Consider the following 288,358-nt stretch of genomic DNA (forward strand, 5'->3'; position numbering starts at 1 on the left):
GACCGACAAGTACCTACGACGTTCATCGACTTCGCGTGGGGAAAATAGAGCATAATCAATCTTGTTATATTATTTTATTTATTTCCTACAACAACATCCCCGTTCAGCGCGATGGAAAACTCATGAAACCAACCTCTGGCGACTGTATTCCAAAACACACACTGGTCACAATTTATTATTTTATCATCAAAAATTGTAACAACTGTTATTGAAGTGAAACTTATGTACTGGGTAGGGTACGTCAGAACTATTACATACATAATCAGAGAGTAACGATAAGTAGAACAATGAAAGCAAAATAATGAAAAAAGGTAACGCCAAGAACGTTATGGAAAGTACAACGATCTGGAAGACAGTGGAATAACCCAGGGAGTGGCCACGTTTGCACGATTCATACATGGTAACTGGAGGTGCGTGGTTTTTCTTCTTATTGTTGAGCCATATATGGTTAGACGCCCAAATCATAGGCTGAAGTTTTGCGTTTGCATTGTGTCTCCAGTGCGGGGTCCTCGTAGGAGTCGAGACCGCCACACGCACGGGAGACGTCTTGCCCGACGAAAACTCTACACAACTCCTTCCTGTTATTGAGAGAAAAATTATATTTCAATCTAGCTGGCATGCCAAGGAGTAACAGTGCTAGTAGAAAGAATGGATAACACTATTGCTACCTAGCCGGCTTTGTAAAGATGTAATTAGTAGAAGAAAATTGTGTTCGATGCAGGTATAGCTCAACAAGGAACACTAAACCATCCAAATATGTACATTAAAATCAAGATGAAACATCTAGATGAAATTATATGTCGTAAGGATTAGGTTAAGCACCATGAAAATTGTTCATTTAAAATATAAAGTTTTCATGATTTAAACGTTAATAACCTATACATCTTTGCAAAATAATAATCAAAATATCTTGTAAACATTGAGCGTGTTTACATCACTTACTTATCAAATCATTTTTAAGGCCTTCTGGCGCAGTCTCGAAATGAGACACGGTTTAGAATGACAATATTTCGTAACCTGCAAAACTTTTCTGAAACTTCTTACCTGGCATGCCATCGAACACCCTACTCTTGAACTCCCCCCCCCCCTCCCACCTGCTCCCACCAATGATGATTACGCTCTGATTACATCGCGTCTTCTTACCTTTCCGGCTGCGAATGTTTCACTACAATAAAAATGTCACTCTCCTCGCATAAGCTGAACATGTATAACATGGCGTGTTCAATGAAACCAAACCACGTCTCACGCACATCGTGTGACGTCGAACCAGAGGTGCGCCCGGCCTGTGATGGGGCTGACTAGAGGTTGGGAAGCCTTCTTTTCACAGACGAGAGAGCCAAAACCCGAAGTTTATGTTTTTTTCCGTATCTTTAATGTAGCTATCCTAACCAAATCAACCGTCCACGATGTTTTAAAGTATTTATAATGTAGCTAACCTAACCTAATTGACCATTATTATCCTTTTATCAACACCGCCATATTTATTTACAATGAACAAAAAAAAAACCGAAGATGCACGATCGGGAGTTTGGCTCTCTCGTCTGCGAAAAGGATTCCCCTAGAGGTTGGGCTCGCCGCACGTTGCGCTTCCCCCCCCCCCCCCCACCCCCTACTCCCCGCCACTCACTTCATTCTGAACCATCTGGTGGGGCTCTCCTGCACCTGGCTGGAAGCGTCTGCCCAGGTCCATTGTAAGTACGTCTCCGCCAAACCCCTGGTTCCACCCCAGGTAAGTGCGGGAGGGCATGTGGATCCGCCGGACTTGCTCGGAGAACTGTGCTTCCCTCCACCCACATGTCGGTGAGCGGCCATGACACAGCACACCGCGGCGAGGGCTTGGAAGGGGGCGGGGCGGAGCACCCTCGCGCCACTGTGTGCAGTCGACTTGGTGAGAGGAAGAAATGAAATTCAACAATATGGGGTTTTTCACGTTTGGTACTTTCACATGTGTACGAGGAGAGAGTTGGGGGCGGGGAACACCAATACTTAAAGCATATGTGGCTTGTGCATATTATTTGGATCAAACGAATTTTTAATTTTAAAATTACAAAATAACGAACGGATAACTCACACTTTTGGAAATGTGTACAAAGGTTTTTGTATTTACACGTTCATTTGTGATTTTTATAAGAAAACGATTTGTCATTTCCAACGTAACAAAAAATTAATCACTGTATCATCTCTTCACTTACACTTGCCCGAGAGTGAGAAATCTTTACCTATCCTTCACAAAGCGTCTACACCTGAGCTATCGCCTGAAATACCCTATCGACTGTAAAGAAACAATCGAAAATTCCTTAGCCTTTGGTATCCGCAAATAAAATTTACGAGTGTCAAGTAATTCTAGCAAAAGCATACCTTTTCACAAGTACTGACATTTTTTTAGTGTGACGGTCTCCAAAAATTTAGGAATGGTAAACAGTAGGGTACTTGCTAACTAAAAGAAACAAGATGTCAAAAGCAACGAAGACATAGCAAATTGTTTAGCGATTTTTACATAAAAATTACTGTTCAACAAGTTTGGGAATATTTCTGGAAGTGTTTTATTTTATTCAGAGTAAGGACAAAAATAATACTTGATTACGTGACATAATGTAGTCATTAACAAAACTAATTTACTATGTTTCACCATGCTCATTCCCACTGACTGCATTTGGAGAGGTTTGTTTTTCAAGATGTGCATCAAATTATTAGTTACCATAACAACAAGTTTACATATTTTAGTATTCAAATATTGGTTAAACAATCCTATACAAACACCACCCACCCCCCAACACAAATCGGAGCCAAGAAACCAACTACCTCAAAGATTTGGACCACATGTCTATTCGGGATGGCTTCTATGCCAAAGAGATTCAGTCTAAGATGTATCCCGATACGTACTTGGTAGAGAAGATTCTCAAACGAAGAAACGGACGCTCTTACGTTAAGTGGTGGGGCTTCTCCCCCCCCCCCCTCCCCGGCCGGAAGACTGCCATAATGGAAAACTACCATAATGCTAGAATTCCACCTGGGGGCAACGGAAAAATACCATAATGGAAAACTACCATAACTTAAACGTAACCACACAGTCATAATACTCGAACGACATGAGTAAATTATGTCTGTTATTTAAGAGAGAATTTGTAGAAATAAGCAGCATACAAAATCTTGTGATTCTAATTTATGTGTTAGCTCCAGGACACTAGTTGAAATGAAATGCAATCCAGTGACCGAAAATCACAATTCCCTGACAACCGACGGTTAATTAAGTAAAATATTGCATGATGTATATCATATGTTTAAAATGCCACGATAGAATGTCACCATCAGGTGTATAGCCATCTATAGTACTGAGGTGGCAATTCAATTGATTTTATTTTACGTCATGTCTATCAAAAGAACGATAAAATAAACTTAAGCATGAATGATTTAACAAAAAAAAATATGTTTACGATACTACATCATTACTAATACCCACATTATGTTTCTGATGGGTTGTTGGGGGTTCCATTTTCCGTGGGGTGACTTCACTACGACCTTACTTCTTAATGGCTGTGGTGTTGTATTTTGTCGTGTCAGGGCTGTCACAGCATATTGTGATTCCGGCATCTACAGAAAAAACAATTGCCATTAAGAATAGATAAAAACAATAAATACATTTACAACCTGAGAACTGATTCACGTTTGCAGTTTACGTTTTTTTGATTAAGTAGTTTTAAAATTAGGCCTATATTTTAACTGCGTCAATGACTTCGAAATCATTATAAATGCTCATTTGAGTATTTATAATGATTTCGAAGACATTGACATAGTTGGTTAAGTGAAAACATTTCAGAATATTAATTTATGAAAGCCTTGAAATCATTTTTATGTATGTTTACTAGAGGAATAGCCTATTTCAGATATTATATTTCTTCTTATTCTGAAATACTTGCTTGTCCGTGAACAGATTAATAGCGAGGTCAATGCACACGGTCAAACACAACGCCACAGTAGAGCGACAATGTGAAAGGAATTAGCCATGAACTACAGTAAGGAAGCATCCTACCAATATTCTAGAATTATTTCAGGAATCAGCAGAAAAATCGATGGGGCTGAATCGGGACTCGTGACCGTTGGTTTCGCGTGAAACGTCATGTCAGCAAGTAGCTTTTAGTGTAATGATTAAAAAAAAAAAAAAGGAGAGAGACAGAGCATTCGCACTCTAGCAGCCAGCCTGGTCGGTCGAGCTCTCTCCTCACTAGCAGCAAGATGCCAAACCCGCACCGAAAGAGGAGGGGAAACCACCGCGGCCACAAGCAAACCGAGCAGTGCGAACCTAGCCTAGAGGCAGACTGCGACAATGACTTGTCGCCGATGCGCTCTGAGAGTGGTCGATATATCGGCTTCTTCGAGACGATCTACGAGGAACACATGCCTGCTGGCATCGGCTGCCCGGCTTTCTGCTGCACGATCACGTGGGATCCAGCCATTGAGCCGGGGGAGCTGAGCGAGCTGGTCACTAGATATGTGGCGGACTTCGACGATGAAGAGTACCAGCCAGAAGTAGATGTAGTGCCGATCCGCAGCGCAGCAGGCACCACAGAGGCGTTGGTGTACCTGCGAGATTCGGCCTGCCTTGACCGTCTCAAGAGAGTGCGGGACTCAAGGTACCGCATTCGTACAACACATGCGGTCGTCCGCATTGCATCAGAACCGCCGGAGTACCTCGCATGGGGCATCTACTGGGATGTGGTGCAATGCGAGGAGCAAGCAAGGCAAAACAAGAAAAACCACAGCAACGACAGCTCATTCCAGACGCCTGAGCTCACTCCAGAGCTGCAGGACTGCAGCACACAGACGGACAAACCAGCAGGGCTCCGACACACCTCGTGTCAGACGTCCGCCGCAGCCAAGTGGAAACACTCTGGCACCCAAACCGCCGTTTTTACGGCAGAGAAAGGTACCAGCACTGCTGCCACAGCACCAGCACCAAGTCTACAACAGCTGCGCACGCCTCGAGACCGCCCAGTGACGCCGGCCCCTCCAGCCAAGAAGAGGGAGGCGGCCGCCACTGTTGCGCGGGAACCAAGACTGCAGCCTGCTGCAGAACATCGCCAGCAGCCTCCGCAACTGAAGAGAGTGCCCTGGCACTTTGTCGTCCTTCGGGGCGGCGGAGGGGCTGGGGTACCGACCGAAGAAGTGGAGTCTGCACTGCACGAGGCCGGCCACAAACCGACCAAGTGTTGGCGCATACGCAGCAAGGCAACAGGGCGCCCCACCGGCCTTCACCGAGTGGCTTTTGCAACACCTGAAGAAGCCACTCGACTCCTGGAGGCCGGCCTAGCCACCAAGGGCGCACAGCTCGCAGCTGAACCAGCTCACACCAGACCGCAGCTCCCCAGGGCCTGGGGCCGCACCGAGCTGCAGTCTGCTCCGCGCGGCGCAGTGCTGCAGTTGGCAGAAATGTTAACTGCGGTGCTGAGCCGCGCTAGGTACACACCGAGCCAGCCGTGGGCAGAGGGGACTCGTCCCCTCCGCCGGCCTAGCCCCTCTTCCCGTTAAAGGGAGGGGGTCAGCAGCCCACGGTCTAGGAACCTCGCCACACACACAACACACTAGCTAACACAGTAAATCAGTCCAGCCTTTGCCCACACGCAAATAAATAGATCAACACGCTCTTCAAGCAAGTAAATAAAAATCAAAACAAACTGAGCAGCTAAGGCCAACTGCTCAGCTTAAATTAATATTCACCCCCTTCCCCCCCCTTTGAATTTAAATTTTAAACTTAAAGGGAGGGCTGGACAACACACGAGTTTAAAGTAGAGTCACCACACGAAATTAAAGTAGATTATACCAGGTCACTTGCAACAAAACACAGCGTCGCAGCTTATTTAAAAGTCAGTCACACAAAAAGTCAAAACCGAAAACACATTAGGCAAAACAGGAGGTTATGGGTCGGCAGTAAGCCACCTGGTACTCCTAAAGGGTCGCGGAGTTCGATGCCAAGATGCGGCATTCGGGCCCCGCGGCCCTCATCGGCGATGATGTTATCCCTCTATCAGTCAGACGAGAGTCTGCTGAGGGGGTGCTTCATTAAGCACATATACTGAGCCAGTGACTACGTACTAAAAATTTTAATTCAAAACAGACACTAAATGGTAGCTTACTATTAATATTCGACGAAAATTGTATTTAACCTTGGCCTGTGATATGAGATACCGAAAACATAATATCAACATTAATTTATTTATTTTGGTGAAAGCACAATGTGTACTGCGCATTATTGTCGGTCCTCTATACAAAAACACACGAATAACCGCACTATCACGTTTGTACCGTGAGCTACACTGAACAGAATCTTTTTCCTAACCTAAATTAAAACTAAGTGTACCTATTTGGGAGGTCTAGGTAGGAAAGACTCTTAAATGCGTCTCAGGCCGAAGCCTACATAGTTAGGAAAATATAAAATCTTTTCGTCTATTCTGGTACCTTAAGACGATATGACAATGGCCAGCCGGGATTTGAACCTGTGTTCTCTAGAATATGAATCTAGTGTCTTACGACTCGGTCCATAAACTTCGATAGTGTATCTTTTCTCATCTTCAGATTGCCTTGTATTTATGCCCCATGCTACAGGCGTGAGTGTACGATCATTACATAACAGTACAAATACATAGTTTCAGACTAGAGTACTCCATGTAAGCTATCATTACATGTCTTGAAAAAATTTACATCTAATATTATAAATACAACTACTATTTTTTCAAAAGTTACAGTCACCAAAATTTTAATTAACGTGTTTTGAGTATATCGTGTACTAATGCGTGTAACTACATGTGATTTTGTTTACACATTTACCATGGGTGCACCAGTATTTGTGGAAGGGGAGGGCAGAAGCCAGTCCCTCCTCCGGAAACTCTTTTACAAAGATAATGCTTGAAAATACATGTTTAGGTTAGTTGACGATACCTTAAGTACTTTTTTGAAATTCCTGCTATTGTAAATTTTGTAAAATAAAATTCTTTGTCTAAATAAATCTGGCAACCCTAGTTCCCCCCCTTCCTTTTTTAACTATGCTCTTGACACTTATTGTTACGGAAACAGGTTCCTCTTTTGAGCAAGCTTCTCTGCACTAATACACGTGCCTTGTTACAGAAGTGTAAACAAATATAGGCACACATAAAACAAACAAAACACAAATATGTTTAAAGAAAGTCAGTATCTATGTGAATATCAACAAATTCAGTGTAGTTCATTAAATAACATTTCAATTGACAAACAAAATTTTAAATGATAGGTTAATTATTTCAAGATGAAGTATCGTACATACGACATTACTCATTAAACTGTATTTCATGACAAACCTCAGTCTGTTTGTGCCTTAAGAAGGGAATAGATCTCTTTTCCGAAATGCCGCAACTGATCTCTAGGAATCATATACTCTGTTAGTCTGCGCTATCATCACTGTTTATTCACATCGCTGGATTCATCTGTGCGTCTCTGTATAGCCGTCGTTATTTTTTTTTTTTTCAAGTTTTATCTGTTAAGTTTCATCGTTGCCGTTTTGCACCGTAAATTTTCTTTTTAAATGGAACTGATATTTCTTGTAAACTTACATATTTGTTAATTTGTACATTTACATGAAAATAACTGTATCACTACAAAATAATGTTACTTTTTATGCTACGTGTTTCTCCAGTACCTCCAATATTTAGTTATTTGCAAACAGTTGTTTGAATAGCTTTCCAGTATTAGCTGCGCATGTAAAGCACGGTAAAACAAAATAAAGCCAGAAGTAATATAAAAAAGTTAACTTGTCAGTGGCTTTAAAACAAAATAAATCAAATGTTTATACAATAACTTCATGCTTGTAAGCACGCACATATTTTAACTAAACACACACTTTTAATATCTAACATTTATTTCAAAATATCTTTACCATCGACAGTGCAAGTTCTTACATATTTTTTTACTGGTCTATATTTCTATATAATTGTTGTACAGCGGGACTGTAAGTTTGTTTGCAGGAAATCAACTAAAAAATTGCCAGACTAGTTATTTAAATTATATTTCACTGTAATGAAATTACATAATTAATTCTGAACGAACAACATAAGAACACATAAATTTGTTCCTTATCGAGGTTAGATGTTACTGCACGTGTTGATGACACACGAAACTACAGTAAACTCGTGGAATAACAACATGTCAGTGTTAAGAAGACTGCAAGTATCCGCTCTACCACTCTGGTTCTGGGGTAGAGCGCCTGCCTTGTGACTTGTAGGACCCGGGTTCGCGCCCCGGCTCCTCCAAGGCGGATTGCCCAGACGAAATGGTGGCATTTTCTCTGGTAGGAATACAATCCCTTGTAACAAGTCAGGCTACCAAAGAAACGGTGGGTGGAACAGAAAAAAACCTTCCAGGTGGCTTCCAAATGGGGAGCCCGTTTCTTTTCTTGGGCTCCCCATGCGGTGGCCATTCCGGGGGTTTCTCCGGGGGAACGGAGTTTTGCAAAAATATATATATTTTTTTTTTTTTAGTTTTGTAGCGTTTTAGTTTTTAGTAACATGTTATAAATAAAGCTCAAACAAACATTTTAAACATTAAAATAAAATTGCTTTTGAACATAAAACATTTGAATTAAGTGTGTATCAGTCAGTGAGTGGTTGTATACCGATGTTGTGTGTTCAACCATTTATCGGTCTGTATTTTTGACGGTTAAATTTTAGTCAAAAACCTTTTTTATGTAGTTTTTTTAGAAGTTTTAATATTTATAGGTACATTAATTTTATTCCTAAAAATATTATTTCTGTAAAAACACACAGTTTTCAATCAGGAAGATCGTCTTTAACATACTCTTTTTTTTATATGTGTGTGTGTACCAGTATAAATCCAGATGTAAATAAAATATTCTATTTATTTCAACATGAGCTAAGCCTTTGATACTGTCCAACATAATCTTATGATTAAAAAATTATCAATTTTAGGCCTCGTCAAGCAATGCATTTTAATTGTTTTAATTATCTTACAAATAGACGCTTTTCAGTAAAATTTGCAAATGCTATTTCATGGTATTGGGTGTTCCGCAAAGTAGTAGTTTATCTCAACTACTCTATATTTAATAAATTATATTCCAACTGATGAAAAAATAATTGGGAAATATGTGTGTGGAACTATTCAACAAGATATTTCAGCTGTCCGGATCTGATTATCAAGTTACAAACGTCTCTGAATTACGATAGCATTTACTGTATAACCTTTAGTCAAAAAACTAATTTAGTTAATCAGAATTATCACATAGTATGTAATGACATTAAACATCATTTAAGACCTTCGATTATATTAATGCCAAGCTTTTTTTCACCAACATTTAGGAACACATGAAGATCTTTAGCTCTTAATAAATTTAAATTCTTTCTCTGAATCAACTAATTTTAATTAGAATAGAATTGAAAGCATGCAGAAAAAAGTTCTTAAATTAATACTTAAAAATTTCAGGAATTTAAATTATTTTGAATATGCTACATTCCTATATAAAATATTTGCATACTTATTAGACGTTCAATCAGTGATTTACTTTTTATTATATAAATTTTATTACCATTTTTGTTGGTTCAGTCATAATATCTCGGTTTGGATTAAGAATTCCAACTTGCAATTACAGAATTAGTGACAGTTTTACAACCATTAGTAGCTATAAAATGTGTAAAATTTTATAACTCTTTTTGAATAATCTAGAAACATTCATTGTTAAAAACTTAAGCAAAAAGATAGTTTCTGTTTTCAGATTTTTGTGAATACCAAAGTAACCAATTAGTTAACATTGATAAACAATTTGTGTGTCGCAAAGTTATTGATGTGTAGGTCTTGTGTTAATGTGTTTTTGTTGTTATTTTATGTGTCATAATTCGTTCATTTTGATCTGACAGTTTTAATGAAGCAGAATAATATGCTACGCAGAGCAGAGTTTATTTTGGAAAGACTGCAAGCCTGTGCAAAGCCCACCAACATTCGATGTACGAGCCTATGTCTCCCCTAGAGCGCCTGTGCTGCTTGACAAAAATATTTTCCTCGCATTTCAGCATCTTAAAAATACATTTTGAAGACTTTAAATAATTTAATATGGATTTTTAAAACCTTAATATCACCCTTATAATGAAAACATTACATAAGAAAGCCCTTGAATATTTGCGATGGATTTGCATTCATTAAATAATGATATATAGCCTAATTATTTTAATGATTCCAGTGTTGAAAAATGTAAATTCTATGAAGCTAGTTACATTACGATTTTACGAGTAAGGCCGTTTTCCTCATTCCGTAGAATGTATAAGAAATTTCGGGAGAATTCCCCTTTGTTCTTTTTAAGTTATGACAGTTTTCCATTATGGTACTTTTCCGTCGCATCCGTCAAAACAGGAGGACATTTGTTTCTACTATGAGGTGATTTGTGATTGTAACTATGACTGTCAGAGGCGTTATCTGTAGGCTTTAAAGTTAACATGAGAAAAGCGCTATCTACCGAGTATTATATACACTACTTCGAGAGCAATGCTGCTGTACTCATTCTATGGAATGGATAATAAAATATGGTATAATTCCGTCTCGTCATGGCAGTTTTCCGTTATGGTACGTTTCGCCTTTTTCGAAGAGGCCAGGAGGAATTGTGACATTATGATAGTCTTCCGTGTCCCCTTCGTGGGTAGCAGATGCAGGAATCGAGCAATGCCAGGGATGTGTTTGTTTTTGCTCTTGTAGTATAAATTATGTAAAAAAAAAAATATTTGTAATTTTGATTATTCGCTTTTATTGTAAGGTATTTAAATACGTCTGCAAAGCTCTTCCTGGCCTCCATAGCTCATTACATAATTTATGTTAATTATAAAATAAAAATAACTGTTTGTAAACAAATAAAATACCATGATTTTTTTCCGAGTTTGCGCTCTTATTTACTCATGTGCTATCAACACCTGCCTTTTCATCACAAAATTATATAATTAATTTTGCTTTTATTCATGGTAATCATAAGTAAACCTGATACAAAAATAAATAAGTGAAACGAATCTTGAACTTAATTTACATTTTCGAGTTCACTTAAAGATAAGCATAGCCTGTTCTTACAGCAACTTTGCATAACAAACTACGAATGCATTTAGTATCATCATTTGATAATTTTGCATTGGTTTAGGTTATGCATACAGCCATTGGTATCGGTTGTATAATTATGTGAACTCAAGAAGAATTAAGCAACTTTTCCTAAAATGTGTGTACAAATGTAATCTTGGATTGAGGAAGTCCCGCAATGTAAAATCACAAAATATTTTGTGATGATTAAAAAACAATTTTAAATGGTTTATTTTTGAAACCTACAGTCTAGACAGGCTTATCTGAACACTTTTGAAAGACATGCTCTCTATATTCTCTATCTTGTTTTGTATCCTTAAACTTACAACTCGTGCCCATGCGTCTATCACGGGAAAAGTGAAAATAGATCAAACTTTCAAAGGCTGAGGACACACCAATTCTTACTCAAGTTTAATTAAAGAAACCATAAAAAATATTACAGGAGTCACCAATGTAAAAATTATGCGTTCGTTGCCAATTTGACCAGGAGTTTACTATATAGGCGATGTTTGAAGTTACATAGAGAATATTTTGAAGTGTTCATATAAAGTGTAAATTTACTCTACGCAGTCACATATAGTGTACATTTGCCCGTAACTATTTTAATGTAATTTAAACAGAATATACGTATTTGCATATTATTTATGTTTATAATATATATAGCAATAAAACATAGAAAATGACGAAAACTGTACAATGTTACTGTAAAATCGTTCAGTGTATATGCTCCAAAGATCATGTTATATCAATATAGTATTTTATAATTTTTTTAAAAATAAATATAACTGAATAATTATGTGACTTAAGACCAAAATTATTAAACAGCATCCATTCATTTTCCTTAAAAGTTCTATTTGAAATGTAGGGCAATAAAATGTCTTGCCTTCATCTTTTATTTCTGAGACATTTGCTCCTAATTTACGTTCGTCTGAGTGTTGCTTAATTCTCAAATAACTACAATGTATTAGGTGCCACAGCCACTTTCTTGTTGCTTACATAACAACTATGCCACGAGATGTTGCGCTTTGCCCCGGAATCCACCGTCTGGCTTGTTCAACAGCGAAGAGGAGATGCCGACAGCGGTGAAGTCGAACAACGGCAAGGCTGGAATGAATGAATCCCCCCCCCCCCTTCCTAGAATATCTGTAACTGCCATCGTTCACGTTTGGCAACATGGCAGTCCCCTAGTAGAAAGAGAGGTCCCAGCGGGACAGAGACGGAGATACGCACGAACCCCTGCTACTAACGCAGACATTCGGATTCCTCCAGCAGTGGAGCCAACCTCGCGCCGTTGAGCGGCCTCCAAGATTCGATAATTACGTCAAATTTGCATCGGGGAAAAAAAAATCGGAACGGAACAAAATGGCACATAAGCGCTCCAAGGCTTTCTCGAAGCTAACACACTGTGCGAGCGAAGCGACTTATTGCTGACGACAAAGAACAAGCCTGCTGGCCGGAGCGGCGTGGAGGTGGGATGGTAAAGGGGGAGGGGGCACGAGTCCTGAGCGCTGATTGGCCGGCCAGCCACCTGTCGGACCCGGATGATGTCTTTATTTCCACCGAGGCGGCCTCCTCCTCCCCGCGGCCTACCTTTCCCCGGTAATAACATGGCTCCAATCCAGCCCCTCCCCCCTCAGCCCACCCTCTGGAGAACACGTGGTCGAGAACCCGGTGGCCTTGAGCGGTGATCGCTTCATCTTCCCTCGGTCGGCTGTGACCCGAGACCGCACGACCGGCAACCTACCGGATCCCCTGCGCTCGGCAACTGTGCGTTCATGGGAGCGTTTCTAAGCAACAACAATCAGCCACACGGCCAGCGCGTCCATATAGGCGAACTAGGCAACCGCCTAGGGCGCCAAGTAGCTGGGGGCGGCGCAGCACGACACATAACAGCTCATATAATATGTTTAACGATTATTGGAACTAGATGAAAATGGATTTTTGTAACAGTTTGGACTGCTTATATTGATATAAGTAATTATTTAAAGTCCATGGTGACCTGTTTATGATTTGTAATAAGTAAAAAAAAAAAAACACAAGCCTGCTTACATTTGATTGTTGACAAAATCTTAGGCTTACGTGATGTATTTTGAGGCAAGGAAAAATGTTTTGGGGGGGTCCGGCCGGTGGGAAGGAGGGGGGGGGGGCGGCATTAAGGTTTTTCGCCACAAATGATGACGACACAGAAATACTGAACCCAAAACATTCAGCACAACGGTTGAAACGAAACAAAAACACGACAAAACGAAAAGACGAAACAAACACAATAGTTTTCCAAAACAGAATAGAACGATAAATGATGACAGCACAAACACATTGAACCCAAAATAATTCAGCACAACAGTTGAAACGAGACAAAAACACGACGAAACGAACACAATAGTTTTACCAAAACAGAAACAAGCGACGTTTCGGGAACTGATATCGGCTCCCGTCCTCAGGCAGAGACGCACATGGTACGGAAACACAGGTGCGACTCAATTTGTGTTTTTTTTTCGTTCTCTTAGTACATTTTTTTCTTTGTTTTGTTGACCATATTCCTGTTACGGAATATTTTGTGGTGTTTATATCCTTGTTGACAACAGCAATTTTTTTGCTTAATTTTGTGTTTTTTTTGTCTTTTTTGGGTTTTATTTATTTATTTCTTTATTTTTTATTTTTATTCTTTAGTTTTTCTTCAACATAAAAAGTTCTTAGCAATGGCGTATGTCCAAAAACTTACATCAAGACATAAATAATTTTATTTGGTCTGATCAAAGGTAATTGTTACTACTCTGATGTTGACTGAACACCACCATTTCCTTTGGATTTACCTCAAGCAAAAATATTGAAAATAATCTTTTTATCCCATCTACTTTCAGTACACGTGCAGGGGGGGGGGGGGGGGCTGTTGTTACAGATAGGCCTACCACATGAAACGACTTTTATTTCACTTGGAAGAAATTTAAATAAAATTTCAAGAATATTTTAGTACTTAATAGTAACCCTGTTCTAATAATTCGTATCATTTCCTCACTTCTCACTTACTCTCATTTAACGAGCTAACAAAGCTCAGTTATTACTGATAGTCCTACAATAAAAAGTTTTTATTTGTAAATAATTAATTCAATTCACATTTGAGGGGTGTTTTATCACATGTGTATAACATTGTAGTCAAATATGAATCAATGCGAATAATAATTTTTATTCCATATTTAACTCAATTATTAGCATTTCCTATTATTTTTTTTGAACATAACATTCCAAAATACTTATCTTTCACTTCCTGTCATGTGATTCCTACTTCAAGTAATTTACTGTTTTAAGGGTAGTTATCTATCCAAATTCTAGAATATTCAAAATGTTGAAATATGCAGCAGAACTCTTCCCATACATACAGTATGATTACGTATCATTATTTATAAGCAGCACAGGTCCCATTTCTATCTAAATTGACGTAGAATTTCTTCTAACCAACTTGAGTTCTCAAAAACTAATTCACCATCTTGATTTAGAAAGCCTTAATGCTAAAATTTAACGTATCATTTAATGAAAAATACTCTGACATATATTTTCAATTTATAGGTATTTACTGAAAAATATATTCAATTTATATTAATGTCTGGCCCAGTGTCCTGCGAATATTTCTATCGTCTTTAAACAAACTCTTAATTTATTTTTAGACTTGTTAAGAATCTAAAAAGTGCTGTGAAATCGTAAACTTATTCATAAATAATAATTGTTGCCTCCAACAAGCTTAATTAAAAGTAAAAACTCGAAAAACTGTAACTGGGTCCGAATACATTGGGATGCGTCCACAGCACATGCAGCGCTGTATCTCTTAGCAAAAGCAGCAGGTATACATGTATGAGATGAATTTCTAACGGATGAATAGTATCTGAATACTTTTACTGCTAGCACTACCTGTCATATGTGCAAGTAGCCATTTTGAGTCGTGATATCTACGAATATTCAGTAAAACATAAATCACAACAACCAATTTAAATATACAAAGTTAATTATGAATTTCAAAACATTAACAAATCTTAAATCGATTTGGGCTCGTAAAACGGTAAATAATTATTCTAGGAAAGCAATACTTTGGTATTCAGCTTGAAATGTTACGTACAATTGTATAAAAAACACCATACAATCCAGTGTCTCACTAATATCATTGAATATATATAACGCTAATATTAGCCCTGAACTCGGGGCCGGCCATGAGTTCCGTATTTGTATAGAAAAATAAAATGTACAAATCGCCACAAACATTTACGAGAAAATATAAATTCATGTTTGAAATAATACGAAACTACGGCTTCGGCCACGAAATTTACCGTAGAATTTATTAAAAATAATGCCGAGCGTCAGAAAATAGGGGGAAAAATATATTTTTCAGCGTAAAACACACTTAGTTCTGAGATTGTTGCTAGAGTTCGCTGACGGCTTCAAACGTTACTTGTCAACATAGTTGACAGAGAGCAGCACGTATCTATGGTGACTATCGATTAGCAGACGGAAATTGTAAACTATTATGAAACGGCTCCGGCTTGTAACCGATTAGTTTTGACGGCCGGGGCTCCAGTTACTTTGATCTGTGTAATTTTGTGATTCTTGAAACTTTCAAAAGAAAATAATATAAAACCATAATTAACAATAAAAAGCTTTAAACAAACATCTTTGTTTTATTTATTTCTTCAAATACGATCCATTTTCTACTTCCCCTTGTGAGAAGTAGGTTAAAATTTTTTTTTTTAATGTTTCTCCCTTGTGTACCTCTGAGTATATTGTAGTGTCATTAGCCCACTCAAAGCAGCTTCCAGGACTTTTATAACAAAATTAATATAAAGCTCTCTTTAACTACACAAGGGAGTAACAATAGCTTTTGCAGGATGCCCTGGATTTGAGGAGATAAAACGTTTATCGCAGGATAGGAAGACATAGATAATCACGTCCGCCACGACGCTAGATAACATGAACATATTCTAGTTATCTCCGAATCAAACAAAAACAAATTTACCATTATTTTAGTTTTATACATTTGAGTGTTAAAATATACCTATTGCATGAAGATGTATTTTGAAAAATAATGTTACTAATGTAAATTTTATAGAATAAGACGTTATTAAAATGATACAGTATAACAGTTAGTACGCACTTAAAACACTAAATTCTGAACTGCCCAAGAACTATTATTTTATTGCCTCATAGGTAGGGACCGGAAAAATTCGCGGGTTCAATGACCTGTAGGATTAACTCCATAGTTCTACCGCAGGGGCGCAACAACTAAATTTTCAAAGGGGGGGCAATATACCTTTTTATAAAGAATCATCGATCCCCCCTATTGAGGCGGAGGGTCCGGGGGGTCCTCCCCCGGGAAAATTTGTATTTGAAGGTGGAAAATGGTGCTATTTAAGCAGTTTTATTATCTAAAAATTGATTACACAGCACTTTCTTTGCCCCCGTTTGCCCCCACTTCAAGGTTTCAGAGGGGGGGCAAAATACCCTTGCCCCCCCCCCCCCTGTTGTTGCACCCCTGGTTCTACGTACACTCGGTCAAATGTCACCCACTCATTGGTTGCTGTCTTGTGAGACGTACCAACGTAGCAGCCTGTGATTCGATACAGCTTTGGTTGGGTGTTTCTCATTGGCTCAGAGTCATCCAGGTGAGTTGTGAGCCAATAGCAGAGGCAGCACTGAGGTATAACTATTTGTATTTTAGCCTATCGCGAAATGAACTCGCGAATTTTTCTGGTCTCTACTCATAGGTGATTTTGGTGTTATCGAATGAGTTAAATGGCTAGTCTAATTTTGCTATCTGTATCTCAGTTCGATAACTAGCCAGGGTTGCAAATGCTTGAACATTGGCCACTGCTCCGGTGCTGATTAGAGAGCGACACGTACAAACACGAGAGTGTAGGCCGGCAGTGAGCGCCCGAGTCGCGCTGAACAGCCATGAGGACCTCCCAGCCGGCACCCCTTCTGCTGCTACTGCTGCTGCTGCTGGCTACCCAGCATGCACCGGCGCTCCCAGAAGCCAGTGCGGCCGGGCAGCCGACCTGCGGTTTCCACGTGAGCCGACTAGCAGTATCCGTCGCGTCCATCCGTTTCCTATCCGTCTGTCAATCACGTGACCTCAAGTCAAAAATTACACCCGTCCGTTTAACAAAACCTTCCAAACTTTAATTTTCGATGACGGACGGATGAAGTTATGACCTCCAAAATGTTAGGAAGGTATTGCCGATAACCTTCACTATCTTAAATAGTTTTGAAGGTTTTTTTTTAAAGCCGCTGCCATTTAATTAACGTCGAAAACATTTAAAAGTTTTTTAATGTTTCATACGAAAATTGACTAAGGTATTGAAGTGAAATTAATTACGTATGACAAATCTGAAAAATATGTTAAGATATTTCACAGCGAAAATAAAATTGAGTTTAATGATTTATAACAGCTTTATTTATCGTCAATATAACCTACATATACAAGAGACATTAAATTTTTGTTGGCAGTTTCCAAATGGAAACGTTTCTGACGCACGCGGATCATTGTTGAGTCGCTCGGCTGTTGACGGACGGATCACTGAGAACATTTCATCAGGTGGCGCGTACCCCATTTCCAGATAAAAGCTGCAAGCTTACACTAATCCGACGTGAATTTAAATTAATTTTCTAACCAATCATGTCCGACACACCTGTGACGTCAGCGTGACCAATTTCGTGTAAGCAACAGACTTTTTCGATTGAATAGGTATTCCATTTCCATCGCGTCTTAGGTGCGACTTACTGAACTTAGCGTCATAATTTTGTTTTCTAAAGATGGTTATACTGGTGAATTGTAAAACTATTATTGATTATTAAATTTATCTCTGAGAGCGTTTAAATGTGATGAAGCGAAGTGATGACAGCTTTAGCGAACCACAAGAAACAGCTAAGAATTATCTGAAACACAACAGCGACCAAGTAACCGTCAAGTTGGGCGTGTGTTGTCCATGGATCTGCGAGATGTTGATATTATTTCTTGGGAAAGGTCCACTGTAAAATGCATCCCTTTTCAGATCATTTAAACTTCATGACTTCCATATCCGAGATCCTCTTTCAATCGCATTCGCTTTCTTGACTGTCATAGAGTCCCACCAACCTTCCTTCGATGTTGTCTCTTGGCAATGCTTTCCTTGTCACGTTTCACTGCACACAATTTCCCTGAACACGGGGGTAATTATAAAGTATGTGTTGCGGAACATGGCGTAGATAAGTGTTGCAGGAACACGGCGCAAATGTGGCGGGAGACCTCCAATGCTTGTTGCAGTCGTGCCACGAGTTGAAGGAGGGAATGCTGAACGTCCACATGGTGCCTCACTCGCACGACGACCTGGGATGGCACAAAACCGTCGACGAATACTTCTTCGGCTGTGAGTATGCAGTACTTTTCTCAGTTGCTTAGTAAACTCTCATGCTATTTAGATACCCAGGAGTTACTGGGAAGGAGGTGATGGATTGCCTTAATTTTTCTAGAAATGGTACAAGTCCAATTAAAAAAATTAAAAAATACGTGAGCGAGAATTTCGGTACTCGCCAGAGATGCGTAACATCTGACCTCGGTAACGAGCAAATTAATTTGTTTTCATGGCTGCAAATAAACTTACGGTACGAAACTCGAGCCTCGGACACGAAATTTAACTTAGAATCCTTTAAAATAATACCAAGCGTGATTAATGTAAGCAAATAGTGTTTTCAACTAAACTTCTCGACGCTAATCACACGTAGTTTCCGCTCCCGCCGCTAGAATTCGCTGCTGGGAAGCAACGTCGACTAACGAATCATTCCATGTTAAAACTATATAATGAACATGGCTCCGATAAAAATATACTAAATCCCGGCTTTGGATCTGATTTTCGACAAATCTTTTTATTAAAATACTACCAATACTAAACAGTTAATACTACAAAGTTTTCCTTTGGCTTTGTGAACTTAGATTCGCACCATCCACCACAGATGACAGCACTGTGGTTACATATTTACGTTCCACATGCGACTTCCGTTCCATTCACGAAATTGCTCCGACCAAATGACGAAGGTATACCGATAGCCAAGTTGTTACCCATCAGAAAATTGAGGTTATCTGCACTTTAATGCTTATGCAAGTCATTTGTCTTCAGCTTTCTTTTGCCAAAAGCTGGCACCACAATAAACTTACAGATAATCAAAGATAATAACTAATTAATTAATCTCTAAGTGAACAAAAGTGGAGGTGTGCCACTATAGAAACAAGTTTTTCGGGTTCCAGGGTTGTAGCAGTCGGCTATGAGCCGCGCGCACGCCGAGAGCCTAGCCATCGTCCCACACACTATCTCGGCTTTCCTGTCCGAGCAGCGTCCAAGTGGTACACTGTACCGACGCTTCGCTCTGCACTGCAGCAGGTGTCTTCCATGGGTCGAGAATTAAAATGATCAATTTTGTATTCTCAGCCCTGAAGACGCTTGCTGGAATGCAGAGTGGAACGTTGGTGCAGTGCACCTACCATTTGGAGGCGGCTCAACCTGGAAATCCAAGATAGTTTACGAGCGAACAGGAACTCACACTTCAACGAGGCTCGACCGCCCTGCTGGGCATGCACGCGCGATTGAAGGATTGAAGCTTAACAGTGGCAGCCTGGTATTTTATAAACGCACGGCTTTGTATTCCTGTGTCCAGTGACAAAAAATAGACATTGGTATACAATGTATTCAAGTTGTAAACTGCACCATCGTTACAAGCGTTTTAAACTTACTCTTAAATAATTGTGATATTTAAACAAAACATATTTTCATTCCAGATAAAAAAAAAATAATACCTAAATCATCAAAAAGTATTAAATTTCTTGTTGCAGGGCAAAATCTGATCCAGTACGCCAGCGTGTCTCAGATCATTACGTCGGTGTTTGAAGAACTTTTAAAGGATCCAGTCAAGAGGTAAAAATAAAGTAGTTAAATTATATTTATAATATAGCATTTTTATTGTCACTGTGCAAGGCAGTCAAGTGTTTTATGTGCAGTTTATTTGTCGAGAAGCATTTTAGAGAACCTTTGATGCTACAAGGTATCACATTATCTTTTAGGTCAAAACAAAACTTTGTATAATAGACCATTTTTTTATATGAGTGTATCTGTTAGTACTCCACAGTGATGTTTAAAAATGTAATCTCGGTTACGAGCAAATTCACATGTTCTCATGTTGCAAATTAACTTAAAACATGAAATTTAAGTAGAAGTCTTTCAAATAATGCTGAGCGAGATAAATAGATTTAAAGTGTTCATTCCATGCGGCATCGCTCCCCATGTGTCAACAGGTTCATCCAGGTGGAGACGGCTTTCCTGTGGCGGTGGTGGCAGCTGCAGAACGAGACCACGCGCGGGCAGTACCGCCATCTTGTGCGGACCGGGCGAGTCCAGATCACGGGCGGGGGGTGGAGCATGCCGGACGAGGCCACCACCAGCTACCAGTCCCTCATCGACAACTACAGCTGGGGGCTCAAGTACGCTGTCTGCTTTAGGCGGACTCTTTCAGGGCCATAACGGAAGACTGCGTTAATGGAAGTATTCCGCCTGGCCTCTTCGAAAAAGGCGGAAAAGTACCATAACGGAAATGTGCCATACGTCAAAAGGATGAAACTGAATTCTGCCGTATTTTCTTACACCCTCCATGGAATGAGTACATCAGCATTGTAGCATTGTAGTAGTGTATAGAATACTCGGTAGGTAGCGATGTCAACCTTCTAGTTGTTTTTCAGGTTAACTTTAAAGATTACAGTTAGCGCTTCCGACGGTGATAGTTGTAATAACAAATCACTTCCAGATCGCAGACGAGAAGAAAGAAATTTTTCCAAAAATGTATTGTAGGTAGCACTCTATTCTTTATACGACGATTAAAAAAAATACATTAAATAATTCACGTGGTATTCCATTCTGCCAAAATTTCTTATACATTCTACGGAATGAGGATAACGGCCTTACTCGTAAAATTGTAACGTAACTATCTTCATATAATTAACATTTTTGCACACTGGAATAATTTAAGTAATTGGTAGATCATTATTTAATGAGTGCAAATCCAACACAAATATTCAAAGATTTTCTTATGTAATGTTTTCATTATTAGGGTGACTGAACACAAAAGACTCAGATATTAAGGTTTTTAATGTCTATAATAAATTATTTAAAGTCTACAAAATGTGTTTTTAAAATGCTGAAATGCGAGGGAAATATTTTAGTGTAGTGTAGTTTGTAGGCACAGGCGCTCTCTAGGGGAGACATAGGCTCGTACATCGAATGTTGAAGGGCTTTGTACAGGCTTGCAGTCTTTCGAAAATAAACTGCCTGAAATTTAAGTATTTTTATATATAAAATGAAAAAAAATATTACTATGCATAGCATATTATTCCGCTTCATTAAAAATGTCAGATCAAATTGAAATTTTTTTTGTGCCTTGCAACACCTATAAACGAATTATGACATAAAATAACAACAAAACCACATTAACACAAGACATACACTCAGGGGCGACTCACAAATAAATTTCCGAGAAGGGGGGGGGGGACAATATACCTTTTTATAAAGAATCATCGATCCCCCCTTTTGAAGCGGGGGATCCGGGGGTCCTCCCCCGGGAAAATTTGTATTTCAAGGTGGAAAATGGTGCTATTTAAGCAGTTTTATTATCTAAAAATTGATTGCACAGCACTTTCTTTGCCCCGTTTGCCCCCACTTCAAGGTTTCAGAAGGGGGGGGGGGGAGAAAAATACCTTTGCTTCCCCCCCCCCCCCCCCCCCCACTGTTGTTGCGCCCCTGCGGATACACTGATACACATCAATGCGAAAAAACGCGAAACAACACAACACAAAGATAAAGTTCTGGCGTGTACCTGCAGGTTCCTGAACGACACCTTCGGGCCGTGCGGCATACCTGATGTCGGCTGGCAGATCGACCCGTTCGGCCACTCGCGGGAGACGGCGGCCATCATGGCGGCCATGGGCTTCCGGGGCACGTTCCTCAACCGCATCGACTACCAGGACTTCCGGCACAGGAAGCACAAGCTGGAGCTGGAGTTCCTGTGGCACGCCAGCGAGAACTTGGGTGTGGAACCGCGAGGTCACTAGGGGTTCACAAATGGGGAATCCCGGTCCCGAAAGTTTCCCGGGGAATTACCGTTACTTTTAACACAGTAAAAAAAACCTGGTTATTTAAACCGTTCTTTCTGTACTTTCGGGAATTGCCCGATAAGGTTACTTTCATTTGGTACATTGTTCCGGGGATGCTTTGCGGGCGGGGTGAAGGGAGGGAGTGTCGCGCTTTCTGTCGCCAGACGGTGTGCGGACTGCTGTGTTTGAGCTACTGCGCCGATGTTCTTTAAATAACGATTGTTCTTTTTCTTTTTTTTAAGTTTGTTATGAAAAAAAAATTATTTTAAGGTAATAATTCAGTGGCTAAACACGCGTTTAACCATTATTTGTTTGAATAATTCCCCCCCTCCCCCCCCAAGTTAAAGATTGAGAGTAAGACTGTGAATAAATTGATTTGTTCACGTTAGTTGATATTTCCTGCAACAAAAAAATTGTAACACAAATGTTTTTTTTTTTTTTTTTTTTTTTTTTTAACTTTTGGTCACAAAAACTAGTCGTTAAAAACTAACTATTACTTCTTGAGTCACCGAATGCTGCACCATTAATAGGGGGGAAAAAAACCTATGTAGTACCGAAAGTACCGGGAATTCTCGGTTGTGTTGATGACTAGTACCGATTATCCCGGTTCTGAAAATCGGTTACGCTTCCGAATACCCTAAAGGTTACACAGATGGTTGGCCAGCGGTCAAGGGGCCAGGTTGAGGCGCATGTGTCACCCCTACTGTGGTCCGAAATTACAAGTTTATATAGATACTAATATACAGATAACGCAATGCACTGAGTTCACATGTACAGTTATGTCCATTGTAACGTTTTCAGTATTCGTGGCGTCTGAAAATCTGCACATGAAGTAGTGGGGAGGGCCCGACAGAACTGCTTGTCCGGAGACCTCAGTGCTCTCGATGGCTCTGAGGGCGGCCGCGCATCACCACAAGGACAACGACTTGTCAGCACAAACCCCGAGCGCCAGGTTTTTCCCGAGGTGTGGAGGCCTCGATCGCCGCGAGATTTATCTTGTCCCCGGCTATAATATTTATTGGCGAGACATCCAGGACAATGGCTTTCATATAGTGTTCGCAATCTGGAAACAGCCAACGTCTGCAATTTTGGTCACCATTTTGAATATCTGTAATTATTAAGCTAGAAATTCGGAAAAATATATTTAAAAATCATAAAAAAAACATAATCACCTATTACCTATTTGCTGATGTATTAGTTCAATTACCGTCCTCGGTTTGATCCCTGGACGGTGCAAAACATAATTTTAGGTAAAAAAAACTTTATTACATTGGTTTAAAACATCTCGTCATTTTACCATAAAAATGACAGTTCGCACAGACCTGGATGTTCCATGAGTTGTGTACTTCTCTACACATTTGATATTTCCTGGACATACCTTTGGTGGGAGAGCGTGGTTGTGATTATGTACGTATTTAAGAATTATTTAATATTATTTAAGAAAGTTTTTTTTAAACAATACGTTACTCCTAGCAGAGTGTTCGAATTGTGTTTACTGACTCAGAGAGCGTGACCACGGGTAGTTCTGGGAATGCACAGGACCATCCACCAGGTCTTACAGATGACACTAATCTCCACCCTTGCGGTTTGCCGATCGTAGAGGGAATGTAGAAGTACAACGCGGGTGAGGCCTAATCTTCGTGGCCAGTGAATATCGTGCCTGCAAATACACGACATAACCTTGACCAATCAGCATCACAGATTTGTGCCGAAAAAAAAAAAAACACGCTGGGAAAAGAATTCTGTTTTTTCCATTAAATAAATTAATTGTGTTGGAATCTGGGTCCTGGGAATAAGACCTCCCGTTACCGTAACTCCACTTCCACCTATGTCACTCTACAGAACACAAAGTCACAAGAATAAGAGGAAAACAAACTGTGATCCTAGGTCCGTCGGCAGACATCTTCACCAACATCCTGTACGGCGGGTACACCCCACCCCAGCACTGCTGCTGGGACATGCTGTGTGGCGAGGATGACATCACAGACGACGAATTTCCAGATTACCAAGAATACATTGTACGTCTACTGCAGTTTATCAGGTTACAAGTTAAGCGCAAACAGGAAAAATCAGTGAGTCCAGGCGGACGTACCTGGCAAATATATACCCTGTGCAAATATATATATTTTTTTAAAGTTAAATGTGAAGCGATTACCAATTTATTTAATAATGTTTTGCATTCAGCAATAATTTAATTGTTAGTAGTATATTTAACTCAAATAACAATTAAAACGCAGTAAAATGTGTTTATGTAATTTTTCGACTTAATATTAATATTAAAAAAATATATATAATTTTTGTCCACAAGTAAACTTAATGAAAAAAATGAATATGTTGGTTACAGGGATGGTAAAGGCTTGTGCTATACAAAGGCCACATAAATGCTAGGGCAGTTTCTCTCCAATAATACAATAATGAACAGGCATGCACTCCAGATGCTGCAGTCATAATCATTCTGGGTTCGGCCAATACCACTCGGACTTTATGTGTAGCTGTGAGTAGATGATACGCCCCTCCAGATATGTAGTGTCCACCGGCCTCCCCCCCCCCTCCCCAAACCACAGCGAGAAGACAGTCCAGTGCGGGCAGGGAGTAGTCTTGGAGCTGTCATCGCGTGGTGAGTAGCAGGAGGCAAGGATGGTAGAAGTTAACAGAGGTTTCATTCCCAGGTTAAACATAATTCCTTAATTTTGTCTCTGAATACGATCACTAATGATTCTCACATTACCAACCACTCAGCATAAAACCAACGAAATTAATTTTTATACCGAAATATATCAGGATCTAAGTTCTCCTTAGGATTCTTTGGGTCCAGGATATAAGTCTATTTAATACATTTATACTTTCAATAAAATATTGTCTGATTTGTGTTTAAGTGTCTTGATATTCAATGACATAAAAATTAAGGATTTTTATAACATTTTATTGCAGGTGTGAGGTGGTGATCTTGATTGTATAAAACAATGTTAGATTAACCTAGTTGTTTCACAATACATAAACATCTTTGGCTCGTAAAATCGTGATATTAATTTACATAAATGCCTATCTAATGCAATACACACAATGTTGTCTTTATGCGAAGTGGAAGCTACAATCAACGCAAATAGGAATGTACCATTAACTAGTGCCTTCAATAATCAACTAATACATTCATTTACATTTAGGTGCTACACATTACGCAATAGTTATGCATCCTATTTGTTATTTTTAATATATGTGTTAGATAAGCAATTGCAAAACAAGATCTTTTAACGAGCACGATTGAAAAAAAAAAATACAATCCCTTTCGGCACAGCTGACAGGAGTAGGCAGATTTCCAAGTACCTATTTATTCTGGAAATATTGGGGAAACTACTATTACTTCTGGAACATTTGAAAAACTTAAACCATTTTAAATGTGCTGTTTCAGGTGAAACTCTTCACTACATACGTGAAAAATCAAGCAAAACGCTACAAGACAAATAATGTTCTAATCACGATGGGAAGTGACTTCACCTACATGGATGCACACCAGTATTATAAAAACATCGATAAAATTATTAGGTGAGCACAGTGAGTGACTGCATAGTATAATTTTTAACAATTTAACCATGTCAACTTGAATTGTAATTCAAATCAAAAGACGCACTTAATAGGTAATAATTCAGGTTATTGATATTGGGATGCATTTAATAAATTTTATTCATAAAAAAATTTAAAAAGGGATAATAATTAGTTAAAAAATCTAATATAAAATATTTTTAAGTATTTTGGTAAACAAATCATGGTTTCAACTGCTGTAATTTATTTCAAGGCTTATTCCGTTAAATAAATAAATAAGTATATATACATGTATGTATATATATATTTCATAAACCCACATATCGAAATAATGAATAGCAACCCGAGATGATATGAATCAGCTTCACTACAATTAGAATACAAATTGCTTTTCATTATTTCGATATGTGGGTTTATGAAATCGAAATGAATAAGAATAATGAAACTCAGTTTGATATTTGATTTTCAAAAATTAATAATATCACAGGTATAATAAAACACCTGCATTGTTATCTCATATACACAGTTAAAAAACCAAACAATAAATTGTAGGTATTTAGATGCTGTGTTCTATTTTCTACTCGGCAGTTTGATCAACAACAAGCAAAAGCACGGCAGCAAGATCAATTTGCTCTACTCCACGCCAACTTGCTACCTGAAGGCCGTGCACGACGCCCAGCCAATCATCTCGACCAAAGCCGACGACTTCCTGCCCTACGCGAGCGAAGCGAACACCTACTGGACTGGCTTCTACACCTCCAGGCCCACGATCAAGTTCTTGGAGCGCTTCGGACACAACTTCTTGCAAGTGAGTTCTTGGCTGGATTCGACTGAATGCAGCGTTACCTGGGATGGTGCCTTGGGCATATCCACGAAAAGGGTCTACCGCTGCATCCGACGGTTGTCTGAAAAGTTTCCGACCTCGACATGAAGATGGCAGCACTCATCAACAAAAATTTGGGAATGTGTTTGTTTATGCTTTGGAATGTACTATCTGAAATTCTAGCCATTTTGGACGTGCATTTGTTTTTTCAACAATTAATTACATGAGTCGATGCGCATGTTTTGTTTTGTGAAAATGGAAAATTGAGTATCGAGCTGTCATTGAATATTTGTCTTTGAAAGTCAATACGCCTACGCTAAAAAATAGTACTAGGAATATGTACCCTCATGTACCACAATAATATTTTGGGCAGCTGAATCCAAACACGAGGGTTGTCTGAAAAGTTTCCTACCTCAACATGAAGATGGCAGCATTCGTCAACAAAAAATTGGTGAATGCGTTTGCTTATGCTTTGGAACATATCCTATGAAATTTCAGCCATTTTGGAAGCGCAGTTGTTTTTTAACAATCGTTTGCGAGAGTCTCGGCATATTAGTTGTTTGTGAAGGTGATGGTCTCCCTATTCTACAAAAACCTCTGTCCTCCGAGCACAACTTCTTAGGAAACAAAAATTAAATCATTTATTTTAGATCTAGTGAGTAAGGAGGGTGGTAAAACCGTTCAAACCGTAAATAATTTGGCAGGCTTTCACGGCCATTGTCTGAAGTAGCTTGGCTTCTGGGTTGTAGCCGTGTCCTTGGCGATAAATTCACCGACGTTCCAGTCGACATTGCAGTCGCCATCATCAGGGAGCAGTTACCTACCTCAGTAATTTTTTAACGCTCAGCTTTAAGATTTGATCATATATTTTAACTTTAACTTTTCCTACATATTAGAAATGTAATGTTCAAACAATAATTAAAACCCAAAATTGCTTACCTGCTATCGGTTTGATAGTCATCATTTAAAGTCACCATTGTTATTCAGAATTAAATGTCGGCTGAAATAATTTGTGATACCATTAGTTAAAAGCTGTATAACATACGATTACAAGATCTACATTCTAGGTTTAAAATAAAAATCGACCTAATTACCTACTTCGAAAAAAAAATCAAATCAACACTTACTTAACTATCATTATTATTTTAAAAATAATTAAACATTGCTATATTATAAATTCATTGAAGAAAAAATTAACAAAAAAAATAATACGAACATAATAATTTAAGGGGAAAAAAACTTAAACCAAGAGCCCGAGGAAAAAAAAAAATCATGTCGGTCTCTCTTCCAATTAATATGTAAAACTTTCCAAACACACAATCAAAGAAAATGTGAGCTGGTGTTTGAGTACTCGCCAGAGACATGTGACATCACTGACATCCAACCCCGGGGTTGATGTAGTTCGAACTTTGGCCGCAGGTGTGCAAGCAGCTGAGCGCGCTGGCGGGGCTGGCGGGTGACGACCTGTCGCCGCTGGACAGGCTGCGGGACATCATGGGGGTGATGCAGCACCACGACGCGGTCACCGGCACCGAGCGAGAGCGCGTGGCCCAGGACTACGTGAGGACGCTGCACTCCGCCATGAGCAGCAGCCAGCTGCTGGCGCAGACCGCGCTCATGTGTGCGGCCCTCGCTGTCCCGTGCTTTCCTTGTCACAGCTAGAGACCCGAAAAATTAGCGGGTTCAATGACCTCCAGGATAGACTCCAATATCCTCTACACATTTGGGCAAATGCCAACTGTTCATTGGCTGCTGACTTGTGAGTCGTCTCGACTGGGTGGCCTGTGATTCGACACTTCTATGAGTGAGGGTCTCTAATTGGCCCTCAGTCCTTCATATTAACAGTGAACCAATGACAGAAGCAGCACTACGGTATAATTATTTGAATTTTAGCATAACACGTAATGAACCCGCGAATTTTTTAGGTCTCTAGTCACAGCGCTAGACAAGTAGCAGCTGCTGCATTGGGAAACAGTACACGCTCAGGAACTAGTAGCAGCAGCTGCATCGGGAAACAGCACGCGCTCAGGAACTATTAGCAGCTGCTGCATCGGGAAACAACACGCGCTCAGGAACTAGTAGCAGCTGCTGCATCGGGAAACAGCACGTGCTCAGGAACTAGTAGCAGCTGCTGCATCGGGAAACAGCACGCGCTCAGGAACTATTAGCAGCTGCTGCTTCGGGAAACAGCACGCACTCAGGAACTAGCAGCAGCTGCTGCATCGGGAAACAGCACGTTCTCAGAAACACGTAGCAGCTGCTGCATCGGGAAACAGCACGTGCTCAGGAACTAGTAGCAGCTGCAGCATCGGGAAACAGCACACACTCAGGAACTAGTTGCAGCTGCTGCATCGGGAAACAGCACGTTCTCAGAAACTAGTAGCAGCTGCTGCATCGGGAAACAGCACGTTCTCAGAAACTAGTAGCAGCTGCTGCATCGGGAAACAACACGTGCTCAAGAACTATTAGCAGCTGCTGCATCGGGAAACAGCACGCTCTCAGGAACTAGTAGCAGCTGCTGCATCAGGAAACAGCACACGCTCTCAGGAACTAGTAGCAGCTGCTGCATCGGGAAACAGCACACGCGCTCAGGAACTAGTAGCAGCTGCTGCATCGGGAAACAGCACACGCTCAGGAACTAGTAGCAGCTGCTGCATCGGGAAACAGCACACGCTCAGGGAACTAGTAGCAGCTGCTGCATCGGGAAACAGCACACGCTCAGGAACTAGTAGCAGCTGCTGCATCGGGAAACAGCACGTGCTCAGGAACTAGCAGCAGCTGCTGCTTCGGGAAACAGCACGTGCTCAGGAACTAGCAGCAGCTGCTGCTTCGGGAAACAGCACGTGCTCAGGAACTAGCAGCAGCTGCTGCATCGGGAAACAGCACGCGCTCAGGAACTAGCAGCAGCTGCTGCATCGGGAAACAGCACGCGCTCAGGAACTAGTAGCAGCTGCTGCATCGGGAAACAGCACGCGCTCAGGAACTAGTAGCAGCTGCTGCATCGGGAAACAGGACGTGCTCAGGAACTAGTAGCAGCTGCTGCTTTGGGAAACAGCACGCGCTCAGGAACTAGTAGCAGCTGCTCGCTGCTGCTTCGGGAAACAGCACGTGCTCAGGAACTAGTAGCAGCTGCTGCATCGGGAAACAGCACGCGCTCAGGAACTAGTAGCAGCTGCTGCATCGGGAAACAGCACGCGCTCAGGAACTAGTAGCAGCTGCTGCATCGGGAAACAGCACGTGCTCAGGAACTAGTAGCAGCTGCTGCATCGGGAAACAGCACGCGCTCAGGAACTAGTAGCAGCTGCTGCATCGGGAAACAGCACGCGCTCAGGAACTAGTAGCAGCTGCTGCTTCGGGAAACAGCACGCACTCAGGAACTAGCAGCAGCTGCTGCATCGGGAAACAGCACGCACTCAGGAACTAGCAGCAGCTTCTGCATCGGGAAGGAGCACGCGCTCAGGAACTAGCAGCAGCTGCTGCATCGGGAAACAGCACGCGCTCAGGAACTAGTAGCAGCTGCTGCATCGGGAAAGAGCACGTGCTCAGGAACTAGTAGCAGCTGCTGCATCGGGAAACAGCACGCGCTCAGGAACTAGTAGCAGCTGCTGCATCGGGAAACAGCACGCGCTCAGGAACTAGTAGCAGCTGCTGCATCGGGAAACAGCACGCGCTCAGGAACTAGCAGCAGCTGCTGCTTCGGGAAACAGCACGCGCTCAGGAACTAGCAGCAGCTGCTGCATCGGGAAACAGCACGCGCTCAGGAACTAGTAGCAGCTGCTGCATCGGGAAACAGCACGCGCTCAGGAACTAGTAGCAGCTGCTGCTTCGGGAAACAGCACGCACTCAGGAACTAGCAGCAGCTGCTGCATCGGGAAACAGCACGCACTCAGGAACTAGCAGCAGCTTCTGCATCGGGAAGGAGCACGCGCTCAGGAACTAGCAGCAGCTGCTGCATCGGGAAACAGCACGCGCTCAGGAACTAGTAGCAGCTGCTGCATCGGGAAACAGCACGTGCTCAGGAACTAGTAGCAGCTGCTGCATCGGGAAACAGCACGTGCTCAGGAACTAGTAGCAGCTGCTGCATCGGGAAACAGCACGCGCTCAGGAACTAGTAGCAGCTGCTGCATCGGGAAACAGCACGCGCTCAGGAACTAGTAGCAGCTGCTGCATCGGGAAACAGCACGTGCTCAGGAACTAGCAGCAGCTGCTGCTTCGGGAAACAGCACGCTCTCAGGAACTAGGAGCAGCTGCTGCATCGGGAAACAGCACACGCTCTCAGGAACTAGTAGCAGCTGCTGCATCGGGAAACAGCACACGCTCAGGAACTAGTAGCAGCTGCTGCATCGGGAAACAGCACACGCTCAGGAAACTAGTAGCAGCTGCTGCATCGGGAAACAGCACACGCTCAGGAACTAGTAGCAGCTGCTGCATCGGGAAACAGCACGTGCTCAGGAACTAGCAGCAGCTGCTGCTTCGGGAAACAGCACGTGCTCAGGAACTAGCAGCAGCTGCTGCATCGGGAAACAGCACGTGCTCAGGAACTAGTAGCAGCTGCTGCATCGGGAAACAGCACACGCTCAGGAACTAGTAGCAGCTGCTGCATCGGGAAACAGCACACGCTCAGGAAACTAGTAGCAGCTGCTGCATCGGGAAACAGCACGCGCTCAGGAACTAGTAGCAGCTGCTGCATCGGGAAACAGCACGCGCTCAGGAACTAGTAGCAGCTGCTGCATCGGGAAACAGCACGTGCTCAGGAACTAGTAGCAGCTGCTGCATCGGGAAACAGCACGTGCTCAGGAACTAGTAGCAGCTGCTGCATCGGGAAACAGCACACGCTCAGGAAACTAGTAGCAGCTGCTGCATCGGGAAACAGCACACGCTCAGGAACTAGCAGCAGCTGCTGCATCGGGAAACAGCACGCGCTCAGGAACTAGTAGCAGCTGCTGCATCGGGAAACAGCACGTGCTCAGGAACTAGTAGCAGCTGCTGCATCGGGAAACAGCACGTGCTCAGGAACTAGTAGCAGCTGCTGCATCGGGAAACAGCACGCGCTCAGGAACTAGTAGCAGCTGCTGCATCGGGAAACAGCACGCGCTCAGGAACTAGTAGCAGCTGCTGCATCGGGAAACAGCACGTGCTCAGGAACTAGCAGCAGCTGCTGCTTCGGGAAACAGCACGCTCTCAGGAACTAGCAGCAGCTGCTGCATCGGGAAACAGCACACGCTCTCAGGAACTAGTAGCAGCTGCTGCATCGGGAAACAGCACACGCTCAGGAACTAGTAGCAGCTGCTGCATCGGGAAACAGCACACGCTCAGGAAACTAGTAGCAGCTGCTGCATCGGGAAACTGCACACGCTCAGGAACTAGTAGCAGCTGCTGCATCGGGAAACAGCACACGCTCAGGAACTAGTAGCAGCTGCTGCATCGGGAAACAGCACGTGCTCAGGAACTAGCAGCAGCTGCTGCTTCGGGAAACAGCACGTGCTCAGGAACTAGCAGCAGCTGCTGCATCGGGAAACAGCACGCGCTCAGGAACTAGTAGCAGCTGCTGCATCGGGAAACAGCACGCGCTCAGGAACTAGTAGCAGCTGCTGCATCGGGAAACAGCACGCGCTCAGGAACTAGTAGCAGCTGCTGCATCGGGAAACAGGACGTGCTCAGGAACTAGTAGCAGCTGCTGCATCGGGAAACAGCACGCGCTCAGGAACTAGTAGCAGCTGCTGCTTTGGGAAACAGCACGCGCTCAGGAACTAGTAGCAGCTGCTCGCTGCTGCTTCGGGAAACAGCACGTGCTCAGGAACTAGTAGCAGCTGCTGCATCGGGAAACAGCACGCGCTCAGGAACTAGTAGCAGCTGCTGCATCGGGAAACAGCACGCGCTCAGGAACTAGTAGCAGCTGCTGCATCGGGAAACAGCACGTGCTCAGGAACTAGTAGCAGCTGCTGCATCGGGAAACAGCACGCGCTCAGGAACTAGTAGCAGCTGCTGCATCGGGAAACAGCACGCGCTCAGGAACTAGTAGCAGCTGCTGCTTCGGGAAACAGCACGCACTCAGGAACTAGCAGCAGCTGCTGCATCGGGAAACAGCACGCACTCAGGAACTAGCAGCAGCTTCTGCATCGCGAAGGAGCACGCGCTCAGGAACTAGCAGCAGCTGCTGCATCGGGAAACAGCACGCGCTCAGGAACTAGTAGCAGCTGCTGCATCGGGAAACAGCACGTGCTCAGGAACTAGTAGCAGCTGCTGCATCGGGAAACAGCACGTGCTCAGGAACTAGTAGCAGCTGCTGCATCGGGAAACAGCACGCGCTCAGGAACTAGTAGCAGCTGCTGCATCGGGAAACAGCACGCGCTCAGGAACTAGTAGCAGCTGCTGCATCGGGAAACAGCACGTGCTCAGGAACTAGCAGCAGCTGCTGCTTCGGGAAACAGCACGCGCTCAGGAACTAGTAGCAGCTGCTGCATCGGGAAACAGCACGCGCTCAGGAACTAGTAGCAGCTGCTGCATCGGGAAACAGCACGCGCTCAGGAACTAGTAGCAGCTGCTGCTTCGGGAAACAGCACGCACTCAGGAACTAGCAGCAGCTGCTGCATCGGGAAACAGCACGCCCTCAGGAACTAGCAGCAGCTTCTGCATCGGGAAGGAGCACGCGCTCAGGAACTAGCAGCAGCTGCTGCATCGGGAAACAGCACGCGCTCAGGAACTAGTAGCAGCTGCTGCATCGGGAAACAGCACGTGCTCAGGAACTAGTAGCAGCTGCTGCATCGGGAAACAGCACGTGCTCAGGAACTAGTAGCAGCTGCTGCATCGGGAAACAGCACGCGCTCAGGAACTAGTAGCAGCTGCTGCATCGGGAAACAGCACGCGCTCAGGAACTAGTAGCAGCTGCTGCATCGGGAAACAGCACGTGCTCAGGAACTAGCAGCAGCTGCTGCTTCGGGAAACAGCACGCGCTCAGGAACTAGTAGCAGCTGCTGCATCGGGAAACAGTACGCGCTCAGGAACTAGTAGCAGCTGCTGCTTCGGGAAACAGCACGTGCTCAGGAACTAGTAGCAGCTGCTGCATCGGGAAACTGCACGTGCCTAGGAACTAGTAGCAGCTGCTGCATCGGGAAACAGCACGCGCTCAGGAACTAGTAGCAGCTGCTGCATCGGGAAACAGCACGCGCTCAGGAACTAGTAGCAGCTGCTGCATCGGGAAACAGCACGTGCTCAGGAACTAGCAGCAGCTGCTGCTTTGGGAAACAGCACGCTCACTGCGCACAGAATGTTGATTTACTTCTAAGAATCAAATTCGAATATATATACATACTTACTTTTGAGAAAAAAACTTTTGTAGTTAATTGTTTCTAAACGTTAAATATAATTTTCCTAAATTTTAAACCTATTATTTTTAAAAGTTAAAAATAAAACTGGTCTTTAAAAACAATATCTTCTGTAAATAATTTCTGACAAAATTCAGAAATTTAAAATGGCAAATATTATTAGTCAGCCAAACAATTTTTTAAACATAATTTTACAAGAAAATTTATACACTGCAAAAAATATTTAGTTGATAAAATTACATTTTTTCACTTAATGACAAATGCATGTATTTATTTAATTTATTAAATCTGCTTAAATCAATTTAAAATATATCTGTTGACCATTTTCATAAATTTTTTAAAAAAATTCAGTTTATCAAAAATGTTAATCTTGAACTTTTAAATGCAAGTTATTATAAAAAATTTTTACTACGAAGGTGTTCAAACAAATGTAACCAAATATAATAGTAGCTTTTTCAAATGGCAACATTTGTATACATGGAAGTACGCAAGAAGTACACATACATTGCATACCTAACTTCCAGTTTGGAAGCCCTCGTAATGCCATCCAAGTTTACTCTATGTGTATAGCTACTTTGGTTTTTTTTTTATCTTCAAGCTATATTTTCCCTTGAAAGTCCTATGTAATTATACAATATAATTATTTAATTTTTTGTTTTGTAACAAATGTTTGTCAGTTTTTTTTTCTATATTGAGGCAAAAACCATTATAAAAATTTTGCTTGAATAATTGCATTTTGTTGAGGTCATTTTATGATTACAAATTTGTTTTTATAATCACATTTAAATTTTTTCATAAAAATACGAATTTGGCAAATGCGTCAGCTAAGCTAATTCTCGGTATGGAGAGAACTCAACCTAACCTCCTGGGTATAGATGAGATTCTCTTAAATCACAAACTAGCACTATTAACACAATGGATTTTTATTAAACCATCCATAAAGCCACGTGTAAGGTGGGCCCGTGTTCCAGTCCTGGCCCATTCATCCTGATTGGCCAGTGGCACACGCAGGAGGGCGATGGGGGTATATACCCTCCCTCCTCCTGAAGTTATGGAATAATATGCGAGGTATAAGTGGAAGCTGTATGTTATTTTCGATGGTGCAAGGTGAGAGCTGTTACACAACACCTGCCCTGTGTAAGAGGCCACGTCACCTACTGCTATGTATGTTAGCCCACTTGTCAGTGTCGCAGTGTCGATATATATGTAAGAATTTTAATTTATAAAAAAAAACCGCAAAACTCCAAACTTGAGGCAAGTGCTGGGCTGAAACCTTACTGCAGGCCTTGCTGATTCCTTGCCAAGTGTGTATTCTTGAGTAGTTTCCGTCGTGTGTTCCCATCTCTAATGACCCCGTGGCAGACGAAAAACAAGGCCCAGAATAAAACTGAGCTTTATGTATCAGCATGAAGCAAAAATCCCTTTATGCGAATTTCCCTTAAATCAAAGCGTGATGATAAAGAGAAATACAAATAAGTACGATGACCCTTCTGGACCGTGCCAACAGCATCCTCCTGGGCGGGAACTCCAGCCGCTCGACGGAGATGAAGTCCTGCCTGCTGCTGAACATCAGTCAGTGCGACGTGTCTGAGCAGAACGATGACTTCGTGGTGACTGTGTACAACCCACTCAGCAGACCCGTGTCCCACTACGTGCGGCTGCCCGTCAAGAATGGCTCTTACTCTGTCACCGATCTCACTGGTGAGCTTCTAGCATAATGACTGTTCACAAGCCACTCAGGGACACGTGCTCTTCAGTTTACCACCAAACACAAAAATTACTCAATTACTAACCTCACTGGTTAGTATTCTTCATACTAGTTGTGAACAATCTTTTGAGCGACTCTTATCGCATTGTGTACCTATCAAGGACAGTACTTGCTCTTACCCAGAGCGAGGCCCGGCAGTAGCTTGTGTCTCAAGAGGTCATCCTGTCTCCCAGTAGCGGATCCAGAGGGGGGGCTAAGGGGCTCAAGCCCCCACCAAAACATATGGGTCCACTATTGTTTTAGTGTTTGCCTTGATAAAGCCTAGCCTCAGCTGGGTCAAGCCCCTCACTAACCAAAATCCTGGATCCGCCACTGCTGTCTCCCCTGGGGCTGGGAGCTTCAGGTGATGACTGTGTATCTCAGGGGTGTCCCAAAGGTGAAGAAATGGCTCATCTTCTCTCCTGGGCTGCAAATGGCTGGCTACCAGAGCGACGCCCAGCAGTAGCTTGTGTCACAAGTGGTCATCCTGTCTCGCCTGGGGCTGAGGAGCTACAGGTGGTTACTGTGTTCCTCAGGGGTGTCCCGGTGGGTGCAGACACTACCCATCCCCTCCCCTGTGCTGCGACTGGCTGACCGGCGCAGCGAGGCTCTTCAGGACCTGGTGTTCCGAGCAGCTGACCTTCCTCCTCTTGGGCTGAGGAGCTACAGGTGGTGACTGTGTTCCTCAGGGGTGTCCCAGAAGGTGCAGACACTACCGATCCCTTCTCCTGTGCTGCGACTGGCTGACCGGCGCAGCGAGGCTCGTCAGGACCTGGTGTTCCGAGCCGCTGACCTTCCTCCTCTTGGGCTGAGGAGCTACAGGTGGTGACTGTGTTCCTCAGGGGTGTCCCAGAAGGTGCAGACCCTACCCATCCCTTCCCCTGTGCTGCGACTGGCTGACCGGCGCAGCGAGGCTCGTCAGGACCTGGTGTTCCGAGCCGCTGACCTTCCTCCTCTTGGGCTGAGGAGCTACAGGTGGTGACTGTGTTCCTCAGGGGTGTCCCAGAAGGTGCAGACACTACCGATCCCCTCTCCTGTGCTGCGACTGGCTGACCGGCGCAGCGAGGCTCGTCAGGACCTGGTGTTCCGAGCCGCTGACCTTCCTCCTCTTGGGCTGAGGAGCTACAGGTGGTGACTGTGTTCCTCAGGGGTGTCCCAGAAGGTGCAGACCCTACCCATCCCTTCCCCTGTGCTGCGACTGGCTGACCGGCGCAGCGAGGCTCATCAGGACCTGGTGTTCCGAGCGGCTGACCTTCCCCCTCTTGGGCTGAGAAGCTACAGGTGGTGACTGTGTTCCTCAGGGGTGTCCCAGAAGGTGCAGACACTACCCATCCCCTCTCCTGTGCTGCGACTGGCTGACCGGCGCAGCGAGGCTCGTCAGGACCTGGTGTTCCGAGCTGCTGACCTTCCTCCTCTTGGGCTGAGGAGCTACAGGTGGTGACTTTGTTCCTCAGGGGTGTCCCAGAAGGTGCAGACCCTACCCATCCCTTCCCCTGTGCTGCGACTGGCTGACCGGCGCAGCGAGGCTCATCAGGACCTGGTGTTCCGAGCCGCTGACCTTCCCCCTCTTGGGCTGAGGAGCTACAGGGTTTCCAGGACCTCCTCCGCTGGCCGCGACCACCTGCCAGTGACCTCCAGCTACATCGGCAATTCAGTGAGTGTCGGGTCATCATTTTCTCATGTTTAGAGCCACAGTTACTTTGTGCTTGCTTTGCAACCCAGACTCTTAACTGTTCTTTGCGTAACAAAACCACTTAGGAATATGAAGTGAATTATAACCATTTCATGGTATCAGGAAATGTAAAGTGAAAAATAAGTTTGGTGTTGCGTTATCTACTGCTTTTGGTCCTGTACAAAGTTTAGAGAGTTTTTAATTTTAAAGTGAATTCAACATCGACAGTTCTGAACTTGCCGGGCATCGGGACTTTACCCCTCCACTCCTTTCCCCGCCTCTATGCCTTAGTATCTGGTGTTTTTATTACCTCCCCTCCTCGGCAGGCGCGCCTGCGCACAAGGAGAGGCAGATAGTATATAAGGCTTGAGCCCCTGCAACAATTTTAAGTTAGGTTAAGTAAAAACAAGCCTTATTCGTTTGTACTATGATTTTAATCTTAAACTAGGCAGAAATCGGGTCTCTCATAAGTATTGCGACTTTGACGGACGAGATAGCATGGCCATGTAAGAGGTTAAAATTTGACATCTGGCAAGAGATGATCTTGTTCTCTCTTTTTGATATTAATTTTGTCTTTAAGATACTTTTGATGGATTTTCTAAATTATATTTTTGGAGAACCCCCACGTTAAAATTGTTTTTGTTCATATGTAAAACTAATTAATAAATTTTTGTGTGAATGAAGAATAATTGTATTATTATATGTTTTACTTACACAATTGGTAGGTATTATAGTATTTATTTGTTGTTTTTTTTTCTTCTAAAAAACGAATAGTAAAAGAGGGTACAATAAAATTTCTGAGTGGAAAAAGTTTAATGGTAAACAAAGATTGAAATAACTTTAAATATTTTATAATTTAGATTTCATTAGGACAAACTAAGTTTAAGAAATATTTTTATCAGAGAATGGACGTTATTTACATTATAGTTTTTAGATAATATATTTTAAGGCTCAGAATGGGAAGTAACAGGCTTATACAGAAAACAACTTTCGATAAGATTTTCAAAATAAAATGTAAAATTCTAATTATCTTTGAAGTATATTGTCACTGGTGAAGTACCATACAGAAAGATTTAATTTAAATTAAAATGGTCAACTTTTATTGGTAAATATGAGTCAGACGTTTGGCAGCCATCTATACACTTGTTACGGCAAAAAATTCCTGGAGATATCAGCACCGTCGCACGAATTAAATGGCGTTATTATAATTTTCGCTGGTTCTTTTTATGTTGCTATTATTCCTTGTTATGACCATTGAAGTGTACAAAATGTATTCTAGAATAGTTTTGCTGCCGTGAAGTTGAATTTGGCTCACCAATACATTTGGTACATCCCCCGATACTTACGATATATATATATACATACACATACATACACACATACATATGAGTTAATGGCACCAGATGTGGGTCCGTCATTGGTACGAAACCAACGAAAAAGTGAGCTCTGCACATGCGCGGAATTCGGGCATCAGATGGAGGAATGGATAGGACACAAAAAAAACTCGCCTTAAAAAAAGTAAGGGACTGGCCGTGTCCTATCGTGAACTTAGAATACTGTTAGGGGCACAGTTGTCCCATGTTCAACATCTGGAGCATTATGCATTATGTACACTGGCTTAGTGCCTGAGAGTGGAGCTGGACGCGGACTCGGGCCTGCTGGCCAGGATCACGGCCAACGGCACGGAGATCCCCGTGAGCCAGAACATGTTCCACTACGAGTCCTACAACAGCAGCGGCGTCTCAACCGGCTCCGACCGCTCGGACGGGCCCTACATGTTCCGGCCGGACGACGACACCGCCGCCCCCGCCGCAGATGCCGTCTCCTTCTCCATCTACAAAGGTAGCGCAACGCCTCCGTCGACAGCAAAGCACTTTCATTCCAAGCTTTCACTTCCAAACACCCTTTGTGGTTTCATATTCCACAGATTTCTCTGGGAAAGGGATCTCTGAAGTGGATTAATTTTCCTAACCTAACTTGAGCTAATATGCCATCCACGCAATGTTGAACAATACATAAAATAAAATTATGACAGTTAAAATGCCGACAACGACATGTAATCAGCGTAGTTGGGACCAAGGCATCACGTGACTTGGTCAAGAAAGTTACAAGTCGCCATTATGTGTCAAAAGTCCATTACTGGACTTATATAATTATGTTACGTAGTCTGCCACATGGAGAAGGCCCAGAAGAAAAAGGTTTAAATGTATTAAGATGATTGGGAGATGCTATCAGATCAGTTTTACCAACGTTATGTCCTCCAGGTGCGATTGTTGCTTCCTACTGCGGGCGGTGGTTAAGAGGGACTGGGGGCAGTGGTCAAGGTGCCATGGGCGTAGGGAGTTCGGGCATGATAGATAACATATCGATGGTGAAAACATAGCAAGCCCTTCAAACCCTTTCAATTAAATTAAAATTATACAAACTTATTATTATTACTTATATTTTCGTGGGTTTAGTATTTGAGTTCAAAAACTAAACCGCTCGAGCAGGGTGCATTCAAAAATGTTGACGCATAGCACTGTTCTGGAATTATTATAAACACGCAAAAACATAACACTTGGGGCGTGAAAATAGCAAGCTGCTGGTAGGTTCGAAACAGGTGGCCGGCGATGGAGTGCGATGGATTTGGGTGGGGGAGAGGCAGGGGTGAGAAACATCTGGCTTATGGGAGGGCATAGCCTTGGTACACGTCAGTATTCAAACAGAAGTCTGCTTTACTATTAAAATTCATTTGTTGCGGGGATTATTTGATAGATAATATGTCTGTGGTATAATTCTTAAGTATTTGCTTATCAATGTATAATTTTGGACAGAAGAAAAAAAATTATTCAAATTATAGTACATAAAAATAATGTGAGCCGAAGTGTGAGTCATAAATTTACAGAGGAAAAACATAATTAAGTTAATAATTCTTGTGATTTGTAATAGGTTTAGATTGCATTTGATAAACTTTACTTAATTACAGGAGAACTTGTTGAAGAAATTCATCAGATATTCAACAACTGGACGAGTCAAGTTATAAGGCTGTACAAAGATGAAGACCATGTGGAGTTTGAGTGGCTAGTTGGGCCAGTTGAAATGTAAGTATGCTAACCTGGTGTGTGAGTCTAGAGTCTAGTCACAGCTAGCTAGGTGTCGTGGTGGGCATGCACTGTGGTATGTCCCTCAAGGATGCCTCTCATGCTCACCTTCAGTCATAATTTACATGCGAAGGAACACTATTGCAACTGTTGAACCATAGATCCCTTCACAGGCCTCCATTTATAGAATTTTTCCCCTTATCGTGGAAATACATATACCAATTGAGTCATTACTTATTTACTCTTATAGTTCACCAGCATCCAGAAAGACCAACTGCGGACCTCACAGCGAATACTTCATTTCATATAATTACCCAAATGCTGTGTTTCAGGATATTGGTTAAAATCTTGCAAAATCAGGACCAATTTATGCACTAACTCAAGGGCAGTGCACTTAAAAATATGGGTCAATTACATAACTTTAATAAAGTCATATCAGTATGGGGCAGGGTGGTTCTGAGCCACAAATGGATCCAGGCAGAGCACCCTCCCTCTCCTCCTCTGTAGTGTTCTGCCATTTCGTAATTTGCAGTGTGCTACCATCTTGTTTTGTTCTGCCAGTGGCAACCATCTTAGTTCCAAAGCTTGGAGGTAGGTGTTGCCAGTGCCGCCGACGAATTATATTTTGTATAAAATCATTAATATAAGTGGTGCTCGGACTGGACCTATATGTGTGGGATGCCAAGGAGGAGTGCAGAAGGTGACTGGGTTGAATGGTTCAATTTGTGTCATTTTAAAAATGATACAGAACCATACTGTTTACCCTACTCATACTGTAACTTAATTATTTTAATATGAAAAAATTACATTTTCCATTCCTTCCACTCCTATGAAGAACTTGGTTAGTGTTAAAACATAAGTGAAACCTTGCCTTCCATTTAACATCTTGAAAAAAAATATTGACAAATTTAATTTTTGAACCGAATTTGCTATCTTGTTTGATAAAAAAAAAATATTATTCGAAAAGTATTGGATTCCTAATGGCTGCAGATGTTTTATTCACACAGTAAGAATAGAACAAATATGGATGCAGTCATACCCTCAAAATATTCATAAAGATGGGACTCCTGGTTGCAGAAAAACGACGGGGGTGGAGCCAATCTCGAGGTTCTCGTCAGCGCTCCGGTCGGCCGGGGAGTTCCACACAGACTCTAACGGCCGAGAGCTGCTAAAGAGGAAGAGGGACTACCGGGCTTCGTGGGATGTCAACATTACGCAGCCCGTGGCCGGCAATTACTACCCCGTGTCCTCCAGGATAGTGATCCGTGACAAGAAGGCAGGGCTCGAGATGGCCGTGCTTACAGACCGCGCCCAAGGAGGCAGCAGCCTGCAGGACGGGCAGATTGAGCTCATGGTGAGTGGAGATTCAATCAACACGGAGGAATCAGCCTGCAGGACACGGGATAGAGTGCATGGTGAGTGTAGATACTATCAGCTATTATACAGGCAGCAGCCTGCAGCAATGGCAAATAAAGCTTGTGTACAGTGTAGACACTATCAGCTCAGGGAGTCAGCTGCCTGCAGGTTGGACAGAGAGTGCTCATGGTGAGTGAAGATACTATCAGTTTAAGGAGACAGTAGCCAGCAAGGTAGGCAGATTAAGCGCATGTTGAGTGGTTACACAATTAGCTTAGGGGTGCATCAGACTGCACGACTGGTAGAGAGATCATGGTGAGTGAAGACACTATCAGCTCAGGGAGGCAGCCGCCTGGAGGATGGGCAGATAGAGCTCATGTTGAGTGGTGACACAATTAGCTTAGGGGTGCATCAGACTGCACGACAGGTAGAGAGATTATGGTGAGTGAAGACACTATCAGCTCAGGGAGACAGCTGCCTGGAGGATGGGCAGATCGAGCTCATGGTGAGTTAGGTCACTGTCAGCTCAGAGATGCTACAGTTGATTGCGAGTAAAGATAATATCATCTGAGAGAGCCAGCAGCCTGTTAGATGGTCAGTTAGAGCTAATGGCGAGTAAAGATAGTATAATCTCATAGAGGCAGCGGCCTGTAAGATGGTTTGTTAGAGCTCATGGCGAGTAAACATTCTATCATCTCAAAGATGTTGCAGCCTGCAGGTTGGGCAGATAGAGAGTGCATGGTGATATGTGTCCAAATTTTGTTGGAACTTTGAAATCAAGAGTAAATTTGTTTGTATTTCTTGTTGTGTCTGAGTTTTGATGGTCTTGCTGGGCACTGGCTAGTCTCATGCATCTCGCGAAGTATCTCCTTGGGTTGGTATTGTTCTTGTAGTTCCTCGGTCCCCACCACCAAAGTGTGGCACAGGCAGTAGTTCACACACTTTTGAATGTGCTTTTATACTATAAATCTTTGTTTGAGACACGCACTACAACTCCCAGACACATCACAGTAAACAGATGCCTCGGACAGGCGGGAAGTAAAGACTGGGCACAATATGTCACCCAGCTGGCTCAACAAGGCATCCAGGACCGATACTGGTCGAGGTTCAGAGTTTGGGCTAGGCTCTGAAAGGACAATACAGCAACATGCCTTCTCCTGGTAAGTCCTATTTTGACCTGTCAATCTCTTGCTCAGGCATCATGGCAGCAGTTCTACTGTGGCACCTATCGTTTTGGACGTAGCTGGTAGAGCAGCCTAATGCACTTATATCAACCACCGGTGGGGGCGCATATATATCATGTCCTCCTTCGCAATCTCAGGGTTGTAAAGATCCTAGTGCTATGCTCTGCAGTAGACTTAATGCGGTAGCCTGCACGGCTCGCCGTCCGTCTTTTCAATATTAAATGTAACATGTACCAATGGTGCAGCCTAAGTTAATGTGGCTTGGGGTCACAAGTGTTGGTTTGTCTGGCCTTGCTCAGGCTCCCATTGTATCTTGTCTACATGTTAGTACTGTCTGATTTCCTTTCCCAGTATTTCCTCCAGCCCCACTCCTCATAAGCACAAGCATAAACTCCTCCATATTGACGTCACACATACAGGGTCCACTTTCATATCGTAGTTGTTATTTTGTACATCATGACTTATCCAATGTGGTCTTTACAGAGAAGTAAGATTTAATGATTACAATAAACTTAATTATGTTTACTAAGTGGGCATAATGATCTGTTAAGGTATTGTATACAAATAAAATTTCAAAATGGTAGTTAACAATTATAATTATTTGTTAGGCAAGGAAAATATAAAATACTGTAAGAACATATTGATGGTTGATTATATTATGTCAGGGGTCTCCAAACTATGGCCAGCGGGCCAACACCAGCCCCCAAGCAACAACTGTCCCGCCCTCCATAGTCTTAGAGTATGTAAGGCCTTGACCCTTGGGACTTTATGGAGAGTCAGCGTGGCCCTTAATCTACCATTTTGGAGACTGCTGGATTAGGTCAGCTACATTAATTTTCTATGCCTATGTTGTAGACATTACTTTTTTTTAAAATATTTTTATTAGTGTATCTCACCTAATTTAACACATCTTTCTTTTTTGCAAGAATCAGCTACATATTTGGAATCTACAACTTGGAAACAATTTATTAATGAAATCAAACAATCACCAATGATTCAATATTCAAAGAAACTTTAAACAACTCATCTTCGCAACGAATAAAAACTTGTTCTCAACTTTCAATTGACATGCAAATATATCATTTCTAGAAGGTATTCAATAACATGCAGCTAGGAAATTCTGTCTCGGGTAGTAAAATAATAAATTATATAATTATAGCTTTTCTGTTTAGGTACTTAATAATTGGAAATACAAATATGTTTTGGGAATTTATTATATATTTTTTTTGGTTGCAGGTGTAATCACTGTAAAATTAACTGAATAATCAAATTGAAGCGTGTTGTTCGATTCACGCAGCTGCACCGGCGATTGAACACGGACGACGGCCTGGGGGTGGACGAGTTTCTGGACGACCGCGAGCCCGCGCGGGGCAAGCACTACGTGGTGCTGGGCGAGTCCTCGGCGGACAGCAGCCCCAGCCTGGCCGCAAGGCAGCGCCTGCTGGCTCAGAGGAAGCTGGTGCAGCCGTGGGTGTTCCTTAGCCCCGCAGACTGGCCGACCAGCTTCAAGCACCAGGTGGGCTCCGAGCCGCACTACACTCTCACGGTCTTTAAACTCTGCCCGGTTCGACAGACCTCTTTCAGAGATGTTGAACTGGTCATCTTGGCTAGTTAGGCTGCATGGGTACATAGGGAGGGTTGGAGGAGGAGGAGGAGGAGGAGAAGGAGATTGCCCGTGGTCTCTACATAGTAACTACCAGGAAGTGAAAGGGAAAGGTCAGTTGAAGTAACTAATCCCAATATTTTAATTCAATGGTTTTATCTTCCACAAATTTCTCTGGAAAAGGGATCTCTGAAGTGGATTTTTGAAGTGAAAACTTCTTTAGCCGTGTTGAGCGATTTTTGGTAGGGTTAAAACTTATGGGTTCACGTCACCGACATGCTCGTGACGTGATGCGCCAGACTGGCGACGCGCAGCGGCCTGTGTAAATGGGTAAAATCTTGTGCGTTCGCGTCACCAACATACTGTAGTAGCAGTACGTGAAGTTAAATTGACCGCGTTCAGAGATTTTCTTTTGTTTATTTATTCACGCAGTGAATGTTGATTATTTGTGGATTTAAGTTCATAGTTTTTTTTTTTTACTTTTCAAGGATAAAACTTAATAAAATCTATTTTTAAGGTTATAAGTTTTTCATTTTATTTTATTTTCCAAGGAAATTTTAACGTTATTGTGTGGTATATATTGCGAGTATTGGCTATTTTTTAGTAGGAAGTTAAGATGAGGTTAAGTTTTTATTTTGTTAATTTATTTAAGGGTGGTATTCCAAGACGTTTGAGTAAGGTAGCGAATATGCACTGCCTTGTTGGGCAACTGCCATACCCTAACTCTCAGGTCATATTCCCAAACGTGTCCTAATTGAACCCCTGAAGGTATCAGATCGGCAGCCGTTTTAATAAACGAGGACTTGTGCGAGGCTATAAACAGTTGTACTTCGTGGAATACATCGTAATTTTAGCTTATTTTTTAAAACTATGGAATTAGAATGTGAAATAAAATATTTAATTTTGGTTGTACAAGAATAAACAATGAATTTTTGGCCATATTTATGTTTGAGGTTTTTTAAGATATTAGGGGGGGAAATTGTAATCGTAAAAGTTCCATTAAAGTTCATTAAAAAGGTGTGTGTGTGTGTGTGTGTGTGTGTGTGTATATATATATATATATATACACATACACACACACACACACATACATACATACACAGTTATGGATAAAATCGGCAACATATAGGACACCAAAAATCAGTGCCCTAAAAATAAGGGACTGGCCATGTCCTATCGTGCACTTGGAATATGGTTAGGGTACAGGTATCGCATATTCAACACCTAAACCACATATTTTTGTGTCTTGGAATACGTCCCTAAGTATTCTCCTTTCACTCTTTCTTGAGTTTTGAAATAAACAAAAGGTTTGTTTGACTCGAGGTCTCTCGTGCTCCTTGGGAGTTGAAAGAGTTGGGAGCAAGTTGACCTGAGGGCAAAAAGAGTCGGTAACTTTTAATACACGAAGAAAACACTATTTGTTGTTAAACAATGATGGCGGAAAATATAGCAGACATCGTGAGAAATTTGTTTGGAAATGAAGATTCATATGAAGATGAAGTTGTTATTGATGTACCATATATTGGACTACAAATTATGAGAGTGCTTGATGAAGGTAAAAATATATAAATATTGCTTTTTGACTTTAAACCGCTTGTGGTATGCATAAGCTAACCTGTACTAGGAAACGATTACAAATCTTGTGATTTTTAAATAAAGGACGCCAAATAAGTTATATTAAAATGTTTTTCCGCTTCAATGTTGTCATCTAATTAAAATATTACTGTCATCACCAAATGTAGCTTGATAACATATTGACTCCATCGTCAAAGTCGCGCCAAAACAACCAGCAGACGACTTGCCCTCGCAACTCTTCCTCGAGAGGAGGAGCATCGAGAGCATGACCTGAGTGACCTGAGAGCAACTTGCCCCCGCGAGTAAAACGACCATCCGCCAAACTGCTTCCGGAAAAGGGCGCCCCGAGAGTTGACAGGTCAAAAAGAGACCTCGAGTCAAACAAACCTAAAGCCACTCGTAAACAACCATTTTCATTGGCTGCCAGCCACCGCGCACATTATTCGTGCGCAAGAAACAGTCCCTTGGTTACGTACCATTTGTAAGTATTTTTACACTGCCTTTTTTATAAAAATTGTTGTTATATAGCATTATAGCATTTCATTATTAATATCCAATACAGTTTAATGTGTCAGCAAGTATTTACTTACAATTATGTTAGCAGACGCCGTGTGTATAGTGTACAGTCGTTGCCTACGTAGGCAACGGTACAGTTGATGCCCGGCGCAACAGTTGTATTTCGGATTCGCGCGCTCACGTTTTGTTATGGCTGACGCCGGACTGAGTTTTGTAAAGCACAGAACGGGAAAGCCTTTGAAAAGTGCACAGAAATCTATTGTGTTGAATGTTTTTAAAACATTTTCAGACAAATATCCGGAATGTCGTGTGAACGATATCGCGAGTTTAACTGCGGAATTTACTGGTGTTTCGAAGAGCACTGTGCTTCGATATAAACTGTTAAAACTTATCGGTTTTCAGTACTTAAAGAGAAGCAAAACAAATGTCATAATTGATAGGGACGACATTTCACGGTAAATATGTAGAGTAGCGGTATATGAGGAAAAAAAATGCTAAAAATCCGAAAATACTTTTATTCTATGCTCGTTCACTTCCTCTTTTCAAATCAACCGGCGGAGGTAAGAAATTCCAAATACTTTAGGAGATATCGAATTTTTTAGTTTTGAAATACAACACCTGTTCAACCATTCCCCCGGTGCCATTTTTGTTATTTTGCCGTGTGTTCGTGAATGCGTAATAAATAAAATGGTCGATTAGGTCAGGTCAGTTACATTATTAATACTTTCAAACTAAGCGGACATAAAAAATAATGTGAATTAATTTTAATGGCTGTTTAGTTTTAAAATATTTATAATGTTACTGACCTGACCAAACAAACCGGGACAAAGGTTGAACAGTATGAACTAAAATGGTCGAGTATGAACTAAAATGGTCGATTAGGTCAGGTCAGTTACATTATTGACCGGTTTCACCAATGTTCGTTGACAGTGTTATAGTTCCTCTACCTCTAGGTGACAATGACGACAGTAGTGACGAATATAGTGGTGGTAGGTCTGATTCAAGTCTGGAAGGGATAGCACCACTGCCAGATAGTGATTAGATGAGTACCAAATCGTAACACTATCATATTGTTGTCTTACGTTACGGTGCTATTTTATCGATTATTCAAAAAATAAACAATGTTTGCTTTTGTGTCCTGAATGGTAACGGCACCATTTTCCTGTTATATTACTTCTCCTTTATTTTATTAGCACCGACTGTACTGAAGTGTGCGTGTTGCAACTAGTGCTTGGCGCGCAAGATGAATTCAGCCTATCACTTGCTGACGCGGCGCAGTGATACGGCGGTGTTTGTTTATTTCAAAACTCAGTTAAGAGTGAACGGAGAGAACTTCTTGAAATGTCAATATTGATTTATGAGAGGTAATGTTGATTATTTGTGGATTTAAGTTCTTCTGAACTGAAAACTTCTTAAGCCGCGTTGAGCGATTTTTGGTAGGGGCAAAACTTATGGATTCGCGTCACCGACATGCTAGTGACGTGTTGCGCCAGACTGGTGACGATACCGGCCTGTGTACATGTATACGCATATATACACTCATACATTGTATAATATACTCAACTGTATAATGTGCGTGTTGGACTCTTTTTTGGATGGGTAAAATCTGGTGAGTTCGCATCACCGACATGCTGTAATAGCAGTAAGTGAAGTTAATTTGACCACTTGAATACATGACCTAGGTCTAACACCACTGGTAAGTCATAGCTAGGTAATGAATTTTTATGTAATTTTGACATACCACTGACATCTCTTGTGACTAAAAAACGATGTAAGGATAAATGATATCATGCTGGCATCATACTAATATAATACCAAAATCATTTTCTTACGTACGTACATTTGACGTAGAAATGATTTCAAATTACACATTTAAAAACAAAGTTTTAAGTTTTCACTTCTGTTGACAGTCCCCATGACAGGATATTTTTTTTTCCTAACCTAACTTGAGCTAAGTGTATTTGGGAGGGGTTTAGGAAGGGGAGGCTCTAAGTGCATCTCAGGCCGAAGCATATACGCCTAATCGTGCAAGTTTATGGACAACATCCTAAACTAAAAAAAAAAAAAAAACTTATATCTTATGATTGGCGGGAACGATACATTTCACCGTATTGGACAGTAAATTGTTGTAATGGTAATTACTGTACTTTCTAGGTGAGATTCTGATAAAATAAATCCTTGAAGGAGAATTTATTTATTCTTGATAAAATTTGGTCATTGCATTGATAACTTATCGTTCATCCGATCTCTATGAAATTTGGTAAATATTTACAATCGCGGTAGATGCCAAAAAAAATGCTAAAAATCTGAAAATACTTTTATTCTGTGCCCTTTCACTTCCTCTTTTCAAAACAACCGGCGGAGGTAAGAAATTCTAAATACTTTAGGAGATATCTAATATTTTAATTTCATCATATGTAGAGTTGCGGTAGATGCCAAAAAAAAAAAGCTAAAAATCTGAAAATACTTTTATTCTGTGCTCTTTCACTTCATCTTTTCAAATCAACCGGCGGAGGTAAGAAATTCCAAATACTTTAGGAGATATCGAATTTTAAATTTTCATCACAATACCTGTGAATTCAGGTGGCCACCATTGTTTCTTGTTTACGAGACGAGTATGATTTTTTTTTCCGCGACGTAGGTGAACGACTACATTGTTGCTTGTTTAGGAGTATCTATTAAAATCTGAAAATACTTTTATTATAGTTATGTTATGTTAGGTTAGCTACATTAAAACACTTTAAAACACTATGGACGGTTAGTTAGGTTAGTATAGCTACATTAAGTTAAACAGAGAAATATAAATATTAATAAATAAAACCGAGGTTGGCCGAAGGTAAATGGTTCGGGTGTAATCGGGAATGGCAGAACTTTATGTGCGTCTTGATTTACCGTTCGTGAATGCCTAATTAATTAATATGGTCGATTAGGTCAGGTCAGTTACATTATTAATACTTTCAAACTAAGCAGACATTAAAAATAATATAAATTAATTTTAATGGTTGTTTAGTTTTAAAGTATTTATAATGTAGCTGACCTGACCTAACAAACTGGGACAAAGGATGAACGGTAGGAACTCACGTAATTTTTTTACTTATTACTTGCGCAACAAATAAAACATTAAAACAACAAACAAATAAAACTCAGATACGTTAGAGGCGGGTACATTCCTTTGCCATTAGTAGAAAATGATGTAGTCGTTCTACCTACGTCGCGAAAATAAAAAATCATAAACGTAAACAAGCAACAATGGTCGGTTCACCTACGCGGAAAAAAATCATACTCGTCTCATAAACAAGAAACAATGGTGGCCGCCTGAATTCACAGGTATTGTGATGAAAATCTAAAAATTTGATATCTCCTAAAGTATTTGGAATTTCTTATCTCCGCCGGTTTTAATGTAAAGAGGAAGTGAAAGAGCATATGATAAAAGTAATTTCAGATTTTTAGAATTATTTTTCGCAAATACCGCTACTCTACATGTTCAAAATTTAAAAATTCCATATCTCCTAAAGTATTTGGAATTTCTTATCTCCGCCGGTTGATTTGAAAAGAGGAAGTGAAAGAGCATAGAATAAAAGTATTTTCGGATTTTTAGCATTTTTTTTGGCATCTACCGCGATTGTAAATATTTACCTGAAATTTTGCACGCTTGACCTTTGAAACCATGGAATGGTTATCTGTTCTGAAGTACCTGATATAGTAGCTGTATAAAGGCTAATATGCTATAAATTTGTTTAATAGCTTGAAAAGAACTCATTAGGAAGAATCGTAAATATGCCATCATGTAGTGAATATTGCTTTAAAAAAATATACCAAAACATCTGCAAGAAATTATGGATGAAATTTATTTTAAACAATAATTGTTTTGCTATGCAGAAGCAAAAAAAAAAAAATAAAATAAAAGGTTAGAGGTCATTCTCATTTTGACTTAAAGTATTAAAATGAAAAAGATTTTATAAACCAACTCCCTTACTTCTTACCTCTATATACATAGAGGAAACAGATATATAGAGACAGAAATAAGGGGTTAGAGATATAGAGAATTATACAGCTATATTTTTACAGACAGATATATATATATAGGGAGATTAGGAGACATGGAGTGATATGGAGAGATGAATATAAGAGATGTATAGTTACAGAGAGATAGAGAGAGAGAGAGATGCTTTGTATGTGTGTACAAACTTAAAAAAAAAAAGATAATTACAAATAGGCATTGCAAGGCATGCGGGGCATTAGCTAGTTATTGTTATAAATTAAACTCAAATATTCACCAATATCCATCAAAATATCCTCTCAGTTATTGCTAATGATTTTCAAAAGGAACTAATGCCAAACCTTTGTTGCTATTGTATTTCCATCAAACTGTATAGCTAAGTGGCATGACTAGTGATATTTGATGGAACAATCGTAAATATTTTACTTTTGGATTTCAACTCTTAATTTTTTTTTTCTTGTATGGCATAAAATAAATAATCATTTCTCAAGGATTTTATTTACATTGTTACTCACTGTATGTAATTGATTTACAGCTTCCAGACTGTGACCACCATTAGGAAAAGGATAAAGAAATTAAGTTTCTTGGCTTCTGGGATCCGTCATCCTACCCTGTAGATGGTAACTGCAATGTTGACTGAAACGTTGGTAAAACCTATGTCCTCGATGCGGCTGAATCCCACAAGCCAAGAAACTTCAGATAATCATCGCGAAAGCCTGCGATCCAGTTAAAGTGATCGTAAAACTGTTATTCATGTCTAACGAAGTAAACAACTTCATATATTATGAGTTAAATTCATAAGAATGAAAAAAATATTATTTTCAATTTAGGGAATACAAAATGTCCAAATAGTTAAACAAGTCCATAAACGTCGACTTCGACTGTCGTTCAGAGTAGTGGTTTCTGTTTTCATTCGAAAATTGAATTTTGAATCGAATATAACATTATTAAAAAAATATCAAAAAAAATTTTAATTGTAGTTTAACAAAGAGTGAATTTTTTTTTTTTTTCACACTTCGCAGAAGTACAATAAACACTGAACCAAAATACAGTAAATTAAAAAAAAGAGGATTGTACATTGATCCAGAATAAAGAGATTCTAAATTAAGGAAAACAAAAAAAAGATCTTGACAGTGCATTTTCTTAAATCAATAAAAATTTTAAGTTTCATATTATTTTGTTGACCTTACTTATTATATATTGTTAGTAATTTTATTGAATATTAATCACTAAATAATTTCTAGATACAAAAACGAGTGAATAGTACCGGTATTGCAGAAAATAATTCTAATTTTCTCAAATAAACAATATTATATTCATACGTATAACATTTTTTTCAATGATTATTTTTTGTAAATGGTGAAATGTCGAATTGAATAGCAATTTGTTCGTTAGTGCTGAATATCAGGTATTCTCCTATTCCTCGCGAACCCCTGGTTGGAAGCTGCGTGTCGTGCCTTGCACAGTTGTTGCTACGCAGTGGCGAGCGACCGGTGCGGGAGACAGCAGGTAGTTTGGAGACGGGCCGGGTTGCCGCAGGTGTCGGGCCTGCGCCGGCCGCTGCCGGACCGCGTGCAGCTGCTGACGCTGGAGCCGTGGGGGCGGGGCCGGCTGCTGCTACGCCTTGAGCACCTGCTGGGGCGAGGCGACGACCCGCGGCTCTCCCGGGATGTCACCGTCGACCTGCAGGTAGCGTGGCAGCCGTGCTGCTGCACATGGGCACGCCGCGGAATACGAAGACTAGTTGAAGAGTACGGGAAAACAAGCACAATAGCTGGGCGATTATAACTGCAATAAGCTGCAGATGTATTCCGACCTTGCGGCCAGCGTTCTCACGTTCCCCTCCCGACATGCGCCCTTGAAGGGCAGCGTGGGAGTACCTCCCGGTTCTCTTTTTTAAAACATTCCAGAGCTTTTTAACATACAGAACTGTTGTAGATCGGGAGGGTGTTATAGCTTTGGCACCGACCAGCTGCTGGGGCCACCAACCCAGCATGGTCGCCGCCTCAGCCCCTCTACCGCACTGCAGTAGGAAGTTGTTAGTTTCATGCGAGAATCAAGGGGATGGACGAACGAGCGGTGATTCAGGGGTCCCACTGACCGGTGGCCACAGCTGTTCCTGCCAGATACAATGATCATCTGTCATGAAAACATGGAAAAAAATAATTTTTATTTATTTGTTAATCACACCTAACATGTATTTTCCCAATTAATACAGACGCCATGCAAAGCCCCAAAGAGCGAAAGCGAGTATCCTTATACACAATATATCACCTCTGTATGGCCACAATAACTTTGCACAAATTATTTCCAGGCTGATACATATAATATAGAGATGTAAAATCTTGGTCTAGTTTGTAATGGACAAAATAGGAGCAAGTGGGTAAAAATGGGTACATAAGACTTATTTTGAAAAAATTCAAAAACACAATAACTTTCTTAATACATACGAATAACATTACATCCATTTTAAATATTTGTTTTTATATTGTTTGCAATTAACAACCAGGGGCGCTGTGGTGGGATGCTTGCACCAGAATCAAACTGTGACAAAATTCATTTTATTTTAGTTGGTTTCTTAAAATTATTTATTGTATATTTCATCAAGGTTTAACTTTATTATATTTTAAAATATTTATGTATTTTTTAAATAAAAACCTTGACTTTTAAAGTTGATATCAACCCTGAAGATGCCTGCTGAAGTGTGAGGAGCATAATGTCTGTATAATCTTATCACTTGGACACATCTCAACCTCGAAAACCAAGATAGTTTGTTAGTCAACAGCTGAAAACCTGAAATCTGCTTCATTAATTTTTATTTATTTGCTTACTGTTCCAAAGCTTGGTGTTATGACACCAGACTGTACTGTTGCCTAGGACATGTTCGAGTCGCTGCGAGTGAGCTCGGTGCGAGAGACGACCTTGGACGGGAGCCAGTGGCTGTCGGAAGTGAAGAAGCTGTCATGGCGGACGACAGAGGGGAACAGCAGTACCCCCGTCCCCCCCAGAGAACAAGGCACCACCGTCTCGCTCGGCCCCATGCAGATAAGGACGTTCGTCATCTCCACGGCCTGACCAATCCTCTTCTTAAACTATGTATTCATGTGTGATGTATGCATTAAAGTAGTAACTCTGTAGAAGTGAAACATAATAAATATTTTTTTTTAGATTACCTATTGCAGAAGAATAATTTTGTAACGTTCTAAAAAATAGGAAAAAAAATTATACGCAATAACTAAATTTTCAGAACTATTTTAAGGTTTATATGCATATGTGTGTGTGTGTGTGTGTGCGCGCGCGCATCCTTACATGTGTGTGTATATATACATACACACACACACACACAAATATATATATGAATGTTTGTTTGTCCTGTATGCATTCCTAAACCATTCGATCTACTGCGATGACATTTTGCACACTAGACCTTCGAAACATGAGGAAGGTTATTATTTACATGAAATTTTGTTTTCTTTGCATTCAAAATAAGGGTAAAATTACTCTCTACAATTGATTTAACAAAAGGTGGATCTGTCTACATTAAATAAAATAAAACACCCCCACCCTTTTTTCTCACCCTCTGAAACCGAATTTTGGTACTTTTTGGTGAAATTTAGCACACTTTGCATTTAAATTAAGGGGGAAATGAGGGGATTGTCGAAAAATGACCACTATCATCCTTTCCCACACTTTAAAGCAGAAATATGGTACTGCTCAATGAAAATTGGCTCACATAACGTTGAAAATAAGTAGTAAATTACTGTTCAACATATAATTTAGTAAAAAGTGTAAGGTCACTCACTTCATATATGAGATTTTTAAAAATCACCCCAACCCCCTTTTAAATCCCTTTAAACATAATGTTGCTACATATAAAAGAATGAAGCACAATTAATGTTAAAAAAAAGAGGAAATTATCTGCTTTTTCTTATTTCAAACTAGCCTTTCCTATCTTTCCACATAAGGTTTCAGATACCACCCTGTCCCCCTTTCCAATCCTTGAAAACAAGATTTTGATATTTATGAAATTTTGCACACTTGGTGTTAACATTAAGAGGAAGATAACTGTCTCTATCTGATTAAAAAAAAGTCTCCCATCCCCATGTCTACATGAGTTTTCAAAAAACCACTACTAATTCACCTTACAACACCTAAAGCAATATTATGATGAATCTTGATGAAATTTTGGGACTCGACGTTCCAGTTAAGATAAAACTGTCTACATTTAATAAAAATTCACTCTTATCTAATTATCTATGTGAGATTTCAAAAAACCACGTCCTTCTACCTTTATACATAATTTCAGTGTAAAAAAATTGTATACAGACAGTCAAAATGCTTTTGCGTGATCGACGGATCATGATAATTGTTTCAGCTATCAAGACTTGTTACGTAAACAAACAGTGATGCTTTCATGCGAGACTATGTAATCAAGCATTTGTGGTCATTTATCTACCAAAACCACTTAACGAGGTTAAGATAGGTGTGACCACTCAAGGGGCATCCAGATAGTATGAGGACTACACTGGACGTGCGGCCAGTACTAACGAAAGTTTGGCTACGTGGACGCGATGCACCGTGTCATAGTGCTCGTAGCTGCTGCTACCACATTGTGTGCTCCTGTGCCAAGTGAAGACTTTGACGGTCCTAGACGAACTTCCTGTGGTTACGCAGTAAGTGGGAGCACAAAGTATATTGCATGCTCTTGTATCCTGAAAGCTTAGATACACATAACAAATTGAAAGTTTTATTACCTTACCCAAAATTTAAGCTTTGGCTCACAAAACAGCATGCAATATTATTGCTCAAGACTTAAAAGTTTTTAACTATTTTCTCGGTTTTAGCACTACAATCAACTTGTCTCGGATGTATTTCAGGCATGCAACCAAAGTATTCCTGGAATGGTGAACGTCCATTTGATACCCCATTCACACGATGATGTCGGCTACAGAAAGACTGTTGACCAGTACTACTACGGAAGTAAGTACACCATATCAAGTCACAATATTCTGTTGCCTTCAAATACAAACCAGCACTCTTGAACAATACAAAGTTCAAATACTTTCTTTGAGTCGGTGCTGCAAGTCTTTTCTGTATGTGCGTCAAGGAAAAAGAGTCTTAAGTGGGGAAACCAATTTTGAAACATTGAAAATATATCCCATTGCTTTAAAGTATGGGGCTCCTGCTACTGGAGTTGGAGTGTGGTGTCAGTGCCGGGATGTCCACTATCTTGGATGACCTTGACCTTTGACCCCGGTAGCCATTTTAGATCTGCCATTTTGAATTCTAGAACTTTCCGCCATACTAAATTAATGTGTCACCTTTGCAATTTTCGTTATGGCTGCTATCTTGAAAATCTGCAATTGTTATCACAATACATTGGGAAAAATTTATAAAATAATGATTTAAGTATAATTTTAATAAAAAACTTGCCATTATTTTTTTTCTGCATTTTAAATTAATACATCACAATTACAATTTTCGTTACGGCCAATATCTTAAAAATTTGTAGTTATTAGAAAGGTTGGGGAACAATTTTAAAATTGATAAAACATGATTTAAATAAATTTTTAATAAATTTTTAATAAAAAAAGTTTAGCCATTTTGGTTTTCACCATTGGCAGATCCAGAATGGCCGCCGAGATCAAGGTCAAAGGTCATTGATATTTTTAGAAACATTGGTATACCACTAGACACTAAGCCTACTTTATCTCTCAGTTTTAGATATTAATGTATAAGCTATGGTTATTTTTGATATTTAGGAATATATAAAATGTCTATTGCAAAATGGAAGTTTTATTTACCACACACAACTCTGAAAACAAACAATTATAGACATTTATTAAAATTAAACAACATAAAAAAAAATAAAACAATTTTAGACAATTATTCATAAAAAATACTATTTTTAGTGGGAAATTTGTTGCTGTTTGTCCATTATAAAAGTTTCAATAATAGGGTCAATGGAACTTAACTTGACAGCATTTGATCACGTACCACCTGCAACGTTGCCACGTACCACTAGTGGTACATGCACCACCGGCTGGGAAACTCTGGCGTAAGGGAAGCAAAGAAATAGATTCGACACATATGTATCAACATTGCTTTGGGTGTAATCAAGAAATGTAAGTATAACCAATTTTTGGAACTTTGGGTAGTAAGGTAACAAGAAATAATCAGCTCTGATAGCTTACAATGAGGTGAAACTAATCCTATTATTCAAAAAACATATTTTGTTTCACATGCAGGATGTTTGTTTGTCCATTAGATACATTAGTGAAAAAAAAAAAAAAAAGCTTACGAACATCAGATTTACAATTTTAAGTAAGATAACCTAGGTACAATTGGCTTTGTTCCTTGAAACACTTACCCATTGTGTGTACGTATCTATTACAAACTGTTTACCTAAACTATTACCTATTTCCTCCCTACACAGCTCCTAGCCTGCTAGTATTACATCCCCCCCCCCTCTCCACTGTTCGCCAACATCCTGTCCTACAACCCCCAAACCCGATCACAACACACACGACTGAACATCACAAGCAGCTATCTTCACTCAGCTTCAACTTAAGGCCTACCACTCCTTTTACACCTCACGTTCCTATACGACATAAACCTAACACTCTTCGCTACAAAAAAAACCCTTTATCTTCAAATACTTATTTAAAATGTATTTGCTTACAGTTGTAACCAACAACACTGCTAAGGGCGGAGTTCAATACATCATTGATACAGTCGCAAGTGAAGTAGCCAAGGACCCTAAGAAAAGGTGAGCAATTAATACCTACTTTAAAAAAATTATTACAATTTTTATGAATTTCTTTAATACATAGGTATCTATCACTTTATGCAAAATATTAACTTTGCAAGTAGAAGTATGCAAACAAAATTCATTTAAAAGTAGGTACTATAGTAAGGTAATGACTGCTGAAACAGAATGTAAAGGAATCACCAACAAATAAAATAATATTAATTTCAATACCTAGATAAAGACAATAAAACTCTTAAAACTCAAGCCCTTCTGGAATAAGAGTTATTCCAAAAAAATGTTGATAGTAATATTTTTTCGTGTTTGCTTCAGCTTTCGTAAGCAGTGATAAAACATAAATTAAAATCATTACAATTAAGTTTGAATTTGCTTGACATTATTGTAGGGCCTACAATAAAATAAGTAAATAAATACTTCAAAATCACGTTGTTTAGTTATAGTACATATTTTTGATGAGAAACTTTCATGCTCGTGTTTTGTTTATTGTGTGCTGCTCCCACTTAATGTTAATTAAGAATCCATTAATCTGAAGTATCTATGACACATAATATATTTAAGAGTGGCGTAGCAGTGGCGTAGCCAGGATTTGTGTATGGGGGGTGTTAAGAAGCATGGCCCCCCCGTATTAAAAGGTGGGTCCGGGGGTCCTCCCCCGGGAAAATTTGGATTTTAAGGTGTAAAATAGTGCTATTTTAGCAGTTGTCGGTTCTTAAATTTAAATATTGTAATGGTAAAAATTTTATTAATTTTAATATGAAATTTGTTTGAGTGATGAATAAGAAATTAATTAAAGATTTGGTGCTAAGGGAGGGGGGGAGGGGTTTAACCCCTAAAAACCCCCCCCTGGCTACGCTCCTGGCTCCTACTCAGGCAGATATTGATTTTTTTGTGATAATTGATTGGAGGGCGTCCATGTAGGTTCTGGTTGTCGGCAGCCAAGCGGTGCTGATGACATCTCAGTTAGTTACAGTAGCTGCTATTGGAGAGCACCACCATTGCAGCACTGTATGTTTTTATTTACTAAAGTGTTTAAGGCAGGTGGGATATTAACCACAAGGGCAGGAATGAGCTCTTGGTCAGGAGGCAAGCACTTTGACCACATGACCGAGAGAATCATTTGAGAATTTGAAGGTTAAATAACGTGTACATGATGCATTGTGGCTATGGACCTGATTTTAGACAAGAAGGAATTTTATTAACATTTCCATTAAACAATTAATACTATAAAGTTTCCCTTGGGCTTCGACACAGATGACAGCGCCGTGGTTACAAATTTCCGTTCCACGCGACTTCCATTCCATTCACTTACCGTACACCGACAGCTAAGGTGTTACACATCAAAAGAGAGAGATGAAAATGTTTAGCATCCGTGAAAGTGTGTTCAAAGTGCCCATAAGTAGAATCATGTTGCAGCAGAATGTATTTCTAAATGTTTCAGAGGTTAGGTTAGCAAACAATGACGTGGACAAGTCCTTTGGGGACGTGGTAGAAATCGTTAAATTAACACCAGTGCAAAATTTTAAAACCAAATCACTGAGAGTGAGTGTGAAGAATGTTCTTCAGGAGTTGAGTATGGAAACCCGACTGTTGGGGTTTTGAATTGGACGCTGGGTCTGAGGCGAAGCAAGGTGCAAGCAGTGGGTGGAACGTCCAGCAAGCTGCTGACGTCGGCCGGCCCGCAGGTTCGTGCAGGTGGAGACGGAGTTCCTGCGGAGGTGGTGGAAGGAGCAGGGCGACGACGCCAGGCGCCTGTACCGCCGGCTGGTCGACGAGGGACAGATAGAGATCATCGGCGGCGGGGCCGTGATGAACGACGAGGCAGACACGCACTACCAGTCGACCATCGACCAGTTCAGCCTGGGCCTCAGGTACGCACGCCTGCGATCCTGACTGCTTCTCGGTGCAGGATGTCTGCAGGACACGAGAGTTACAGAAAAGAACAGATATACAGTAAGCCACGTAAAACAATTTTTTCTCAAAATACTTGTACATTTAAACTTAAATATTTTCAGAGAAAACATATTAAATGAATGAATTGTATGTATTAATAGTTGAAGTGCTAAATTTTTAAACTTACTAATAAGAAAAAAATTTTCTTTAGCAGGATTTTCATAAGAGGTTTTCACTGTAACAATAACTGTGCTGGGAGTCTGGAAATTTTAACTTGCTTTTTGATTTTTTGATGCCTCTAATTTTAAAGTCTCACATTAAATATAAATGGTTGAAAACAGGGCACTTTAAATTGTGTGAAAATCAGCTCAGAAAAGGTATAAGCAGATTACAGAGATATTTAGAATTAAGTTAAATTTTTATAATAGTATATTTAAAAATGACACTGACTCTGGTGTAGAAACAAGTCTAACCAGTTGGGCAGAGAAAGTGTTCAGTGCATCACATCTAAAAGATTAAAGCAGGTTCCGAACCAGCTGGACACTAGCTCACTTTTCACAAGGAAGCTAATCTGCAGCCAGACACTAGCTCAATGCTCACAAGATAGCTGTCCTGGAGCCAGACACCAGCTCACTGCTTACAATTGTGGATGTTCTGCAGACGGACACTAGCATATTTATCGCTGTTCTGGAAAAGGGCCGCTGTGGTTGAGTGGTTGATCACTCACCCCTCCCCAAGTCGATACAGGGTAGTTTCTGGGCTTTTTACAAGTGGGAAAGCTTTTTTATTCAAAGCAGGTAAATGATGAAAATAAATAGATAAGTAAACTTAGATTTAACTCATAAACTAGTAAGCTTAATGAAGAGTGTGTAGAGTAACTGCACATCTGGATAGCAGAGAGAAGACAGTGGCTGATGACTGTGCAGGCTGCTGGATGAGATGCTGGGCGAGTGCGGTCGCCCGCGGATTGGCTGGCAGATCGATCCTTTCGGCCACTCCAAGGAGACTGCATCCATCATGGCGCAGATGGGGTTTGATGCGCTCTTCTTTGCGCGCCTCGACTACCAGGACAAGCAGAGGCGCAAAGACATGCAGACCATGGAGATGGTGTGGCGAGCAAACAAAAACTTGGGTGTGTAATTGCTGCATGAACATTTCCTCCTGCAGAGTATGCACCCGAGCTTGCAGTAAGCTTGTCGTTGACGTGAATTAGGCTTTTAGTATAAGCTTGACACTTCAAGCTTGATTTATCTTTCTCTCTGCACCAAGATGATGTCTTGCAATCTCAATATTTGGAGGCTAATTGGCTTGAATCAATCTTGCTGCAAGCTCGATTGCTTGCCAAAGCTTGAAACAAGCATTTTTTTGTTGTTTGGGCTTCGGCAACTGGTAATAAAATTACATAACCAAGCTGTAAACTGCTCTCGTGGTGAGGATGCCACAGTCAGTAATGGAGCTAAGTCTCACGATTCACAGAATTTGAGTCAGTAAAACATCTTGTTCTTGAGAATTATGAGCTATTATAAATATGCTTCAAAATCATCAGCTTTAGTAAGCAAATAAATAGTATTATATACACATTTCCAAAACCTTGCTATAACTATATTGACGACACCCATTGGTGCTCCTTCGATCCTCAAGGACCGCCATGGAACATTGGTGCCTCGTTAGCAGCATGTGCGACCGGAACCCACCATGAGTGCAGTGTAGTACGATGAAGTGCAGCAGGGTGAACTGCCGTTGCCCGCGCAGAATCAGTTGTCGCCCGCACGGCAATTGGCCCAGCTTTGAAACTGTACTTAGTAATTGCAACTTATGTAACATATGAAATAGTAGACAATATATCTATTGCATTAATTTGGAATTATTAATAACAACTTTCTGGATTAGTAAACATTTTCATGGTAATTTTTAAACTTTGCAGCTTTTGTTGAAATAAATTAATAAAATTCAGAACGTTGTTTTCTGGAACATAACAGATGTTCCTCTAAACATCTTGAATAGAGCGTATCAAATTTTGTACTGGTTTATGAGAAAATACAGTTTATAGATTACATTACGCCTCTGTCAGTTCCTCTCTGCCGGCCATCGAGACTAGTCGCGTCCACGCACCGCGAAGCCCAATACTACTCCATCATTACAGTGTAAGTTTACAATCAACAGTCATCAGCTCCACGGTTAGTCCCCCCACATCAGTCACTCTTACAGTCTCAGCATCATTTTTAGTAAAGGTCCACAGACTTTTGGGGCCTGCTTTTTGTTCTGTCCACGTGACCTCATAAATTAGTGTACTGTGTAATACATAATGAATTCCCCACATGTTAAAGTGTTTTCTTTGTAATTTCGCTGCACCACAAATTAGGGACATTGTCTTTGTTTCCTGTACGTGACCACTGAGGGATGGCCACGATGTGTGTAACAGTGTAACCGTTAGCTTTTGTTTGTAGATCATGTAATATTTGTCCATGCTACAATTCAATGTAGTATCGTAATAGCGCCTGCTCATCACTAGCCCAGTCTAAGGCCAAAGGCTCTCGATTAATCCACAACATAACTCCGTAAGCGTAGTCGCAGCCGAACAACTAGTAAGACATGCCGTGTCAAGCTCAGGCTTTATCCATAACGAAATCCAAGTCGTCAGCAGCGCCGTGTACGTGTGATACATGCCAATAAAACAGTCTCTCTATTTTAAGTAAGCCATAATAATGTAGCATAGTGTTCCTGGCGGCTATAACAATCAGGGTTACCTTTATTTGTTCATCATCTGCCGTCTACCGGCCACGTGGCGATGTCACGCACTGAGGTCATGTCTCTGCTGGACCTGCTGGCTAGCTCGCAGGAACATAATTTAAGCTAGTTGGTGCTCTCATCCTCATCACCCACACCATCAAACAACGGCAGAAGGTAGCAGGTCGTCAATATAGAGAACACCTCTATTTAAACTGATGAGGGTCTGTAGCCCAGAGGCTGAGTAGGGTCCACAGCTGAGACAGTGGTCAGTCATCTTTACCAGTGGATGAAATAGATCAAGAGATACATTTAAATCACTTTATTTTACCAATAAATTAAATTTCATTCAGCATATTTAGATTTTGATATAATAAAAGTGTTATATGAGAGGCTCGAAATGTGTTTCTTGCCTAGGTTCTTCTGCCGACTTGTTCACGAGCATCTTGTACAATCACTATAATTTCGCTCCTGGATTCTGCAACGACATAACCTGCTCTGAGGATCCCTTCATTGACAACAAGCGCAGTCCCGACTACAATGTTGATGAAAAGGTATAAATCAATGTGTAGTCTTAAAACCAACTATGTTGACATCTACTGTATTCTTCCATTCTGGCATAGTGTTTCAGCAGCCTTGTATGAAATAAACAGTGACAACCCACACACCTGATTGCACTGACAGGTGTCGAAGTTCCTCGAGTTCATCAACGAAGTGGCGGAGGCGTACACCACGGACCACATCATGCTCACGATGGGGCAAGATTTCACCTACCAGTCGGCGCACATGAACTACAAAAATATGGACAAGCTCATCAAGTAATGATATTGTGCAGCGATTATACCACATTAATGTTAAAACAGGGATAGAAAAGAGCAAGGCATCATCTATGTAGTGTTTATTGCAGCCTGACAAGGAACGGAGCAATGACAGAGTGAAATGACTGGGGCAAAACGGAAGACACCTGAGAAAACACACAGTCTTGCTTCAAAGTCTAAAGTCTGCTGGAGTTCCAATTTATGAAAAATTTCGATCTGGATCCACCGTAATCGCAAATCCTATGGCACACTGAAACATCATTGTCTGTATTTCAAACAAACGTCATGCTCACACACGTCGACGCACGGTGGGCAGGTACGTGAACGCGCTCCAGCAGAACCACAGCAACATCAACGTGTTCTACTCCACGCCGTCGTGCTACGTCAAGGCCCTGCACGACGCCAACCGGACGTGGACGACCAAGAGCGACGACTTCTTCCCGTACGGCAGCGACCCGCACTCGTACTGGACCGGCTACCACACGTCGCGGCCCACCGACAAGCGCTACGAGCGCGTCGGGAACAACTTCCTGCAGGTGAGCCACACTTTTGAAACAATGTCATCTCCTTGACATCTTCTGGTGCCCTATTGAAGCGAACCATGGATTATTTGAAATGCCTTGTGAGACTCCCATCCAATCACAATCCCACAAAACCAGAAGGATATCATGTGCAAACGCAGGAAAGACTAAAACTGACGACTCATAAGGCTTGGTCTACACGCCATGTTGGCTGTTTCCTTTTATATTGTCTTTATTATAATTTACGGGTTTTTTCCTGTAGATTTATCATGAAAGCATTCTTGCATTTTACGTTTCATCACAATTTTTTTTTTTTCCGCCAAACATTTTCAAATTGTCATCTAACGGCAATAAAAAAACCGCGGAAAGATTTGTAATTATTATCGCTTGCAAAACTTTTCACAGCTCATAAATTAAGTTCAGTAAATATCCAATGACATTTGTGACCAAATGAAAAATACTAATAACCATTGTGATAAATTTACAGGAACAGCCCCTGAATTATAGTAATGATGACAAAATGCAAATTCTAACATGGTGAGTGAGCCAAAAAAATAAACGGCCAATAAGGCATGTAGTCCTACGTCTTAATATTTTACTAAAAGTGAAATTAATGCATTCAACACTTTATTCCTTCAAGTGGCCCTGCTGCATCTTAAGTATTTCACGAATGTTTAACATAATATAATACTCAAAATATGTATCCCATACCATAATTTCTTTGTAAAATAAATCTGCATTGCTGGTAAAATAAATTCATTAATTTTGAATTTTGAAATGGAAATGACTTATCAGAGCAACGTAATTACGGTTTAAATAAAAAATTTGTTTAAAAATTAGGTGATTTGAATGAAAATTAAGATATTATTTTTATTTCTACCCTTGTTCTTTTCCACCCCTTGCATGAATTGATTTTCTTATGTCTTGTTTTAGGCAAAAGTTTTTGCTAAAAATGATATGATTTACATACAATTTGAAAGGATATGATGGTGTGTGCTTACTAAGGGAGTTATAAATTTCTCCATCTCTTCAACGCTTCTTCTTTTTTTTTTTTTTTTTTCCCCCCCACCACACATTGAAGTAATATCTGGTTGTGTAAAAATTATTTCACAAAAAAATTGTAGATAATATTTTAAGGTTTTACAGTAAATAAGAGCGGATTTAATAGCGCTACTTCAATGTCTTCAGGGGCGTGCCTGGGGGGGGGGGGGGTGACGAGCGGGACCGGACCCCCCCCCCCCCCCCCCCCCACGGCTAAAAATATTTTAATATTAAATTCATAAAATGAAAAAAAAAAAATATTTAGTATGATATTAAAATAAATTCAATGACAAGCATAAATGTTTAATTAAACAGTATTTTTAGATAGCCTAAATCAGCAATATTGAACACGTATTTTTCAAAATTTTCCCGGGGGAGGACCCCCGGACCCCCCACCTAGCTGGGGGGGGGGGGGGTATTCCATACCCCCCAGGCCCCCCGGAAAGGCCCTAGCCTTCTGCCTGACCCCCCCCTCCTCCCCCCCAGAGCAAAATCCTGGGCACGCCACTGAATGTGTTGGTTGTAATGTGTCAGTGGTGCCGGTCCATGTGAGATAAGTGCGAGCGCGTGTGGCCAGGCGTGCAAGCAGCTGTCCGTGCTCAGCGGGACGAGTGAAGAGGAGTCGAAGCGCGGGCTGGACTACCTGCGCGACGCCATGGCCATCCTGCAGCACCACGACGCCATCACCGGCACGGACACGCAGAACGTGGCAGACGACTACATGAGGATGCTGTCCCAGGGGATGGACCAGTGCGGCAGCGTCATCAGCTCGGCCATCAAGTACTCCCCTCCACTGTCCACTGACATTCAGTATCAGGTTGATTCCGATCTCGGGATTAGCCGACTCCTCAGATTCCAGTGAAAGTACTCCCCGCTGTCTACCAACATTCAGTATCGGGTCGACTCCGATCCCGGGATCGGCCTTCTCCTCAGATTCCGATGACGTCAAACAGTTCACAAATCCCAACGGTTTGGAATCCGAGCTGGTCAATTCTTCCCCTTAAAGCACAAATTTACAATTGGAGTACATAACTTGTTATTTTTACCAGGCATTCAAACTAGAAATTTAAAAATTTTAAATAAGAATTTTCCAACAAATCTTTTCAAATCATCTGTAAATTTCATAATTTTTATCAAAACCTTTTGTCTGAAACCATTCCTGCAAGGGGTTTGAAAAGAACAGAAGAAATAGCAATTTAAAAAAATCATATTTCCGTACCATATAACGCTATTAAATCCGTTCTTGTTTACTGTAAAACCTTAAAATATTATCTACAATTTTTTTTGTGAAATAATTTTTACACGACCAGACATTACTTCAATGGGTGGGAAAAAAAAAAGAAGCGTTGAAGAGAGGGGGAAATTTATAACTCCCTTAGCAAGCACACCATCAATTCCTTTCAAATTGTATGTAAATCATATAATTTTTATCATAAACGTTTGCCTAAAACAAGACATAAGACAATCGATTCATGCAAGGGGTGGAAAAGAACAAGGGTAGAAATAAAAAAAAATTTTAAGTTTTGTACCATGTATGCTATAAGATCTGTTCTTAATATTTGTCTTAAGAAAATTTTTATGTAACCAACCATTACTATAAAAGGGTTGGGGAAAAAAAAAACTTTTTAGAAGGTATATTCTCAAATTCATTACTTGTAAAAGTTTTAAAAATCATCTAAAACCTCGGTCTGAAACCATTTTTTTATGAATTATGTTGCCTATAATAAAACAGGGGTTGAAATAAAAATTAAAAACTTCCTTATTATCAATTGTTTTTTATATTTCAAACCATCTTAAAATTATCTTAAACTTTGGAATAAAGTACAATTTTTTTATGACCATGTATTAGTGCAAGGAATGAAACATATTTTTTGAAGGCCTAACAATTCAAACTACCCTAGTAAGCATAATATGAAATATGTTCTAAGTTATTTAATGCTGGAGTCATTAAGTTAAAAACAATTGATGCATTCTTGCTGCATGGAATATGAGAAAATGTTTTATCAATTATTTTAAAATTTTGGAGAACCTATGTACATTTAGTTCTTAAAATGTTCCTGAAGTTTATGGAAATTTCCTAAAAAATTCCAAAAAAATAGGCATTTTTCAATCTACCTACAACTGAAGGCTGTCCCAAAATAGAATTTTTTTTATGGTGGTCGTTCATTGCTGGGAATATTAACCATATTAATTGATTGGATTATTAAAATTATTTTTCAATATGGAACAATCAAAACACTATTATAAAATGCTTAATCTTTTTTGCAAAAATTAAAAACTGCATAGCTACAAAGTTTGAATGTTGAAAATCATAACCTCAGTATCTATTGAAAAAAAAATATACACTAGCACAAGTCTGCTAACTCTACCTTTTAAACAAAATTAATATTTATCAATTGGAAACAACATTAAAATAAGTGTGCAAATACATTTCATTTAATGCAATGCACTCTGCTACAAATTGTAAAATGAAAAGGTACAAAAATACAAAAAAATTCTGGACTAAAAAAAAAATAGGCATTACAAACTATAACCCTATAAACATAAAACATATTTTTATATTGCAACTTCTTAGTGAAAATAAAGTCATCTTCATAAAATGTTCTTCACAAGGATGCTACTTTAGTGTAGATCTTTATTAAAAATTTGTCTAAGATCTTAACCACCAAAACAGCAAGCCTAAGTCCACCAGTAAAAATTTTTTGATGTGTAACATCTTAGCTCTCTATATATGGCCATTTGTGAAAGTAATTTTGTGGATGCGATGAAAATCAAAGAACGAAAATAGTAACAACCATTGTGCTGCCATCTGTGGTGGTTAGGCATGAACTAAAGTTCACAAAGACAAAGGTAAACCTTATAGCATTAACTGTGTAATGAAATTTAACAAGATGGGCAATACTATTCCTTTTCAAAAATCAGGTCAAAGCTGGGTTTTTTCGTCTTCCCCCCCCCCCCCCCCCCCCTTTTTATCAGAGCCGTTTCATAATATAGTTTAAAATTTTGCTCTGCAAATCAAATGATTTAATAGCTGATGCGGCTGCTCTAGCAGCAAATTCTAGCTGCAAGTGCGGAAACTACATTTGACTCACGTTCATAAATTAGTTGAAAACAAAATTTACATATATTTATCACACTCTGCATTACTTTAAAGTATTCTAAGTTAAATTTTGTGTCCGCGTTTTGTATTACATATAAGTGTATTTGCAACATGAGAAAAGATGAATTACCAATGTTTGATGTTACACACCTCTGGTGAGTACTGAAAGACACTACCAGATATACCAGCAGAAGTGTCGCCCCTGCGTTGGGCCGCACCTTTAATTTTGGGCATAAAAATTTAACATTACACAGTTAGGGTCACACTCGAATAAGCGAAGCACCATGAATCTGTCTTCACTAGAGTTCCATGGATACAAGTAAAGTCTTTGTGTTCCGTGTCTCAGCTTATTGGCAAGTAAGAAATACAGCACTGGTGTTGACCCTAGGTCCTTCTTTGATTGTTAACTTTGAGAGGGTGTGAGGCAGCCAACTTATTGTTCTCCCCTCCTTCCATTTTCGTATTTATGTCAAACACACACAACCCCCCCTTCCCTCCCAACCAACAAATTTTTTGCCTTTCTCTTTGCTGCAGAATCTATTACTTTAAATAATTGCAGAGGAAGCCTGTTTGTCTAAGATTTTCATAAGACATATGATATTAAAAGATTGTACAATGATTTATACATATATTAAAGTATTCCCTATTAAATATAAAAATTAGGATGCTAGTACACTACTGGTAATCTTGTTAAACTTATATTTCAGTATGTAGGACAATATTTGTTTTAAATGATGTAAATTTAAAACAAGAGTATTCATGGTCACATCTAATAGATTTTTTGTTTGGAAACATTGAACTTTGGGAAATTATATAAATTTAGTTAATCTGGGATTCTACGATACTATTTTAGTTATAGTTGACCTTTATTTTTAATGAACAGTTGGTAAAACATATTTCAACATCGTACTGGTGTCTTGGGATAACTCATTTACATGTCTTTTGAGAAATTCAGTAAAGTTAACCTATTATACGAAACACTCTCTCGTACACGGTCTAAATGAAAAATGTGCGCATTGTGCGAGTGAGTAGTGAGAGTCTTTGTGTTAAAAAACATTTCTTCACATGAACTATTAAAAAAAAATTGTTTTACAGAAGAGAAGAAGCCTTGCATAAGAAACAGTTTTGATGGGGACTTGGTTAACAGTGTTTATTATAAAGAGGTTCACTATAAAAGTATTTTACTGCACTTGGACAGAGGGGCTGATGGCTTGGAAACATGCACAGGTCAGTGTTTGGTATCACTCGCAGTGTGTGAGCCCAGGGGTCGAATGAATAGCGTGGAAACCCTCCTGCGTGTGCCGACAGCAAGCTCCTGAGCGAGCAGTCGGGCACGGGGGCCAGCCTGGCGCTGGAGTCCTGCCCGCTGCTGAACATCAGCCAGTGCCGCACCAGCGAGCGTTCTCCGCAGTTCCTGGTCAGCGTGTACAACCCGCTGGCTCGCCCCGCATCGCTCTACGTGAGGCTGCCCGTGGCCGGCCGCAGCTATGTCGTCATGGACCACGCCGGTAACCCCACCATAACTCACGGTTTTCTGTTGAGTCGCAACATGTTTCGTCGTAGATACGTACAGCAAGGAAGCTGCTACTGTGTCACGTGGTGTTAGATTGATTGTAACTGTCAATCTATATGCTGTTGGAACTAGTTTTTTTTTTATGGCCACTGCAATGGAGTGTCTGTTTTGTGGAGTTGTACTCGTTTATTTATTTATTTATTTATTTATTCATTTCTGGTGCGTGTGACCACATATTTGCTGTGACGAAATGAATACAAATATTATTTTGTTTTCAAGTTTTAATTGACATAAATACATACCTATAATGTTTTTGAACCGTTCAAGTGATCTTTCCATTACTGTTCAGCAAGACAGTAGTTACTTGAATTACTTGTTGCTGGTTTACAATGTTGCTTATTGTTCATATTGATTATAAAGTCCTACTAAAACATCAAAAGGGTATTTACATAGCACAAATGACTCAACCTCAACAGTGAACGTTGGTACACGATGAAAGCATTAGGTATGTTATGTCAAATATTCGTAAAGAATCGACTATATTTATTTAAAAGTGTCAGTAATCAAGGTCGAATCAAATATTAATAGTTCATTATTTGTATTCGAAAATTTGAATATTCGCATAGGCCTAGTTTAGATAAATCACCATGGAAATATGAGATAATGTACTGCATATTAGTTTGGCTACTAGAAGTTTTTAGAGAGATGGAGAACTAAACAAGGCTATAATACTTTATTTTCCACCAATGCTGTATATAACATGAAAGATTCAAAATCTAGAAGCTGTAGAAAGTGGAATGCATTTTTGAATTTTTTCTTATCTGTGATTTATACTAAAGTGAGCTATCTACTATATTTCCATTATAATTAATACAAATGTACCAAGCTCAACTGCATGTGCAAAGACTATTGTCATCTAAGGTGGTGAGAAAAATCTTTGAAACTAATGTTTGGAATATTAAACATGGAAAAAAAAATGTTTAAGAGTATCTCAGTGTCTTTCAGTTTTAAAGGAATTTTTTGATGTGAAAAACACATTGTTAAAGATAGAAAATTAAAACATCTTGAACTGAATACAGTTTTGATTAAGACTTGGAAAACAGTAAAATTAACATTTTTTTTTCTTACAGCAAAATTGACTGTAAATACTTCCCAAGAACCCAGAAAAATGTGTAAAAAAAAATTAGTAAAAAAAAATAGGGAAATATGTGTCAGTAAAGCATGAAGTGGGATTACGGGAAAACAGTGTGAAGTTTAAGATTGCACAAATAGAGCAGTGTTGTAATAGGTTCTGTTCCTAGAGCAAACATAATATGTACTCTACTACAGATAGTCATGTTTGCTAGTCAACTGATTCATACCAATTTCCACTGCATTAAATAACAGTACACATAACATATCTTTTAGCGTGAGTAAATTCAGGTTCACGAATCACTAACACATGCTGCCATGTAATATCAATGTCCTGGCAGTGGCGGATCCAGGATTTTGGTTTCGGAGGGGCTTGACCCAGCTGAGGCTAGGCTTTATCAAGGCAAACACTAAAACAATAGTGGACCCAGATGCTTTTGGAGGGGGCTTGAGCCCCTTAGCCCCCCCTCTGGATCCGCTACTGTGTCCTGGGGTATCAGTGGGTGTGTGTACGGTGTGTGTGGCAGGCACAACAGTTCCCTCCCAGCTGGTGCCCGTGCCGCAGTCCGTGCTGGACCTGCCGTACAGGAACAGCTCAGCCAATCAGGAGCTGGTGTTCAGGGCCGCCCACATCCCGCCGCTCAGCCTGCGATCCTACAAGGTCTCCTCCGCGCAGAGCACTTCGCAAGGGCACAGCGTCGCGAGCAGCGATCACACAATCACCAACGGGGTCAGTACGCCGGTGGTCACGACCGACGATACAGCATTTATTTATCTTTTTAGCTGACTCAGTTTTGCGGACAATGATCGCCAGAGACGGACAAGCATAACAACTTGCCAGTCAGAGAATCTCACCATTCAATGAATGGTTTGAAATTTATAGCTATACAACTTTTCTAGTAATATTCTTACTTACTATATAGTTCATGGTCAGTAGGTAAGAAATGTTTTAAAAAAGATCCTTTGTTTTAAGTGAAGGCAATGTTATTGTTAAACATGGTACAAGTCACAAACAAATTTATTGTAAAACAACAACTAAGAGTAAATATGAATTTAAATTAATAATTTTTTTGTTGACAGAATGTAACCGTCGAACTAAACATGGACTCAGGAATTGTGGAGAAGATTTACATGAACAACATCGACTTGCATTTATCTCAGTCTATGCTGCACTACAATGCCTTTCTCGGGAATGATGCCGAGTCAGCCAACACATCGTCAGGGGCATACATATTTCGACCAACGGAGGCTGGTGTCCAGAAAATTACAGACAAAGTCAATGTGACCATCTATAAAGGTATTTATTGAGCAGTTTTATATTTAGCATTGAGTTTGATATATCTAAACAGCCAAATTTGTGACACAAAATAATGTGCCTAACAAGCGGTCCCTTATAAAAACTTGATTCACCGTAGGCTAAGTTACATCACACAAGCCTAAAGCTTAGTCTTGAGATTGTAGTACCAACTAGTGTAGATAAATACTGCATATTCACATAATATATTTAAAGTGTTCTTCATGGCATTTATGATACAGTTATTGACCTCTGTCTCTGTAATACGTACCTATTGCATTGCAAGATTTGCAGCATGCACCAAACATGCAGTTAGATTCAGTAGTGGTGATACAAAAATGTAAGTCTTAAACATACACACTGAAGGAAGTATAAAAGTCTCAATAAACATGTACCCGTGATTGATCCAATCAGGAGATACATCAGTGCAGTCTCCCAAGCATTGTGGTCAGCTTTACTAGGCGTGAAATGCTGATGTAGGGCAGTTTAATTTGACAACAGCACTGTCGAAACTCCTTTTATACGCAAAGTGCCAGGTATTCATCAGTTCTCGCTATTATGATTGCTTGCTCTGCACAGATTCCTGACTTGCACTCCAACCTTTGTTGCCAACCCCTCTCAGCCATGTTGGGTTGGTAAAGGAAGAGCCACCTTGGATAGACTCTTGTATGCAAATTTGAGAGGTAAAAGGAGCCAAATTATGTACCGTGTTTTCTCGCATAATCGTCGCACATTTTATTCTAAAATCAAGTTTGAAAAGTAGGGGTGCGACGATTATGCAGAAATTTTTTTTTTGTTAGATAAAGTATTCATAAAAACAAAACCCATTCATGGAAAGTACGTTTATTTACAAAGAGAAGTTTAAAAGAGCACGCCAAACAATTTATATTAATAATTCATTAAACAAAAACCTTTCTTCAACTTCAAATAGAAAAACAAAATCTGTGACGCGAACGCAAGCCACTTGAATCTGTGACACCGTGAACTAACGCGTAACTGTCGAAGTACACGCTTGCCATGAAAGAGTGCGGGCCGTCAAATGTAGTTAACTCAGCACTCGACAGATAGCACGCGTTGCATGCAATCGGCAGATAATCTATATTCGACTACGTGCGTGCGCTCTATACAGGAAGCAACATAACCAAACAGTAATGATTGCAACGAGCGCTGGCTACATTTTTGTAAGTGGTACACTGTGGCGACGGCGACGATCAATAAATGTTATAACGTTTAAAAAGTCTTTAAAAGAAAATTTACACATCACACAGTTTCGTATTTCCGTTATTTAAATAAGTACGCTGTAATTTCTGAATAAATATTATATTTATACTTTCAAATATATCATTTTATACGGAAGAGATACCTACAATCGGCGAGATATAGATATTCGACTACGTGTGCGCGCTCTATACGGGAAGCAACATAACCAAACAGTAATGATTGCAACAAGCACTGGCTACATTTTTGTAAGCGGTACACTGTGGCGACGCAGACGAACAATGAAGATTATAACGTTTAAAAAGTCTTTAAAAGAAAATTTACACATCACACAACTTCGTATTTCCGTTATTTAAATAAGAACGTGTTAATTTCTGAATAAATATTATATTTATACTTTAAAATACATTGTTTTATATGGAAAAGATACCTACACAAAGCGCTTGGCATCTAATAGTGGGGCTTGGCATCTAATAGTGGGACCAAAAACATCATGCGACGTTTACGCGAGAGGTTTTTTTTTATCCAAATTTTGACACCCTAAAATATGGGTGCGACGATTACGCGCATGCGACGATTATGCGATAAAAGAGGGTATATGTGCAAGCCCAATTTAATTCCTGGGATGTCCCCTTATTACCATGTTGTTCTGAAATGTTGTATATGAGCATCTGTTTACAGAATATCTGTGAGCATGCATATTCCCATTCACTCTAGTCAACAAAATAGTTTATATTCGACTGTAGCATTTATGTGACATAGCTTCCTTTCAGTAATAACTTTGATTAAATATTCTGCACCTCTCTAGTGTATGTACTACGTATATGTATTAAAGGCCCGCCTATCTACGGTGAGCAGAGCTTCAAAAGAAACCAAGCAATTCAAAAACTGCTGAAGATATCAAAGTGGTGTCTGTTTACGAAAAGCTTTAATGGATACGCTGAGTTCAGATGTGTAGTTCTGTATCAGTATTTTATTTTTAACTATGTTTGTAGGACAGTGAAAATTGCTAAAACGTGTTTTCAGAATTATTTTTTACCATGAAATGCTTGTTAATGATTTTGGAAACCACTCAAAGAATTTGCATTATATCTTGTACTTCATTCAGCATGCCCCATGCATGCCAACTGAGAGCCTTGCGCTCAAGAGCCAACACAAATACACACCTGACTAGGGGTCTCCTTTAAGTTGTAGTTTTAATAATATTTAATAACATTTATTTTAAAAAAAAAAGGCATTTTATAGGTTCTACAAGAATCAGAAAAAAATACTTTGATGGTGATTTTTAATGCCTGAGTTTTGTAAACCAGTAGTATACAAGTGTATCTGTGAAAGTGGGCAAAGACTCCAACTATAGCCGTAGAAGCTATATATAGAAAGAAACTAACGTGGCTAACTGTCCTTCCTATTTATAGTAATTTTACGGTATTTTCTATGTCACAGTCCACATCTTTTTAAAGTATTTTAAAAGTTGATAACATAACCTACTGAACATTCTTACCATTTTAATGTAGCTAATCTAAACTAACCCCTCACTAAAAAAATGAAATACTGGTAAACTATTTTATGCATATACACAGACATTGTAGGGTCAAAATCATTTAAAACTATGAAAAACATATATCAAGTTGTTATTAGTATTTTCTCATTTTCAATTCACTAAACCAGAGAATTTTTCTTGACTTGAAAGGTTTTCACATCTATTTTGTATTCCAGTATCCAGTGGGAATAAAATACTTAATTTTAAAAGAAATGAATAAAATAGGTATTATTGGTTGTTATAGTTTACTTATTTACTTGACAAAAATGATTTTCATTGAAGACATATATGAGCTAATGGAAAAATAACATAAACATCAGGAATATAAAATTATTCTCCAAAATTTCTGCAATTACTCGAGTTCAGCCCTATTTTTTAGAACTCCATAAAACTAAAAAATGATCAAGATTGGATTCGACTCGACTCGACTCAAAGGTATCTACACTGAGCTCTGCTCGGCTTGACCCAAAAATTTTCCGACTTGTCCATCTGTGGTACTAACTACCACAAAAGTTTTTGTTAATTTTGTATATTTTATGACAGGGGACTTAATTCAAGAAATACATCAAGTTTTCAACAGTTGGGTGAGCCAGGTCATTCGAATTTACAAGGAAGAAAATTTTATTGAATTTGAATGGATGGTTGGACCAATACCTGTTGAGTAAGTAACAAAATATAAACAAAAATATAAATAATGTTACAAAAACCAACATAACGTACTTTTATAGAATTAGAGCATCAATAATTATGCAAAGACAAATTCCATCTATAATATTAAAATTTATACTAATTCTGATAAGTTTAATGTTAACATTTTTACGATCATCATGTGTGATATGAACGCAGTGTTTTAGTCTTGTCAGTTGGCTTTCGGATCCTACATGGACGGGTACCTAGCAACTTTCCTTCATTTTAAATAGGTTTTATAATCTGAGATGTATTTTGTAATATGATTCAAAAGAATGAATTTCAAACCTACTAACCATTATATCTAAGAATGAGAATGCATTTATTAAAACATTTTAAAAATGAAATTTAAAAAAAAAAAGGAAAGCTTGTAGGGCACATAAAACAACAGTACATAATCTGCTGGTCTGGAAAGTGTTATGACTGTCAAACACTGTTGTGTCTCGCCGCAGCGACGGCGTCGGGAAGGAGGTGATCTCCCGGTTCACCACGGATCTGGACTCGAAGGGCGTGTTCTACACGGATGCCAACGGGAGGGAAATGCAGAAGAGGCAGAGGAACAGCAGACCGACGTGGGCGTGGAACATCTCCGAGCCGGTCGCGGGCAACTACTACCCCGTCACCTCGAGGATAGCGATCAGGGACGAGGCGAGAGGGCTGGAGCTCATCGTCCTCAACGACCGGTCGCAAGGCGGCAGCAGCCTGCGGGACGGCCAAGTTGAGCTCATGGTAACACCCCCCAGCCGCCGGCTTCACACCACTCACACCGTGCCCCGATGACCATGCCTCCTACCATGTTGACCGGGTTCGATCCTCACATGTAGGACACGAGGTTTCATTAGGGTGTTTTGGTTCTCGTCAATGTGTTCAGGGATGCAGTCTCTTACATCCCTCACTTCAACAGTCTGTAAATATTGCGAGCACTACCCCCAGATCTCTCTTAACAAATATTTGAATACTGTGTTTTATTACATAATGGTCGCGCGCGTAATCGTCGCAACCATATTTTAGGCTGTCAAAATTGGGATAAAAAAACTTCTCGCGTAAACTTCGCATGATGTTTTTGGTCCCGCCAAGCGCTTTGTGTAGGTATCTTTTCCGTATAAAACGATATATTTTAAAGTAGAAATCTAATATTTATTCGGTCATTACCACTTACTTAATAAATTAACGGAAAAATACGAAGTTGTTTGACCTGTAAATTTTCTTATAGCGACGTTTTTAAACGTTATTTCCTCTAGCTGATCGTCTGTGTTGCCGCGGTGTAGGTATAACCTAAAATTTAATTTCGGTCATTACCACTTATTTATTTAATTAACGGAAGCACAAAGTTGTCTGACGTGTAAATTTTCTTTTAAAGACTTTTTAAACGGTATTTCCTTTATCTGATTGTCTGCGTTACCGCGGCGTACCGCTTATAAAAATGTAGCCAGCGCATCATTCATGTTTGGTTATGTGGCTTCCCGTATAGAGCGCGCGCACGTAGTCGAATATCGATATCTCGCCGATTGGATGCAATGCGCACTCTCTGTCAGGTGCCGAGGTAACTACATTTGATAACCCGCATTCTCTCGTGGCAAGTGTGTACTATGACACGTTAGGCCTTAGTTCACGTCAGATTCAAGTGGCTTGCGTTCGCGTTAGAGTTGTGGTTTTTCTATTTAAAGTTGAAGAAAGGTTTTTGTTCAAGGAATTATTAATATAGATTGTTTGGCGTGCTATTGTATACTCCACCTTTTTTTAAATAAACGTACTTTCCATGAACGGGTTTTGTTTTTATGACTAACGTTACCTAACAAAAAATTTTTTTTTCGCACAATCGTCGCACCCCTACTTTTCACTCTTGATTTTAGAATAAAATGTGCAACGATTATACAAGAAAACACGGAATTCAATTTGATTTTAAATTAAATTATTTTTACAACTCCACAAATTTAATGGTTCATTTAGAAATTCTTTGGTTGGTTCAGAATAGTGCAAAAGTAAAAACTGCGTGAAGTACAAAAATTGAGATGGATAAAATGTATGTAACAAAATACATATTTCACGAACTCAAATGTTCAATATAAAAATAAAATTACTGGAATATTGATGATTTCTGTTTTCATTTCGTGACTTTGGAGGGGCTCGGGTGCCGCTTGCAACCCACACAAGCTGTGTCCTGCGCAGGTGCACAGACGCGTGCTCAAGCTGCAGCACTACGCGGAGGCGCTCAACGAGACCGCGTTCGGGGCGGGGGTGGTGGCCCGGGGCCGCCACGTGGTGGTGGTGGGCAACACAGCAACGCGAGGGAGGCTCCTGTCCAACCAGCTGCTGCTGGCCCCGTTGGTGTTCCTCTCGCCCGGGGACGGCAACCCCGTCCAGGTCAGGGCAACTTCACGCTTCCCTGTCCATATCTTCCTCACTTCATTTTTTAACTGGACACTCATATCTTTTATTGCAATAAAACCCAATTATTTGTAAAAACATGGACGTTGAGGGGTGTCATCCTCCACAAGAAAACCAGACTTCATAACGTAATAACTGGAGTGTTTTGCTCATCCGATGAGGGAAGGGCTCAAGATTAAATTCAAACCCACTTATTAATACACGCCAAGAAAAAGTCCATGTAGTCCAAAACAAACTAATATTATGGCAGTCCCCTTAAGCTGTTAACAGATTAAAAAGATCTTCATACATGCTGTCAAAGGAACAGTTACATGAGCAAAACAAAAAATTTTCTTTGTTAAAGTTGAAGGAAAAATATTTATGAACAATATTATATCTGACTTAGTAAAATAATTTGTTACAATTTGAAACACAAACAAAATATGTAAAATTATTTTAACTAAATAAAGAAACCGTACATGTTTTGCTTAAATGGAATATGTTTGTACATTAAAAGCATTATGTTTATTGCAACAGGTCAAAGGGCTAAAAAATTCTCTTCCTGAGAATGTTCACCTGTTGACGCTGGAGCCTTGGAGAAACGGGACTATCCTCTTACGAGTCGAGCACGTCATGGAGAAGGACGAAGACTCTGAAATGTCACAGAATGTCACCGTCGACTTGAAGGTATAAATTACAATGTGCATCATTGTTGATAATCAAGTGTAATACAGTAACATGATAACCTCAACTTGTCTAAACCTCCAATTGAATGCCAAATACAATGCTTATTGTACATTATATTTTGTCCTTGCAGCTAGCAGTAATGGAACTTCAAGCAATGACAGTAAAATGTTTAAAGTGGGTATGTTTGACAGTAAAATGTTTAAAGTGGGTATGTTCTATGCAATTCTTTCTATTTTTGAAAGTACGTATGGTATTTACCTGCAGAAGGGTCACCCCAACATATGGGTTGTACCAATGATTTTGGGCATGAAAACCTAACATTTTCACCGTAAGGGTTACGCCATATATCTGTCTTCTCTAGAGATCCATGGTTCCACTGAAGTTTTGTGTACAGTGTCTCGGCTTATTGGCGCGTAAGAAATATGCACTGGTGTTGACCCTCAGTCCTTCTTTGTCTATTCACTACGGGAAGGTGTTAGGTGGCAGTCCTGCACTCACAAGTCCCCCTCTTTTTACTATTCCTCCAATTCCCACACTACCTATCAAAAAGAAAGAAAAAAGGCTGATAATTTTATACCCGTGTTTCCTTTTTCATCTATAGTACATATTTTATTTTTTACTACCCATCCCCTTGGCGTGGAGAGAGAAAAGTGGCAAGCTACTCTTTATTTTACCTATGAAAACCAGCAAGCTACTCTTTTTCTTACCTATGAAAACCAGCACGCACATTACCATAAAAACCCCGCACTTCAAAACACCAACGATGTCTGCAGTTTATTTTTCAGAATGTTCAGTTTAAAACGTGTGAAATCTCACCCAAAACCAATAACGATCGAGCACACTTGCATCATAAACACCTGTCAAGATCGACACGTTAATTGTGTACGACTATGGGAGGGATGGGAGAACAGTCAACACCGCCACGTGGCCTCATGCAGACGCACACGCTCACATGCTCACACTCTCTGGCTGGTTTATTTTTATTTTCTCCTCCTCACCGCGCCTGAGCTGCGCAAGAGACATCAATTGCCGTCGCCAACCCGGCGAGCGGCAAAAACGTGTAATAACTGCACTGTTCACGGAGCTTCACACCACTACTGAGATATTTCAACTAAACAAATTATATTTATTCGTGGAGTTGAGTTATATTTATTAAAAAACCAACATATGACAGTTATTTACGGACATATTCAACCACCCTGTGCAACCAAAATACGTAACAGATAAACAGAAATTTGACAGTGGCAACAGACAAACTATAGATGAATTCTAAGCAATGGTCGGTCTGTGTCCTCTGGTTTTCTCTGATCTTCAGTTGTCGCTCGCTGTAGTGACATCACAGCCGAGCTCATCTGGTCGTCCACTCTAGTCCCTTGTACGGAACTACTCGCGGCCGACACTGCTGATGGTTTGTTCAGGAAATGTTGGCACCCATGGCAGTGCGATCCCTGTACGAGACTACGCTGGACGGCAATCAGAAGCTATCGAGCATGGAGCGGCTCGAGTGGCGCACCGCCGACAGCGCCAGGCCGCACCTCGGCCACGGAGCAAACAACTTCTCAGTCTCTCTCAGCCCGATGCAAATACGCACGTTCGTGGTCACGGCCGACCACGGGACCTTCCCGCCGACTGCCCCCGCGAGCGGTGGGCACAGCACTTTCCTCGGGAACTGTTCCTTGCTTCTGTTTTGTTTGTGTGCTGCACTGATACTGAACGTTGCAAAGCTGGTGTAGTAAAGAAATTACTATCAGTACGAGACCAAAATGTTTTGTTATTCATAACTATTATCATAACCCATCATGAGATGAAGTACTTAAATAACTGTGTAATCAATAAACAAACAGCTTAGTATTTCAGCTGTACAAAGCATTCAATATTGAGGGGATGCTTCATGTCATTTAAAATATTTTTTTGTTTGCATTTTCAATTTGTCAAGATATGATCATACAACCTAATAGGTACAAAAAAATTATTTTACGTTTGTTTACATTTGAAACTACGTACAGAAAAGCATAAAATAAATAAATGTTTTTAAAAGCCTAATAAATTTTTACATTACCATTACCCTGTGTAATAATTTTTTGAGCTTTTTTTCCCTTCAATTAAATTTATTTGAATGTTTATCGTTTAGATAAATCAGAGATATGAATTTTTTAAATATTAGTATGTATTAAAAGGTTCTCTTTTAACATTGGACTGTAACTGCCCAAACCATGTCATTTATCACCATTTCTAGGGACCTGGAAAAATCATGATCGCAATATTTTACTTAGTCAGTATAACTTAGTAATCACAGACAGAAAGCAGAACTTGAAAGAAAGCAATGCTGAAGTGTTCACTATGCCGTCTTTAGATGACTAACTTCAACATTTACAGTTTAAATTTTTATGCATCTTTAGTTTTAAATGTAATAACATAAAACAATTACAAAATATAATTAATACGGAATTATTTATAAGCATTAGTTTATGGTTTAATTTTTTTAAATTAAATGCAGTCAAATAAAAGTGCACTTAAAAAAGAAATAACCTCGCTTTTTATTGTGAATTTTGTGAAAAATAACACCACCCTCTTTCCTTTTTTTTCAGGTCTCTAGTATCTCTGTTGCTCCTACTTTGTGATTCCCTTTAATTTCATATTGATGGAAGCAGTCTAAATGGTTGCATGCATGTGAATGTTAATTTCTGAGAGTAAGAGATCAGCACACCCACTCACCCAAAACTTTCAGTTACATAAAGGAATGGGATGGTAAGATAGGATGAAGCTGAATCCAAATACGTACTGCATTTATCCACATATGGGTCACGTATTTTACACAAATTTTTTGTGTGAAAAAATTTAGAGCAACCCTTAAACAAGTTTTTCACTAAGCATTAGAGAGATAAGATATAGCTAAGGATATAGAGAGAGTAATAGCCATAAGAGATAGTTTTATTCATGCGTCCGGCAAGTAACAAACAACTCGGCCATTTCACAGACCAACAACTGTAAATGTGTAAACAGTAACACAGGATGTGTGGAAGAAAGCAAACTCACTCATCATGAAGCAGCAGTGTTGGTCAGGAATCTAAAAATTCTTCAAACAAACTGTTGAACTCTGTAGAAAACTTCAAATGCAAGTTGTGCTTCCCATGCTCAAAAATGTGTAGCCTGGAAAAAAAAAAATTACAAAGAAAGTTGTTTCTGAGGAAGCAATAACACCATTACTAGAGACACGGAAATTTCGCGAATCGCGATATCGCGAAATAACACCGCAATTTACCTTAATTCGCGACAAAACACCGAAATCACACAGCATCGAGAAATAAAACTGATATTAATATTTTGAGTATTTTGTGCTAAGATAATAATTAGAATCTGGCTAATGAATTAGACCACCCATGCAAGACATCGCGAAAAACAAGTAAACACGACGTTGACGGCACATCGCCATTTTTCTAAGTTCCAACATGGCCGCTTTGTAGTAGTGAAAGTAAATAATGATTTACAGTATTCCCGTCACGTAATCATGACAATTTGAAACGAAAGCAGTGCAGTAACTACATTCATAAACAAATTAAAAAAGAGAAAAACGTACCTGAGCATCAACACAAAGTTAATAAAAAATACCGGCGATGTTTTCAAAACAATTTAGCTGCCATGATTTTCAACCCACTTCTTTGCTGCAAACTGTCGCCTTACAGCTGTATTTACACATTAATCTTGTAGAGAAATATATATTTTTTATTCTTCCTTTCATGTTGAACGGTTAACAACCTCGTGCTTTCAACTACGTTTGACTGGCTTGGCAACCTACTCGTAAACATGAACACATGGCACTACGCCGATTGATAAGCAAAATCAGTGACCTTTAACTGCCGTAGCTACACTTCACAGCAAATGCAATACGACCGCAGAGCAAGTGAATACGGCATCAACGGGACAAAGAAAAGCATCAAGAAATATTACAAGAATACTAAGTTGAGACATGCCAAGGCACCGGGTGAAGCGGCACCGGGCCGTGCCGAGGCAGCGCGCTAGGCGACACCGGGCCGTGCCGAGCTGTTTCAAGCCTACAATTTTTATTTGCCAACAGTATTGACTTTAGAGTGCAGTATAAGCCGTGCCACTATTATTTAGCCAAGCAAAACTTGCCTATCTGCCATCCTTTTGTTTGTAATGTGTACAGTGTCAGAAGAATGCCTGAAATAATCAGTTTATTTTAATAAGAACTACGTGAGATAATAGCTAGGGCATCATGCCAAAGCCTAAGGTAACGCCTCAGGTCAGGGCTGCCCAGTTTAAATGTGATGGATTTTATGTCACAGACAACATTCTTATGTGCAAGTTTTGCAACTGCAGGCTAGAGCATGAAAGGATGGATACTTTAAAGAAACACCTTGAAAGTGATCGCCACAAGAAGCTGAAACTTGGAAGTTTATGCAAACGGCAACTATCACTTCAAGAAACACAAGAAATCGCAAAAAAAGCCAAAACTGACAAGGAATTGTTTGTGAGAAGCATGACAGAAGCATTTGTTTCTGCAAGCATTCCACTGGAGAAACTTGACCATCCCAGTTTACGAACTTGGATTGCTAGTAATGTGTCTGGAGGTGGAGATTTGCCTAGTGCTAACACCTTGCGAAGAAAGTATGTCCCATTAATTGGTGAGAAAATGAAAAAGGAAATTAAGGAAAATGTTAAAGATGAAGACTTAATCATATTGTGCGATGAAACTACAGACAAAGGAGGGAATTGTGTTTTTAATATTCTCTTCAAGCCACTCAAATCCTCTTCAGTTAATAATGTGCACTTGGCAGCTTCAGTGATTTTGGACACTGCCAATTCAACAACATGTACTCAGGCCATACTTGAAACCTTAAATACATATGCAGTGAAGTTTGAGAATTGCATTGCGATTGTTACAGACTCGGCTGCGTACATGAACAAATGTGCAAATACCCTTGTTGGAGTTATTGGTGAACATTTGATACATATTCAGTGCTGGGCGCACAAAATTAATCTGGTAGGCAGTACTTGGCAACGTACTCTTAGTGAGTTAAACAGTTTTGTAGTGAATGTCAAAAGTGCTTTTTTGAACACAAGAAAAAGGAAACATGCTTATCTGTCGTTCCTTAGGCAGAAGCATGAAGATCGTAAGGAAGTCAAGCAATTTCCAATGCCAGTACCGACACGTTGGAACTCGTGGTTCAAGGCAGTTGTTTACATTGATCAATATCTAGATGACATAGTTGAATTTATGAATGAAGTTTCTGACTGTATCAATGCAGGGGTGAATTTCATGAATGACATGTCTAAAGATCAACTTCAGGAAGTCAGAATACAAGCTTGTTTCGTCAGTGAAAATTGCCCAAAATTGGTTGCCTTAGTAGAATTATTGGAAGGTAACTCTTTCCCAACATCCCATCTTCTCCATCTCAAATTGGAGGATATCTGCACCAAGCTGGAGATGCTCAAGGAAGGAATATTCTCACCTGCTTTAAAGCAAAAACTTTCAGTTCTTCGAACTGTAAAACAGGCTGAAGTAACAGCTAAATTGAAAACGGCTGCTCAAAAAAGCGAAACTAAGCTCAAAACATTGATGTCCACAGATCCTGCCAGAAATATTTTCAAAGCATGCAGTGAACTATTAAATCCAAGGCACCTCACAGTTCGATCCATGAACGAAAAGGACATAGAAAATTTAATGTTTAAATTGCCAGCTTTCAAAGAACCACGTTTGCAAACACCAAGTATTATTGAAGGTTTGACAGTCCTGAAAAGGGTAGTTTCAGAACAGTTACGAGACGCACACACACAGACTGTTGATCTGTGTCAAATTCTTTGTTCACTTAAAGCAGAATATCCTGAATTTGCAACATTTGCTTTAAAATTACTATGGTTGTCTCCAACCAATGTTGATTCAGAGAGGTCTTTTTCTACATATGCTTGCATAGTTAGCGACAGAAGAAGAAATCTCAAACCAGAAAATGCTGAAGTCTATACAATGGTGTCTTTCAACTAAACATTGTTATTTTACATTGAAATTATTGCTTTCCAATTGGGACATTTGAAACTGTATTTATTAATTAACAATTAATATTAAGCAATGCCCTGCAGCGGTAAACCAGCCTATTAAAGTTTGTTTTTTTTAATCTAGGTGTCATGTAAAGTGAAATGCTCAAATATGTGTAGTTTATTTGTACAGGAATCTTACTTTTTTATGTTTGTTAGTAAAATTCCATATGTATAGTTAATACATTCTTTTAAAATTTGTGGTGTCGTTTGAATATGTAGTTCATAAAACCATTCTCAAAAGTTAAACATGAAAAACCAAAACAGCGAAATAAAACCGAAATTTGATTTTTTCAAAACGAAATTTAAGGAAAAATAAAACCACTTTTACGGGACTCTAACCATTACCAAGTAGACTACCTATTTCACCAATAGAAGCAATACAAATTAATGATTAGATAGTAAACTAAATTTACTCATAATAAAATATTTGACATGACAACAAATACGTATTGTTTAAAGCAGTGGTGGGTCGAATGTAGAGCTGGGCGGAATAGGGAATGTCGGTTCGGAAACATTTTGGTCGGGAAATGGGACTGGATCAGAAATTATTTGAGGTCACAAATGCAATTATTTTTTCTCCATATTTTTACAAAAAAAAAATTGTCTTTTATTTTGTAGGCCAAACTATAGTGATTATACATTGATAGTTAGGTACTTTTCAAGGACCACAAAATACCACAATATAAGGTTAGCCTCATTTAATTTTAAAACAGCAAAAATAAAACAATAACCTAATTTTCAAAATAGTAATGAAATTAACTCATAATTATAATTTCAACAAAAGTTATTAGCTCATTTTAATTATTTACGATGGCCACGCGCCCGATGCTGCCGGCAAGCCTGAAGAGACACCCTGAGGCCGACATCCACTCCGGCCTTAATGGATGCTTTTCATCTTAGTACTACTGTATTAGTGTTGTGGTTATCATCAGTCTCCTACTCGAGTAAGTAATAAACTTCTGTGCGTAGATGCCGAGTTTCTTTTAATATATAATAAAATTGCCACTCATAAAACTTATATTTTGTAAACAGCCATACTAGTGATGGCCCGATATCCAAAAACCTGATACCGATTCCGATATTTCCAAATTTACCGATCCGATACCCGATACTTCGATACTAGGACTATCTCATTTCTAACACTGATTCAATAAAATTGTGGTTCTGGAGTATTGTTAGAGACAATAATGAAAAATGTTAAATATTAATAAAACATACTTATGTGAATGTATATTGTTTTTATTAATTGTAAAATATTGTAAATTCACATTAAATGAAAGCTAATAATGAATTTATCATAATGGCCTACAAATAAGCTCTCTAAATTCAAGGTCTTAAAAAATTAAATTTTTTTCAAGGTAAAGCAATATTCTGGTGTAGGTATTACCTACAGTATGCAAAAAAACATATTGTAACTACAAGGAAACAAATTTTAGATTTTTGTAGAGAAATGTTGAGAAATCTAGTAGCTGTCCGGTATTAGTCTCTAGTGTATTTGCTTATAATGTATGAATTACAAGTCACTGCATGTACTGAGTCTAGTGTCTCAACTGTAATCTACGAAAAATACCGTCAGAAAAACGGGAAGCCTACAACTCACGTAGTTTCGGTTCCCTGCAAGAATTTCCGAAGATTTCCGAAGTTTTGCGTTTTGGTATTAACGCCACTTCAGCTGCTAAATCAGAAGTTCAAGCATGTTGTGACTAACCTAACCTAACCTAACCTAACCCAACCATTCAATTTTTTTTAATTTCAATTTTTGAGAGAAATCCGAAGTTGCACGAACGTGGTAGGGAACCGAAACTACGTGAGTTGTAGGCTACCGCCGAAAAACATCAAAATTTTGTACCCTTTGTAAAATTTCATCACGGTAAACGACACGCTAGAAAGGAAGGTCTTCAAGTAGCAAATTTTGTGACCATTGTTCAAGTGTATCACTCCATTTATTGGTGCGAAAACACGTTAAAAATACGTGAAAAGTAATTTCAATACAACTTTGAAACGTACTGCAAAGTTTATATTATAAAACCACACATCTTATTTATGTTGTTGGCAATGCACTCAATATAGCCAACATAATACCTTTGCTGCAACTTGCCCTACTTAAACATGTTTCATATTTTAGTTTTTGTAAAACTTAAGTAACGTTTGTGTATAGAACAGCAGTTGGCGACCATGAAATGACACGGAAAGAAAATGTCTGTTATATCAAGCAGCAACTTTATTCTTCTTCATGTTGACTTACGGCTACACCACTTATTAAATTAAATATCGTAATTATTTTTGTTTATGTTTTCAATTTATGTACACATAGTGAACTTAGAAAATTCATCAAGCAAAAACATTTTGCGAATATCTGAAACGAATAAATATGCACTAATGACTGGGATTTGTGTACACATGGAAGAATTGTACCGTCGGGATGCATTGCAGTATCAGAAAGAAGAAATAGGCTTGAAATCTTGAAATTGTTTCAGTGGAAAATATGCTTGGAATTACTAGGTAATATGCTGACGTGAAGAAAGATAAATTACGCCCGCGGAAAATAAGCTTGGAATTACGGTTAAGGTTATGTGAGAAGTATTCTTGGCGAGAGAAAACATCGGTTATCAAAATATCGCAAGTATTTACCGATGTCCAATATTGAAAAATGTGCCGATGTTACCGATCTCTGATATCGAATATTGAATATCGGGCCATCACTAAGCCATACTGTTTGGTGGCGTCATAACAAAACAAAAAAAAAAAAAACACCTCTCCAATGTGTGTTCTTGCCTGATGCGTTTACTATACTCAGAAGCATGAATCTAATGTTACGAGATGGAACGTATCCCGTGATAGGTAGCTACTGGTGAAGTACCTGGCTCCTCTGATGTTGGCAGCCAGGTAGTGGGGGTGCTCTGCAGCCACCATCGCGTCCTCCTTGCCGTGCACCACGAGCGTGGGGCACCTGATCAGGGGCAGGACGTCCTTGCAGATGTCCCCGGCGTTTTGCTCGTACAAGGACACGAAGGCGTCCACCCACTGGCTCCACGTGCTTCTGAAGTACTTCTCCCCGTACAGGGCGATCATCGGCGCCCTCATCCGCTCTGACCACTTGCTTATGTCTCGGATACCTGACAGACATTCACTGGGCTGCTGCTAGGTTGTAAATAACCTTGAACCAATGCATTTCAAATGTAATGTACTTAAGTATTTTTCTAAGCAGCAGTGAAGTCATTGGCATCAGGGGTGGTAACACGCAACAACGCAAGTCATAAATACAGTAAGGAACTACGTACCCTAGCTTTTCCCAATAGTGATTTTGAGGAACAGTGGAAAACAAAAAAAAAAAAAAATCAGGTTGGTTATACTGAGATTAAACCCATAACCTCCGGAACAGGAGTACACTGCCTTACCGCAGTGCCACCTTGCTGTGCAGTGTATTGATCAGAACATAAAGTAATCCAGATCCTAATTCCATGAGCCCTGGGCTAATTAGATAATTCTCAAGTGAGTCATCAGCAAGTAGGCTTTCTCACGGTACTCTAGTTCCCCCACAATTTGCACTCTATAACTGCTTAATCACAGCACATCTCATATCACTTCCAAGGTGATACCTGCGTGATACACCTTAAAAGTTTGACTCTTCAGTTTGGCAACACCTGTAATTTTTCTTCCTGAATAAGTTAGGTATTTTATTTGCATAACCCTCATGAAAACCCAGAAGACAACTGGATCACAAAAATTAAGTTACTATTATATAAATATATAAAATTGATTTTGTAGTCTGAGCATAGTAAAAGCCATACTTTAGCCAAATATTTAATGCATATACATATGCCACGAAATATTCTGAGATAGTCAAACAATTTAAATAATTTTTAATTCATAATATTGATTTAAAGAAAGAATAAAAGAGGGATCCCCCCCCACCCACCCACACACACTTTTGAGACAGAGAACAGACACCTCGAAACATATTTTAACACTTGCCACACTTACTTTCGTACATTTTAAGCTCCTCTTCGACTATGTAGGCATTGGCACCGACCACCACCATCTTGTCCACGAGTTGCGGCTCCGTGCCGGCCAGGACCAAGGCGGTGATGCCTCCGTCGCTCCAGCCCAGCAGGGAGAATCTGTCCAGCCCTAACTCCTTGCAACAGAGGAGTCACATGCCAAGCTATCAATACACGCTATCCCTAGCTGCTCAATCCTTTATCCACAGTTCATAGGAACAGCACTTTTCCTAGTTTAAAAATTACAGTTATAACAACATTTTGGGTTGGTTACAGTACTTGAATATGCCTTTGGTATGGTCATATGTAATTAAATTCATCTTTCATTCAGAACAAACTCTAATTTTGGGTATTCCTCCTATCAAAGTTGTTTTATTCTCAAGATTATCATGAAGTTTTTCTTCAATATTCAACATGTTACATTCAAGGCCAAATTAAATTTCAGGTCAATGTAATTATTTAGCTCCGATTCTGACAGTGGTTCCACTGTCAGAAGACAGAAGAATAACCAGTCAGAAGTCACTAGTCACACACTGTTTAGGCAGAATACTACAAACAAAAATTTCACCCATCAAATACAAGTACAAAACATTTTTGTACTGGTACTACAGAAGTGAAACTTCTTTACTCCTTGTAGGGTAACTTGGGGCAATGACATGATCAGAGTGTAAAGAATAGTGTAAAAGAGAGTACTGTACCAAAACGTGCAATGCACATTTATCTATAAAATTTAAGCTATCAAATACCTTGCTGAAAACACCGATGGCAACAGCATCACCCAATGGAATGTTAGCTTTATAGCATGCTATCATACTTGCACAATTGAATACATACACACACACTTGCACACACACTTGCATACAAACACACGAACATACATACACTTGCACATACATACTTCCATACACACACTTGCATCTATACACACTCGCATACATGCACACCGGTATACATACAAATGTACATGTGTTAAAATACTTGCGTCCTCTACAAATTTTTGATCCCTCTGTCTATGAAGTTTCACTTCACACACACACGTAGCGACCATTCACCAAAACTTTTGTTCGATTTTTCATAATTTTTTCATAAAAATTGTGAGTCTGTATAGCACTTAAAATATTAATTCTTCTTTCAAACCACAAAGAATAAAATGATTTGTAATAATGAAAATGAGTGTAAGTTATTTTCGATTCAGTTCATTTGTGATTCTGTTCTTTTGTCACTATTTTTTCCTTCGTGTGTATTTTAGAGAAATTTGACCCAATTGACAGTAACATTCATCCACACGAGCTGGAAGTTTAAGCACGACGTTCAAAAAACATGCTATACAGAAACTGCTATTCCACCAGCGTGATTGTGAACCTTCATGAGTGCCGCAGCTAAGCCGGCGTCCCGACGGAAGAAGTCTGGCGAGAAGTCGCGATTAGGGGGCCGGCTCTTGCCGTAGCCCGGCGGGTCCCAGGCCACGAGGGTGAACTTGGACTTGCTCAGGTTCTCAATCTGAGGCTTGAAGTCCGTCCATATTGATCCTGCAGTTAGCACCACACATCATCACTCATATATGCCAAGCTCAAAACTTCTCCAATCAACCTCTGAAACTCGTCCCTGCTTGAAACTCATTCAGGAAATTTTAACTTGAGTCTTTCTTTGCATTAAACATTAAGTAGTACATTTTAAGGTTCCAACGCATCTTCTTTGGTATATGAATGAATTAAGGCTCTTGGTCATCAGAATCATTATAAACTATGATGGGTGAAGAGATTAGAATGGGGAAATTACAAAATATTTGAAACAACACTTGTCCACTGAGTAACAGTGATTTTATGCACAGGAATTATTTAGACTTCACTCACCTAATGCTCCTGGAAGACACAAAACAGCCTTAGGACCACTACCAACTTTCAAATAGTTTATGTTGATTCCGTTAACTAACACTTTCTTTTCCTGTAAAAAAAATATAAATTAGCTATACACTACAATTTTTAAAATTGTGAACGTAACAAAGGGTCTAGGGCATTAATGCTCAAGAAGTTACAATTATAGGTGATATTATACTATAAACCAGTGTTTTTCAATCTTTTTGATTTCGCGACCCCTTTACAAGTTGGAAAATTCCGGCGACCCCCTTGTGTCACAGAAAGACAAAGAAATTATTTAATTAAAAGACTACGTTAATGGTATTTTCTATTTTGGTACAATTATCTATTATTCGGATCTACACACTGCAGCAAGCCGCGAGAGTTTTGAAAGTAAGTACGAGGTAAGTTGGTAAGGCTACGTGCGACTTAACTTGGACGCCAACTCGCGCGGGTCAAACTGCGTCGGCAACAGCCACGTTTCCACGCCGCATTGTCATTGCAGCGACAGGAAGCGACCCGCGCGCGCCACCCGCCGCCGCCCGCAATGTTCTTTTGTTTCAATTCTCATCTCACCCAGTTAAGCGTAGTCACCGATGAGTACGGACGTCATTCTTTTGTTTTTCACTTGCTCGGCGCGTTTGTAAAATGGATAAGTTTCTCAAAAGATTGCAGCCTTCAACATCTGGTACGAGTGTCAATAGCGGTGGTGGTGAAACAAACACAAAAAAAAAATAGACATTACGATGACAGTTATTTGAAATACGGGTTCACAGTCATAAATAATAAACTTCAATGTGTAATTTGCGGCGATGTTTTATCACGTGAGAGTATGAAACCGTCAAAGCTTATGCGAAATTTCACAACCAAGCATAAAAAAGAAGCTGATAAGCCGTTGGATTTCTTTTAACGAAAGTTGAAAGCTCTTAGTCAGCAGCAAAATACTATGATTCAGGTAATAAAATAGTGTTTCCCTAGTCTCCACAAAGTGTTGTTAAGACCCTCAAAATGCTAGCGATAAGTTCAAGTCGAGTCTATTCTGTTGCTGTTTTTACTGTTGATGATTTATGATGTTTATTTCTTTGTTGTTTGCATACAACTTTTTATTGTACTTCATTTTGGTGTGCAAAGGTTCCGATACTTATTTTTTATTGACTATTCACTTTTATATTGTCTGGTTTATTTTCAGGCATCCAGTGTTAGCGAGTCAGCATTATTAGCTTCAGCCGGCGACCCCCCGAGTAAGGCTTCGCGACCCCCCTCGGGGTCGCGACCCACAGTTTGAAAAACACTGCTATAAACAATCAGTGCTAGTAAAATGCAAAATATAACTGCCAGAATGACTGAGTTGCTATCCTCCAACAGCTGCGAACTTGCACTACTTCCTAGGGAGGAGGATAAAAAGTTGGAGAAACACACAGCAACACACACACACACAAAATCACATTTTTAAGGACACAATAGGCCTAACTGCAGTAAATTTGTACAAATCACTTCTCACTTCCAAAATGATACTTAAAATCTAGTCATGGAAAAAATCTTGGCAAAATTTGACCAAAGGGAAAGTTTTTCTTTCTTTCAAAAACTAAAATTTCACAATAACTCCCATATGAATATTGCTTTTGTTCAAAAGTATTATAACTGGTATGATTAATACAAAAAACTTTTGTATAAATACATTTTTTATACAACAAACCATAACTGAGAGGGGTGGGAAAAACAGGGATTGGAGGACAAAAAAATTCATTAACTCCCTTAGAAGGGACACAGTCGCATCCATTCAAATTGTTTGTAAATCTCATAATTTTTATCTAAAACTTTTTTCAGAAACAATTTTTGATAAGACGAACCATATCTGCAAGGGGTTAAAAAAAAAAAACAGGGGTAGAACTAGAAGAAATTCATAAAATCCATACCACATACAGTTCTTATTTATTAGTAAACTTTAAAATTTGATTTAAAACTTACATTTGAAATAATTTTTTCATATGACTAACCATTTCTGCAAGGAATGGAAAATAATAGGGGCTGAAAGACAAAAAGAATCATGACTACCTTAATATGCACACTATTAAATCCATTTGAATTGTTTAGGAGTCGTATAAATATTATCTAAAACTTTTGCCTGAAACAGTTTTTAATACAACCAACCAATGCTCTTAAGGGTAAAATAAACTGGGGTTAGTTAAAAAAAAATTCCTGACTCCCTTACTACTTATACAGTAAAATATATAATAATTAATTGTAAATATTCTAATAATTTTCTAATACTTGGGTCTGAAACAATTTTTGATAAGAGGACATTACTACTCGGGTTTGAAAAAATAACAGTAGTTGGAATAAAAAAGAAATAACAGTTTGTGCCATATATGCAAATTTTGATGTAATCCACCATTACTGCACGAGGAAGAAATAACAACGGTTGATTGACAAAAAAAAATCATAGTCATTTTAGTATGTATACTAATCACATCTGTTATAATTTATTGTAAAGATTCTAAGCATTATCTAAAACCTGTAACAAACAATCTTCCATTAAACAATCTATTACTCTAAAAACTCAGGTTCTGGCATTAAATATGAACTTAAAACAATGTATTTTTATAAAATATTACAGAAAATGTGTACTAAAAATTAATAATGTTTTTACATAAAATAACCAGAAAAACGGTTAAAGAATATACATTTCCAGTAAGTTAAAAAAAAAATTAAACGGAGTGATTATACAAACTTTCATTGTTGATAAGTAAACCCTATGCACACAGGAACTTTGGAAGGCATTTTTTAATGCAAAACGACCAATGTTATGCATCTTTTGAACATTTAATAACTTCAATCATAACCTATAAACGTTTTCTTTTATTTACAAATAAAATAACGACCAAAGACAGTTGGTAAGAAAAATAAATCACAACCAGAAGTAGAGAAATAACATTTGAGTAGCTACAAACACGTGACACAATCAGATGACTGAAAAGCATTTAAAATGAAAACTGAAGAAAGATATGAACACGCGCAGTTACCTGCATTTTCATTGCTGAAAACTGGCTGAGCCTTGTGGGACGTTTGGTTCCGGATGGTTGAAATCCATCCGAAAGGGCGCTAAGCTAGTTTGTAATGTAACCAATTGTGGTTGCGTGAGTCGTCGGCCCCAGCATAGTCCACAAGGTTCACGGCTGTTGGATGTTGCTGAACGTGTTAACTATTAAAATAAGTACACACTCCCTAAAAAGGAAAAAAAAGACCGATTTCTACATATATTAGGTTGAAGAAGAAATTTTTTTGAAGAAGACATGATTTTAATTACACATTACAGTTATATAATTTGCACAGGCAAATTACAGTGACACTTGAAAATGCAAAACACGTTACACACTGGTTAATCACGCAACATACTAGAATTAGTCCTGTGGCAGACTCGTTATAAAATGATATTCCAAAACACAAAAATAAGGGGTTTAGTCGTTAAATAAGCTGTAACTGTACCATAACTGTATTCCTAGTACACAATATGACATTGCCAGTTCCTTAATTTTTGGGAATGGATTTTGGTGTCCTATCCAATGCCGATTTGTTGGCCAAATTTCGCTCATGTACAGAGTTCACTTTTTCATTTATTTCATCCAGATGGTGAAACTGAGTCTGGTGCCATTAACATGTATATAGTCACTTCTGTGATCATCGAGGGAAATACGTGTGTTGGTATGCCACATAAAACTTTATGATGACAAAACTGTCCTGAAACACATTTTCTACAATTAAATGGTAATTATAATACTCGCCCCCCCCCCTTTTTTTTAGTATATAATGATTTACCATCACACTGCCCGGGCGCTACAGGCGTCGCGGTACGGCTTGTCCAGGGGGGGGGGGGGGGCAGGCTAGTGGGACACTAGGCCATTGGTGATGGGTCGCGGGAACTCTGCCGCCGCGTGCCCCGCCAGGTACGTGAATGGAAATCTACCCTGAAACTCCCTACTTGGCTGTGAGGCCGCTTGGCCGGGTGGAGGACGGAATGGTACGGAATAATCGTAGACGACACAGTTTATATTGACGTCGTACCGCCTGTGACAGTGAAGCCCGGTCTCCACCCCGCCAGTACCTTACCCCGCTGCGAGACCGCACCCCTAGCCTATCCTATGCAGGCTGACGCTGCCGCCCCCACTCCTAGGCCGGCCGCGGTCAACGGCAGTCGACAACGGGTCATCAACTAGGACGGACGTGCCATTCCCCGCGTTTCCCATCCGTTCAAAAACGTGCGTGTTCATTGTGTTCAGCCACCATATAGCCTAGGAGCTTAGTAGTGCACGCTGGGGCCGACGACCCACCACAACAACGGCTAGACGCTTAAGACTAGCCTGGCGCCCTCCCGGAGAACAAACACCTCAACAGAAACACCAGCAACTACTAGGCTCACCCCGGGTATCGAGTTCAAGACCCTGGGTGATGGCAATATTAAATTGGCTTTTAATCCACGGACTTCTCTGGTGGTACTCATGGGTACGCTGTACTCCCTACACATACACTACATGTTGGCAGAACCGCTACAAAAGCTATGATAATGCGCTATGCTGCATCTGAGCCGTTGTAAAATTACACTTACACACGCTGATTACAAAACAAAACACGACACTACCATACCACTGTCAATATGCCGCGGCAGTCTCGCGGGAACGTGATTACTAGTTCGCTGGAGATGGCCAGCGCCGAAAGTTAACTGTCTTAGGAGGGCTCTATGAGCGTGATCCTAAATTCTATTCTACACTTACGTGAGGTTGTAGCCAGCAGGCGTATGGGCGGCGATCTTAACGAAAACTAGTTGTCTGGAGTCGGCCAGTGCCGTAAATTGCGTGATCCGCGAAATACATTCCGAGTCTACGTGAGCAGCAATGAATTAAAAATATTTCGTTATTAAATCAAGTGCGGAGTGAATGATCGGTGGAACAAAATTGAAGGCTGCTCGCGGACACACATCGTGACTCGGCGTAGAGTGGTTGGTGACTGCCGAACATGACCGCCTCGCAAGGGAGGAAAACTTTCACCTCCTCTGTGATTCGGCGCCAAGCTGGGGGCGAGTCTGGCGCAGTAGTAGCACGGCGCTGCCGACAGGGGGTACGCCCGGGCGCACACCTGGTTGTTGGCCTGCAGTTGTGTCGGTGGTCGTACAGTCTGTGGCGTTATCTCCTGGCTGTAGTGTGCTTGTCGCACTCGGGCCGTGTCGTGTTCGTGGGTGCGTCGTTGGTTGCGCTCCTCCTGGTTTTCTCCTGGGTGTGCAACACCGTGGGTTGCCAACTCGCCGAGTAGCGGCAGGTTACACCCCTATGTCATTTCCGCAGGAGTCATCCCAGTGGCCGCATTCATGCACCGTCGGACGCAGAACAGTGCATCAGCAACGTGGTGGTCCCACTGCTTGTGGTCCTCCCATAGGTGCAGCCGAAGTTGGACCTTTAGGTTTTGGTTCCTGCGCTCGGTCGGGTTGGCCCTGGGGTGGTAGAAGTGTGTGGTGTGGTATATGATGTGTGCCTCTTGGCACTACCCTCTCCACCGGGCCCCCAGGAACTGGCTGCCATTGTCCGTCAGGACGGACTCCGGGTAGCCGAACCAAGCGAGTAACTCGCGTGTCAGGACGTCGATGATGGATGGCCACCTTTGCGTTGCCGCAGGGGTAGGCTTCAGTCCAGTGGGTGAACATGTGTGTCACTACCACCAGGAAGCGCTTACCCCGCGGCGAGCGGGGGTACGGCCCCATCACGTCCAGCGCGAGCATCTGGAATGCACTGACGTCAGGTGAGGCTGCTGCTGTTGGGTGCCGTCACCTCGACAGGGCTTGCGGTGCTGGCAGGTCTCACACTCCCGGACTTAGACACGGACATCCCGGTTCACCCCCGGCCAGTGGTAGTACTGGCAGACAGCTCTCCATATTTGGTCCGAGCTCTGATGTCCAGCGAGGTCATGGTCGTGGTAAAATCGCAGCGCTGCCTCACGCGCCTCGGACGGGACTTACGTCTTCCACCCGTCCGTCTCCACCAGTATCTTATTCTGGACCTGGTCGTCCTGGAGCTGCCAGGAGGGGTAGCCTCATCCATGCACTAGCTCGCGGCATCGGTCGGCGTCTGGCGATCGTTGCTGTGCCGTGAGAACACGCCGCTCTAGGTCGGCCTCGGTGCTGGGCTGGGTTTCGGCCCTCTCCACGTCGATCGTGAGGCGGGTACAGGTAGGGAGCCCGTCGGCAGTTGTGCTGGCATGGGTGGGGGGCAGGATCACATCCCACTCCTCTTCGTTAAGCACCTTCCGACTGCTGTCTGGCTCGAGCGAGAGCAGGTCAGGGAGCTGGTTTTCTGCTCCTGTCACGTGCTCTACCGTGAAATATTATGACTGCAGGAGCAGCGCCCAATGGATCAGCTTCCCCTTCCTCCCCTGCATGGTGTGGAGCCAGGTGAGGCAGCAGTTGTTGGTGTGGAGGTGAAAATGCCTGCCCTCCAGGTGTGGGCGGTTTTTTTTCATGGCTCACACTACCACTAAGCACTCCTGCTCGTTGCTGTGGTACCGCTTCTCCGCTGAACCGTACTTTGTGCTGGCATAGTCCATCACCTGCCACTCCCCGAGGTCGTCTACCTGGTACTGCACGGCTCCAGTGCCCAGGGTGCTTATGTCTGTCTGGAGGACGAGTGGGCGCTCCGGGTCAATGCAGGCCAGAGTGTGGAACCGCATGAATGCGCCTTTGACGGCCTCAAACGCCGCCTGAGCGGGCGTGCCCCAGTGGTAGCGGATTTGGGGTGACAACAGGTCTGTCAGGGGTTCGATGACTTGGGAAAAGTTTGGAATGTAATTTATGAGCCAGTTTAGCAACCCAATGAAGCGCTGCAGCTGCGTGGGACTTCTGCCATTGCGATCTGTTGGAGGTGACCTAGTTGGGGTCGGTTCCCCTCCGCATTGACCACGTAGCCCAGGAAGTCGACTTCGGTGGCTCCAAGATGGCACTTGGCTGGGTTGGCTGTCAGGTAGTTTGTGGCAAACCGCTACATAACCAAGGCCAGATGGCGGCAGTGGTCCTCCCAGTTCTCCGAATACACGATGACGACGTCTAGGTACGCTAGGGTGAACTGCCCGATTTAGCCCTCTAGCACTTGGGTCATCATGCACTGGAAGGTGGAAGGGGCGCACTTCAGGCCGAATGGCATGGCTCGGAACTCGAACCTCCGCCCGTCTGGCACCGTGAACACCGTCTTCTCCCTGTCCCCGCATCGTATGGGCACCTGCCAGTAGCCGGATTTCAGGTCTAGGGTGCTGAAGACCTGGGCCGTTCCTAATCCGGCCACGGCTACCTCGATGCTAATCTGGGGGAGCGGGTCGCAAAAGGTCACGGCGTTTAACAGATGGAAGTCCACACAGAACCGGTTGGTCCCATCTTTCTTGGTGGCCAACACAATGCACGCATTGTACCAGCTGTGTGACGGCTCGATGACCCTGCTGTGCAACATTTCGTTCACCTTCTTCCAGATGGTCCGCTGCTCGCGGAACCCGTAGTTGCGAGGTGGGACAAACACAGGGTCATTGGTCAGAGTGGGGATGCGGTGTTCGGCGACGGTGGTCCGCCTTAAGGGTCCGTTTACAGCAAACACCTCGGGTCGGGCAGCGAGGACCTTGTTTACCTCAGCCTGGTTTGAGAGGGGGGGGGGGGGGGGGGGGGGGGGAAGGGGATGTCGTGGCGCATGTCCCCTGGGGTCAATACCGTGTCCTGGTGGAGGGGCGTCTGTCCTAGGGCTTACACTACATATCTCTCCGCCCATCCCAGGTTGAGGCGGGGAGGTCCCAGCTTCAAGACCGCGTCTTGCTGGGCTAGCCAGGGGAGTCCCAGAACCACCTCCTCGCACAAATCCTGTACTACCACTTCGGATACAAAACAGTTTAACTTTTGAGTACTCACCACGATCTCGGCATTTTCAATCATTCGCCCGGGCACAACACGTCGGCGGGCACGAACGAGGGGCGCACGAATACGTTACCCGCTCCGGTGTGGACGAGCACTGCGGCTGGCCATCCGTTGACCTCCACGGGAATGTGGATCAAGTTGTCTAGCGGGCGGCGCTGGTGTCCTAAGGTCGGGAGGGCGTGTCCCTCTCCGAGTGCGGGACTGTGGGCCTGTGCTGGAGGACGGCGCCCTAATCCCGGCCCCCCGGGAGCTGTTTCCCGGCGCCGGCGGGCTGGCGCTTTGTGGCGGAGGTGGTCCCGCGTGCGCCTCCTAGCGTGGCGGTGTGGTTGGTTGCGCTGCCCGGAATCCCCGCGGGCACTCGCCGTGCCAGTGGCGTTCGCCACACGGGCACCCCAAGCGACACAGGGGGACTTTTTGCCGTGCTCCGGCGTCCGGCGGGAGTTGCTCCACTCACCGAGATGGGGGCGCCTCAATGGCTTGTGGTCCTCTGGGTTGGTATGAGGGTGTGTCCCGTGGTGCCGTGTTCCGTCGGGCTTCCGGTGGGCTGTCATTCCCTTGGGCGTTGGCGGCCTGGCCGCGCTTGCAGGCCTGCTGAAAGTTATGCTCTGTTTCGCGTGCTTCCTACACGTACTCTGCTACGCAACCGGCGTGGCAGCGGTGCAGGAAGGGCTGCAGCTCGTCTCTCACCAAGCCAGTGATGACGTGCAGCGCCCCGGCCAGGTCAGTGCCAGGTGAGATGCGGCGGAACAGTTGAAGTTTCATGGCTATGAATGCCTCGACTGCATCGCCATCCTTCTGCCGGGTGCCATAGAAGTGGGCAGAACACTCGACAAGGGGCGATCCCCAAATCGGTGGTTGAACGTGTTGGCAAATTCGCTCCACTGCATTGCGAACCTGCCCCACATGCTCCACCAGCTCCCGGCGGTCCCTTGCTGCTGTTCGCTTACCCGCTGTCCATTTGGACTGGTGCGTCCGGCACCCTAGGCGCGCTTCACACAGCCCCAGGAATTCCCTCGGGTCCTCATGCAGGGCTCCTGCGAACTCCGGCAGAGTCACTCTGCTGGGTGGCAGGTCTCATGCCAGGTCCTCCAGGGCGGGCCACACGCATTTGACCTCGGTCGTCTTCGGCACGTGCGCCGTGTGGTCGGTGTGCGAGCTCCAGTCGCTGGCGTGGGTGGTCGGAGGTGCGGGGGTCGCCGGTGTGGTGTGGACCAGCAAGGGCGTGTTGTTCACCGGTGGTGTTCTCGCCTGTGTATGCATTTCCGTGTTGTTGTGCCACAGTTCCAGGAGCGCTTCGGTCTTGAACATCAGTGAGTTGCTGTCCGGCGCATATTTGCATGTCTGCAGCTGATTAGCCTTTCCCGTCAGCAGGTCTCTGCCCTGTGGCCAGTAGCAGACTCTACAGGTGTTTAAAATATCGTATTTATGTAAATGAAAAAAAAAAAAAAAGAAATATTAGTTTTTGTTTTTGATTTTTTATATATTTTTTATTTCACATTTAAAAATATTCACAGCTTTTATAGACTTATAAAATGACCAGATTTAACCAGGATTAAATTGTATGCATTTTATAAAACTAACCCAATTACGATTTACGACGAGAGAAAATTTCTTTACCATCGTCGAAATTTAGGTTCCATGTAGGCTCAAAAGTTTAATTTTCTAATTTTCCGGGAGAGTGACCACAAATCCCCCTTTCCCCAGTGGTATTCCATAATCCAGTCTGATAAGTTACCCCCCCCCCCCCCCCTCTCCCGCTGAGATACAAGGGCCCCGCTGAAATAAATTGTTCAGGGCCCCGCAGAGTCTAGGTCCGCCACTGTTAGTGTAGGTTTGGGGGGTAAAGATATGAGCAGTTTTAGATGGGTGGCTTGAGGCCCAGGATGATCTAGGTCCGATTTATGGAATGAATAATTTACTATTTATATTTATAACATCTTGCCTTTAGAGATGGTTGAACAGTACCACAGCGAGTTGAATGATGAAATGCATTCATTAGTGCAGTAAAGAGGAATACCAAATATACCAAGAAAACCCACCGGCAGATGGCACCTTTTACAATTAAGAAAAAAATTGGGTTTAATTACCCCGGGAGTATCCTAGTTGGGTCGGACCCTTCTCAGGAGCCTGCTCGTGGAACTCAAGCTCAGAATTCCTAACCATCCGAAAGCAAAACTATCCTGTTTATCACGAGCTCCAGCCATACACACCAACAAGACAGCTAAGCTAGACAACAGTGTGACAGATTGCAATTCGCCAATCATTACTCAAAAATAAAATACCAATGAACGATCAGCCACACCTTCATTAGAAGATAGGCCTAGACATGCTGTTTACACGCACACACGCACGCACGCGCGTGCGCGCGCGCACACACACACACATAAATACATACATTTTGCTCTATTCAGCCTCCAGAATAATCATATTTCTAATTTATTTAATTTTCTGGAATACAAATTACATATCATAAATAAACTTTAATATAACACTAAAATGTTAAGGACACTGCAATTATTTTCACAAAGACAAGCTTCTGTCAGGACCTCCTGACAGGAAGCAACACTGGGTCAAGCTGTCTGAAACTTTCGTTTTCCCACGATTCTTGGCGCCAGGCACTTCATTAGAGACGCCGGCAAGTGTCAGCCAATCATAAGGCACTGTCCAGGGAATCAAATGAAAATGGCATTTAATGAATAGAAATGGCAATAAAATAAGAATTTAAACAAACAGCACTGCGGCAAAGTCTTTGAAATACCTTTAAATTACTTTAGAAACATAAAACAGTTTGTAAATAAGCTTTCTGCAGTTGTCAACCAAGTACTTAATTACGTTTTCTAGCTAGGCAACGGCAATTTAAAATACCAACAAACCAAAAATCCACAGTTTTGGTAGGTACCTTGTAATACTGTGATTTTACAATAGAGACTGATATAGATATATAGAGAAGAGAGCTAGAGATACTCAGTGATATATAAACACACACACACACTCACATAAAAATAGAATGAGGCATTGCAACGCATGCCAGGCATTAGCTAATATTGAATAAAATATTTATTCATAAATAAACTGAATTAAAAAAAAAAAATTAACAAATAACATCAAAATGTTCTATTTTGAAAATGAAATTGGCATTAATAATATATAAACATACAACGTGTTGAAAAAAAAAACCAAGAATACTTGCACCAAACATTTAATTCATATAAACCATTCTCTTAATTAAGTCTCCATAAAACATTAAGAAATTCTTTTAAATTAAAAAACTTTCTTTTTTACAAACCATAAATTAACATTCTCCTCAATTTTTTCATTTTTATTTGAGAAGAATAAAAAAGGGGGATTTTTGATAGGCAAAGTGTGCTTATTTTGGCATTATTATTAATGGTAATTCCACAGTGATTACAAAAACATTCAACTAAATAAATGATGCAAAACGTTCTATCAAAAGATTGTCTTTAGTTATGTTATAAGTCATCAAGAAGTAAAATGGCAAAAGCTTACCAATTGAGTCATAAAATATAATTTGAAGACAAATTTAATGGTTTTGGATTTTTCATATGTTGAGGTAAAATTAGTATCTTATAAGTTTTGAATTAATTAAATGCTGGGCGAAAGTCTAGCTCCACAGCTACGAAACTGCTCAAATCGGCTGACGTACTGCGATCAGAAACTGTTCTAATCACGAGCAAGTTTAAAGGTCACGAGGCCATGACCTCGGCACCAGAGTGGAGCAGACGTCAATTGTCGCCACTTGATCGACACAACCTCGCTGAACCACTCCTGCCGAGCCGCTCAGTAACGTCACCTTGTCTGCCTGCAGCAAATTTCCACTCGCAGGTAAACTGCACTCACTTCATGCAACCCTGGAACACAGCAGTAAATACTGAACTTTCAAGTACCGATATTGTTTCATTGTGTACACTACTGTGTAGTATGGATTTTAGTGATTCACTTTTTTAAAGAGCTATATAAATAGTAAAACAACACATCTACAAACAGACAAGAAATCAAAACACGTTCTGCTGCAAGCAGGAGCATAAAGCAGAATTTTTTGTTTTAAGGAATGACAATCTCCCTATATTGTGTACACCCCAGCTATAAAGACAAGATTTTTTATTACCTCACTGTCGAATGAGGTAGAAAAACCCAATGAAACATGTCTGTACAAAGAGGTTTTTTCTTTCTTTTTAGAACCATGTCTTTTTTTTTGTTTAATTTATTGATGTGTAAACATCTAATTTATCTATTGGACTGCAATTTTTGGTTCGAAAAATGTGTACTTTACAAGATAGTGCTGCGTTCGTAATGCTTTAGAGAACCAACAAAATGTTAAATATCTTTGACATGTTTGTTCCAACATAATTTTCCTGGCTAATGAATTACAGGTATTTTTAATGTTGCGATTATATCTTGTTATGACTATTCAAGTTTACAAACTGTATTCCAGGATAGTTTCACAACCATAAAGTTTACTTTGGCATGACAATACGCTTAGTACATGCTCTATGTTCACGAAAGTTAATATATACCAGGTGCATTTTGCCACATTTGGGTCCACATCTCGACGACTTCGGCTCGTGGCTACAGCAGTTTATGCATGCACACTGGACTATCAACCTGTTCACTTTCCCTTGTGTAATGTGCGCTTATTTCATTGCATTTCTGGTGCATTCTAAAATTTCACCCTCAACAGCTAACAAAGTATAACATCATAAACACAGGCAATGATAATTCCAGTTTAAGGGGAAATGTTACAGGTTCAGCATTGAGGCATTTACATGGGTGCACGTTTGGTACTCCTGTTGTTCAGCTAGCTCTCAGAAATCAATAATACCATCTTGCTAAACATAATTATAGTTAATTTTTAAAAAGAGACAAAGTTTTTTACAGTTATATTTCTCATACCAAGCATTATTTCAAAGAATTCTATGTTTAATTTTGTGACCAAATTTCGTATTATAAGTAGGGACTGGAAAAATTCACATTTTCGATGACCTTCAGGATAGACTACACAGTTCTCCGTATACTCGGGAAAATAACGGCTGTTCATTGGTTGCTGACTTGTGAGTCGTCTCAAATGGTTTGCCTGTGATACGATACTTCTTTAGTTAAGTATTTCCCATTGGCCCAGAGTCGTCCGAATGAATAGTGAGCCAATAACAAAAGCAGCTTAGAGGTATGTGTATTTGAATTTTAGCCTATCGCGAAATGAATCCGCTAATTTTTCCAGTCTCTAATTATAAGTTTATCTGCAACATGAGAATATGTGGATTTGCTCGTTACCGAGAATAGATGTTTGCACATCACTGGCGAGTACTGAAACTCTCTCACATTATTATTATTATTGTTAATATTATTTAGGTTTATTGGTCTAAAGCCTGTTACCTCTCAAAGGGGAATCTGAGTGATGTAGGTACTCAAACAAAATATCCAGCATAGCTAAAAATATTTTATTAAAATTATTATTAGTTACCAGCAGATACAGCAAGTGAAACTCATTAATGAAAAAAAAAAAGTAACATGTATGATGCTAAGAAGAATATAATGAGAAGTTAGAATTAGTTTTTGATAATATTACCTTTTTTTTGTAACAATATTTTTTTTTGGTAACATCCTTTTTATACGTAACAAACAATCTATGATTATGATTAAAACTTATTGAAATACTCCATTTTATTTTTAATCAGTTAGATTAACTCAAAAGTTCTCAAACATAAATTCTGACTGGGGGAAAAAAAGAATTTTATTTTTTTTTACATTTTTTTGCATTTCAAACAACTGCTCCATATATTTATTTCTCTCATTTTATTTTACTGCATTTTGCAACAAATGTTTCTTAGAACCCTGTGAAGCATTAAAAAAAAAAAAAGTTTCAAGGTATGTTTAAATTTAATTAGAGAAATATTTGATATTTGTACATAAATTTATTGTCAATTTGAAATTTGATTCAAATTAAAAAAAAAAAAAAGTGGATTTGCAGAAGCATAATAGCCAACTCTATCCCAAACGTAAAAAACTGTATTTCTCAGGGAGTGTGCCAGCAATGGGACGCTGCTGGGTCTTTGTTTCGGCGTTGGCAGTCCTGCTGACAGCCCACACTGCAGTCTGCCAAGCAGTGCAGTTTAATTCTGTGGAGCCGAAGCACACTTACACTGAAGCAAGCTTCTCGGTGGTGAGCGGACGCAACGCAAGCGGACACTGGAATGCCAAAGTACGACCACATCCACGAAATGCAACAACGAGTCACTATAATTTCTATATAATATAGCTTCAGTAGTGTATGTGTGCTTATATAATATTACTCCACTTATGTACTTTATTTAGGCGAACAAAAACATTTCAACACCTATCTTCCTTTAACCCAACAGTTTTGGATTAAAATAAACAATATATTTATAAAAGAAATAAAAGAGTATTTAATAGATGTTCAAAAATTCTTTCAACATAACAGATAGCAATGCAAGAACCCTGTCATGTCCTTCCTTATCTTCTTTCCCAAGATCTTCTCATACAACTTTGCACATTAGTACTACATCAAAGTGATCCCCCTATAGTATTAACATCTTTCCCTGTCTCTTTTCTTAAAAACTGGCACCATTATTACCCTTTTGCTCCAGTCCTCTGGTATGCATTTTTCTCTCCCAACACACCTCATCACTCTATACAGCTATTGAATCCCTACTTATCCTGCTACTCTTATCATTTATGCTGTTAGCTCATATGTCCCTGGAGCGATTTACATTCTTCATTCTTCAGTGCTTCCTCTACTTCTTTCCATGTGATATCCTCATAATGCAAATCTGAAAATACTCTTTGCTGATCTGTTTCTTCTGCATTCTCATTTCCACCTGGGTTCAGCAGCTTTTCAAAATAATTACCTCAAAGTTCTTTTTTCTCTTCTTCTGTCTCCACCATTATTTCTTCCATTACTTAGGGGCTCAACACCCTTTTACAAGTTCTCCTCCGCCAGAAGCCTTTGCACCCTGTGGGGGAGTGTTTTTTGAAGTGACGTTTAATAAATCTATGAATGCTGGCTGCATGCACGAAAAAGTGTCCCATTACGCACATTGTCCCATTACGCTCATTGTACGCTTGCGCCGCATCTATCTCTCTTCTACTCGATTGGAACAACCATCGATTTGACTTTTTCGAGGCACATTAAACTTGAAACACTCCCATTCGTTTCCTACTTTTCCTATCATCGTCCTATCCTTAACAGAATAACACAGATTGGAAGAAGTTAAATAGCAAACATGTATAAAAGTTATAGTTAAAATAATCTCTTCGTTAAAGTAATAAACATATTTGAATTAATGAGTACAAATAAAAGTAAATTTATCAATTAAATTGTAGATTTCATTTCACTCCTTCTTTGTATCCATACAAAATAGTGATAATTCAATAAAAATGATTCAATTTTATTCATAAAAGTATGCAATCATTTCATCAATGTTTGTTATTACGTTGTCACGTTAAACTATCGTCCGTGAACTGACTTTACAGACAACCATTTTTTTTTGAAAACCACGTTAAAGAAAAATAAAAAACACTCAATTTGCGAAAGTAAATAATATAAGGTCAGTTAGTCTCATGTTCAGGTGACAGTGTAAGAAAATATAAAACAATAATTCTGTATAGAATTTAGGTCCAAAACTTTTAAATGAAATTGAAAACCTGTTAAATAATGTAGTTCAGTTGTGCACATCCTCTAAGTGACTACAAAACAAAAATAAACATGCCCTTTGAATGTTAAGAGTCATGGACATTAGGTTATCTACATCAGCGACTTTGGCCTTGGCTGTCAGTAACTTGCGCAAGTCTGCGTGCATCTGCCCGCTAGTACATGATTCCCACAGCCCTAAGCACTTGGTCTCTTGGTAACAAGACAGATGACTGCCATCTTATACCATACATTTCAAACGGTTATGCACAAAAATTAAGCTGCAAACACAACACAGGCACCACTACTCATTTTGTGCCAACCTCTGTGGAAGCTAATTTGTTGTGAGCTGGTTTTAGATCACGAAGCTCTAGTCTAATCAGTTTACGGAAATACTGATGCATAAGATTCGTAAGATTAAGCAAAGGTTAGTTTAGTAAGCGAGTCCACCCCAGCATTTCCTTACACTATTTTTTCTTTAGGTAAATTAAAACAAAAAAATACTACCTATTGTAGTGATTACCATGGTATAACTTCTGGAAATTTTTTTTATATATGTATTGTATATACATACATCAAGATTTTATGGACACAATAACTGCCGTAATTTTGCACAAATCACTTCCAAACTGAAACCTAAAATATTGTAATGGAAAATCACAGACGAGTTTGTTAATGGAAAAAATTTGGCCAAAAAGGTAGAAATGGGGAAGGTTTTTTGAAATATAGAAAAAAAAAAAAATTATGATAATTCCCACAATATAATGAATATTGCTTCTGTTTGAACATATTATAACTCATAGACATTGAGGACAAAAAAATTGGCTGCTCTTAACAGTATATGATTATTAATCTATCATGTGAGAACCTGAAAACATATTAAAGATGCATAGTTAGAAACCAGAAAAAAAAATATTTTTTTACCAAAAATAATTGATGTTTTATTATAAATATTTATTATTTTTATATTAAAATGTTTTTTCTTCTGCTTTGTGAATTCATTTTTGTTAAGAAACTATTCCTGATAAACAAAATAAATATTTTCTAAATTACAAAATTCTATCCAGAAAAACAAAATTTTAATTTAAAAATTCTTTAAATATACACACCCTTCTAGGATTTATTTTCTTAAAGAAATCATAATGTGGTTGAATCTTGGCAAACTATGAAACTGCAATTTCAACTGTTTGTTTAATATTCATAATGATTAGAAATATTTAAAAAGAAACAAAAAAAAAAAAACCCTGTGTGGAATGTGGTGGATAGACGCTCGTGATACTTCTGACATGATAGCATGGGTGGCAATAAGTCTCCCCATCCCTTGTCAGGGTAGTTTACGAACTTGAACATCCTGTCCCAACACTGTCCCACAACAAGGGAAGAACACATCATAATCAGAACACATTTTCATTCACTAAATTAATAAACTGCGAACAATCACGAAAATAATGAAAAATTTGTCTAATTTTTTTTCTTCTCATCCTTACAGCTTCATTTTTCACACACTGCAAATGAGGGAGAATCGGAAGAAGCAAATGGGACAAGTCCGTGGAAAATGGATTTCAACCAGAGGATTGAGGCAAGCGAAGATGGAGAAAAGGTTCACCTCTATGCAACTGTAATAAGTAAGTTATAACTTTTGATTTACACTGTACCATAAATATGCAATTGTACTTGCAATGGGCAATAATGTACGTGTACACCTTCCAAGCATTAAATTTTTTTTTAATATCTGGTTCTTTCTAACTTCCTGTGTTTAGTGGCTACAGTGGGTCATCTTGACCAGTCACATTTTTAATCTGAAAACACAGCTGAGAAAATATTCATATACAGATCAGCATTTCAAATACGCTTGTCATAATTTTGTATTATTATAACATAGGCAATGTAATCTACAAGTCACAATCACTTGTGTCTATGACTCTTGTAAAGGCATTGAATCAGTCCCTATGTTTTACAGTGCTTCACAAGCAAAGTTAGATTTATTTTATATTTTTTATGTGGTAGGATGGTCATGACAGCAATATTTATGCTCTACACATGTAGTATCCATAGTGTTCACTAAGCTTCCCTTGACTAGTAATTTTGGCAAATGTTTGTTCTTAGTTTTTGTGAATTTGTGTACAAATAAAAATACATAGTAATATCATGAGAGTAAAATGTTAATATTAACCTTCCTTTCAGCAGTGGAAGTAGAGAGATCTTCAGCCAAGACCTGAAATAATAGCAAATGTTATTATGCTAATAATAATAATAATTTCAGCATTTATTGCAGATAATCCTACTTATTACTTTTTTCCTTAGAGAAGCTTTTTTTTAAAAATAATTAAATATTTATTCAAAACAAATTTAAGTTTAAATTGCTTTAATAAGTCAATAACAATCTTACTGGAATATGTATCACTGATCACTTTGTAAAGTAATGAAATTCAAAAACTTGTTTTACAGTTGGCGAGATTTGTAACTCGTAAGCTGACCTTTATCACTGGTTTTGTTGCATGTTTGTAACACTTTCAGATGCACCATCCACATTGCAAATCAGCCTACAGTGAAGCTCCCAGTTTGACGGGTGGGAAAGTGGTTGTACTTTGGTATTTACACATTTTCTTTGCATAAGTATGAACGGCCTTTTACGAGAAATGCTTTTAAGATTCCGTTAACAGACTAAATCCAAGAAAAGCATGGAAGTACTATGTTTAAAGAATTTGCAAATTTAAGTTTTTGTTCAAGTTTTACCGAATTTGTTTGTTCTGGATAGATTTTTGTACTTTGGAAAATGTTAATTTGTTTATCAGATGATGTACTCAAATAATAATAAAAAAATTTTCACGAAAAAACTCTTTAAAAGAAAAACAACACTGCTTGAGATATTCGACAGCCTGACCCCGAGGCACTGGGAAGCCGGCATGACGGGAGCGACGCGGTGTTGCAGTTCCCCCCGCCGGGCCCGGGTCCTCGGGGGTGTCCACGGTGAGCGGCGAGACGAGGGCCTCCGCGGGCGGCGACGAGGGGGCAGCCCTCCAGGTGCAGGGCTACCGCCCGGTGGCCGGCCTCGGCTACTACAAGTTCCACGCCCTGCCCCTCACCTGGTACGGCGCGCTCAAGACGTGCTACACGGAGGCCGCGCAGCTGGCGGTCATCGGCTCCGAGGCGGAGGCGGCCGCCCTGCGCCGGTTGTTCCAGGAGCACCCCTCCGTGCCCGGCGCCCACTACGACTACGCCGCCTTCATGGGCGCCAGCGACCTGGAGCACGAGGGCGTCTACGTCACTGTGGACGGTGCGTGTCACGTGTCCACCGCTACTGCACGTTCTAGCTGACAGCTGGACACACCACTTATCTTAACACACACTTGCAGGGCAATAGAAAAATTATAAGTGTGTGTGTGTGTGTCTCTCTCTATTATATATATATATATATACACACAGAGAGAGAGAGAGAGAAAGAGAGAGAGATAGAGAGAGATAGAGAGAGAGGGAGGGGGAGAGAGAGGGAGGGAGGGAGAGAGAGAGGGGGGAGAGGGGGAGGGAGGGAGAGAGGGAGGGAGGGAGGGAGGGAGGGAGGGAGAGAAAAAATTTGGGCAAACAAATATCAACATCCACAGGAAGCTGCAAAGCTTAAATTTAACAGTAAATTGTGGAAGTTTCATGTTCTCACCAGGCTATAATACAATGTGGCTAAAAATTAGGTCATAAAAATATGGGAGTTGGAGTTTTTATTTTTACTATTAGCTCTCAGTATTCAGCATTTGGTATAAATAATTCCGTGAATGGAACATAAGTCGCACGTGATGGTACTGTGTAACACCGGTGCTGCCACCTCTGGCAAATGGCAAGAATAAAGTTCACAAATACTACAGGAAACTTTATTGTATTAACTGTGTAACGATTTTTAACAAGCTGGACATTAAATTTAATAACATCCCTCGTCGAGAACCTGGTCCAAAGCCGAGGTGTGGTGTTTTTTCAAGTCTTTTTTTTGCTTTTATCGGAGCTATTTCAGTACATAAATAGTTTAACCTTTCGCTCTGCAATTCAAATGATTTGATAGTCAACGTAGTGCTGCAGCAGCAAATTCTAACGGCAGGTGCGGACACTACACGTGATTTTATCAAGAAATGTTGTTGAAAACACATTTTTTGAAAATGCTTCTCACGTTGCAGTATTTTAAGGAATTCTACATTACATTTTGTACAATTTTATCATTATAAGTGTAGTTCCAACATGAGAACACATTAATTTACCCGTTACTGAGGTTAGTTGTTACACATCTCTGGCAAGTACTGAAAGACTCACTCACAGATTTTGTGTTAGCTATCTTCATTTGTATTTAACGATCCCGTACAAAAAGTAGTGCTTTTGGTACGGTACAAAATTGTGTGTAAGTTTTAAATTAAATTTGCTTTTAAAATTATAAAACAATTGTGGTTGAATTTTGTTACAAACATCTTTATTGTACTGTGGCAAAATTATTTCCCTTTCAGGTTTTATTATTAAGGTTTAACTACATACAGAAGCGAGATGGTGTAACAGTAAAATGTTGGACTAGCATTGGGGGAACTCGTGACTGACTCCTGTCCATGCATCCTTATTTTGGTTTCCCTAGGTTTATTGAAATCACTCCAGGGAAATACCGGGATGGTTATTTAAAGAAAGCGGGGCCCTATCTTGTAGGTACATATAGTGTTTGCATTCCTCCAATGAGTTTGTTGTCGACAAAGACATAAAATTAAAAATCTTAAAGAAAGTGAGTTCAGAATGTTCAGCCTGAGATGCGTCTTGCCACAGACGTGCCACTCCAGGATGCGGGCTACCTGCGCTGGCAGGACGGCCAACCCAACAACTACGGCCGCGGCGACTCCCCCGGCCAGGACTGCATCGCCATGACCCGGCAGGCGGAGTACTTCGATGTCGAGTGCTACATCAAGCTGCCCTTCATCTGCGAGAGACGTCTGGACGGCTGACGCTCGCCTCGAGTTCACAGCTGGCTCGGCCCAGCCTCCACTTGATTCAACGCATCACTGAAGCAACAATCATTGAGCATTAAACCACACACTTTGAAAATTACTGTTTTCATTTGTTTTGATTGATTTCCCAATAAACCTTCAATTACACGTTTGGTGATTGTTCTGCATTGTGTATCCAATTTTATCCCATTATCCTGATGGAATGAGTGTGTGTATATTGATCTTTTATGACATGATGCTTACTTATTTAATTAAGTATGCTGAAAGATCCTGGACAAAAAAACTTAATATCACACTACAAATAAACATGTCAGGTCATCAATAAATACGTGTCTGGTAAACCATTTCACTTCTTTATGACATGTCAACCATCTACAGTAAAAAGCTTGTGGGACATCTTAAGAGCCCACGCAGTGTTCTAATATAACATATAAACAGCGTGCTTGACACTCAGTGCGGACCAAGTCTGCAAAGTTTGGGTAGGAGTAAGTAGGGCATCTCGAGTCTCGACCACAAATGGGCGACGTCACGATCCTGTAGAGTCTCCATCGGGTCCGTGTGCCCTTTAAACATGTGGTGGTGCCCATATCTCGAACTAACAAGTGCAGAATGGACGAGACCCTATGACCGCAGGCTGATGCATAGGTTGACTGATTTGATTTTACACTAACAACTGGGCTTTCACCCAGTGGCACGGAGTCCTCCTTGATGTCCCTTGCATTTCTCCCCGCCAGCATTCCTTCCTCCAGCCCATTCCACTCTTTCCCAGTCCTAACTAGGAAGGCATGCCTCTCACTTTCCGTCTAACTCCATTCCCTCCGGAGCTTCCACCCGTGATCTCTCCGCTCTTTATACCCACCTCTGTGCACCGTGGTTCCCAGCTGCCTTCAGTCCCCCTATCCCTTCTCCTCCACCTCACCACTATATGCTGCACCTTCTCCAGCTCCCTTTCCACAGTCACTAGTTAAGGATCCCAGTAACAGCCGCATACTCCGTCATTTCTAACCAACGAGGAGACTGGCTTTTCCATTACCCTCCTCCCCTGAACCAGTTTTGCTCATCCCAGGTTATTCCGCAGGGTCAACCACAGGTACTTAAGAGCATTTAGGAATTGATTTTTTTTTTTATAAAAGTAGTTCTCCTTCAAGATTATGCAATTGGTTATGTTAAGTTTGCTACGTTACAATTTGGTGGTTCATAAACAAACACTGAAATTATTTTACGGTATTTTAAATGTATCTAACCATAATACTTTTATGTATTTTTAATGGAGCTAACCAAACTAACCAGCGACCATTCTCACGATATCGTTAATTACTTTGAGTTTCACAAAACCCTCTTAAAGAATAATAAAAAAAATTCCTTACCATCCATATAATATAATTTTCGTAATTATCACGCCTTCTGTCTGCAAATTCAAGACTTCCACAAAACGTTAAAAAGTATTTACCTCTGTATTGTAATTAAAATCATTATCGTTTCTTTCTGCTTGCGTATATGTTGTTGTTTGCAAATTATATCGTTTATAATTTGTTCTGAAATTTGTTGACAGTTGAAGCTTGTGTAGTTTACCGCGGTTTGTAGTTTGTATTTTATTCGAAACAAAAATATGGAATAATAAATTAATAAAACATACTGTTGTTAATTAGCAAGCCAACAGAAAATTTAAATTGAATAATATGGGTTTTTCTGTGGTGATAATGGTGGCAACAACTTCAGAATAGGTAAACAGATTATCGTACGAGTACGAATAGGTTGAACTCGCAGCTTCTAGAAGGTAGGCCGTGATTGTACGAGAGAGTACAAATGAGTTGAACTTGCAGCTTCTAGAAGGTAGGCTTTGGCCGAAGTTGCAAGACTAGCAGAGAATATTCCAGTAAAGAACGTTGGGTTCTGGCTAGCTATATATAAGAAGCCAGCGCCCAAATGAATTCAGTTTGAAGCCGAAGCCTGCGTGAGGTTGTTGATAGAGAAGCTTACGTTCGTTGCAGATCCTTGTACGAAGAAGTCTGAAGGTAACGTTAGTAGTATGATTTTATTTGTTTGCATGCCAAAAAAATCTGACTTGTCAGAATTATAGTTTTGAATTTTTTGTTTTTGTTTGCAGATGTCTATGCTGCCGTACGTTTTCCGTGATGCTATTGATGACTTCTATCGCCCCATGTCACTGTTCGATCAGAACTTCGGGATGGGGCTCCTGAACTCCGAACTTGCGAGGCCCAGGTACTGGGAGAGACCCCTTCGTCAATTGGCCCGAATGGAGCAGGAGCTGAACAAGATGATCCCAGCTGCCGGAATTGTAGACGATCCTAATCAGTTCAAGGTAAGTTTTTAAAATTGTACGTGTAACCTGTGGTAGTGTTTTCGTTTGTATTAACTTTTAACTTGTTGGTGATTGGTCTATATAGGTTTTCATAAATTTCCACGAAACGCTAATATTTTTTAAATCTGACTTGTTGGGTAGTCTTTTCTTCAGGTGTAACTCGCGGTTTACAATTAGTTCATTATTGTGTTGGATAGATACCCTGTCAAACTAACATATTGCAAAATACTGAAAAATGAAATTTGAATTCCAAATATAAAATGTGGTTGACTTGACCAATCAATAGTGTTGTCTGTTTCTTAGTGGTTTTTAATGTGGTTGACATAACAAAACTGCTCTTTACCATATTAAATTTGTAATACTTATTTGAAGCAAGTCTCCTGGATAATGATTGTGTAAGTTTGAGATCAAGAGCAGTCTGAATTTTTATATCAATTGGGGACTGCTGATAAAAAAAAAAAGATTTTATTTAGTACTGAGGTTGAAGATGGGGTAGGGTGTTCGGGTGTGTGGTTATATTTCAATTGAATAAGTTTTACACTGGATTGTTCTGAAAAGTTCTAGAATTTTTTGGTTGTCATTTATGGACTTGGCCCAGTGTCAGACTAGTAATACAAAATGCTAATTTGTTGTATACCCCCCATGGTTCTAGCCAGAGATATTTCGTTGGGTGTCTGTGCCCTTTCAGTGTAGGATTCTTGTGAGTAAACATTATTTTCGATACATCACAGTGAAGGATAAGAGCGAATGGCAGGCAGGGTTCCGTGTTGCTTCATGCGAGTGAGCTGTGGCGGGACCCTCGTGCTGGCAGGTGAACGTGGACGTGCAGCAGTTCCGGCCGGAGGAGATCAAGGTGAAGACGGTGGACAACTGTGTGGTGGTGGAGGGCAAGCATGAGGAGCGCAAGGACGAGCACGGCTACATCACCCGAGAGTTCCAGCGCCGCTACACTCTGCCAGATGGCGTGGACCCGGCGGCTGTCACCTCCACCCTGTCCTCGGATGGAGTCCTCAGCATCGCGGCCCCCAAGCAGGAGGTGGGTTGCCCTGCTGCCTTGTAGGGGCCGAGTTGAAGGCTCGAGTGTTGCAGGCAATATTGACTTTGGTTTCAGAACTTTGAAGGGCTAGTTCTGTAATTCTGGCTAGAACTTCAACTTGGTAAAATCTTGTACAGGAGATGGGTTTAGTATGAAAGCTTCGTAATGGTGTTGGGTCCCTTTTCGTGTTTTTGTACCTCCTAAATGATTTTTCAGTTCGTGATAGTTTTGCTAAAACATTTTTTCCATTTTATAAATTTTATTTTCTAGCAAGCTTATTATAAGCTAGTTAAGTTACACATTTTACCAACTCCTAACATAGTGCAATTTTATTGTTTTTGAAGTTCGTACATTTTTTCATAAAATTGTATTACTAATGGACACAACAGTCCCTTAAAGTTTGTTACTGAGGTTCTACTAGATTAAAGTTTCTATTGATCATACTTCGTTAATTTTGACAATTTTAGCCTGTGTATATTGGGTACTAGATTTAATGTGAAATGTCGCTCAAAATGTGGGTTAGGTATGAAATTTATGCTAGGTAGTTAATTATATTTCTGGCTAACTTTGCTGTGATTGTCTGGAATTTTTCCAAATGACACTACTTTATACTTTGTCAAAGTATTAATTTTGCAGTGGCTGGTGCAAATGCTTTTAGATCGGTTATTGAATTCAGTGGCTTCTCATTTCCTTAATTACATGATGGTATTAGCTTTATAGCAGGTTCACAATTGCAACTGTGTAGCACTAAGTTCCATGAATTTTTTTTGCACCCAAAGAAATTAGGATAATTCTTTTGCTGTGGTTTACGAGGTTTAACTTTCAGGTGTTTGTAGGACAGTTATTTATGCAGTACTGCCTCTGTGCCTAACAGTTGCTTGGTTCAGAAATTAAGATGGTGTTGTTTATATGTATCTGCCCCCCCCCCCCCCTTTTTTTTTTTTTTTTGTCCAAGTGTTTAACTGGACTGCAATAGTACTAGCTTCATGTTGGGTTACTTTTTCATTTGGCTTTTCTTTTGCTCTCCAGGCCTTGAAAGGAGGCGAGCGTGTCGTACCGATTGCCCACACCAACGCTCCGGCTGTGAAGCATACGGCAGAGAAGTGAAGACTTTTCTTTGCCTTGTTTATTCTGTTTCTCAAACTGCAATGTTGATGACTACTTTTGTTCATGTGTTGTAATACTTTCGTTCATATTTGTAAGACTGTTCATTTAAGACTGATGTATACTTAGTATTAATAAAATTTTGTGTGAAATAAGATTCTCTTGAGTCCGCATTTATCCACATTCCCTTATTGCTGTGCATTACTGGGGAAGAATTTTACTGGTGACAAAGTAAATTTTCTTTCAATCCCCAATTGTTAAATTGCTGTAAATCTAGTTTTTCTGGGAGAAATGGAAAGTGAATGGGTGACTAATACCCATCAATGCAATAAAATTTGTCTTGTGTTCTAAAAGAGCTATTGTGAGTGCAGAGGCAGTTTGTCAGTCTCGGTTCTAAGCTTGTTTTTTTTTTTTTTTTTTTTTGCAAAATTCATTAGGTAAAGTTTCTATTTGTATTCTTGTGAATACTTTCTAATGTTCACGATAGTTATAGATCTGCCCTGCTAACATGCAATAACTACGCACACAAATTCTCTTGACGTAAGCTTTTGGACATACGCCATTGCTTAGCACTTGTATGTCTGTAGAAGAAAACAAACTACAAAAAAACACGTGACAAACACAAAGTTAGCAAAAAAATTGCTGTCAGGATTTAACACCACACAATACTCCAACACAGGAATATGGTCGACCAAAAAAAAAAAAAAATGGACTAACAGAATGGAAAAAAAAAAACCCACAAATGACGGCACAAAAATACCGAACCCAAAAATTTAGCACAACAGTTGAAATGAGACAAACTCAGCAAAATGAAACGACCAAACACAAACGGTTTCGTTTTGCTGTGTTTTTGTCTCGTTGCAACTGTTGTGCAGAATTTTTGGGTTCAGTATTTTTGTGAAATAATTTGTGGTTTTTTTTTTTTCGTTCTGTTAGTCCATTATTTTCATTTTTTTTTATTACCATATTCCTGTATTGTGGCGTATTGTGTGGCGTTAAATCCTAACAGCAATGTTTTGCTTAATTTGTGTTTTTTTTTTGTAGTTTTCTTCTAGACATACAGTGCTAAGTAATGGTGTATGTCCAAAACCTTACATCAAGTCATGCACTCCCATTGCACAAATCTTTCAAAGATAATACTAGAAATGAAATATAAATCAATAAAAAAATTAGATTTAGAATATAAACATTTAGTTAATTGATAACAATTGTTAATTTGCAAAATAGATTCATCATGAAGATATTACCAGCAGTAGGCCTATTAACCAAATTCATCAGAAAAATGTATTTTTGCAGTTTGTGAGTTCCCCCTCCCCACCTCCCCAAATAACCTTTACCAATGGTTATATTGTCTTAAAACATTTGGAACAGGTACTTTAAACAAGTTTACCAAAAATGGTCGTGTGTAGTGTTCAACCTTACCATGCTGAAATGCTAGTTGATACATTGTAAAGCACCCAAAATGTTGACTATGAATAAAAATATTTGTTCACAATTTCTCTTTAACCTGCAATTTCAATAACTGTAACTTGCAAATGTTCATTGCAAAATTATTTTGTAAAAATGCATTTCATCATTGAAAATGAAACACTATGGTGAAACAAGTATCGCAAAACTTGTCATGTTTGATAATAGGCTCTCTTTACAAATGGCATTGGTACAAAAATAGGTAGAAACATCTTTTTTTTAAAAAGCAAAAATAGCTTACCATGCTGGCCATATCCATATAGGCTGTACTTTCATATGTGTGGGTTCTGCCATGAGAACGTGTGTGTAAGGCCTGTGAGAACATTGTTTTGATGCAAATTGAATATCAAATTGACAATTGTAATCACAAAGTCAAATCAAATTGCAAGTGTTCTGATTCATTAGTAAATATTAAAGCTTTCAATGTTTTAAACCTTTGCAACAGATGTGAAGCTTCAGTCAAGATAAACTTTGCACCACAACTGAAGCTTAACATGACTTAACACGACTTAACACAAGTTTCCTGACAAAGTCAAATTGAATATTAAAGAGCCTTGATTCGCTTGGTCGAAGCTCCGCATAGGCCTAGTGTCCATTTCAACCTGAGCACTTCTTTGTTCCTGTAGTAATAACTATAGTTACTCTGGAAAGGCAGGCCTTTCAAAGCAGGAAACAAGATTGGATTGGAAACTACACTACAAAGTGAAATAAAACTTCCACCTTAAAATTATGATATGAATTATTTTAATACTTCTCATTTGGTTGTACAAAAGCTACACTTCACACTAAGCTCACAATCACAATACAAATTTTTTTTTTTAAAAAAACATAGTTTTTCACGACAACTTCCAAGTGCATTCTTAATGACGTGGCTGTGCGTTTAGAGTTGCATATTATCGTTGCCTACGCCAGCTTCTTTGTGGCGTTCTCCTCACTGATAATGCTCGAGGAATGGTAACTGCTTTATTGCTTGCGGTGATTAGCCTAATTTATTTACAGCTTTCAGAAGTACCTGCAGAAACATGGCAAATTATTTTAACAATAACAATTTTACACAAATTGTTACATCTTATGGCTGCGAACTGCTCTGGCAGTAACTACGATATGTTTTTTTGTCTGCTGACATTGTTTTTATTACATAATGACTAATACTTTATACTCTGTACATATTCTTCCTGAGAATGTCTATTTTGCAAACTGCCAAGTATGTAACAAAAAATTAATAAGAATTATACATTATAACTACAAAGTAAAGAAATGAAAAGTATTAAATAATTTAAGTGTACATTTCAAAGCAATACTCAATTTTTAATGTAATTCCATTATCAGAGACTTTCAAAGAGAATGGTTTCAATTTAACATAATTATTTATATGGAATGTAAACATGCATTTACTTAAACCTTAAAAGTATATATTTTTAACCAAATTCCCACCCTGTGATTGAAATAATGTAGTTAGTGGTGCTAGGTCGATTCTAAATATACGTGGATTCAGCAGTCAGTTTCAATTCTCATTCTCACACATTGGAATTAGATTCTACAGCTACTCTTTAAAATAATTATTACCAAACTCCTTTTGTCATATACACTCAAATACAAAATCTATTTTTTAATTTACAAATCCAGTTACCTGCAAATGATGGTTATTCATTTACCAAATGAAATAATAAATATATTCTCAGAATCTCTGAATATGTTGTGTTTTGCCACTTCCATTTATGTTGGAACATTATAACTTATTCCAATGTTTTATTTTAAAAGAACATAATTTGATGAAATTAAAATGAGACATAACTATGCTATAGTAACATATACAATTGGATTTTTACGATTCCTGTAGCAATAGCACTTATTATGTTATATATGTACGTAATTACATAATTAAGCTGAACATAAAGTATGAGTTTTATTTTTTTGAAGCTATATTTATCACTCATTAAAAAAGCAGTTCAATAATAAAACAGTTTTAATAGACACGACAATAGAGAAAACATGTTCGACTGGAGAAATATTTCAAATAAATACATACTATGTACCTACTCTAAATTTTTAGGTTTTGCTATATGCTTTTAGATGATTCCTGAACTGGAATTGACCTAACACTAAAAAATTAAGATTACTAACAAAGTAAAAACATCATGGTTTGTAAGAAATTTGATAAAATTTTATATCAAAACTTACTAGAAGTACAGGTGGACACAAATGTAAATAATTTATACCACATGAAGAGAATAACTTACAACCCTCCCTACTACCCCTGAATAACATTTATACACTTAAAAATTTGTATAGGTAGTTTTACCAGAAGAGCTAGGTAAATAACAAGGGTTAAAAAGAGATTCTATTCCAGTTCACTCTAGTGAATACAAAAGTAAGAAATTAAGCTGTCGAAACTATCTACTGATATGCGAGCTTGAGTGTGTTTACTTTGGTAGTTCTAAGTGTATACACATGATAGCATTTAGCTGTGCAGCATATCACTGCACCATAACACACAAGAAATAAAAATTCATCCAGATGCATTAAGTGTTCGTTACGTTTGCCACATACTTTCCGAGTCGGAAGGGAAATTATTAGACAAGTGTGAACAGTTTGATCACTGAAAAAAAAAAAAACACATGTGTCGTTACATATGTTTATATTTATAGTGTGTGGAGGAGCTAAACCAGTTTTTACACTAACATTGAAAATAATACTTTGTGATGTTTTATGTCTTTGCTTTCTATTGAACAGTAGCTTATATGTGATGTTACATCACTTCACTAATGATTTCTGCGGTAAACAAGTTAAGCTGGATGACAGAAGGTTGAAATGGATGTATGGAGTATTGTGGCGAGTTCGGAAGGCAACAAACAGTAAATACTTTCAGAAAATCAGACGCTAAAGCTCGGTAATAAAAGATGGGCCAATGAAACCTTAATATTTGAAGGTTTCGATATTCAAGGACTAATATTTGAAGAAAAATATTAGAAGAAATAAAGTAAACCAAAACAATTCAACACTGATGACCTCTGAATTTTCTAGGTCAAATTTTTTTTTTTCATACCTATCTTCTTCCAGTTCTCAAGATCTTGTACTTTTAACACGTATTTATAAATAAAATTACAATATGTATAGATTCTGTAAACTTAGTTTGTGAAACAAACATTTAAAGGGTTGAATGATTTAACACCATATTTTATTTTTGATCCTTCTTGAGATCTAGATTTGGATTCGAGGAGTATATTCGAGGTACTCTTTGGTATTCAAATTCGAGATTTGGATTTGAGAAAATTGGGATCTGACCCATCGCTACTCAGTATGTTGGAAAGATGTTTCTTGTGTGCTACAATCCACCACTAACCTCACTAAAATTGATCAGAGCATATTCTTGTGTACTAGTATGTGTATTATAGTTTCAATTCTGTTGCATCAATGTAGACTGAACCCATAATAATATAATTCTTTTAGATAGTTCACATTTCTTTCCATACTTTTAAACAGTAAATCTGAAAAGGCCTATTTTTATTGTAATTGGGTAATTGCTTCTATTTGAACAATCACACCATTTTAGTTTTCTTGTCATCCAACAACTATGCATTTGTGAAAACACTGTGAACTGGTCTATGTGATTATGTGATGTTTCAGATATATTCCTTTGTTATACTTATACAAAGCTATAACTACGAATCAATGTCAATTGAAAGTAGCAACTTAAAAACAGTATACAAAAAAGGTAGCGAGTAAAAAACTAATTATAAACACAATCAAACCAAAAACAGATTTCTTATGAAAATACATAACAAAATATAAAAAAAAGATTTTGAGGAACTGCACACAATAAGTAAAGTATTTCCACCAAGGCAAGACATCATATGAGGTGAATACAATAACATAATTAAATAAATTTTTTGGACTACCTATAAAGAAATAAATAGGTATAATAAATTTACATCTACTGCACAATTTAAATTTTTAATATTTCTTTAAATATTATATTAATGTATAAAAATACAAAATGTTTTACTTTGCACAAAAGCACAACCTACGACAGAAAATTTTTATATTTACATTGAATCAAATTAATTGTGTGGCTACAATTCAGTACTACACAATTCCACAATATACTTCTCAGGCTTTCTTTTAGGGTGAATCCCACTGTCGTATAAAGAAAAAAATACTGTTTCACTTAAAATTAATGTACATAAAATTATTTTTACACACAATGATATAAGTTATTTACATTTTCCAAGACAACCCCTATTATTTGCAGATATCAGCAGTGTATCAAACAAGGATGTAGGCAGGGAGGAGCTATGACCTCCGTCTCAATGTTTTCAATAATAATGCTACTCATTAAACCAGCCTAAATGACCAGAGTATGAATAAATTTTTGGCCACTGAATATGCAAACTTGGTGAAGCTGTGTCTTTAAACACATATTAGGACATAACATTTTAAGCAGTGGTACATATTTTAAGGATCTACCTTGAAATGGGAAATTTGGAAGTACATTTTCCTATTGTATTTCATCAAGAACATTAGCTGATAATATTGGTCTAAAATGATTATAAGATAAAATGTAACACAATAACTGGTCACCACCCATTCATCAGTTTCTTAACCTGTAAAAACCTTGATTACTACAGAAGTGATGATCACAAAGTGCTACCAATACAGTAAAAACAAAATAATAATCTTTTTGCAGAGAAAATTACATTGTATTGTAACATCAGATTTTAAGTAAACATATTCTATGATAAGTTTTTGCCTCGTATACACAACATATCAAACTTTTCTAATCAACAGTGAAATTCACCCTTAATCATTATTTTACATCATGACCATGACATTCATTCTGAGCAAAATGTTTTCAAAAAACTTTGGCAAGCGACAATACAATGCTCAAAATGAAACACCCAAATGAAACTACTATGCCTGGTCATTTCATTTAATATTATTTACAAATCTTAAAAGCAAAATTATGTTAAAATTTTCCACACAAACAAATGTTTCAAATATAGAATTAATTTTTTTATGCACCCATTTTTTTTTTGAAATTTTTCTCTTTAGGGTAATTTTTGAATCAGTCTAGGTTATTTTGCAACTACAGTAGAACCCTGTTATATGTTCCTGAGAATTAAGTTTTTTCCTCATATAACATATGAGGGCCAACATTTTCCCCAAATGTTCAGTGCATAACATTTCAAATTTCCTTCTTATATTTGGTTTTCTAAAATTCATGACATGTAAAAGGAGTTTGAAAAACCTCTATGTAAACTATTTATCAAAGGTACAAATGTTAACAGTTACGTGACTGTTAGCACCTTCATCTTGGAAGAAAAGAAAGAAAGAAATTAGTGCTGAGCCGATACAGATTCTGAGCCTTTTCCGATACTACCGATACTAGCTTACCGATACTGCCGATTCCATTACTGATTCTGCCTAAATGTTATTACTAGTGTGTTGGATGAAGCCAACATATTTTACTTTAGAAATATAATGCAACAAACCAAATCAATGACCATAACTTTAAATATAACTTATAAATTGTTTAATAAATGCAGATTACTTACTACAACAAAGAGGTAAAAACAGAACCTAGCCGCTACATTGGCTACACTACGAATGCTTGTACCTTGCTAGAGCTATGGCAACGGTGGAAATGCCGTTGCATCTGGCAACGTTGTGATGACTTGCTCTTCCTTGGCCCTCGATTGTTGTGGACGCTATATTGGTACAGCACATTACTTGTTCTGTGAAGTACACATAATCGTATCCGAACAGCTTTTTTTATTGTGATAACGGCACCAAAGAATCAGTTTAAAATTCGCTACTATCATTTTTAATAGTGTATGCTATATATATACTGCAAGAAGTTACATTATGGTTTCTAATGAAAATGAAGTTAGCTATACAGACGTGTTGCATCGCTGCAGGCATATTAAACAAAAGGCTGTTACTATATTTAAGTAATTTTTCAATGACGTAGCTTAAACACGGGCCTGTGTTTGGAAAGTCACTGCAACACAAGCAAAGCTTCATTTGCATCACTTTTTGAACACGTCGAGTTGAAATTTTACAATACCCGGCATAACCCGTGTGAGTTCATAAACTACCTGTGCCTTTTTAAGTTTTTATACTTTCGTATTTTGATTTTTTTTAAAAAAAATCAACTTAAACTGTAGACTGTAACCATATTTTTTCTTTCTGTTTAGCGAAAATTTTGTAGAAATGGATAAATAAACTCGGTTGGGATCATGTAATAAAAAACAAGTTTAAGTATTAAAACGTACAAATTTATTGGTTTTAATATCGGCATTTTTTATGTTAATCGTGCACGACTCCGACATTGATTATATCGGCCGGTTTCGATAATCGGAACCGGGTTTGGCTCAGCACTAAAATAAATCCTTTCATACCTTGGCTTGCCATTTGGATGTGTTTTCAGATGTATGTACATAGTTCTCAAGTATTTTAGTTTGCCAACATTTTGCGATGGCAAAAAAATAAAAATTAATAAAAACTGTTAAATTTCTTACAGTGTTGAAATAATTCCATTTGTAGATAGGAATCCATAAAAAAACAAATGTTCAAGTGGAAAAAGAATTGGACATATATATTTCCACTCTAAACTATTGCGAATTGTGAGACAATTTTACAGAAAAGTGGCAGTGTGTCTGTAAAGACAAATGAAATAGAAGCTGTAAGCACCATAAAGTTTTGTAAAATTGTTGGTTTGGTTTAAACAAATTCGAGTATCATGTGTACCTATCAAGGTTTTAACATGACATTTTAATTAGCTTAATGTTTGATGAGTCCGTAGTAAAAAAAATTAAAACACAATTACTAAATTGTAATTTCCTGCTTGTAACATTTTATTGCTTACTATGTTTTTTTTTCCTTTTGCTAACTTGAATAATGTTAAAACAGGGTTGTACTGTAATTAGTTCATAACAAGTTTATTGTAAATGCCAAACTAAGACCACGACAAAACCAATTTCAGCACAAAATAATTATTAAAACAGCAACTCTGAATAGCAGCTGTAAAAAATAATATATATATAAAAATGTGAACGATGCTATTATGTACTATATAACAATCATAACCATCTATAGGCCATATAGTAGTTTTTCACTCTAAAACTACTATTCTCCTCATAGCATTGGCAAATTTTTTGTGCGATAAATTACATGTGGAAAAAATTAGGAAGCTAGGCAGGCAAGCCATCAGTTATAATTTATACAATACAGTAATGATGTGTCAAGTATGCTATTTTTCATAGGTTAAGATGGGGGTAGAGTAAATAAAGATAAAAATTAAAACAACATTTTTGATTAGCCTTAATACTATGTACTTGGATAAATTAAAAATATGCATAAATGTTGAATAACCTTTAGCAAAAAAAAGAAAAAAAAATTCTAATCTAATACCTTCTAAAGAATTAACAAAAGGGTTTTATGATTTCCAATATAAATTTAATTTTTTTCCCTCCAGGGCTGTTCCGATAACTGATACTACCAATATTAAGCTATTATCGGATTAAATTAACCCTCGTGGAAGTAATTTTAACTTGTTAACTTATATAATTTGGAGTTAAAACTCTTTTTAATTAAAAAAAAAGTTATTCTAATTTTCAGTAAACTCGCTTACAATAAAAAATTTTATATAAGGAAATAATAAAAAATTCTATCAGTATGAGCATAATTAAAAAACTAATCCCATCTTACCCTGCTAGACATACATGCTGTTTAATTCTTGTGCTTGCTATAAGATAAAGTTTGTAATCATTCTGATGTAGAAACAAACCTGAACTTTCTCAAGCAGCAACTGTGTCCCTTACTACTTATTCAAAAATAAGAGGCTTAGTATTTTAGATAGAGTAATTACTGAAGTACCAGTATAAAGTAAACCAATCTGTTATAAGTCTTCTTACCCTCTTCACAAATGATTGGTTTCCTACATATTGGCCTTAACAATGATGTCCCGTTATTTGCCTACCTAGACAGCAACATTTGGCTTCTGAAACTTATTTTGCGTTGAACAAAGCTTGTTTTGTAAAAAAATAAATATTTTGCAACTGATCACACTCACAAAATTCAATTTTTTTAAATAAATATAAAGTTTAACTTATCAATAATCCTATATTTCAATACATTACAATTATTACTAAATTCTGAAATTTCTCAAGAGGGTTTCCACTTTTATACATCATTCCGTATCTTGAATTGATTGGAATCAAAACTTATGCTGCACTTCATATACACTACAACAGGCAATGGTATTCTACCTCACAAGAAGTAACCATTAATTGGTCCTGCAGTAGAACTCAACACTGCTTCCCTACACAATATAATATAAGTAGGGACACCTGCATTTCGCGAATACATTTCGTGTCAAGGTATGTCACAAAACACTGTAGCTTTTTCTTAGAGTAATGGCGAATCGTGTGCGTGCAGCAGTACGGTATCCACATTCCCATTGGCCCCGTCAAGTGCGGGAAAACACCTTTCGCCGATCACAGCCAATAACTACAAGAAAAAAAACTACGGTGTTTTGCCATGTACCTAGACACGAAATGTATTCGCGAAATACAGGTGTCCCTAAATGTAAGTATTTGGGAATATCGGACTCTTGGCTTCACTCATCACGCCGCGTCACACTGAAGTCTCAGAGTTGAGGCGCAGGACGAACTTGTTCGACTTGGGATCAACCACCTCCTCCGTGATGTTGAAGTGCGGCAGGTCGCGGACGTGGCAGATCAGCGACACGTCGTTCTGACGCAGCTGGAAGGTCACCCCGTGGCCAATGGGGCGCGAGAGAAGTTCCTCGCAGATCAGGGCCCACGTCTGGACCGACTTCTGCTCCTTTTCATTCTGGAACATTGACATTAAAAAAAAAAATTAACTGAGTCCACGCATGACATAAGAGAAACTTGTTGCTTGTTATATTATTAGGTATAGGAAATATAATTATTTTTTTTTGGTTGAGGTCGAAGATTTTATGGTATTATTATTTATGCTAAATTATGCTATTGCGGAAGTGTGAAAATATGCAAGTGTGCAAGCATGCTGTGTCATGTCTACCTCTCCCCTGCCGTTTCCTCATCTACCGGTTCCCCCACCACGTACCTAACTATTCCCCTCGTGCGATCTGAATTTTCGTTAATTCTTGGAAATTTGTAGCCTCCTCAGCAAAATTATTTAAGGGCTATTTCTAAAATTTCAATGTACTTTGCACCTTGCATTGCAAGTATCATATTTATTTTATTTACTTCAAAAAGTTAGACTTGCTTATTACAAATCATTATACTGAAAAATTGCATCATGTGCAAATAAACTGTTTCAGTGAAATTGGTATCATGGAACATTTAGGTATCATATTTGTTATTACAAAATCATTAACAATAAAAATAATAATACCGAAACTGCTTGTTTTAAAACAAAATTGGCTTGAAAATAAAACCAAACATTATTGTCTCTAATAATTACAAATGCTGGTAGTATGTAGTACATACACTGTAAAGTATAGGTTGTTAGAATACATTATAAACTATTGTATACAGAATTTAACTGAATCAGGAAATTATTAGACTTAAATGATATACTGATGCAATCCTTGTGGTATTGAAGCAAAAATTTTTTCCAGTTATCTGAGCTTTAGTTGTTTTCAACTGATACACACCATTCAGTAAACTATCATCCATCATATAACAACTGATGCACACATCACAACGCTGCAACCGTCACTGGATGAAGCAAATATTGCCTAACCCCGCCACATTATTGAAACTAGTTGAAGCTATGCTTTTGCTGCATTTAAATGAAATTAAGCAAAAGAACAAGAGTGTGAAAGAGAAGGTAAAACTCCATTTGCACCCTCTCCTTCATGTTGCATCTCTCATCTGTCACGCCTGTGCAGAGGTCCACGAAGCCCCAGACTAAACTGGCAATAAGTGATGCAGTTTACAGCCAGAGAGTGTGGTTTTTCAACCAAGTTAAGATTCAGGAGGAGGTCTAAAGTGGCATAAGTGACAAATTTAAGACACAAGAGCCTGCAGTGTTTCCACTAAGCTGTTCCCAAAGGCAACATACAAAATTGTGATTAAAATGAGACAAACCCCCACCCCCACATTTTGCTGCTACAATTTTAGTAATCAACAGAGCACTACATTCAGGTGAATACTGTACTGTGAAATTTCTCAAGAGAAGAGGGTTTCCACTTTTATACATCATTCCGTATCTTGAGTTGATTGGAATAAAAACTTATGCTGCACTTCATATACACTAAAACAGACAATGGTATTGAGATGAACCAACTCTTCTACCTCACAAGAAGTAACCATAGATTGGTCCTGCAGTAGAACTCAACACTGCTTCCCTACACAATATAAGTAGAGACCTGCAAAATTCGCGGGTTCAGTGACCTCCAGGATAGACTCTACTACACTCTACACACTCGGGCAAATGCCACCTGTTCATTGGCTGCTGACTTGTGAGTCGTCTCGACTGGGTGGCCTGTGATTCGACACTTCATTGAGCGAGGGTCTCTAATTGGCCCTCATTACTCCAGATTAACAGTGAACCAGTGGTAGGAGCAGCGCTAAGGTATAATTATTTGAACTGTAGCATATCATGAAATGAATTTGCGAATTTTGCAGATCTCTAAATGTAAGCAAAGGTGGACAGATATACCTGCAGCACGGGCGCCGTGACGAGGTAGGGCTCGAGGAAGGCACGCGGCGTGAGGTCGTGGCTGAGGCAGTCGGCCAGGTGGGCCAGGATGGACTCCACCGAGTGGTGGGGCTGCTGCCGCGTCACCCGCAGGTACTTCTGCAGGGCGCGGGCCATCGAGGGGAACACCGCCTGGGCCGCCTCGCGCGGGTCCATCGGGATGGAAGACACTGCGCATAGCCACCCGCCGTTAACTCTCGCCTGCGCTCGCAACTCACCACCACCGAGTAGCGACACAACACAAGGGGGCCCGAACACTGTTTCCCCAGTCGCATTGGTCCAGCTGTCAAAATAACAGATATATACATACGTATCCTGATAATCTGACCATAAACTTTTTTCCTGCACAATAAGTAAATGGTTTTTTACTGTTATCAATCTGACCAATTGACGTAGCCAAAATTTGTTCTACCAAATTTTGAAATGATAACAGTTTTGACTGTGATTAAAGTAATGACTAGACCTATAGATATTAGATTCTGCTTCAAATTTACTCACAGTAAAATGTTTGCCTCCCTCAAACTTGATTAATGTTAGCCAAATTTCACCAATTTTACTTTGCGTGCGGAAAGCATTGTTTTCTGCCAAGTCGGAAATAAAATAACATCCATTACTTGCATGCTACCATTCATTAAGGATTCTTAGTGAAAATTAAGGAGGTAGAGCAAATATATTTGAATTCGTGCAATGACAGTACTTTTGGTACGTGATGTTTAAAACAGTCCCGACACCAGAAGGTGCGGCTGTACACTCCACCACGCCCGGACTACGGACCTTGTTCGTTGTGCACTCTCTTGATGTGGGTGAAGGCCTCCTCGGCAGCAGTGATCAGGCGGGCCCTCCTCTTCTTCACGCGCCGCTCGTAGTCGTGCTCCTCGTAGAAGCGCTCGTTGTGGCTGGAGTCCCTGCGCCGGGCCTGGGCCGCCAGCATCGCCCTCGACTGGCTCTGCCACGGCAAACACGCTCCTCAAGAGGTGCTTCGCTCCAGAGCCACACAGCTTTGTGACCAGGGGCGTAGCCAGGATGGGTGGGGTTTAGGGGTTCCAACACCCCCCCCCCCCCAAATCTTTAATTAATTTCTTATTCATCACTCAAACAAATTTCATATTAAAATTAATAACATTTTTACCATTACAATATTTAAATTTAAGTACCGAAAACTGCTAAAATAGCACTATTTTACACCTTAAAATCAAAATTTTCTCGGGGCCCGGACCCCCGCTTTAATACAAGGGGGAGGGGGGCATGCTTCTTAACACCCCCCATACACAAATCCTGGCTACGCCACTGTTTCTGACCAACATGCGATACGTGAAACTGGGGAATATTATTCTGGTACATCATTTTTATTGATATCCAGGTACAAGATTACATTGTGAATTGCGATATAATAGAAATAACATCGAAAGGCATGTCAAAACACAGCTTAGCACAGAAATTCAAGTTATATCATTTAGCCAAAACTTAGTTCAAACCTAAGGAAAAAGTAATCCTTTGTCTGAATTTTAAGGAATGTCATTTCTGGACGAAAAATTTTTACCCAGTGCATGTATCAGAAAAATTAATTTGATATTTTTATCGTGCATCTCTCATTGAAACAAAACTGTACCATATCTGTGTGTAAGTTGTGTGAGCATTCGTGTGACACGCACGCGCGCTACTTTAAGAAAAAAAAATTCCAGAACCCTTGTACTGGTCGGAAATTAAAATTTTGTTGCAATTCAGTCCAATTTGTTGAGCATTCCCAGATATTGCAAACATAAATGATCGAAATTCAATCATTACATGATGATATATGTGTTTCATGGTCTAATTATCATCTTTTTTGAAGCATTGTGTATTTCTTTTGAGATGCATTTCGCTATAAGACTCCACTTTAGCATTAATCAGGAAGTTACATTAAAAATATTTTTTTAATATAACTATTGCACTTTTAATAATGAAAATTTATTTTGGTACAAAATAAGGTTGTATACATGCATGGTTAAAATCTCGGACATGTGTCTCACCCGGATTCTTCATTAAAGGCCTTACAGCAATTCTTAATTAAAAATAAAATAAAATTTTACTAACATCTGCCAAAATTGTTTTAAACAGTGCTCAATCTTAAAACCAAATCTTAGAACTACTACTACTACTACTACCACCACCACTACTACCACTACTACTACCACCACTACCACCACTACCATTACTACTACTACTACTACTACTACTACTACTAATAATAAAACTACTGCACGGTGGCCTTCATCAGGAGTAAAGACTGTGTGTGTTGTGCCAAAAGCTCTCAGCGAAGGCGTACCTGCATGGCCGAGTTGTTGATGCCGTCGACCTCGTAGAACTTGAAGCTGGAGCCGGCCTTGCGGGACTTGGAGACGGGCAGCCGCTCCAGGTACGGGTTGTAGACGGGGAACTCTGTGTAGTAGTGCTCCAGGATCCACACGGCCGCCCTCTGGATGCTGAGCTGGCCCACGGCGTACGACCGGCTCTCCCCGTCCGGGCTCCTCACCACCTGCCCAGCACGTCGCCCAGTACAGCACCCAACACAGCTCTTGCATCACAATTGCGAATCTCCCGCTCCAGCAACTAAACAAGTCCAACAAAACTCGTCTACAGTCAACGTCTCCCTGAAAATCATTACAATTAAATTGTAGGCTTCTGTGTCCGGGTCAATAAGGTTCAAACTCAAGCCACCAATACCACGCTGGTTCACTCCAGTAAATACTCTATTAAAATGTTTCACGTAATAAATATAAATCTTAAAGTCCCTTCAGAAAATTTCTGAACCCGGTTCAATGGTATCTGACCAGCTAGAAAATTAGCCCTCCCGTTTCGTCCCGTGGAGATGTGGATTTCCAGTAAATATCAATGTCAAGTGACCGGCGAGGCTGACCTTGACGTAGAAGGTGGGCTGCAGCTGGCGGACCTCGATGAGCACGACTGCGATGTAGTGGACGAACAGCAGGGTGTCTGCCAGGCCCGAGGCGTAGGCCACCAGCCCCTTGTACTCGACGGGCTCCTTGCCGACCTCCGTCACCTGCACCACGTAGAAGAGCCAGTGCGCGAAGGTGCAGACCAGCAGCAGCAGCAGCGTGGCGGCCCGGAGCAGGAAGATGCGCGGCATGGTGGCGCGCGGGCGGCGCAGGAACACGCCCCAGGCCCCGGCCGCCAGCAGCACCAGCTTGAAGGCCAGCGACACCAGCATGCCCTTGCACTCGGCCGCGCAGCCCAGCAGTCGGGCTCGCTGGGCGGCGGTGGCCGCTCCGCCGGGGGCAAGCGCCGGGAGGAGCCCCAGCTTGGGCAGCACCACCATCGCCAGCGGGCTGAGGAACGCCAGCACCGACAGCAGCAGCGTGAGCGCCGAGCCCAGGTGGCGGTGGCACAGGAAGCCCAGCCCTGCGTCGGGGTCCCCGTGCCACGAGCCCACGCTCGCCTCCTCCGCGTCAGACTGCTCCGATGTGTTGCCGGTCACCGCCGTCGTGTTCTCCCCCCAGTTGTCGTCCTGGGGACACCACCAGCCCCGCCCTGTGGCCTCACATAAGGGATATGTCACACTTATCGTTAACGTTAACACATCATTATATGTTATTTGAATGGTTTTGCTAAGGGAGTTCCTCCCATTTCAGGTGGTGATTTTATATTTATATTAATCACTGATCAACTTTTAGACTTTTTTGAATTGTTTAACTTTCACGAAATGAAAAAATATACGCAGGTCATACTTTTTGTATAATTAGCTGCCAAAGTGTGTGTGTGTGTGTGTGTATATATATAAACTTTCTTAATTTTATTGTTACTTTGAAAACTTATACCACCTAAACTGCTTAGAATAACCAGATTAACTACGCTTTGTTCTAAAGTGTATTAAAGGTATTTTTATCTTACAATATTACTGTCCCGCATAGTCTTTTTAAGAACTTTTCAGAGGACTGTTGGTGGGCATGTAAAAAAATATAAATATAAATAAATAAAATGATTGAAGTATCAAAGAAATACATCAGTAAAGACAGTTAATTTGAGATCTTATTTTAAGCTCAGTTTTATGAAATGCGAGCTTCAAGTGTACCTGAGGCAAGATCTGAACTTCGATGACCTCTTGTCCATCTCTGTTTTCATCACTCAACGTCACAGATGTTTGGAAAGGTGCCATAGGATCCTCGTTTTTCCGGTGACTTCGATTACTCCTAGGGAAAAAAAAAATTTGAATGAAAATTTGAATGAAATTTTTTTTATAACCTGAATGCAGTGATCACAAAAGAACAATCTACCTTAAAATGTGCATAAAAATGAAACTTGGAAATACCAACAGACAGATTTTTATGACTTCTTCATTGTGCACATAAAAAGTTGTACACTTCAAAAACTTACAACCAATGGATAACTGGTTGTTTTTACATTACAGCAAGCCATATTTGAAGGAAAGTCCTCTCTTCCCAAACAAAGTAATGTAATGACTTTTAATAATTTAGTGCCAAGGTGCCAAAGACACTTATCACACTGTCAAATTTTGTGTCGTCAACATTTGGAAACAAAGTATGAGGAGTATTATTGGAAGAAATACGGCTTCCAATTTCCTCCATCAACTAAAGTTGGACAGATAACCTGAAAATGTTTACAATCCTGTCACACCATCAAAGTTTATTTATGGACTGAGCTAGCCCAAACTTTTCAGTAATATAATATGTAAAAGCAAGAGGAAATCAACCTGGAGCTGCGGTTCGAGTACAGGCGGTTGCTTCGGTGGGTGTGGTTGCGCGAACGCCGCCCCCTGGAGCTCTGCTCGCTGAAGCCCGACTTCACGGATTCCGTCTCCATGCCGCCCTGCGCTCTGCTGGCGTGCCGCGCGTCTGCCGCATGGGGAACACACTCCTCGCTCCGCAGTCTGCACTACCGCGGTGGTTCTCGGTAGCCGCTCCGCGACCGTCCCGCTGATCCGCTCAACAGGCAGGCGAAGCACAGCATCTACAAAAAAAAAAAAAAAAAAATAATCAAGACCGCATGTTCTCAAGCCACTGACAGGGGCCACGGTGGATGTGTGGTCGGATCACCTGCATCTCACCCGAGCGATCCGGCTTCCATCGAGGTCAGATTCAAATTTTTTGCAAGAGGGTAAACTTGGTGGACGCTGCTGTGAGCGCGTGTACATACTCGCATTTCCCAACCCACGCATTCTGTCAATTCTCCACTCTCATCCAAGGTGATAGCCAGGATTCTGTGGAGGAGGGGATCCAACTTAACGATTACATATTTTTTTAAAATACACTTTTAAAAGAAAATTGATTAACCAACTAAAATCCCAAAGAATAGTGGACTTTTAGAAATCCAACATTTACACACAGAAATATAAGCAATGATTTTGCTTGAGGAAAAATAAACTGAACATTTAATTTTTTTTTAATTATTTGTTCTTAAGTCAATTATATGAAGAATACGTTAAAACAAGTCTATATAAATGCTATTAAATACATGAAACACACATGTCAGGTTTGTATGATAGATATGGTTACAAAATCATGTCTGAAAACCAGAAATAAATAACTTGAACTTTTTTTCCTCTATGGTAGCAAAGAAAAACACTCGTGATATGTGCTGTTTCCAGTTCCAGTTTCAAAAAAGTAAACAGAAAATAACAAATGATGTAGTAGGAAAAGAGAGTCAAGAAGACCAAGACAAAATACTGATTAGTGGTGTCTGTTTGCAAAGGCCAAACTCACTAATTTATTTTTGACAATGTGATTAGAATTAATTTATTAGTATATACTTTTTCCTTACAGAATAACTAAATATTAATGAACTTATCTTTCCCCAGTTAAAATTAATATTCAAAACTAAGCTGCATACTCATTTACAATGAATGAAAACAACAAACCAAAACAAAATAAACACCTTTTTTACCACACTATATTTACTGCGCTCTGGCGATTACTTTAGAAATCAGTGGGTTCGGACATCGGACATCGTAACTGCAGACTGGGCAATTTTCCGTGCAACAATATGATGTCATTCACATTCGGATAAGAACATGGACTGCCCACATGTTCTGACTTTTGTAGAAGAACCTTTAATGTCAGAATATTAATAGTGCTATGTTTACTATTTGTGTGTATCCGTTTTGCTACTACTAGCATCAAGTGTTATATTTTATTAATAATAAAAATAGTTTTGAACGTAATCTAATGGGTGTTTTCGTGACTGCATCTAGAACTCTACAACTGAATTTTATGGTAAGGACTAGGCAATAAAATGCAGTGTAAATATATTTTAAAGACAGAGGTGGTCAGCTATTATAATATTTGGGAAAAAATATGATACATTCTACATAAAGATTGCACATTCATGGGCGAATGTCCCTGTTCATTCCAGTGTAGGCTAAAGAGAATGAAGAGTTCGACAACGTAGCCTTCTGAACTGGGTAATTGAAGTACCGTACTTGTCAAATGAAACTCATTTAAACAAAACAAAAGAGCAATCTGCAAAGAACAGCACTTAAACATACTTTTAGTACTGTCTTGACTAGTTAACGTTAAATATCCTTTGAGTGGGTAAAATAAATTTTGAGTCCAATTTATGAGGCATTATTTAGAAAAACACTAAACTTACGAGTAGCTACTAATGTCACCGCAGATCTCCATTATGAAAACAAAACATTCCCACAATTACGCTTTTAATTACTGGCTACAATATCAAAATAATTAATTACCTTTGAATGGTCTGACTATTTCACTACATATTCACTTTGTTAGTACTCTAAAAATAACTACAAGTTTACAGAAATCCACCACATATTGACTTTACAATAAACGCATAGATTATATCACAATAATGTTTATAAAGAGACCAATCCTCTGGAACCTAACAACATAGGCGCACTCAAGCGTGAAATATTACCACTACAATGATTCAGTAAAGAAATTTAGGAAAGTGTTTCAAGAGCGTTTAACATGGAGTCATAATCAAATTTCACATTATCGAAAATTATATTTGCTAAAAAAATTATTTTCAAATTGAAAATTACTTTATAAATAACTCAGAATAAGTAAATTAATTTTAAATCTATGAATGTTTTGCACACAAAAATAAATTAAGGTATACGCACAAGCAGATCAAACCGAATTACTAAAAAACCCAATAATGAACTCACCAGGGTTGCTTGTGTGCTCATTGTAATTCCACACAATGTCTCAAAATTCTAAACAGAGAAAATTTTCATATATTTTTCATGTAAAACCTTGAATTGAGAAGTAACAAAAATGTGCGAATTTTTTTTATAATGTTTAAAGAAATAAAATAAACAAATGTAATATCCATAAACTAAAAATTGTAGTTAATTTAGGTTGGATGACACTCGTATTGCAATTTTTTAATGTAGTTAATTGCACAATTTACATATCAGTTTACATAAACTACTTTTTATTAACATCGGAGAGTAATTTAAATTTGAAACAACTATAGCCTACGATTCAGCGTTAGACCCTTCTACTGACGCCGTACCTCCTGCGGTAGCAAACTCCGTCTCCACCCCGTCAGTACCAGTTCCTACTGGCAGAACGCACCCCTCGCACATTCCGCACATGTCAATAGTGTGACTTCGCCAATCAAAAACTCAAGTGTGAAAAATGTTAACCTCTTAAAATTGAATTTAAAAAGGCAAAATTAAAGTTAAGACTGTCATTAAAACATATTGAGTAGTACCTGCAGTAATATACAGTCTCCTGCTTGAATCATAACTTTCCTAAATTTTAATTGTAACTTAAGAGCAACTACAGCATACTTACACTCTCAGCAAAATGTTTTCACACCCTAGTTTTTATTCAAGGGCTTTGTGTTATGTTAAGCTTGTAAGTTTTATGTAAATCATTACTCTCCTGTTTGGCACGGGGAGATACTGTCCCCTTCCTCCGTGCTGCCGTATCTTCCAGCAGTCTTCTTCAGGCCACAGTTTAGGGCAGGCGCACTGTGCCGCGAGTAGCCACATACTTCGTCTAACCTAAACCTTCTCTTTTAGCTCCCCGCATGTCTCTGGATAATTTATGCTTAGCCAGGTCTATCCCGACCCTTTTAAATTAACCCCGCAACATGACCATGCTGTGGGGTCAAACAATTTATGGGACTGGCCGATTCAAGCATAACGATTTAGGATAATTCAGTAGCGCATACTTCTACCGGCCACAACGAAACATTTATTTGAACTGACTTAGATGCACGGCTCGTGAAGCTGGGTCGAATCACGGGTTACTAAACAATCGGGGTTGGCCATCTCTAACTAGAACTTTCCTTAACGAGGCTGCTGTTAAGATGGTGTACTACATAAAGTAAAGTGCAACATGTTTGATAAGTGTTTCAAGTGTAAAGTGAAACATTGTCAGTGCTAGTCACAATGTAGAGCAACAATGTGTAAATTAAAACATCAACCACAAATGTTCTTAATTATTTCCAGTCTCTGAATACTACCCTCAATAGCAATCAGCCCCATATCTTGCTTCGGGAGTGTGGAGCACTCTACTAGTTGATTTCCCCCAAACATCTAGCATAGCCTAAGGGCATAGTGGACCACGCAGTGGCCGACGACCCAAGTCACAACCTAGTTTGCAGGCTATCCTGGTCTTGCCCAGATAGAGTTCAGCAGTTTCACCCCTAAAAACCACTAGACTCACCCCGGGTCTCAGCAACGAGACCATGGGGGGGGGGGGGGGGGGGGTGGCACTACATTATCACATCGTGTATTTTTTTGGTAAATTTTTTAAAATATCGTTTACAGATTGTCATTTTTCATTTCTTTAGGATCTTCATAAGTGTTTAATGCATAAAAACTTCTTGTAATGCTGCCACATTTGGTCGTTAAAGATGAAGAGGTGAGAACGTAGAACCCAAACAAACACATTTATCCCATAAAAAAGCATTTATTAGGTGGTACGTGCTTATTTTAATCCAGAACATTCGTGTATTATACATTTTAAACTCCAATCAAGATTGACTATTTTAAATTGTGACATTTGTGATTCAGTAATTATATTTCAATATATATAAATTAAGCAATAGTATATAAAAATTAAATTGGTATTTATGTTATGACAGTAAAAAAAACGAACATATTCCTGGAGCACATAAATTAACATTTTAAAGAACTACCCTATCTAGAAAATAAAATTGTTTAACACATGAATGTTAGTTTTTTTTAAGTACGGCCTTTAACTTTTATTCTTTGAATATATTCTTATTTTATATTATTTCCATTAAAAAAAGGGTGAAATTTCTTCGCCTTATGACTACTGTCATGGAATAAATAATTTTGTTCATCATAGAGAAATATAGGCATACCAGCCTGTTATAACTTAAAGATTTTAAAATATCTTTCGAAAAAAGAAAATATTAAATAATAAAACCAAACAGAAATGCAGGATAATGATGATGACGATGAAGTAAGTACACAAAATTTAAATTTTGTATAGTCTCACTCAAGATTATTTTTATGATTTCGTTGTTTATTGTAGTCAATTGTAAAAAATGTATTTTATGTTTATAGTGTAGAATATAATTAAGAAAAAAAATGGTATAGAGCGATCTGACGGATTCATGTTACATGCACTTGACTCATTTTGAAACTCAGATCACTCCTAACATTTCCACATTTTTAAGACAAATAATTTTCCTGTAGTGAATGTTTTATTCAATACACCTCTCACCTTGTTTTGTGGTATATATTATTTTCACCTTTGGCAGTAATTTCCTAGAGAAGTAAGTTTTCTACAATAACCTGACCTAAACAAAATTTAAACTGTTTTACGGTATAAGTAAAATTAACCTAACCTAAAAATTGTTAATTTGGCGAGCAATAATATCTTTCTCGGATAATAAAATAACTTGGAATTTTAAACATTGGGTAAATATGTATTGTACGGATTAGCGCCAAAAAAAATCGCACAAATATGAAATAACTTTCATTATATGCTATCTTGCGTCCTCTTTTCAGAACCGCCTGCGGAGATAAAAAATTCCAATTAATTTAGGAGATATCCAATTTTTTTAACATTCATTTTTTGGCGATTTTTTTAAAAAAAATTTTAAAAATTTGAAAATACCTTTATTCTGTGCTCTTAAACTTCCTCTTTTCATTAAACACGGCTGAGATAAGAAATTCCAAATACTTTTGGAGATATCGAATATTTTAATAACTGGATAACTGGAACATATTAATTTATTTATATTACTATCTCAACATTGCCAATATCATTTACAAAGAAAGTAGTGCTTGCATATAAGTAAGATAGCAACCAGTCCAGAGGAATGAAAATTAGTCATGTATGAAGCGACTCAGTCACAAAACCAGAAGCGCACGAAGGTCGAAGAAAATTTTTTTGGGGGAGGGGGGAGGGATAACTAATTTTTTTATATATTTTTTTCAGTTTTCCTTAGAAAACTTTACTTTACCGAGAGTAAGCTACTATAAAAAAATTACGCTATAGGAATAAAATTAACTTAAATGTAGATAGTGCAATGTAAAAGTATTTTATACTTTTACAAGGATAGTTCGTGGAAACTCATTTGCCAACGATATCACTTGCAAATTTGCAAAGCAGAACTTTGTACCGTTTGCAAATTTACAATGCTCTGCCTTGAAGTTATACAAGTGATTTCGTTGGCAACAGAATTTCCAAGATTTTCCTTGTAAAAAGTACAAAAATCTTTTACAGTGTATAAAATACAGTGAAAATAATTCAGCATAACCTATTCTTCCAGAAGGCTCGTAATTGATCACAATTTTGTCTTGCTAACCATTCAGTTTTATTCCTTATATATATATATACGGTATATATAAATATATTTTTTCTTAAAGAACTTGTCTTTCTGGGATAAACAGGACGAGGAACTCTAGAAACACCTAAACTCTCGTTTAAAGCAGTAATTTTCACCCGCTTTAAATGCCCAATAAAATTAAAATAGAACAAAACGTTATAGCGACTCAAATTTACGTACCGTTGAACTGCAGAAATGAAAGATTAACATTGAGCATAAAAAAATATATTAAATTATGCATATGAGCAAATTCCACGACTTCTTAGGAGTGAGATAGTAAGGAAAAGGTACTCATGTTCGAAACTAATCTTTTCCCTTGTTTTCCCAGAAAGTGTACTTTTATCCGGAATATGTTGCGATCATCGTCTAGTAAAGAACAGATGGAATAGTTTAAAGAGAAGGCACTCAACATTAAATTGTAAACGCGATGTAAGTTTCAAGTTATGTATTGAATGTAGGATAACTAACTAAATGCATTACATATTACATATTACAAATAAAAATCATATTAGGCTAATACTTATATTTATTCGCAGGAGCCCCTTAAAGAATATAGCTACTGTTGACAGATATTTTTTATCTACTGTAATTTCCCCCAAAACTCCGTAGAGCCATAGTGTAAACTGAATTCAGCCAATAAGGACGTACAGCCTCAGTGACGTTGCACAAAATGTTTTTCCAGAAGTCAATGTTCGACAAAGAAGACGTGACGGGGCTGGTTAACGAGGCCATTGAGATGACTCTAACCGATGAAGATGTCTACGACGACAGCAAGGTCAAAAAATGGGCGCTTTCGATAGAAGAGAAATGTCTTAAATCCTTGGGAGATCTGAAAAAAGATTTCAAGTATGCGGGTATGTAATCAGCACAATGTAATTTTTTTTTTGTAAACGGAACAGAAATATTCACGTAAACTTACAGATATTTGTAAATTTGTACATTTACCTACATGAAAACAACTGCATGAACACAAAATAGTGTGCGCAGTAATACTGGACATTTATGCTTTGTGTTATTCCATTACCTTCAATACTTAAAGTTATTTGTAAACAGTACCCTGGATAGCTTTCCAGTGTTAACTGCGTCCACAATAAGCATGATACAATAAAATAAAATAAAATAAAATGGTTAAATATTCGATTCTTTTCCATAGTTAAAAAAAAAAATTATAATGAAACATCAATTAAAAAATATAATTATACGCCAATTTTCGCAAGAAATACTCAATATTCGAAAAAGTATTACATGTATGCAAAAATAACCATAGCCATTTGTTGTACCTACAAAGTTACAATATCTTTGATGTAGTAGGTACAAACTATTTCTAGGCAACTGGTTTTCCAAAGGAATAGTTTGTAAAAGGTTTTTGACGTGACTACGTCAAATAAATCGATGAACGCCGGCTGCACACACGAAAAAATTGTCCCGTTACGCACATTGTCCCGTTGCGCTGTGTCCCATTACGCTCATTGTACGCTTGCGCCGCTTCTATTTCTCTTCCACTCGATTTTTTTAGAGGCACATTAAACTTGAAACACTTCCATTCGTTTCCTACTTTTCCTATCATTGTCCTATCCTTAACAGAATAACACAGATTGGAAGAAGTTAAATAGCAAACATGTATAAAAGTTATAGTTAAAATAATCTCTACGTTAAAGTAATAAACATATTTGAATTAATGAGTACAAATAAAAGTAAATTTATCAATTAAATTGTAGATTTCATTTCACTCCTTCTTTGTATCCATGCAAAATAGTGATAATTCTATAAAAATGATTCAATTTTATTAATAAAAGTATGCAATCATTTCATCAATGTTATTTTATGACGTTGTCACGTCAAACTATCGTCCGTAAACCGACTTTACAGACAACCAATTTTTTTTTCTATGCGGGGAACTTCATTTGGAGATCCAAGATGGCGAGCGGTGATGACGTCTCTTGCAGTGTCGTGCAGCATCATGCAGCGCAACGGCGCGGCCTTCCACGCGGCCACGGTGTGCAGCTGGGACCGCGCGCACGACAAGTCGGTGACGTCACACTGGCACAACGACACCACGCACGTGGTGGTGAGCGTGTTCGCCCTGCTCATCTGAGTGTGCGTCCCGCCGACGTCAGCGTGCGTCCCGCCGACATCAGTGTGCGACCCGCCGACATCAGCGTGCGACCCACCGACTTCAGCGTGCGACCCGCCGACGTCAGCGTGCGACCCGCCGACGTCAGCGTGCGACCCGCCGTCATCAGCGTGCGTCCCGCCTGTGTCAGTGTGCGACCCGCCGACATCAGCGTGCGTCCCGCCTGTGTCAGTGTGTGACCAGCCGACATCAGCGTGCGTCCCGCCGACGTCAGCGTGCGACCCGCCGTCATCAGCGTGCGTCCCGCCTGTGTCAGTGTGTGACCAGCCGACATCAGCGTGCGTCCCGCCTACGTCAGTGTGCGACCCGCCGACATCAGCGTGCGTACCGCCGATTAGATTGTGCGACGAATACACCAGCTCAAACCTTGTGGTGCCAATTAACCAAAATCATTTAAGAAAATAATTATGTTCTCACATTTTGTCTTTAAAATTTAAATATTACCCCCTCTCTACCCCCCCCCCCCCAGTGTGGAAGTGATATAAACTGGTAAATTCCAGAAGGTATAAAAATTTATGTATCGGAACTTCGAAGCACCATTAAAATTGCATGACACCTTTATCTTTATTTGTAAACAATGAAATGTTAGGTGTAAGTGGTGTAGTGGCACTCTGATCGACAGGAAAACTGGACGGTAGTTCAGAATTATGCATTCGAAGGCGATATCATTAAGTGCCTCTTAATTTAAGTATAGAACAACTAACATCGTACACTGTATAATTCTTTAATTATAAATTAACCTTAATCTGACCTCTTCTAAACATATTGCACTTTAGCTTTGGGTTGTGATAGGAAAAAAAAAATTCTGTGAGAGTTTGGCAGTTGTACAATTTTTCGAAGTAAAACTTATTTGGGTGCGATGGGAGTAAAATTTCATGGCTGAATTTTAATGCAACGTTTTCGTGAAAACATTGTCATGAAACGTTTCTGGCGCGAAAATGACAGAGGATAGGTACTTGGCAAAAGATATATGAAGAGAGCACTATGCTATATACGTTGCTGGGCTCGTTTACGTTCTCCTCTTTGTGCGAGGCTTCGTCCCCTACAAAAAAAAAGATCCGAGAGAGATAGATGAACGGGATAATAAGCCAGACAGTGTGCGCGTGCGCTTGTTTTAGAAAATAGATATAGGTAGGCCTATCCTGTACAGTCGATGTTAATGCCTTAAAATTTATATTTTCTACCATCGCACTCGCGTTCCTCCATGTTCAACCAGCAGCGTAGAGAGCGCTGTTGAGACAGTCCCTGCATTTGATGCATAGATAGCGCTACCTGTTACGAATTTCATATTTCGTTCAGAGATTTTTCGTGTTACAAATGGCAGAATTGTTTGAAGAAACAGTAACGCGCACAGTTTTTCTTTATGGAATGAGTATTTCAACAGTGAGTAATATTTACTAAGAAAAGTGTCCTCTCTCTCTCTCTCTCTCACTCTCCCTCTCGGCCGTTTTACCCTTTACGATACATTTACTAGTCTAGGTTTTAATTGCCAAAGAATTTTCACTTCTATCAGGTGTACTGATTTACAAACGATTTTTTTTTTTTTTTTACATTCCTGCATGTTTGCCGACTTAAGAAAATATTTTCTACTTTTGCATTAGTACACTGAAACTACTCTTTAAGAGATATTGTTACAGGGACATGACTAAATAAAAAAAAACTTAGACTAAGTTTTAGTATAACTAAAACAAACAGGAAAATCTAACGCCTTTAGCATACAACCGGAGTACGAATTTTTTTTTTGCAATGTAGGAATACAGCTCAGTTGTACAGCCAGATTAAATACTTCGTAGCAGACACTGATAATTCCAGCCGGTAATCCTCGTTTATAAATCGCGATCTCCTTTTGGAACATAATTCAATATCTTCTTCCGCTTTCGCTCCATTATTTCATCTCCCTTTTTCTTTCCCATCCCCCCCCCCCCCTTCCTTCGCGGACCACTTCCTGACTCTTCGGCCGGCTCCTGTGGAACAGTAATCCGAGCTCGATTAATTTAAGGTTATAATTTACTCCACTGGACGACTAGCTACCGCCTTCCCTTCTGGTCTGCTCCCTCCCTCCCCTCTACCCCCCTCTCCCTGGCAGAAGTGCGGGGATGCCTCTTTCCCTCCCCCCTCCACAAGGATCGCAACTGTGACTGCGCGCCTCACAAGGGGAGGGTCAGAGTCGGGACTCACCGATTTGGCTTAATCTATGTGAGTAGAAGCAGATAGTGTCCCGTTCAACGTCCTGAAATATCTCGCCTGAGTGGGCCCTGGGAAGCGAGAAAAAGCTCTTTAAAGGTATTAAAAGTAGAGTTTCAATAATATTGTTCGTCAACTTTCATGTCAGCGGCGTAGCGCAGGTTCAACCCACACGGGTGCATATTTGTTTCTCAATTTCATTTTTTTTTAAATTTCTTGCAATTTTAAAGTACCGACTACAGAATTTAAATATATTTCATCATGCAAATGCATATGTTTAAATTATATTCAATTTAGTAAACTTTACTGTAATATCAATAAATTGGATTTGTAATTAAATGATACATTTTTAATTGTAATGATTGTATAGCTTTATTTGTGATTTCAACTTTTTTCCTTCAATCGCAATATTTAGCAAACGTTTAGCAACGTTTATTCCATATTCTCGTGTGTTCAGAGCACACGGATCTGGCAGCTGTATCAAATCCCGTGTAGTTGGCCATTACTATATCTTTTTTTTCTAGTGTTGTAACAGACAGTGAACAGCGTCTTGCCACGTGCCCACTCAGGCGAGATATATTAGGGACTTTGAAATGGGCACCCACTTGCTTCTACTCACACAGTTTGAGCGAATGTATTTAGGGTATGATTGGGTGTCTGTTTTTAAGTTACTCTGATTAGCAATTGGTTAGTAAAACAAACCGTAGCTGAATAAAGGTTAAAAAAAAAAAAAAAATGGTTGTCTGTAAAGTCGGTTTACGAACGATAGTTTAACGTGACAACGTCATAACAAAACATTGATGAAATGATTGCATACTTTTATGAATAAAATTGAATCATTTTAATTGAATTATCACGATTTTTTATGGATACAAAGATGGAGTGAAATGAAATCTAAAATTTAATTGATAAATTTACTTTTATTTGCACTCATTAATTCAAATATGTTTATTACTTTAACGAATAGATTATTTTAACTATAACGTTTATACATGTTTGCTATTTAAATTCTACCAATCTGTGTTATTCTGTTAAGGATAGGACGATGATAGGAAAAGAAGGAAACGAATGGGAGTGTTTCAAATTTAATGTGCCTCGAAAAAGTCAAATCGAGTGTTGTTCCAATCGAGTGGAAGAGAGATAGATGCGGCGCAAGCGTTCAATGAGTGTAACGGGACATATCGTAACGGGACAATGTGCGTTACGGGACACTTTTTCGTGCGTGCAGCCGGCGTTCATCGATTTATTAGACGTAAATGTCATACCGGAAGTACCAACGGAGCTGGAGCTTATGGGCTCGTCTGTTTTCCTCGTATCTGAACATCGCAGTGGCTGGCCTCTTTGACGCGCGCCCGCCACAAAGCCGCCGCGACTCTAGCGGCGCCTGGGGGGAGGGTAATTAGCTTCGTCAGCGCTCAAGGGAGGGGAGGACACGCAACAGGTAATCTTTTGACCCCCGCGTCACGTTGGCCCGCAGATCCGACACCGATATGGTCGACGGCGCGGTTTCGGGGTGGGGAGAGTCCGTCACGTGGTGCTCCGAGCGGCGAGGGCAGCTCAGACCTCGCCCGCTGGTCGGCGGTGGAGGGGGAACACTGTCCTTCACGCCACTGTGACGTATGGGACGCCTACGATTCACTCGTCCTTCTGGACATACCCGAATACTCACGTTGGCAAGCCTTCTTTCAACAGACGAGAGAGCCAAACGAACGATCGTGCATCTTCGTTTTTTTTTTGTTCATTGTAAATAAATGTACAACTCATGATAACTAATGGTTAGAGACATGCAAAATTCGCGGATTCATTTCGCGATAGGCTAGCATCAGAACAACTATACCTTCGTACCGCTTCTGCGATTGGCCCACATTTTATCCGGGGAACTGTGAGCCAATGGGAAACACTAAACCAAGAAAGTGCCGAATTACGGACAGCCTAGTTGAGACGTCTCACGCGTCAGTAGCCAATGAACAGGTGTCATTTCCGCGAGTATTTACAGGACTGTGGAGTCTATCCTAGAGGTCAATGAATCCGCGAATTTTGCAGGTCTCTACTAATGGTCAATTAGGTTAGATTAGCTACATCATAAATACTTCAAAACATTGTGGACGGTTGATTTGGTTAGTATAGCTACATTAAAGATAATGTGAAATCATGTAAACGGTTCCCCCCCAAATAAATGCACATGTTGTGGCACGAAAAAAAAAAAGCGAGCATGAACTTCGGGGAACTTCGGGTTTGGCTCTCCCGTCTGGGAAAAGAAGGCATGCCAACGTGAGTATTCGGGTATGTCCAGAAGGACGAGTGAATCGTAGGGTTCCCGTGACGTATCGTTCGCTGCTCGTGCGTTCTGCGCAGCTCCGGCGAGCGGAGTGAAGACTCTCCTGCTCAGCAGTGACCGTTGCCCCTGTGAGGGCGTGTGCGCCCTAGTGGAGACGGGCTCCGATGCGCCAAGAGAGCGCGCCGCCAGGGAGGCTCTGCCTCAACCACGACGGATGACGTCACCTCGAGGGCAGGCCCCCGCCACCGGGAACCACAGCTCAAGTGTCGGCACGGCGTCACCAAGCCCCGGGGGTCCTGGGTTCGAGCCGAGCATCGACGAGTGAGTCGCTCGGAGCGAACAGAGTATAATACCGCGGCTGGTCCGAGTCCCCGGACGAGCGAGCGGCACTCGCTCGGCGAGTGAGCAGGCCGAGTGGGAGACGTCGGCGACTAGGAGGTGACGAGTCGTCGCGGCGACACGCGACAGGCTGGTGTCCGGATCCCTCCTTTCCAGGATTAAAAAGAAAAAGAAACCTTGAAGACAGAATAAGAAAATTATAGCAAACTAGATACACAATGTAACAGAGATATTATTTTGGAAATATTAATTATTGTAATCCTAAGAGGGCTGCAGTAATATTTTATTCTCCCCTCTATAGCCCGACTTGCCACATACACAAAAAGCATCAGGCGTTTATACTTGCACACCATCTAAGGAACAGAGACGGCGCTCAATAATGTAAAAAAAAAAAAAGAGCAATCTCGAGAATGTTCCTGAACAGTGTCTAAAGAGCAGTCGTGAAAAGTCACTTTAAATTGAGAGTTATTTCATGGTTCTCACCATTTTTTTTAACCGTCCTTGCTAACAGAAAGACGAGAGTTTAACTTATAGTAATGTATGCATTTGAGTAAATTTCCGACTTAAGCCCTGTAGTCATGTTATAAGAATTGTTATTGAGTGTCTGCAGGTAGTACTTTCAAGGCATATCATATTTTTAATGTCAATTGTTTGTGTTCACAATTGGTTGACAAAGAACGACGACATTGTGAGGTCCAGAATGCAAGAGTTTTCAGCTATTATTATCAATGAAATCTCATAAATTGTATTAAGTAGCTCATGCAGTATGGGAATAAAAGAATTATACTTTCTAACTTCTGTGTTGTTGCATGTAAAAACAGCCTCGTATATCATGTCCCGTCCTGTAGAGAACATGATATCAAAAAAAAGTTTGAGCGTAACTAAGTTTGCTTAAGCGATGCGATGTTCGCACAGAAGCTAGGATTCGGAACCTACACGTAACTTGCGTACGTACGCGTTAAGGTAGAAACACTGATGTTACATGCTGCAATTCACAACTTCTTGTACGAAATACGCACGCGCGTACATTTCGCATGCACTTTCTCTCTTCCACTGGTTGAGCCATTGACTGGAGGAACCATTTTTACACGAAACTTCAAAATTGTGAAGGTAGTCATAAAAAAAACCTGAAGTAAATATACTTCAATTAATTTCAGCTTATAAACATGCACTATTTGAGTTACTTTTTTGGTCAAATATACATAGAATATTTGCAGTTTATTCATTGTTTTAGTTTTGACATGTATTATTCAAATACTATTCGCAATTCAAAACATTTTTTTGAATACATCAGTTTTTGTGATTCAATGCCTTAATATTTACAGTCTTACAAAATGTTTCCTAGTATTTGAGTTATACAAGACAAAAATTAATTTGATTTATTAAACTTATTTCTCAAGGCTACTGCACCAAAGAAAGCTGCGTACTTACATACGCTAAGTGGCGAATGTGGATCCCCCTCTAAGGATGCTTAGCGTGAAACATGACACTGCGACGCAGTGTCGAGCGAGCCCTGGGTGAACATAGGTAGCTCCGCCGATCGCCCGCCACGTGATAAACGACTAAAGCCCGCCAATCCTCGGGGACTTCATGTCGGGTCCTCTCCCTCCGCGGCCCCCATTGGTCGCCTTCAGGACTGTTATACGCCAGACAGGAGGCTAGAGTGGACGGGGGAAGAAAAATGGTTTGGCGATTGGGAAGTAAGTGAAGTCGGTAAGTATAGGATGTCCATAAAAGAATGTTCCGGTTCCAATGGTATGTTGTAACAACAAATCATGCATCAAATTGGAGGTAAACTAATATAGTTTTTCTTACAAATGTTCAGTATGTCCACCCTTAATTGTATTGCGCGCAGGCGTAAAAATATCGGTACAGATTATTGTAAGCACTTAAGAGCCTGGCATTACAACTTTATCTTCAATTCTCCGTCATATACGGTCATTGCTCAAATTTCACAGTTATCCTGTGACGACGAGGAGACAGCGCGCCAGTTCACAGCCTTGAGCTTAGAGGCGACACAGTGCTAGAAATACCATCGAGCGTCGCGCTTATCATCCCGCCTCACTAACACACATACACCCCGACCAAACGGCACCCTTAAGAGAAAGATAATTGTTACCCTGATCATCGTCGAATGCCTCCGCCACTACAACGCAGCTTCAATCCAAAGACAAGACAACTAGGAAAACAGCCGCCGAAAGATTATCTTCGTCAAAGGGCCTAGATTGGTTGGTAAACCAAGGTCTGTCTAGGAGGCTTGTTTACACGACTCCCAAACCTCTAGGTCCATTTATTAAGTTCCCAGGTTTCAGTTACTTGGAAAGTACATGGCTTCAACTATGCGATGTAAACTGTCATTGTCTTAAAAAAAAAAAAAAAAAAAAATATGGGTGCGTGTACTTTGGTACGCGCGTGAGAAGTTATACTTATTTGGCATCATTAAAAAATAGTTTTTAATTGCATGCAAATAATTCTCCATGGTAGCGTTAAACGTTTAACGCAACCTTGTTGGAAGTCACATTAGAAGTAGAACTTCAAAACTGTTGAAACCAAGATGGCGTCTTTAGGTTCGTGACTACCCCTCCTTTGCAGTTCTCTACGCTCGCACGTGGCCTGAAGAAGAGACGCAACTTCAGGCCATCAGCTTCACGTGTCGCACGGGGGAAGTGATGCACATTCTTCTGACGACGTACTCTCAAGGGTAAAGTGAAGCGGTCGAGTATTAGAGGGGGGAGGGGAGGCCCCCGGTTTCCTGGAAGATGTTACCGTACCGATCTGAGAGGCGAGCCTACTGGAGTGAATGATGAAAAAACATGACGACGAACGCGTGGCTGTCACAAATCACACTCGGCGAACATGTCCCTTCAATAAGTTCAAGTAACCGGTTATTTTATATTTTTTCCTTGAACAATAATTATCACGCATCTAAGATAATGTCAATCGTTACTAAATGACCCCCGGTGGCTTCAGTTTCAAATGTTATTTTTATTAAACGTTGAAAGATGTTGCATTGTATTCTTGGTGTAAACAATCAAAACACTTGTAATTACCCTCTCGTTATGTACAACGTTCCCGATGGTTTATTTTTTTTAAAAAGTGGCCACTCTGACAAGTTAAGTCAATTCTTAATATCTTATACCTTAGATAATGTTTTGTAGCTTATATAATTAATTTTTTATAATCATTTTTATACTCGCTAGTACTTTGTTTATTTACTTTATTTTGTACTGTATTTGTAAGTTGTTTTCATTTTCTTGGTTTTAACGTTTCTAAAGGTTAAGTAAGTTATGTAAGTTTTGTTTTACTATCAATTTACTTGAACTTACTATATAAATATAATATGTGGTTAAGTGTTAACTTCTTCACATAAAATAAGTCCATAAATATAATAAATAAACACAATACTAAGGTATCAAGGACAGTTCCCTTAAAATAATATAGGACTCAATATTCACTTTCATTTCCCCCTCGCTAAGAAAAAGGCATATGATCCCGTACTCCAACCCTTCAAATTACGTCGAATCGGTTAGTAAATATACAATTGCTACCCCAGCAAAATTTCTCAAACTCCACTAGCCAAGTGATCAAAGTAACAGGAATGTTTCTCTTGAACGAGAAACTTTTCGTAAAATAAACTAATTATCAATGATTGTGTGTCATTGCAAATTCTCATAGTGGAATAATACCGGTAATTATTGCAACACCTGACGCCTTCGTCTGATGGCACAGTCGATACTTCTTCTGACCCCCCCCCCCCTCCGCTCCCACAACCAAGGTTCACCCGTGAATACGCGTCTATTACCTTCGGAAACAGACGCCCATTCAGGACTCAGCTTGCTTCACCAGGACTAACTTTCTACCCAAGTACCGTCGATCTGTTTCTTGCGAGTTGAACATTTTAATTGCTCAACACCGATTATATCAACGTGTTTCGGTGATCTTTAGCTGTCCAGTTAAGCAATTTTAAAAAGACCCAATTGACATCATTTAAATATCTCACAAATATTCATCACACTAAAAAATTATTAACACGACCAAAATGATAAAACTTAACGTACTCTATAGTAAAAACTAAAATAATTTATCTAGATTTAAAATCGTAATATTTTAATACAATATTTTTCATTTACATTGTGCCCCTTTATAGTTTAAGAAATGTTTGTTGCTCAAACATTAATAAAAATATGTTTTAAATAAATATCAATGTTTAGTGAAACTGGGATGACAAACACTAGTACTCTAATTAACCATATGTTACAGCCATAAAGACAGTGCCTCGTTCAAAACGCGAAGTTAAGAAATAATAAATAAATACAGAAATAAGAAACATAAAAAATAATTTAGAAAAAAAACATACTAAATCCCAAAATGAATAAATTGATTTTTTAAAAGGATTAACATTCACCATGATTTGATAAGTTTGGGTTGCGAACTAACAAACTTTTCTTATCTTAATTCAATTTGGTTCTAAAAATTTTGACGTGATAACGTCTTATAAATCGATGAACGCCGGGTGCACGCACGAAATGGCATGACTCATTGTCACGTTCCGCCTGAGCCGAGCGTGCAATAACCTGCCAACCACCGTGTGAGAAAATCTTCTATAATATCAAACAGGTTAAGGCGGGCTTTTTAACTAATTGTTCGTGATTATATTCAAAAAAATTATTTAAATTAAATTTGCAAAAACTGTAAATAATATTAGAAAATTAAAAAGTATGCAATTTTTCATCAAAGTTTTCTTATGACGTTATCACGTAAAATTATCGTCCGTAAAGCGACTTTACAGACAACCCCCTTTTGTTTGAAAATGCTAAACTGTAGAATTTGTAATTATAGTGAATCCTTGCTAAAAATGATGAATTTAGTGTAAAGTCATGTTTTAACAACATCATTGTACCCGCGGACAGCAAAACCGAGCTCAAAGTAACACTAACATTTTCAAAATCACAATTTTTTTAAACAGAGAAATTAAAGCTATAAAACGAAATTACTTGGAAAAAGAACTAACTAGCTTCACGGGAAATAAGATCATCTGTTAGTCAAGACAATAACTACTTGTAAGAATAAATATAAGCTATATTTGTATACATAATTTTTTTATTGGCAAGGCACCATCAATGAAAAATGTAGTTTGTAATTTTACAAAGCTCTGCCTTGGAGTTTTACGAGTGATATCGTTGGCAACTGAGTTTCCAAGCACTTTCCTTGTAAAAGTACAAACTATTTTTACAGTTTTGTAATACTGGCGGTAGACCACACGGAAGAGTTTCATAGAAAATACATTAAAAGCATCGGAACATACACACATACATTTTTTGAAATTCCCCTTTACGAACTTACACCGGTTTTCGCAGCTTTGCCACGTTCGAAGCGCGAACCACGGGACGAGAGATAAGGAAGACACCCTTCACGTGGTACTCTCGTTTAAAAGAGCGCGCAGCACTTTCGTCCGTGTGTTATGATATTTGTCCTAGAACCGGAAAAAAAAAAAACCCCCGGAAGTTCTTGAAAGACCTCAATTACCACTCGTTGAAATGGAAACCTTTTGATATCTATAAGCAAAAGGAGCTTTTAGAAACATCTCGCAAAGTAGCGTCTCTCCATTCACGCAGACACAGAAGCTCCAAACGAGAGAAGAGACCACCCCGGCCATCAAAATATGCTATTGAAAAGGTATTTGAATTTTCCCGGCTATTTTTTTCCACATAATTACCACAAAAAAAAACTATAGGCCCTACAGGGATATACATTTCTCAATTTCAGGACGAAAAATTGTACTAATCTAATACAACAGATCTTTTCAGGGACATCAAACGATTTAGGAGCTAATTTAATGCCGAGTCTAGTGGAATGACTCTCTGCACAAACAGTTCGTTATTAATTCTGTGTAAAAAAAGGGACGTCTTTTATATGGCTTAAAGACCTTAAAGAAGGCAACTCGTGAAATTTACTTACAAAATTTTTTCTGTCACCGGTGTCCTTCCAAATAAACTTTTGTAAGGATGAAATATATTCGCAGATTTTATGAAACTAACCATTAAAAATATTATAACGATGACGTTAAAACCAGGCTTACGGAAGAAAGAAAAAAAAATCATAATTTTTTAGGGTAAGCTTTATTTTGGCACGTAATACGTGCGTAAATGATTCATACTTTAATCACCTACAGATCGCATATTTTTGTTAGAGAAAAAGGAAACGTTATTATTTTCATTTTCAATTTTATTGCGAACTAGTATCCCTTAAATCTAGTTCGCTATGACGACCACTCATATTGTAAGCAAATTGATAACTTTTCGCATGCCTTTAGCATGAAACTCGTATCAGGGTTCAGTGCAGTAATTCGTAATGCATTAATAAAGTGACAGACCTTTAAAATAATTCTTTATTTACTTTACTGTGTGTCTTAAACGCTATTATTCCCCATATCAACACTCCGATATCTGGCGTTAAACGCAGACAGTCTAGTCAGTTATGTTTTAGTTATGTTTCTTTTTAAATATGCAATGTAGTGATAAGTAATCTATAAATGGGGTTAAGTGTAAAAAATTCCCAGCGTCTTAACTTAGCCACTAATAAAGACATAAAACAGCAACAGCAACACCAAGTACTTCAGTTCAGTCCAAAGTGTCAGTTGGACTTGCGAGATTTCGTCTTGGATTTATGTTAAACTAGCTTTTACCCGCGGCTTCGCTCGCATTGAAGCCATTAAATAAGTACCAGAGATCATTGCAATAGAGATGAATCAATAAAATATATTTCTCTGTAACAAAAATACACAATTTTGAATTTTGACCGTCCATAATACAGTGCAACGGTGTTACAGTACTCAGGGTTGGAACTTCATAACTGGAATGCTAGATGGCGTTAAAGAAGCTAGATTTTGAACTTTTTTGACAAACATTATTTTATCTTTCGTAAAAAATAATAATTTTTTTTTCAATAAAAAGTATCCTATGTTACTTATAATACCTCCAAGAAAATGTGTACAAAGTTTCATGATGATCAGTTAAGAAGTTTTCGCATGAAAGCGTAACAAACAATCTTACATTCACATTTATATTATTATTATATATTATAGTAGGGATAATAGGGATACTCTGTAGACTATCTTTGTCCCCAGGCAGAGAGGATGGGAGTTGTTCCAGGGCGAAAGTTTCTAGGTGAACTTTGTTTGGTGCCAGGCATCACCCGGCCTTACGACATCGCTCACCCACAAACCCCCCTCCTCCCAACCCCCTCCTCCAACAAGGTGAGCCCGGGGGCCGAAATATGACGGACAGGTCTCCAGCCCTCCACAAAGAAGACCCAGAACTTGCGCTCTACTTTCGCCCCCCCCCCCCCCCCCCGCAGTCGTTATTTATTAAAGTTGCGCTACGTCGTTTAGCTCGCGGAGAGCGAAGAGTAAGCTCCACGTAATTTGTTCGGAGCTGCCTCTTCTGTGATGCATACAAGAACAAAGCTCTATCAAGGCATAGTAGTAAAAAAAAAACCTTCCAGCGACAGAAACACATTTGTTCAAAAATATCAAAGACTTATTTTCATACTCATTCCCTGCAATAAAAATAAGAATTTTTGTTGTCTTTGTAAAATAAAAAAAGGGTGCGCGTGTTTATATAATTGCGTCAAAAGTATACTTACGTGGCGTAGTAAAAAAAAAACAACTTTAATTTTGCATGTAAATAATTATTAGAAATTAAAAAAAAATTATTAAAATGCCTGGAGTGATATTATAAATACAGTTAGTCAAGTATACATACAATCATTATTAAAAAAATAAATAATACTCAGTATTCGATATTAATATAAACACGTGTGCAAAATGTATTATATACTTTAGTAAAATCGAAATTATTTTTAAATTAGTATACAAAATCGATAAATATGCTGAATGTTTGATATAATTTATAAATTTTTGTTATTTATTTAATTATAATGTAATTATTTGATTTATAATGCAAATAAATTATAAATACGGAAACATAACCTCACTTATATCTATAAATACACTCGAAAATAACCTTGCAAAAGTTATAAAAACTATTTCTGTCACTAATATTAACACTAAATAAATGTTATTAATTACATGGCCCAATTTTAAATATAAATCAAGACGCGCCGTTGGAAAGAGTGTAAGAGTTTGATGTTTTTTATTAATACAATTAATTAAAATTTACTGGGTCACTGCTAAGTTGCTAAAAATAGACCATTTATTTAAGCTTTGGTCAAAACAGATTTTTTTCATTTTTAAGACTTAAAAAAAAAGCGCAGACGATGGAAAAACGCGAAACATGATTTAAAGCATTGCAGGAACATTGCAGAACTAATGCAATTCGTGTAGCTACGGTGTTAATTCTCTTCACGTCTTTCTTGCGCTCGTAACGCAGCCACGTGACGCCGCTGACAATAGCGCCAGGTGGTCTGGTGACGGCGCACTTTCCAAAGAAAAGGTAAGGGGGGAAAAAAAAAGGTAGAGGAGGGGTGGGGGTGGGGTTGGAAGCGAATATAATGAAGTGGCAAGCGCTCCAGAATGAATAATGGCCGGAGATATCCTCGGAGGATTCCTACCCCGTCTCTGCTACGCCCGGTATAAATTTCAATTTGCAGTTCAGAATTATGGCATTCGACGCCCGTGGTCGAAACCAGCCCTCTGATAAACCGAGCGCTGCATTTGAAGCTTCTGAATTTTCGGCACCCAATTAACCCCGATGAACCCCCAGCAGGTGCCTCGAGTGATTGTCAGGAGCCACGAAGCACGCATACGTGTGTGAAATTAGTACGATTTATGGTCGGAAAAGGAGGAAATGGAAACCAGACGAATTTTCCATACTTAAACAAAATTACATCTCAGATAGCGGATTTGCTGAATATATTGTCAACTAAACACAAAATGAGCTACATAAATAATTTGTTTTGTATTAAAATTTATATTTAGAGGAAAAAAAGTTCTTTAATTAAAATAATAAATGCTGCATGCACCTTAGTAATTTGTGTGAAATAACCTTTATCGTTTAATGTTTAAAATAAGCATTCATATCAATGATATTTCCAATGATAGAACTGGCGTTTTAGGAAAGCTCGACTTTTGAACCTTCAATTTTTTTCTTCTCTCGGTAAGCAAGCCATCTTGTAACTTAACTGAAACTACACGTAATTTTGTACTGGCATAACGTGAAAATAAATTTGATATTATTTTGGAATGTGAATTTTTATTTTTAAAATACTGCAAATAAAATAAAATTTCAGACAAATTATAATTTTGCAAGTATCATTGAATTTTATCCTGAAATCTTTTGGCTTTGTTCACCTTGACGGTAGATACCGAAGAAGTCTCAGATGTCAACTTTGACACCTAGTGATGCAAGCTACGGGCAACAGATGTGAACATTTTCCAATGCGTAGGGACCGGAAAAATTCGCGGATTCAATGACCTCTAGGATAGCCTCCATTATCCTCTGCATTTCTCAAGTAAACACGCGTGTTCATTGGGTACTAAATTGTGAGGCGTCTCCACTGGGTAGCTTGTGATTCGAAGCTTCTTTGGTCGATAGTCTCTCATTGGCCCAGAGAGCTCCAGTTGAACTGCGAGCCAATAGCAGAACTAGCAGAATTGTATACATGTTTGAATTTCAGCCTATCACGAAATGAATACGCGCATTTTTCCGGTCTCTACCAATGCGTCGAAAGTACGCCACTTGGGAAGTCTCCAAGTTGGACGATGCACCACGTGCAACATGCAAGTATCAAAACAACGAGGTGCTAGCCAAGTAGGAGATGACCTCGCATCGTGGCCGATTGCGAGCCTCATTGTGCGAATGATTGACTTGGGCAACGAACCGCGGGTCCGTGGAGATTTCCAGGCATCGGATTCCTGCGGCAAATGCCAGGTTTGACCGTGATGTAAATAAAGGACGTCTGGGTCGAACGATTATGTGGGGTTGTGGTCGCGGTCGATTTCGGGCGCTCTTTTGAGGACAACTGTGAAGGGGAAAAAATAATAAAAGAATGAGTTTTGGGATCGTGGATTTGAGTCCACAGTGGAAGCAGTCACAGCCATGCTGTCTGATCTGTGCCAGGGACAGGATGGTGATATGTGACCCCTCTATTCTTTTTTTTTCCAATAATAACGATACTCGTTATACTCACCTACGGCTCAATTTTTGGCCAGTTGATATGCAGACTCGGAGAAGCCCGTGTCCTTGAACACGCATTAAGACAGAAAATCTTAAGCATCGAATCTACATTTCATAATTTAAAAACTTTTATCTAACAATTTCAGTTTCCGAAGAAGCTTTGAAGGGTCCATCAGATGGCCCAAAAAATTGTGTTTTTCAAGCACCACAATTTTTTTTTTACCATTCCCTGGCGGGTATTCCGTAACACCCAGAACCCCCAGAAACAGGGTCCGTCCGAGACGTGTATTCTTATAACTCGCTCCTGGCCACGCCCATGCCTGAGTTCTCGAGACTCGGTGGGGGGTGTGGGGGGGGGGGGGGGGGAGAGAGGAGGAGTCCCCGTCAAGAGGCCGACCACCGAAGCGGGGTCTCTGCGAACAATCCCTCCTCGTTCGACGTCGGCAGTCGCGGAGTTCTCGCGAAAGACACCGGGAGAAGGAAAGGGCGGGGGTTGTGCGGGTTGTGGTGGTGGTGGCGGGGGGATGTCTCCGGCGAGGTAATTGGACGGCAAGTTTCCCCGCAGCCCGTCGCGAGTTGGCGGCATCATTATCTCTCCGTCGCCGGCGCAGCGCCGCCCAGCTCCGAGGAGGAACCGGAGGAAGAGTCGAGGGGACGGGCTCTGCGTGCTACTGGACCCCGGGCCGGGATGATGATGATGATGATGACGATGACGATGATGATGACGATGAATACGATGAGCGGAAGCAGGGCGACGAAGGATATGTTGCTCGAGTGCTGCCTAGGCTCTTCGGCGCACACGTTTCCGCTCGCACTAATTGAAGTACCTACGTTCTTTGAATGATTCCTGCAACGGGGAAGATCGGTTTATATATATAAAAAATATTTTTTGACGTGACAACGTCTAATAAATCGATGAACGCCGGCTGCACGCACGAAAAAGTGTCCCGTTACGCACATTGTTCCGTTACGCTGTGCTTGCGCCGCATCTAGGGGAAGGCGGGGTAACTGGACGCAGTGGGTAATGGTACGCAGGTCATTAACTGGCTAAAGAAGAGGAGACGCACGCAGGAGTACTGGCACTACTATGCGGCGAAAGGATTAACTTCGTTCTAGTCAAATGGCGATGGCGTGCGGTTGAAGTTGTGTCGGATATTCGTGTTTTTTTAAATCTGAGATTTTTCCAATAAGATCCTGCATTCATTGCATTCGAGGTAAGGAAAAAAACTGTGTACTTTAGTATAATTTTAGATGTTTATAAATAATTAGTGGGGATTTTGCTATAACTTGACGCGGCGAGGGCTTGAACTTTGTGATCGTTTCAACTGTGACTGTAAGTAAACTGACGTGACGTCGTTTGGGGTATTCGTACGCAGGCATGCGTACCAATTCCCCATCTGCGTTTTATTCACCCGTGCGAAATTTGGTAACTGTTATTTTTAAATAGATCATATCAGTGGTTTTGTACATTGCAAAAATAACATAATCAAATATGTATATTAATTTCTCCAGTTCCAAAACCGTCGACATCAAGGATTACAGGGACCAGGATGTCGCCGAGACGAAAAAGGCATTCGGAAATCCTAACAGCCACTCCAAGAAAAACGATGCTGGAAGAAGTGGAAACAAAGAGGAAAAATGAAACGGAAACACAAGCTGAACATGATATAGAGAAGCCAAAAAAAAAAAATGAAAATGAAGAAAACGAAGAAAAATATTTTCTGCGATTCATCCGTTTCTTCTAGCGAAGACAAAGGAAATACAAAAGATCTTTGTCAAGATGATGACATTGAAGATTTGGATATGGTGGCTCCATCTTTCCAACAAAAAAATGGCACTAATGAGATCTGTATGTTTTGTGGAGAGCTTGGTAAGTACAGAGAACTATGGCACCGCTGTGACAGGTGTTCGGGCTGGGTCCATTCAGACTGTAGTGCTGCAGAAAATCACTATAATTTTGTATGCGATTTTTGTCAAGCGAAAGTTTAATTATTTCAATAGCTTTGATGCTGAAATAGTCTACTTCTTTGTCATATATAACCAATGCGATTAGTTATTTTGACAAAAATTTAATTTTTCCATATATTTGCAACTATGGTTTGTCAGTGTGTAAGTGTGTTGTTTTGTGTTAGCTTTTCCTAATTGTATATTAACAATGCAAATAATAAGTAAGCTACTTTCTAAACTATATATAATTTCATCCAATTGCTACATAAAAATTTTAAAAATACTTTAAGTACTGCAAGCTTGATTTAGAGACTATGAAAAATTAAAAAAAAAATACTGGATAAAAATTGTCATGTATGTATTTAATTTTGAAAAGAAATTAATATGTATGTCCCCAGTATAGTACAAAAAGTGTAATTTGTTATTTAGGTACATTGTCATATTGAAAAAATTATATTTCCTTTCAGGGAATATTCGAGAAAACGTTTATGTACCAGAATTGGCATAGGGGGTAATAGTACGCAACACAAAAATAGTGCGTACGATTACCCGTCTTGAATGGGTAATCGTACGTAATACATATTTTAATAATTTAAGTAAAAAAACACACTTCCCTTTTAAACAAAGTACTAATACTCGGCTATATTTAAACTGACTTAATGTGGCATTGCTACAAATTAATTACATTGTTTTTTAAACTTTATTAACAGATATATAATGTGTCAAAGTTAAGTGCGTGCAGTTACCCCGCCTTCCCCTATATATCACTCTTTCCACTCGACTGTTTATAAAGTAAAGTGAAAAGTTAATGTGGTTTACATTGCTTATTACAACAACAATTTCGGCAATAAAGGTTAATTTTTCTTGAATTTTAAAAATATGATTACTAGTATAATTTTAAATATTTATTCTTTTATTATTAAAATAAATATTATGCAATTTTATTCATTAAGTATGCAATCATTTCATCAATATTTTGTTATGACGTTGTCACGTTAAACTATCGTCCGTAAACCGACTTTACAGACAACCAATTTTTTTTCCTTGACACACCCCACACGTTATGTCACAGAGAAACAATAAAAACGGCGCTGTTCTTGTGTTGTTGCAACTGTCTCCTCGTTGTCGGCCCACTCATTTGTCCACGTAGTTCTCAGTGCGGCGTATGCTTTTAACATTTGACCTCGGCTGATTTTAGCTTGTTTTCTTTGTGTGTGTGTATGAGGTGTCTGTATGACCTACAGTGTAACCAGAAATTCGAATGTAAAAAAAACAACTATTTAAATCATCTTATTGAACTGATAAAACCATAATATATTACATATTAGATATAGTTGCATCATTGACTCAATTTCAATCACCAGTTAAAATACAAAATCATTAATGGCTAAGTTAGGGTGATGTGAAGTGGCAACGTGATGAAACATTTTGGGGGAGACGGAAGTAATTGACTCGCGGCAACGTCAGCTAAGTTTCCCAATTGTGAAATCAATTCGGGATATAAGCCGCATCGGGCCGGAGCGACTGAGCTGACCACTCACCAACGGATGGGGGCAATGAAATACCACCGAAGGACAGTATTTTGAGTTGGGGTCACAAGAAAAATTCTTCTAGAAATCGACATGAAATGAGGCCTTCTTAGGATGAGAAAGCGTCAGAACAAGCTGACAAACGTAATTGGGATACTCTGAGAAAACCAGTAGGTTTTAAAATAAAGAACGCCATCCTTCACAGAGAATTAATCGAACAATCTTACTTAACTAGCTGTATTCATTTGTTTTGGATATAAATACTTATCATTAACGAAGCTTGGCACATGATCGATGTATTTCCAGGAATCGTGAACTGAGAACCAGATAGTTATGGCTAGAGACCAGAAAAATTCGCGGATTCATTTCGTGATAGGCTGAAATTCAAACATGTGTACAATTCTGCTGGTTCTGCTATTGGCTTGCAGTTTAACTGGAGCTCTCTGGGCCAATGAGAGACTATCGACCAAAGAAGCGTCGAATCACAAGCTACCCAGTGGAGACGCCTCACAATTTAGTACCCAATGAACACGCGTATTTACTTGAGAAATGCAGAGGATAATGGAGGCTATCCTAGAGGTCATTGAATACGCGAATTTTTCCGGTCCATAGTTATGGCTTACAAGGAACATTTCGTAGGTACAAGTTAATGTCTTACCATTTTATGTTAAGTAACATACAATTGGACATTTGAAAATTAAATTGACTCTAATCACTGTCTTGTGAATATCAGAAATTTAAATACAGAAAAAAAAATCTCCGTTTCTTGTTATTTTACTTTTAAAACATTATGCCTTGATATTTATCCACTAGGATTTAAAAAAAAATAAAACGTGTGCATGGAGTATGCGCGTGACATAATTGAAACTTATTGCTCATTAGACATAGCTAGATATTAATTATTAGTATTTTTATTGAACAGGGATATAATAATTGAGACGTGGGTAGGATATAAAATAAAAAAAAAGGTCTTTTCTGCACTCTGTACTCTCGCATCAGTTCACTGGCTCTTTTTGACACCTCTTTTGTCTGTTTATTCCCACGTTGTCTTTGATAATACCTCTTATCTGCTTCTGCTTTTTTTTATTATTTTTAGACATGATGTTAAATAACGCTATCCAGTTGAATAAAATGAAAGAACAAAAAAAAAACCCACTCCAAATGAACTTCAATTACAATTAAAGTCTATCTCACAAGCCTATAAGTCTTTTTGGCATTTCAAATCACAGTGTTCACATACCAAAAATAAATTACACTTATAATGCAAACCCTTAAGTCTAAACGTCATTTTTACATTTTCAATTACACTTTTTACATATAAAAATAAATTATAGTCATAAAGTTAATTGCACAAATCAATAACTTTTGTTATTGTGTAGTTTGTGATCAAATTTTCTGTTTTAATTTAAGGAATCGAAATAAAATATCCTAGTGCTCACCACTTCATGTTTTCCATCAGACAGGGATAGTACTGGCTAGAAGTCAAACATAAGTGACACATTGCTTTAAGAAATAGCTCAAAAATGATGTACACATATATACCGACTAATTTTACTTCTACCAACATTTCACGTGTTGACGTTATCATGCTTGACTCGTATTCTTTCGTGAGACCGCAAATAAAAACCTGGCTAAATATACTATAGGGTTGTTTATCTTATGTGTTTTTTTGTACAATCATGCAAAATTGGTGGAAATTCTCAATATATAGGTACATTCCGAAGAATCTATCAATAAAGTTTACATACAAGAAGTGATAGACGTGAATAAGTTGTCTTGGCAAGAACAACTTTACAAAACGCTATCTTGTGGAACCCATCGTTGATATATTCGATTACTGTTTTGTCACATATTTCCCTAAAGCAATAACTTATGTTAAAAAAATAAAAAGTACAATATTTAAAACATTTATTGAAAATGTGAAAATTTCGACACATTCGCGTGCAGTATAACGATATAAAGACATAATTTTTAACATATTTGTAACTCTTTACTCAACGTAAACCGAAAATATCAGTAATTTTTTTTGTTAACTTTTTCGGGTATTAGTTACAAAAATCGATCTATCGTACTGGAAAAAAATACTTAAAATATGCAAACTATGTTATTTTGGAATAAAGTAGGTTTAAATAAGTAAAATATATTATTTTAATATTGCAAACATACTGCTACAAACAAACAAACTCACACTACCGACAGAGCAGCCATGCGATGCAATACTGTGTTGTCACTTCGCTTCTCGGCCGCAAGGGCGAAAACGTGTTCGGAACGCGCGCGAACGCGGCCTTAACCGCTGCGCCGCCTGGCGCACGCCCCTTAACGAAGGCACGGCGGGTTGCGTCACGCGCGACGCACAGGCGCACCGGAAGCCCAGGTGGTCGCGGGGTTTCCGGGAGAGACAACCTGTTGTGTTTGCGGCGGCGCGGCAAACATTCCCCCGCGAGGGAAACAAGAGAGGGGAGAGAGGGATAAGCGGGAGGAATGAGAGGCCGAGAGAGAGAGAGAGAGAGAGAGAGGTCGCAATTCTGGTGAGTGCGGCCTGCCCCTTCTCGGAGGAAGAGGGAAGGCGCGGCGCTAACAGGCCATGTGCCGCTGACAGACGCTGGAGGGGGAATTGGATGGTTGGGGGGGGTGGTAAAGGGGGGGGGGAAATTGTGGCTTTGCTTCCACCGGCGGCTCGGTCAAGCTGGCCCTCCAGGTTAATTCGGTTAGCTGAGCGTGGAGTACTGTACCTGCTCGCTCAGCCGGATTGCTCTTGGCTGGCGGGCGAGGGGAAATGCCGGACGGAGGGGATGCATGGAGTAGAGAGGGGGAACTGTAGTTTGAGGAGGGGATGGAGAGGGGATACCCCAAAGGAGGGGTGGGGAGGCAACAACACTGCAGGGACGTTGCGCGCGAGAGCAGCCCGCGACAACCATCCAATTACCAGCGGTTGTTTCGGAGGTCCGGCCTGCGGAGAGCTGCAAAGGCCACGCCACTCCATCATTAGAAGGACGCCTCTCTCTCTCTCTCTCACTCTCTCTCTTTATCAGTGCTGATTACAAGTTAGCCCGGGACGCGTCGATGCTCTCTTTTATCGCTCGAGCCGCACCGAGAATACCGTGAAAACGAGCCTCGGCGGCGAAAGAGAAGAATTAGGCAACAGGCTCATTGTCTGGAGATTTATTTCACTCTGGTTGTATGACCTTTGAATATATATACTGTATAAAAGTCGCGAGTGGATAGGATTTACTCTACGTTTTTCAGGAGCATATGATGAGCAGCTTGGGAACTTCACCGCTGTAGGGCGCTGCCGTAACGCCCTGTATCGTCTTAGGTTGTTATTTACACGTTAGAGCGCAGCACTGTTGCCCGCTGTCATTACCTGCACCCCCCACCCATCATTCACTGCAGCTCAAGGTCATTCAACGGGAGGTGGAAGGGGTGTTTGAAGAGTTCGACACTTGTCCGCTAGGTACCACCACAAGTCGATGCCCTAGAGATGGTGGCGATTGCGGCGGTGAATTAACCAACTACCTCAAACCGTATTAGAAATTTTAACCTGGGCTGGCGACTTCTATACAGTATATATATTCAAAGGTATGACCAAGACAGCCTTTCAAATGTTATTACATATTCAAAATGAACTTTTACAGTATAATTTCCGATCATCCGACATACTGTTGACGAAAAATTGGATTCATAAATGACGCGTATAGCAACAGAATGATTGAAAATGGTAAAAAACAATTCAGTTTAGAGTTAATATTCTTTCGAATATTCGATGCGATTGTGAGCTAAAAAAGCGCATCCACGCAATAACAAAGTAACTATACTTTTTTTCTCTGACGGTATGTAATCGTGAGCAACGCATAGAAACTAATATGATATTTCGATAATGTTGTATTTAACGCGAATTGCAAGTATTCGGTAAATATTTTTTAGGTAAAAATGAACTTGTGTGTGTGTGTATGTGGAATGGTGGAGGGGACAGTATACTCATCTATAAAATGTCTCGTCAAACATTAAAGAGCGCGCTACGGTCGACGGAACAGGCGCAGACGACTCTCGCGATGTCGGCACCAGGGCAGCACTCCCCCCCCCCCCCCCCCACCACCTCCGGGAGATGTCTCATCACACGAAGTGCTGGCGCTCGCCTTTTCTGCTCGGCGAGTGGCGCGTCCTTCGCTCTGCCACTTCCTGTCCCCGGTTTTTATCCCCTCTCGTCCCATACCCTCTGCCGACCCACAAACCCCGGTCACAATTTTAAATCCCGTCGCCGCGTCCCCCCCCCCCCCCCCTCGTGTGAGAACGTAGTCGGGACATTCCTCGCAGGAGTGGCCCAAAGAGATGGTCTGTGCTGCCTTGACGAAGGGGGGGGGGGAGGGGAAGAGAGAGAGAGAGAACTGTCGGACCCGGAGACTGCCAAGACAAACGGGGCCGGAATCCAATTTTAGTCGCGGGAGAAAGTCGGGAAATACTACTGGGCCTCACGTCATCTCTGCCTCCTCCCTTCAGTCCATCTACCTTCTTCGCGTGTGGCGCGGGAACTGTTATGTGCAGTCGCCCGCACTGACTACTTTGCGGGCGAGGGAATTTTTGAAACCCGCATTTTTAATTTTTACCCGCACGCACAACGATGACGAGCCTGAGACGTCGAGTGTCAAATTCCACGGCGGTGTTCGCGCCAACTGGCACGCTGACAAGGAAGCACACGTGGACATCACGTGGCATAGGCAAGGCCGCTGGCGTACTAGAGTCTGATCGCTTTTGTTTTTCTCACATCAGCCTGTCTGTCTTTCCTTCCACGTGAGTGAATTACAGACAGTGGTCTGTCTACCTTTTGCTGGCAGAGCACACGTACATACATATATTAGTCTGATCGATACATCTTGGAAACACAGCCCGTCCCAACAGCTTTCGAACCCAATAGAGGATTCCATCAGTAACTTCACTGCGACGAAGATATCTTGACGGAATTTGAATTAGACTTTCGAGACACTCGGAGGAATAGAGAATAGAGCAAGTGTGCAAGTATGTAAGCATGCAAGTGTAGCTCCCTCAGCAACGAAGTTTCACTTAAAAAAAAGATCTTCCGAGCTCCTAACAACATAAAAAAAAAATCATTGGTTGTCTGTAAAGTCAGTTTACGGACGATAGTTTAACGTTACGACGTCATAACAAAACATTGATGAAATTATTGCATACTTTTATGAAAAAATTTAATCATTTTTATTGAATTTTCACTATTTTGTATGGATACAAAGAAGGAGTGAAATGAAATCCACAATTTAATGGATAAATTTACTTTTATTTGCACTCATTAATTCAAATATGTTTATTACTTTAACGAAGAGATTATTTTAACTATAACTTTTATACATGTTTGCTATTTAACTTCTTCCAATCTGTGTTATTCTGTTAAGGATAGGACGACGATAGGAAAAGTAGGAAACGAATGTGAGTGTTTCAAGTTTAATGTGCCTCGAAAAAGTCAAATCGATGGTTGTTCCAATCGAGTGGAAAGAGAGATAGATGCGGCGCAAGCGTACAATGAGCGTAACGGGACAATGAGCTTAACGGGACAATGAGTCATCCTTTTTCATGCGTGCAGCCCGGCGTTCATCGATTTATTAGACGTTGTCACGTCAAAAAAAAGCTCATTAATTTTGTTTTCTACGATCTCGTTCATGGGTACGGAAGTTCATCGTGCTTGGACGAGACTGCAAGTGGCCGGGCGCTGGCAGGATGATCAGACCTGCGCGGCGGGCCCGGGATATTGGCGGTCAGGGCTAGGAGGTCGAGGGACTGGAGGGAGCTCCTTCCTCGGTGGAGGGGCGGGCCCGCCGCGACCGGCAATATCCCGGCCTTCCGGAGCCGGCGCCCTCCGCCCTCCACTTCCTCCGGCGAGGCGACTCTTCCTCGCCCACGCCCCGTTGCAGTCACCACCTCAGAGGTCATTACGAAACAAAAAAAAAATAAAATAAAAAATTCAAAGTACTCATGATGACTGCCGCCAGAAGTGAAAAACGTTTTCGCAATAATTTGACGTGATATCGTCTTATAAATCGATGAACGCCGGCTGCACGCACGAAAAATGGTGTCACGTTCCGCCTGAGCCGAGCTTGCAAGAACCGGCCAACCACCGTGCGAGAAAATCTTCTATAATATCAAACAGGTTAAGGCGGGCTTTTAAACTAATTTTTCGTGATTATATTTAAACAAATTATTTAAATTAAATTTGCAAACACTGCAAGTAATATTTGAAAATTAAAAAGTATGCAATTTTTCATCAATATTTTCTTATGACGTTATCACGTAAAATTATTGTTCGTAAACCGACTTTACAGACAACCCCCCGGTTTTTTTTACGAAAACTATTATCACACAACAAATTTGTTTTATCACGTTAGTAAAATAACTCCTAAATTACTATAAAATACGCATTGCATAGTAATTGTAGGCATTAAAAAAATTAATAATGATGTTTTTAATTTTTAGGTTATATTGATACAAAGACTCCGTTTTCTTCGTTATTCAAACTATATATCTATATGAGAATATTAATATATTTTGCACTCACTTTTTACTGCACAGTAATCGTATACTTACGATTTAAAAGCGCAATAAGGAACAGATATAGTGTTATCGTTAACACATCACGTGACCATGTCGATGACGACTTACATGAATTTACTCCCTATCCAAACCTTCTTATAGAAGTTTTCACTTAAAACAAATAATGTGGCACGCGTTTCGTTGTAATCCGCTGGGCTTTTGAGCCACGGTAAAATTCAGTGACGTCTAAGGCAAGCAACCACTGAATATCTAACGTGTGCGTTAAAAAAAAAAAACTTTCTTTCGTGTCGTCAATGTGTTTTTCCATAGAAAACATAACACCAAAGACATATGTACTGCTGTAAAAGTTCCTAACCTCAAAAATTATGTACGTTAATTCTTCATCATAGAAAAGAGAGGGAGGGTCTTCATTAACAGTCCCAGCTGTGTTACAAACGGAAATCGTGCCACTAAATTTTTTTCGCATTATTTAAATTACATCGCTAACCTCTTATTCGTTTCACACCACCAACAGATGCCCACGTGGTGTATAACGTTAGCACCGGTGCGATAAACACCGCCAGAAATGTGTGTTCGTATTAAAAGATTGCGGTGGATGTCGTCACAACGTCACATCGTCAGTGGTCGGAGTTCAAGGAAAAAATGTTGTGCTCGTAATCACGCACCTTCTTCCCGCGGTAATCTCCTCGACCTGCGATGCTTACTGTGTCTTGAGTCGCAAGAATGTACATTCAATAATTAAGAATTAACATATTCAGTAATTGGGAAATAAAGTTAATATTTAAGACCCTACTCTCTAGTGTTGTGTATCATTTCCGATCATAGCCTGCTAAAATAACATGTGCTTGTATAGGGCCTACATATATATGTGACAGGTATAATTTTTTGAGAATCGATAAAATCCAAAACTACTGTAATTAATTTTCTTTTTACTTTCTGTTAAGAGTAGGACATCAGCTATTGTTTAGCCTTTGCTTATGTGATGATTTTTTAAAGCTGAAATGGCGTTCTGTACAAAATCGAAAAAAAAAAAACACAAATACTTTATGGTGGGATGCAGTTTAAATGACATTCAAAATACACCCGTAATGTTCTTAAAAAAAGTAATCACTGGGAAAAATCCGTGTAGTGGCGGAGGTAGGGCCTAATCAAACATTAATCCGTCTGACGCGGCGCGCAGGTTTGGTTTTGTAATTGTCGGGCCGGCGCGGCGCACAAATCAACAACGCAGTCGGCGCAGATCGCTTGTTAACGCGATTACCATCCCAATTCGCCGATACTCGGGCCCCTGATTTCCGCCGCGCCTCTGCGGCCGCGGAATGGAAATTCCAGCCGCACCGGAGGCAAACACCGCACGCGACGTGCTGTTGAGAAGGGGGGAGGGGGGGGGGGGTGACGGCCACCGGCGGGGACACCCCCAGAGCACGTGCACGTGCACGTGAGCTGCCCACTTCGTCTGGTCGATGCCGATTTGTTCGCGCGGCAGTGGCCACAACTCCTGACTAAATACGTCATCACCAAAACGGGCTAAATTGTATGAAACTACAAAAAAAAAAAAAAAAAAAAAAAAAATGGTTGTCTGTAAAGTCGGTTTACGGATGATAGTTCAACGTGAAAACGTCATAAGAAAACATTTATGAAATGATTGCATACTTTTATGAATAAATTTGAATCATTTTTATTGAATTATCACTATTTTGTATGGATACAAAGGAGTGAAATGAAATCTACAATTTAATTGATAAATTTACTTTTATTTGCACTCGTTAATTCAAATATGTTTATTACTTTAACGAACAGATTATTTTAACTATAACTTTATACATGTTTGCTATTCAATTTCTTCCAATCTGTGTTATTCGATAATAAGAAAAGTAGGAAACGTATGGGAGTGTTTCAAGTTTAATGTGCCTCGAAAAAGTCAAATCGATGGTTGTTCCAATCGAGAGGAAGAGAGATAGATGCGGCGCAAGCGTACAATGAGTGTAACGGGACACAGCGTAACGGAACATGTGCGTAACGGGACACTTTTTGTGCGTGCAGCCGGCGTTCATCTATTTATTAGACGTTGTCACGTCAAAATAAAAGTTTATACTATTTTTGAACTTAGTACTTTGTACTATTTATAGCTCAAACAAATGTTTACAAATTTATATTCATCGCTAATAATGTTCGCAGGCTTTCACGGCCATTGTCTGAAGTAGCTTGGCTTCTGGGTTGTAGCCGTGTCCTAGGGCAAATAATTCACCAACGTTTTTGTCGACATTTGCAGTCGCCATCATCAGGGAGCAGTTACCTATTGAAACGTCGGTGAATTATTTGCCAAGGACACGGCTACAACCCAGAAGCCAAGCTACTTATATTCATCGCTGCCGGCAGCAAATTTGAAATGTTTTCTTGCAATGGCCAACACAAAAGCAACGGTTTAAAAACATTTGTCTTAGTCGTGTCCCGCAGTTTATCTGCGGCCATGAACTTGCTTAGAAACTTGCCACGGCAAATTTTCACACAAAAAAAAGGGAGTTGTCTGTAAAGTCGGTTTACGGACGATAAATTTACGTGATAACGTCATAAGAAAACATTATTGAAAAATTATATCCCTTTTAATTTTCAAATATTATTTACAGTTTTTGCAAATTTAATTTAAAAAATTTGTTTAAATATAATCACGAACAATTAGTTTTAGAAATAAACTGAAATCAAATCAGTGTCAACAAATTGTTAAATTGAAATGATGAAATTAGACAAATAAATCAATTTTTTTTAAATTGCTGCTTTTAAAAAGCCCGCCTTTACCTGTTTGATATTATAGAATATTTTCTCGCACGGTGGTTGGCTGGTTCTTGTACGCTCGGCTCAGGCGGAACGTGACAATGAGTCATGCTTTTTCGTGCGTGCAACCGGCGTTTATCGATTTATAAGACGTTATCACGTCAAAAATTTTTTTGTGTGCACGTGAATACACTCTCTGTTAACGTCTTGCTGAAGGTTCTATAGGAACTGGGCGGTCACTGACTCGAAGGTCCGAAGGGCAGTGTTGCAGGGCTGTAAAATACCTTCCCGCAGATTTACTCGCAGACATAAGCACGACGGACAATAAGTACGTATCTCGAAGATGGGTTCAATAGAAGATAATTCACGACGAAAAAAAGAAAAGGGGGTTGTCTGTAAAGTCGGTTTACGGACGATAATTTGTTTAACATTGGCCTGTGATATGATAAATGAGATACCGAAGGCATAATAAAAAAAATAATGTTTTTTTTTTGTGAACGTACAATCTGTATTCCCCAGTGTTGTCAGTTCTCTATACACAATCACACGAATCACCGCGCTACCACATCTGAGTCGTGAGCTACTACACTAAACATAAATTTTTTCCCGAACTTAAATTAAAATAAGTGTATTTGGGAGGTCTAGGTAGGGATGACTTAAGTGCGTCTCAGGCCGAAGCCTATTTGGTTAGGAAAATGTTAAAGCAAGATGATACAGACCTTTCCGTCAGACTTTTTCTGGTACCCATATGATTCGTTGTGATTTTCAAGAAGTTTCACGTCAAAATGATATGACAATTACCAGTCGGGATTTGAACCTATGTTCTCTGGAATACGAATATAGTGTCTTACGACTCAGTCCATAAACTTCGATAGTGTATCTTTTCAAATCTTCAGATTATTTGCAAACAGTTGTTTGAAATGCTTTCCAGTATTAGCTGCGCATGTTAAGCATGGTAAAACAAAAGAAAGCCAAAAGTAATATAAAAAAGTTAACTTTTCTGTAGCTTTAAAACCAAATAAATAAAATGTTTACACAATAACTTCATAATTGTAAGCACACACATATTTTAAATTAACACACTCTTATAATATCTAACATATATTTCAAAATAACTTTACCATCGACAGTGCAAACTCTTACATATGTTTTTACTAGTCTATATTTCTATATAATTATTTTACAGCGTAACTGTAAGTTTGTTTGCAGGAAATCAACTAACAAATTGCCAGACTAGTTATACAAATTATATTTCACTGTTATGAAATTACATAATTAATGCTGAACGAACAACATAAAAATGTGTACGTTACCGAGGTTAGATGGTACTACACGTGTTAGTGACACACGAAACTACAGTAAACTCGTGGAATAACATCTAGTGAGTGTTAAGAAGACTGCAAGTATCCGCTCTACCACTCTGGTTCTGGGGTAGAGCGCCTGCCTTGTAACTTGTAGGACCCGGGTTCGCGCCCCGGCTCCTCCAAGGCGGATTGCCCAGACAAAATGGTGGCATTTTCTCTGGTAGGAATACAATCCCTTGTAACAAGTCAGGCTACCAAAGAAACGGTGGGTGGAACAGAAAAAAACCTTCCAGGTGGCTTCCAAATGGGGAGCCCGTTTCTTTTCTTGGGCTCCCCATGCGGTGGCCATTCCGGGGGTTTCTCCGGGGGAACGGAGTTTTGCAAAAAATTAATAATAATGTAGCAATTTCTTTAAAATTTTGACTATTTCAAATGTTTCTTCTTGTGTCCGCGTTAAAAATTGTCAAAAAAGTTTTTTTTTTTTCCCCACTTTCATAACTATAAATAGCTGTTAAACTCGATGATGCAAATTGTTAACTGAAAATACATAATACGAGACTCAGATTCGAAATTTAACTTGGATTTCTCTCAAATATTGTCGAGTATGATAAATATATACCCGTCGCTAGAATTCATTGTTGGAGCAACTACGTCGACTATAGAATCATTCGATATTAAAAATATATAATTGTAAAAAAAAACTGAACCCCAACTTTGGACCTGATTTTATACAAGGAATTTTATTAAAATACTGTCGTCGCATTCGCCAAATGCCGTATTCCGAGAGCTCAGATGTTACACATCAAAAAAGAAAACGTAAAAACATACCGTGTTGTGAAATGTGCTTAAAAACGTTTCGTAAAATAAATTCCTATAACTAAAAAATAAATTATTTTGATACAGGATCGAATCGGCCCTATGGAACTCAATGGCCATAATTGCGAACTTATCACGCTCATGCGATATCCCAGTTTCGGTTTTAAAAATTTACTTTTATCATCTGGATTTGTTTATAGTTTGTTGCATAGTTGAACACACGATGCGATGACCATAAACGATTTGCACGTATGCATGAAAAACATTTGCCAGGTTGTTTACGGATTGCGTCTCAAAATGCATGAATGGACTTTCCCAGAGCCCGTTATTCCCTCGTCGGCAAACAGTCATCCGCGGGCAAGTCTCGACTCGTCAGAGTCCGTCCGGGCGGAAAAGCAGGCTGACCAACCCCACGGACCCATTCACCGGTTTACTGCAGATTGAACTTTCCCTTCGGATCGTGCGGGGAGGTTATATGTGCCGTGCACCCGCGAAGATTCAGAGATAGCAGTGCTAATAGGCAAGTATCAGAGAGATATATGAGTTCCATTGCATACAACTCTATACGAAGGAATTAAATGCTTGTTAATAACTTAAAATATTCGGTGTTTCTATGCCATGCTGAAATTAGGTGAAGTTATCTACTTGTTTTTTTTTTTGTTTTGGAAAAATTAACATTGCCTTTTCTATTTCAGCGTATGATTTTTTTTTCTGGAAAGTACAAAGCAAAATTGTTGCTGTGTATTATTAAACGTTCCTATGTTAAAAATTAATCAGTCTATTTAATACTGCAGTTATTACTTGATTTTTACTTATATTTCTCTACGTGTATGTTAAATCATTAAGAACGTATATATATTTAATTATTTGTGCCGACGAGGTACGTGAAGAACACAACTGGAACATCTTCAGCGGCACAACATACGAAGTTCCCACACAGGTCTCTGTGATACACCCAAATCCTTCTACCTAAGATCTTTTATGTGAGTTTCTTTTTAAATGTTAAATTTACTACAGAAAAAAATTCTTTGATACTTTTTCACAATCTCCCAAATTTAATTTCACTCCCATCAACAGTCCCATGACCCATATCCACTCATTATGCCACCTACGGAGTACCCTTTTGAGACATATATTTTCCTTCCCATTCCCTTATTTAATCGGTTAATCTTTCTTATGAAAAATACTTTGCTTTCCGTGAGCTTACATTCCATTTTTTTTATTTCCAGTAGTCACGCATTTAACAATTTCTGTCTTTTTTCGTCAATATTGACGGACATTATTAGACTCGCAGAGAAAAACTTTATTCTTTAGCCTAAATGTTTACTTGACATGTTTCGTTGACGTATCATTAGGCAGTTTCTTTACTACTCTGATCTGCTGCAGTAAAACTTCTGCAATTTAACAGTTTGGTTTTCTCGTAGTTACTTTTTTTGATTCTTTACTTAGCTGTTACATTTTAAAAATAGTTTCTATGCCGAATCAAATGTAGTGATGATGATAATACAAAAATATCAAAAGTAAAATACTTGAGTTTTTCTGATTAAAACGTGAATTAATTAATATAACCCATTATATAACATATGATAACTTTGTAAAAAGAGATGAAAAATCAATTTTAGTTGTTTATGTAGATACTATTTTTTTTTACTAAAAACGAACTTCAAGCCATTTAGGTTAACTTTCATAAGTGAGGGTAGTGTATAATAGTTGAAGAATTCACCTCACAAACAGATGCGCACCACTTACATACCACGCTATACGTCTGACGATTTTCTCAGTGAGATACGAGTTACGAATTTGTTTTAGCAGTGAAGTGCGTGTCTAAGACGTTAATATGCACATTCTTAGTTGTTTCTCACTTTGTTTCGCTACGACTGCGAACGAGAGCGACAAGCGGGAGGGAACAATCGCGAGACGTCGCAGGAGCAGAGAAGACACCGCACGCACTCGAACCCACCGAAAGGGTTTCCGCCCTTGGGCACTCACAAGGAAGCTTTTCCAGTCATTTGGGCGCCGCAGCCAGTCAAAAGGGGAATTCCTGTGGAAACGTGCCGGTTATTGGCTTATAATATTAAACGAGGAAAAGGGAAAGGAAGATAAAGAAAAGAACGAGAGAGAGAGAGAGAGAATTTTTCTTTTTAAATCGGCCTTGTAAGAGGAGTGATAGGAGAATTTTTCCCTGCGTGGAACGCGACTTCAAGAATTCTTCCTTTCAATTTTTCCATTTATTCTCGAGAACCGTGTTTTCAGGCATATCGTCGCGTCTGTCGGTTTCGTTCGGGTATTAAAGATCTCCTTTCTTTCCCCCAGAACAACGCTGCTTGACTGGATCTGGCACTTCCGAGATCTTGCTGACTGAACAGCTTTGTGATTGGATTGCGATGTTGTTCCATGGATTCGTCCCGAATCAGGCTGCCGACACTCAAATCCACGATCGACAATGACACTTAGTCCAACTTGGCATGATTGGCTTTAGATTTGGGGCCTGTTTCACAAACATTCGAGTCTTTAAACCAATAATTTTGAGCAATAAGTCTTGTTGTTACAAACAGGCTTTTCAAGTTGATTTTGAAAGGTTTTTACTACCAAGAAAATAAAATTATGTTGTGTGTGACAGTTGTGTAGGCTTGTTACCATCAAGAATGTTCAACATAACATCATTTTAATTAATGTGTTGGTAATAGTTGTTATTTTTAAGAGGGAGAATCAGCAATCAAGTTTTGTTTTCCATTTGTTATTTTAACTCAGAGTAACTGGGTATTTTTTTCAAACATGTAATATTTTCTTGTAAGTTTCAAAAATTTACTTTTGTGAAATGGCCCGTGGAGACTCCTGTAATCAAACGATCACGATATATTCAAGTAAGATAATATATTTGGTTGCTAGCGGCATTTTCCTGGAGTCATTTCGGAGAACCACGGCAAAATAAAACGAGATCACGATTCAACATTAAACCATAGTGCCAAGTCATTCGGTTTTAACCACTGCAAAAATACCTCGTTTTAATGTCTAAAGTGACAAATTACATCCGAGGGAGAATGTCGTCCATTCTTTGGTCATCAGCAGCGGGCAACTGGGGAGTTTATTTCTGACAATTCTCCTGGAAGCTTGGAGAAAATAACAGCGGAAGACACTGTTAAACCACTTGCTTCAGGGGAAAAAAAATTGTATCCATAAATGTTTTTGTTCAAATTGAACTCACAAAACTTAGTTTAATTCAATTTTATTTTATGTATTTACTTAAAAATTTATTTGAGTTTGCTATAATTTGGACTGTAACGCAAATATGGCAATTGCAGCTTAAAACACCGTCAGTACAGTTGTTGAACAATTATAAATGACAAGTGTATGTCGAAAAAAAAATCATGCTTGCAGCAACACATGTATGAAATGTTTGCCGCAACAAAACATTTTTTATTTCGGTTTTATGGCGTTTTTCCGGACGAGGATTCCCCCCTCCTGATCTCCCTGATGCACGGGCGATCGCGCGGGGGTCAACGACATCAGGTCGATATCTCCGCGGAAGCGACACAAGACATCTCTCGGACCTGACTCCCGCGTTAGCAGCGCGCTAACGGGACGCACATCCTCCTTACATCTTCTCTCCCACCCTTCTACCGCGTCCTCATTCTCTCTCTCTCACTCTCTCCCCTTCTTCCGTGGCCACTGTAACGTCTTTCCGCGCCATGGCCCTTTATTACGCCTTCCGAGAGCAAAGATAACGCGCTTCCGACCAGAGGACTTCTACCGGCGTCTCACCTTCTGCAACCACGCTGGTTCTCCGAGTACTCGTGGGGAAGGGGGGGGGGGCGAGGGGGTGAACGACCTACTTCACTGTAAATTTTTTTTTGTACTTTTAACAAGGATAAGTAGTCCTTGTAAACTCAGTTGCCCAACGATATCACTTGTGAGACTGCAAGACAGAGCTCTTTGTACCACTGGCATTCCGACGAAGCTCTCTGCCTTGCAGTTTTTACAAGCGATATCTCAGGCAACTGGGTTTCCAATTACTTTCCTATTGAAATGAACAAACTTTTTTTTACAGTTTTGTATGCAAAGTATGATTTTTAATTCGACCAGGTTCATCACGACAAAATAAGCTGCAAAATACATAAACGATTTATGGTCAATGGTGCTTCCCATTGCTGGCATACGTCTTTGAAGCTGGGGCTGGACAATATAATCTAACAATACAATATGACAAATAAAATTAAACTCTTTCGGATTATTTATAATAATCTAAATGCTATTATTTCATAAGCAATCGATTTCTCTTTAATTGTGATTTTAAAATTATATAACCAAGGTTATTTCTTGCGGCGTATTACTAAAATTACTTTACTTACTAGTTTTCTACCCAAGGGTTACTTTATTAAAAAAAAATTTCATATAAATTATGTCTAAAGTCCACAGGCTCCAATGAGTAGCAAGATGAAACAAAAAAAAAACGCAACCTTTCCTCGTGTTGAAGTTGTGTGGGAGGCGACCTCCGGGAAGGTAGCAAAAAGGCGGTGAAAACAAGGGTTGACCGAGATAAATTCTCCTGAAAGGCTCTCAGGGTCTGGTGGCCTGTAAATGTCCGCGGACAGCTGTTTGTCTTCACAAAGCAGCCGTTAAGAGCCCCGGGAAAGGCCAGACAACGACTTTCTGTGGCCGCAAATGTTCCCGTGTCCTTGCACGCGCGCTCCGTGTGCCCTTGACGTCACACAGAAGAACAGCTCTGCGCGAGCAGGACACGGAACAGCGGCAATTCATGGTCATTAATTATGTGTAATAAGTATTTACGAGATATGTATCATTTTCAAAACCTCTTACACTTGAACATTCATACGCCACTTATCGAAAGTGATCATGAAATTCCTTTACTTTAAACTGATACATGCTCCCGTCAATGATCAACAAAAGGTATCTATTAAAATATTAAACCATTACATTTTTGGTGCCGTAAATTGGATTTAATTTTGTGAAAATTAAAAAAAATCTAATCCACCTAGGCTTCAATTTTACAATCATTTGGAAATTATAGGTATGTTTAATTTTTTATTTTATCTATACTTTTCTTTAGAACAATATTTTTTCCAGATTTATTTTGTATTTTATTTGAAAATCTTCTTAGTATTCACATTTTCTTCTAAAAGAAAGTGTTGCTATAGTTTAGCTTAAATTAAAACTCATAAATAAATTTTTGTTCGCTGAATATCTTTCAAAATTTTGGCAAGTATCATGAATATGCTTACAGAAGTACAACGTCACGTCGCCACCTGGAAAAAAAATTTAAAATAAGGTAAAACAGGGTGAGATTGCGCAGTTGCTATTATATAGTTCTTTCGCTATTCGCGAGATATCACTGTGTGTTGAGAATGTTCGACAGGTGTAAGGCTTGAACGTAGCTGTGTTTACTCCACCGTGAATAGCTCTTATCAGCGGGGGAAACTAAATATTTCTGGAAAGTGACCTGTTCTAGCCCGTGTTTTATCATTTCATTAGTCTTCAAACGTATAATTCAAAAACGCACTGCTATTTATGATGATAAATACAGAACAATAGGTTAATCTTTATCAGAAGTTTTTTCTGGATGCATTACTAGCTAAGTTTGTTTTCGTGCCACTACGCGCAACTTGATACGCCATCTCAGCCTGAATACTGGTACAGACAGCGCAACTAGTTTCAGGGAGAGATGGCGCAACATTTTCTTTCTTAAACTTATGTTTATCTCGGAAAGATTTGAAAAATGCTTATATTGTTCGAATTATTAATGCTGCAAAACCTAAGTTTTTTTAAGAGCGGAAAGTGGTTGCAAGAGACATGTATTATTGTCTACGTAAGTAGCTGGAAAGATTGTTGTAGGGACAAAGTGAGAACAAAACTCTAGAGTTCTAAAGTAAAAAAAAATAATTCTACAAAAATACATTTTTTGATGTGTTTTTTTCCCCACATTGTTTTGTAATTACTGAGAAATATCTTTTCAAGAGAAATACTTTTTACTCCTTTTTTCGTGTTGCCATCAAAGAAAAATTGTTTATTTTTTATTAATTTTTTTACTGTGTTCAATTACAAATGTTAAACGATGTTATGATTAATGTTATTGTTTGCGCCATCTGTCCCGTACAACCTAAACGTTCAGAGAGAGAGAGAGAGAGAGAGAGAGAGAGAGAGAGAGAGAGAGAGAGAGAGAGATGACGTTAAACACTACATTGGAAAACATGCCTACATTTTTTATATATTTGATTCTATATATTTTACTTGTAGGGAATTTTTCATAAAGATTAAGAATTTAAGTAACAAGTCACGCATAAAGTTGCAACTTTTTGTAAACATTCAATCCACGGTGGAAATTGAAACAAAATTTGCGCCAAACCATTCTGTTCTACCTTATCACGTACCACGTGATCATCCGCAGTGACTTAGTTACTCATTTGAGCGGAACAAAACTCGACAAGCGAGTAAATAGTTCCCCTAGGTTTCCGGAACTACCCAGATTGGAACTTCACGGGTGAATGGACTAGGGGAGGAGTTTCTTGTGTGACACCGACCGACGCATAACCAGCGCATATTTCTTGCTCACTAGCTGGCAATAGACCCGCCAAACAGGCGACACCACTTCCCCGCAACGCCCCGCTGAGACCGTATCCACGCTCGCTCGGGACAAACCACACCTTCAACCACAAGAGGATCTGCAACTTCTCAGGAGCCGCAGCTGCCTTTCAGCTGTTACAAGCGAATAAGCAACCCAATAAAGTTTTAATCATCTTGTGCTGTGAGAAAGACCATCTTCCTAACAACGTTAATGCATATTAAATAAGTTTCCTTTGCTTGAAACTCTTACCCGAGGAGCTGGTGGCAACGATATGAAGCACATACTTTATAGCGACAGCATCCAGTATCATGTAACTCGAAGGCGGTAGACACTTTTGCGGGAATTAACTTAGTTTACAATGAGTAAAGGTTAAAAAAAATATTTTTCCTTGAACTATATCATATCGGTTAATAATACCATTTATCTACAGATAGTGGGAATATGCTTATGAATATTCTTATATTAAAACTAATATATAGGCCTATATAGATGACTATTGTCCCGAGATACAGCAGATGTTAACATTTTTTTATTATTTTGGACATGACCACAGTAATACTTCTAAATACCTCAGCCTTTACATTAACGGTAGTGTAAATATATTATAAATTAAAAAAGTAAATTAACAATAAGGAGATAATTTAAGGGAAAATTCTAAGAAATTAAAATATTATTTTAATTAAATAGCGGTTTTCAGGAAAAATTTTCATCGCCACATTAACGACAGTTTTAGGGAACGTTTTCTAACAGTGCAGGCACTTCCATTAAGGGGCTGACTTCCTGTAGTTAATGTTATTTGGCAAGGCAGCCAGCGGACCTACTGAGTCTTCAACTGGCGGCCTGATATCACATCGTTTGACAATGTGCAGCAAAGAATAGTGCATACTCCTACAGTTCAGTTCCCGTAGAAAGTTTCAGACCATTATAAAATATAATATAATAATATTTTAATCTAAAGTTCTGGTATAAATTATATCTAAACCACAGTAAATCTAAAAGTAAAACTATTTGCTAACTTTTGATTCGTACTTAATTTTTTTAATATATTGCTAAATACAAGTTTGTCGAAATATACAGAAAGGCACACAAACTCCATTATTACAAAAAATATAACTTCTATTATAGTATAGTATTTCTAGAACTCTGAACTTGTATCAGACTACCAATAATTTCCTAAACAAGTAATTTCGATTAATTATTTAATAAAGTATTAATCAAGAAACATACGAATTTTTTGAAATAAATAAGAAATACATAATTTAAGTTAATAATCAAAATATCATCATCTTAAACCTTCTGTTTTCTCAAACTTTTGGCGGGAACTTGTAATCTAGCCAATGTTCAGATGCAAGGTTCCACGGCAGGAGTAGAGTTAAGATTTCCATTAAAGCCAAGTTGAAGGTCTTTGGTTTACCAAATAGTAAATGTTTCGAAAGTAGGCCTCCCACGTATTTTCATTTTCCGTCAGAACTTGTTACGAACCTGTACAGTAAATTTTAGTAAATAAAGTCGGTTTACGGACGATAGATTAACGTGACAACGTCATAACAAAAGATTAATGAAATGATTGCATACTTTTATGAATAAAATTGAATAATTTTTATGGAATTATCACTATTTTGTATGGATACAAAGAAGGAGTGAAATGAAATCTACAATTTAATTGATAAATTTACTTTTATTTGCACTCATTAATTCAAATATGTTTATTTCTTTAACGAAAAGATTATTTTAACTATAACTTTTATACATGTTTGCTATTTAACTTGTTCCAATCTGTGTTATTCTGTTAAGGATAGGACGATGATAGGAAAAGTAGGGAACGAATGGGAGTGTTCCAAGTTTAATGTGCCTCGAAAAAGTCAAATCGATGGTTGTTCCAATCGAGTGGAAGAGAGATAAATGCGGCGCAAGCGTTTAATGAGCGTAACGGGACAATGAGTCATCCTTTTTCGTGCGTGCAGCCGGCGTTCATCGATTTATTAGACGTTGTCACGTCAAAAACGAAAGTTTAGTTTTGATCAGTTGACGGCGCGATGTCGTCGACGGGTGGCCTTAACGGGCTCGGAGAGCTAATAACCTGGGACCGCGCCGAGAACACAGCCGCAGCGGGAAGGCGTGGAAGGGCTCACGTATATTAAACTCTGTGGCCGCTTGCAGAGAGAAACCTTTCGCGACAGCGGCCGACCTCGCGGGGTGCTCTTGGGGGGGGGGGGGGGGGTTTGACCTCCACATTCCACCCCCACCCCTCCTTCTGTTCCATCCCCACCCGCGCTCCACGCCCACGATGGAGCCTGCCGCCTCTACTCTCCCTTGCGACCTGCACTTCGATATTCAGCCCCGGCCACATCGCGACGCGGTGCCTGCCTTATTGAGCGCCCGGGCGGCCGAAGAATTCAATAGAGTTGTCGGCGCGCTGCTCGGGGGCATAAATCACATGGCAACCCCCCCCCCCCCCGCCCCCCCACTTTTATCCCGCGGAACACCCCTCCGCCCGCGAGATGCCACCAAGAACTGCCGTCTTGCTGGTTCTCTGAACAGTGTTCTGCGCACGACATACCCACCAGGGTCGCGAATTACACGTCAAAGGTTCGCGGATTCGATCCCCACAAACCCAATCAGCACAAAGTCACCATAACTATGTATGTGGTTGTGTCTTAATAATGTAAAATAAAAACCCTAACTTTCAGAACAAAAAAATTTTTTTAAGGGCATTGCCCATTTTTTTTCCTTCAAATTTGTGGACGTTAAGAAGTCTACAAGGTTAACAGTGTTGAATCTAACTAACTTATTGTAACTTTATAGGGTTAAGAGGGGGTATATAGGTTAGTGAAGACTCTAAATGCGTCTTAGACTGAAGCAGGATGGGTATCATACTTCATTGTGCTTCATGACTAACATCTTAACTCTAAACTACAACTAGTCAATTTGGGCCCAGGTAAAACCCACATGGACACGGGGAAAACTCTATGGCATGCATTAAGGGGCCCGCCTTGTCAGGAGTGTACATGTGTTAGTGAGGCGGGATGATAAGTGCGACGCTCGCTGGTGCTTCTAGCGCGGTATCGCCTCTAAGCGCGAGGCAGAGGGCTGGCGCGCAGTCTTATTGTCGTGCATAGGACAACTACGACAGTCGAGCGGTAACCATAACCAATAGATGACTGAGAAATGAAAATAAATGCAAGGCCATTGAGTGCTTTCAAGAATTTATACTGGGAAGTTTCATATCAAAACGTAATTCTGGAAACACGCGTTTTAGCCCTTTTTACATTCTCCCAAAAATTACAGTTCTAAAATTAAATAAGGAAACAGAATCACCCATCAGCTCTCGGCGTGTTTTAAAATGCAAAATGCTTATCTTAAACTGAAATCCCTCTGATGTCTTGAGCAGTTTTCAAATCGCGGGATTTTCCTGAAGCTCTGCACACCGCGTGTACGTCCCTCAAGCAAGCAGATTGATTTACAAGACAAGAGGATGACCCGGATAGGTTGGGCCGGGCACAAAAGTGTCTACCATGCATTGTCTGGGTGCTTGGATACGAAGTCCGTATCTGGCGGCGCGGTAGGCGACTGAGCTTTCGTCACCCATCCTGCTGCCTGTCAGCTCCTGAAACTTACAAGTAACGAAAATAATTATGCTGCACTTAAATTAAATTATCTTAATCTTAATTTCCCAAGATTTTTTTGACGCTTAATTAGTAAATCGCGAGCAGGTGCGTTGGTCCGCACTCCGGGATAGATAGAGCGGCAGATCGCACCAAAACTATACAGGACAGCCTAATTTTTTTTTGTTTTGTTTTCATGCGAACACATATGGCGTTGTATGTCACACCAGTCCGATGTCTGGCTAAAGATGTGCGTGCAAAGAATTTCAAGGCCAAACGAAACCGGACCGTTGCCAAACAACTTATGGACAATTTCGCTTCCCCATGTGGCGATCGTGACATTCAATCAGTGCCTTTTCATGGACAAAAACCAGAAAACGGGTGTTTTAAATACGCCACCCTTCCCTCCTGACTTCATAACCCTGCTTAATATACCACTTTTTGCTCCTCCCATTTTCCCCCCTTTTTCCTAAATCCAATTCTTTTCCCCTTAATTTACAGTAACATTAGCTGGGGATCGCTACACAAATCTTCAAATTTGTCACAAAATATATGCAAAAAAATTGCACTTTATATGCTTGTACACATAGAGTGAAATCAAAACTTAGTTTCATATTCTGATTTTTTAGAAGTTTAAAAAATACATTGGTGGAGTGAATGTGGTCAAGTGGTGGTGGATTGGAGACCGTTACATTCTTCGAGGTCCCGACACTCAAGTCTGTGCGTGAAGTTTCTTCTTCCAGCCAAACCTTAGTTTTGCAGACCAAGTAAATTAAATCTCCTGTTTCTGCTTCCCAATTGTGATTTGAACAACTGTGATTTAAAATTTTGCCTTGCACAAGAAGTGATTGAAGTAATTTTTTTGACGCAAATAAAACTTTAACCGCACATAACAAAGAACTCGGACTTGTTGTTATAGCATAAATTAAGGAAAATTAATGTAACTTTTCAGCAAGATGGCGTACCAACTAATTACAAGAGGGCATTGTTCCCGGCGTACTCAATCAGAACTTTGCCAAAAAGTTGTATGAGGAAGGAAGCCTTTATAACTTTGGAGGACTAAGCTCGAGAGATCCTGCGACTTTCGACTTTGCTCGTTTTTGAAGGAGTAAGCATTATACAGTGGCGCGCTTGTGAGATTGAAATGTGAGCGAGGCGCAGTTAGGCACAATGGATGTAGGGTAAAACTTGTATGTAATGTCCAAACCATTTATAAATCTAACAAAGGTTACTTAAATACAATCTTGAGATGTTAAACTTCTTTGGGATGATTAAATAATGCCTATATTTAACATCGAAAGGAAGAGAAAGTGCCGAGTCCGTCATGTTAAAGAGAACCAACAAAGGAGTAAATCACACCTACACCATGCTTATTCTAACTCAATTTTCTCGGATAATAATTTATAAGTTAACTTGAAGAAAACCAAATCGTAGAAATTGGATAACCAGTAGTTAAAGCTATGTATATGAGTAGTTTTTTTTATTTGTATCTTACATTAGTATATTTTACATTCGTTTGAAAATAAAACCATGTGTTAAGTTTTTTTTATCTTGGGTTTGAACACAACTGAAAGTGACGCTCATGCGCATAGGACTACAGCCAGTGAAACTCCCACAGCACAGACAGCGTAGTGCCAGCACATTTCGTTGCCTACCTTCTTGATAGTTCGTGAATCTTCAATAAACACTGGCGATGGAGATAAATTCGTACAAAAAATTTAAATCAGAATACAAAAAGCTACTTTCAAAAACGCAGAAATAAAAGTATGGGGATTAAATGACCAGAGACTTCCAATAACTCGTAAAAAAAGAAGAAAAAATAAATCTGTAGGAAATGAAATGATAACATAATTAAAAAATCTTTTTAATACACTACGTGTTTAAAATGTACTAAAACGTATTAAATAAATTTCTCCTTACCCCATACAGAATGTTATGAAAATTTGTGATTGTGAATTTTTGATACCTGTGAAAATACTTGTAAAATTTAAACGAAAAACTTGGGGGAAATACAATTGATAATTGATGCATAAATAGTTAACCTAAGCACTAACAATTTTATTGCACTGCAAATTATATGCACAGTTGTGTGAGTTATCTCAATGACAGCTACTCCCTACACTCCTTACTATTATAGATCACATGGACCCCACGTTTTTCGTTTTAAATCTTACAAGTATTTTCATAGCTATCAAAAATTCACAATCACACATTTTCTTGACAGTATACATGCGTCATAAATCTGTATGGGGCTAAGATAAATTATTTTATACTTTTTATTCCGTTTTAAAAACTTGGTATATTAATTTTTTTTAGTCATGTTTGTGCATTGATATCCAGTTCTGGGCTATGTTTAAAGTTCCAAGTCTCTAACTCATCGGGAAATTGAATGTGTTTGTGAACTTTTAAAGAGCACAAAATAACAGAGCTGAAGACTTTTAAAAAAGATTTAGGTTAAATGTTACATCTTGTTTATGAAATTATTCCGATCTTCATACGATTGAAAACTTAAAAGGCCCGGGAGCAGTCGGTGATATAGGCACCGCCTGCGTAATACTGCGTTATGCATCCCGCAACACAGTACTGTTCGGCTGGTAGCCTAATACCACAAATCTGGAAGCATTGCTAAAAAATAAAATAAAAAGTACCAAACAGACAAACAAACAAAAAGACAGACAAGAAAGCGAGCTAACATTGCATTGCCATCTGCTTCTGAGCTATGTTTAGAGTTTCAATTCTCTAGCTCATCGGGAAGTTATTTTAAAATCGTTTGCAAAATATGTACCGAACAGACAAACAACAAAGCCAGTTAATAAAAACGCGATAAAATAGGAAGACGTATACGACGAGTTAGAAACGACGAGACATGATCAAGGACAAGACAAAAAATCAGTGAGACGAAAGTAATTGAGTGCTCATTAGCAGGCTCATTTGACAATTGCAGCGTCCTCTTTGTCTCGCAGGCTTCGATTGATGTAGCATCTAGGACCTCCTGAAGACTTTCTCGGAACTCCTTTGTTCCGTTGGGCGGACCCCCTCCCCTCCCATTTCACTGTCTCATCGACCAGACAAGAAGTAGAATACCGTAGGGACCGGAAAAATTCGCGGATTAAATGACCTCTAGGATAGCCTCCATTATCCTCTGCATTTCTCAAGCAAACACGCGTGTTCATTGGCTTGCTAAATTGTGAGGCGTCTCCACTGGGTAGCTTGTGATTCGACGCTTCATCGGTCGATAGTCTCTCATTGGTCCGGAGAGCTCCAGTTAAACTGCGAGCCAATAGCAGAACCAGCAGAATTGTACACATGTTTGAATTTCGGCCTATCACGAAATTATATACGCGAATTTTTCCGGTCTCTAAGAATACATACGCCATCCTCTTCAGGAGCCAAACAGAGCGTAACCTCTGGGAGGAGGGGGGTGTTAGCCATTGCGAGTGCGACAGCTGGCGGCGGTACGCGGTTCGCAGCCCTCTCGAGCCGCTTCAGTTCGTGAGGCGGTCGTCTGCTTCGTAGAGCTCGGAGCGCTGGCCAGTTGAAATGGTCCCGTGCTCCCGATGAGATCACGTTCCTACTTGGGTCTTCAACAAATCAACCAATCACCGTGAGCTTTGAAACACCACAGACTTACGATGATTTTTGTTTGACGTGATGACGTCTTATAAAATCGACGAACGCCAGCTGCACGCACGAAAAATTGTCACGTTCCGCCTGAGCCGAGCGTGCGAGAACCGGCCAACCACCGTGCGAGAAAATCTTCTATAATATAAAACAGGTTCAGGCGGGCTTTTGAACTAATTTGTTCGTGATTATATTTAAAGAAATTATTTAAATTTAGATTTGCAAAAACTGTAAACAATATTTGAAAATTAAAAAGTATGCAATTTTTCATCAATGTTTTCTTATGACGTTATCACGTAAACTTATCGTCCGTAAATCGACTTTACAGACAAACCCCCCCCCCTTTTTTTAAAAAAATCTGATTTCGCTCACTTGTCTAATGTCACATGATTAACTTTAAATTCCTATAAAATTTAATTTTTATTGGGTCAGTCTGAATAATTTTTATCAAAATAATAATTTTCTTGATTTTTTGTTATAATTCTATAGTAAATGTGTTTTGATTACTTTTTTGACGTGACGTCTAATAAATCGATGATCGCCGGCTGCACGCACGAAAAAGTGTCCCGTTAAGACACATTGTTCCGTTACGCTGTGTCCCGTTACGCTCACTGTACGCTTGCGCCGCATCTATCTCTCTTCCACTCGATTGGCCTATGCGTCCGAGGAGAAGAAAGACAGCGGCCGCACACTACTTACATCTACACGTGAACTGTTTCGTCGACTGTTTATAAAGTGAAGTGAAAAGTTAATGTGGTTTTCATTGCTTGTTACAACAACAATTTTGGCAATAAAGGTTAATTATTCTTGCATTTTAAAAATCTGATTACTAGTAGGTATAATTTCAAGTATTTATTCTTTTATTATTAAAATAAAAATGATTCAATTTTATTCATAAAAGTATGCAATCATTTCATCAATGTTTTGTTATGATGATGTCACGTTAAACTATCGTCCGTAAACCGACTTTACAGACAACCAATTTTTTTTTTCAATATCTTCTGGCATGTCTCACTTAACTACTAAAAGGTTTCATTTACATGGACTAAATTTTTTAATTTTTTTTACATGATCATGAAATGATTAGCTTGTGGCATTGAGGAGCGACGCGCGGAACACCAAGACCCTTGCACGTGACCGGAAAGTGAATCTGCAGTTGGTGGGGCATGGAGCCGCTCAGGTGAAGCGACCTGCGCTGACTGACGCGATATATCTCGCTGATTGACGGTCAGCGGGGGCGCTTCCCTGCGGCCTAATGGACGCGCCAGCTCACACGCACAGGTGCCCGAGGTCATTATCGTGTTAGCATTGCGTTATTCCAGCTTCGATGGTCACGCGTTATCGCCTATTAATTAAACGGCCCGTGCCTTATATGTATTTGTGCTGGTGCAAATGAAGTGCAGATTTACGAGTGATAATTAACATCAAATAATTCATGGAAACGGCACTCCGTTGTTTAATGGACAAACATTAGAATAGTAGGCGAGTATTGGTTTGTGGTTTGGGAAGTCACTTGTAAATAGCTTTAAAAAAAAAAAAATGGTCTAGAAATCGAAGACATGAGCATACAAACACCAATTTACAATTGATGTCACTTTTTATTTTATGATTGACGCTTTTGAAAATATTAACGGCAGGTTACCTTAACTATATTAAATCATTCTCTCCTAAAATATTCTCAAATGTAATTTGACTGCTCTTGCTGCAATACCATAACTTTTTTTAAATATGACCTTCGTGGTTGGTTGCTTTTGATCGGAATTGTAAGGTTCTTGGTTGAATTCTGGGAAAGATGTTGAGGCTTGAGAAAATTTTTAACTCTTAAATAAAAAAAAACTAACATGACTATTTTTTTTCTGTCTGATTTTAAGTAGTAGGAATTAGAAAATCCAAAATGGCTTGAAAATTGAACTTGACTGTATGAACTGGTGTAAAAACTACTTTTAAATTACTTACGTAGATTTCAAATCTCTCAGTGACCAGTTACAATCATCTTTCGATCTGGTTTATACATTTAATTCCAGGTTCAATGGTCACTAATAGCAACCCTTTTTTATTTTTCTCGCCCATCACAACGATCCTTCTTTGCACCAGAGATTGAAATGCGACGGACGACGGACTAGGTCACGCGACTTCAACGGTGGTGATGTGGACATGGACGTGTGAAAAGACACCCAAGCTGGGGATTTGAATTCACGGCCGGCTTGTTTTCGGGTCGGCTTCACTCGCGTTATTATAGCTGGATTTCCTCGCAGCTCTCGCCAAAACCCCTCCACCTTCACCCCCTTTCCCCTCACCGACAGAACTCACCGGCTCCCCCTATACTTGCTTCCCTTCAGCCTCGTAAATCAGCTCGGTTGCTGGCACAGGGCTCCGACGCCACGCCTACTGTAAGTGCGTGGCGAAAACAAATCCCCTCCCACCCCCTCCCACACTCGCGGGGTGGGCGATGGTGGAGGAAAAAAAAAAAAATCCTCAAACAAAATTTCCTCCTCTTCTTTCCCTGTCCGCGTGTTGGCAAAACTGCGCCGATGCGAATGTCAGGAAACTGACACTGCTTTCACCGTTCTGCTCCAGAGTGCGAGATATTTTTACTTTCTAGTCGCTCGCTTTGCAACGCATTTTCGAGGCTGTACTTTAAATGAAACGTTTCCTAAATATCAAAAAAATAATAATAAATACTCGTGGTCATCTGAGACAGCTCACTTATAAAAATAATAGTAAAAATACTGAAAATATTCAATCTCGAGTTATTGCCAGTTTGGAACCAAAACTTCCCACAGAAAAGATAACAGCATTATGGAAAAGTATATGAAACATAGATAACAAAATATGTACTTGGCTCAGAATGAAGTTGTACACGGCAAAAACAAAATTAATAATTTAGTTCCGGATATACTCGTTACTATGAACTTGTAGGTTTAACCTTCATAGAACTGCCCCTTTAAAAAGTTCATTCTGGGTATGAGAACGTACACATGGGATTATATATATACACACCTGTAACATTTATTAATAGTTTACAATATTGTAGTGCAATTTGGTTAATAATCCTTGCTGAATTATAACTTAAATAAATTCCATTATGATCGAAACTATTTTATCGTTTCTTGGCATACATATTTATAATAATTCCTTATTTGATAATCATTCCGTACTTAAGTCATTACCTATTCGAGCCATTCAAAAATCATCTCTTCCTAAAAAAAAACATTCTATAGTCCTCTGATGTTTTCCTCTAATTTCTAAAGAAAAATACAGAAGTTAGTAATAATTCAACAGCTGATTCGCACTCAACCAATCACGACCTAATACAAAATAATAAACAATTATTACAATCTTTAACATGGAGCCATGTTATAAGAACACGAATAACGCTTACTGTTAATACATAAGAACTCACTTGTAAACCCATCTTAAGAGTATCTTAAAGGCGAACACAGCCTTCCTTATTATAGTTTGGAAGTTTTGGTTTTAATTTCTATTTTAAAATATCTGTTCTAATTATTATTGGCATGAAAAGGCATACAAATTACATTCAAAATATGTTTTAACTCTTTTTTTGTCTGGTGTTACTTTAGAGGCTCAGGGCTGAAATCACCGTGAGAAAATTACTATTTCCTTTTAGTGGTTGCAGCTGACGTTAACAGTTCCACTAGGTCACGGATCTTAACTTCAACAACGTTCCAATGTTAGATCCTGTGGTTTGCTACGACTTACACTTACTTGTACTACAAGTTGTGGCTTTCTCTTACAAACCCATGACATTTGGATGCATTTACCTTAAATGAGCGACTAGCTATTTTAACTCCATGTCCTGGGTTGATATTTTAATTTTTAATCCGTAGTGTTGCTTGTTGCATTACTCGTGCAAAAAAAATGTTCCGGTACTATAAATCTCTTCCTTATTATTTTTTTAATGTTTATGGGATAAGTGCTCTACATCAGTGGTGGACGCAAGGAAGCGAAACTTTCTTTTCTGTGTTTCCATAGCTGGTAACCACGCTTCTACGATCTATTTTTGATCAATTTCTGTATGAAAATCTGCAATGAGCGAAAATAAAAAAAATTATTTGGACGATGAAGCAGAAAAATAAGAAAGAAACACCATTGAAAGTATCTTTTGAGCATAACATTACCAAACACTGCAATGCGTCTATTCCTAAAAAAATAAAAAAAGAAGAGTTTTGAAATTGTAATAACATTGTTCAAGTAAAAAAACTTCTAGTGACAGTTAAATTTAAATTCAAGCGATATTTAGTGTACGAAAGTACGTACATTATAGGTGTTGGTATGTGTATATAAATATGTTAGTATGTGTTATATATTTAACAAATAAAAACGTATTGTATTCTCACTTAATCTAATGGATTCGACCTCAGTAGCGTAGTCGGAAACGCAACAGGTTTCTGTGCGGGGGCTCTGGGTTCGAATCCCAGGTAAGACATGGATGCAATTTGTGTTGTCCTAATCGTCTCTTCGTCACTACGCACCATAAACTACAACAACAATTACACAAGGACTCGAGGTTTCATAAATAAGTACATTAAGGGGGCGGGGAAGACTATAGGCATACTGGCGACTGTCAAAATTGCCGGTGTGACACTCATCTTAAAAAAAAAAAAATTGCTAGCATGTCTGTCCGAGGGGCCAAGGGGCCCAGGTTCGAATCCCTGCCGGAAGGGACTTTTCAAACCTACTCCCTGCGTTCATTCAATTCCGGAAGGCAATGGCAAACAATCGCAGGATCATCCTGCTTTGGCAAGCACCAAATGAGAAATGTAGGCTAAGTGAAAAGAAACACTTGGTTTAAAATTCCGTTGCAACTTTAAGGACTAAGATTTTTCATAATAATTATTTTATACTGAACATAAAAAATTGATATCGTAATTTTTATGGTTAAAGATAAACTTTGTCCCACAAAGTACTTTAATTAAAAAAAAAAACAATTTTTTTGCGACAAAATTTCCAAAATAAATAACTTTTCTGGCGCTTCATTAGAGCTTCCAGAAACAACGTACACGATAAGTTTATATATATATATACACACACACACACACACACACACACATATATATATATATATATATATATATATATATATATATATATATATAGACACGCGACAGTGAGCTTGATCGCAATGGGAAAAGTTCGGTCGTGATAGTGGCGCATGAAATCCAAACGGGGGGGGGGGGGGGGGGGGGCTTAAATTAGGATGGATCGTGAAATCACCCAAGGTTTAATTCCTAACCAATCTCCGAAAGGCAAGTTGGTTTAAAAATCGCCCGTCACTCTGTAAAAATGTAAAGGGTCCGCAAACGCTAATTAGGCGGAGATGAAAAAAAAAGGAGGGAGGGGGAAGAAAAATTTACAAGAGGAGAAAAAATGCGCTGGGCTTCCTAATGGGACAAGTGTCGTTCGTCGCTGTCACAAATGGTGATGGCAAAAAAAAAAAGGGGTGGGGAAGGGATAAGGGGAGTGATAAACTCTCTTCTCTCCTCCCCCGACGAAGTTATAAAAGATTTTTTCTGATTTCTGTGACGTTGGTGTGCTGCAAAGGATAGCTGTTACAATGCCTGAAACTTCAAATTGACGCAAGCCGATAATGATAATGTAACAACAGTCCAAACCACTTGTTTCATAGTTTTACGAATTTTACGAATTCTAACTTAACTTTTATACACATTTGTTCAAATCACCCTTAAAAAATTCTGGCATCCGCCACTGGTTATATACACACATACAAATAGTATACACATATGTGCAACTTCCATGTTTACAACTGCAGCTGAATCTAACGCTCCAAGCGGGAGCACTCACAGCTTACTCGGTCAGCTTGCCTCAAACAAGTAACAGTTGAAAGTAAAAAAAAAGATGTTCCATGACAAGTAGATAATAAACAATACTTTTCATGAACTCACTTGTTCACAGAAAATATAAATTCATTAAACTATGCAATTTTTTTTGTTACTTAAAAGCCATTTCACCCTCAAACTCTATTGTCAAATATAATTGGAGACAAATACAGGATGTCTATAAAAGATTGTCCCAGCTTCAATGGTATATTATAACATTTTAACTTAGACATTTTACGATATTTCATAAAGCACCAAAGGAAAAAAAAATCTTATGGCGTTATTTCAGGTGAACGTGGAGTCCAGTGAAAAAAAAAAAAAGCTGTCATCTCGGCCATTACGACGAATTCAACGGTCAGGAACTACGACTTTTAAAGAGATTCAAATGGGGAGGGGCTCCAACCTGTTGCCAAATAAAGACTACAGGTTCACCCTCTACAAATTGGGGAAAGAGCCACTATTTCGCGCTGCAAAGCGAGAAAACAACAAAGCAATACTCGCGCATTTGCTTATCTAAAACGGTTTTGAGTTACTCTTTAATTGCGACCTTGAACCAACACTCCACAACGCTTAGGCCCGTTGCACACACAGCGGATTTATCCGAGCTGACACCCCACCGTCGCTTATGGTCGGATATTTTACCGTCGCTAATGGTCGGATATTTCACCGCCGGCAATGGACGGAAAAAAATACGTCGGTACCAGCAGTTGTAGTTCTGGAACCAATTTCAGTTCAGTTGTGTAGTCTGAAATGAACCAAGAGCAGCTCCTAGCATTGTTGTTATTCCATCGTCGAATGAGAAGACGAAGAAAATTTCGACTATTTTGGGTTCATCCAATTAATGAACGAAGAAATGAGGTTGGCGCATTCTACACATTGTTCGAAGAGTTGAGGAAAGATGACAAGAAATTCTTCAACTATTTCAGGATGTCAATCACTTCCTTTGACGAACTACATGGTCGGTTATAAGATGCCATTCAGCGCAGAAATACAAAAATTAGAAACTGTATTGAACCAGTAGAAATGCTGGCTATAACACTAAGGTAAGTGAAAATAACTCTTGAATGTGAAAGTTAAAAATAATAATACGGGGTAATATAATATAAAAAATCGGTGCCAGTAATTGTATAAACTGTTGTAATAAATAACATACAGTATAATATAAAGAATAAATATGTAAGTATAAATTATTTAAACGTACATCAATTTACAATTAGAAATGTATGTCCATTGTATTTGAAGAAAGTGAACTTGGTGTAGAACATCTTCCACAATCTTCATCGCCAACGAACTCGGCAAAATGTTCAGCTGCTGAGGCTTGTGGTTTGTGCTGTTGTGATGGGTAGGGAGCCAGATCTGTGATAGTTCGAGATGTTTGTCTCAGCTGGCATGGTGGTTTAGGGGGTTCGTCTTGTCGGGGAATTAATGATGGAACGTAAGGTGGCACTTGTGGAGGATGGGAATATTGTGGGTTCATAGAAAAATGTGGCTGAGTTGGCTGTGGAAATGTCTGAGGTTGGGGATCATAGTGTGGTGGGCGGATATGATGCTGCTGGTGAGAAAAGCGTTGCGTAGAGCATCCTTGATAGTAATGCGTGGCAAAGTTTTGATTTTTAATATTGGAAATTAGGCGAATAACCTCCACTTGGAATTGAAGCCACTCATTGTTATTGAAAGTTTGTGTGTGGTGAAGTAGACTATTAAAGAAGGACATTTGGTGGCCAGGTTGTTCTTTTTTCTCTAAAATCTTCAAAATTTTCAAATCTACTTTATCCATCTTTTTTTTTTTTTTTTTTTTTTTCGTGGTTGACAAGGAGGAGCGGATTCTGATGTTGCTGTAATTCCGCATTCTTGTTCAGTGCTTTCATTTTGCAACGTACCGTCGTTGTCATCATTGATCTGTTCTTCAATAAAACTCTCTGCTGTGTCTGCATTAGTGTATATTTTCTTCAGAAACTGAAGTACGTCATTAAATACGTATTTTCTTTTTTTTTGGTAGCTCCAGAACCAGTGATTTTGTTTTCTTTAATATTCTTCTCGGCCTTGGCAAAAGCGTCACGTAGATGTTTCCAACGCTTCATCACTTCCTTTCCTGGGGAAAAAGCAAAAATAAAATAAATTACTTTCTCTGTTGTACAGAATAGTTTGGTACCTAGCAAAATTTGAGTGACATTTGTTTGCGCATGTGCAGAAACTACTAATGTTTCTATTAGGTTAGAATTCATAAACGAATTCCAGGCTTTTTTACTTTCGGAAGTGACAAAGAAAAAACACTCTAATTTATTTATAGTAAATGTATGTCTTCTTAAATAATATAAACTATGCTTTTGTGATGATTTTTGTGCGTTTTTCAGGTATCTAGCAAGTAGATGTACTTTCACCGATCTTCATTATTCCTTCAGAGTAGGAATCTCAACAGCAAGAGTGTTAGTTAGAGATGTTTGTCAAGCAGTGTGGAGGGACATGAAAAGTGAGTGCATACCATCCCCTACAAAACAAATGTGGGAATCAGTAGCAGACGGTTTCGAACAAATAGCAAACTTTCCTCATTGTATTGGGGCAGTCGATGGAAAACACGTCCGCATCGTGAGTCCAATAGAAAGTGGATCTATGTATTTTAACTATAAAGACTATAATTCAATTGTGTTGATGGGCATTGCAGATAGTAAGTACCGATTTATTTTTGTGCATGTTGGTAGTTGTGGTAATGACTGTGACTCGTCAATTTTCAAACAGACTAAGCTGTGGAAATCAATAGAAAGCAGTTCAAAAATGTTACCTGATGAGAAGTGCCTACCAGGTACAGGAAGTCCGAAAGTGCCATATTTTTTTGTTGGTGATGCAGCATTTGGACTACACAAACACCTGTTAAGGCCATATGCTGGGAAACATTTAACAGAGGAAAAGAGAATCTTTAACTATCGATTATGTCGAGCAAGAAGGTACATAGAGTGTGCTTTTGGTATTCTCAGCAACAAATGGAGAATATTCCATCGACCTTTAAATGTTCAACCACAATTAGCTAATGATATTGTTAAAGCCTGCATTGTTCTTCACAATTATGTTAGGGATAGAGATGGTTACATAGTTGAGGATGCAACCTCAATTGTAGGGATGGAAGAAATACCAGGAGAGAACACGATAAGAGGAGGCCTGATAGCTAACAATGTGAGAAACATTCTCTGTAAATATTTTGTTTCAAGTGTAGGAAGGATTTCCTGGCAGATTTCCAAAGTGTAAATTGTTTAAACATTTTTCTTGTCACGCTGTGTTTAATTTGTGAAATTTTTGAATAATGTAATGTAATATTTTCAATAAAAAAGGTAAAATAATAACTTCACTTTTTTACAATTAAATATATTCCATTGCATTCCAAAATGATAGAATGGCACAAATTATTAGTGAATTGAATTATAGAAGGAATATGGACTTAACTTACCAAAATTGTTCCTTTCATTTTCTGGCATCTGGTCGAAATCACTTCGTAATTCCACACACACAGCATGCCAAGCGATTTTCGTGGCGTTTCGGTCCTTAAAAATGTCTAGAGTTTTATCCCATAGCACAGACTTAGCTTCCACTAATGAAATAAGGATTTCATTATCAATTTCGTCACTCATTATAACAAAACACACGGGGGAGAGGATACGCGATGCGGAAACAGAAACAGTATGGTGCATGCAGGAGAGTTCAAATCATACTGCCCAAAACAAGAGCGGTATAATCCGCTGTGTGTGCAAACGTGTATTTGATCACGTAGGCCACTACTTCGAAGCGACGGTAAAACTTCCGTCGGCTCCAGTGGCACCGGGCGGCTGCACAGCTAAGGCCTACGTTAGACTTACCGATAGTTTTTTTTTCCCGTCGAATGTGCAAGCTCCAATGTACTACAATGGGCTACTAGTGGAACGGCGGCGACGGTAAAATATCCGCTCGGAAAAATCCGCTGTGTGTGCAACGGGCCTTACAGTTGATAAAATTGTTAAATTTACTAACTGGGGCATTCTTTTATGGACATGCCTTTGTTTGGCAGCGTGACAGGGCCTTAGCACAGACACAGCACTGACCAGGCGAAAGTCCATGGAGATCGCACCCTCTGGAGCACATTCCAGGGCTCACTATCCACGGCCTGACTCAGGAGGAAGGAGGGAGGGTTGGGTGAGGGGGGGGGGCGGGAGCACATTCCAGGGCTCACTATCCACGGCCTGACTCAGGAGGAAGGAGGGAGGGTTGGGAGAGGGGGGGGGGGGGCGGGAGCACATTCCAGGGCTCACTATCCACGGCCTGACTCAGGAGGAAGGAGGGAGGGTTGGGAGGGGGGGGGGGCGGGAGCACATTCCAGGGCTCACTATCCACGGCCTGACTCAGGAGGAAGGAGGGAGGGTTGGGAGAAGGGGGGGGGGAGCACAGTGCAGGAGGAAGCAGTCGTCGGCGTGGTTATCGGACCTGCCCCAACGACCTCGTCGACGGCTACCGTCGGCGACCAGACAATCCGTCCCCCCTCCCCCTGATCCTGTGCCAGCTCGCCCCGGAACTGACGCAACTCGGCGAGGCTAGGAGGTCCAGGCAACTGACTGCGGCCCGACCCGCTTTACCTTCGTCATTTTCCTGGTCCGCCTAGTTTTCTCTGAAAAAAATAAATAATGGAAATTAGTGGGCAATAAAACAATAATTAAACTGGAATTTAATAAAATTTCTTGGACATATACCATTGCAGTTTTGTACTGTTTGTTATGGGAAAATTTATAAATGCGAAAGTTTGTTTGTCTGTTCGTCTTTCTTTCACGCAGCAACGGATAAATGGATCGAAGTGAATTTTTGCATATATATGTAGTTCATTAAGCGGAGAGTGACATAGACCACATGTAATTATGAAACTCCATCCTTAAGGGAATGAATAAAGGGTGAAATCAGTTTTATCATAGAAAATCATAGGAGTTAGGTCATAGACACACATACAGTGAGTTTTTGCCATTTCTCTATGTCCGCCACACGGTCACATAGTAAAGGTCTGGCAACTTCTTATCCTTCTTCCTTCTCCTTGGCGAAACCCATCCACTTAGTGAAGCTCGCTGCTGCTAGCGATCTAAAGGTGCCAACAACAGTTTAGTTTAGAAGAGAAGACATTACCTTGTTTGACCGAGCAACTCGGGAAGCGCTTGCTCTCTTACTGAATTACACACCACTGCTGATTGACAGGGGCACGTATTATTCGCGAAGTGATTCCGAGACTAGTTGAGAGGTTAAACCGCTGTAGCATCGTCTGTGTTTTGTGGTTGGGTGAGTTTCGTGTACTATCACTATACTAATCGCAGTAATTCAGTGCGGAAGCAAACGCGTCCTGAGTTGCCCGGTAAAAAAAAAGCAATAACTTCCCTTGCAGACGGTCGCCAATTGCAAGAATAAAACCGTTGGCGCAGGCATACCGTGTTGCATTCTAATGGACATTGAGGTTTCTTTTTCCGCGAGAAATACCTGCCCCCAGGCTGGGTCGCGTCGCAGTGATAGTTATTTACTGACGTTTCGTTCTGCATTGCAGAAGGCATCTTCAGGGCTGAGAATCAACTGAGTGTTCGTAGGTGGAAGGGTGTTATATAGATATAAGCATGCATATACTTGCCAGGGGTCTTTTTCAGGTAACCCCAGGTGGCCTCTACTGATTGGCTGTTTGAAGAAGACTTCTGGTTAGTTTATACGCACAGTGTCCCTGAAATTAACGTCAAGCCGAAAAAAGTTGATTGAAAATTAATGACTAGAGACAGGAAAAAATTTGCGTATTCATTTTGTTTCATGCTAACATTCAAATAAGTATGCCTTTGTGCTGTTTCTGCCATTGGTTCAATTTTAATCTAGAGGACTGTGGACCAATCAGAGACCACCAATCACATAAGTATCGAGTCGCAGGCTACCCAGTCGAGACAACTCAAAAGTCAGCAGCATTTGCTCGAGTAAGCAGAATATTGTGGAGGTATCTTAGATGTCATTGAATGCGGTTTTTTTCTGTCTCTATTAAAAATTTAAATAAATATATATATGTGTCATGGTTTTTTAGTTATAGTCTTTACTCTCTGCGCCAAATTATTAGGTTCCGTGACTACAAACTTTCATATTCTAATTTTTGTAACGCAATACTAAAAAAAACCCACACACAATTAATAAATATTAAAATAAAAAAAATCCCTTTCGGCACAACCTACAGGCGTAGGTATATTTCTAAGTTCCTATTTATTCTGGAAATATTATGGAAACTTTTTTTTAACTTCTGGAACATTTTAAGAACTTAATATAAATAAAGTATTTATGTTCTACAATATTAAAAAAACGATAGAGTAAATATTTTATTTTTATTTTCCATGCAGCGAAAATATTACCAATATTTTTAACTCAATGTATCCAGCATTGAATAGTTTACATCGCAGTATTAAATAGCTTAGAACGAATTTCATAATATATGCCCACTAAGGTAATTATTTATTTTTTTGACTTTCAAACAACATTTTTCATCCCACTAATAATGTGGTTGTGAAACTATTATTTTGCACTGAGATTTAAGATAATATTAAGATACTTTTAAAAAAATCAAACTATTTGATACTAAGAAAGTTTTTAATTTTTTAAAATTTCAACCCATGTTTTACGGCAATAATTCATTTTATAAAAAAATAGTTTAAGATTCATACATTAAATTATAATGGATATGATAGTATATATCTCTTTTCAAAAAAGTAATGATTATGTTTACTTCAAATCTTGTTATTTCCACCTCTTGCAGTAATTATTGAGTAAACAAAAAAATATTTTAACAATAGTTTTAGTTAGTATTTAAACAGTTAAAAAAATTAGAATGTATTCTATAGTGTACTGGGTGGGGAAGTTTTGCTAATTCGAACCCCGGGGTTTTTCAACAGCTGGCAAAAATGGTTTATATTATCAAAAAATTGTTTCAGACAGAAGTTTTACATACAAATTATAAGATTTACAAACAATTTGAACGGATTTGATAATTTACCTACTAATGGAGATATATATTTTTAATTCTACTTACTTACAAAGCGGTTCGCAAACAACTATCTCTTACAGTGCCATCTGTTGACCACGCTCTGCTACCAAAAGCAAGACAGCAGTCGTGAGACAACGGGAACCTGGCCAGCACCTATCCTCGCAGCGAACTGCAAGTAGTTTCGCTTAGGTGGACGCTCGAGGCGTCGTAGGGCCTTCGCCGTACTACAAAGCGACCGACCAACTTGGGCGCTGGGTTCTCGTCTGGAAGTTCTGGAAGGTGGCTAGCTTTCCCTCGGGAGAAGCGAAGAAGCGTCGCCACCCCAGTGGCCCGGACGCGCGGGCGCAGGGACGAGGTAGCCAGGACAACCGAGCGAGTGACCGCGACGGACAGAACAAGAAGTCGCGCAGCTGGGGGGCAGGGGGAGTTGTATGGGCAACTCAACTAAAGTACCACTCCACGCAGTGTCTCCGAGAGTTGGGGGGGGGGGGGGAGAGTCATCAACCCGCTGGACGTGGGGTCTCTATACTGCGGCGAGGACGCCCTCCGGACATAACCTGACTTCCTTACAAAGTTTCCACACCTGTTTCAACTAGCAAGCACCAAGAATGAAGTAAAGGTGCTAGCTTAAGATGGTGGCTCACATGTCATGATGATTTTTTTTTACATTATCTCTAAGATAAATTAACACTATAAGTGTCTTGAATTTGATATTCTGTCATAAATAGTTTCAACAGATATTCCCTAAGTGCCGCGCGAGTGTTTGTGATTGCTATTACCAAATATAGTAATACGACAATATGGTATGGGAAACTCTGGCCAATCATCATTGGCGAAGCGCGAGACAATTTACTGCAGTGCTTTCTAGCTGTTTTACACTCCACGCCGCTAGATACCATTACTCTCACGCACTTAAAACCACATTGTAAAATACGTATATAGTTACACTATCCGCCGCCAGGTGCACTGACATCACTTGTCTAGCAAAATTTCTAACAAGTTTCCTATATTGTTCCTATTAAAATATTTGCTAATACTTGTTCGACATTTTACAGCAATTATATCACACTTAGTAAATATCTGTTGAACATGTTTGTGAGAGAACAACGAATGCAAGGTAAGTATAGTGTTAAATTTACATGTATAGCCCTTCACAAAAAATTTGTAAAGAAAAAAACAATATAGCGTGTGAGACCCCACTTTAATGCCCGTTAAAATATCCACTGTATTTGCAAATTAAGACATGGTTTATAAAACACTAGAAAAAGGTTTCTAAAAATATGTCTGCTTTCAAAACTTCTAACATAGAGGCGAGAGTAATCTCGATTAAAGATTTTATGTCGCTGGTACTGAAAATCTGGTTATTTTTACATCGGAAACCAATTGCAAAACTGGTCTGTTGTTACGTATCAGCTTGTTTTCGTCACAAAATGTATTTTTTGCAAGAATAAGATTTCCAGAGATATCAAGTTCACTCTGAGCGTGAGAGGCGCGACGCCAAGCGATTAGGGGTTCCACTTGCACCGAGCTCGCTGTCTTTAAGACACTGCATCACTAGCGGCGACTGTCTTTGAGATATTGCATCACTAGGCGGCGACTGTCTTTGAGACACTGCATCACTAGCGGCGACTGTCTTTGAGATACTACATCACTAGCGGCGACTGTCTTTGAGATACTGCATCACTAGCGGCGACTGTCTTTGAGATATTGCATCACTAGCGGCGACTGTCTTTGAGATATTGCATCACTAGGCGGCGACTGTCTTTGAGACACTGCATCACTAGCGGCGACTGTCTTTGAGATACTACATCACTAGCGGCGACTGTCTTTGAGATACTACATCACTAGCGGCGACTGTCTTTGAGATATTGCATCACTAGCGGTGACTGTCTTTGAGATACTACATCAATAGCAACGACTGTCTTTAAGACACTGCATCACTAGCGGCGACTGTCTTTGAGATATTGCATCACTAGCGGCGACTGTCTTTGAGACACTGCATCACTAGCGGCGACTGTCTTTGAGATATTGCATCACTAGGCGGCGACTGTCTTTGAGACACTGCATCACTAGCGGCCACTGTCTTTGAGACACTGCATCACTAGCGGCGACTGTCTTTGAGATACATCACTAGCGGCGACTGTCTTTGAGATATTGCATCACTAGCGGTGACTGTCTTTGAGATACTACATCAATAGCAACGACTGTATTTGAGACACTGCATGACTAGCGGCGACTGTCTTTGAGATACATAACTAGCGGCGACTCTCTTTGAGATACATCACTAGCAGCGACTGTCTTTGAAATACTGCATCACTAGCGGCGACTGTCTTTGAGATACTGCATCACTAGCGGCGACTGTCTTTGAGATACTCCATCACTAGCGGCGACTGTCTTTGAGATACTCCATCACTAGCGGCGACTGTCTTTGAGATACTGCATCACTAGCGGCGACTGTCTTTGAGATACTCCATCACTAGCGGCGACTGTCTTTGAGATACTACATCAATAGCGGCGACTGTATTTGAGACACTGCATCACTATCGGTGACTATTTGAGATACTGCCTCACTAGCGACTCCTGCCCCGGCGAGCCAGACCGCTCCCTTGTCACACCGCCTTCACACGGGTCTCGTTGTCTCACCCTCTTATCTAGACTTCTGGACATTCCCAACCTTGGATATTTTATTTTTTAAATAAAAAAGAAATATTCGTTAAATATTACAGATATTTGTAAATTAACGCATTTACGTGGAAACAACTGGATCATTACTAAATAGTGTTCACAGTTATACTGGGTTCGGATTATTACTCGGGCATTCATGATTTGTATAGTCCCAGTGCATCCAAGTTGGTTATTTGTAAACCGTTTCCAGAATAGATTTTTTTCAGTATCAATGACGCACATAATAAGCACGGGACAACAAAATAAGGTCAAACTGCTGAATATTCGATTATCTTTTTCGTTGTTTGAAATATTATGCTTGAATGAAACATCAAATAAAATAATAAATTATGATCTAATTTATGTAAGAAATACTCGGCATTCTCTCGAAAAACATATTTTTTTTGTATACAAAAATAACCATAGCCATGTGTTATGTAAAGTTACAGTATTTTTTTTTTTTTTTGTAGTTTTACAACCCATTTCTTGGCAACTGGTTTCCAAAGGAATCGTTTGTAATGGTACAGAATTTTTTTTCTGTGCAGTTGGAAAACTGTTAGATCACGCATGAGAATTTGGTAACCACACATTATAATTTCTAGGACACAATTGTTCAAATATGAGTTCTTTATGACGCCAAGTTGGCAACAAACATACTACATGCTATAAATTTTTATGGTATGTAGAACAAATTTGGACATCTACGGCCCAAATAAACAACATTGAGCACTAATATTTGTCAAAGTTTGAATTCGAAACTCCAATGTGTGGTCGCCAACTTGAAACACTTTAGAAAATCTCCAGTGACGTGTGTAAATAGTAGAGTACTTGGGTTGATATTCATATTTTGTTATACTTAGCTAAATAGTAAATAACACTTGTGTAAATACTAGTAAAAAAATACTTATGCTAAAACAATTGATCTATACTTCTATTTTTAAACATAATTTTGAAGAGATAAAAAAGAGGAATCCACAAGCTAGTTTTTATGCAATTGAGAGTGAATAGATATGCTGTACATGTTGCTGTGAAATCTCACCCCATCAGTTGAATTGTTTTTTTTTTTTGGATTTAACATTCACACCTAGATAGTAATTTGAACAAGAAGTCTAGAAACAATGCAGAACTTAAAAAAAACTTAAATCCTAAAATTAAAGTATCTTACTAACTAAAGGTAAGAAATTATGAAATGAATTTTTGTGTACTGTAATTTTCACTCATGATATTCTGTGAATTACCCAGCCGTGTTTCCAACTGTATTTTTTTTAATGGTATAGAATTTTCTATAAACGTGAAAAATTCAAATCCAAACAGATCAAAGGCTTCGGGCTTAAAACAACAATTTATTTTCAGCATTTGCCAGGAGCACTGGTTTAATTAAGGAGATAAAAGATGCTTCTCCTCCCGTGAGATCGAGAGAGACCGTGAACGAGTATTTGCTGATTAAGGTACTGCCTACCCTTCCCTGTACGGAGCTAGTTTTATCGGGGGAATTACGCAACTACCCGGCTGGGAGGGATTTGCGCGGGAAAGCTCCTGTTGTTTCCTCAGCGGGGTGCGATGCCGCCGCCTGATAGCTGGCTCTCTGGTATAATGCCACTTACGCCCCTGTGTCTGGCCTGCACAGATGCGAGGAGGCCCTTGAACAGTCACTAGAGACCTGCCAAATTTCGCGGATTAATTCGGTGATAGGCTAGAATTCAAACACATATACCTCTTAGATAATTTTGCTATTGGCTTACTGTTCATCTGGACGAATCTCAACCAGTTATAAACCCTCAACCAAAGAAGGATCGAATCACAGACAAACCAGCTGAGACGACTTACAAGTCGGCAGCCAATGAACTTGCGTTATTTGCCCGAGTGTACAGGGGTATGTGCAGTCTATCCTGAATGCCATCGAAACCGCGAATTTTGCCGGTCTCTAACAATCACTCTTGCAGACTTCTCGAGTGGCTGAGCTGCAGCAAAACGCAAGAAAAAAAATAAGTATACATAGGGGCATGTATTTTTCGCGAAGAGATTTCGAGACAAGTTGACAGTTAAAACACTGTAGCAGCGTCTGTGTTTTGTGATTGGTTGAGCTTCTTTCAGGTACAGTTTTACTGTTGGTACACGAATCACAGTCATTAAGAGTGGACGCAAACACGTCCTGGATGGCCAGGTCAAATAAGGCGATTGTTTTATTTTCGACGTGATAACATCTTATAAATCGATGAACGCCGGCTGCACGCACGAAAAATTGTCACGTTCCGCCTTAGCCGAGCGTGCAAGAACCGGCCAACCACCGTGCGAGAAAATCTTCTATAATATCAAACAGGTTAAGCCGGGCTTTTTAACTAATTGTTCGTGATGATATTTAAACAAATTAATTATTTAAATTAAATTTGCAAAAAATGTAAAAATTATATTTGAAAATTAAAAAGTATGCAATTTTTCATCAATGTTTTCTTATGACGTTATCACGTAAAATTATCGTCCGTAAACCGACTTTACAGACAACCAATTTTTTTTTTAAAAGTTTGCGAGCCTGCTTACATGTCCACGAAGACGGGCTGCTGGAGGGAGGATAACAGCGAGAAGCGGAGGGGTAGAGAGGGGCCGAGAGGAGAGGGTAGGGTGAAGGAGAAAGGGGGGTAATGCAATGTAGAGCGGGCGCCATTAGCTCGGGCGCGCCGTACACACGAGCCGGACGCCGCTCGCTCCGCCCGGCCTGGCGACGTGCGAGTCCGACTCGTATGCATTATTCAGCTCGGGAGTAAATGGACCGGGCGCAGTGCTGGCCGAGCGCTGCCTCTTAGCCTCTCCCCCCCCCTGCCACACCCCCTCCTCCATCAACACCCCCGCGAACAACACACACGCTCCCCCCTCCCCCCCCCCCCCCCCACCCGGCGCTGCGCGTAGCAGACTTTGTCGCGCGGGCCGACAAGTGCACAGGAAAAACATTTTTCTGTGCTTTTACAATAGAGTCCTTTGGAAACAATATTTTCCAAGGGAAGATATTGTAACTTGGTACAAAACATTCCCATGATCAGTTTTGCATATGTATATGAAAAACCTTTTTTTTTCTCTCGAGATTATACTAAGAATTTTTTAAGAAAATTGGTAGCACAATTTCTTTTTTTAAGTTGATGTTTCATCAAAGCATATATATATTTTTAAAAAATCCACGGTAAAAGATTCATGTTCATTAATTTGACTTTATTTCTACTTGTTAATGTGCGCAGTTGAAACTGGAAAGCTATTCAGGTGTAATTCATAACTCCTGGAGATACTGGGACCTAGCAAAGCATTAGTGCCCTGGTAAGAATCCGAAACCAGTAGGTATAACTGCAAAAAAAAAAACTGTTTTGTAGGCATACAGTACAAATATACAATATTGTAGAATCATCTGTGATTTTACATGGATATTTCTGTTCTATTTACAAAAATAAAATTACACTGTAGCTTGCTCGCGAACACAAAGCACGGCATTGCCTCGCGAGCAAATTTTCCTCCTGACAGCGAGTTACAGACGAGTAAATTAGCTACTAACCGTATATACATACGAAAAACTGTATGCTTTCTCCATTATACGAGTGCAATCGATAACGATGGTACTGATTGACCGGCCCGAAGGATTGCTCCTTTTCCATCACCATGGAATGGTGACATGGCGAGATGATACTGCAGTGGTTCCCCACTGTCTTCTGCAGTACGAAGGTATAGGGGAACCGTAACAACCAGTTGCTGTACCAAGGAAGGAAAGTTTTCCGCAACTAAATAACTCTCCTAACCGCCGAGGATTCTAACCCAGGACCTCTGGCTCTCCAGCCAAAATATCTAGCCGATTAACCAAAAGTATTTTTTTATCGATTAGCACAAAGGTAATTATTTATTATATACCAACCTACACGCGCAATTTAATTAATAATTTGTGACATTTATATTATGACAATCTGGGTGACGGTGACAAGTGTTATGATATGAGTTATTTTGACACGCCCATCCAACTACGATAAGGAGGTCAGCTGGGCTGGACTTCCACGAACAGGTAAAAAAAAAATTAAGTACTTCAATAAAGATGGGGAACCTCTTTACTGTTGGTGCTTGAAGATTGAATTGTATAGTTAACACTTGTTTCTTGATGGGGGAAAGAATCGGGACACCCAAAATAGTTTAAAATCTTGGATTCAATAGCCTTTCCCGTGTTGCATCAGCACTCCATGATGCAGGTCAAGCTCTGATTACTTTGCATTCTCACACACAATAGTGTCAATAGTGTCATGTTTATAAGTAATAACATTCACATGTAAAACAAAAATACAGACACGAACGTACGTAGAATATCATTTCGTGGAGTAAAAAAAAAAGGGGGGGGGGGGGGGGAGATAGAACCACTTTTCTAGTGTTTAAATTCAAATTCTTTTCTAAATAAATTATTTTCTTTGAAATACAGTGTGGGTTTCAATATAAAAAATCATATTATCAGTGATGATAACGATCAATGACAACAACACAAATTATCATACAAATTAACAAACAGAAAGGGCTTGATGTAAGCTTTCGGACATACGCCATTGCTAAGCACATGCATGTCTGTAGAAGAAAACTAAAAAAAATACAAAATACAAAAACACAAATTAAGCAAAAAATTGCTGTTAGTTTTCTTTTACAGACATACATGTGCTTAGCAATGGCGTATGTCCGAAAGCTTACATCAAGTCATGCACTCCCATCGCACAAATCTTTCAAAGATAAAAAAAAAACAGAAAGGGATTTAGTTGAAATATAATTTTAACGGCCAGAAAAAAAGAACTCACGTAAAAATTAAATGCAATAAAAAAAAAACACGCGAAAGCCTTACGGCTCCAAACGTGCAAAAACAGCGGCGAGAGCGAACCTGTCTTGGGAGTCGCGGTGGTCCAAGGTCTCAGAGTCGGACGGCGCGTCCCGCAGAGCTGTAATAGGCTCAGCGTTTCAAAAGTTTTTAATCCGCGCCTAATTACGGCGAGTAACGAGAACGCGTCGCTAATGAGTTCACCTGCAGAGCGCCGCGTCACCGCAAGGTTAATTGATGTTTGCTCACATGCCTCGTTAGGGCGGGGGCGGACCAGAACTGTTTTAATTGGCAAAGTTACGGAGAGGAAAAAAAATAAATACACGCGGGGAACAGTAATAGGACAAATAAACATTGCCATCGCTCTGTGGGTCTTCCTGCCCCGAATACCGCTTATTTCTTTTTTTTTTAATTTTGTCATTTTCCTCGACCGAAATACCCGAATAATAAGTTAATATTTTGTATACATATCTGCTCATTATCATTTGTACAGCTGATATGATTTCAAAAATCAATTGTCCACATATATTAGGTAAAAGTAACGTTTCGTTAATACATACGAACATAATGCTCATATACTGCAGTTGATGATAAATGTTTCGGTGTTACAAACAAGCAAAATACGAATATATTAACTTATTAAATGTTTCTATATTATAATTAATTATTGTAAATGCGAAATAATTGTTTAAGGGTATTGTAGCGAGTTTAGATTTCTAAAATGGGCTTGATTATTTATTTCTAAGGATGCATAAGGTAAACGTTTAAAAAGTTATTAGAGTGGGAATCTTAAGCTAACAGTTAAAAGTGTTTAGTTTAATTTCACGAATATTACTGGCAACAAATCTTTGTTGATTTACAGATATTTTTATAAACTAACACGCTCAAACGTTACGCATATCGGAATGTATACAGAACAAAAAAAAAAAAAACCCTCCACTTCCTTCCACTTTCTTATATACCTTGTTTACAAGGGAAAGCGGAACTCGTGACAACACGACATAGTACATACGAATATACATTTACTCGGAACTTGTTAACCGCCATTTCTTAGGAATGTCGGCAGTTACGTCCTTGATGCTCCGGCTAGGACAGGGTATAAAAACCAGACTGGTTGCGAAACAACATTTGAATTCAAGAAATGGCCGCTCACAAAACTTGGCTGCAAGAGTTTTGATTCACTGCGAATTTAACACAGCGATTATTCATTTAACTTTATTGTTTTGTCGTAGACCACGGACGGAGTTGTTGTCCAGTAAACCATCTCGTGCCTCCACAGCCCGACGCAACTCCCTGGTGTGTGAGTTTGCGCCTCGGACCCCAGGAGCGAGTCTTTCGAAGGGGAGCCTACGATTCACTCGTCCTTACGGACATACCCGAATACTCACGTTGGCAAGCCTTAATTGCACAGACGAGAGAGCCGAACCCGAAGTTCCCCGAAGTTCATGCTCACTTTTGTTTCCGTACCACAACAGGTGTATTTATTTGGGGGAAACCGTTTACATTATTTCACAGTATCTTTAATGTAGCTATCCTAACCAAATCAACCGTCCACAATGTTTAAAGTATTTATAATGTAGCTAACCTAACCTAATTGACCATTAGTTATCATGAGCTGTATATTTATTTACAATCAACAAAAAAAAAAAACCCGAAGATGCACGATCGGGCATTTGGCTCTCTCGTCTGTTGAAAGAAGGCTTGCCAACGTAAGTATTCGGGTATGTTCAGAAGGACGAGTAAATCGTAGGCTTCCCGTCTTCGAAGGCCGGACGCGTCGGTACGCCCTCGAGGCAGCGTCGTGACTCTGGTCCCTCCAGGTCAGTGACCCCGAGCTATCGCGGTCCCACCAACCAGCGCTCGTCGCTCCAGCCGCGGCTTCTACCAGAACCACGGCGTAGGAGCGCTCGGCATCGTACATCGAGTCACACGAACGTATTGACCACAATATCTCTTATTTGGGCGAAGAAAAAAAAAATGGCTGCGCGTACTTATGTACGTGCATTAGATGTTATACTTACTTGGCGTAGTGAAAACAAAAATATTTTTGCATGCAAATAATTAACAGAAATAGAATAATAGGAGTGGAGTGGTATTTTCAATACGATTGGTAAAGTATAATTTCAATCAAATTAAAAATTAAAAAAAAAATTCTACTCACTATTTTATATTAACACGTGTATGAAATTAATTATTTAATTTAGTAACTTAATCGAGATATAAAAAAAATAAAATTATAAAATATTTGAACCGTTTGCTCTGATTTATTAAGTTTAAATGTTTACCAAATCATAATGAAATAGTTTATAATATATAATGCAAATAAATTATACATATCGGAACATAAACCTCACTTACATAAATATACTTGAAACATTTTTTAAATACAATTTATAATACTAATATTCGAAATAAATAAATAAATAAATGTTTTTAATGATTTAGACCAGTATTCAGTATTAATCACTAAAGTATAAGAATTAAAAACACGTACATAATTTTTATATGTATGTATGTAGCCTTTTTCTCATCCTATGAAAATTTCGTTACATGGTGCACTCGAATCATACAAATGCACTCTCATAAAAAGAAAAGAACACCACTAGTCACTTGTTTCGAGAACATAAATTTTTCTTTATTATTATTCAATTTTCTTCTGCTTAGCTCGAATGGGTTGTAGTCAGGGGAGGGGGGGGGGAAGGGGGAAGGAGGGTGAAGGGATTTTATCGCCGTTGGAAAGCTAGAAAGCAGGGGAGTTTTTTTTTCGTGGGAAGGTTTATTCCGAAAGTGCTGGATTAACCGCGGGACGGCCACGCGGACGCGAAGTTTCCCCGCGGTGCTCCAGTTGGCACCCTTGCAGCGGGGCCCGCTCCGGAGACTAGGGATTGTTTTGGGAGCGGGGTGGTTTTGGGGCTCGGAGTAATTAATACCTTGCGCAAACAAGCGAGCGTGCGTCCAGGGGGGGGGGGAGGAGGGGCGGCTGTGAGCGGGAAAGCATACCCCCGTCAGGTTGTTTGTCCCTGGGACGTGTGCAGGGCTCGATAAGGCCCGCCGCAGCATGCACCATGCGCGGGCTGCCCGCCGGATGTGATGTCGCCACGGCGATGCTCCTACCCCCCTCCTTACTCACTTCCGCTTCCGCTCCCCCCTCCACCCTCCTTCCCCGCTAATTAACGTCACCATTGAGAAAACTTCCCGATTGGTCGACGCGGCACGCATCTCTTCCCACCGCGTAACCATCACACGGCACGACGATTTCGTGATTCGTCGGTTGCCAGGATAGACTTTAAGCACACGTACGTTTTGCTCAACGTTTACGACTGGACTACAGTGCCACAGACGCAAACACGGTGTAAAAGGAAACTATATGACTGTCTTTTCCGATGCATCTTTACCTAATTTGGCAACCGATAGAGTGTAAAAAAAAAAAAAAAAAAAAAAAAAAAATCGAATTTTTTAAAAGGTTATCTTTCAAGAAAATAATACAAGAAGATTTTTTTTTGTGTGCGTTAAGTCTGAGTTCGAAAATTTTAATCGATTTTAAGTAGCATTTAAAACTTAATATTTGATAATATTGGGATGATAATTTCTGTTGATAATTTTGGGAGGATAATTTCTGTTTGACAGATGCGTAGAATAACCATATTTTGGTCTTGAAATTCTGACTTACATACGTATTAAGCCTACCAAACACGGTTCGAAACTATGACATCACCTTTCAGACACCTTTAAAAAATTCGAGAGAAAAAAAATTCGTCCTGTTATTTCTCGAGTCGTGCGACCCTGTGGAGCGTGTTTCATCCCTTCCAGGGTCGTCGTCGTGAGCAACGTGTTGGGGTCTGCAGGGGGGTTTATTTACGTGAGGGTCAGCCACGGACTCGTGGGGTCGTGACGTCATCGCGCGCCGGTGTCGCGGTCCGCCGAGGTGGCGCGGCGGAGATTAATCAAACCAATAGCTGCCCCTCCCCCCCCCCTGGGAACCCCCGGGAGACGGAGACGCACTCCGGATAGCGGCGCGTGATTGATCGCAACGGGCTCCGGCCGGTCACGTGGGCCGCCGCCCCGTGAAGAAGACCACTCGATCCGCCGAGGACGGCCGATTAGCGCCGCATTGCTGCCACCCGGCGCCCCAGGGGGGAAAAAAATATTGGTTGTCCGCGAAGTCGGTTCACGGACGATAGTTCGACGCGACAAACGTCATAAAAAAACATTGATGAAATGATCGCATGCTTTCATGAATAAAATTTTAATCATTTTTATTTTAATAACAAAAGAATAAATACTTGAAATCATACAAGTAATCAGATTTTTAAAATGCGAGAATAATTAACCTTTATCGCCGAAATTGTTGTTGTTAATAAGCAATGAAAACCACATTAACTTTTCACTTCACTTTATAAACAGTCGAGTGGAAGAGATGCGGCGCAAGAGTACAATGAGCGTAACGGGACACAGCGTAACGGAACAATGTGCGTAACGGGACACTTTTTCGTGCGTGCAGCCGGCGTTCATCAATTTATTAGACGTTGTCACGTCAAAAAAAAGAAGCACATCGTTGCTTGAACCCACGGAGCTAAACCTCGCCATCCGCCATATTGTTCCTCCCAAAACATAGCGGAAATTATGCTTGATTATGCCTGATGTTGTTGGTTAGTATGTCTGAATTAGAATATCAGTCGTTAAAAAAACAAACATAAAAAAGTAATTTAAAACTTTTCCCACAGTGCAAATACTTCATTTAAGCCCATGTAATGAACGTATGACCAAGATGGCGTGACAATTAGCTATGCGACAATGCACACGTGACAATTCTCTGCTTGAAATGACGTTCTGTACCCGCTCAACCCTCCCAGACTCTCAGAAGAAAGAAAACATTACTCAGCTATTATACGAATCATGGAGGTATTGGTCCACGGAGTGTGTCTGTAATAAAGTTGAGGTTGCTCTGGTAAGCTATTGGGTAGAACTTCACACAGTAGCCGCATAAATTCTAATACTAGAAGCTTGTTCAAACAGCTTATAAAGATCGCGCTAGGAAGAATCTTAAAAAATGCTGTAGTGAAGTGAGTATTTTTAAAAGATGTTATCCACACATCAGCAAGGAATTAACGTTTACGTTCAATTGAACAAAAAAAAATGGTATTTAGATGAGAAATCATGGTGGAAGGTCTTTATAATTTTGTTTAAATTATCAACATGGAAACAATTTTAACATTAGTTAAAAAAATAACGTTCGGGAGAAAAACAAAATTCATTAAAAATTATCATTGAAAATAATTATCTGTAATCTTACATTAATATTTCTGTTTCATTTAGGAAGCAAATTTACTGTGTCGAAGTGGTTAATTAGAGAACTTGTTGGGAAAACAGTAAGTATACTTAAGAGGAAAATTATTCACAGGATGAACTAAACTAACCGGAACTCACTGAAAGGTTGTTACAATTTCATTTGTCTGCCGAACAAAATGCGCACCGTATCCAGAAACCTGCAGGAAAATGCAATGAAAAAAGTATTCTAGTGTTCAATTAAAAAAAAAAAAAAAAAAACACGATTCCACCTATTGATGTGATATATTTTGCTGCTGTTTAATTTTTTTCACTGCAAAATTTACATTATTTAGAGATGATTGTGGAAACATGAGATATAAGGTAGGCCTAATTAAATATCGCCATTTTCATGCTTGAATTCGAAAACAATTAGTTAAAAAAATAGGTATTGAATAAAGGAAGAACTATTGCGAAGGAGAAAGTAATAGCGTTAATAGTTAATACGGTCTATGAAAATCGACCATATAAGTTTCAGAGATAGTAAGGGTTAATTTGTTTTAACAATTCATCAGTAGTTGTTGACGTCACATGTACGTTACGAAAATTTATTGTTTTGTTCAAATGTAAACAAGAACTTATTTATTTTACATATTTGCTGTTAGTTTTCGTGCTAACAGAATGTTCATGAAAACATGGTGCTTTGTCTGTAAGTTTTATTTTTAATGAGGAATAGGTTTAACGAGTTAGTAAAGTTGTGATTGCGTCTCAAGAAACCTTAATAACCTATAGTTTTTAAAAGCAAGATACACTGGAAACTATGTTGCAGTATTAAATACTTAATATTTAAATTATTATAATCTTAGCTTTGTGCTCTAACTGCGTTAAAATGATACAGCGCAAGTTCTCCGAAAGTGTTTTTTATACTGAAATTTAATAAATGGTATTTTCCATATTTTCTTTTTTGTTTTGCCCGCTTTAAAACTGGCCATTTTAGATAAGATAATATTTTTTAAAGATTTATTCACAAATGGAATGCAAGTGAAGAATTGGCTTTACAGTTTGATTTTTTTTAGACTTATTTGGTTTGAGAAAATTTTCTTTTTGTGGCTTGAAGAAAAGCCTGCGAGCGCCTGGGTGGTTATGTGTCACGCAAACACAGCTGTGTTTCGTGTTGCCGCAGGCTCCAGGGATAGAAGGAAGAGGGAACCCACACAATCCTTCAACAGCTCAACCCGGCCTCGTTTCCCCGGCAGACAATGCGTGCTGCAAAGACGACACGGCATTCCATCCCTCCAATTCTCCTTCCATTTCCCTTTCCACTCGCGCGTTCTCCGTGGCGTGTCCCTGGTCTCTCTCTCTCTCTCTTTCTCTCTCTCACTCTCTCGTAACGGCGTTACCTCGCGCGACGAGTTTTCTCCCATTTTCTTCCGCGGACTCGAAGAACCCCTGTCGTGCCGAAGCCGCGGCATCGCTTACGCCCGAGGATAAAACAAATCTGGAAGAGTCGGTAAACGAAAAAATTTCCGTAGGTTCACAAAGAAGTGATGGATACCAAAATAACAGACAATCTTTGCGAAGTCGTCGAACTTCAGATTGATTTTGAACTAAATTAAAACTTTTTTCATATACAAACCTTAGCAAATTTTTTTTGAAATCAAAGCGGCCACGTTAAAATATAAAGAAGCCTTAAAAGAAACTCAATAGGCGTTTTGTTCCAAACAATTTGTTATTTTTTATTTTTTAGATTTTTCCTTCTATAACGAGAAGAGCACGTAGTCTCAGATTTTAAAAAGAAGAATATTTAGTTAATTTGTACACATGTAGACATATTTTAATATGAACTCAATGCTGAGTCACAATTGTTTTACAGCAGAAAATATTTTTCGCAGCAAATTACTACAAACATTTGTCAATCAACTAAGGTATGTGCTAAGCCTCATAGAGCTAAATATTATAACAGAATATCTTTATTTTTATGACTTTAAGTGTTGGCATCTTCTAGTTTTCATGACTAAAGGATAAAGGCTAAACCATATTCGTTTTAAGGCGCTTGCACACACATCGGGGGGCAGGTCAGTTTCAGAATCCGCAGAGGAATATGTTCCATTTTTGGCACACAACGTAAAGTATATTGGATTAGCTCCATTTTTTTTTACAATTAATCGTATTATTCAGTTATATTTTTCGCTCTTATCGGAATCGTTTCATTATATAGTTTAACCTTTCGCTATGCAAATCGAATTATTCGTTAGTAGACGTGGCTGATCCGGCAGCGAACTCTAGCGGCGGGTGTGAAAACTGCGTGCGATTCGCGGCAAGAAATGTAGTTGTAAACACAATTTACGTATATCTATGACGCTAGGCATTATTTGAAAGAATTCTACGTTAAATATCGTGTCCGAGTTTCGTATTATAAGTAGGATATTTGCAATATGAGAAGACGTTGATTTTCTCGTTGTCGAGCTTAGATGTTTACACATCTCTGTCGAGTACTGTTATTATTATTATTTTTTTAAATTAGGGAAATGTAATTTGTCTGCAAAAACATTTTGAAGCTTTTTGTGTGCTGAAACACCATATTTCGAGATTGGTTGACTGTATACTGTCGGCACACGAATCACAGCTTGTAAGTGCGGAAGCAAATGCAAATAAGGCAATTGCCTCTCCAGCGAACGGTTGTCAATAAACAAGGATTGTACCACTTAGGCCTGTGTGACTTATAGCAGTCCAATGGAAAATGTCATAACAAAATACATCTCAAATACACGCAAATAATGCACGCAGAGGAAGCAGAAATGTCAGAGAACATACGTCGAGAAATGATTCTGTATTTTTTTCTCGCTAATTTACGTTTACCGTGCACGCTCAAAGACACTGGACCCATGTCGTGTGGAACGCCACACCGTCAGATCAAACACTCACACAGTGTGCGATCATCACGGTGACCGTACGGCGTTCCACATAGCAGGGCTCCAGTGCAGGGGCGTAGCCAGGGGGGGAGGTTTAGGAGTTCTAACCCCCCCCCCTTTTAGCCCCCATTATTTTTCTTATCTGAAAGCAGGTTAGCTAAAAGCATGGGTGTTGAAGTGTTTTCAGAATTTTCCCTTTTCTTCTGTTATTTTTCAGACAGCTCCAAGGATGAGCGACCAAAATTTCAAAAGGGTGTGCCACCGTTGGGTGATCAAAAATTCTATAAGTATTTTCAGAATTACTCTATGGAGTATATTTCCTAAAATGCCAATATCTATAATGTAAAATGTGGTCTAGTTGGGCGCCGTGAAAACTCTATAAAGTACTAGTCCTGTGATTGTGTATGTAGCACAACTACTAACCTCTACAGAATATTAACTAAAATATGTCTTGTTATGTTGATAGTGAAAATAAATTATTCTCAAGTTGTATGTACTGGTGTAGTTTGACTCAGTGTGAATACCAAACAATAAAATGTCGTATAATTCCTTAGCAGTATGTCTCCTTCTCTTTGGTGTAAGTATTCTGACCTTAAAATCAACAAATATAAGTAGTGTGTTTAAAAGCATTAACTTCTCTATGACTGCTGATCTCAGTGTAATAAAAACTAATTATTCTTTCAAGACAATCCAAGCTAAATATTTCTGTCTGTCTGGTTTAACATACACATGATATGTAAGTATGGTTATCAATCGGAAAAATAAAATATAATGAAAATTTAACTTTTTACTAGGGTCAAAATCATGGTTGTATGGGTGACAATACTCTTTTGCAACATATCCAACTGTAACATGAAAAGTGACAGAGTCAATGATTAGCAAGCAACATACAAATACCTTTGAGACAATTATTCATGTTTAAATAGGTTTTTCATTAAACAAAATTTCAATATCCGTTATACTTAAATGTCTTTCAGAACTAATTACGTTTTACGTAATTGTATCACTGAATAATAGTTTGGTTATCAGTCAATATTTTAAATATTATTGAAACACATTTTAACTGGCAAATTAGTCTTTTCTTTGTTTTTACTAGCTCAGTCTCTTTCGGTAGATCAAACTGTCTCAAGACTTCTGGACCTGGGGCTATTCTTTAAACATTCAAGACAATTAATGACTTTAACAGATTTTAACTTTGATATCGTACATATTACTGATCAATGTCAGTTAACCAGGTCCAGTATGTACAAGCTACAAGTCTTTACGTAGTTAAGTAGTATTAAGTTGTTTTTGCGAGTTTCAAATTAGGTCTTGATCGTAAACATCATAGTTTAAGATATCTTGCCATTAAAATAGGACAGGTAACTTCTCGCTGTTCTTGTTAATTCGGGGATGGGGCAAACAAACCTCGTCGCGTCGTTACAATACCAAGAGGCTGTGGAAAACCTCTCCGAACCCCTGTCTCTCCTCCGATGTTGCTGGTTAGATCTCACTCTCCTCCGATGTCGCTGGTTGGGTCTCCGTCTCGATGCACCTCCTCTCGTGCTGCTGGTACTCCAGCAGGACTGGCGTCGGTCACCTGGAGTCGTCTAGAAGGATGATGTCCTCCGGTACACCGTCTACGATGCCGTCTACCGCTGTCGAACTCCTTCCATCTCGAAGATTGATAGTCCTTTTCTTCTTTTCTTCTTAATTCGTCGTTGATCCAGTTCTATTTATGCTGTTAGTCAAAACTTATCGTCGTCGTCGATTCTTTAGTAGAGCTTCGAACATCGGTAACTACCTCTTCTTCATTGTGTAGTTCCGGTATTTATTATAAAATCATCAATTTCACGTAGATTCTAGCTATTCAGTCGTCGTACCAATGTTTTACGTGATATTCTTACATTCATTTATGACTAAATCACGGAGCTCTTTCTCTCTAATCCTTCTCCCATGATATTAGAACAGAAACTCAAGTTCCAATTTGTTTCAAACAGTCAAAGCTTTCTCTATTGAACACTCTCCGAAATCACACTGGAAATACTAAATTCTTTAAATAAAATATATGCGCAGTCGAGCGTCCAATCACATATACTCTTTCCTCAGTAATGACCCAAAAACAATATTAAAAGGTGTAAGCTCATTTCCTATTCGTCGCCGTTTAACAAATGTTTGCAAAGACATTTCATAAAATTATTACTTAGATAAAACATGAAAATACTTAAAGAGTAAAACCAAATTGACCTGACCATAGAGATACAATACTGGTAAATATAATTCATAACAGGACTAAGACAAAGTCATAGAGGTAAGAAGTAAAATAATAAACATAAAATTCATTTCTATTGAGGGCTTCTCAAATACCTCTATAGAATAGTCCCCTTCAGAAATGTGACTAACGAACTATACTCTGATATAGGTCTTAGGACCATTTCTCATCATACAAACATCTCATCTATATTCTAATTATTTGCAGAAAATTTACATTTCATATTATTGACCTTATTTACATACTTACTTGCAAACATAGAGTATTGTCACCGATATATGTCTTCAAACGGACATATGTGTAACAGTGTATACTATTCTACAGGAGTGTAATATTTCCTCAACTGCGTTATATTATAGTGTCCTATTACTTGTTTCGTTTTAATGTCAGACAGTTCGTAACAGTTACTTCTAATAATCTTCGTGATCATATATGGTCCATCGAAGAGTAGAAATAGCTTCTTAGTAACGTACTTCCAAAATTGGCTTACTGGATTCGTTCTCTTGAGTACTAAATCTCCACAATTAAAACTCATCTTGCTGGAATCTTTCTGGTATTTTCTCCGAAGATCCGCCGTGGATGTCAACTTGGCTGCGACCAACTCTTCAGTTTCCTTCTGTATCTCGACTAATTCTTTATCTTCTGCGGCCAGAGCTTCATCGTGATGTCTCGGTAGTAACGATGACGGTATTATCAATGATCTTTTTCCTGTTAACGCTTCATATGGAGTAACACTGGTAGAACTGTGTACAGTATTATTCAAAATGCATTCAATGAACGTTAATTTACTCATCCAGTTCTGCTGTGTATCGTGGCAGAATGTCCGCAACATATTACCAAGTGTGCGCATTTGTCTCTCCACAGGATTACTCTGCGGGTGTCTCACCGAAGACGTGGTGGGTACGATTTGCAGTTTTCTGAGTCCTTCTTGCCAAACTTGACTCATGAATTGTGTGGCATGATCTGAAATAATTTTCTCCGGTCGACCCACTTCCGCGATAAACTGTTTAACTTTCTGGAATACTATCTTGCTGGTGGCATTGACTATGGGATACAACTTGGTGTATTTTGTAAATAAATCTACCATCACGAACACATATTTCACCCCGGCTGTTGATCTAGGTAATGGTCCCAATACATCCACTGATACCAACTGCAGTGGTCTCTCCGGAAGGATAGGTTTAAACTCACCTTCGAGATTTTGTTGGGCATGTTTCGCTTTCTGACACAAGTCGCACGATCGAGTAATGGCGGCGACTGACTTGTGCAGATTCGGAGAGTATAGCTGCCTAATCAATGACTGTGTCAGCTTCTTTGAACCAATATGCCCGCAATTCCTATGAACCTCCCAAATAATCGAGTTGATGTTTCGCTTCGGTATTACCGGCTTCCATGGCTCTTCAAATCTGGCTTTTCCCTTGCTATGATTGAACAATACTCCCTCCGACATGCAGTATCTCTCCTCTAACCTAGTTGGAACCTCTGAACCCTTCAATTTATCTATTATGACCTTGCAGAATTCATCTTCCTGTTGCAGTTGAGCTATCTGGTCAAAAACATTCTTGATTGTTGCGTTATCTTTAAGTTGTTGTGTCACAAGATTAGCTACCAAAAATTCCTTGGAGTTCCTCCTCGGTGTCAATTCATCATTCAATACATCGGGTATTCGACTTAGGTAATCGGCGACTACATTCTCTTTCCCTTTAATGTGGCATATTTCCAAGTCAAACTCTTGCATCAGCAAGCACCATCGTGTCAGCCTGCTACCAAAAATTTTGCCTGCTTTTAGACACATCAGGGCTTGATGGTCAGTCATTAGCTTTATATGTTCTCCCAGAAGCAGGTCTCGAAACTTCTGCAGAGCCCATATTATTGCTAGTGTCTCTTTCTCCGTGACCGTGTAATTTCGCTCTGCCGAATTCAATGTTCTACTCGCCATCGCTACGGTACGTTCTACTCCCTCATCGTCCATTTGCGCGAGCTTCGCCCCTAAGGCATAATCAGATGCGTCTGTGTATAGTAGAAATTCCCGACCTAACATGGGATGATAGATGACTCGTTCTTCGAGAAAGACCTTCTTGAGTTCTTCAAAAGCTTCCCGCTGTTCTGCTTCCCATTTCCACAGCTTGTCCTTCTTGAGTAGATCAAACAATGGGACTGCGATCTTGGCTATCTTGTCGCTGTAATTTCGGTAAAACCCGATAACTCCCAGGAATGTACGTAGTTGTTTAACATTCTTTGGTGTAGGGAAGTTGGAAATACTGTTCAATTTTTCAGGATCGGTATGAATTCCGGTCGGTGTCAGAATATGCCCTAGAAATGGTAACTCTTGTCGGCAAAATACGGATTTTCGCAGTTTCACCGTCATTCCTGCGTCACGTAGTTTCGTTAGGACAATGCCGATATGCTCCAGGTGTTCTTCGAATGATGACGATGTAATCAAAATGTCGTCGACATATGCTCGCGCGAATCCTTTGCACTCAGATCCTAGCGTTTCGTCCAGACAACGAGTAAACTCAGCTACCGCATTACATAAGCCGAACGGCATGACTTGGAACACATACTGCGAGTTCTTGAATAGGAATGATGTGTACTGTCTAGATCTTTCTTCTAAGGGTATTTGCCAGTACCCTGCCGACAAATCAAGTGTGGTTAGAAACTTGACACCCTGATATAATCGCAGAATATCATTCGTTGGTCTCGGACTTTCCCGATCTCGAACAGTAATTTTGTTGATCTCCCTCGCGTCAAGGCATAAACGTACTGTTCCGTCTTTCTTTCGCACACAGAGTATCGCATTCGTGAATGGGCTAGGCGCTCGCTTTATTACATTCCATTCCAACATTAAGTCTAGATATTCTTCAGCCTCTTTCAAATATTTCGCCGGGATGGGATACGACTTTTTATGGAATGGTTCACCGGGTATGACCTGAATACTAGCTGTATATAATTTGTTTAACCCAGGTTTTTCGGAAAATATATTTTGAAAATTTCTTAAGACATGAAGAAGATTATTTCTACCGGTTTCATTTACCATGGTAATTCCCTTTACAGCTTCTATTAAATCAGCTCCGGTCGCCATCAAATTTATGTCACTATTAATACACGAAGTTTCCTTATGAATGATTGCAATGCATTTTTCCGAAACTTCCCAATTTTCAGTAGTTTTCGTATTTTCTGTGTCATCCATAGCAGTTACCATCCAACCTGCAAAATTCAAAATTATTTTATGGCTAGTTAGAAAGTCTACACCGAAAATTACTGGTTTAGCCAATCCTTTTACGATTAATACATTAATGTACTTGGTGCTACCTAAACCTTCTACTTCCAATAAGGTCTGACGATTAATGATGGGACTAGCCCTTGATGTAACCCCTAGAATCTTTAAACTCGGTACTGGCATTCTCGGTAATGATATTCCGGTGCTCTCTATCATGGCTACGCAGTCTTCGCTGATGCAGGATATCTCTGCGCCGCTGTCTAATAGTACAGGCACTTTAACTCCGTTTAAAGTTAACGATATCTCCGGACATAGTGCTTGTTTCGCTTGAACTTCGGTTTCTGTGGGCTCGCTGAGTAAAAATTCACGCTCGTTTTCTTTGAACATAATGGTGTGTATGCTTCGACAATTATTCTTGTCATTTGCGTCGGGATCCAATTTTATACTAGCCCCGTCTAACTTACAATTAGGGACTGACGTGCGGAGCGGGTTTTCGCCATCCCTAATTAGTTTACCGCACTGTCCTTAAATCCTCTAATTTGCTCTTGTGACAAATTAGCAAATCCATTATTTGCATTCGGTGAAATCAAACATGTGTTATTACCTCCTTGGTTTGTATCTGAGCGTCTGCTAGATTGCATGCGCGGCCATTCCGTGTTGCTTTGCTCGTGACTTGGCGCTATAGAATATGAATTTCTTTCTCCTTGTCGCGCGTCGTGAATGGTGGTGCTAAAGCTGTTCCCTTTTGCAGACGGTACAAACGTTTGTGCATTTATGCTGTACTGACCTCCGGAATGATTATTGTAATCTGCCGATAGTTCTTTCATTGTTCGATTTTCGCCTGAATTCTCTCTGAAATTAACTGTCCCCTCCTGACGTTTATTCTCCCACTGTGATTCATTTTCGCGTCTGTCTTGTCGCTTCTCGTTTCTACGACGATAGTACTGTGGTTTATAAAATCCGTTACCATATCGCTGACCTCGATATCTATTGTGATACCAATTACTTCCGCAGTTTTCAACGTTCAGTGTGTGAATTTGAGGTTGTTTGTGTCCGCTGTTCTGCCCTTCATTTCGGTTACGCCAGTTATTGTATAACGGTGTCTGTTGGTTCGTGTTCTTGCGCTCGTTAGTTTCTTTGTGCGTTACCGTTTTATCGAGCTTAACGAGTCGTTCATACGTTAACAGTTGTTCCTTGAAATCTACAATATTACTGTATTGCCGTCCACTAAGTTGTAATTGATAATTGAGTGGTAATTGCGAAATTATCATGGCAATAAACTCTTCGTCTTCCATACGGCAATCAAGATAACGAGTTCTCTCGTACATATCGCTGATATGCGCCTCTAAATTTTGAAATTTACGATTTTCGAATTTTTCAGAATGCAACTGTATTCGCAAATTGCTTTGGATACGAGTATTCCAAAATTGGGATATGAAAGCTTTCTGAAACGATTCGTATGCGTGTACCGAATCTTTCGCCAACTCCCACCAATAATATGCCGTGTTTTTCAAGCAGTGGCTAACGCATTTCAATTTTTCTGCGTCTGTTAACTTAAATGTGTGGCAATATTCTCCAAACTGATTTAAGAATCTTTGAGGGTTTTCATTACTTTTCCCTGAATATGTTGGAACGTCATCCAACCATTTCTTAGAAGGGTGGTGTAGTGTAAGTACCGGATCTGCTGACATAATTGCAGTACTAATATTCGCGGGATTTCGCTCGGCTTCTATCGTTATCGATTTGTTTACCGGCGTGTCTTCCTTGTCGGTATTACATTCGCTAGTGTGGTGAGTCGTTAGTTGGGGCGAGAATGTTGCGATGTGTCTGGATTCTCTTTCTATTTCCCCTATTTTCGCCTCTACCATATCTAACCTTCCTGTTAGACGCTCGCTTAAGTGTACTACTTTATCGTCAGTGCGTTTACTGAATATTTCTACACCTTCAATACGAGTGTGTACACTGGAAAACTTCTGTTGCATCTCGTGCTGTGTTTCAGTTAAGTCATGCCTGATTTCTGCTGTTTCATCTGCAATCCTGCCTAAAGTGTTATTTAAGACTTGCACTAAATTGTCTAGTCTTTCGGCGTTTTCTCGCTCCTTTTTTTCCCTTTCTAACTTATCCTCCTGTTCTTTACGCTCCCGTTCTTGTTTCTCCCGTTCCCGTTCTAGTTTCTCCTCCTGTTCTTTACGCTCCCGTTCTTGTTTCTCCCGTTCCCGTTCTAGTTTCTCCTCCTGTTCTTTACGCTCCCGTTCTAGTTTCTCCTCCTGTTCTTTACGCTCCCGTTCTAATTTCTCCTTATTCATGAACTGGAACAGTGCATCTAGGGTAACAGTTGGTGTCGGCGGCGAATGACCCAACTCCATTTCCTGCTGTGACTCCATACCAGTAGTCTCGATGTGCTGTTCTGGTACTACTTCTCTAGGTTCTCGTTCAGGACTAGAGTCAGAAGTGTCATTGCTACCTCTCAAAAAATATGACTTCCTACCTGTGTCTGTCATCTTGACAAAATAAAATTACTGTCTGTATTTTTCAAAGTGTCTTGAGTTGTTCAAAAAAAGATCATAAAATAGTCCCTAACGTTGGCTTACACGTTGTGCGCCAAAAATTCTGAAGTGTTTTCAGAATTTTCCCTTTTCTTCTGTTATTTTTCAGACAGCTCCAAGGATGAGCGACCAAAATTTCAAAAGGGTGTGCCACCGTTGGGTGATCAAAAATTCTATAAGTATTTTCAGAATTACTCTATGGAGTATATTTCCTAAAATGCCAATATCTATAATGTAAAATGTGGTCTAGTTGGGCGCCGTGAAAACTCTATAAAGTACTAGTCCTGTGATTGTGTATGTAGCACAACTACTAACCTCTACAGAATATTAACTAAAATATGTCTTGTTATGTTGATAGTGAAAATAAATTATTCTCAAGTTGTATGTACTGGTGTAGTTTGACTCAGTGTGAATACCAAACAATAAAATGTCGTATAATTCCTTAGCAGTATGTCTCCTTCTCTTTGGTGTAAGTATTCTGACCTTAAAATCAACAAATATAAGTAGTGTGTTTAAAAGCATTAACTTCTCTATGACTGCTGATCTCAGTGTAATAAAAACTAATTATTCTTTCAAGACAATCCAAGCTAAATATTTCTGTCTATCTGGTTTAACATACACATGATATGTAAGTATGGTTATCAATCGGAAAAATAAAATATAATGAAAATTTAACTTTTTACTAGGGTCAAAATCATGGTTGTATGGGTGACAATACTCTTTTGCAACATATCCAACTGTAACATGAAAAGTGACAGAGTCAATGATTAGCAAGCAACATACAAATACCTTTGAGACAATTATTCATGTTTAAATAGGTTTTTCATTAAACAAAATTTCAATATCCGTTATACTTAAATGTCTTTCAGAACTAATTACGTTTTACGTAATTGTATCACTGAATAATAGTTTGGTTATCAGTCAATATTTTAAATATTATTGAAACACATTTTAACTGGCAAATTAGTCTTTTCTTTGTTTTTACTAGCTCAGTCTCTTTCGGTAGATCAAACTGTCTCAAGACTTCTGGACCTGGGGCTATTCTTTAAACATTCAAGACAATTAATGACTTTAACAGATTTTAACTTTGATATCGTACATATTACTGATCAATGTCAGTTAACCAGGTCCAGTATGTACGAGCTACAAGTCTTTACGTAGTTAAGTAGTATTAAGTTGTTTTTGCGAGTTTCAAATTAGGTCTTGATCGTAAACATCATAGTTTAAGATATCTTGCCATTAAAATAGGACAGGTAACTTCTCGCTGTTCTTGTTAATTCGGGGATGGGGCAAACAAACCTCGTCGCGTCGTTACAATACCAAGAGGCTGTGGAAAACCTCTCCGAACCCCTGTCTCTCCTCCGATGTTGCTGGTTAGATCTCACTCTCCTCCGATGTCGCTGGTTGGGTCTCCGTCTCGATGCACCTCCTCTCGTGCTGCTGGTACTCCAGCAGGACTGGCGTCGGTCACCTGGAGTCGTCTAGAAGGATGATGTCCTCCGGTACACCGTCTACGATGCCGTCTACCGCTGTCGAACTCCTTCCATCTCGAAGATTGATAGTCCTTTTCTTCTTTTCTTCTTAATTCGTCGTTGATCCAGTTCTATTTATGCTGTTAGTCAAAACTTATCGTCGTCGTCGATTCTTTAGTAGAGCTTCGAACATCGGTAACTACCTCTTCTTCATTGTGTAGTTCCGGTATGTATTATAAAATCATCAATTTCACGTAGATTCTAGCTATTCAGTCGTCGTACCAATGTTTTACGTGATATTCTTACATTCATTTATGACTAAATCACGGAGCTCTTTCTCTCTAATCCTTCTCCCATGATAGTAGAACAGAAACTCAAGTTCCAATTTGTTTCAAACAGTCAAAGCTTTCTCTATTGAACACTCTCCGAAATCACACTGGAAATACTAAATTCTTTAAATAAAATATATGCGCAGTCGAGCGTCCAATCACATATACTCTTTCCTCAGTAATGACCCAAAAACAATATTAAAAGGTGTAAGCTCATTTCCTATTCGTCGCCGTTTAACAAATGTTTGCAAAGACATTTCATAAAATTATTACTTAGATAAAACATGAAAATACTTAAAGAGTAAAACCAAATTGACCTGACCATAGAGATACAATACTGGTAAATATAATTCATAACAGGACTAAGACAAAGTCATAGAGGTAAGAAGTAAAATAATAAACATAAAATTCATTTCTATTGAGGGCTTCTCAAATACCTCTATAGTGTCTTACTGCTATCACCGGCCACTGCACTGGAGGGGAAGAGTAAGCGAGCCCTACCGATTCTCCTTCCGTTCCCCTACCCATGTCGCGAGCAGAAGCTATAAGGTTGTGACGCCGTGACGGGTCCCAAGTTTCAAATATCTTATACCTACTGTATTTAACCAGCGCGGTAATTATAAGCAGGTGGTGTCTGGTTAACTCTTCAAGCTAAAGCTAATTGTTTCCAGGAATAGATCCGTTCTGCCGAAACCCAACCATTTTTATTCCTTTTTTTTTGTATTGTCGAGCTTCGAGCAAGATTTATGATTTTGAGTGGACTTGGACAAGGCTTGGATTGATTAAAATATCTTTAGTTAATTTCTTACTTCATCACTCAAACAACCTTTTTTATTAAAAAATTAATATTTTTACCATTACAATATTTAAAGTACCGAAAACTGCTCAAATAGCACTATTTTACACCTTAAAATCAAAATTTTTCCGACTCCCGCTTTAATAGAAGGGGGGAACATGCTTCTTAACCCCCCCCCCCATGCAAAAACCCTGGCTACTCTACTGATCCAGTGTACCTCATTGCACACGGTGACACCTGTAGAGACGAACAGCATCATTTCCCAGGGAAACTGCCGAACTCCGTGACAAAACGAGTTCCGTCCAGTTAGGAAGAGCCGAGGAATAAATAAACCTAGTCTACACCTGGTCTGGAAGAAGTGGAGGAACGACGAGATATCGGAAGATGCTCCCTGCGGGAAGTTACTCCGTTTTTTTTTCGCGCGCTCTTGAATAATGTAAGTGTCGCCAGTCGACGACCTATAGCGCGTCTCACCCGTAGAAGTGCAACGTACGTTTAAACGGGCATTTGCTGTCTCTTTCCACCACGCGATATCTTCCATTAGCGCCGTCCTTGTTTCGCTGTGCTCTGATGACAGACCTACACCATTAAGCAAAAAAAAAAAAACGTTTTAATCTCAGCCTTATAATGTAATGGAAATTTTTTAAAATATGTATTCTGAAACCTTGTTATATTGTAAAGTAAAATTTGAAATCAGAGTTTTCTTTCAATAATATATTATATAAATTAAAATAATAAAAAAATTGTTGCTTTTTATTTTATCATAGCACATAATTTTCGGGATTTCCTTTTTATAAATAGTGACGGGTTGCTACAAATAGTTTATCCTGTCGTTGTTGTGTTGTTCATAATTCTTGTTTAGGTTCGTCGTCGGGTTTATATGTTTGACATAAGCGGATTTTTTTAAATTTTGCTTCTGTGCATTGTTTTCCCCACTACAAACAGCTCAAAACTTCAGTGACGCATGTCGAAGGAATTATATTAATTCAAAATTCCCCATCACATGAATCATTTAAAGAATGTACATACTAATATATTGGCTTAAAAAAAATCCCAACAGAGAGTGGAATTCAAACAATGTTAAAACTAATTATGATTAAGAATGGTATAAATTTTATAAAATGCTGAACGTTATGAAGCTGGGTAGGATGAATCTGTCCACGGTGTTGGACATTTACCTTGGACTGCGATCCAGGCGTGGGACAGACTCTAGCGAGAGAAGAGGGAAAGTTGGCCCGGCTGAGAGTCTCGTGTTATCTCCACCCCTGGACGCAGGAACACGAGAGCAGTCAGTTATCCGGGCTATTTGCATCGCTTATCGCCCCCCCCCCTCCACCCCTCACCCGCAGAGGTAATGCGCTCTGCCGCCGAACCGAGAAGTCAGCTGAGCTAGGACGAGCCCAGTCGTCGGTGATCGATTTTCAGAACCGAGAACCTCAGCGCTAGTCTTCAACGGAACCGAGAAATCCCACGTTCTTACGGCACCAGGTAGTTTTTTTAAATTTTATTTTTTGCAGTTATACTTCATTAGGCGCGTTATGAAAAAATGATGAGAATGAAATTTTAAGCTGCGCGCGCATCACTGTAACACAAAATTAACAGGTTGAAGCTGCCCGCTAAACCGCTCATTAAGTCTCGAAAAAAAGCTACCAACAAAATAGAAATAGAACATCTATTAGTCGCGCATGTTTTCACAAAGTAGTAATTTTACACAAGCAATGTTACTGTATGTAATGCATACTGTATGTATTTTTTTTAGTTTTTACTGCAAAAATTTAAAAAATAAATACTCTAAAACCGAATATTTTACAGTTCTGAGATATTACCGCAGTATCTCTGCCAACATCTTCATTACTACTCACCGTGGGAGTGGAGCTAGCTTACGCAATATGCACTTCAGTCAGGGACCTATTTTGTCGGTTGTCCGAACTTCTTTCTCGGATGAACAGTATGTCTTTCCTGACTAGATTCATACCGTCGAGAACTCTCCGACGAGTTTCAACACCGCGGTTGTGTTCCTGCAGTCTTAACAACAGAATCTATATTTTTGATATTTATTTTCCAAACAGTTTTAATCGTAAAACTCATTGCTGTATAAACAATAACATTATTTTACTTCATTTTGTAAATCATTAAACCATAGGAAAAGTGCCAGAGTGGTAAAATTCTACTTATGTTCGTTTATACACAGTGTTTTGCAGATTTATAAAGAAAATATCCTTTTTGTATTAATATCAGTTATTAAATCATTATAACAATAAAATAATAAAGATTTAATCTAAGAGATCTTCCGGAGTACTAATACTATCATTGGAATTAAAATAAGTTATTTGAACACTTTTTAAACAACATTAATAAAACACATAATTAAAGTTATTTTTTTCTAACAGCAACACAATATAAAATTTCAATGGAAACTTTTGTTAGTACGATGACCAGTATTGATTTTCTGAATAACTGCTCGTTACTGAGAGTGTTTATTAGATAAGAAGCATTAAATATCAACAAACACCAGTAGCTTATTTTTAATACACTTAACTTATCAGCAGTAACATCATCTACCTTCCAGGCCACGTGCAAATAAATGACACGTTCAATTTCTCTAAACCTATGAAGTTAAATTTTTGAAGTTATACTTATTTAGGCGCGTTATGAAAAAATGATGAGAGTGAAATTTTAAGATGCGCGCGCATCACTGTAACACAAAATTAACAGTTTGAAGCTGCCCGTTAAATCGCTCATTAAGTCTCGAAAAAAAGCTACCAACAAAATAGAAATAGAACCTCTATTAGCCGCGCATGTTGGCACGCTCGTCGCCTCTGACTAAATATTATTAAATTACTAAAGTTAAAATTTACTATAGGTTATTTAATATTTAAAAAATAGAGAAATAAATTTAATAAAACATTTATTAAAAATTTGTGATAAAAATTAAAATCAAACATAAAATTAATATATTAATTTTTAATATTTATTATTAAATTGAATAAATAATACATATTTATAGAAATAAATGAACAAATTTAATGAAAACTTTTTGATAAAAAATAAAAGTTAATTTTAAACTAAGAAAATAATAAATATTAAAAAAATAAATAAACATAAATAAAATTTTTGAATTTATTATTAAATTTATTTATTTTCTTTTAAAATATTAAATAATCAGTAATAAATATTTAAAATTAAGAATCTTATTATATTTAGTACAAATTATGTCATATATATTTATTATTCTCTAAATTATATTTATTTAATTTTTCAAATTTAAACAGAACTTTATTGACTGTGTTGACTATCTTTTTCCAGCCATTTTATTATTTTATTGTAATTAATTATTTGCATGCAATAAAAAACTATATTTTAATGATGCCAAAAAAGTACAACTTCTCACGCGCGTACATAAGTACATGCACCCATTTTTTTAAATACAAGTAGGTCATAAAATTAAATTCACATACCGGAAAAATAGAAGAAAAATAAAATGTATTAGGTTCTTTGCAAATACTGTTCTTTACGAGCACGGTTGGGATGATTTTCTAGATGCCCTCTAAGGCCCGGCTACAATTGCGGTGTCCCAAATTGTATCCGACGGACACTGATAGCTGGTTGGTCCACGTGACCTTCTGACGTCATGATGGTTCGAATCTCCATCGTCCGAATGTATTAGTAGAATTGTAACTTTTTGTTCCAATCTGTGTCCTTTGGTAGCACGGAAGAAGAACCCTCGAGATATTTGATGTTTGCGGTTCCCGTTTCAAAGAGGTGAACGTAAAATAACGGGACGGTGTGGTAGGAAGTCAAGAAGACAGAGGCAAAATTATTGATCAGTGCTGTCCGTTTGCAACGGGAGCTTTTCAAAGACCGAAAACCAAGAATTAATTACTCAGTATTTATTTTTGCCTTACAAGATAAATCAACATAAGTGAAATCATAAATATTTCACAAGTTATACGAATATGCAAATATTCATATTCATTTACAATGCATGAAAACAAGACAACATTAAAAAAAAAAAAACAATCGAAACACATTTATTTTGGCGGTTCTATATTTGCCGCGCTTCGGTGACTACTGCAAAAATCAGTGGATTCGAACATCGGGACGTCACAATTGTTGTAGACAGGACAGTTTCCCGTGCGACAATGTGACGTCATTCACGATTGGATGAGGACACGGACCGCCCACAGAGTTGATATATAATATCATTTAACAACTTATTTATGACGTATTATGAAAGCCACATGGCAATGCGTCAAGCTGTTCAAGACTACTGTTCGCGGAACGAACAGTGAACAGCTGTGTGTTCCCTGGTCTCTTCCCGAACACCGCGGAAGTGTTTGCGGTCTCCGACACGCCGCAGCACGAGCGCCACTGCTTCCTGTTACACACTTCCGTTCCTCGACCTCTGTCGCGTTCGCGAAACTACTCCCACCAAATGCTGTCCACCGAGAGTTAAGATACAATAGTGGTTGGATATTGTTTTGAAGGGGAGAGGGGGGAATGTAAAAACGCCTGGTGGCTTTGAATATATATACTGTATAGAAGTCGCGAGTGGATAGGATTTACTCTACGTTTTTCAGGAGCGTATGATGAGCAGCTTGGGAACTTCACCGCTGCAGTGCGCTGCCGTAACGCCCTGTATCGTCTTAGGTTGTTATTTACACGTTAGAGCGCAGCACTGTTGCCCGCTGTCATTCCCCCGCACCACCCACCAAACATTCACTGCAGCTCAAGGTCGTTCAACGGGAGGGGGAAGGGGTGTTTGAAGAGTTCGACACTTGTCCGCTAGGGACCACCACAAGTCGATGCCCTAGAGATGGTGGCGATTGCGGCGGTGAATTAACCAACTACCTCAAAACCGTATTAGAAATTTTAACCTGGGCTGGCGACTTCTATACAGTATATATATTCAAAGCTGGTGGAAAGGCGAGAGACAGGAAGCGCGTGTTTGCGTCCAGGGCGCCGGCGGGCGGCGCCGGCAGACATTCTGTTTGGTCCGGGCCGCACAGAAGTCGCAACACGGCTGGCGCGGTGGTCCGAGCTGACAGGTGGACGCGGGTGGGCCGGCTGGAGCGAGCGAGAAGTCAAAGAGCGCCTCCGCCACTCCCGACGGGCAGCGCGCTGCTAGAAATAACAGCACGTCAACGGACGAGCGCATCTTTTGAATTGGACAAAGAGTGTTCTTCGTAGTTTCAAGCAGGTGGATCTCAAAATAAACTACGCTGTACCTCGTCTTCCGAGTCGTGTGATCTGTTGGGAACAAGCAAACGTTAACCTGAAAGAAAGATATGTATAATTTTTTTTCTTTTTTGCTGTAGACGTGCAAATAAGGTTATCTTAAAAAAAAAAAAAAAAAAAAACCGCTTACATTCGAAAACGATTCTCGGGAAATTATTTTCAAATGAAATTAAATTCTGGTTAGATTGGTTTACGAATACATTCGTAAATTCACAAAAAAATCCCCGGGTTATTTTGTAAACAACGTTCTTCTAAATTCAAGACGATTTTTTTAAACTGTGAAACCCTTGTGTTGGGGGTGAGATACACGGGCCAAAAGAACGATCCCCGTACCACGACACACCCGGCTCCTTAGTTCCTCACAATGCACGACATAATCGAGAATCTTGTTGTAGACTCCATGTCGTGTTACCTCTCGTGTGAGAGAAAACTAAAAAAAAAAGTCATAGAAAAATGCAACTTTTTAAGCTAAAGCTCATTCGATTCCGTCACTCAACAAGGATGGATAAAATAATATTTAATATATGTGAAGAGATTGATTAGGTAAACATAATACCACATACTTTATATGAGAAAACACTAATCGTTTAGTGAATACAACGGCTGATTAACAAAAATCAGCGCCGAACTTTGACCCTACAAATCGTTCAGTTACAATGATTGCTTAAATCCTCTCGAAATAATAATAATAATAATAATAATAATAATAACTCGATCTGTTACCACAAAGTGCGATATTGTGGAATAAACTGTCTTATTCTTTTCAGCTAAAAAAACCTACGACAACTTTCTCTTCACGAAAAGACTACATTCCTGAGTACCTCATAAATTGCTCTACTGATGCTGTTTTGTAAATCTGTAAATGCAAGGTAGCTTGGTTTCTTTCAGAGAAGACAAACAGGCGATTCTCTCTTACAACTGTCACTCCTATTCTTCGCGCGTAATTGGCTCGTGCTCCTGCCGAAGCACACGAGACCACAACCGTCCAAAAGCACACACTTAAAAATTAGGTCCCAAATCAGCTCTTAAAAATAGCCTACCTAAAATTATGTAGCCGCACTAAAAAAAATATTAAACTTAAAACTATTCATAAAAAACTAAAAACAATTTTATTCGTTTATAATAAATGTTCTCAAACTTTCTAGAGTCTCTTAGGCGGAGCCAACTTAACTGTTATAAGTCTTTCCCAAACCTGATAACCAGTATAGATAGTCTCTACAAAGTTGATCTAAGTTAGTTTACAAGTTCCAGCTGTAGCTTGTGGGGGGCTGTACAAAGATCGTCTTACATTATGAAGTAGGGCCTACCTAACTATTATTTATTACACTGACCGAACCTAACATTTTACTTCGGTAAACTTCGGAAATGTTCGGTTTGTGGCTGTGGCTTTCCATCCCTGTGAACTTCAGGCAATCCGCAATTCGCGGATCTGTTTTGCTCTTGTCGCGGGGGAACTTTGCTCACAGTTTGTTCCACTTGGAGACGAGCGAAGCGGGGCTACGAAAGGAGATTGCGGTGGAGAGAGGAAGAGGAAATCAAGGCGCAGGGGAAGGAGGGAGAGGATGATTTGATTTGGCGTTATGAGACAACATTGCCCCTGGGCGGAGGAATGTTTTTACCTGCGCTCCTGAATGATTGCAGCGCTCTCGGAAGAAAAGTCGAGCAAGGAAATTCCGCGCGGGCAATTACATTACAATCGAATAATTTTGTTTCCCTCTGCTCGCAAATCGTTTTAGATCTTGATTATCAGTGGAATGAAAGAACCTGGTCAGGAGGGAGGAAGTGGGGAAGGAGAAGGTTTGCGACTGAAGAGCAAAAGGTTTTTACCAAATTGGACTTTATTTTATTGCTCATTCCAATCCTTCAACTTCAACCTCGTACCCTTAATTGCAACACCAAACCTCAGAAACCACAAAATGTTACGTGCTGTGTATAAAGGTAGTCTTTGCTTCGTAAGTAGAAAAAAGTTGTAACACAGGACGAAAATAAAACAAATGAGTGATATAAACTCGATCATGGATAAAAATGAATAAAACGGTGAAGTCAATTATTATTATCAGTTAATCAGCAAAATAACGTTCGATGATAGGAGTATGTTTAAAAGTTGAAAAGAACTATAAGAAGTGAGTATCTACTGTCAAAAAAAATGTTAAATACACATTAACAAGGAATTAAAAAAAATAGTTTTGCTATCAAGATAGCAATTATCAACGTAAAATATTTTGCACACACCCATTCCTTAACTTCTTACCTCCATGATTTCAAATGGGTGGTTTATTGCTACGTGAACGGAAAACCTACGATTAACAAAGTCTTTCGTACACACCCAAACAATTACTTTCGTATAACTTCGGGATTAGTTAAACCTCGCCTATAACTAACCGTTTTAACATCTACTTGTGCAAAAACGTGGACGCCGCCATACGCAAGGTCTACTGTGCTTGCAAACAGCTTTCCTAAATAATGGCAGAGACATCAAGATCAAAACCTGTCGCTATGCTTTAAAGTAACTTGCTGCGAAATTTTTTTTTTTAAAGCGTTTTTAATGTCTTACGTATCTTTGTTACCACACTTGATACATATATATATCTTAACAAAAATATTCAGAAGTTATACGAAGACACCTATTCGGGAATTTACGAAAGTATTTTAGAATCATATGCTTTAAATAAGTGAAAGATTTCCCAAACCAATGAAAAATAAAATTATTTTGGCACTCTATATTTACTGTGCTCTGGTGACTACTTTAGAAATCAGTAGATTCGGACATCGGACATAGCAATTGTTGTCAGGGCTGTTTTTTTTTCGTGCGACAATGTGACGTCATTCACGTTAGGATTACGACACGGACCGCCCCACAGGTTCGGAATTCTGTAGACGGGCCTGTATTCAGACCAGGAAGATTCGGACCGTCGCCCACAACACGCATGACGTCAGAGGGTCACGTGGGCCAATCAGCGATCGGCGTACGTCGGACGCAGTTTAGGACATTGCAGTTGTGGGCGGGCCTTTTATGGCCCGTCTACAATAGCAATGTCCTAAACTGTGTCCGAAGGACACTCGTCGCTGATTGGTCCACGTGACCCTCTGACGTCATGCGTCAAGTGGGCGAAGGTCCGAATCTACCTGGTCCGAAGAAATTCGTCAATTTGAACTTTTTGTCCCAACCTTTGTACTTCGGACACAGAAAAAGAACAGAACACTCACGATATTTGTATTTCCGGTTCCCGTTTGAAAACGCGGTGTTTGTTTTTGTTAAATATCTGGATAAATATATAATATTGAACTCCCACAACTTTCATAAGTTCAATCTAAAACTACAAAGCATCAAAACAATAAACAAAAACATTTGGTTTGGCACATTTACTGCGCTCTGGTGACAACTTTAGAAATCAATACATTCGGACATCGGACATCGCAATTGTGGACAGGGAAGTTTTCGGCGAGACAATGTGACGTCACTTACATTCGGATAAGGACACGGACCACGCACAGGTTCGGACTATTGTAGACGGGCTCTTACACCTCCCCCCTGAGGTCAAATGTTAAAACCCACTCCAAAAATATCAGGACCCCGCAAAATCTAGGACCGCCACTGTTGGTTTCTGCAGTGCAGCCAGGCAGCATGGAACTGGTCTGTACGAGCGAAGTGGGTCGCCTCTCGCCTCGCTCGCAGAACCTGCTCTCTCTCCTTCTCTCTCTTCGTCGCGCGCTTTCGCTTGATACGCGAGCGTAACTCTGTTAACACAAGACCTACCAACACATCGGCTCGTTGGTCTAGGGGTATGATTCTCGCTTAGGGTGCGAGAGGTCCCGGGTTCAAATCCCGGACGAGCCCGCTTTTTTTTTATCTAAGCCGGAGCTGTGCAATCACTTAAATAGGAAATATTTCTTGCAGGAACCTTGATGTGCAAAACACATGTACTTTAGTTTCATCAATCAATATTTCCCTATACTTAGTTAGACAACATAAAAAGCAGGGTAAAAATAAAGGAATATTACTTATGCTATAAAAATTTGATTAGAATGAGGACTTCGGCGTACTAAACATTGAAATAAGTTAATGACAAAAGTTTTAAGTTGCACAGACTCAATGTGAACAAAACCACAACTAATTATATCATACAACTAACCATCTTGGTTAAAGTTCGTATAAGTCATGCTTGAGGTCAAGATTAGAACCACCTACCTCTGTATTGACCAATGAGAGGTGTCCCAGTGCCTTAGTGGTCACAGCTAACGAGGCTACCATATAAGTAATTTTATTCTTAAGGTGATGTTTTTATCTTTGTAAATATCTCTTGTTTAAATAACACAATGCCAGCCATTAATTGTCTGAATTGTATACTAATTGTTCTAAGGATTGAATTAATATAAGTTAATGAAATAATTTACTGTATAATCTCTAACATTTTTTTTACCGCGTTTCGAATACACCGTTTACAAGGAATTTAAATTAACGACAAATACGTACAGATCATTACAAATTGATGAAGCACAATCAGTTGCGTTAAGTGGAAATTTTCATTGCTATCGTCAATTTCTTGATGTGAAAAAAACTGGAGTATTACAAAACCAAAATTTGAATAAAATATTTGATTTTTGGTAATTTATGACGCCATATATATTTAGTAAACAATGAAAAACTGTTTCGTTGAAGAAATGGCAGTAGTTTTGGACATAAAAGTTTCCATTCACTTATCATATTTGAACCATTGTAACAATTTATGTCTAGCTCTGACCGTACTAAACATTCCCGCATCAAGTATAGGGGTCTAGAAATACAGAATCTTTATTCATAATGCAGAGGAATTAAAATTTCATGAAACATAAAAAACTACACAATTCACTATCAACCCTTCTTCCATGTTAGGGTTTACAGAGGAAAGCAAACCTTTTGGTAAAATATTTGACTCAAATATTTTAAATCAAGCCAAACTTTACATTTTTTTTTATCTGAAGATCAAGCCATCGCGTGTTTACCTGAGTCAGCGCACCGTTATATGTGAATGTATACGTGGTTTTAGCACAGTGGCCATCCCATTGCTAATATGTCAATAAACACACTGGTTATTGTATAATTAGGTTAAATTTTCAAACCAATATATACGTTTGGATTAATTATATTCTAGCGTGTTGGCTGCGCTCGAAATATTTTTACTAACCTTTTCGCTATCTGTTACGGATGCAGCCTATGTCTCTAAGTTCTGATAGGAAGCCACGACGTTACAAACCTAGGCACGACCAAGAGCGTATTCAGCTCAAAACAGAAAAGGGATTGATTTGGGTTGGGGGGGGGGGGGATTTTCGGAACTCAAAAATCTTCCATGAGGGGGAGGGGGAAGTGTGCATGGTTCCATGCAATAAAAAAAGAAGTGAACGAGTCTTTTAGTACCCGCCAGTGAAGTGTAACATCTAATCTCGGTAGCGAGCAAATTGATGTGTTCTCACGTTGCAAATACACACGGCACGAAACTCGGACACGAAATTTAACTTATATATATATTTAAATAATGCCGAAAGTCACAAATACAAACAAATTAATGATCTGAACAAAAATTTCTGGACACGATACACACGTAGTTTCCGCACCCGCCGCTAGAATTCGTTGCCCGAGCGGCTACGTCGACAATCGAATCATTCCATTTTGCTGAAACGGCTTCGATAAACAGAAGAGGAAAAAAAAAAACAATTCTTGAAAGAAAAAAAAACCTTCCACACTAAACTCCGGCTTTGGAACTGATTTTTTAGCAAATCATTTTTATTAAAACTTGTTAAATTCACTAAACAGTTAATAAGTATTAAAGTTTCCTTTAGGTTTCGTGATCTTTGGCTTGCGTCATTCACCGCATATAGCAGCACCGTCGGTTACTCACTCATTCCCGTTCAGGAAATCACGTTCACCAAATGATGCCGTGCACCGAGATTGATGTTACACTTCGACACACAAACGACCGATACTGGACAATAGTTGTTTAAAGTTGTTTACACTTCAGGAGGGGTCGGGGGGCAGTATCTCCCTCACGGATACGCCCTTGGGCACGGCCGGTGATTGGCACTCGGGGTCTCGCCGCGACGTATACCGGCCGCACCGCAAGGGACCGCGGCGGTCTCACCACACACCAGGCTTGAGCGACACTTCCCCCAACCCTCTCCCTCTGCGACACCCCTGACACGCAGCGACCCTACTGTCCCCCCTCCAGCACTCTCGCCGCGTTCCGGCGCCACTTTTCATCCCCAGTTTGTTGCGTCACACATTCCCCGAAAGCCACGCCTCTTTTATTTAACCCACTCCTCCCCTCCTTCCCCTCCTCCAGGCTCTTATCATCGCGCGTACCTTTTACAACCCTCCGCTCTTTCCACCGTCCTTTTGTCACCCCCCATACCTTTTTCACACCCCCCACTCGGCGCGCATCTGCCCGTGTCGCCTCCCGATGGCGCCCCGACACGGCCAGATAACAATGGAGAACCCTTTTTCCTGCGGGGAAAGGAAGGGAAGAGAGAGAGAGAGAGAGAGAGAGAAACAAATAAAACCCCGGCGCGGGAGAAGTCGAAGCGGCATGTTAACCCCGGCACTCGCGGAGATACGCTGAGGTGATACTCGCTCGACGGATCCGGGCGAAAGACAATAACGGCGACCGCCGAGTTAGCTTTCGCCGGCTCGCCTTGCCAACAAAACATTATTTACTTATCTATTCGGCTATTTTATTTACGTACTTGTAGCGTGTGCGGCCTTATCTTACGCTTGACCACGAACGACACATAATAAAATTACATCTAGATATCAAACATGAAATTATAGACGAACAAATAACGTATCACATAAATTACCAATGAACCGTTTATAAATTTAAATTCAAGTTCAAGACTTACATAAACCATATACAATGAAAAAATATTAAAATATAGTTAAAATTATTATTATAATACTGTCATCCTCTCACACTCACACATTCATTCAGTATTCCCTTGATTACGTGTATGTGCATGTAGAGAGCCAATTATTTTCAGAGATGAGATATAGTAATTATTGTGAAAAACATTGTTGAGTACATCAGTTCAGAAGTATTCTCAACGTGGCTACACGAATACACTATAATTTTGTTCTTTGCTTATTATTGAAATTACCACTGACACAGAAACAAGAACACTCATGTTAATCCTAACCTACTAGATACATAAATGTGGAAGTTTGAATCACCTCATTACTAATGAACCGGGTTTGATGAAATTTGGAATAGAGGTAGCACGCGAGATGATCAACAACAACCTACAGGCTGCGTTCGAATGGAAACTACAGCTGCTGGATTCACAATAATATGGCGACGGCGCAACCCGATCACATCCAACACATCCGACACACCTGTGACGTCAGTTGCGATGACATCCGAGGACGCAACGGGTATTCCGATTAGAAAGATTATATTTTTACTATCGAGTAGAGAGCGTGTCCGAATTTTGTTTTCGAACGATTGTTGGCCTGGTCCATTGGTAATATCATTAATGTATTGTTTATAAAGTAAACTTCCGATGATCCGGCACGTAACGAAACTTTACTGGTGTCGGATTACAAAAAAATTCCGGATCAACGGACGGCACATCCCTTTATCGATAAACGCTAAGTTGCAGAGCAAATGCTTTTACAAGATGGTGTTAGGTGGCAAATTTGTTCAGCAGGAACATAAAGATGTATATATATAACGCAAACACAGGCCGAAAATATATTTCTCCGACAATCTAACTATTTCCGGGCTACGCAGAGCTCTTCCGACTACCACTAATGTGCGTGCTGTAATGGAGTTTTTGACCTTAGCTAAATATTTATAGGTTTTTATCTTAACTTCACGTAGTTGGCGTATGTAAGTACATTCCTAGGTGGTGCTAGAAAATAAAGCTTTCCGGACTGTTGAATTCCGGACTATCGGAATCTAAATTTTTTTTATTTATTAATTGTTGAAATATTTTAAATTTGTGGTATTTTGAAATAAACAGTAAATATGGATAAAACACATCTCTCTCAGACATGTCGATAAAAAAAAATTGTAAACATTGATAGCTATTGTATGTGTAGCGCATAAGTAATAGCGAGAAACTTTTTTTTACGTATAATCGTTTGTTGTGGCTGCTCGCACGCGTAGAAACTGCACGTTCACAATAGCGTACGTCGCGCTGTTGATCTGATTCCGGCGTCAAGAGGGCGCTGGTCTCTCGGCGCAAGACGACGTGAGATAGCGGCGCATTCCAGGCGGGAAACCTCGCGAAAATTATTGTCACGACTAATTTAAACAGGACCTGCGCGGCATGGTAGTAGGAACTATAAGGAACTAGATGAATCCTAGCGATGAAACCGAGTGGCCTCGAAGGACAGGATCGGCCCCTAGCAGGCATCAGCGCGCGCGATAGCCCGGGTGCTATCGGAAACCGATGCGCAGATACCGTTATCTGAGGTTATTGATAAATATTTCAGGCGAACGTGAGCAGATCGCGGGGGCCACTCTGACCACTTGGGTGGATCGCGCTGACGGTCCCTTGTTGCCTGGCCGTTCCCACGGGAGCTTTTCCACCGTCGTACCTCACATATTTATGATATTGTCACGTGCACCTAGCCGGTGCCACCGCCATTTCTGTCACGTCCACTTTCAGAGGGGGGAGAGAATCGTAGCTCTTTACATAGAAACAACTCGCTTGGCATCAACTAGTCTTAACTTCATAAAATACTTTACTGTACCTAGGATCATAGGTTCGTCATCCCGTACAGGATGTCTGGTGAGAGCTGAACTAAGGAGATTTTGCAAAATAACATAATACTAAATTAAAATTATTTTATTCTTAAAGTCAAATAATCAACATCATTCTTGACGAACATTTACACATCGGGATTAAAATTTAAAACAATACTCTTCTTTACTTCCTTAACGATTGAACGACCTTACAAGAGAGAGAATGAGAGAACTTCACTAAACACTTCCCTAGTCCTTCCGAATACCTCAAATCATAATTAATACTTAAAATTAAAACAAAGATAAGTCCATACTCACATTTTCCGAAAAGCCTTTCTTGATCGATTACTTAAAACTAACGTAGGGGCCTCTCCTGCCCTTAAAATCCGAACGAACATTACATTTTAAAAACTATGACGCGTGACCCCTGACGAGGGCCATAGCCTCCGCCCGAAAGCTTGACGACTACATTATGACCTAACTTAAATTAAACGACTCGTGGCCTCTGGCGTCGACCATAGCTTCCGCCCGAAAGCTTGAATTCCTACATCACGAACGAACTAACAACTCGTGACCACAGGTGAGACGCATAGCCTCCGCCTGAGTGAGCCTGAATTCCTACATCACGAACGAACTAACAACTCGTGACCACAGGTGAGACGCATAGCCTCCGCCTGAGTGAGCTTGAATTCCTACATCACGAACGAACTAACAACTCGTGACCACAGGTGAGACGCATAGCCTCCGCCTGAGTGAGCCTGAGTGAGCCCCGAGTCACCACTCACTTGCGCTTAAATTCGCGCGCCCTGCCGCGCCTACCATAACAAAAGCTCGTTATTGAAGTTAAATTTACTAAACAACTAACTAGAACATCTGGGAAGGCTACCCCCCTCTACCCCGATGTGCAGGCCACACCGCGCGGCTTGTTACGACAGCGCGCCCCAGTAACTGCGGCCCGTGGCTGCGCCAGCGCGCGGCCAAACAAACAAACAAAATTCTGCAAGCCCGCAGCGCGCCGCGCCGGCCCCGTGCCCCAATTACATGGTCACGCCACTTGCGCTGACGAGTGAACAGAGCAGCCAGCCCAGAGTCCCGTCAGTAAAGTCCCCAAATTTGATTTCAACAACCCTGCAAAATTTCAACCCGCGACATAACCCTCCCCTCACAGAGCTCGAGCCCCATCGAGCTACCTCAAAATTACAAATTGTCTTTTTCCATTAAACCATAACTATAAATTCCTCATTTCACAAAAATAATAATTTTCTTAGTTCCTTGCTGTCTGAACATACATCTAGATTCTGCATAAGATTTATTTTAAAACAACAAGTATTCATAAAATTAAATGTAAAACTTTTATCTGGTTTGTTCTCACAGGAACCTTCAGAGGCTCGAGTTCTCAATTCAAAAAAAATTGTTCTGTTAGTGAAGCTCTCTTTACAAATTAAATTACTGTTCTTAGTTTCTCAGTATTCGTTAAACAATGTGCAAATTCTTGATAATTATTATTTTTTTTTCCAGTTTCCGTTTGTCACAATACTTCTTTTGTTCTTAAAAAAAATTAAGTGTCCTTACAAAATTATCAGTGTTTCAAATTAATTAAACTCTTATCTCGTGAAGGTTGGTGCAACTCCTCGAAGTCAGTGTTGTCAAGAAGAGTAGCTCCCTGGGCTGGCCATCAGCAAACACCACTCAACTCCAACAGCTACTGGACTGGCTTCCAGGGCAGCTCACAACTTCTCCCTACATCTGCTTCGGAGTTGTGCCATCCTCATCACGAACAGATTACAATTCTGAAACATCATCAACAGGCATTACCATCACGCCTGACAAATACAAAACTAACTACTAAACTGCAATCGATGGGCAAGGATGCAAACACACAAAAAAATAAAATTAATTAATTCAACTGCTAACATAAAGTATCCCACCCTTAGCATAATCTAATCAGGCAAATAATTTGATAGGAAAAACTTAAGGAAGGGAAACATGACCTCCAATGATTTTCCCTACCTCTTGAGTCTTGATCTTCTCTATACAGCAAATAGTCCCCACGAAGTAACTGGGTTGAAGGTCAGTTCACATGACCCACCCATAACCTCTTCTACTCTTCTTTTCTTCTGGGGGCAACCACAATGCCCACCAATCTCTCTCCATGGTGCCGAACCAGCTATCCCATGAGAGTAAACAACGTAGTCAATAGGAGCGCAGAGGGGAAACACCAATCTCTGGCTTGTCGAGTCATAAAACTGCTTTATCTTCTTCTTCTTCTTCTTCTGAGTAAAACATCTGATTCATCTTGCTACTATTCTTCCCAACAATAAAAAAAAAGTTCATCAGGTATCTTCATAAAAAAACATTCTAACTAATAATAAGTCTTCTTTTTCTTCTTTTTTTTTTCTGTTAGATGTAATAGAAGGCCATGTTAGGGAGGTTATAGGGAAAAAGAGTGGCCAATTCCCACCCCATCACCCACCTAGATCATGACTAATTAACTTTTAAACTTTCTATTTCAAACAAATTAAAAAAAAACCATTTTTTTTTATTCAAACTTTTAAACTATAATTACTTTTACTTCATAACCTCAAAAGCTAATCAATAATTCTAAATGAAATTGTGATTTACTGCATCCTTGTTCCATCCGATCTGTTTGTTTATAACCTTTCTTGTAAAGTATAAAATTTTCAAACATTACTAATTCAAAAAAAATTAAATTCTGGTGTCCTTTGAGTTACAATTAACTTTACTATTTCTTAGCTTGAAATAATTTAAGTTTTCAGAACTATTTCATTGTCTAATTCACAACACTTAAAAATCAACTCAAAACAACAAATCATCAAAATCAATAAGATCATCTGACCTACCTATCAGTACTGTGAACTTGAACTGTTCGTACACATTTATAATAAGCTATTGTATTTAAATTCCAACCTAAATAAGGTTTAAAAAAAACTACTAATCCCTCTGTAAATTAAGAAAATTAACTTTAAAAATTAAACTTAAGGTATTAGTTCTTTTTGACAGCTACCACAACTCACTAGTTCCATTACATTACTATAACCTAAAAAGTTCTGTAAATAATGTTTATAACAAAAAAAACTCCAGTTACTGTCTTCCATAAAAAAAAATAAAACTTTACATGACCTTATTAATCTCCACTTGTAAGTCCATGGCTGCCAGCTTTCTCTTCTCTTGAATCTTCAGTCTTGGCTCTTGTTTCAGTGATCTTGTATCTTGTCTCTCGAACTCTTGTCATCTTGTAAACTGGACTGCTGCTCAGCTCATCTTAAGGAATCTGTAACAGTTTCAAAAATACATGTTAATTTAAATTACATAATTCCTGTTCTTTGGTCCTAAAAAAAAATTGTATTATTAGTACACATTACCCTGAAACAACATTATTATTCATTGTTTATTACTTAAAAAAAAATGCTTTACCATAAAATCCTTTTTTGTTCTTTTCATTAGGCCTATTTATTTTCCTTCTTCTTAATTAAATTCTGCTTCAAATGTTAATCCTAACTTAAGACCTACCATCTATTTATTATTCATTACCTACATTATTTATGTTACCCTAAAATTCCCATAAGTTTCTAATACTTCCTATCAAAGACATTCTCTCTAAAAAAAAATTTACTTGTGACTCTTAACTTAACAAACTTAAAAAAAACTTTTACACTAGACTTAACTTATTATTCATTCTTAGTTACTAAATTTCTATATGTAAACTTTAGTACTTACAAACAAAAACTGCCTATTTCTCTCTACCTCTTAATCTCTTTCAATTATTACAATAATAATGTTACCTTGCATCTTTAAACTTTCTTCTTTTCAATTAAATTAGACATCTCATAACAATAAAAATTCTGCCTATACTCTTCTTATGGGTGTCCAACCCAACAACAAAATTTCAAATTCTCAAGTTTCCTTATATTTAAATTATGCAATACAAATAACCTCTGTGGTGCCTGTACCCTTTTAGGCCTACCACCTTCTCCTCTCACAGCATGACAACTCTTATTCCTCGGGGTCTGTATTCACTGTTACAAATCAAATATCTCAAAAAAAATTAAAAACAAATTTATTATTTTAAGAAAACAAAAATTTACATTGAATTTACTATGGAGCCTGGAAATCTTAATGTCTCACAGCAGCTAACATGACTAAATCCCATGGAACCCCAGGTTTACCTAACCTGTGCCCAAAAATTTAAGCATACCAGGCTTTCCCTGCACTGGTTTTACAGCATCACACACTATTTAGGGCCCCTGATCTGCCATCAGTCCCAAGGAGTTTTCCCACAACCCCTCTCTACACAAGTGCCTACCGCATTCCTCTCAATTGGCTATCGGTTTTACGGCATTCTTTTGGGATCCGACCATCAAGTTAGGGCTAATCGAACACTAAACCTCCATACTTCCAAACTAATGTAAATCAATTAAATTTTCTCTGTAATTTCTTAAAATCCAAATAAAAATTATTCAAACATGCCCAAGAAACTTTCAAAAAAAAAATTCATAATCTTATCTTCAAACCCTTAAAATAAAAATAAATAGATTACTCTGTTTTCTCCTTAATAACTGTAAACTGTCAACAAATATTATGTCGTAAATTTAACTATGCTTACTGACTCTAAATCATAAAATCTCATTTGTCCTAATTAATAAACAACCGATTTCCTTGAAATCTCACTGTATCTCTCATACTCAAACTCCACTGGCTGAATATCTCAATAAATTCAAAAACAATTATCTAAACTCTTAAAGAAATTCCTCCCCAATTATTCAAACTTCTTCACATTATTTTATTTCATTACTTAAAACACCTTACTCAAAAAAATTAATTAATTATCTAGCTATCTTCCATTATTATTTATTTACCGAACAAAACTTTCTCCTAAATTAATTTAGTAAAATTCAATTTCACATTAGGCAAGTACACTAACTCTCTACAGCAATGTTTCTCATTTCCCTCCTTCCTAACTGAATCCAATCTTACTTAACCTCCAGGGAATTTACCTCACAAAATAACCAAAAATTTCACTGTAGTGCCTATCTGCTATAGGCCCACTACACAGGGGGCTCTAACCCCACCAACAAACTTCATTGAAATGGTACCCTATCCCATACAGGATAGCCACTTCGGTACTACCATGGGGAACTCCTGCCCCAAACTACTCACAACTCTCAGGATTCTCCTGACCCTTAATTCCGTAGTCAGCCCATCTCCTATGGTCTGCGCTACAATTCCCTTTCTTCCCAGGGACACAACGCCTCACCTTAGGGTCCCTCGCCCTAATGAAAACATTAATTTTGTCTCTCTGTTCTTTTGGAGTAAATTCCCTCTACACACAAAATCTAGCCTTCCCAGTTTTCTCAATGCTTATCGATTTTATAATGTACCTCCTTAATAATGTTTACAAATCCCAAAAAAATATTTTTAAAACCGAGGTAGAATTTAACTAACAAAAACATAAACAACTTACAACGAAACACTTCTAGCCTATACATCATACACTTCTTAAATTAAATTACTTACATACTGAAAGTTCCTCTTCTCCTAAAACACACTTAAATTTAAATTTATTTAACCAATAGTCTATTTTCTTATCGCTAAGTTACCGTACAGCTGATCAAAACAAGGTCACGGCCTGTCCACGTCTCCGTATGAGCCCGTGACGTCACCGAATTCCATCAGGTGCGCCAACCCTCGCTTGCGGTTCCTCCGTTCTCCGCTAGGTCTCAGCACCTCCCCGTCACGTGTTCATTCTGCCACGTCCACTGACGTGTCGTTCTGAAACAACTCTCAACATTTTTCTAATTAAAACAAAACATCACTATAAATTCTATAACTCTCTTTTACATAAACTCTCGTTTTCTCTTTAATTCCTTTCTAACGTTTATCCTTCCCTCGACTGATTTAATTCGTACGTCTCGTCTCCTACGCGCACGAAAACAAAACAAACTTCTCTTGAAAATAATTCCTATTTACGACAAAAAACTTTATTTTAAATTATAATTCTCTTAACCTACAATCTTAAAATGAACTTCAATTAAATTAAACCACTTGCATTATCTCTAATAAGCATTTAACTTATAACGTATTCTCCTCACGTAATAATCCCCGATATAAATCTACAATAAATTCAACGACTTAAAACAACTTATCACTATAAACTTTATCCTTACAAGTATCCTCAAATAAACATCTGTTACGTCAAAAAAAAAAAATCTCAAAGACTTCCTCCACTATAGACTAAAATTCCGTAATCCTCTCCTCAAGTAAACTCTTAATAACCTGCTATCAGAAGCTGAAACTAACTTAATAATAAACATAAAAATCTACCTCTCTCTCTCTCCAGAAATAGAACCTACCCGGCGCCTCCACCATTTCTGTCACGTGCACCTAGCCGGTGCCACCGCCATTTCTGTCACGTCCACTTTCAGAGGGGGGAGAGAATCGTAGCTCTTTACATAGAAACAACTCGCTTGGCATCAACTAGTCTTAACTTCATAAAATACTTTACTGTACCTAGGATCATAGGTTCGTCATCCCGTACAGGATGTCTGGTGAGAGCTGAACTAAGGAGATTTTGCAAAATAACATAATACTAAATTAAAATTATTTTATTCTTAAAGTCAAATAATCAACATCATTCTTGACGAACATTTACACATCGGGATTAAAATTTAAAACAATACTCTTCTTTACTTCCTTAACGATTGAACGACCTTACAAGAGAGAGAATGAGAGAACTTCACTAAACACTTCCCTAGTCCTTCCGAATACCTCAAATCATAATTAATACTTAAAATTAAAACAAAGATAAGTCCATACTCACATTTTCCGAAAAGCCTTTCTTGATCGATTACTTAAAACTAACGTAGGGGCCTCTCCTGCCCTTAAAATCCGAACGAACATTACATTTTAAAAACTATGACGCGTGACCCCTGACGAGGGCCATAGCCTCCGCCCGAAAGCTTGACGACTACATTATGACCTAACTTAAATTAAACGACTCGTGGCCTCTGGCGTCGACCATAGCTTCCGCCCGAAAGCTTGAATTCCTACATCACGAACGAACTAACAACTCGTGACCACAGGTGAGACGCATAGCCTCCGCCTGAGTGAGCCTGAATTCCTACATCACGAACGAACTAACAACTCGTGACCACAGGTGAGACGCATAGCCTCCGCCTGAGTGAGCTTGAATTCCTACATCACGAACGAACTAACAACTCGTGACCACAGGTGAGACGCATAGCCTCCGCCTGAGTGAGCCTGAGTGAGCCCCGAGTCACCACTCACTTGCGCTTAAATTCGCGCGCCCTGCCGCGCCTACCATAACAAAAGCTCGTTATTGAAGTTAAATTTACTAAACAACTAACTAGAACATCTGGGAAGGCTACCCCCCTCTACCCCGATGTGCAGGCCACACCGCGCGGCTTGTTACGACAGCGCGCCCCAGTAACTGCGGCCCGTGGCTGCGCCAGCGCGCGGCCAAACAAACAAACAAAATTCTGCAAGCCCGCAGCGCGCCGCGCCGGCCCCGTGCCCCAATTACATGGTCACGCCACTTGCGCTGACGAGTGAACAGAGCAGCCAGCCCAGAGTCCCGTCAGTAAAGTCCCCAAATTTGATTTCAACAACCCTGCAAAATTTCAACCCGCGACAATATTCTGGAGGTAATGAAGCGTATAAGAGGAGCTCGACAACGTTGTTATCAAATACTCCTACATTCCGTACACAATGTGTGAGATAGCTCATATTAGTACATAAGTAGATACATCAACACAAATATAGATTTTAAAAAAGAAATAGTCAGTAAGCAAATTCATGTATTCTCTTATAATACGAAACCTGGACACGAATTGAACGTGAAATTCTTTAGAAAATTGCCGAGCGTGAAAAATATATAAGCAAATCGTGTTTTCAACGACATTTATTAAAGGTCCACGATTTTTACTAAATAAGGAAGTTACAATTCACACGCAAAAAAATTAAACATTTAACACTTCATGTCTTAAAAAAATTAACTTTCGAAATTGCGCTTATTAAATTCTGTTTATGTATGGATCAGGTAAAAATATTACTGGTACTCTGAATCGTCTTGTTCTGAATTGAATGGCAGGCGTTTTCAAGACGAGTTGAAATTCAGACTTAGTGCCGAAACGCAATTGTTCACGATTTTTCCCATCACGATAGCCAATGTTCCATGATTGGTGATATTCATAAACTGACCTTTTGCCCAAACGTCATTGCTATTGCATTTACATCCAATCAAATGAGTTGATCATTGTGTTATATGCATTTGACACTATTCTTGGAATCGGGATTAAATAAATTATTTCTTTTTGAATTTAAAATTTTCATATTAATTGCTGCTATAGCGAAAAAGTATATAATATAGTTATCATATTAAGACATTCTACGGAATAGCACTTCTGATGTGCACATGTGTGTGCCATGAAGAGTTGTTGACGGAACATGGGCAGGTCAGGACTATACCCACGTCGAATGGTGTTGTCAGAATGACCCTTACTTGAGGCGACATCGGCATAAAATGCACAAGCTTTAATTTCTTGCAGTTCAAACAGCGTTTACTAAGTTGAGCGATGGGCAGAAATTATTTTTAGTTCGTCTCCATTTCCAGAATCTATACAATACCGTTGTTTCAGGAGGTCGTTGAATCGAGGGATATGCTTAAGAGTTTTTCAAAACACACACGTGCGCACACACCAAAAATTATACTTAATTTTATTGTAACTGTTGTACCTTTTTGTCATGGCGATGCTATGACTGATTAAAGTCGCGTGGCGACATACGTCATTATAATTTAAATATGTTTTTTTTCCTGAGTGCTTAATTTCGCAATATAACATGCCTCAGATTAAAATAACTGACTTAAATCATCCAGTTATCTTGAAATGGAAATGTGTGGCCTAGTAAAAAGCCCTTTTTTCCCCTTTGATAAATTACACGCCCTTTAATGTGTGGGACGTGAGATATATCACGCCATTTAGCGCTGTAAAAGCACGGCGCGCGTGATAAAACATCACCGAGGTCCATTCATGTGCATAATTAGCTTTCTTTCCGGACATACAGTCTATTAAAAATTTTTTCATTTGTTGTGTGGAAGATTAGGGGGATTAGGCCTTACCGTCCTACAATTTCACACATTTATTGATACCACTTGCAATAAAGCTTTTTTTTTTACTTTGTTTGGATGTCATAGGACTTTGCGTTAGCTACTTGTTAAAGTCCAACAGTTGTGAACTGGTGTGATTGTCATGATAGTTGTAGTTGGCCGCGTGAAATAGTAAGTTATTTTCTCGCAGTGCTAAAATACTACAGCCTGTTAGTAAATACGTGGTTGCGAAAACGTATAGCATGTCTGGTAGATATGATTTATGCCTCGATATGCCAAAAACTGGGACGAATAGTTAAAAATTAGAATTATAGCAAAATAGAAGGTGCGTGTACATATGTACGCGCGTTATAGCTTATACTTACTTGACGTAATAAAAACTAACTTTGATTTGCATGCAAGTAATTAATAGATATAAAATGATAATAGGGCCGGAGTGATATAATAAAAACGGTTTGTAGGTATAAATTCCATTATATAAAATATGTAAATAAATACTCAATATTCAATATTAATTAAAACACGTGAATAATATTCATAATTTAATTTAGTAAAATAATCGAAATTAATTTTAATTAGTAATTAAAATCACTAAACAAAAACGATTTATTCTAATTTATAATTTTAATTATTTAATAAAGTAATAATTCATTTGTTAATGCATATAAATTATACATACGGAAACATAACCTCACAAACACTCCAATAAAAACAGCCAGGAGACTACTAAACCCTCACAGACCCCCCCTGTCAGCGGCAATGGAAGCTTACAAGCAAATTTGACTTCGCTATACGTATATACGGGAATATAACCTCGCTTATATAAATACATTTGAAAATACGTTTGAAAAAAGTTTGCTAACGCAATGTCTATCACTAATATTCAAAATAAATATATATATTTTTAATGATATGGACAAGTATTCAATATCAATCACTAAAATATAAGCACAAATATACTTTTTTTTCCTTTGGCTTTGCGAACTTTGGTTCGCGCCATCCGCCACAGATGGCAGCACCGTGGTTCCATTCGCGAAACTCCTCCCGCCAAATGCCGTACGGCGAGGGGAAGCCTTCTTTTCACAGACGAGAGAACCAAAACCCTAAGTTCCCCGACGTTTATGTTTTTTCCGTATCTTTAATGTAGCTATCCTAACCAAATCAACCGTCCACAATGTTTTAAAGTATTTATAATGTAGCTAACCTAACCTAATTGACCATTAGTATCCTTTTATCAACACCTCCATGTTTATTTACAATGAACAAAAAAAAAAAAACCAAAGATGCATGATCGGGCGTTTGGCTCTCTCGTCTGCGAAAAGAAGGATTCCCTACGGCAAGGGGCTCAGATTCACGCGTCGAAAGGAAGGAACTGCCGCCTGCCGCGCGAGGCGACCCACAATGCAACGCCGACGCACTGTGAATTATTAAAATCGTCGACTAGGTCCTTCAGAGCCGCTGACCGCAGCGGTTTTCCCCGCGACTGGCTCGGATTCCCCGTCGGATGGGCGGAGCATAAGGTTCATTGAGTCCGAGTCAGGCACCCGGATAAACCACGTTCATTCACCTTCGTTTTCTCTCTCTTTTCCTTTTTGACGTGACAACGTCTAATAAATCGATGAACGCCGGCTGCACGCACGAAAAAGTGTCCCGTTACGCACATTGTCCCGTTACGCTGTGTCCCGTTACGCTCATTGTACGCTCGCGCCGCATCTATCTCTCTTCCACTCGATTGGAACAACCATCGATTTGACTTTTTCGAGGCACGTTAAACTTGAAACACTCCCATTCGTTTCCTACTTTTCCTATCATCGTCCTATCCTTAACAGAATAACACATATTGGAAGAAGTTAAATAGCAAACATGTATAAAAGTTATAGTTAAAATAATCTGTTCGTTAAAGTAATAAACATATTTGAATACATTAGTGCAAATAAAAGTAAATTTATCAATTAAATTGTAGATTTCATTTCACTCATTCTTTGTATCCATACAAAATAGTGACAATTCAATAAAAATGATTCAATTTTATTCATAAAAGAATGCAATCATTTCATCAATGTTTTGTTATGACGTTGTCACGTTAAACTATCGTCCGTAAACCGACTTTAGAGACAACCAATTTTTTTTTTTTAAGTGGAAAGAGGTACAGGTTAAGCTAGTTAAATAAATACAATGCTCGCGAAAACTAATATATATTTTTTTCCTTCAGGAGAGTAGGTTTTCGCACGTCTATGTAATCGTTACAATATTCAATGGATGGTTAGGAAAAGAGTTATTACATTTAATAATACACAAACTCGTTTTTAAAGTATAAACATACTGGGAAATTTTTTTTTGAAGTGAAACAAACGTATTTGGGCGTGTTAGGAGTAAAAATTTCAAGATCGCATTTTTATTGCAACGTTTTCGTGAAAAATTGTTGTGAAACTTTTTTAACGCGATAATAACCGAGAATATGAACTTTACCAAGTAGATAAAAAGAGAGCACTATGCTATATACGTTGCTGGGCTCGTTTCCATTCTGCTCTTTGTGGGATGATTCGTCTCCACAAAAAAAATAGAACTGAGAGTTATAAATGAACGAAATAACAAGAAAGAGAGTGTACGCACGCACTTGTTTCAGAAAATAGATATAGGTATCCTATACAGTCAGCCGCGAGTGCATTGGATTTTATATTTGCTAACAAAGCGCTCGCGTTGTTCCTGAATTTCCCGCACAGATAGCGCTTCATGTTATAAATTGAATATTTAGTTCAGAGATATGGCGTGCTCAAATGGCATAATTGTTTGAAGAAACAGTAACACGCACAGGGTTTCTTCATGGTGTATTTCAACAGGGAGTAATATTTGTAGTTAATTAATCGTCATATTTCTCACACTCTCTGCCGTTTTACCTCTTACGATATACTTACGAGTCGAGGGTTGGATTACCAAAGAAGTTACGTGTAGTGAGTTAAACGCGCTATTTTTTTTACTTCCGAGATGAATAATTTTCGCTCATAGATGTATCGTAACTAAAATAAATGTTATTTGGGTTAGGTTATCAACTTTTTTTTAAAACCGTGTTGATGTATGAACGTTTCTAAAATGGTGCTCTTTTTTTTTATTCCGACCGTGAAGTTGCACGAGCGAGCGGTGAATTTCGGCTGAGTTCGGGACTGATCGGCGGTTTGTGTATCTGAAATCTGCTCGTCGCGTCGGTCGTGGCCTTTGAACCGCAGGGCTGTCCGTTCTGTCTCGCACAGCGACGGCTGTCGATCCGACGTAAGCTCGCCACCACACGTCTGTGCAGAAGCGGCGCCGTCACTCCAAGCAGACGACATCCACGGATTGGACACGTCCACGACAGCAGGGCTCATGCATCAACACTAGGATGGGCTAATCAGATCCCCCGAATCCTCAAATACCATCAAATCCTCTAGTGTTCGAAGTATTCCGTATTCGAGGACAAAGTTTCGAAAGGAAAAAAATACAAGAAATAAAGATCAAACTGTTGATCTCTGAATTTACAAGCTGAATATTTCTTCTTCATTCCTATCCCTATTCTCCAAGATATTGTACTTTTAAAATGTTAAATATAAATATAATATATTCAGATTCTGGAAACTTAGTTTGTCAAACTAACATTTGAAGGGTATAATTTTTCAATTATTAATTCAATGTGTATTATTTTATTTTGACTCTTGAGATTTGTATTTGTATTCTAATGGTATTTTCGAGATACTCTATGGAATTCGAATTTTAGAAAATTGGGATTTGACCAATCACTATTCAAAACGCTTGTCTTCATATTACTATTTCACCAAAAGTTCAAAGTTCGTGTTGGCACAAATGTGGGTCCTAACCACGTCAAAGGTGACAGGTTCATCGATGTTTCGGTCGACATTTAAGTTGCCATCTTCAGGTTAGCTGTCTCCCACTGAATATCGTGACTGCAATTAAGACGAAACGTTGGTGAAATTTTCGCCGTTGACCAGCTTGAACCCACAACGAAAGTGACCTTTATTAATAAAGGTTTTAATTTTAATAATATAAGTTTTAGTTTTATTATATTTAGAAGTATACTTACGTTCCCATCTTACAGCGGGAGACGTAGTGAAACATAGACTACAAACTAACAAATATCAATAACTATCCTGCCCAACCCGGGCCTTGAACGCAGGGCTATAAGTCAGGAAATCTTTCCTCGAAACCACCGACGCAGGAAATTAAAGTTGGATGTTGTGAAATCATCCAAGAGTAAGCTATGCAATATTTTTTTCGGACTAAAGTCGGTAGATTTGAGGGTAAGAAAATTATCATTGCGATATTTAGTCTTATCAACTATTAGGAATGCAACGTTTCGTTTTCATTGAAATAAAACAAAAAAAAAAAAACAAAACAAAAAAACAAATTCTACTATAAATAATTTTGCCAAGGTCAGAAACTGTATTTTAAAACACTTGGTATAAGACATATAAGAAAATTAAGACGTTACTCGATATAGCCTTTAAGCGTTACACATTTCCCAACCGATAATTGACTAATTGTCTACTCTCTTATGTTATCAAATATGATATTTTACAAAGCTAATTAATGCCCTTCAACATTTAAAAAAAATCTAAAATAAAACATTTCCAATAGGAAACCACAAGAAACATATATGTATTACCGTGCGGGAAAGGTCACGTGCCTTTTGTGCTGGCTCGGGTTTTTGGCCAGACATGTACTGAGATGTGTTAGCGTCAAAATAATTCCGTATATAAATTTTTTTCATGGTTAGTTTCTCCCTGGATCCAGCCTTGAAGTTAAATGATCCTTCGGTTAAGGCTACAGCGGCGAAGGGCACATCCTTGCTGTTAGGAAACAATCCGGGAGAATGGGCCTCGGGGATGTAGCAGCCATCAGCAGGTTTGCACATTCTCAGAGACCATCACTGGGAGTAGAGTGCTGGCTCGGAGCCAACCGATCTGGCCCCTCCACTTTGCAAGGGACTCACCCCCTCCCTCCCCTCACAACCCCCAACGCCCACCTCTTTTCCAAGAGAAATCACAGCTGATTTACACTTTGGTGCGCGGCAAGAAGATACTGCCTCATTTTAATGCAAACCGATATCTTCTCGCACACCCCCTCCCCTCACCACTGACTTGGCAGCGCTCCATGAGGCCAGTTAGCGAAGCCATTGTGCGGGAGATGTGTGGTTCGCTCAAAATAGTCCCAGACGTTTGTGTGTGTATGTGTGTTGTGTGCGTGGAGAACAGCGATACGCACGTCAAATGCTGCGTGATTTCAATACAGTTTTTTTTTTTTTTTTGGTTTTGAGAGGAACTGAGCATATTTCAACATCTCGGTTAATGCACTGTTCTGTCTCGATGTCAAGTAAATCAAGCGAAGACATAACAGATTAAAGTTGTTCGTGTCATTTGAGTAAGTGATGCAAAACGGATAACGTCACATTTGCTATTAGAGAGCATATGCATGTCACAGAAATCAAGACTGACAAACTTGTATGCGATGAATACATAAAACAAACCTAATTTATACATTGATAAATAATTTTTATCTTCAATTTACGAATAACTCTCTGGTCGTAATTTTGAGAGAATGGAGTGTGTGTCACACTGAACATGAGCTAACAAGAATCATCTCGAAGTTTTAACAGAACCTTCCAAACCTAAATAACTACTAATGCAGTAGACTAATAAAAACATGCAAAGAATTAAAAAAAAAACTGGATAACAAGAAACACAATATATATTAAAATAAACGAATAGTATTAACATTTCTCAAGACGCTATGTGTGTGTATATATATATACCAACGTAAATAAATAAGAAAACTTTAGATGCCAAAAAATAATCGAACCCAAAAAAACCTACATTATTATATTATAACTATTACACTTCCAGATTACTCCACATGCCAACATTTCAGCTTAAGCCCCGCCAGAACTTCAATAATTTCAATAGGGGATGAGTTCATAACACCATACCAACTTGACACCATGGGTTGTGGGGATCCTTATAAGTTTGAATGGCCACACGCGATGGTACGCACGAAGAAAAGTGGGCGTGTAAATAACCAGTTAAGACCTGCTGAACGAAGTGAAAGGCGATAATTGTAAGAAGCCAGATCTTGGAGCTTGCTTTCTGTTAAGCATCTTTAAGACTTCTCTTAGTTCTGCTCACAGTTGTATGAAAGGTGAAGTTGGTGGGAAAAGAGAAGGAGAATCAGACGAAATTGTAGCTAACTCCCAGATTTGTTAACTTTAGTATATACACGCTTTACCAAAAACATTTCTTCGGCATAAAATATGTTATCGCTATCGAAACTATTTTAAATACTTTCAAAAGTAATATTTAGTGAAAAGTAATATGTCTGCTGAAACAAAATTTGCCTTTTCTTCTTGTGTCAGACCTGGTATCCTGGTGTCCTGTTATCCTGACCTCCTGTTATCCTGGTATCCGCTCATCACTCACTCACTGACTTTGTAATGCCAAATATATACATATATATATATAGGTATATATATAGGTATATATACACATACATATACATACACAAACACATACATACACCTTAGAGACAAGTGTATCATGAAGCACAAATCTTAGCCTACTCCATAGAGATGTGTACAAAATAGAAAATGGAATTGTAACACTAGAGTAACAATTTAAATACAGCTACATAATTGGAACACGCCTTAAGTATTAAATTACAGGGTTTGTTATATTCATATTTAGGCGCCTTACAAATAACTATGCTTATAATAACTAAAAAGCTCATATCCCAGAAAGTTTAGCTCTAAAGGAGAAACGGTGGAAATGTTTCTCTTTTTGGAAATGTAATTTTGCGTCACTGATGATCTTTTGAAATTTGGTTCTTACGTCCTTCCGAAAAGCATGGTTTTTATTTTTTAAACATGCTTAAACTGTGAAGTTTATAATTTTATTGAAAATCCGAATATATTATAAGTTTATATGCCCGAATGTTTTGGGAGATTTACTATTTTTGTTACTATTTTTTGAATTTTTATATTACATTCTTATTTTGTGGTTACTTAATTTCATGCTGCTAAAATTATCGGTTAATAGCACGGATTCATTATATATATTAAATGATAAAATAATATTTGACAAAAACTATTTTTATATATCAGAAATTATTTTCATGTGCTTAATATTAAAAGAAACTGACATTTAATAAAACATTCTTATATGTTAAATAAAAGTGTTTTTTGTATTCAACATTTTTCAAAGGGTGCCTTAGGCGCCTTACAACCTCTTAATACCGAATAATTATCATTGATATTAACATAACTTTAATGGAAATTTTTATCAAAGTTGTTTTTGGAACAACGTTACTAAACAAATAATGACATAGTGTAGGCCTATCTTTAGTTGTTCGCATAAAATTCAAATGATACGTTTATTAAGTAAATATTTCAACGTTTTTTTTTTTTACAAATTTGCACTAAAAATCTTGATGCAAAGTCATATACGTAAATGTTTTTAAACGTTTGTTCGTTTAAATATTAATTTATTTTTTATTACCCAATTATGTAAAAATACAGGCTTTTTAAAATTGTTTTTCTAACGAGCTCGTTAAATATTTCAATGTTTTTTTGTTGTATTTTTTTTTGTTTTTTACTCTCTTTTCCACGAGTAATTAAGAGAATTCATTTTTTATTTTCGATTTTTAACTTATTTTTACACATGAAAAGTGTAAATAATAACAATGCGCTTGCAACTGCAATATAATGCGCGTTCGAACACTTTGCACTAATCATACTTTATGTATTATCCATAAATGCATGTGTTTTTAGCAAAAAAACATTTCGAGACTAGTTGTGTGTTAAAAGACTGTAGCATCGTCTGTGTTTTCGTGATTGACTGAGTTTCACTGTCTGCTGTCGGTTTACGAGTCTCAGGCGTTTTAATAATTATTTTTATTATTTGATCTATTTCGGCCAATTTTCATTCAAATACTAGCGTTTACTATTGCTAATTGCGACCCACATTGATTACATTCACTTTAAAATTAAATTTTTAAACGCTTTGGTATGAAAATTATAGAAACAAAAATACTTTGGATTTTCCAAGAAACTCGTGGACAGAAATTCTTTGCCAAACGATAGTTATATAATATCATCTGCCTTCAGTACAATAGTAGCAGTGCAATGGTTTGACAAGCCTCATCGTTACACTGAAGGTGGGTGATATTATTACCAACAACGTTTTACGTTAAGATTAAAAATAACAAATAACTGCCACTAAATATTTTTTCCTCCCGTTTAGTTTCTTTACATCTTTCTTCTTCTTTTTTTATTTTTTACAAAAATGGCCCGACCAAACACGTCATTGGTTTATCTTGAGACGGTCGCCATTAACGATGGCGTGAACAAGCCTTATAACTGTCTAATAAGCGTTCAGGGTTTTAATTTAGTTTTCGCGAGAAAAAAAAATTACCTGTTTAACCTGAAGCTCCACACGTGACTGAACGCAGTAACCTCCCTTTAAAGCCAGCTTTAGCGTGACATAAGATTTTCCGCCCCTCAAGAAGCCCCATAAAATTTAATCTCGGGTAGTTAATGCAGCCACTTCACGGAGCCGCGAACCCAGTAAACGGGACGGGTTGATTCAATCTTCATTACGTCCGGGCGACGCGACAGGCGGTGGATTTGCGCAGCGCGAAGAAGGTCAGGTCCGGCTGAAGGAGGGGGGAAAATGGTTGTCTGTAAAGTCGGTTTACGGACGATAGTTTTATGTGACAACGTCATAACAAAACATTGATGAAATGATTGCATACTTTTATGAATAACATAGAATAATTTTTATTGAATTATCACTATATTGTATGGATACAAAGAAGGAGTGAAATGAAATCTACAATTTAATTGATAAATTTACTTTTATTTGCACTCATTAATTCAAATAGGATGTTTATTACCTTAACGAAGATATTATTTTAACTATTACTTTTATACATGTTTGCTATTTAACTTCTTCCAATCGGTGTTATTCTGTTAAGGATAGGACGATGATAGGAAAAGTAGGAAACGAATGGGAGCGTTTAAAGTTTAATGTGCCTCGAAAAAGTCAAATCGATGGTTGTTCCAATCGAGTGGAAGAGAGATAGATGCGACGCAAGCGTACAATGAGCGTAACGGGACACAGCGTAACGGGACAATGTGCGTAACCGGACACTTTTTCGTGCATGCAGGCGGTGTTCATCGATTTATTAGAAGTTGTCACGTCAAAAAAATAACGGTAACATAGAACATGGTTCACGGGCGCAATATTCAACCGACGTGATGCTAGTGATTCAAAACTTTCGCGTAGAACAGTAGTTTGCACGGGAGGGAAACGAATATATATACATACATATATATATATTTCTGTTTACGGGCGCATGGAGCAACAGCCAATGAGAGAGGAGCATTGCGGAATCTTGGTGGCTGCTGGGAGTTTGGAATTGTTTATATTTATATCTAATATGGTGGTGAGTAATTACCGAGACATTAATTTCATCACTTAAAGTATGCTTTAAAAAAAAAGTGATTATTTGGAAAGCACACTTCATTTCCAGTACATTTAGTCTCGGATATTTGCGCACATCATCTGACAAAAAAAAGCTTTAAAATCAAGGAAAGTCTGCGATCCACTGACTTTTTGATCAGTTACGAAGTTCGCCTTCGCTTGTGCAAATTCATGTTTGGAATTTAAAGAAACAACTAATTTTGGCGAGATTTCATAACTTTTTTTTTGGATTTTCGTATACCTACTACAGAAAAATTCTCGTTCGGGAAAAAAATAAGAACAAATTTTTTTATGAACCTTTTATTGGTATAACAGAATAAACATAACCAAACCTTTTCATAGTAAAGAAAGAACCAAGCCCTAAGATGGACGAACTCGGATTATTCGCGCGTCTGACCCGAGGTCAATGGATAGTAGGCGTCCCGATAATCGATGTGCTTGATCATACCATATCTTACCAGCGAGTGTTGCCATGGTGGATTTTGGCCGAGATAGTCGCCAATGAAAGAAAGAAAGAAAGAATCTCACGGACCCCTCATAGCTTTAGCCCTCCGGGGTTTTCTGTGTCCCTTTATATTTATTTATTTTATTTATTTGTATTCCATTGAGCCTTCTTTTGGTAGAAACCATAAGGCTATGGAACATGTCATTTACATATTTACAGTTATACATATACATACATTTACATGTACACAGTTTTAAATACACATACATATTTAGTTTTACATACATATAACTTTGAAGTAAAAACAAACATTGATAAAATTTTTTCAGATAATCTGAATTACAAATATTACCTTATTTCTTTTATACATACACATAGACGTGATATGTCAAGCCGTTTATTATATTTATTAAGTAAGAAAAAAATCCAGGATTTACGGTATTAGGATACTGTTGTTAGGCATTGTAGCTTTACAAGGGAGTCTGGCTGTAACCAGAATGCTTCCCCTCTTTCAGCAGTATACTCCATAAATTCTTTTAAAATTGTAAAATGGATTGCATACAAGTGTATTTATTATGGAGGCTTTATATTTGTCTATATTTGTCTATGTTTGTATATTTCGAGGTACTTTGTTTGTGGTATTGTCCACCAATCGAACAGGGTGTTTTTTTCTTTGTCAACCCGGCGCTCTTACAAGCCCAGGGGCCCCCACGGGCGCAGGTAACGGTTGACGCCGTACACGCAATCGGAAACTGGCTAAACAGATAGTTGGCTGTGTCCCTTGCCCTTGCACTCTAAAAAAAAAAAAAATTGTACTTTTACAAGGGAAATTCTTGGAAACCCTGTTGCCAAGGATATTTCTTGCAAAACTACAAGGCACAGTCTTGCAAAATCGCACATGGTACAAAGCTCTGCCTTGTAGTTTTACAAGTAATACCCTTGGCAACAGGGTTTCCAAGGATTTTCCTTGTAAAATATAAAAAAAATTCTTTCAGTGTGGACTCGGCACTACTGGCGCCGCATCCCGATCTCCCACGTCATTCTGGGGACCCCTCAAAACACCCACACTGAAAGAAATTTTTGTATATTTTACAAGGAAAATCCTTGGAAACCCTGTTGCCAAGGGTATTACTTGTAAAACTACAAGGCAGAGCTTTGTACCATGTGCGATTTTGCAAGACTGTGCCTTGTAGTTTTGCAAGAAATATCCTTGGCAACAGGGTTTCCAAGAATTTCCCTTGTAAAAGTACAATTTTTTTTAGAGTGCGCAGAACACCCGTGTTCCGCCGACGAGGGAGCACGATGGGAACTGCGAGGATGTTGTCGGACTCACGAGTGCAAATCAGCCCCCGCCAGGGTGGGACAGTGTTGATCGAGCGCCGGCCGCACAGGGCCTCGTGCGCACGCAGATTCCCTTAGGGGGCGCGGTCACCGGTAGGGGAGGGGGGCAGGGCGCGGTTTGAAATGGATCTAAGGGATGGGCCGCATGCGCCCCACACCTGCAAGTTCGCCCAAAACCAATATTGGTCACTCGAGGGAGATAAATCCCCGCGGGCAGAGCATCCCCCATCCCTCACCGCCCGGAAAACCCCGCCCCCATAAATCGCGCCGGTGATGTGTGCGGAATGGCTCTCCTTCGCGGCGCGGCTAACGGGTCCTTCAGAGACGTATTTCAGCCGCACGCGCGTTCGGGTTGCCGCCGAGGACTGTCACTGCATGACGAAGTTGCCGCCGCGCGGGTCGCACCTGGGGACGCGCCGAACAAACCAGAGCTGCAGCAAACCGCGTGTGTTCGGTACTGAGTAACGGGTGCGCGCCATCTAGTACCGAGTAACGAAACGTTACACACACTAATGCATTTCGTTACTCGCATTTTTCGTATGTTTCACGCATGCGCGCGCATATTCGATGAATTTACGTTAAAAAGAACGATGTTCGTTTATTAAGTAAAGTATAATTTGGAAAATCGTCGTCCAAGTTTTTTTTTTACTGTTTATTAAAGGTATTATGTGTGTAGACGAAGTTTGAGAATGGAACAGAAACAACGTAAGAAAGTATTTTTTACAAATTAGAAATATGTATGTTTTTGTTTTTTATTATAGCGTATTTTCACGTTTTTTTTGTTCTTATCTTAAAAGAGATAATATAATAAAGTCGCTCTAATGAGATTTAATTGTTTCTTGGTTAACAAAAACTGATAATTATCAAATATTGTTAGTTGTTTATATTCTATTTACTATTATTTACGCGACGTCATACTGTACGCGTACGCAATACGACTCGATACGTTGCTGCAACATAACATAGCATGTTATGCGGTATCAGAAGTAAAGAGTAACGTAACGATACGATGGTAACGAGTACTAATTGTTATAGTAACGAATACATGCGGATACGCTTTTTTCCCGTTACTTTTACACCTCTAGAACAAACCAGTCCGTGTTGGTCCGAGGGCGGGAGACCCTCGCTTGAAGCAGGTTACAAGCCACGTGTTCGCTGGCCATTGCCGACCGTGCAAAAAGTTTTGAAACATATACACCGAACTGCTATGCTATTTACTGCTTTTTTAATCCACAAAATAAAAAAAAAACAATATGAACGGATATCCGTCTGTACAGAACTCAAACAACGTATTAATTTAAATTAAAGTAAGAGCACAGCTATATGGTTATAAATTTAAGGTGTAATAATATCCTTTGACTCATAGCTTGTCACAGAAATAAGAAAGCTGTTAAGGCATTTTTTTTTAACACTTTAATTGTTTTCAGACCAGCAAAACATATAACTGGAACTATTGAACTATTATTTTTGTGCAAAAACGTTTTTTTTTGTCATAAAATGTAGCTCATTTGTAAATAATAACAACAACCAATTAGCAAAAAAAAAAAAAAAATTGTATGTGGATTATAAGCGCGACAGAAGTAAAACGTCTTGCTTATTAGGTATAGATCTAGATAAATATTTAGTATTTTTTAATGAACAAGAGATAATAATCGAGAATAGTAAGGATACAGGTACGAACACAAATAAAAAAAAACGAGGAGAAGACGAACACAAGCAGCGTTACTATAATCCCGTAGCATCACTGCTGCGTCATTTCTACCTCTGTTCTACCGTCTTCCCTTCCGACCGTTTCAACTAGCATATAGCCATCCCCCCCCCCCCCCTCATTGTTGTCTTATCATTCGACCGCTAGAGCATGCATTGGAGTGGCGTCGCCGCTGACGCACTCTCCTCCTCTACCTGTTACCCCCACCAGGTTACCTAACTGTTCCCCTCGTGCGATCGGAATTTCCGTAACGGTCGAAGATTGCAGCCCCCCTCAGCAGATAAGTTATAACTAGAGACCTGAAAAATTCGCGGATTCATTTCGTGATAGGCTAGAATCAAAATACGTTTGCATTTTTACTGCTTCAGTGATTGGGCCACAGTTTATCTGAATGACACCCGGCCAATGAAAAACTTTCAACAAAAGAAGTATCGAATCACGAGTGTCCCAGTTAACAGGTGTCGCGAGTCAGTAGCCAATGAGCAAAAGTAATTTTCCCGTGTGCATAGAGGATGATGGAGTCTATCCTACAGGTCATTGAAATCGCGAATTTTTCCGGTCTCTAGTTATAACTAGAGACCGGAAAAATTCGCGAGTTCATTTCGCGATAGGCTAAAATACAAATAGTTATACCTCAGTGCTGCCTCTGCTATTGGCTCACAACTCACCTGGATGACTCTGGGCCAATGAGAAAACACCCTACAAAAGCTTTATGGAATCACAGGCTGCTACGTTGGGAGGTCTCACAAGACAGCAGCCAATGAGTGGGTGGCATTTGACCGAGTGTACGTAGAACTATGGAGTTCATCCCGCAGGTCAGTGAACCCGCGAATTTTTCCGGTCCCTAGTTATAACGAAAATGCCATGTGTAGAGACCTGCAAAATTCGCGGATTCATTCGGTGATAGGCTAGTATATAAACACAAATACCTCTTAGATAATTTTGCTATTGGCTTACTGTTCATCTGGACGAATCTCAACCAGTTATAAACCCTCAACCAAAGAATAATCGAATCACAGACAAACCAGCTGAGACGACTTACAAGTCGGCAGCCAATGAACTTGCATTATTTGCCCGAGTGTACAGGGGTGTGTGCAGTCTATCCTGAAGGCCATCGAAACCGCGAATTTTACAGGTCTCTAGCCATGCGTAGAGACCCGTGAAATTCGCGGATTCAATGACCTCCAGGATAGACTCCAATATCCTCTACACACTCGGGAAAATGCCAACTGTTCACTGGCTGTCGACTTGTGAGTCGTCTCGACTGGGTGGCCTGTGATTCGACACTTCTATGAGTAAGGGTCTCCAATTGGCCCTCAGTCCTCCAGATTAACAGGGAACCAATGGCAGAAGCAGCACTAAGGTATAATTATTTGAATTTTAGCATAACGCGAAATGAATCCGCGAAATTCACGGGTCTCTAGCCATGCGACGTCCTAGTTGATCGCGCCTTGCGCCGCTCTTGCGCGGTTGGCAACAGACGCACCTACTGTTCCCCCGCGCGCGCCGGGGCCAGCTGCGCTCCCTCAGGGAGTGGGGCCCGCGATGAGGATCCCCGCCGGCGGGCGACCTCATGCAGATTACCCGCGCTGGAAACACGGCGTACCTACTCTTCCTCGCGGGCACAAGGTAGATTTCCCCCGGGAGACGCACGCAGGTACCTAATCCTGCCAGCTCCGATGTACGGTAACAATACCAACGTCGGAATAATATATATATGTTTGTATTCATGATGAAAGATAATAAGATTTTATAAAGCACCGAGAAAAGACGTCCAAAGTAGAAGTGGAGCTTCAGAGAGCAAAAACAAAATTTTTCACATTTCAGACTGTATACCTATTTGTTTTCAAAACAATTTTCCTGCTGTCCGCGACTGAAAATTCGCCGTGAAAACACTCATAATCTACTCTGACGGATTAGTTTATTATTATTTTTTTTAAAATTATTTTCAGTGATGAATAATTGTAATGACGTTACACAAGAAATCTCTGAAACGTACATAAACGGCTTAACTTCATCACTAAAAGTAAAATGTTGAGGGAGGGGGGGGGGGGGGGGGATACGCAGGGATGTAGATTCTGGTGTTTGTTTGGCCGATAGCTAACCGACGGTATGCTTATAAACACTCAGAGCAAATTTCTCTTCTGCTAACTCTTGTCATGCTCTGAAATCGAATTTCACTTGTTCAATTATTAGTAAAGGGGATATCCAACCTCATACTTGCTTAAAAAAAATATTGAATTCATCGCACGTTGCAAATACAATAATATTGATGCACAAGGAAAAGTACTTAAAAGCTTTCGTCCTCCATGTGATTTTCCAGTGTAACAAAAATGTTTGTTGAATGTGGGTTTTATCAATTATTACGTGAGAGTGACAAATTTTTCATTTGACCATTATCAGGACTTTTTAGAGTTCCATATGAAATACCTTTTCGACTATTTACGATAAAACAGTTGATCAGCTTCAACTTCAAAAGCGAAAAAGAACATAACCAACCGTAGAATAACTTTTTACCATACTGAGTGCCTACATGTTAAAAACGTTTTTTTTTCCACGATGAACCTACGACAGGTGTTTGCCGGTAGAATTAAAACTTAACCTGTACTTGCGAATGACTGGGTCTCTAAGTAGGCTGGCCTCTTAGGCCGGTATTCCAAGACACACAAAATAAAATAAGGGTTCATGTGTTGAATATGCTGCTCTAGAACCCTAACCGCATTCCTAGTGCGCGATGATACACGGCCAGTCCGTTATTTTTAGGGAACGGATTTTGGTGTCCTTTCCTTTGCCGATCTGTTGCCCGAATTCCACGCATGCGCAGAACTAACTTTTTCGTTGACTTCGTCCAGGTAAGAACCTGCGTCTGGCGCCATTAACTCGTATATAGTCACTTTTGAGATCATTGGAGGAGGGGGGGGGGGGTTGCACAAAATAAATCTTTATGTTAGCTAAACTATCATGGAATACATACATTCTGTATGTACACTTTACCGGTTATAACACGAAATAATCACAACTTAAAAATACTTGAGAATATTGAAAGGCCGTTCTATTTCTATGTATGTATGTGGTATGTATGTATATATGTATGTATATATATAAAACTAGCAGAACCCGGCAGACATTGTCCAGCTGGTGTTTTATTTATTTACCTCTATATATGTACAATGGATGGTTTGTATGTAATCTAGACTCTATAAGGCGTTTGGAATGAGATTCCATTTTGAACTAACCCACCAAATACAAATCACAGCTACAATAACTATTTATTGTTATTAAATATGAAGGTCAGTAAAAATCACAATATACCAATTATCATGGCGATCAGAAGAATGGGATAGAAAGTTGATGCGATGCAAGCCGTCTAGTGGCGAGCGAGTTATAGCAAAATGGTTATCACAAAAATATTCTCCGTGTTCAAAGCTATATGTATACAAAATTTCCATAGCGATCGGTTGAACGGTGTAGAAGTTTATGCACTGTAGCGCCATCTAGCGTCGAGTTATAGCCAAATAAATAGCATAAAAACCTTATCCGTGTAAAAAAACTTCCATGTGCCAACTCTCATGGCTATACATCAAACGGTGGAGGAGTTTATCGACGTCATACACACAAACGTCCAATTTTATATACATAGAGTTTTCCAGTAATAATTGTATCGATGGTTGCGAATCGTCGCTAGAATGTGTTGAAAACGTTTATTAAAACTGTTGCCGATTTGTTTCAATACTAGGATTCGGTTCGGACACGTTCAGGAATACGGCTCCGCGAGTTATGTTACAGTTGTATCCCAACAAGGCAGTGCTTGTTCGCTACCTTGCCCGAACGTCTTAGAATACCGCCCTTAGTAATTATTAGGGGCATGTATTTTTCGCAAAACAATCTGAACGCCTATTCGACTGCAACAAGGTATACCCGCACCAGCTGGTTCTTCCTTGTGATTGGCGGCCGTCTGCGAGAGAAGTCGTTGCCTTACCTGACCGAGCCATTCAAGACGCGTTTGCTTCCGCAATGAATTGCTGTGATTGGTGTTGTCCCATTTGACATGTACCTAAAAGAAACACACCCAATCACGAAACACATACGATTCTACAGTGTTTTAACTTTTAACTAGTCTCGGAATCTTTTCGCGAAATATGCATGCCCCTAGTAATTATCATCTGAAATCTCCCCGGTCTCCAGGGTGACTTCGGCTATGTCCGAATTCACCTGACTATCCTTAAACGTTCTTATCCCCAGGAAGTGAAATCACAAGCATGCAAGTAAACAAATCTGTGTACTTCTCGCGTACTTCGAGTTGAAGAAACGTAGCCATTAAAAAAAATTAGGTTAATTTTATATACAGAATTCAAATAATTTAAGGATCGGTTCAGTCATTTTCTCATTATATTTTACGGGTATTAATGAATCAAATAAATATAAATATTATTTTTAACACGCACAAACATACCGACCGTAAGTGCGAAACAATGTGAGAATTATTAATTCATGTTAATGAAGTGTTAAAAAAGACTTAACTTCAGTAAATCAATTATTTTCCAATGAAATCTATTTTTAAAATATGTTCACATATTGTTCGGCTTGTTGATACCTTTTCAAAAGGCCAACCACTGTTAAAAAATGTTCAACGTAAATTTTATGGAGAGAGCTGGTTACAAATTATTCGGGAATATTAGTACATTTACTGTTATCTTCGCAAATTTAATGGTAATAATTTCACTTTCCTTCAACATGCATCCACAATAATAATAATCCTAGTATACCAACAAACATTCAGAAACTTGTCAAATAAACAGCAAGAGCATCCTTCTTGTTCGCAACGGAACACATAACTGGGCGGTGTTATGTAAAAATGGTTCAACCTACAAACATTTTCAACTGAGTAAATTGAGCTCAAAGTTGAACACACCATAACCGGTATTGTGGCAGTGCGTTGAATGTTTGGTCGCATAGATGGCATAGTAGCAAAGGAATGTCGGTTGAACAAATTTAGCTCAATCAAAAGTGTCATTTTACACACACAATTATTTCAATAACTTTTTTTTTCCTTTTGTTGGTTAACTCATTTGTGCATAACACCATCCAACTGGGAAGTGGGAATACGGAGTGGTATTTCACGAAGATTCAGCTGTCTGGATCTGCGAGGAAATCTTGGTTCTTCGTGGAAAGAAAACGTCCGTGGGTTCACTGCGTGTCCTAGCAGTGTGCCGGGCCCGTGTCTCGTGACCTTGGGAGTGATTTGTGCCCTCGCGGTCAAGGACGTTGGAGGGCGCGACCGGAGGGTAAGTGTTTGCCGAGAGACGTCTCTCGCACGCGCGACTCCAGGGGGTAGGGGTGTCGCGGAGGGGTGGGTTTATTGGAAGGGTTGACCCAGGGGAGGGGGGGGGGGGTGATATTCAGGACCTCCTTATCACATTTCTCCTCTTCCACGCTGCCTTTGCTTATTTTACACCCGCACACACCTCCGCCTCTCCCTTGTTCCTTTCCTCGCTCGAGCACCATCAATTCATGGTCCGAGGGACACATAGACTTAGAAACGCACAACTTAGAACTCTCGAGAAAAAAAAATCCACGTAAGTTAGAACGATCATAATTTAGTAAAACGATACAGGTATAAATACAAAACGCCGTAGGTAACTCAGAACTATCACAACTTAGAAACACAACGCCGAACCACATAACTTAAAACAGGCGTAATGTATAAAATTTTAAGTTGTGTGTTTCTAAGTTATGTTTTTTTCTAAGTTGCGTGTTTCTAAGTTATGTTTTTCTAAGTTGTGTGTTTCTAAGTTGTGTGTTTCTAAGTTATGGCAGCACCACATTTCGGAGGGGGCGGGGGTTTCTCGCCGGTTCGAAACGGTCCCTTTACGCAGAAGTCACGTCGGTCCCACAAAGCCGAAGTGTTTGTGGGCCCTATTGGTCCAAAAAGGTATGCCGAAGTTAATGAGGTATGTCCTGTTCCTGATCATTATTTTATATTTACGTTTAACGCGTTTAAACTTGTAGACTTATCGAGCGGCCAAACTTAAAAAAAATGAAATGTATATAGTGCATACGTTTTGCATAATTTGCTGTCAAAGTTGACTTTGTAACATTTTTGTGCAGTATGGATAAAGAGAACCAAGTAGAAAAAAAACTTAACATTTTGGGATTTAAAGGTAATGCAGTTGGCTGCTGCGTGGTATGGTATAAATGTTGTTTTCCTTCAAATGTTTTTAAATATTTTATTTAGCTTTTTAAATCATAATAGTTATACAGCTTTTTAAAGGCTAGGTATAATAAAATAATTTTTCTCTGAAAGAATTTAAACCATATCACATAGTAAATGGTAAAATTGACATTAAACCTAAAATGTTCCAGTTTTGTATTTAACTTCATTCTCCTTATCCATACTGCACCAAAACGTTAAAAATGTTTGCAAAATTTATGTTTTAAAAAGGTGGCAACTTTAATCGTGTGGAACGTAAGTACAAAAAAAAAAACCTTTTGGCACAGCCTATAGGCGCAGGAAGATTTCGAAGTACCTATTTCTTCTGGAAATGTTTTGGAAACTTCTATAAACTCCTGGAACATTTTAAGAAATTAATGTACATAACATCCTATACGTTCTCCAATATTCAAAAATGATGGATAAATTTTTTTTCATATTCTATGCAGCGAAAATATTATGAATTTTTTTTAACCCAATGCTCCAGCATAGTTTTTGGATCTATGGACCATGAAACGAAAAACTTTATAAAATTTTTTCTGAAGTCGAACTATGGTTGCGGCTACAATAGGAAGTATTTAATTGAAATCTACCTAAAAGTTAATAATTTTTTTTGTCTTTACACCCTTGTTATTTCCACTCCTTGCAGTAATGTTTAATTAGATAAAATTAATTTAGACAAACATTTTCAACAATAATTAAAAATTTAAACTAAAATAGAGTATTTGGTAGGAAGTTTCATTAATTTTCTTATTTCAACCCCAGGTTTTTTCAACCCCTTGTTTCAGACAAAGTTTTAGATAAAAATAATACGATTTACAACAGAATGAACGGATTTTATGGCATGCATACTAAGGATTTTTTTTTTGTGTTTTAACCCCTCTTTATCCACTTTTTTGATTGTATCAAAAATTATTTTAGACAAAAGTGTTAATAATATTTAAAAGTTTTATAAACAATTTGAACTGTTTTGAAATGGCCTACTAAGGAAAATAAGAATTTTTTTGTTGTTCAACCCCTGTTTATTCCACCCGGTGCAGTGATAGTGGGTCGTAAAAAAAATATTTCTGTCGAATGTTGTATATCATAGTGTACATGGTACAGAATATATGATTTGTTTAAAAATTTACACCTTTATTTTTTCAACCCCTTGCAGTAATGGTTCGTCTTATCAAAAATTGTTTCAGACAAAAGTTTTAGATGATAATTTAAAGTTTTCCAATAAAGCAAACCAAGGTTTAGGAGTGTATATGTTACACAATATATGATTTTTTTTTAAATTATATCCTTTATTTTTTCAACCTCTTGCAACAATGGTTAAAGAAAAATTAAAATATTTACAAATTATTTAAGACTTGGTAGTTTGAAATGTATTTCAATGTAAAATCGTAAATAAAATAAAAACTTCGCTCGGTTTAAAGGAGTAGGAATCTATATTTCAAAGTTACTTTGGAATAAAAGGAGCAAAATTCTTATGAATAAACCATTCTCATTTACTCCCAAGAGCCAAGCAATATACAATTTTTCCCCCCTTTCACAAAAAATGTTTGGTTAGTATTTAGAAGTTTTGCAAAAATAAAATGCGACATAAAATTTTGTCATTCCTTGTGGTTAAGTTTATTTGTATAAAATATTGTTTCAAGTAAAAAATTGTAAGAGATTATTTAGAAGATTTACATTAACTGTGAAAGTATTTGTTACTGTACCTGATAAGGGATTTACGTAATTTTTCCGTTTGAGCTAATGATTTGAAATAAATATTTTGGTGATACTCCTAGAAGGAATAATAACTATAAACAAAAGGAGTAGTTTTTATATTAAGGGAGAAACAGAAAATATTGCAATAGGAAAAATATGGGAAACTGGTAAGAAATACGCGAGACAAGTGTTGTCAGCGAACCTGGCGGTGTGGAGTGTAACTTCGTTTATAAGTGCGTGAAACTAGTTTACAGTAGTGGCATCTAGCGGCGCGGAGTGGAAAATTGCCTGAAAGCGATGCAGTAAAGTGTCTCGCGCTTCGCCAACGCTATTGACCAGATTTTCCGGTGTTGTCATATTACGATGTTTGAAAACAGTAAAATCTCAGTTAAAAAAAAAAAAAAAAACCTCTTACCCGTTTTTTTTTTCAATTTTTGTAAAATTTATCCCAGGACGAACTCGATCGAGAACATGAATACATAATCAGTCCGATATAATTGTTGGTATAAGCATAGTCTGCATAGTAGTTATTTTTTCATTTAAAAAGTGAATTAAATTTACATATTACCCCTCGTGGGTGCGCCACTTTGAACTGTCGTTGCAAAAGCCGTTTCCATGGATGCAAAGGAAAAAATTCATCAGTAAACGAAATGGCAAAAATTTATCAATCTTGCTCCTCTTTTGGGTGTATCTAGATCAAGGGCCACTCGAAACTGACTCATCTATCATATGAATGAAATTGAAATGGGAACTCACCTTAAAGTTGTTACACTTGACTGTGAAAAAACATTGTGGTTCTAGTGTTATATATCGTCGGCTCCCTTCATCGTAGCAAGATAAAATATATTCTTGTTTTTGAGTCTAGCGATCAGCTTTTAAACACAACTAAGTTTCATCTAAATCGGTCTATTAGATGCTCGAACAAACACACGGATACACTTCTTTGGTTTTTATTGTTATAACTCTGGCTTCCATCATCGTAGCGATATTAATTTTAAGCAGTTTTTAAAGTCAAATCATAAACTTCATTTTAATTGGTCCAGTAATTTTTTTCGTCAACCTCGAACGAACTAACTTACTACAGTTTTATAATAGTATAATAGTATAGACAATATGATATTATAAATATATGATGATATCGATGCATACAATATCTTCCGCACCGCTGAACCCGTCTGGTGGATGGAACCCTCGTCTCCGTGACATGAATTCATCACGCAGAAAGGGCAAGTCTTTCATCACGGCAGCCAAACGCGGCGCGCGCATTGAGTGATCACCTTCGAGTGACAGAGAGATACGCGCTAAACATTCTCCTGCCATTTTTTTTACTCTATTCCTTTTCCTAGCGAGACGTTATGTTAACCACCACACAAGTCGCGCGCGGGTGTAATGGTCTGTGAAATGTCAGGTCAATACGGACGGGTCCCGAACGGACTTCTGCTGCAGTATTTCAATTTTGGCAAAAAAAAAAAAAAAAAAAAAAAAAAACCTAAACTGTGGGTCTTTGCCAACACTTCTTTTATGCGAAACGAATAAAGTCCCGCGTTTCCTAAAGCTCTCCCGCCGACCTTTGAAAAGAAAACATATCTCTAAGCTAGTGGGTGGCCTTCTTTCTTTATCAGTTGCGAGAGAAAGTCAAGTTTTATTTCTTTGGGCTCATGTTTCTGAGGCACGTATTTCACGCCGAAAAAAAAATATGTTAGAGACCAGCACCGTGGCATAACTCGTGTTTCGTGATTGGTCGAGTTTCTCTCAATACACACATCTACTGTCGTCACACGAATCACAGCCATTCCGTGCGGTGGAAAACGAGTCCCGAATGGCCTCGCAAATCAAGGCCTTCATCTATCTTGCAGATGGCCGCCAATTACAACTTCGCTGGTAGTCTAATGGGCGGTAAGTTTTTTTTTTGTTCGTTAAAAACACATCTGTAGACCTACGTACTTTCTCAGGAATAGCATACAGCAATGTGACTAAAGATAAACGTTTTTGCCTACAAAAATCAAATCCACAACCCTTCACACCATTTTCACTCTTGGAACAAAGTTCGAAATGAGTAATCTTTTTTGACGTGATAACGCCATCACGTTCCGCCTGAGCCGAGGTTAAGACAGTCTTTTTAACTAATGGTTCGTGATTATATTTAAACAAATTATTCAAATTAAATTTGAAAAACTGTAAATAATATTTGAAAATAAAAAGTGTGCAATTTTTCATCAATGTATTCTTATGGCGTTATCACGTTAAATTTTCGTCCATAAACCGACTTTACAGACAAACCCCCCCCCCCTTTTTTTGTTGTTGTCTGTAGGTTAGGTCGTACAGAGAGGAAAACCACAAACATCGCTGCACTTCTAAACACATAATTCACTGACACAAATGTTTTGTTCCGTTATTTCTGTGTTCGTGTTTCGTAAACAGAAAATGTGCGAAGGAGTTGTCCCCACCACCGTGTCTGGTATTGCTGACCCCATGAGAGCTTCACGCCTGCAGTAAACTGTTAACCTGGCCGTGTAATTTTCCCAACGAGTTGGTTCCTCTTCCGGTTGCGAGCGCCCGCCAGGAAAAAAAAAGGCAATTAAAATTTACCCCGTAGGAAAAAAAAAGACCAATTAATGACTCTTAAAGTGCGATGGACAGATAAAAGAAGCAGAAACCTGTTCAAACAATGAATCCTTTTTTTAAATACAAGGTAGGCCAAAATGTGTGTATTGGTCGGTGTTATTAAATTATCGCATGATAATAAATTATAAACTACACATATCCTTTAATACTACCAATTACATATAGTCAAAAATGTGCGGAAACTATGAAGTATTATGTTTTAAAGATTTTTATTCAGGGGGGAAAATTTTTAATAAATAAATTTTAAGTGATAGAAATTGTGTTTATAATCGTATGGAAGTGTATTTATATAAGTGAGGTTCCCGTATGATATTTTTTTCAATTAGAAAGTTTATCAATTACTTACTGAATTATTCTAGTAAATAACATAATTTTTATACATATTTTGTTACATGAATAAAAAATGAGAAATGGTGGGATGATAAAAAATATTTTTGCAAAACTCCGTTCCCCCGGAAGAAACCCCCGGAATGGCCACCGCATGGGGAGCCCAAGAAAAGAAACGGGCTCCCCATTTGGAAGCCACCTGAAAGGTTTTTTTCTGTTCCACCCACCGTTTCTTTGGTAGCCTGACTTGTTACAAGGGATTGTATTCCTACCAGAGAAAATGCCGCCATTTAGTCTGGGCAATCCGCCTTGGAGGAGCCGGGGCGCGAACCCGGGTCCTACAAGTCACAAGGCAGGCGCTCTACCCCAGAACCAGAGTGGTAGAGCGGATACTTGCACTCTTCTTAACACTGACTAGATGTTATTCCAAGAGTGTACTGTAGTTATTAACACGTGTTTATTTCTGGCAGTTGAGCGAGTGTTTTATTACTCACCAGGGTTGAGTAACATATAACTTAGGTAAACAGAAAATACATATGTTCTCATATACTAATAATACGAAACTCGGACACAAAATTTAACGCAGATTTTTTTTAAAATAATGCCGAGCGTGATAAATATACTCAAAATGTGTACGTAATGAAATCGCTCCGATAAAAGCAATAAATACATATCCGTTCAATTAACAAAATTACACCTATTAAATGCTGTATGCCGAGAGCTATGATGTTACACATCAAAAATTGATAGCATGAAAAAAGACTACTTACAAATAATAATTATATACTTTTATTTAAATCTTATACTTTAGTGACTGATATTGAATACTGGTCCATATAATTAAATACATTTATTTATTGTTAATATTAATAATATATATTATGTTTGTAAACTTTTTAAAGTGTATTTATATATACAACGATATCAGGTTGCTTGTCATCTTCCATTGTCACTGGCAGGGAATGTATGTGAGGGTTTAGTAGTATCCTGGGCGTTTTCATGGGAGATGTTCTCGTTTGTATAATTTATTTGTATTATAAATCATTACAATATTATTTAATAAATAATTAAAATTAATAAATTAGGATAAACATTCGGCATATTTTTAATTTTTAATGTTAATTATAATTTATACACATTTATGTTAATATTGAATACTGAGTATTTATTTAAAGTTTTGTTGATTTAATTTATAGTTTACCAACCGTCCTTTATTTAAATTTTCTAATAATTATTTGCACGCAATATAAAAGTATTTTTTTTCCACGCTAATTTCAACCCACGTTCATAAGTATACGCACCCATTTTTTAAAGAAATTTTAATTTATTTCAGGATACGATATTGTTTTGAAGACTATCTCTGTAGTTATTATTGTTTCAAATATCTTAATTTTATTTGGTATGTAATTTATTAACGCTACACTCCATTTAAACCATTTAACTGGCTAAAATTGATGTATGTTAAGCTGTGATGGATGACTTGGCCCATGGTAAAGACACACATGGGTTTTTATGTGTGTATATATACACATCGCAAAATTCACAAAATTTAAATTTTTTAAGTAATGCCTCACTTATATACTCAACTCTTTTCTACCCAAAATATGTGCATTTATGACAATTCGTATATCTTAAGTGTTGTGTTCCACCAAAAAGGACGTCTAACTGTAATCAAGTTTATGGTTAAATGTGCATTTTGCCCAAAAGTGGACTTATTGTCGTCTTATGTCTCAGAGATATATATGTGTATACATAATGAACAGTACGAAGCACGGGTACATTAACTAGTCAAGGGTAAATAAATAAATAAAACTATTTATATCTGTGAGGAATTTTGGTCGTTAGGAGACGCAGTAAATTTTTGATGTGAATAGGTCTTTAAAATTAGGGGATACAGTTTAGTGTTGCAGCTACATATCTATCATCTCTATCCAAAATTTAATTACACCACTGGATAGCTAAAGGATCAAAGAATTCGTTACGCTAAGTGAGGACTGTGACGCATCGCGCGCGGTGGAGGGGGATGCGCCGCCATTTTGAGGTCATTTTACTGCGTTGCGAGATCTCCATTTAGTATAACTTTTGACTCGGAGAAGCTACGACGTTCGTTTGAGTTTCAATCGTCAGCTCTCATCAAATTTATCGATTGCATACATGAAACACTAGTGTAAAGTAGTTACAGTGGATATATATAGTGTTAAAAATATATATATTATCGAAAATATATAAAGTCGGCCTACACGCGTCAAAAAGCCAAATCCAAATACAGAGATCGTATACCTGTTACGTACACGAATTTCACGTACAACACACGGCCGTGTCCATGAAACAGCCACAACCCATTTTTTTGGACGTGATAACGTCTTATAAATCGATGAACGCCGGCTGCACGCACGAAAGAGCAAGACTCATTATCACGTTCCGCCTGAGCCGAGCGTGCAAGAACCGGCCAACCACCTTGCGAGAAAATCTTCTATAATATCAAACAAGTTAAGGCGGGCTTTTTAACTAATTATTCGTGATTATATTTAAACAAATTATTTAAATTAAATGTGCAAAAACTGTAAATAATATTTAAAAATTAAAAAGTATGCAATTTGTCATCAATGTTTTGTTATGACGTTATCACGTAAAATTATCGTCCGTAAACCGGCTTTACAGACAACCCCCCCCTTTTTTTTTATCTGCGAGTAGCTCGGGCAGAAGTGCGAGGCCTCAATGTCATCAGACGGAGTTCCTACCCCCTCCACCCTCCCCAGCGAGGCCCAACGGACGGTCATTCCAGAGGAGCTGGCGGGCGACCGGACCTGAATACACATCCCCTTCTTAAGTTCCGTGGCTCAGCATGTATTATACACGAAGCTATGGGCCCTCCACCCTTACCTCTCCCACAAACCTCAGCTTCATCCCTCATAAAAAAAATCTTCTCGTTTTACCCTTACCCTCTCTCGCGGCCAGCTCCGTAACGTTCTTCTTTTTTTTAAAGTTTCAATTCCGTAGGGATTTCTCCGTTTAAGGCCCTTGCCTACCCCGGGTACACACACGGTGTGCAGCGCTTCAGAAGAAACCGCGTGAGTTGAAAACTACTCGAGATATCCTAGTTGAGCCTGTTTGCGAAAAGCAGTCGAGAATGCGCTGAGAGCGTATAAGTAGTTCTGATTCCGTATTTCGTTTCTAAAATGTTTTTTTTTTACAGGAGAGTAAAAAAAAATTTAGCTAAAACGGGTGTTTTCAGAATAATCTAGACGTGACAACCTGGTAGAGATTTTTCATTACACTTTTACCTTTATTTCTTCGCCAAACGATGTTGTGGTCACTGCTCAAATCTCATAGTTGTCCTGTGCACGACGAGAAGACTGCGCGCCAGTCAACAGCCTTGCGCTTAGAGGCGACACCGCGCTAGAACCAGAAGCGAGCATGGCACTTATCATCCAGCCTCACCAACACACAGAGCCGTAAGTCGCTGCCAGTGTCCTGGAGCAGTATATTCAGTGGGCTCAAGCTCTCTAAGGACCTCTTCTCTCTGGCGGTGGTTCTCTTCTGTTGATCGGTTCAGTGGGCTCAGATCTCTCTAAGGACCGCTTCCTTCTGGCGGTGGTTCTCTTCTGGTGTTCGGTCCACGCTGAAGTCTTTTCGGAAGCGTCAATTGGAGTACGTAAGCTTTTCACAGCTTAATTTAAGTTAAAAAAAAAAAAAGAAACAAGAAGCCCGCATACTCCCAAGACACAATTCGTTTGAGCAGAAAACAAAGAGGCGACAGTGGTACCCGCATAGTGACCATTCATCTTTTTAATCATATACAAGGCATTTAACTGACAATTTGTTTTCCTTTCGTTCAAAGCTTTTATTTTTTATTTTTAAAGCGAGCGAATCGCAGGTTTGTGCTGTTCAGTTTAATTAAGTTTCATTTGCTATATACTTGAGACGTGTTGTCTATCAAAAATTTTCTCGACTCACGCTTGATAGTTATAAACGGAGATTACATATTCGCATGATAGTTAATAACTTGTGGCATTTGGTTTCAGTATTGCTTAAAAAAATGTACGGCTTTCTGGTTCTGTCTGGGAAACTAAAAGTAATTGTTATAGCTAGGGACCGGAAAAATTCGCGAGTTAAATGACCTCTAGGATAGACTGTACGTTCCTCTGCATACTATCGCCTGTTCATTGGCGACTGACATGTGGGACGTCTCAAATTGGTTACATGTAATTCGATCGTTCTTTGATTGAGGGTCTTCAACTGGGCAAGAATCCTCAAAATTAACAGCGAACCAATAGCAAAAGAGCACAAAGGTATAATTATTTAAATGTTAGCATATCACGAAACAAAACAGCGACTTTTTCCGGTCTCTAGTTATAGCACTGGGTGAAATTAATAAGTTCTTGAATATAATATTTCAACAATTAATGTCCCGTGTTTATCATACGCTTGAAAAATAACGTGATTATTTTTGAAAAAAAAAAAAAAATCCCCTCAAGAGCGAAAGTTCGCCTAAAATAAAATATCTGCGCGAAGTTCACGAAGAATTTCCTCCAGTCGGTTCACGGACAGGCGGGCAGCAATCTGGGAAACGTTAACGAGTTTCGCACAGAAATGTCACAGCAAGTTTGCAGAAAAGGGGAGGTGTATGCATGTATGTATCTGCTGTTAACGAGGAGGGAGGCGCGTGCAGCCTGGCCTGTGGAAGGGAGGGGAGGGCTCGTCCCTTCTGTGTCCGCGGCGGCGTAACGACGCTCGGGCCAATCAAAGGAAGGGCTCGCCGGGGGGAGGGGAGGGGTTGTCGCCCTAACGAGCGGACCCCGGGAGCCGCGGACGCAATCCGCCACGGACGCCGCCGGCGGAGGGCGGAAGCGCGGGACCAGCGACGGACGATCCGAGGCCACGACAAGGCCCTGGCAGGAACTGCGCCGCCCAAGTCTCCGAATGAGATCGTCAATTGGACAAGCAGGATACGCAGTTAAAAAAAAAAAATTGGTTGTCTGTAAAGTCGGTTTACGGACGATAGTTTAACGTGACAACGTCGTAACAAAACATTGATGAAATGATTGCATACTTTTATGAATAAAATTGAATCATTTTTATTGAATTATCACTATTTTGTATGGATAAAAAGGAGTGAAATGAAATCTACAATTTAATTGATAGTTGATAAATTACAGTTCGCTCGAATACGAGCGAGATTAAAATTTTTAAGACTAAATACTAATGTATAACACAAAATGTACAGTTAGGGTTTGAATGTTACACATTCCTTTAAAACGGACCATTTTAGCGGAAAATATAATACGACATAACATTAACTCAGAATATTAACATTCGTCTGGAATTACAGACGTAATCACAAGAGAATACAGCTACGAGTATACCAGTACTTGCGGCTTAGCATGGTCTTTTAAGTCCCTGGCAATGGTTTAAATAAAAATGAATAAATAATAAAATTAATGTTCAGCGTACATTGTAAGATACGTTATCGAACAACGCCATACACATAGATTAAAGTAATTTAGGCCTCATTATCTTCTCCGTTACCAAGTGCAAAATCACTTTTCAGGATTCACAACAAACTGTACGCGCGCAATTATTATGCAAGTGCAGTCAGTGTATTCGTATTAAAATTACTTAGAATTTTTCCCAGTAACTATGTGTAACACGGGACAATGTGGCAATATTTATTTAGTTAATTTTGATTTCTTATTGGTTTGATTGACAACGTAGTTTATTTTAGAATTAAATTAATTTATATCTTAAATAATTAAAAATACTGCGCTGGCAAAATTATTCGATTTAAAAATGTATTATTGTTAGTGTTGATATGGGCCGATGCATCGTTTCGTTAAACGATGAGTTCATCGCGTCCTTTCATGCATCCTTGTTTTCACCCAAATGTTTATCTATTTCTGTCAAATGATTCATTATAATATGTAGAAACTAAAAATTGCCCGAAAACTGAGCGTGATAATTTTTAAAAGCAACAATTTACTGTCCAAAAAAGTACAATCTTTGATGTTGCATCATGTTGTGGTAGCGTATGAAGATTTTGCTTATATTTTCACAGTTTCTCATTGAATATTGTCTTGAAATTAAAGGATTCTTTGGTCAGGTATGCAACGGTAAAACGACTTGCTATTTGGAAACATCAAATGTGACATTTATTCAATCGAGGAAACAATTTTTTTTTTTAAATATTACATTAGCCTCTCCCCACTACCAAACCAGAAACTGGATAAACCTAATAAAATCCTCTAAAATTAAAAAAAAGTTTAGTGACAAACCTATTTTGCAAGTGAAATCAGTGAAAAAGGTATGAGTAAAAGCACATGTATCATTCGAATTTAATTTATTTGAGTTACAAATTTTGTGTTTTAACAAACTATTTCACCTTGCAAGTAAAGTGTCAGGTACTTCCTGTTGCGCAAATTTAAGTAAAATAGTTACGCCTGTGTTTATTCATAGACCTTTCGAAACTGCAACGCAACAATATTTATCTCGTTTGTTATCGTGGACGTATGTAGTTTCTACACGAGGCAAGGTATCAGGTGGCTGATAGCAGGCTACCGGCTTGTAAGTTTAGATTGTGAAAGTCTTCACCTTATCGTGTTCAGTTCTGCGAACGTCAAACAAAAAATTCAAATTTCCGGTTACGTACATATTTCCGCGACAATCATAGATAAACAACATTTTAACTTCAATTTTTTCTTCGACCGCCAGACGTGTAAATGTAAACACTGTGTTGTATTGAGTGGGAACACCACATAACTTAGAAAGTCACAACTTTTAACTGTCATAACTTAGAAAACTTGGAAAAATCCACGTAACTTAGAAACACATAACTTAGAACGATCATAACTTAGAAACACACAACTTAGAAACACACAAGGCAGAACCACACAACTTAGAAACGTCATAACGTAGAAAGTCATAACTTAGAACTATCACAACTTAGAAACACACAACTTAGAACTGTCATTACTTAAAAACACGTAACTTAGAAACACGCAACGCAGAATCACACAACTTAGAAACATAACGTAGAAAATCATAACTTATAACTATCACAGCTTAGAAACACACAACTTAGAATTGTCACAACTTATAAACACGTAACTTAGAAACACGCAACGCAGAATCACACAACTTAGAAACGTCATAACGTATAAAGTCACAACTTAGAACTGTCATAACTTAGAAACTAGGAACTTCTAAGTTGCGTGTTTCTAAGTTGTGTGTTTCTAAGTTGTGTTTCTAAGTTTTGTGTTTCTAAGTTATGACAGCACCCCGTATTGAGTGGTTTGGATCTCAGTGCGATCCGGGATGCCTCGTCATCCATCTCCATTTCACCAATACTGGTTTTATAAATATCTATTTATGTGGTTAATTCACTCACAATGATCCGTTTCGTCCGTCCGTTTCCCGTCCACCCGTCCATCACGTGACCTCAAGACAATCAGAAGACACCAACAATTTCCACCCTTCTGTCTGTCAAAAGCCGCCCCATGTTCAACTTTCGACGGACGGATGGAATTATAACCTCCAAAATGTTAGCAGGGTGCTGCCAGCAACTTTTTATCATCTCAGAAAGTTATAAATTGGTTTAGTTGTTTGGCGGCTCCCATTAATTTATTTTTACTTAAGTTTGAACACATTTTAATGTTTGATGTTTTATACAAAAAAATTAACGAGCCATATAAATGTAATCAAATAATCATTAAAAAAACTGTGTATATAATTACTAATAAATGTATCAGAACAGGAACAAATGAGTTTAATAATTTACATAGGCTTAACTTTCACGATTATCGCTCTAATATGGTCCATACACCGTAGGAATTTCCACGAATATTTAAGCTTTCTAGTCAGATGGCAGCATCCAAGTAGAGATATACTTGACGGACGAGATGAATCATTGTGAATCCAGATTTAGGAGCAAAGAAAAAAAAGCACTAGTAAGATATTTAAAAAAAGCTGCGTTCTCAAGTTAATTTTAAAGAAATTAACTTAAGCGCACAAAACTAATAAAGGATCACCGATTCGATTACTTTAAAACAATTTAATTTGCGGAACGAAGACAAATTCTCTATCTGCCAGTTGAATTTGAAAGAACGATCCCGCTAGCCCTCGTGATATATGTACTTTCGCAACTTTGCACGGTCATGCCTACTCTCTAGTATGACGAACGTCCCACGTTGTACTTAACCTTGAGACGTATTTTTACCTCGTGTGTTTTATCTGCTCGGTCGTCAATGTCTCCCCCACTTGCGGGAGTGACCTCGGGCGGCAGTGAGCGACCGGGGGTATATATGAGCGCGGCGCGGGCCCGGTCGCGCAGACTTGGGCGAAGATGCTGCGACTGTTGATACTCTCCCTCGCAGCGCTGGCCGGCCTGGCGCTGACCGGGGGAAACCACCACCACCACCACCACAACCACCACCAGGAGGGCATGTGTCCGGCCCCTGAGGGCGCCGGGGTGTGCGCCGCGACCTGCCAGTCGGACTCCAACTGCACCGCGGGGCAAAGGTGCTGCAGGAACGCCTGCAACGGGACGAGCTGCGCCAACGTGACGGCGCTTCCGCCGGCGCGAGGTACGTCTTCCGTCTCCCCGACTCTCTCTCACTCCGCAGCAATTCTGAACGTGGGGCATCACTAGGGACCGGAAAACCTCGCGGATTCAATGACCTCTAGGATAGCCATCATTATCCTCTGCATTTCTCAAAGTAAACACGCGTGTTCGTCGGGTTACTAAATTGTGAGGCGTCTCCACTAGGTAGCTTGTGATTCGACGCTTCTTTGGTCGATAGTCTCTCATTGGCCCAGAGAGCTCCAGTTAAACTGCGAGCCAATAGCAGAACCAGCATAATTGTACATATGTTTGAATTTCAGTCTATCACGATATGAATCCGCGAATTTTTCCGGTCTCTAGGCATCACGTCTGGACGTACACACCGTTGCCGGTTTGCTCGTGCTGGCGGACTCGGGCCCTTGACGGGGAGCCACGCGCCGGTAAAACTCCAGCACGTTAAACTACAGCATCTCTTCTGCTGGAGAACTTCGTGTCACAGTGCGTGAAGGATCCAGGCACTATTCTGATCGCCATGGGGCAGGCATTTTTTTTCGCGGAAAAGATCTGAACACTTATTAGACTGCAACAAGGTATACCCGCACCTGCGGTTTCTTCCTTGTGATTGGCGGCAAGCTGCGAGAGAAGTCGTTGCCTTGTTTGACCGAGCCACTCAGGACGCGTTTGCTTCCGCACTGAATCACTGTGATTGGTGTTGGTTACAATATACATGTACCTGGGAGGAACTCACCCAATCACGAAACACAGACGATGCTACAGTGTTTTAACCTTCATCTAGTCCCGAAAAATCTTTTCGCGAAATCTGCATGCCCCTACTGATCGCTTAGAGCACGTCGAGAGGGGTCCCCTCACTGTTGATGGGCGGAGACAGTGAGCGGCGAAACAGCTCCGGTACTGGCCCTGGCCAGCTAGTAGAACTTGGATGCACTCTGACCAGGCCATAGGCTCTGTGGGTTGTTTGAGGTGCCCCAAAGTTGTGGTAGACTTAGTTAAGCGCCTTGCAGCATTCCTGGGATGGGGTTTCTCTTGAATCGAGCACAGTTTGGACTAGTTAGGTTAAGGGAGAGTGGGTGGCTAGGATAGGTGGCCTCAGCCTTTTCTTTGTAGCTCCTTCTCAAACACCAATTCGAAATAAAATTCATAAGCTTAGAGTTGGTACTAAACTGGTTCTGAGCCCAATACAACCTTAGAGATTCCGTCGTCTTAGGCCGGCGTCGCACTATGCGGTTACCATTTTCCGCTCGGCGATTGTTTCTAGATCGATTGATCACGTGTTCGAATTTGATAAACTTACTGAGTGCATTCATCGTGCATGCTAATAAAAGTGGTCAAGAGATTACCTAGCAACAAAAAAAAAGTTTTAAATTTTATCTGCAGCGGCAGAAACGCATACTGTGTCACCGGCATAAGATCTCCATGCAAAACCGTGCAACATAAAAAGTTATCAGTCCATTAATATTCTTTACTTTATTTACGAGTATAAGATCACAGTTCTCCCTATACCACTGACGTAACCAGACTTTTAATAGTTAAAGGAGATTTTTTTGTGTTTAATAATTAATGCTAAGTACCAACATCCTCAGCCTTCTTCCTTTTTGTAAAATTACATTGGTGACTGGTATAAGGCCCAAATGGACGACAATTAGTAATAAACAAAGAAATATGTTATACCAAAATAACAAGAGGATTACAACCCTCTGACCGTTTCGTGGGCTAATGAGCACACTAATGTGGCTTGTTTTTAAGTAAGACAGTATCAGCAAATACTTATAACTAGGGACACCTGTATTTCGCGATTTCATTCCATGTCAAGGTATTTCACTAAACACTGTAGCTTTTTCTAAGAGTCATGGTAAACTGTGAGAGTGCAGCAATACGGTGACCACATTCTCATTGGCTCCGTCAAGAGCATGACGACACCTCTCACCGACCTCAGCCAATAACCACAGGAGAGAAGCTACAGTATTTTATGAAATACCTTGACACGAAATGTATTCGCGAAATAAAGGTGTCCATACATATAACATACAGATGGAGCGTTAGATAGGTTTCTGGACTACGGTAATGAATCTAAGAGAGAGTAATAAATTTGGAGTTGTGAGTAGTAGCTGTGAAAGTCACGGAACCAGAGTGGTGCCCGTTCATTAAAATTTGCTTGACTGCAGTGGCGCCTGTATGCGTGACGGGACGTTAATCATTTATAAGCTTATAAATGAATTTAAAATTCGATCACTCATGACCTTTTTTTTATCATCTCACGAAAAGCATAAATCACTTTTATTAGTATAAACAGGTAATTACAGATTATAATCGTAAAGATAGACCACCGTGTTGGTACGAAGAAATAGGGAGAAATTGGCATCAATTCAGCAGGTTAATTCTTTACTTATGTACCTACCTTAACTGTTCTTTTAAACTCTCAGTCTACAAGCCACGTTGAGTGTTGGAAGCTCTGAAGCTTGCACCAGGGTTTACACCTACAAGGTTTAATGAGCACCTGCGAACTGCCTACTTTTCCGTTTATAACTTTCCACAAACAGCTAATATTAAAAAAAAAAAAAAAAAAAAAAAAAAAACGCGAAAAATTATGTCCACCATAATATTAATTTTCAATTATCAGTTTTTTTTGTAGAAAAATTTTTTTTTTGTACGTAACTTTCAACTATAATTCAACTATAATACTCTTGTGACAGCCACTGGGGCAGATATCTTAAATGTACATTCTTTAACTCTAGTAACTGCCTTCAATAAATACTTTTAGACATAAAAATTTAATAGCCGTAACATAATATGTTATTACATAATTTCGTAAAACGGTTTTCTAATTGAGATCGCCCCAGTTCATTGCCTATAGTTCATTAATAAAATTAATTTCATAGTCCATAGTTTGTGTTCGTATTAGAGTTTATATCCATCTATTATGTCCGAAACACAAGATTACTGTATGTTAACTGTTAATTAAGTCACCACAAGAATTGATACCAGGTATCTCATTAGAAATACATATACAAAAAAATTAAGGTTCGTTGTTAAAAAAAGATTCCTTTTGAAGGGTTACAATAATTAATCATTATATTTGTGTGTTAGTGAGATTATACAATCGAAAAACTTGTAAAAAGCCCAAACTTACAATAAAAATAAAAGTAAAAGGCTTCTTAGGTCTTTCAACACAGCAACATTTATCTTACGAACAGATTTAGAATATTTGATTGTATTTTATGACATTATAATAATATTATAAAATTAGTATTAGTTATTTATGTAATTTTTTTTCTTTGTTTTCAGGATGAAATTTGCTGGCATTGAGGAGCTTAGCTGTGATCTTTATCATGAAACAATACTATTTCCGTTTAAATGAAACAAGTGCTTGTTTATAAATAATGTTTTGGTATTTTTCTTTTTTATCTACATTTTGACTATTGAGTTTGTTTTATTTATTTGAGCTCAAAATATAAAAATTGGTATTTGTACTGGAAAAAAAATATTTTAAAATTATTCAGAATAAATGTTATAAATTTACAGCATCTGGATATTTTTATAATTATGTTTTCTTAGTCTTTTTAATAAGAATAATTTCCTTGAAATATTTTCAAACATAAAACATTTTTATAAGAATATATAATATGACGGTGAAATAGTAAGTGGAAAATAAATAATATATGTACACTGTTACTGTATTAAAACCATGTAAAATGAAGATATTTCATTGAACAATACTGTCGCATAAGAAGTATAATATTCTTAAAGGCACGCCTTACACGATGTACTGAAAATGCGTTTAAATTTATTATATTCCGAAACTAAAGGTAAAATTCTAAGTAGAAACTCATAAACATTATGTGGATACACTTTGTAATATTTATAATACTTTTGTAGTAAACACTTTGTAAACATTACTTTTGTTTATACCCGTACTGTAAGATTCCTTACCTTCGTAGCAAAACTGCTGATATTAAGTTTATTTCTATGTAGAAAAACTGGGAATTGCAATTACAAAAAAAGACCTTTTTTATTAGAGAGATGCTGCTATTATGAAAATATGTTTAAATAACAAAAACAAACAAACGCATAACGTAATAGCATTTGAATTATAAGTATTTCATGAAGTTCTTAATAATTTGTATATTGATGATTTTCGTACATACTCTTAGAAAATTGTTTATGGTACAATGAACTGTAGGTAAACTTAGAATACGTGTGTTGTATACTTATAATCACGCAGGAGCGTGGTAAATGTAATCCAAAATGGCGGCCGAGATCAAGGTTAGAAGTCAAGGTCATCCAAGATGACCCCCGGGGTCAAGGCCATTGAAGTGCTCCAACACTTCTCGAGCCCGACACTAATCCCAATTTTCAGAGGAACTATTTTACACTACTATTATTTAATCTTTCTTGTAAAGCACACGTACCTGGAGTTATACTAAAGAAAGAAACAAGAAAACGGGAAGGGCGACATTAGCACCTGCATCAAGTGGCTAGTGACCTCTGAGCACCAGGTGGTGAGCGGCTTTTATCTAAGGACTTTAATCGGTGCCACAATGCATTTATCTTTGGAAAGTGTGTAACCCAGATCCGTGTACAGGTCTTGGATGATTTTTTTGTATAGGCATTTAATCAAAAGTTATAACATAGAGAAGTGTAAAAAGGCCCATTTTGGCTGTGTTGAAGGCTTTCGAATAAAAGTTTACCAAACCCCAAGTGTCTAAGAGGTTGACATCTCCGGGGCCAGAACATTTTTTCCCCTCTGGAATCGAATTGGGAATACCTTCAGTAGTTTCCTGAAAAAATTTTCTTCTTAAACACTTTACAAAGCTAATTTAGCACCACGTATAAGTAAATTATTTAATCCCCACTTAAAAATTATTTTTAATGTTATGTTTTAAGATACCGTTCCATTAAGTATCAAAGTTTAGTTCTTATCGCAAACGGATGTTATATTTGCCATATATTGTGAGTTATAGCGATTTTTCTGTTTTTCAAAAAACTTTTCCCATTTCTACCCCTTTAGTAGGATATTGCCAATTAACGAACTTGACCGATATGTTCTATGTTTATACTTTATGTATCAGTTTGGAAGTTATTCATGAAAAATTACAGCAGTTATCGTGTCATTCTATATATATATATATATATATATATATATATATATATATATATATATATATATATATACACACACACACATACAGTTTTGAATTGACAATGGTTTGCGTTCTACAGACCATGAAACGAAAAACTAAATAACAGTTATGTCGCACCATGGTAACGGCTACAGTAGATAGTAGTTCTTCGAGATCTACATAAACTACGCTTTTTATCATTGAGGTTTAATATCTAGACGCTTAAAATATAATGTTTCAAGTTTAATGTATTTTCTCACCCTTCGTCTTCCATCAACTTGACATTCCCCCCCCCCTCCCCCCGTGGTAACCTAACTGTATTAACATTATAAGGTATTTTATGAGTCTATATACATTTGGAACTTCTGATTGACGATGTAACTTCCTCTACAAAGTTGTGGAAGTCGCGGAAGGCAGTCGCTTTCAAGCAGCCGCTTGAATGTTTGTCAATAACGCATTTAAACTTCAGGTCCGCCGCCGAGCAGAGCCAGTGGTGAATGTGAATTTTCGGAATACGACCTTTTGACTCTCGGACTGTTTTTATTTATACTAGGCGAAGTTGTCGATTAGCGCACTTCTGCGGAGAGATGTGTTCGCGCGGGAATGAACTTTGTAAACAGCAGGGAAGAGGCGTATCGGAGAGAGAAAAAGTTTTGTTTTCAATACCGGCGCCCATACATCCTCTGACCTCCGTTCCATCAAAAAACCAATAACCAAAGTTCCTTTCCGACAGAGGAATATGAAATACCTTCGAGTGTTAAGTATGCGTGTGTGGTATCGGCGAAGAGGGAAGTGTTAGAAATGTAGAAAGTACAATGGGATTTCACTATTATTTGCACAGTGATAAGTAGAGCAATTCGTGTACTTGCCTAAAAATTTTCCAAGTAATCCTTGTTAAAATTTTAAATGTTTTATGTATTTGTTACTTTTATCATTATGATTACACAAACATAAAACATACATTTTTTTAAATTAAAAATTTATGTGACTATCATTAAAGTAGTTGAATAGTAAATCATAAATTAAAATAGTGTTAGTTTACTGTATTCTTTAAATAATTTGATTTTTTTTTAAATGGTCTGATCGGTTACTTTTTTTTACTCTTCACTCACATTAATTTGGCGCACCCAAAGCGGAAGGATTTCAAGAGATGGGCTTCTGGTGTGAGCGTTTTTATACTGGGGACTCTTAAACAACCTAGCCTGGCTAAGAGAGTTAGTTATCAGAATTTAAACTGGAAATTCGCACTCTCTCGCTCCTCTCTATTTTCTCTCTCTCTCTCTCCCTCTCACTTTATTTTCTCTCTCTCCCTCTCTCTTTATTTTCTGTAGCCCATCTTTCTTTAATTTATCTCTCTATCCCTCTCCCTTTATTTTCTCTATCCCATCTTTCTTTTTCTCTCTCTCTTCCCCTCTCTCTTTTTCACTCTCTCCCCCTCTCTCTTTATTTTCCCTATCCCATTTTTCTTTATTTTCTTTGTTCCCCTCTCTCTTTATTTTCTCTCTCCCCCTCTCTCTTCATTTTCTCTATCCCATCTCTCTTAATTTTTCTCTCTCACTCCCTCTCTTTATTTTCCCTATCCCATCTTTCCTTATTTTTTCTCTCTCCACTTCTCTCTATATTTTCTCTCTCTCCTCCTCTCTCTTTATTTTCGCTGTCTCCCCATCTCTCTTTATATTCTCTTACTCCCATCTCACCCCCCCTCTCTCTTTGTTTTCTATCTCTCCCCCTCTCTCTTTATATTCTCTCTCTCCCTCCCTCTTTTTTCTCCCTCTCTCTCCCCCTCTCTTATCCAGGGAGCCGTTACCTTTAATAGTCCATCATATAATTAATATATAGGTCACCAGTAGCGGTGCGAGTAATGGTGGCAAGGGGGCAGGGACCAGGGAAGCAGCAGACACGAGGAGGTTGTGTGGAGACGCGGTCAGGAGCCATGGAGACGGGGCGAGTGTCAGCTGCTGTCCCGGCGGCGGCGGGGGCGGGATCGATGGAGCGCGGGCGAACCAGGCAGAGGAGGCCCGCCCCCGGGCCGCCCCCTGGCCCCCGCGGCGTCGATGGGGCTCTGTTTTCAGTTTCCAACACTTGCATTTATGGAGTTCTGGGGAAGACACGAGCCTTCAATCTCTCCCTTCCCCCCCCCCCCCTAGTGAACGTTTGTCACTCGGTATCACATGCCAATTTATTTTGTTTAATTTTTTTCCCCGCCTTTATTACTTTTACCTGAGAGCTATTTATGAAAATTTTAACTTGATATCTCTCTCGCATTTATTTTCAACATAATTTTCACTTAGTCTAACGCCCAGGCGTGTGAGAAGTCGCGCAAGTGATGAATATTACTAAGACTTGCGCGATTTTTTACACCCATTATATTGCACTAAGTGAATATCTGTTCAGAATATTTGTGGCAGATCAACACGTGCAAGAGAGCTATCGATTTAACATTTCATAAATAGCCTTCCAATAAAAGTAACCGTGACAATTTTATTTTATATTTCAACAATACGATGTGTATTGACATATTTGTATGATTAAAGACATAAATTTAAAAAAAAATTCAAAAAAAGTCGATACTACTATGCGTAAATTCATCTTCCCCAAAACTCCCCAATTAAAGCTAGTGGTTTCTAAGACTAGATTAAGTTAGGTTTGTATGCATTTTCCTGATAGCCCATTGGCATAAAAGCTTGGGTGTTAATGCACACCTATGTATGATATAATATAAAAATTCTTCGTAATACGATAGCTTGGGGGATACAGCTTGAAGTCTGTCAGTCACTAAATACAAACCATCGTTTATAATAAAAATGAATAATTTTTTTGAAAGTGTTTTGGTTTATTACTTTAAAAAATAAAACAATCTTCCTGTAATTTTTGTGTAATATCATTGGCAGTGCTGTCGCAATGGTATGTTGTGTATTTGCAACCGCCAATTATATAGCATGTTTTAATGAGTTACTGCATGGAATGATTAAATAATTACTACCAACAAATTTCGGAACCGTTATAAATTTGTATTTTTATACTATTTTTTGTTTTGTAACAAATAATGATGCCACTTACATGTTATCAATTTTAACAGTTAAAAGAAAGTAGTAATTTAAATAATATTTAACTGAGAAAACACTTAATTGTGTAAGTAATTGATAAATGACATTTTTCATAAACATTTAGATGAAACGTGTATTTTCAACAAACAAACAAACTTTGTCACAGTTGAATGTTCTCCTTTACGAACTTATTTATACAAAGTTGATCATGAAATGATCGTAAAATATGATATAATTTGTTTGAAAAAAAATTTTACTCCTTAACTGCGGGCATAAAGTCTTAGAAGTGTTATTAAAAAAAATCAGGGGATTAAATTAATATTGGGCTAAAAACAACAATTAAAACTATGCAACATTAAAAAGGTATACCTGAGTCAAGGAAATAAATTTTCCGCGGAGGAAATCACGACTGCGGAAAGAAAACGAAGACAACGGACGAAAACAGGAACAAGACATCTTGGTAGAGTCCAGGAGAACAACACGACGAAGAGCGAGCGGTAGACACTCTGAGACGATGCATGCGCTACGCAACAAGGTACGCGCTCGCGGTCTGCACACGCGACAGCGGCGCGCCTGGCCGAGAGAGCTGGCTTGCGCGCGCACACCAGTCGACGCTGCGCTGTTCAGCTCTCCCATTGGCGGGGCCCAGACGGCTGCGAGCCGGAGGCAGGCCCCTGTGGGTCCGGCGAGCCGTCTCGAGGGGGTATCTCCTCCGATCTGCTAATTAAATTCTCCGTCGCTGTGCTGCGCCGTCGAAATGGAATCCGACGTTTAATTAGCTCTTTGAAGTCGCGGAGCCGGGGGCACCAGAATTCCCGACGGGGTGATCCTCGCGACAGATGTTTTCCCTTGTAGCAGCCGTCGTCACACGACGATTACTCTTCAGATAAAGTCCTCGCACTTTACAAATTCCCTGAAATAAAATTATCTTCCCCTTCGACGAGAATGCATTGTTTGTTTGTTTGTTTGTTTGTTTGCGGGCACGCCTGAGGTCGGAAACGTCGCAAACGGATTTTGTCTCGAGAAGCCTCCGGTGTTCGTCTGTTGCTGACGTCGTGTCGTGGTGTCCAGAACATCTGTTCTGTCGCGTAGCTGGGTAACGTTTCTGTGTTGGCTTTGTGTTTCCCACATTATCTGTTTGGCATCATCGCTGGGTTGGTCTGTTTGTAGTTGTGTTGTCCAAGATCGTTGTTCTTGTTGCAACTGCGTTGTCGTTGTCAGCCTGCTGTGTCCATCTGTGTAGTAATATTTTTTCCCACTAATTCGTTTTTACGGAATTTTCTGTGCTTTGTATATCTAATATTATTTTTTTTACATCGGCTGATTTTGGCTTGTTTTCTGTGTGTTTGCATATCCATCATTATCGTCCATTTTTTTGGGGTTTCTTACGACGTACAATATAACCAGCAATGGTGTGTGTACAAAACATTCATAAGTCTTTCGCTCTTAATTTTATAACAAAGGAAAATTTATAGGCTTTGTCGGGACACGGTCGCAAGTTTTTAACGTGAATACATCGTCTAAATGGGAAGTTCATAACTAGGCAAGACGACGTCCTCCATCTTAGCTGTCTCTCTCTCCCTGCGGAGTCTGGTCCGTTCGGCGCCTTTTTTTGGAAATCTTCACAAGCCGTTCATTCTTATAATAGTCTTTTCTTGTAATCATGATTGCGTAAATTTTGCCACGTGTCTCGACATTGTAATTTCTTTTTTTTTCGCACAATTCTTCGTAATCTTGTCTCACAGTTGTTAAATCGTAATTTTTCTGCACAAATTGAATTCAATTTGATTCGAGTTGGCATAACGTGTGTCCAATGTC

The 288,358-nt window shown here is 39.2% G+C and overlaps 9 protein-coding genes and 1 non-coding gene across 15 annotated transcripts; 8 read left to right on the plus strand and 2 right to left on the minus strand.

Moving 5' to 3' along the window:
- The first annotated feature begins 4,233 nt into the window (after positions 1-4,233).
- LOC134533385 (lysosomal alpha-mannosidase-like) lies at positions 4,234-44,585 on the plus strand. The gene is made up of 16 exons (XM_063370906.1): positions 4,234-4,924; positions 17,021-17,139; positions 18,374-18,476; positions 19,934-20,015; positions 20,393-20,578; positions 21,970-22,175; positions 24,140-24,258; positions 25,650-25,783; positions 26,369-26,588; positions 28,023-28,222; positions 35,436-35,629; positions 37,130-37,329; positions 38,970-39,189; positions 40,316-40,430; positions 41,508-41,784; positions 44,268-44,585. Exons 1-16 carry the CDS (start codon positions 4,234-4,236, stop codon positions 44,583-44,585), a joined length of 3,384 nt encoding a protein of 1,127 aa, XP_063226976.1.
- A 2,213-nt stretch (positions 44,586-46,798) lies between these two features.
- On the plus strand, positions 46,799-53,836 carry LOC134532649 (lysosomal alpha-mannosidase-like). Of its 2 annotated transcripts, none has more exons than XM_063369299.1 (3): positions 46,799-47,224; positions 52,204-52,353; positions 53,542-53,836. In XM_063369299.1, exons 1-3 carry the CDS (start codon positions 47,156-47,158, stop codon positions 53,737-53,739), a joined length of 417 nt encoding a protein of 138 aa, XP_063225369.1. In that variant the 5' UTR covers positions 46,799-47,155; the 3' UTR covers positions 53,740-53,836. The 2 variants fall into 2 exon arrangements, with proteins under 2 accessions (XP_063225369.1, XP_063225370.1); XM_063369300.1 differs by lacking the exon at positions 46,799-47,224 and adding an exon at positions 47,235-47,653.
- A 68-nt stretch (positions 53,837-53,904) lies between these two features.
- LOC134532641 (lysosomal alpha-mannosidase-like) lies at positions 53,905-80,031 on the plus strand. Its single transcript, XM_063369285.1, has 17 exons — positions 53,905-55,337; positions 55,542-55,644; positions 57,349-57,433; positions 59,116-59,301; positions 60,250-60,455; positions 62,468-62,604; positions 62,735-62,868; positions 63,185-63,404; positions 65,008-65,210; positions 68,839-69,038; positions 70,702-70,904; positions 71,255-71,471; positions 74,770-74,887; positions 75,366-75,642; positions 77,083-77,277; positions 77,818-77,967; positions 79,386-80,031. The coding sequence occupies exons 1-17, from the start codon at positions 55,236-55,238 to the stop codon at positions 79,698-79,700; spliced, it is 3,051 nt and encodes a 1,016-aa protein (XP_063225355.1). The 5' UTR covers positions 53,905-55,235; the 3' UTR covers positions 79,701-80,031.
- LOC134532645 (valacyclovir hydrolase) lies at positions 77,005-92,790 on the minus strand. 5 transcript variants are annotated; one of them, XR_010075165.1, is made up of 7 exons: positions 92,613-92,769; positions 89,879-89,969; positions 89,388-89,554; positions 88,017-88,162; positions 86,885-87,140; positions 81,004-81,117; positions 77,005-77,932 (listed from the first exon to the last, which is right to left on the minus strand). XR_010075165.1 is itself a non-coding variant. In XM_063369291.1 (7 exons), the coding sequence occupies exons 1-6, from the start codon at positions 92,691-92,693 to the stop codon at positions 81,027-81,029; spliced, it is 840 nt and encodes a 279-aa protein (XP_063225361.1). In that variant the 5' UTR covers positions 92,694-92,790; the 3' UTR covers positions 77,017-77,932; positions 81,004-81,026. The 5 variants fall into 5 exon arrangements, 4 of the variants coding, with proteins under 4 accessions (XP_063225361.1, XP_063225364.1, XP_063225362.1 ...); XM_063369291.1 differs by having other exon boundaries at positions 77,017-77,932; positions 88,009-88,162; positions 92,613-92,790; XM_063369294.1 differs by lacking the exon at positions 77,005-77,932 and adding an exon at positions 79,093-79,691 and having other exon boundaries at positions 88,009-88,162; positions 92,613-92,774.
- An 8,748-nt stretch (positions 92,791-101,538) lies between these two features.
- On the plus strand, positions 101,539-110,595 carry LOC134532638 (hemolymph lipopolysaccharide-binding protein-like). The gene is made up of 4 exons (XM_063369281.1): positions 101,539-101,657; positions 106,970-107,105; positions 108,413-108,757; positions 110,266-110,595. Exons 2-4 carry the CDS (start codon positions 107,036-107,038, stop codon positions 110,439-110,441), a joined length of 591 nt encoding a protein of 196 aa, XP_063225351.1. The 5' UTR covers positions 101,539-101,657; positions 106,970-107,035; the 3' UTR covers positions 110,442-110,595.
- A 1,390-nt stretch (positions 110,596-111,985) lies between these two features.
- On the plus strand, positions 111,986-115,064 carry LOC134532639 (alpha-crystallin B chain-like). Its single transcript, XM_063369282.1, has 4 exons — positions 111,986-112,459; positions 112,552-112,767; positions 113,579-113,803; positions 114,833-115,064. Exons 2-4 carry the CDS (start codon positions 112,552-112,554, stop codon positions 114,908-114,910), a joined length of 519 nt encoding a protein of 172 aa, XP_063225352.1. The 5' UTR covers positions 111,986-112,459; the 3' UTR covers positions 114,911-115,064.
- A 2,031-nt stretch (positions 115,065-117,095) lies between these two features.
- Positions 117,096-133,894, minus strand: LOC134532640 (vang-like protein 2). Its single transcript, XM_063369283.1, has 8 exons — positions 133,791-133,894; positions 131,796-132,052; positions 131,157-131,274; positions 129,984-130,592; positions 129,393-129,602; positions 127,862-128,033; positions 127,049-127,257; positions 117,096-125,230 (listed from the first exon to the last, which is right to left on the minus strand). Exons 2-8 carry the CDS (start codon positions 131,903-131,905, stop codon positions 125,012-125,014), a joined length of 1,647 nt encoding a protein of 548 aa, XP_063225353.1. The 5' UTR covers positions 131,906-132,052; positions 133,791-133,894; the 3' UTR covers positions 117,096-125,011.
- Positions 133,895-136,250: 2,356 nt separating this feature from the next.
- On the plus strand, positions 136,251-140,579 carry LOC134533500 (dynein light chain Tctex-type 1-like). The gene is made up of 3 exons (XM_063371022.1): positions 136,251-136,509; positions 138,567-138,738; positions 139,831-140,579. Exons 1-3 carry the CDS (start codon positions 136,483-136,485, stop codon positions 139,977-139,979), a joined length of 348 nt encoding a protein of 115 aa, XP_063227092.1. The 5' UTR covers positions 136,251-136,482; the 3' UTR covers positions 139,980-140,579.
- A 91,244-nt stretch (positions 140,580-231,823) lies between these two features.
- On the plus strand, positions 231,824-231,895 carry Trnap-agg (transfer RNA proline (anticodon AGG)). The gene has a single exon. It is a non-coding gene; the product is annotated as a tRNA-Pro (tRNA).
- Positions 231,896-278,109: 46,214 nt separating this feature from the next.
- On the plus strand, positions 278,110-282,269 carry LOC134533501 (waprin-Thr1-like). The gene is made up of 2 exons (XM_063371024.1): positions 278,110-278,377; positions 281,659-282,269. Exons 1-2 carry the CDS (start codon positions 278,137-278,139, stop codon positions 281,661-281,663), a joined length of 246 nt encoding a protein of 81 aa, XP_063227094.1. The 5' UTR covers positions 278,110-278,136; the 3' UTR covers positions 281,664-282,269.
- The last annotated feature ends 6,089 nt before the right edge of the window (positions 282,270-288,358 follow it).

Source organism: Bacillus rossius, chromosome 6 (genome assembly GCF_032445375.1).
Source record: "Bacillus rossius redtenbacheri isolate Brsri chromosome 6, Brsri_v3, whole genome shotgun sequence".
Lineage (NCBI taxonomy): Eukaryota > Metazoa > Arthropoda > Insecta > Phasmatodea > Bacillidae > Bacillus > Bacillus rossius.

What these genes read in the sequence shown, in the direction of transcription:
- LOC134533385 (XM_063370906.1), top strand. Translation starts at nt 4,234, where the DNA reads ATGCCAAACCCGCACCGAAAGAGGAGGGGAAACCACCGCGGCCACAAG. An exon ending in CGTTTTTACGGCAGAGAAAG is followed by an intron (nt 4,925 to 17,020) that starts GTACCAGCACTG and finishes CGCGCTGAACAG; the next exon opens with CCATGAGGACCTCCCAGCCG. An exon ending in CTGGCGCAGACCGCGCTCAT is followed by an intron (nt 28,223 to 35,435) that starts GTGTGCGGCCCT and finishes CCGTGCCAACAG; the next exon opens with CATCCTCCTGGGCGGGAACT.
- LOC134532649 (XM_063369299.1), top strand. Translation starts at nt 47,156, where the DNA reads ATGCTAAAAATCCGAAAATACTTTTATTCTATGCTCGTTCACTTCCTC. An exon ending in TTTCAAATCAACCGGCGGAG is followed by an intron (nt 47,225 to 52,203) that starts GTAAGAAATTCC and finishes GGGTTGCCGCAG; the next exon opens with GTGTCGGGCCTGCGCCGGCC. An exon ending in ATGTCACCGTCGACCTGCAG is followed by an intron (nt 52,354 to 53,541) that starts GTAGCGTGGCAG and finishes ACTGTTGCCTAG; the next exon opens with GACATGTTCGAGTCGCTGCG.
- LOC134532641 (XM_063369285.1), top strand. Translation starts at nt 55,236, where the DNA reads ATGCACCGTGTCATAGTGCTCGTAGCTGCTGCTACCACATTGTGTGCT. An exon ending in CAGTTCAGCCTGGGCCTCAG is followed by an intron (nt 59,302 to 60,249) that starts GTACGCACGCCT and finishes ATGACTGTGCAG; the next exon opens with GCTGCTGGATGAGATGCTGG. An exon ending in GTTGGACCAATACCTGTTGA is followed by an intron (nt 74,888 to 75,365) that starts GTAAGTAACAAA and finishes GTCTCGCCGCAG; the next exon opens with CGACGGCGTCGGGAAGGAGG.
- LOC134532645 (XM_063369291.1), bottom strand. Translation starts at nt 92,693, where the DNA reads ATGCATAACATTGGTCGTTTTGCATTAAAAAATGCCTTCCAAAGTTCC. An exon ending in TAGCTGCGGCACTCATGAAG is followed by an intron (nt 88,163 to 89,387) that starts GTTCACAATCAC and finishes CTCTGTTGCAAG; the next exon opens with GAGTTAGGGCTGGACAGATT. An exon ending in GGAGCTTAAAATGTACGAAA is followed by an intron (nt 87,141 to 88,008) that starts GTAAGTGTGGCA and finishes AATGTCTGTCAG; the next exon opens with GTATCCGAGACATAAGCAAG.
- LOC134532638 (XM_063369281.1), top strand. Translation starts at nt 107,036, where the DNA reads ATGGATTTCAACCAGAGGATTGAGGCAAGCGAAGATGGAGAAAAGGTT. An exon ending in CCTCTATGCAACTGTAATAA is followed by an intron (nt 107,106 to 108,412) that starts GTAAGTTATAAC and finishes GCGGTGTTGCAG; the next exon opens with TTCCCCCCGCCGGGCCCGGG. An exon ending in CGTCTACGTCACTGTGGACG is followed by an intron (nt 108,758 to 110,265) that starts GTGCGTGTCACG and finishes GTCTTGCCACAG; the next exon opens with ACGTGCCACTCCAGGATGCG.
- LOC134532639 (XM_063369282.1), top strand. Translation starts at nt 112,552, where the DNA reads ATGTCTATGCTGCCGTACGTTTTCCGTGATGCTATTGATGACTTCTAT. An exon ending in ACGATCCTAATCAGTTCAAG is followed by an intron (nt 112,768 to 113,578) that starts GTAAGTTTTTAA and finishes TCGTGCTGGCAG; the next exon opens with GTGAACGTGGACGTGCAGCA. An exon ending in TCGCGGCCCCCAAGCAGGAG is followed by an intron (nt 113,804 to 114,832) that starts GTGGGTTGCCCT and finishes TTTGCTCTCCAG; the next exon opens with GCCTTGAAAGGAGGCGAGCG.
- LOC134532640 (XM_063369283.1), bottom strand. Translation starts at nt 131,905, where the DNA reads ATGGAGACGGAATCCGTGAAGTCGGGCTTCAGCGAGCAGAGCTCCAGG. An exon ending in TACTCGAACCGCAGCTCCAG is followed by an intron (nt 131,275 to 131,795) that starts GTTGATTTCCTC and finishes TTTTTTCCCTAG; the next exon opens with GAGTAATCGAAGTCACCGGA. An exon ending in TCACGGCGCCCGTGCTGCAG is followed by an intron (nt 125,231 to 127,048) that starts GTATATCTGTCC and finishes TCAATGTTCCAG; the next exon opens with AATGAAAAGGAGCAGAAGTC.
- LOC134533500 (XM_063371022.1), top strand. Translation starts at nt 136,483, where the DNA reads ATGCAGGATAATGATGATGACGATGAA. An exon ending in ATAATGATGATGACGATGAA is followed by an intron (nt 136,510 to 138,566) that starts GTAAGTACACAA and finishes ATGTTTTTCCAG; the next exon opens with AAGTCAATGTTCGACAAAGA. An exon ending in AAAAGATTTCAAGTATGCGG is followed by an intron (nt 138,739 to 139,830) that starts GTATGTAATCAG and finishes CGTCTCTTGCAG; the next exon opens with TGTCGTGCAGCATCATGCAG.
- LOC134533501 (XM_063371024.1), top strand. Translation starts at nt 278,137, where the DNA reads ATGCTGCGACTGTTGATACTCTCCCTCGCAGCGCTGGCCGGCCTGGCG.